Genomic DNA, 288,358 nt, shown 5'->3' with positions numbered 1-288,358 from the left:
GCAGCATAGTTGTCCCCCAGGTTAGGAGCATAGTTGTCCCCCTGATAAGGAGCATAGTTGTCCCCCAGATTAGGCAGCATAGATGTCCCCCAGATTAGGCAGCATAGTTGTCCCCCAATCAGCGCGGGCCGGTCAGAGCCAATCAAAGGGCCGTATGTGGCAAGCGGGCCATACAATGCCCAGGTCTTCTCCAGAGGGTTTCATAACCAACCACAATAGAGAAAATGTTGTTGTAGGAGCATGGTCAATCTACTCAGACCCATCTGTCATTGGTGGCTGGAAATCCTGGTTGATCCATCCCTGATTCATCTTGACAAACGTCAGTCTCTCCACATTTTTAGTGGACAGACGAGTTCGCCTTGGGGTGACTATGGTCCCAGCCGCACAAAACACCCGCTCTGATGGCACACTACTGGCCGGGCAGGACAGCTTTTCCAGGGCAAACTCCGCTAGTTGCGGCCATAAATCGAGTTTGGCTTCCCAGAAGTCCAGCGGATCTTCAACGGTTGTTGGCAGGGTCATGTCGAGGTAAGCCACCACCTGCTGGTTCAGGTCCTGCTCCATGTCCACCTGCTGCTGATGAGTAGCTTCACTATGCGGCTGAAGGAAGCTACTCATCAGCCTCTGTAGACTCAGGCTGCTGCTGATTGAGCCGGTACTGCTTCTGCCACCCCTCCAATCCCCAGCAGCCGTGGCAGTGGAAGGTGAGCGCAGAGGGCCCCCCGAGTCAGACCTGCGAGTGGATGGACCATGTGGCCGATAGGCATCGGCCAACCGACTACGTAGAAACTCCCTGAAGTAGGTCAGTTTGTCCTCCCTCTTAGTGGGTGTAAAAAAGGCCCCCCATTCTGGGCCGGTAGCGAGGGTCTAATAAGGTGGAGATCCAGAAGTTTGACAATTCGGGGGTCACTACGCAAGCAACTCAGCACGCATCGTGCCATTTGTGACAGTGACTCGCTGGGACTACCTGTCTCCATCTCTACTGCAAACTGCCACGGTATGTCTGGGTCCTCTGTCTCGCCTCCCTCGTAATAACCCTCCAGCTCCTCTGGCTGCTCCTGCTCCTCCTCTCCTGTTCAATGACCAGAAACACCGGCCATCTCATCCACCGTAAACTGTGCTCTGCTATGCCCCTCCTCATCCTCCTCCAGTTCATCCCCCACAGGACTCGTGTAGCCTTCTGATGTAGGCGCAACGTCTCCATTGCCGTGACCAGCCATGTTTTCAATCATTTTTTGGAGTAAATGTAGGAGTGGAATTACGTCGTTCATGGCGTAATTCGAGCGACTTAAAAAAAATGTGGCTTCCTCAAAGGGCCTCAGCAAACGGCAGGTGTCATGTATGAGCTGCCACTCGTTCACATTGAAGTTACACAGGGGAGTACTCCTATCTGCTTGTATGATCAAAAAATCTGTGATGGCTTTTCTTTGTTCGTATAGTCTGTCCAACATATGGAGGGTGGAATTTCAACGTGTGGCAACGTCACAAATGAGACTATGTTGTGGGATACCGTTCTGACGCTGTAGCTCAAGCAAAGTGTGCTTGGCGGTGTACGAGTGGCTGAAGTGCATGCACAGTTTCCTTGCCATTGTCAGGATGTCTTGCAAATGGGGTGAAGACTTGATGAATTTCTTCAACATGTGTGCCATGCAGGGCGAATGGTTCACACTTCCTTGTCGCAGCGCGGCCACAATGTCGGTCACCATGGTTCCCATTTCCAGATTTCGTGGAGTAAGCCATACTCTGATTTCTTCCCTAATGAACTTTAGCAGTTCCTCCCCTGTGTGACTCCATTCACCAAGGCAAACCATGTGAAGGACGGCTTGACACTGCTGTGCCCTACACACGTGGTACGATGAAGGGCCACCGAGATTTGGACGTGCAGTGGAGGCCGAGGACACGGGGGAGGAGGAGGAGGCCCACACTGTAAAAGGACCAACTGCCTGGGAGCCAGAGCGTGGAGGAGGAAGCGGTGTGACCTGTCCAAGTTGCTGTTGTGGCTGTGCAGGAACAACATTTACCCAGTGGGCCGTAAAAGACATGTATTGTCCCTGCCCGTAGTTACAGCTCCACACGTCGGCGCTGCCGTGCACTTTTGAACACACCGACAGGCTCAAGGACTGGCCCACCTTCTCTTGTACAAACTTATGCAGGGCTGGTACTGCCTTCTTCGCAAATAAATGACGGCTTGGGACACTCCACCTCGGCTCGGTACAAGCCAACAATTCCCTGAAAGCTGCAGAGTCCACCAGTTGGAAAGGGAGGGACTGCAACACCAGCAACTTGGACAGGAGCACATTCAACTTCTGCACCGTTGGATGAGTGGGCGCATACTGTTGTCTCTTGGACATGGCTTCGCCGATCGATTGTTGGCGGAATGGCTGACTACGAGCGGAAGAAGCAGGAGCGCAAGAAGGAGGGTTTGACACAATGCTCCCTTCGGCTGAGGTGGTGGAGCCTTGGCTGGATGACGGAGGGAGCGGATGGCCACTGGGTGATGCGGCATGCTGGACCACTACCTCAGAGCCACGGATATCCCAGGCCGCTTTATGGTGGCGAATCATGTGTTGACGCAAGGCCGTGGTGCCGATATTGGGACCCTTGCCACGCTTCACTTTCTGCCAACAGATTTTGCATGTGACTGCGCTAAGGTCCTCCAGATTCTTTATGAAGAACAACCACACCGCAGAGAAGCGGATTTTCCCATCCGCAGTTCGCACTATTTCACTGCTATTGGCGCCGTCTCCAGGAACCCCTGTTCCACTACCTCCCTGAATGGTAGCTTGCCGCGAAGCAGGTGGTCTCCCCCTGGCATGTTTGGCTCCTGAATTTCCACTACTGGCACCACCACGCTGATTGCTAACCGTGCTACCGCCTTGCTGCCTCATAGAGAAAGAGCAAATCTCTTCTCCTGATGATGATGAAGCCCCGGCTTCTGCACCCGGCTCCAAATTGCGATCGGCTTCATCATCATCAAAAGATGTGTGCACGTCACTGATGTTCTCCTCGTGTTCCACAACAGTGTCTGCCTCAGGACCCTGAACAATTGAAACACCGCCTCCCACGACACTCTCCGCATCAATACTTGCCCGCCTTGCGGAGCAAGGGACGCATGTCTCCTCATATTCTTGGCTGCCCATTAGATGCTGACTGTCCTCTATTACATCGTCTTCACTAAATAGTGGAGCTGAACCCAAAGCATGAGATACTTCTTTGGGAGAGGGAACAGCATAGGACAAAGGCAATGGGATTACGGGGACAGCTCCCTGGCCATGCCAACTGAGGGTTGTGTCTGAGGAACCCACCGACTCTTGACTGGGGTTGTCAGATGTCGCTTGTGATGATGGGGATGAGTGTGCAAACCAATTGACGAGGAGAGATGGGTCGACGACACGACCGCTGGGTGTTAACGGGAGCTCAGGCCTATTGCTGCGACTCCTGCTGCCACTCGCCCCAAGTCTGCTGCCAACTCTGCCTGACATATGTAGGCCTCTGCCCCTTCTCTGTGCACGTCCTGGCACTTCCCTGCCTGACATACTTAGTGCGTTTATGAGGGTATAGAACAGCAGCAGGCGATTACTTACGGCTGTCCTTTCAAAGTATATAGGCCCTAGACAGAATAACAGTTACTAAATAGTACACTTCTTTGTTGTATGTATGCCCTTTGCAATGATGAGCGCACTGGTATGCGTATTTCTACGCAGAAAAAACACTTTTTTTTTTTTTTATTACACCAGCAGGTGTATACTAATGTGTGGAATAGCACTGAATTTAGCACTGAGACAGAAATACAGGTACTAAATAGTACACTACTTGGTTGTATCTATGCCCTTTGCAATGATGAGTGCACTGTTAAGCGTATTTGTACGCAGGAAAAACTTTTTTTTTCTTTAATACACCGGCAGGTGTATAACATAGTTACATAGTTAGTATGGTTGAAAAAAGACATACGTCCATCAAGGCCAACCAGGGAATTGAAGTGAAGGGTGTAAGGGGATAAGGGAAAAGGATAGTTTTATAATTCTGCATAAGCATTAATGTTATTTTGTTCCAGGAATGTATCTAACCCTGTTTTAAAGCTGTTAATTGTTCCTGCTGTGACCAGTTCCTGAGGTAGACCGTTCCATAAATTCACAGTCCTCACGGTAAAGAAGGCGTGTCGCCCCTTTAGACTAAACCCTTTTCTTCTCCAGACGGAGGGAGTGCCCCCTCGTCCTTTGGGGGGGTTTAACCTGGAACAGTTTTTCTCCATATTTTTTGTATGGGCCATTTATATACTTATATACGTTTATCATATCCCCCCTTAAACGTCTCTTCTCAAGACTAAACAATTGTAACTCCTTTAATCGCTCCTCATAGCTAAGATGTTCCATGCCACATATTAGTTTAGTCGCGCGTCTCTGCACCCTTTCCAACTCCGCAGTGTCCCTTTTATGAACAGGCGACCAAAACTGAACAGCATATTCCATGTGAGGCCGTACCAATGCTTTATAAAGGGGGAATATTATGTCCCTGTCCCTTGAGTCCATGCCTCTTTTTATACATGACAATATCCTGCCGGCTTTGGAAGCCGCAGCCTGACATTGCATGCTATTCTGTAGTTTGTGATCTACAAGTACACCCAGATCCTTCTCTACCAGTGACTCTGCCAGTTTAATCCCCCCTAAGACATACGACGCATGCATGTTCTTAGTACCCAGATGCATAACTTTACATTTATCCACATTGAACCTCATTTGCCAAGTGGATGCCCAGACACTTAGTCTATCCAAGTCATCTTGTAACTTATGCACATCCCCTATAGACTGTACCGTGCTACAAAGCTTGGTGTCATCTGCAAAGATAGAAACAGAGCTGTTAATGCCATCCTCTATATCATTGATAAATAAATTAAACAACAGCGGGCCCAGTACTGAACCTTGGGGTACACCACTAATTACCGGGGACCAATCAGAGTACGAATCATTGACCACCACTCTCTGGGTACGATCCATGAGCCAGTGTTCAATCCAGTTACAAACTAAAGTTTCCAAGCCCAAAGACCTTAACTTACCTGTCAGACGTCTGTGAGGGACAGTATCAAACGCTTTGGCAAAATCCAGAAACACTATATCCACCGCCATTCCTCTGTCAAGGCTTCTACTCACCTCTTCATAAAAGCAAATTAGATTGGTTTGACAACTTCTATCCTTAGTAAACCCATGCTGGCTATCACTTATAATACAATTATCCCCTATGTATTCCTGTATGTAATCCCTTATAAGTCCTTCAAACAATTTACCCACAAGGCATGTTAGACTTACCGGTCTATAATTGCCTGGCGAAGACCTAGAGCCCTTCTTGAAGATTGGTACCACATAACGTGTGGTATAACACTAAATTTAGCACAGAGACAGAAAAAAAGGCAGTATATGGTGCACTATTTGCTTGTATTTAGGCCCTTTGCAATGATAAGGCCACCGTTAAGCGTATTTGTACTCAGGGAAAAAACTATTTCTTTAATACACTGGCAGGTGTATAACGTGTGGTATAACACTGAATTTAGCACAGAGACAGAAAAAAAGGTGGTATATGGTACGCTATTTGCTTGTATGTAGGCCCTTTGCAATGATAAGGCCACTGAAAAAGCGTATTTGTACGCAAGAAAAACTTTTTTTTTCTTGAATACACCGGCAGGTGTATAACGTGTGGTATAACACTGAATTTAGCACAGAGACAGGAAAAAAGGTGGTATATGGTACGCTATTTTGCTTGTATGTAGGCCCTTTGCAATGATAAGGCCACTGTTAAGTGTATTTGTACTCAGCAAAAACTTTTTTTTCTTTAATACACTGGCAGGTGTATAACGTGTGGTATAACACTTAATTTAGCACAGAGACAGAGTAACAGGTGAGAAATGGTAAAAAGGCACTAAAGTCCACACTAATATGACTTATTTCTAAACAGCAGCAGGACCCAACAGTGCAGCACCACAAAAAAAAATCCAGGGATTAAACCCTAAATTGCACAATTCTGAGCAGCAGAAGATTTGTGGAGCAAAAAAAAAATAATCAATTGGGCTGAAAAATGAGGAGATAAGATGCTTCACAAAGTTCAGGCAGCTTGGAGATCTGTATGAGGCCACTGACAGCTATCTGCCCCTCTCTGCTGCAATGCTCAATAACGTGAATAGGAGGTTTAGCTATCAATGATCCTTCTCACTGTTACAGCAAAGCACTCTGCACTCCTGTCTTTCCCTAATGCTGATGTGACTAGCAGTTGCAGTGTAACACTGTGGTATGAGCTATTCACACACACGCAGTCTCGTCCTCTCCATCTGAGTGCATAGATGAAATGAAGAGAGGCAAGATGGCCGCCTATTATATAGGGGCTGTGACATCACAGGGGTCAGTGAACACTGATAGGCTGCATCTCACATGTGAATTCGGGTTCGTCAACTTCGATTCGCTCATCTCTAATAATGATAATAACAAAAGATAAAACCATAGACTTCCTCTACACGTTTCCCCCCATTCTCAATATTTTGTGGTTCCTCAGGAGAAAAATAGATACAAGTTAGTAGCTATGTGAGAAGCTTATGAAGGCAATGCTACAATGAAGACTCTCCATAACTGAGGTGCACATAGATGGTGTGCGTCCCTAACACTGGGAGCAGCCAAGATCTTTTTATAGCTAGATAGGGGAGGGAATAATTAAAAAGTTACACACCTGTATCGTCCCAAAGTCCGGTAAAAATACAATTAATCCAATAAACATATCGCTCCACTGTGATACCATGTGGAACACCATCCGAGCGGAGTCCGGAAATGTGTATCACGCCTGCGCTCAGTATTTACTGAGAGTCATGCCAGCCAATCACCGCCGGTCAGAAAATATTTGGGTCTCATAGATCTAATGTGGTTGTCCACAAATGGTTTGTCACAGAACGGACAAACACATAATACCATCTGTCCCCCACTGTATAGATAACCATATATCCCAGATTTTTACTGGGATTCATCAGTTTCACCACTCATAATTTAACCAACAGACACCACAAAAAGCAGATTTTAATTAATCAATAAAGCATTGGAATGAGTTTCCTTTTGTAGGATTTTTTTAATAGGATTTTTTTATCCCAATCTCCCCTTCTGGGGCTTTTGCGGATTACTTCAATCCCCTGGAAGGTGAGGGTTTTGTTATCCCCCCCCCCCCCATGTTTCTCCCAGATATGTCTTGCAACTGAGGTATCCCTGTGATGTCTAATGTCACTAAGATCTTCACCTACCCTCCTCCTGAATTCCCGCATGGTTTTGCCTATATAATTCAATGGGCAGGTACATGTGATAAGGTATACTACTCCTTCGGTCCTGCAGTTTAGGAAATCCCTCACTGTATAGACCCGACCATTGAGAGCATTTCTGAAAGTTTTACCAGTGCTAATATAGGGGCAAGCAATGCATTCACTACATCTGTATTGGCCCACAGGTCTACGTTGGAGCCACATCCCTTCTCTTGGGGGTCCGGAGTAATGACTATGAATAATCCGGTCTCCTATGGACCTGCCCCTTCTATATGTTACAGAAGGATGTTTTGTAATTATATTGGCAATATCGGGATCAGCTCTTAGGATACCCCAGTGTCGCCTTAGAATTGACATAAGTCTATTGTTCTGGTTATCAAACATGCCCACCAGACGAATAATGTCCTCATTCTCTTTTGGTCTCAACAAAGAGGATCTATCCTGGGAAATGGCATGCTGATATGCCATCTTCAAAGGCTTCCTGGGTTATCCCCTTCCAATGAATCTATTTTTTAGATCCAAGGCTTGACTCTTGAAATCCCCCAGGGCCGAACAATTTCTTCTCATTCTGAGATATTGACCCTTGGGGATTCCAGTCTTTTGTCTCTCCTGGTGGTAACTATACCACCTGAGTAAGCTGTTAGTGCTGGTAGGTTTCCTGAATGTGACAGTCTGGAAATAGCCATCAGGTCTTTTGTAGATAGAAATAATTTGTCATTTCTAGATATATCTATCTGTCTCAAAGGTAAATCTGAGGCGTATAGGGTTGATATTTAGATCTTTAACAAAATTGCTAAAGGATAATTTGTCTCCTGAACAGAGAACCAAGATGTCATCAATATACCGCCCCCAGAAAATAATCTGGGGGTACCACCATGCATCCTTGTCCTGAAACACCATAGTGTCCTCCCACCAGCCCAGGAGTAAGTTTGCGTAAGTAGGCGCACATGGGCTGCCCATGGCGGTACCCCTGAGCTGGTGGAAGAACTTGGTGTCAAAAAGAAAGTAATTATGAGTCAGGATGAATTGCAATAGTTCCAGGATTAAGTCATTATGGGCCTTGAAGTGATTGTCTCTACTTCTGAGGAAATGTCTCACTCCCTTTATCCCATATTCATGAGGTATACTGCTGTAAAGAGCTTCAACGTCAATAGATGCCAAGATGGTATTAGGCTGCAGAATTATACCCTCAATTTTATTGAGTAAGTCAGTTGTGTCTCGAATATATGACGGGAGCGCAGTAACAAACTGACGCAAAACCGTATCAATATAGATCCCGACATTTTGGGTAAGTGATCCCACCCCTGAGATGATGGGTCTTCTTTTAAGGGGACTAAGCCCCTTATGGATTTTCGGGAGGGCGTAAAAAGTCGGGACTATAGGATATTTAGGTATTAGAAACTCACATTCATCCTTAGAAATGATAAAGTTCTCAAGGGCCGGTATAATCAGAGACTCTAGCTCTCCGCAAAATTGATCAGTCGGATCAGTTCTCAGACGTCCGTATGTTGTATCATCTTCTAATAAAGACAGACACATTTCTTCATATTGTTTATGGTCCATTACAACCAGGTTACCGACCTTATCAGCATTTTTAAAGATCAAGTTGGTGTCAGTTTCCAATATATGTAATGCTTGCTGTTCCTGAATGGTCAAATTAGATAAATCTCTATCCCCAAATTTGATCTTTTTAATATCTGTCATAACCATATCCACAAAAATGTCAATACAGTTTATCTCAGATACAGGTGGTAGTCTGGTGCTCTTCCTCTTTAGTTCTGTGATGGGGCCATAACCAGATAATCTCTGGCCCTCCTCCCAAAGTTCAGCAAGGACCCTCACTTCTGATAGATCAGTGTCACCTATTCCCAATTCAGAGATTGAATCCGATCCTGGGTTTTAAAGAATTTTCTCCATCTTAATTTTCTTGCAAATAAATTTATGTCCTTTGCCCAAACAAAAGGATCAAATCTTGTTGTAGGGACAAAGGATGACCCCTTAGAAAGGACCGATAATTCAGTATCAGAAAATACTCGTGACTTGAGATTGACAATCTGGTACTCTCCTATCTTTTTCTGAGTCCCTGTGGTATTCGGCCCCTCAGGTCGTATTGGGATATCCCCCCTTGACTCTCTAAAAAAGAGGAAGAGGAAGAACCAGATGATGAGGAAGATGGTCGATCCCCCATATTTGGATGACCTGACCATTTTCTGGGTCTTCCTCGTCTTCTTCCTCTCCCCCCTCGTGGGGAAATTCTGGATTGATTCTGGGAGTCCTTCTATTCCTTCTCTTCCGCTTCTGAGGAAGAGGCACCCCCTTGATTAGTAGTTGATGATACAGGGTCAGAAAGAAACTTATAGGCAATTTTATTTTTTAAATCTGTCACGTCCTTAATAAATTGTCTATGTTTTCTATCTTTCAAAGATGTCTGAAACAGTTCAATTGTTGTTTTTAACATAGTTTCACGACGTGAAAAATCAGGGTCAGACTTATATTTGAGAGCTAGATCAATGGATTCATTGAGCTTGGTTGTGGTCTGTTCAAGAATTGTCTTCTCCTCGTCTAATAGAATCTGCATAAATTTAATGGACCTACTGATAGATTCCCTTTCCCAATGTGCTAATAGCTGTTCAGATCTTGATCTTGCTGCTGGTGTAACAGCAATTCTGAGTCCCGTAGGGACTATATTGTTTTTAATATATGTCTCTAATGACTGAATCTCCCACCAAGATTTAATGTTATTTTTTTAAGCAAAATACAAGTCGGAAAAAATTGATTTTAAATTGGGAGTGGAATCTGTTAATTTAGACTCAGAGAAGACATCCTTTGCATCTGCTAACCACTTGTTGGTGTCAACTGGATCTGTTAGGAAACCGGCCATAACCAGAAAAAATTATTTGCGAAACAAAAACAAATAATCAATAAGGGTAAGGAAACTTATCATGTAACTAAGTGTGTGGCACAATACCCCTTTAAAATCTAACTTTTATTAAGATCCTTTAATATAATTTATGACCAATGAAACCACCAAAAATAGTCTGTTGGGTGTGTATTCGGGCACAATAATATATCGACAAACCTAATATATGAATAGAGATAAAGATATATTTAAGGCAAGCCGAGACATAACCAAAGATATGTATATCCAATCACGATTTGTATCAATAAGGTGATATATAGAGGCTCTATAGCCTGCACATATATAGCACATTTTTTATAACTTGTGGTGATAATGGATCCTTTTAAATTGGATATTGATAAAAAAAAAAAAATTGTGTTTTTTCTGTGAATCTGGTTTGAGTACACTAAAAACCTATAAACATACGGTGATTTGTTACATATATAGCAAAGCCTAAAGCCAATACAAGAATACATAGAATGTATATACACAGCAAGAGTAGATAGTTTATAGCACTTACAGTTATTTGCCAAATTCAGCAGGACAGACTGGTCAACTGAAGATGTTTGTAGGGTGTCCTTTTGTTGGAATGATGGTATAAAAATAAACCAAACAATAATAGTACTGTCCCTACAATTACAGTCCTATACTAGCCCTGCCTCACAGTGGAGGATGAGCCCTAACTTCAAGAGTTGACTGTCCGCTATATGACCCTATATCACCCTATTTTGTAATAAGGTTTGTATAATGTCTTAGCCCCAAAAACAGTTTAAAAATCAATCAAATGTATCAATGTTTAGCCACACAACGTCCATGTGAAGAACAACCCTTTCTTGGTTCACAAGATCCAAAGGGATTTTGTACAGGTACTAGTGAATACTCACTTTTGACGAAAATATCCTTGAGTTTCCTGAATTTTTTGCCATCATTTTGATGTCTGAAGATACCTAATGTCGAAGATGGGCATCTTTTTTTTTTTTTTTTTTCCATAAAGACCAATGTTTTTTTTTTTGTTTTTTTTAATGCATTTCTTCATTTTTAGTGAGTGGTAAGTTATAATAAATCTTCCAGGTTCATTCGCGGTTTGTCGCTGCTTGGGTTGTAGTAGAATTATGCCCTTTCGAATGCTATTCTGAGACTTCTTTGGCTGTAAACTCTCTCATGAAACATTGTTGTAAAGTTACAATATTAATTGGTTCCAGGATGACCATTGTATTATGAGACTATAACTCTATGAAAACCTGGTAATTGGTTCTGAAGCCCCAAAATGTCATCTAAAAAAAGGAAAAAGTGTAAATTTAGGAGAAATGAGTAGATAAATCATAGAGATAAAGCAAATCCTTATATCTAAAAGTACAGAACATTGTACTGTAGTGAGGCACTACCAGACAGGATTGTGCATGAACTTTAGTAATGCAAGTATTTTCCAAGTGAAATGCCCATTCTAATTGGTCAGGTCTTCCAGCCATTGACACATTTCGCAGAACTGTCCCTAGCATTGTATGTTGGTTTGAAGATACAATGGTCCAAAAAAAAAAAAAAAACATTGTATGTTGAAAATATTGTAACCTGAGGCCATTGTAAGGGAGCACTGTATTCTGATACATCATGAATAAGGGTAATATCCCCCCAAAAATTAATTTGATCGCCATTGGCTTCATATGTTACTGTCATTACTGTTATTCATGTCATTACTGTTGGGCTGTGAAATTTAGCAAGTTGTATTTAGTCTCACTACCAGATAATGAACACATCGTCAATGAATTGTTCCCAAAGAAGGGCACGCTCCATCTCAGTCTCCCTGTGAGTTGACTGGAAGAGCTCCCTTTCCCACAGCCCCTGAAAGATGTTGGAATACAAGAGTTCTTAAGATGCCCCCATTGCCGTGCCCTGGTGCTACAGGTTGTAGAACTAGTTGATAAAAAATAGAAATTGAGGCTCAGGGTCAATGAATATTGAATGATGATATGTTTATTATAATAAAATATATATAATTAAAGTGTGTGCCAAACCTCACAGGGCCCTTGTGGGTTAGCAAATACACAATAAAAATTCACAATAAATATACAAATATAATACGGCAATTGTAACTAATATCAACAGGTAATTAGTGAAGTTCATAAAATTGTGTGTCCGATAAGCCAGCCGAAAAAATAGAGATATTCTTGAGAAATGTATCTAATAGTTCAGATGGTGGGTACCATGAAAATAAAGTGCATATTAATCTCTTAGTAGTTTTGTTCAAATGAATCCCCTTGTATGGGAATCATTTGTAATCCGATGTATAAATTCTGGCTCTTTATGCAAAGAGCCCGCTGTTAGAGACTGGGCAGTCTCAACGATATGTAGCGATGTCTGAAGTGAGCTTATAGGGAGGATACAGTGTTGCTAGACAAATGATACAATGTATGCATACAATTGTGTAAAGGGTTTAGTTCTCTTGAATGAAACACCTGCTGCTAGAGATTTTGCGGTCTCAAATTATGCAGTGGGTTTTGGTGGGCAAATAAACAGGGGACTGCAGCGCTTCAAAAGTACAGCATAGCTGTATACATGGAACCTGATGTGGCGCTGGTGGTCCTGGCTTAGTATAGATGATGGTCGGCTGTTAGAGACATGGCTTGTCTCAAAAGATACAGCAAATTGTAGAGGATCCGATCCTTGTAACGGCTCTGATAATTAGCCCGGTGTAGCGTATCCTTGTGGCTGGAGCGTTGCGCATAGGTTTGATGCGCTGAAAATTTAAGGGTTCTGTCTCTGGGATATTGGATGTATGGAGTGGCACTTAAAAGGGAAAGCTGGATGTGTTTCAAGTCCTCCGTAGGACTTTTCCTCAGCAGCTAAAAGTAAAGACTTTTTACTTTACTTTTACTTTTAGCATAAAGAGCCAGAAGTTATACATCGGATTACAAACGATTCACATACAAGGGGATTCATGTGAACAAAACTACTAAGAGATTAATATGCACTTTATTTTCATGGTACCCACCATTTGAACTATTAGATTAATTTCTCAATAATATCTCTATTTTTTCGGCTGGCTTATCGCGCACTGTGGATAATTTTGACTGTTATATCGGACACTGTGGATCATTTTGGCTGTTTTATCGGATACTGTGGACACTTTTATTTTTTACAATTTTATGAATTTTACTAATTACCTGTTGATATTAGTTACAATTACCGTATTATATTTATTGTGAATTTTTATTGTGTATTTGCCGACCCACAAGGGCCCTGTGAGGTTTGGCACACACTTTAATTATCATATATATTTTATTATAATAAACATATCATCATCCAATATTCATTGACCCTGAGCCTCAATTTCCATTTTTTTGTTGTAGAATCAAACTCAACATTTCTCCAAGCTGTCCTTCTGGAGAATACTGGAATACAGTGACTCAGTATCACATGAAATCAGCAGAGCATTGCCTTTCAATTAGATGCCATCTATTCTTGTTAATGTTTTTGGTATCCCTTACATAGGAGGGTAGGTATTTAACAAGTCGGCACAGTTGCGGGGATCAGATCAGCCAAGATGGCGGATGGAGGTCCCCTCACCTGTCTCCATCAGTCCCCCATCATCTTCTTGATCTTGATCTTCTTGCGCCCCGCTCATGATGTCACATCCCGCTCTAAACAAACACCGGGTGCAGCAGGAAGAATGTGGGGGTCCCCAATGGTGGGACCCCTGCGATCAGACATCTTATCCCCTTTGGATAGGGGGTAAGATGTCTTGGGGCGGAATACCCCTTTAAGGATCAGAGCATTTTTTGCAAATCTGACCTCTGTCACTATATGCATTAATAACTCTGGGATGCTTTTACCTATCATCCTGATTCTGAAATAGTTTTTTCGTGACATATTCTACTTTATGTTAGTGGTAAATATTTGTCAATACTTGCATAGTTTCTTTGTAGAAAACTCAAAAATTTAATGAAAAATTGGAAACAATTGCTTTTTTCGAACTTTGAAACACTCTGCTTGTAAGGAAAATGGACATGCTTAATACATTTTACATTGATTCACATATACAATATATCTACTTTATGTTTTCATCATAAAGTTGACATATTTTTTCTTTTTTAAGACATTAGAGGGCTTCAAAGTTTAGCAGCAATTTTCCAATTTTTCATGAAAATTTTAAAATCAGAATTTTTCAGGGACCAGTTCGGTTTTGAAGGGAATTTGGGGGTCTTTATGTTTGAAATCCCCCATAATGGACCCCATTATGAAAATTGCACTACTCAAAGTATTTAAAATGACATTCAGAAAGTTTAACCCTTTAAGGGTTTCACAGGAATAGCAGCAAATTGGAGGAGAAAATTCAAGATCTCCATTTTTTACACTAACATGTTCTTGCATGTTCATTTTTACAAGGGGTAAAAGGAGAAAAAGCCCATCCAAAATTTGTTAACCAATTTCTCCTGAGTAAGAGAATAACTCATATGTGGATATAAAGTGCTCTGCCGGTACACAGAGGGCTCAGAAGGGAACAAGCGACAAGGGGCTTTTGGAGAGCGATTTTTGCTAATGTGAATGTCGCATTTTGCAAATGCAAATGTCACATTTAGGAAGGCCCGATGGTTCCAGAACAGCAAAAAAAAAAAAACACATGTTTTGTAAACTACACCCTCAAAGAACGTAACAAGGGGTAAAGGGAGACTTAAAGGGGTACTCTGGTGGAAAACAATTTTTTTAAGTCAACTGGTGCCAGAAAGTTAGAGTTTTGTAAATGACTTCTATGTAAAAATTGTAATCCTTCCAGTACTTATCAGCTGCTGTATACTACAGTAGAAGTTCTTTTCTTTTTTAATTTATTTTCTGTCTAACCATAGTGCTCTCTGGTGACACCTCTGTCAATGTCAGGAACTGTTAAGAGCAGGAGGGGTTTGCTATGGGGATTTGCTCCTGCTTTGGACAGTTTCTGACATAGACAGAGGTGTCAGCAGACAGAAAAAAAAATTAAAAAAGAAAAGCACTTTAATACCCCACAGGTGTTTGACGAACTTTCCTTAACCCCTTAACGACGCAGGACGTATATTTACGTCCCGGCTCCCGCGATATGAAGCAGGATCGCGCCGCGATCCCGCATCATATCGCGTCGGTCCCGGTGCTCATCAACGGCCGGGACCCGCGGCTAATACCACACATTGCCGATCGCGGCGATGTGCGGTATTAACCCTTTAGAAGCGGCGGTCAAAGCTTTGACCGCCGCTTCTAAAGCGAAAGTGACCTGGCTGCTCAGTCGGGCTGTTCGGGACCGCCGCTGTGAAATCGCGGCGTCCCGAACAGCTGGCAGGACACCGGGAGGGCCCTTACCTGCCTCCTCGTGGGATGTGAAAATAAAAAAAAAATGATTTTCACTAAAATGCTGGTTTGCCCCCAAATTTTTTATTTTCACAAGGAGTAATAGCAGGAAATGCCCCCCCAAATTTGTGAGCCCATTTCTTCTGAGTATGGAAATACTCTTTTGAAGAGTGAATTTGGCTGAAATGGTTTTTTGGGGTATGTTGTATTTAGGAAGCCCCTATGGTGCCAGAACAGCAGCTTTTGGAAACTACACCCCTCAAGAAACGTAACAAGTGGTACAGGGAGCCTTAACACCCTACAGGTGTTTGATAAATGCTCGTTAAAGCGGGATGGGAAAATGAAAAAAAAAATTTTTTTTTAACTTATATTCATTTTCACAAGGGGTAATAGGAGAAAATGCCCCCAAAATTTGTAAACCCATTTCTTCTGAGTAAGGACCTACCTCATATTTGGACATCAAGTGCCCTGCAGGTGCACAACATGGCTCAGAAGAGAAGGAGTGCCATTGGGCTTTCTACGCGCCACCACCCGGCCGGGCTTCCCAAGATGGCGCTGGATCGTCTTCATACAGCACTCTGTGCGGTAAGAGACACTATTAAACAGCCAGATTATGCCTACCTGCATGGTATCTGCAGACATAGCTCCTCTTTACCTCTGGCTTGGTTGATGACTGCTCTAACTAAGCTAACAGCCATAGAAGAAGTCTGGCATCTCATAGTGCTTCTTTGCACCCACATGGCACCTCAACTCTTTCTTCATCATCCACTGCCTCTAATAATCCCCTAAAACAGTGGCCGCACTTGGACATCGCTGGCAATGAGGGAGAATCTAATCCTATGGTGGAGGCCTTTCAAATAGCGAAGATTTCTTCAACTTGGTCCCTGCATCGGATGTACCAATGATCGAAGTCAAACTGAAGCGCATGTTACTGCTTTTTAATACCTCCATTTCCAACAACTTACTCCATACCATACAACCAATACGCTCTGGCATTACAGAGGTAGAAACCAGAGTGGACCGCACTGAAACTAAGCTTGCTGTACTAATTAAATCGTATAATGATCCGATCGACTCTCATTAAGATTTAGAATCTGACGTGACCGCCCAGTGTGCAAAAGTAGCAGACCTAAAAGACCAGTCATGGAGGAACAACATTAATTTCAGAGATATTCCTGAATCTATTTCTGCCAATGAGCTGCAATCATTTTTTTTTTTTTTTTTGGTTTGCCGTACATTTTATGGTAAAATGATGGATAGCATTACAAAGTACAATTGTCCTTAAGGCCAAAATGGGCTGTGTCCTTAAGGGGTTAACGCTTATGAATTTTGGGACAAAAATAAAATGAGTTACGCTAAGGGCCTGAGCCAACTCTGAAATGATAACTTGTAGGATCTCTTCAAGTTTCTATTTAAAGAAAGAAAGCGGGTTAAATGTGAGATTCCTATAGTATGTTACATCTCTGAATTGCTTATAAGCATCTACCTCGTACATGTTCCTTGGCCACACAATGATATTATCCCTTTATCTGCAGGTTTGTATACTTCTTCATTCAGTTTTCTCAATCTATGCAAGCTTGATCTCTGTGCCTAAGTCAGATTATCATTAGCAATGTCTATGTTGATTCATTTGAATTTGAATGGTAGTATGTTCTCCCATTGCTTACTTCTAACGTCAGCAGGATCACTTCAGGAAACAAATCTCGCGAGATCCAGCTGACTGTCGGAAGGATGCGATGGGAGAGCATACTACACGCATGTAAGCCTCCCCAAGGAATCTATACATACCTGTAAATTGCATTAAAAAAATTACCACAGATCTTCTTTAAAAATGAGGGATCGTGCAAACACGTGGAGTTCTTTTATAGCTGTATAGCTGCTCCAAATACAGTTAAATTATTTTAAACATGTGATAATAAAAGCTTGAATCCAGGTGCTAGATTATTAAACATTCTAAATTATCAAGCGTTTAAAGCAAAGTATAAAATATTTGCACTGTAAGGATGGAGAACCTTTACCAGTCATGAATGCCGTGGGGGTTCAACAGGTCACTCTGCTTTGGCCAGGGTATTTAGATACACAGGGATAGTATTAGCATTCCTAGAACCACCAGGCTTGTTGATTGTACTGTAGCATTCATTGAGCCCCAATAAAACAAACATGTCGAAAATGAATATAAAAAACGATGTGTGCCTGGGTGTCAATTTCACGGCAGATCAGCAAAAACAGGGAGGGTGTTAACAGCAGATGGAAAGTCGTATACATTGTGTCATGAATGCCCTAAACACAGCAAACACTCATGGTGGGAAGTGCCGAGAGATGGAGATTCCAGATAAGAAGGTTTGGTTACACAAATAAATCTGCATCTCTTTCAATTACAACTCTGCTTTGAACTTAAAGGGAATGTGTTACATAGATTTTCTTTTTCTGTTTAGAGTCAAATACTGAAATATGTTCTTTTTTTCTTATATTTTCCGATTGTAATTTTTTTTTATTTTTCAATATTATGAAGGGGCAGCCATCTTGCCTGAGCTGTTTTTAACAGTGTTTAGAGAGATGCTTATACAGCAAGCCCCATAGGACATGGGCAACAATAAACAGGAGCTTGGGGCACGCTCTGTGACCATTTTTCAGAGGTCATGCCATAGGGAGAGGGAGGCTGAGCTGTTAACATGATCTATTTTCTTATCTATATACTAATGTCACCTTTCACTATACTCCAGTCTGTGATAATAAGGAGCAGACTGCTGGGAAGTGATCTGTAGAGAACAGGAAGTCTCTACAGACCTAGTGTTAAAACTGAAAACTGTAAGATTTTAAGATTAATTTATAATAAAGGTGGCAAAATGGAAAATTGGGGAAAAGAATCTTGTGTAAAGTGTTAGTCATTTGTAAAATACTTTTGACATTTGTCCAGTCCATATTTTAATCCTGAGACCCGCTGCAATTGTGAGGAATATAGCTGGATGAAGTGCACAGCAGGATGCTTCACTCCACGGCTGTAGATCAACTCCGACTCTTTCACAGCATTAGTCCATAGAGTAAATTTGGCGAACAGCCAGGAAGACAAAAGCGATGCCGTGCACTTTAGCCAGCTATAACTAACAATTTTAGCAAGTCTCAGCTCCTAGCTAACATGCCATTTTTTATACTTGTGTCTTCTTATGCAGCAGGGGAATCCTTGGTATTTGCATTTCTGGCGTGTTGCATGTATCGCTGTTCACCAGTACTGTGCTATGCACTTAGCGACCCTGCCTCGCTGTAGGCTCCAAGCGACATCCTCTTCTGCATTGTTGCAAGCCAAGTCTCTTTAAGAGCTAGTGCATGTTCCTGTTTCCCTTCCACCACCTATGCCACTCTTTACCACCCATCCTCTGGGGGATGAACAATAGTGTAGTTTACTACAAGCGAATGTGTTTGTTGTTGATCCTGTGATCCTGTGTCTGACCTGTTGTAGCTCTCTGAGCTTCTCTGCTTGACTTGGAATGCCCAGGCCTGTGCTCTCGTCAAGCCTGCACCATCTCGCTGCATCTTCGCTCCTCAGCTATGCTATAACCACCAACTCAGCACGTCTACATTGAACTCTGCTTTTGCTGCACCACTACCACCTACAGTGTAAGCTCACTCCTCCCACCTATATATTCCTTGTTGAAAGCGTCCTAGTATTTAACCTGCAGCTCAAGTTCAGGTTCTGCATTTTTAACATGATAAAGGGTGAAAACCAGGGGAATACTTAAAGTGGTACTCCGGGGGAAAACAGAAGGTTGGACAGATTTGTAAATTACTTCTATTTAAAAATCTTAATCCTTCCAGTAGTTATCAGCTGCTGTATGCTCCAGATGAAGTTACGTAGTTCTTTTCAGTCTGACCACAATGCTCTCTGCTGACACTCTTTTTTATTATAAAAATACAAAACAATTCCAAAAACGAAAACATAAAACAAGCTTAACCAGCTACAACAGAAATGTAAAATAAAACAAAACCCTGCCTGACCGGCCAGCCCAGCTTTAATAAATTCTAAAATATACCAAACTATACCTATATACCTAAGCAAACTATGAAATTCACACTCACACATACAATTAAAAAAAATTAAAAATTTGCTCAACTTGGCTAACTAAAAGAAATAAATAAACCAACATAAAATTCAGCACCACCTGGCTATAACTCAAAATCATCCATACTTGGGGGAAGAAAAAAATAAATAAATTATTGTACATACAAATACACACCGACATACTATAATATAATAATAATACTACAAAATAACAGATGGTCCAACTGCCCTTTTCTTATGGCTAGTGCTACATAGTATAAAACAAAATACATAACACAATATACCAACAAATAAATAATATAAAGCAATATACATAACACAGTATACATACAAATATAATAAATGTGCCTCACAAAACTAAATACAAAAACCCTAAAATTAATCCTACACTAAAACTATGCCCTCTCCCACACCACCCCTCCTGTACATGGGGCAGTCCATAAGCGTTCATACAGTTCTTAAGTCCAGTCCTTAACTGACCCATGTCAGGTCCCCTAAGAAACAAAACCCCACCACCCACAAATGCACCCTCCCCACCTAGCACTCCAACCAACCAACTAAATACAACCTTATATACAAGACCACAACCCAATTTAGGCCCAAGTTCAGTGACTGTAAGCCCTTCATACCATATCAGCTGAAAACAAAACAAAAAGCTATGGTGCACATGCAACAGCCCACCACCAGGGAGAAGGATGGCAGATCTGATATACTGAAGAAATGTAAACTCTTTCCCTAACTCCCCCTACTATTCTCCCTAATTCTATCCCTTCATTAAAACTGACCCTACTATCACCCTATCCCTATCCCTTTATGCCTGTCCCTGACTAAATTAAAGGTACTCTACCAAAAAGGTCTAGTACCTAGGGCACATGAAAAGAAAACCCTCTCCATAGGAGAGAAGCCCTACTGCTACCAAGACTGCCATACTCCAAAGACCTGATCTTCCCGAGGTCACCGTGATGTTCCTACAGACCTCCACCTCGGAGAGGACTTTCTGTTGGGTTGACACTAAACACCGTGCATTCCATGTGTGATACTTAACTACTAAACTGACTAAAAATAAAGTGCCCCGATCTCGGCCACCGAGGGCCCTGAATGCCCCATAAGCCCACTCCGGATAGGTAAGGCCAGCAAGTTGACTCCAGCCGATGGAAGCACCCACCCGGTTGTAGACCCCTACGTTAAAGGGACAATGAAGCAGGAAGTGGTCCATGCTTTCCAGCGTGTCCACACACTCTTCTCGGGGATACCCCCGGTCATCAGAGTTCCTGTACTTCAGGTTGTCCCTTACACCTAGCTTCCCCTGAAAGCAGCGCCAAGCCAAGTCCCAAAACTTCTGGGGGATCCTTTTCAAGTTTAAAAGATACAACCCCACCCTCAGATCCCGACCTGGGCAGTCCCTGAGCGCCAGAGGCTTCTGGAAGTGGGTCAACAGAACCCGTTTGTCAAGGAACTGCCTTGACTGGGTCCTGATCTCCCACACTCCCAGACCCCACCGACGTATAGCCTTCAGAGTTGGGGTGGCGTAAGCCGGAAGATGCCCATGGGGTTCACTTGCCCTTCTCTCTCCGAAAGGCTTAAACCACTCCCTGCAGGAGAGTACCCACGGAGGAGCCCTCTCCTTCCAGAGGTTCGAGATGTTAGCTTTCAAGAAGGTGATGGTTAAGAACACCACGGGGTTTACCGTAGATAAACCTCCTAGCCTCCTCGTGCGGTACGTAACCTCCCTCTTGACTAGGTTCAGCCTTTTCCCCCATAACAGTTGGAAAAACAGGCTGTAAACCCTAGTATAGTACGCCTCTGGCAAGATACAGACGCTGCCCAGATAGATAAACAAGGGGAACAGGTATGATTTGATCAGGTGTACCCTTTCCCTGAGGGTCATAGACCAAACCTTTTACTGGTTCACCCTCCGAGTGGCATCCTGGAGCTTACCGTCCCAGTTTTTGGTGGGATAATCATCCTGGCCGAATGTGATGCCCAGAATTTTTGCTGAGTCTTGGGGCCCTGGGAGGGTGTCCGGGAGATCAAACGTGGGATCCCCCCTCCCAGCCAGAGACTTTCACACTTATCCTGGTTGATCTTGGACCCAGATGCCTCCGAGTAGTGGTCCACCTCCGACATCACCACATCGACCTCCTCCCTCGAAGAGACGAAAATAGTGACATCATCAGCGTACGCCACCACTCTCTGGGTGACATCCAGCTCCGCCAGACTCATCCCGACTCCCGCCAACGGCCCACAATCTACCCTCCGGACGAAGGGATCAATCGCGAACACGTATAAAAGCGGGCTCAAAGGACAACCCTGACGGACTCCGGACCCCACCTCAAAAGAGCGGCCAGACCACCCATTCACCAGCGGGAAACTCCCTGCCCCTGCATATAAGATCTTAAGCCAATTTACAAAAGTACACTGTAAGCCATATCTCAGGAGGACGGACCAGAGGTACTCGTGGTTCACCCGATCAAATGCTTTGGCCTGATCCAAGGACAGTAAGTACCCCTTCCAGAGACCCGCACTACTCCGCTCCACTGCCTCCCTGACCCTAGGCACCCCGCCCTCACCTTCCCCCTCCAAGGAGGGGGAGGAGATGGTATCGAGGACGAGGTACCGGTTACACAGGTCAATTAGAGGGGGGGCACTCAGGCTTCCGTTTTGGACCTGGTCCGTTGTACAAGGCTTAACAGAGGGCTCCGACCTCTTCTTTCTCCTTTTCCTTTTGCCCTTGTCTTTCTTTTTTGGCCTTTCCCCACTCTCCTCATCCACACTTTCATAGTGGGAGGAATCGGAAGGGACGGCCATATTGCCTTCCTCTCTGCGCAGCCTCCTGATCTCCTCATCTAGCACGTTCTCCCCCAGGGCTTTAGTGGTTACAGGGCCATCTTCAGGAGCAGGGGCCAGAGCTACCCCAGTCACCTGGGCACTCTCCAGCTCCCTACTCCTCCTACGATTTTCCTCCCGCCTTAGTTTGGCGGGGCCCTTTTTCCTCGTCACTAGCCCCGTTATGCCCCCATCCCTGCTCGTACCCTCCCCAGCCGGGGCAACTTCACAGCTCTCCCCAGCCGGAGTGGCCGCAGCACGGGCAAAGGGGCTCGGACAGCGGCTGAAAGGGTGCCCGAGGACACCACACAGGTGGCACCTGATCTGTCTGCAGGATGCGGCCAGATGACCCACCCCACCACACAAAGCACAAACCTGTACAGTACAGGCTGCGCTAAAATGGGTGGGGCTACCGCACCTGTGACAGACCTTAGGCTGCCCCTGGTAAAAGACCTGGATCCTGTCATGTCCAAGGAAGGCAGCTGACAGAATGTGGGCAACTGTACTACCTGAACGCTTGAGTTTGACGGAAAACGTCCAGGTCCCGGACCAGATCCCGTGCTCATCTAGATTTTTCTTGGGCATGTCCGTCACATCCCCATACCGTCCCAGCCAGGTAATGATGTCATAGCAGAAGAATGACTCGTTACGAGTCAAAACGGTCACTTTCTTGACTGAGTTCTGATGGGAAATAGCCTTTACGGCAAAATCCCGCCAGCCGAGCTCATTCTTCGCCACTTCGTAGTTTCGACCAGAGTTCTAGACCCTCCGGTCGAACAAAACTGATGTCAAATTTGGACGAACTGTAGGGGTGAATCAGGGCAAAGATGTCACTCGCCCTGAATTCCATCTAGGAGGAGGAGCTCAACCACTTTAGCGCGAGGCGCGCACACATCCCTGCCCCTCCAAATCAGACGGACCACGTTCCTATGGTTATTGTCCTGCCCGGGTGTCGGGAGGGACCAGACCACCTCCCCATTCCGCTCTCGGAATGCCCCCAAACCGTACCTCTCTATCCAGAAAGACAGGTCGATCTCACCCCTTCCCTCTACCTGGATTGACCTGTCGCCCCTACGTAGAGCCTCCAGGAGGCGCTGCTGCAAGTGACCCCTGGGGCCGGATGGAGAGGGGCCCCCCCGGCAGCGACATGAGCATAGCTCCTAGAAGCAGTCACTACCGGGGGGCAGCATAACCAGACTCAGACCCAGGACCTTGGGAGAGGTTTGCTATGGGGATTTGCTCCTACTCTGGACAGTAGTGTTGAACGGCATAGGCCATATTCGAATTTGCGAATATATGGACGAATATTCATCATATATTCGCTAAATTCGCATATTCGTAATATTCTCGTTTTAATTTCGCATATGCTAAAATTCGCGTATGCGAAAATTAACATATGCGAAAATTAGCATTAGCTAAAATTTGCATATGCGAAAATTCGCACGCCAGTCTCACACAGTAGTATTAGAGCCTTCTTTACACCACACAAGCTGGAAGCAGAGAGGGGTGATCACTGTGATGTGTACTGTGGAAAAAAAAAAGAATATTCGTAATTACGAATATATAGTGCAATATTCGCGAATATTCGCGAATATGCGATATTCGCAAATAAAATTCGCATTGCGAATATTCGTGAGCAACACTACTGGACAGTTCCTGACATGGACAGAGGTGTCAGCAGAGAGCACTGTGGTCAGACAGAAAAGAACAATTCAACTTCCTCTGTAGCATACAGCAGCTGATAAGAACTGGAAAATTAAGATTTTTTAACAGAGGCAATTTGCCAATCTGTTTAACTTTCTGGAGCCAGTTGATATGAAAAAATTTTTTTTCCACCGGAGTCAATCCGGTAGGAAGCACAGCGGGTCCACACCCTATGGGCAATACAGGATTTCTCATTTTCCAGTACATGGGGCAATTACACCTCTGCACCTCCTATAGCTCTAGCCCTATTGGGTACACAGAATAACCCATAAATTCTAAACACTCAGTTACCATTGTAATTCACAACCAAGCCGATATCCCTGTTCATGTCTAGACACATTTAAATTTTTAAGTCCATGTGGGTTTCCAAGCTATAATGTATTCTTTCTCATTATTGCAGTTTTTCAGTGATATATAGTGCTTTATATAAATGTTTATTAGTTTTATTATTATCACTTTGTGATCTCAGGGAGAAAAAGCATATATATATATTTTAAACTATATTCCCTATTTATTACGAAGCTGGAGCTAGAAGCTGTGGCTTTCTCATTTTTTATTCCTTGATTGATTATTTTTTTATTTTATTTTACACACGTGAACACTTTACAGTTTTTAGTAGCGGATTTCCTCTGAAGTTGGAGCTGACATATTACAGGGAAATACAGCCTTTTAATACACTGTAGGGCTTATCTGTCTTTCCTAAAACTCTTGCTGCTACTGGGAGAACTTAGTAATATGAATACTTGGTGATCATTAAGTGCTATGTATACAGAGATCGGGAAGGCAGGGACAACAATAAACTCTCTCTGGAAAATCTGACTGTCTCCGGAATCCAGCTCTTGCCTCTTGCAGTTGTAGTTTGGAAACATCCTTTCAGGATGGAGTTAAAAAAAGGAGTTAAATGCTATTTTCTCTAGTCATTCTCCATGACAGCACCACCTCGAGGTTGACTCTATATCCTATAGAGACAGAAATCATAACAGAGTGTCCTCAGTGTTTTACTGTCACTTTTACTGTTTAAGGGTACGTTCACATGGACGGATCCCCAGAATATTTTACGCTGCAGATCCACCGACAATGGACCCCTACATTGTGCCTCCATCTGTGCCTGCTCATAGCGGAAATGCTGCGATGTGTGAGTCGATCCGCCCATGTGCACTATACTCTCTGCCTAGCTGAGGGAGCAGGGAGAGCAGCCGCGATGTGTGCGAGTATACTGCGCATAAGCGCAGCGACTCGCACATTGCAGTGTGTCTGCTTGTAACGGCGGATCACTGCTACGAACAGGCACAGCATGAGGCACAATGTAGGGGTCCATTGTCGGCACTGCACTTGACCTCAGCAAGAAAAGAGATGAAAGAGAACGATTGCAGCTCCTCCCTATGTTATATAGGGGGGCTGTGCAAGGAGCCCATAGGTTACTTGGGAGGTCACTGGGTTCTCTGGGTAACAATCATATGACTTAAACATGTGACTTAAACATAATCAAGTGACTAACAATAAAGGTCCTTTACTCATTATGTGAAAACCCTTTATGGGAAACCTTTATACACAGGGGGGAGACACTACAGGAGAGCCCCGGGGACAGACAGGGACTCAACCTGACGGGACAGAAGGACCATATCCCATACTGGGACACCACAGTAAGCTTGTCTTACCATAACTCAGTGTTTAACTGGAGTAACTGTAGTGTTTAACTAGATGCCATGCCTCTCAAAAGCTAAGCCAGAACACCCTGCTTTGTACTGAAGAGAGGCAACAACCCCAAAACAGCTATCTGCAGATGGGTCATCTTTCCTTCTGGAGAGAATTCTGGCTTGGCATTATAACCCAATCAGTTTCCGAGACTAGAGAATGCTACCTGTAAGGGTAGTATGATTGAGCTGCTTTGCATCTATCTATCTATCTAACATACAACAGCTTTGACAGTTTTCTATGCATAATAATTCTGTATATCTCTTAATAATAACCATGCAGCTAACGATAAAGGCTAGTATTCAAGAATAAATATCACCAAACTTTTACTGAAGGAAACCTGATATACTAATATTGTTATTGATTTGCATGGGACAAATTTTACTTCCACACCATTACTACTTACCATCACATAATGACTGGATAGTATACTGTTACCAAATAAGACCAGCACACCCGCACTTTCACATGATGACTAAATTATGCCACTACTCTTAACAAATAATACATCCACACCATGATCACATAGTACCACCATACTGTTACTAAATAAAACACACTTAACACAGATCAATATCACCACCATATAGCGGTGGCTCTTCACAGGCACTGCAGACCATATAACTGATCACAGTGCAGTTAAATCCAGTGCCTCACATGTGATGTCTTCTCTGATTGGAGTCATTCATTTTTCTTTTTTTTCTCCATCTGGCCCAGACCACCATGATGACTTCTTCCAGCCATGATGACTTCTTCCAACCATGAATCATCTTTGCAGAATTTTCTGGAAAATGTTTTAGGCTTCTCAACCTTCCAGCCTCTGTATTAGCAAGCTCCATAGTACCCCACACAATAATAGTGCCTTCCAAAGACTGATTAGCCTCCCTTTTGTGCCCCCCCCCCACACTGTGGCTAGGCCTAGTCATTTACCTTATACTGTAGTAAAGCCACCACCATCTCTGTGCCCCACTTTGTACTTCGGCCCCCACACTACCACTCTGTAGTTTGGCATCCTCCACACTGTGCCTCCGGCTGTAAAATTGGGTTCCTGCCATATTGTTCTCCTGCTTTATATTTAGGCCCTCTGTGCCCCCACTTCATCAGCCCCCACCATGTTTTCTTCAATTTGTAGTTAACAAGTAGGAGTCCCTGCTGTGATGCTGTACTCCCTAGGGCCATGCACTAAGCATAACTGTGTCTCAAGGGTCTTTTGTCACCTGAGTTGGTTGAATATTGCCTTATGTAAAAGGAACTGTGATCATCTGTCAAACAAGCAAATGCTTGCTTGTTGGCTGATTGGTAGCCTAAAAATCATTGTTGGTCTGCAGCTCCTCTCCCCAAGGAATGTGCGTCCATATCCTGCCAATTATTGGTCTTTTCTGAGGGTTTGTTCACACAATCAGGTTTTTAATTGCAATTATTGAATACAAGGCCAGGAACAGATTATAAAATGAGGACACGAAGGAAAGGGAATTAGGTGTTGACCTCAATGGGCTTTCTTATTTTTTTCAATATTACTATGAGACTTCTTTATTTTATATTATTTATTCTTGCCTTTGTTTTTAATAATTGCAATTAAAAATCTGAACATATGAAGATAGCCTAATGGGTCCTATTAAGGAACCTTAATGAACTTGTACATAGTCAAGCAGAACTTGTATCAGACAGCCATCTGCATGTATAAAAGACAAACTCTAAGGCTAGGTTTACACCCGCTTGGAAATTTATGTGCAGAAGAATTTCATTGCTATCAATATGATTCCAATGCACAGTCCACACTACATAATTTTAGTGACAGACTCTGCCGCTGAAATTTTGCTGCAAAAGTATAATCCCGGTCATTCTTTTGGCTTAATCCGTGTAGATTTCATAGCCCTTTATGAAGACGACAATGTTTGCCGGTCCTAGAAATTCCTTTGTGTGAAGCTAGCCTTGTTTAGAGCAATGTTATCAACAGAATACAGGCACCTATCAATGGCCATCCACACCAGCTTTGAGAAGAAAAAAATGTATAAGGCATTAAAATGTCACAGAATGTGGTCACATTCTTGAAAAATTTCCCCTCTCCTTAAATCTGCTTTGAAATAATGATGGGGGGATTTTATACTCTCTTCAATATGCTGGCAACATAATGGTTCCTTTCAGAATCAATCTGAGCAACTACAAAGGGATTCCGTAAATTGACTTCTTAATAAATCTGATTTTGTATAAAACTTAATAGTAAGAATGGTGATGGGCGGGTTATTCTGTGGCTTTCTAGAAAAGAGACGTTCCAGATCTGCCCTTCTCCTTATGATCAACTTATTTGTTTGCGTGAAATTTATGTAGCTCATAATTAACTTTTACAAACCTCATGTGGCTCAGTCATCAGTTTTCTGAGATTATTGGGCTGCTTAAAGAACATATGAAGACATTTGCTGAATAAAGAAGGTTGTGTGAGGATAGTCAACCTTTAGAATGTGTTGAAGAGATCGTGGAGGTGAAAAAAAACTGGTCGATCAAAGCACTAGTGGGACTTGTTATGGTAGGCGTGATGGGGATTTCTTCACAGTTTTTTTATCAATATTTTGAGACACTGTCATGAATCCAGTTGCAACTCCCAAAAAGAATTCTTGGAATACTTGGAAAAAACTGTTGCATCCGCCAATACCTACATGTGCATTGCAACACCGGAACGCTTCTGCCAACCAATAAGGATACTTTATGCACCTTTATTTTAATGTTAAATAGCATACAAACTCCGCTAGTGTAGTGTGTTTTTTAACAAGCTGTTAGTTACCATGGGTGATCGCATGTCTCCATGACTTTGTCATTAACTTAGCCTTAAAACCACTTTAAAACTACTTGAATACATTTACAGTGATATACACATTTTCTAAAGCTTATTTCATTGCTGGTTTGCTTAGAACCTGAAACTTTTTCTGGAAAGTTCAGCCAGCCCGAGAGAATCGAACTTAGAAAAGGTTTGCTCACCTCTACTAAATAGCAGTTTAATTGTTGGTTATTGTGCTCATACCTCACTCAGTTATACTGACGGGTGCAATGCTCAACATCGCCCTGGACTCTTGTAATCTTTTTGCGTTACTATTAATAGTCCAATATGTCTGCTAGTTACTAATTCAGTTCTGTCTACTACAGTGTATATTTTTTGGGGCTAGTCATTTTGAAATACATTCATATGAACCTACTGATGCCCTGTTATCATACTCCTTTAACCTCTTAAGGACGCAGGGCGTACCTGTACGCCCTGCACCCTGTCCCGGTATATAACGCAGGGTCACGCCGGGGCAATCCCGGTGGCTAATGATAGCCGGGACCCTGGGCTAATAGCGTGCAGCACCGATCGTTGTGCCGTGCGCTATTAACCCTTTAGACGCGGCGATCAAAGTTGATCGCCGCATCTAAAATGAAAGTGAAAGTTTCCTGGCAGCTCAGTCAGGCTGATCTGGACCAATAAAAATAAACATATGTGGTATCGCCGCCTGCGGAAATGTCCAAATTATAAAAATATATAGTTAATTAAACCACATGGTCAATGGCGTACAAGCAAAAAAATTTCAAAGTCCAACATAGCGTATTTTTTGGTCACTTTTTATATCATGAAAAAAATGAATAAAAAACGATCAAAAAGTCCGATCAATACAAAAATAGTACCGATAAAATCTTCAGATCACGGCCCGTACGCGGAAAAATATACCGGCCCGTACGTGGAAAAATAAAAAAAAAGTTATAGGGGTCAGAAGATGAGAATTTTTTACGTATACATTTTCCTGCATGTAGTTATGATTAAGACAAAACCAAACCTGTATAAGTAGGGTATCATTTTAACCATATGGACCTACAGCTTTACGCTGCTGAGGAAGTTGGTTAGTGTTTTTCTGTCTGACCACAGTGCTCTTTGCTGACACCTCTGTCCATGTCAGGAACTGTCCAGAGCAGGATAGGTTTTGCTATGGGGATTTGTTTCTGCTCTGGACAGTTCCTGACATAGACAGATGTATCAGCAGAAAGTGCTGTGGTCAGACAGAAAAGAACTATGCAGCATACAGCAGCTGATAAGTACTGGAAGGATTAAGATTTTTTAAAATAAGTAATTTACAAATCTGCTTAACTTTTCGGCACCCGTTGTTTAAAAAAAAAATAATAATAATTCCACTGGAGTACCCCTTTAATTATTGGATGTGTATTCATTAATTTAATTTTTGGACTTAATACTCCCTCTACATTGTATTTTTAATCGTTCTAGTCACTATTTATTTAGTTTTGCTACAGTGTATCTCTATTTGTGCTAGCTATTGTGAATTTCTTTCATATGATTCTTCAAACCCCTGTTGTCTTATTCCAGTGATGGCGAACCTTTTTGAGCCCGAGTGCCCAAACCGTAATGCACGCCAGCTTTTTTCCCCTCAAAGTGCCAGCGCAGCAAATAAATCAGAATACTGAGGTTTAAGTTTAGAAAAAAACGCTCATACAGTTGCCATAACTAATTAACATCTTTTGTTAAGATTCTAGTAAAGAAAACACACTGGTGGTTGGTGGTGCATTACCTAAATAAGCTCTTGTTTTCGTTAATGTTATATTTTAAAGGAAAACTGTCCGCTTTCTCCCCCCGCACTAACCAGTGGTACTGACTGCTAGTGCGGGGGACGCTGATCAGTTTGAGCCTTACCGTGCCTGGCTCCGCCCTGCTGTTTCTGCCGTAATCTTCTGTGACGTCACAGTGCCAGTTAGCCTGATCGATGCAAGTTAGCACCTCATTTTCCTATATTGAAAAAAGAAGATTATGGCGGATCTGGGCACGCACGGTAAGGCTCAAACTGATCAGCGTCCCCCGCACTACCAGCCAGTACTGCTGATTAGTGCGGGGGGGGAGAAAGTGGACAGTTTTCCTTTAATAGTTTGGATATTTACGCATGCGGCGATTTTTTTTTTGTAACATTATTTTATATAAAAATGGGGAAAAAGAGGGTCGATTTAACCTTTTATTGGGGGTGGGAGGGGTGCTTTAAACATTATTTTCTTTTTTCAATTTTTTTTAGTCCCCATAGGTGTGTCTCCAGTTGTTCAAAGACTACAACTCCCAGCATGCCTGGACAGCCAAAGGCTGTCCAGGCATGCTGGGAGTTGTAGTTTTGCAACAGCTGGAGGCGCCCTGTTATGAAAAAAACTGCCATGGGGACTTTTCTACCTGCACTGCAATCTATTCATTGCAGGCAGTGATCAGTGTTATCGGCGCTCCATTACTACAGCCTGCAAAGGCTATCAGCATTATTGGAGCGCCGATGGGACAGGATGGAGGCAGATAAGTAACCTCCGTCTGTCCTCTCAGCTGATCGGGACCCGGCAGCATTATGCCGCCGGTGTCCCGATCAGCTCCACTGAGCTACCGGCAGTCACCAGCATTTTAGACGCCGCAATCAGCTTTGATCGCCGCGTCTAAAGTGTTAATGCCGGACATCACTCGGATCGGTGATGTCCGGCATTAGCCAGCATGAAGAGAGTTCAGCTCTTGAGCTCTCTTCACACGCCCGCTGCACGGCTGCGCCGTTTATTAATGGTGCCTGCCGTGGTGCGGTTAATTCACCTCCCAGCGCTGCGCACTGCTGGGAGAAGACGGTCACAGTCGGCCGCGCTGCAGGGAGCTAACTTACCGCCGGAGCCCGGCTCTGCTCCCTTGTTTAATTGTCTGCTCCCGTGCGGCACGGCCGGCCCCTTCATTGTGCGACCGATTGTATAAGCATCCGAACTATGGCCGCGTGCCCCCCAAAAAAGGGGCTCGGCGTGCCACAGGTTTGCCATCACTTTCTTATTCTCTAACTATTGGATGTCGATTTACTATTGGATGTCGATTTACTACTACATACAAACGATTCATATTTTTTTATATTTTAATTATTATTGTAGACTTGCAGTCTATTTTTTTTAGTAGTGATTTTAATTACATTCAACCAGGGATGCAGTCGGGTAGTATGTATACAATGGTTACTGACAGACATTTATACATACTAAAGAAGTGCTACCATGTCAGCATGGACCACATGACATACTTCCTGTCACATGTTCCTTACTGACATGGTAGCACTTCTTCATGAATGTCTGTTAGTAACCATTGTATACATACTACCCGAAGAAAAATTCCTTCCGAATTCGCAACATGTTGCATCAGTAATGGCAAAAACATTTGATCATACCCTTGGATATCATTTATTCCATTGAGAGGAAACACTGGTCCTGTTGATAGAATTGTGCATTTGCATGTTTATCTGGTTTTACTACCTTTCTGCATTGTTGACTTAGGCTGACCAGACTGCAGCTGATCCTGCATTTTTGTTTGATGCTATGGGGGATATTTATTAAAGTTGTCTATGTCCCGCATCAATTTAGACCAAATTACAGAGTGTTTGGCTGGTCTATTGTGCGCCTAATTTATCAAATGGCGCATGGCTCTTGAAAAATTCTGTGCACAGACTTCGTGATCTATGCTTTAGCCTATATTTAAACCTGCTCCAGCTCCAACATGGTCTGACATTACAGCGTACTTTCAGATGATGCGACTTGTCGCTGAAAAGTCACTTTTGATGAATTCAGCACCAATGCATTTTCCAATGCATTTCCGTCTAAAATAGTCTAGCATGCATCATGTTCTAAAAATCCTCTAGAGCAAAAGTGGCAGAAATGTTGCACATATTTGGCCTGTGACTTTCTGTGCGACAAATTTAGACAGGAAAAACCAGTCTAAATCCTTTGATAAATATCACCCTATGTGTCTACTTTCCGGTTAGAGGCTGTCTATTTCCTGACTACTCCATACTTTCTACGGGCTTTACTATGGTGCACCTACAAATTATTTTTTTTCAGGATGACCACTATACGAGCACCTGTCAATGGCCATCCATATTCGCGTTAAGAAGTTTGTGTCATTTTACTCCTTTTAATCTTGAGTTTGCATGAATGTGCATAATATGTAATATGGATATAATACATTTGTACTTTTTGTACTTTTAAGTACATATTGGCCCTCATTTACTATTGCAAACCCATGTTTTGTCAGGTTGTGCGCCAGATTCTCGTGCATTGCGCCAGAAATTCTGTCTGCGCCAGAATTTGAGCCAGAATTGAAAAAACGACTAACTCTCCATTTTACAAAAAAAAAATTCTTCGTAAGTCAGGGCTATAGTGTATGGTCTTTTTATCATTTCGTTTGTTGTTACATTCTTGAAGCACATTCCCCCCTCCTCTAAAATCTGCTTATGAGGGGAAATTTTATTCTCTCTTTAACATGTTGGAGAGAAATCATTTTGAGCAACTACAAAGAAACTTCATGAATTGACTTCTTTAACCTAGTAGCAGAGTCTATAAGATTTCATATAAAACTTAATAGGGAAAATAGGGGTAATGGGGGGGAGGTTGTTCCTTGGTTTTCTTGGAAAAAGATGCTCTTTCTTATGATTACCTTTAATTTATTTCAAAGACTTAGAGGTTCATTTTCAGATTCAACTTTTATAATCCTCATGGGGATCAGACATAGGTTTTCAGAGAATATTGGGCTACTTAAGGAACACGTGAAGACATCTGCTGATGTAAAAGGATAATCGTTACATTATGAAAGCATAGAGATCTATATCAGATGGGTCAGTGTTAGCTTTTGATTAAAAAAAAACTATGTATACTCAGCACAGTTAAGGTTCTTGGTCCTGCATTAGACCCCACTAGGTGGAGAACTCCCAAAAAGTATATCAAAATCATTACAAAAACAGAGAAGGCATCCATAAAACTTTTCTTTTAATGTTGATTTGGGTTGAAATTCCCCAGTATGAAAGTGTAAACCTCAACCAAAAATAATAAGAAAGAAACAAACCTAATACAAAGGCTTGTACATCTGGACTCAAAATGTTCAGTTGTGTTTCATACAGCAATGATTCCCAGGCAGGGTGCATTGAAGCCCTGCCAGCGGTGCCATCACGCTCTAGTGGGCAAGTAGGCACTGGTTAAAAAATAATAATAATCATTTCCCTCCTGGTGGAAGCATCAGTGTCACATGCTGGACATTTCTGCCAGAGGGGAGACTAGCTTGGACCCCGATGACTGCTCCGACTGATGTTTTCAAAGTGTGACAGACCAATCAGAGCATGTATGAGAGAGGATGCCAGGTGGGAAGTGTCCAGGTAACTGCATCAGATATATCAGCGGTAAACACTATAGAGGACAGTGCACTGTTACAAATGGATCTGGATAGGTTGGAGGTTTGGGCTGAGAAGTGGCAGATGAGGTTCAACATTGATAAATGTAAGGTAATGCACATGGGGAAGAAAAATCCGGGCTGGGATTATGTATTAAATGGGAGCACACTTGGGACAACTGACATGGAAAAGGACTTAGGAGTCTTAGTTAACAGTAAATTTAGCTGTAGTGACCAGTGTCGAGCAGCTGCTGCCAAGGCAAATAAAATCATGGGGTGCATCAATAGGGGCATAGATGCCCACGACAAGGAAATAATTCTACCGCTGTACAAATCACTAGTCAGGCCACACATACAATACTGTGTACAGTACTGGGCACCAGTGTACAAGAAAGATATAGTGGAGCTGGAGAGGGTTCAAAGACGGGCAACCAGGGTAATACGGGGAATGGGAGGACTACAGTACCCAGAAAGACTATCACAATTGGGGTTATTTAGTTTAGAAAAAAGAAGGCTTAGGGGAGACCGAATAACTATGTGTAAAAATATCCAGGACAGTACAGAGATCTCTCCCCTGATCTATTTATAAGAGATGAAGATCCCCGGTTCACGTGGTAAAAAGGTGTGTTAGAGCGCTCACTCCTGTAGAATAGCTTGACTGGGATCGTGGCAGTATAGAGGTAGCCGGACACGGTTGAGTTTAAGATATAATAACCGGATTTTATTAGGGTAGATCACAGATAACGTGTTTCGAGGGGTGGGACCCCCTCTTCGTCAGATCCAATGATGTGGCAGATGTGGGAGGCCACTAATTTATGCAAAAAAAGCCTGCGAAATTTAACAGCAATTACCGGGTACAGAATAAAATACAATACATATATGTGTCTGTGCAATACGGTTTGCACGGTGCTGAGGATATCTCAAATCCAAAACAAACATAAATTTAAAACAAATTACATTTAACATGAATAGTGCTTAGGTAGCAGATCAAATGAGGTATTACTACTATTAGCCTGGCCTTCAGTTCGGGGAGCAGAGCAAGTAAAAAAATCAAAGCGCCGCTCTCCGTGTTACGGTGGCATTTCAAAGATAGAGGTACAACAGGATCGTGGTCCTCTCATGTATGGGAGACCCCTCTTCTGGGTGTCTGGGAGAAAACGTCCTAAATTACAATGAAGTTCATAGTAGAAGCGCATATCCTCCGTTGGATGGATTTGGTGTATGCAGACATCGGCATTACAATAGAGCATATTTTATGCAATAGTGTTGTGGTATATTGTGATGTCAGTGATCCGGTTTCAGGAGACAACAGGAACCAGCAGGAACCATAGCTGGGATTTTAGTTGTGCATGGGGTGATATGGTGTTATCATATACCATCCAAGTTTTACTTTTACGGTGATAGATGCTGTTGTTAAGGAATTGGTGCAGAAACTATAATCATGTTTCTGGGATGTCATAATATTCAGCCATATTTTAGGTCTAGATTTAACATTGTGCTGAGGTATTTACAATATTTACACAATGTTGCAATCATATGCAATACGATGTTGATCGTCACCGTAGCGTCCCATATAAGTCCTATGGTTTAAAGAAAATTCTGTGAGTTATTTAGACATATATTCATAGCCATGGGTTGTGGGGGCCGATGACAGACGTATGGACTGCACAATTGACGGCACTCTATATTTTCTGCATGTCCTGCAGATTTTCTGTGTGACCACACAGAGATGTATATTCTAAGTCTGTAAACAGATATGGTGTGTATTTTCTGTACCTGCATTCGTGTGCCCACACACATACATATACACATATATGCACATATATATATATATATATATATATATATATATATATATATATATATATACACACACACACACACACACACACACACATACATGCGCAGTTGTACACACATCCTCCCATGAATTTTTCTTTGATTGATTGCTGGGCTGGTGGGGGTCATCTCCATTGGTAAGAGGACAGGATGACCCATTCAGTGAATAAGCTCTGTAGCCTCATTCAGCCCATGGGGTTGGAGCGATTCTATTCTGTAAATCCAGTACATCTCTTTTTTTCCAAGAGCTTCCAAGCGATTGGTAACATGTGCTGGGATGTAATCAATGGGCAGGATGGATGAAATTCCTGTGGTCCCATTGTGTTTGGTTGTGACATGTCGTGACAAACCTTGAAGCATAAATCCCTTTTTTATATTGCATCTGTGCTGGTTGAGTCTTTGATGTAATTTCTGAGTGGTTCGACCTACATATTGTTTCCCACAGCAACAGTTGATAAGGTAGATGACGAACTGGGATTGGCATGTCAGATGGAATATTTAAACCTCTCTAACCTAGTGTGCATATTTAAGGAAGTCCGCCCCTGAAATGTCATATCATTGTATCTAGGTTATGGAGCACCGTTGGATATACAGATCATTTTTCTGCTAGTGCAAATTCCTTTCATGGATCTATATCTGTAACAATGAAAGATATCTGAAAATAAAAGAAACTAAGAATAGTCTTTAAGAGCCATGAGTCACACCTGTATGGGTTTTTCATTTATATTGTCTAAGGTAACCAATGGCATAAGCCTACTTGAACACTCTATAGGTGTGCATGGGGATGTCTATATGTGTGCCAAATGCTATGCCAAGAAAATCGTTTTTAGGCCCCATTCATGTGATGTTTTGGTCTTCTGTCTGAGTTCAGCAGGATTCTTCAAGTATACTTCTGTAAGAATTCTACAAAATATACCACAGTTAAGATATACAGTGGGATACATTGCCCATCCCCGAAAAGAAGCCCTTAGTTAGCTCTAGTGATGTAAGTGTACTGGTCTATAGTTGCCTGATACCAGTGAGAAATCGGACAACTATAGGCCAGTAAACCTGACACCAAAAGTGGGAAAATAAATGGAAACCATACTAAGGCATATGATTGTGGAACATCTAAACTTCCATGAATTGCAAGATAAGAAACACCATGGGTTCAGGAAGATCATGTCAAACTTCTCTTATAGATTTTTTTGATTAGGTGACTAAAATAATCGATTAAGGAGGGGCAATAGACATAGCTTGTAGCACTGCAGTCTTTATGCTTGCACTCCCATGTTGTTGAATAGATTCGGTGAGTTGACAGACAACAGAGGATTGTAGATAATGAAGTATATTCAGAGGGAGGTCTTTTTACCAGTTGGGCCCTCAGGGATCTGTACTTTGAGTCATCAGCAAAAACATATACCTTATCATCGAGACCTTCTGCAACATCACTAATAAAAATATTAAACTAAATGGGTCAAAGATTTTTAACGGGGTTGATGTTCTTAAAGGGATACGCCAAATGGAGAGGGATTTAGGTAAATGGTGAAAACTCTGGCAACTGACATTTAACCCCTTAAGGACGCAGGACGTAAATGTACGTCCTGGTGCGGTGGTACTTAACGCACCAGGACGTACATTTACATCCTGTGCATAACCGCGGGCATCGGAGCGATGCCCGTGTCATGCGCGGCTGATCCCGGCTGCTGATCGCAGCCAGGGACCTGCCGGCAATGGCCGATGCCCGCGATCTCGCGGGCGTCCGCCATTAACCCCTCAGATGCCGGGATCAATACAGATCCCGGCATCTGCGGCAGTACGCGATTTCAATGAATGATCGGATCGCCCTCAGCGCTGCTGCGGGGATCCGATCATTCAGAACGCCGCACGGAGGTCCCCTCACCTTCCTCCGTCCGGCTCCCGGCGTCTTCTGCTCTGGTCTGAGATCGAGCTGACCAGAGCAGAAGATGACCGATAACACTGATCTGTTCTATGTCCTATACATAGAACAGATCAGTATTAGCAATCATGATATTGCTATGAATAGTCCCCTATGGGGTCTATTGAAGTGTAAAAAAAGTAAAAGTAAAAAAAATGTGAAAAATCCCCTCCCCCAATAAAAAAGTAAAACGTCCGTTTTTTCCTATTTTACCCCCAAAAAGCGTAAAAAATAAATTTTATAGACATATTTGGTATCGCCGCGTGCGTAAATGTCCGAACTATTAAAATAAAATGTTAATGATCCCGTACGGTGAACGGCGTGAACGTAAAAAAAAAAAAGTCCAAAATTGCTTCTTTTTTAATACATTTTATTAACCCCTTAAGGACGGAGCCCTTTTTTGCAAATCTGACCACTGTCACTTTAAACATTAATAACTCTGGAATGCTTTTACTTATCATTCTGATTCTGAGATTGTTTTTTCGTGACATAATCTACTTTAACATAGTGGTACATTTTGTGGTAACTTGCATCCTTTCTTGGTGAAAAATCCCCAAATTTGAGGAAAAAAATTTAAATTTTGCATTTTTCTAACTTTGAAGCTCTCTGCTTGTAAGGAAAATGGATTTTCCAAATAAATTTTTTTTTTGATTCACATATACAATATGTCTACTTTATGATTGCATCATTAAATTGACAAGATTTTACTTTTGGAAGACATCAGAGGGCTTCAAAGTTCAGCAGCAATTTTCCAATTTTTCACAACATTTTCAAACTCACAATTTTTCAGGGACCAGTTCAGGTTTGAAGTGGATTTGAAGGGTCTTCATATTAGAAATACCCCATAAATGATCCCATTATAAAAACTGCACCCCCAAAGTATTCAAAATTACATTCAGTAAATGTTTTAACCCTTTAGGTGTTTCACAGGAAAAGCAGCAAAGTGAAAGAGAAAATTCAAAATCTTCATTTTTTACACTCGCATGTTCTTGTAGACCCAATTTTTGAATTTTTACAAGGGGTAAAAGGAGAAAATGTATACTTGTATGTGTAACCCAATTTCTCTCGAGTAAGCACATACCTCATATGTCTATGTAAAGTGTTCGGCGGGCGCAGTAGAGGGCTCAGAAGCGAAGGAGCGACAAGGGGATTTTAGAGAGTAAGTTTTTCTGAAATGGTTTTTGGGGGGGCATGTCGCATTTAGGAAGCCCCGATGGTGCCAGAACAGCAAAAAAAAAAAAAAACACATGGCATACCATTGTGGAAACTAGACTCCTTGAGGAACGTAACAAGGGATAAAGTGAGCCTTAATACCCCACAGGTGTTCACGACTTTTGCATATGTAAAAAAAAAAATTTCACTAAAATATTGGTTTTCCCCCAAATTTCACATTTTGTAAAGGGTTAATAGCAGAAAAGACCCCCCCAAAATTTGTAACCCCTTCTCTTCTGAGTATGGAGGTATCCCATAAGTGGACCTGAAGTGCACTGCGGGCGAACTACAATGCTCAGAAGAGAAGCCGTCATATTTGGCTTTTTGAGAGGAAATTTTGCTCGGGGGGCATGTCGCATTTAGGAAGCCCCTATGGTGCCAGGACAACAAAAAAAACACATGGCATACCATTTTGGAAACTAGACCCCTCACAGAATGTAATGAGGGGTACAGTGAGCATTTACCCCCCACTGGTGTCTGACAGATCTTTGGAACAGTGGGCTGTGCAAAATTTTTCATTTTCACGGACCACTGTCCCAAAGATCCGTCAGACACCTGTGGGGTGTAAATTCTCACTGCACCCCTTATTACATTCCGTGAGGGGTGTAGTTTCCAAAATGGGGTCACATGTGGGTGTGCTTTTTTTTGCGTTTGTCAGAACCGCTGTAACAATCAGCCACCCCTGTGCAAATCACCTCAAATGTACATGGCGCACTCTCCCTTCTGGGCCTTGTTGTGCGCCCCCAGAGCACTTTGCGCCCACATATGGGGTATCTCCATACTCGGGAGAAATTGCGTTACAAATTTTGGGGGGCATTTTTCCCTTTTACCTCTTGTGAAAATGAAAAGTATAGGGCAACACCAGCATGTTAGTGTAAAAATGTTTATTTTTTTACACTAACATGCTGGTGTAGACCCCAACTGTTCCTTTTCATAAGGGGTAAAAGGAGAAAAAGCCCCCCAAAATTTGTTAGGCAATTTCTCCCGAGTACGGCGATACCCCATATGTGACCCTATTCTGTAGCCTTGAAATACGACAGGGCTCCAAAGTGAGAGCGCCATGCGCATTTGAGGCCTGAATTAGGGACTTGCATAGGGATGGACATAGGGGTATTCTATGCCAGTGATTCCCAAACAGGGTGCCTCCAGCTGTTGTAAAACTCCCAGCATGCTTGGACAGTCAATTGCTGTCCAGAAATGCTGGGAGTTTTTGTTTTGCAACAGCTGGAGGCTCCATCTTAGAAACATTGCCGTACAATACGTTTTTCATTTTTATGGGGGGGGGAGGGGGTTGTAGGGGGGGCAGTGTACGTGTGTGTATATGTAGTGTTTTACTCTTTTATTTTATGTTAGTGTAGTGTACTGTTTTTAGGTTACATTCACACTGGAGGCGGATTACACTGAGTCTCCCGCTAGGAGTTTGAGCTGTGGCGGAAAATTTGCCGCAGCTCAAATTTGTAGCGGGGAACTCACTGTAATCTGCCGCCAGTGTGAATGTAGCCTGTACATTCACATGCGAGGGGGGTCAAAACTACAACTCACAGCATGCACTGACAGACCATGCATGCTGGGAGTTGTAGTTTTGCAACAGCTGGAGGCACACTGGTTGGAAAACCTTGAGTTAGGTTCTATGACCTAACTCAGTATTTTTCAACCAGTGTGCCTCCAGCTGTTGCAAAACTACAACTCCCAGCATGCATGGTCTGTCAGTGCATGCTGGGAGATGTAGTTATGCAACAGCTGGAGGCACGCAAGTACAACTCCCAGCATGCCAAGACAGCCTTATGCTGTTCCTGAATGCTGGGAGTTGTAGTTTTGCAAGATTTAGAGGGGTTCAGGTTGTAAATCACTGTCCTGTGGTCTCAAAACTGTGGCCCTCCAGATGTTGCAAAACTACAACTCGCAGCATGCCCAGACAGCAAACTGCTGTCTGGGCATGCTGAAAGTTGTAGTTTTGCAACATCTGGAGGGCTACAGTTTGAGACCACTTAGTGATCTACAACCTGAACCCCTCTAAATATTGCGAAACTATAAGTCCCAGCATGCCCACACAGAAAACAGCTGTCTGGTCATGCTGGGAGTTGTAGTTTTGCAACATTTGGAGGGCCACGGTTTAGAGACCACTGTAAACTGTGGCCCTCCGGATGTTGCTAGGCAACAACTCACCCAGCAGTACCCGGAAGTAGTGCTGCCACCGCCGCCGCACGTGGGGGAGGATCGCGCTCGGGGATCCAGTTAAGGGACCTTCGGCGCCGACCTTCCCTGCACAGTTCCCCCGTCTTGCCCGGACACCGATAGGTGGGCAAAGCGGGGGAATCGAACCCCTCCCCCGGTCTGCTATCGGTCGGTCGCTCGGCCGACCAATAGCAGGGATAGGAGGGGTGGCACCCCTGCCACCAAACTCCTATCCCTTCAGGGGGATCAAGGGTGTCTCTGACACCCCCGATCCCTCTTATTTACCGGGTCACCAGTGACCCATATGACCCGGAATCGCGCAGCGGCAGCCCCCCCCCCCGCGATCGGACATCTTATCTCCTATCCTTTCGATAGGGGATAAGATGTTTTTGCCCGGAATACCCCTTTAACCTGTAAACCTTGGAAGACGAGACAGAGGGGATATGACAGAAACGTTTAAATACGTAAAGGGAATCAACACGGTAAAGGAGTAGAGTATATGTAAAAGAAGAAAAACGAACACAAGAGGACATAGTTTTAAATTGGGGGGAAGTGGTAAGATTTTTGCAGTCAAAACACCACTAGGGATCCCTCTACCATCTAGAACACAATCCTGTCCGGCTGCAGCATAATCTTGGTCCAAGCTAAAGCACAGGCAGGGACAAAGTCCAGTAAGTGAGGGTGAGACTATCTCTGCTCTGTGCTCACTACATTCCTGTCAGATAGCAGCATGGAAACAGGGAGGAGGGGGTTATAGAGCAGACTGCAGTGATTGGATGAAGAGACTGCATCAGAGTGAGGACACACCCCTTCTAAAGCAGAGAATGACAAACTAAGTGAGCAACAGAAAAAAGTAATTTTTGTGACAAATGTAGGTGCTAGACACATAAAGATATATGTACACGATCAGGATTAGGTACTGAGTAACATTTAACATTTTATTATTTTGTAGGGTATATTAAGTACTCTTTAAGCATGTATGGGATAGTCACAAGGCTATAATGCATATAAAAAAGGGACAGGTACTATTCATAGTATTCAGAATATTGGGCAGACTAGATGGGCTGAATGGTTCTTATCTGTTGACACATTCTATGTTTCTATGTTTAATATATGGGTGATTACCTCATCAGAGCTTCCCAGGGGAAGCCAGCTAGTCTTCCTCTCATTCTCCTTTGCTTTCTTTAAAGACCAGTTTCACATAGTGTAATATAGCCACATTGTTTACTTTCTTATTAATGCCACAAGTCCTGGGTGACCATATTTCTGATGCCCCAAAACTGACAGCAGTTCTCAAAATCCTTCTAGAGAATAAATCCTTGGATCAAAGATCCATCTCCAGCACCTAGTGTGCATAATCTGTAATATTATATCTTGTAAAAATCCATGAAGACAGTTGCAGAGAGTTCCATAGTCTCACCACTCTTACTGTAAATAATCCTTTGTATGCTGATCATGAAACCTCTCTAGATGTAGTGGATGCCCCTTTGTTAAAGTTAGGTAGTTTTGGGTATTAAAAAAAAAAAACAACAACACATGAGAGACATCTCTGTGCTACTCTTTACCTGTTTAGTTGCTTTAGTTAGTTGCCCCTTTGGAGACCAATGGGGCGGCTTTATTTATTTTTTTCAACTTTTTGGGTACAGTGTGTGTACTGTAAAGGACCCGGAAGAAGCTTATATCTTCTACATAGACAGTGATTTACAGCTTCCAGCAGCCTTTTCTTACTTTTTTGTATAAAACTTATCTTTATTAGTATTCTACTTATTTGTCTTTAATCCTTACTTTTTCCTATTTTTGGATGACATTTTGGGGCTTTAACCCCTTATGGACGCAGGACGTAAATGTACGTCCTGGTGCGGTGGTACTTAACGCACCAGGACGTACATTTACGTCCTGTGCATAACCTTGGGCATCGGAGCCATGCCCGTGTCATGCGCGGCTGATCCCGGCTGCTGATCGCAGCCAGGGACCCGCCCGCAATGGCCGACGCCCGCGATCTCGCGGGCGTCCGCCATTAACCCCTCAGGTGCCGGGATTAATACAGATCCCGGCATCTGCGGCAGTGCGCGATTTGAATGAATGATCGGATCGCCCGCATCGCTGCTGCGGGGATCCGATCATTCAGAACGCCGCACGGAGGTCCCCTCACCTTCCTCCGTCTGGCTCCCGGCGTCTCCTGCTCTGGTCTGAGATCGAGCAGACCAGAGCAGAAGATGACCGATAATACTAATCTGTTCTATGTCTTATACATAGAACAGATCAGTATTAGCAATCACGGTATTGCTATGAATAGTCCCCTATGGGGACTATTCAAGTGTAAAAAAAAATGCAAAAAAATGTAAAAGTTAAAGTAAAAAAAAAGGGAAAAATCCCCTCCCCAATAAAAAAGTAAAACGTCCGTTTTTTCCTATTTTACCCCCAAAAAGCGTAAAAAATTTATTTTATAGACATATTTGGTATTGCCGCGTGCGTAAATGTCCGAACTATTAAAATAAAATTTTAATGATCCCGTACGGTGAACGGCGTGAACGGAAAAAAAAAAGTCCAAAATTGCTACTTTTTTAATACATTTTATTTAAAAAAAAATTATAAAAAATGTATTAAAAGTTTTTTATAAGCAAATGTGATATCAAAAAAAAGTACAGATCATGGCGCAAAAAATGAGCCCCCATACCGCCGCTTATACAGAAAAATGAAAAAGTTAGAGGTCATCAAAATAAAGGGATTATAAACGTACTAATTTGGTTAAAAAGTTTTTTTTTTTTAAGCGCAACAATAATAGAAAAGTATGTAATAATGGGTATCATTTTAATCGTATTGACCCTCAGAATAAAGAACACATGTCATTTTTACCATAAATTGTACGACGTGAAAACGAAACCTTCCAAAATTAGCAAAATTGCGTTTTTTGTTTTAATTTCCCCACAAAAATAGTGTTTTTTTGGTTGCGCCATACATTTTATGATATAATGAGTGATGTCATTACAAAGGACAACTGGTCGCGCAAAAAACAAGCCCTCATACTAGTCTGTGGATGAAAATATAAAAGAGTTATGATTTTTAGAAGGCGAGGAGGAAAAAATGAAAACGTAAAAATTAAATTGTCTGAGTCCGTAAGGCCAAAATGGGCTGAGTCCTTAAGGGGTTAAAACCAGGTTTCTATAGAGTTCTGGTCTCAACATACAACGGTTTCAACCTACAATGGTCATCCTGGAACCAATTAAAATTGTAAATTAAGGGACCACTGTATTGGTAATTTATCTTGGTTGCCCCCTCTGAACCTGCCCTGCTAATCTTTCTTGTGCAGACTATCCCAGGTCTCTGTTCTCTCGAGTTTCCCAGGTTGCCACAATGGATAAATGTGTTTGGAAACATCAACACATAAAACTAAATGACGAATTTTAAATACAACCAATATCTTAAGCACGGCAAAGGAAAAAGTGTATAATTCATGAATTTTTAGTTTTTCCACAAAACTTTATGGATTTAATTAAATTCCCTTTTCGTCTGTTGTGAGTTGGTGAAAAACATCTGGTGTATATTTTGTTTATTCGGGACGACTTATAGTCCTCTGCCTTTTTTATTACTTTGGAGACATTTTATATATTCCATCAGGGATTCTTTTCACCCGTCGCCATTGTCTTGATTCTTGACACTGCAGCTCGTGTGTAATCCACATTTCCAGTATCACTGGCTAATTACTCTCCCCCGAGGCTCATTACACAAAACTCTCACTTTTTAGTATTGTTATATAACTCTTAATAACTACTGGAGCCTTATAAGTCAAAACATGTAAGCAATGGGAATGTTTGTTTAGATATTTTGACTAATTTGTACCTTTATCTTGATCATAAGATGATTTGTAATGTCATTATAGGTATTCCTTAGAAATAACTGAGTAAGGCTAGGTTTCCACTGCAGTTTTTGAGCCAAAGCCAGAAGTGTATTCAAAAGGAATAGGACATATAAAGGAAGGACTTACACTTCTCCTCCCTTATGGATCCACTTCTGACTTTGGCTCAAAAACTGCAGTGGCAGTATTTCAAAAACTGCTAGAAAAAAAACAAGTGGAAACTTAGCCTTACTCCTTATTTCTAAGGAATACCTATAATGACATTACAAATCATCTTATGATCAAGATAAAAGTGGAAACTTAGCCTAATACAGCACATTAGAGGAGAAATGACTCCCCTTATTGGCTGCCAATTTACATTTCCTCTTCCGTGAGGCCAGCGCCAGTGCCAGGATGGCTTTGACAGAGCCAAGTCTTGTTTGCCAGTCTGGTCGTTAGAGATGCACAACCTAACTATAACAGTTTCTTTTATAGGGGTTTCAGGCTTCCTGGGCTTAGCAGCTAAGCTTGCCATACACTTTAGATAGAATTGATCTGAATGCTCATTCTTTCAACAACTAAATTGCCAAGTCACCCGATATACATGCCCGAGTGTGTATTTAATCGAGAGAGGTGGGGGGGGGGGGGGTTAAGCTGCTGCCATACTTCTCTGCCAAGAACAAAAGAATCTGCTTGTATAATCCAACTGCCCAGTCCTTATCATAGTGCCAAAAGGCCTATATCTTGTGTTTGGTCAATATTTATCTAATGTGTATGACCAGCTGTAATTTGTCTCCAGCTGCTCATATTTTTTTAGCACACGGCAGATTTACCACCATATTTAAAGGGGTATTCCAGGCAAAACTTTTTTTTATATATATCAACTGGCTCCAGAAAGTGAAACAGGTTTGTAAATTACTTCTATTAAAAAATCTTAATCCTTCCAATAGTTATTAGCTTCTGAAGTTTTCTGTCTAACTGCTCAATGATGATGTCACGTCCCGGGAGCTGTGCATGATGGGAGAATATCCCCTTAGGAACTGCACAGCTCCCGGGACGTGAGTCATCAGAGAGCAGTAAGACAGAAAACAACAACTCCACTTCAGAAGCTAATAACTATTGGAAGGATTAAGATTTTTTAATAGAAGTAATTTACAAATCTGATCAACCTTCCGAAGCCAGTTGATATATAAAAAAAAAGTTTTGGCCTGGAATACCCCTTTAAGGCACAGAAGTAGGCAAACAAAAGCTTAGCATGACCTAAGGGGCATGTCTCATACCAATAAGTTATTTTTAAATTTAAAGTAGTCTGCACTTAAAAACTGTGAATGCTGTGAATAAATAACAGTAGCTGTGCATGGTTTATCTTTTTAAGCATTATCCAACTGAAGTACTTTGTGCAGATGTCTAGAGAGACGAATTAAGAGTTTGGTCCTGTGTCCCAAAACCTTAAAGGGGTACTCCTGTGGAAAACTTTTTTTTTTTTTTAAATCAACTGGTGCCAGAAAGTTAAACAGATTTGTAAATGACTTCTATTAAAACATCTTAATCCTTCCAGCACTTATTAGCTGCTGAATACTACAAAGGAAATACTTTTCTTTTTTGGAACACAGTGCTCTCTGTTGACATCACGAGCACAGTGCTCTCTGCTGCATCTCTGTGCATTTTAGGAACTATCCAGAGCAACATATGTTTGCTATGGGGATTTTCTACTACTCTGGGCAGTTCTTAAAATGGACAGAGATGTCAGCAGAGAGCACTGTGCTCGTGATTCAGTGTTCCAAAAAGAAAAGAATTTCCTCTGTAGTATTCAGCAACTAATAAGTACTGGAAAATTAAGATTTTTTAATAGAAGTAATTTACAAATCTGTTTAACTTTCTGTGACCAGTTGATTTAAAAAAAAAAAAAGTTTTCCACCAAGCTGAGCCGTGATTGGTTGTTATGGTCAACTCACTCCATTTTTCCTCTCACTCAAAATCTGGGCATAAGTGGCTAGATTTGTCCCCATACTTGGGTCATCCATTTTCAGATGCTTTTCTTACCATCTTTAAGACATTGCAGAGTATACAAAGCACCTGTTTGCTGCTTTTTCTTTACCCATCTAACTCCTCCCAAACCATCTTGCTATGGTTCTGAGGTCAAGTGACCGTGAAGGTGAAGCCTCCACCATTCTACTTTGACAAATAGTTCTTTGCAACATGTGAGGTATGTTCTGGGTCATTGGCCTCTTGAAAAAAATTATGACCAAAACAGATGCAAGAACATGTGGCCACAGTCTAAGCATGTCGCCAACGAAACACTTACTCCAAGGCTTAAGATTGGGAATCTTACACCTTTGCTTTCTTTGCGCTTCTCATTCTAACCTTGCTACAGAGCAGTGCCTATACACCTTCAATAGCTGTTGACTGAATGCCAGTTCAGCTGTTCCCCTACAAGTACACCTTAAGACGAGCATGCATGTGTTTTTACAGGGGAGAACGGATTAAGCTACTGCTAGAGATATCTAGCGCTGGCTTATTTCTAGGAAGAAAAAAATAATCGGTTATTAGAATTCATCACATGTTGCGGATAGTCTGGATGCCCCATACACATTAAAATAGTTGGTCAGTCCTAACAAAAATGTCTGGTTTCTCTGATGTTTAAGCAGGCTGTAACATATTTTTGCTTTATGTTTGTATTAACGTTGGACTTAAGAAGGTCATAGACGATGGGTAAGGAACATACAAGCTTTTCCTCTAACCTTCCCCATGTTGGTGCATGCTTGCTCACCCAAGTATAGGCATGTTGTCTACATTATGGATAAGGACAGCGGTGCCTGCAAACCTGTCCTGTTCTCTCAGGAGTCCTTTGGCACTGGCCTGTCTCCCAAGGAAAGAAAGTTTGGACAGATAAATCCAACATAGTTGATTCTTTTTTCCCTAACGTTTGGGTTATGTACACCTTAAAGGGTTAGGCTTGCATGTCGGGATCACCAAGTTTTAAAAATTTTTTTTAATGAAAAGTCACACTAAGAAGTCTGCTCAGCATTGCAGTAACAATTGGCGCTTATGCTTCTCTGTTGCCCTTTACCACTGCTGTTCCCATTGAGCTATTTATAACCCATCCTCCCTTTCAACTTCATTACTCCCAGATGAAAAATAGCGAAACGTTTTGGAGGTAAGTGGAGGGTATTTGGGCATTGTTTAACAGCACCTTTGGGCCTGGTTATTTCTGTGGTGTTTCTTTATAGGTGAATATATGCAATTGAATTTATGGAGTAGATTGGACTACTATTCTTGGAAGTTGCATATTGGCATTTGCATTATTCATATATAGGACCATTGCATGCTATATATTGGGTCCAGCTCACTAATGCATATGTTGCACTAGCTCTTTAATATTTATTGTATGAAATGTATTTACGTGTGAAATAAAATGTGTGTTGTCTTATTTATATTGTTTTATGGTGCTATAAAATAATTATTATCATTTATGTAGAGATTCTGCAGTACTTTCAATTTGATTCATTGATTCAATGGTCCATCCATGTTTTATAAATAGGGGAGGTTACATAAAAGTGGGTAAACCAGTCCCTAACTAATCTCTGAATGTCTAAAGTGCAGAGAGCATAGGGGGAGACTGCTGAATATGAGACTTTTGATGTCTTCAAGACCCAGAGGTCTCAAAAGGGGGCAAAGTGATAATAGAGGAGACCAGTTAAGGAATGTCGTAGGCCTGCATGAAGAGATGTCTTTAGGGCATGTTTAAAACTGTGGATTTTGGGTATAAGTCTGAGGCTATGTTCACACGGCAGAATTTCGGCATGAAATTCTACTTCCTGCTGTGTGAATCGAACTGAATCCCATTGAAGTGTATTGGCTATAAATCCATGCAGAATTCCATGCAAAAATTCTGCCATGTGAACATAGCCTAAGGGTTTGGGACATTGCATTCCAGAGAACTGGTGCAACACAAACAAAGTCTTGGAGAGGGGAGTAAGAGGTTTGGAGACTTGTGTGGGTGAGAGTAAGGATTTTTTTACTCTATTCTGGACTGAATAGTGTAGTGACTGACAAAGAGCAAGGCATTGCTGTAAATTCTGGTGAGGGAAATGAGTCTGGCTGTGGCATTTAGCAGTAGTAAACGAGTGGATTTTGGAGAGGTTAAATAAGCATTTAAGAACTTGCTGTTTTTATATATGTCTTTGTATGTATGTTTTTTTTAGGGGTTAATTCTTGGGGTATATTTTCAATAAAACTCATTTGTACATTAAAGGGGTAATCCGCCCCTAGACATCTTATCCCCTATCCAAAGGATAGGGGATAAGATGTCAGATCCCCGGGGATCGCTGCTGCAGCACCCCGCTATCATTACTGCGCAGAGCGAAATCGCTCTGCACGTAATGACGGGCAATACAGGGGCCGGAGCATCGTTACATCACGGCTCCGCCCCTCGTGATGTCACGGCCCATCCGTCAATACATGTCTATGGGAAGGGGGCGTGGCGGTCGTCATGCCCCCTGCCATAGACTTGCATTAAGGGGACGGGCCGTGATTTCATGAGGGGCGGAGCCATGACGTCACGCTGCTCCGGCCCCTGTATCGCCCGTCATTACACACAGAGCGAACTCGCTCTGCGCAGTAATGATGGCGGGGTGCCGCAGCGGCGATCCCCGGGGTCCCCAGCAGCGGGACTGCGGCGTTCTAACATCTTATCCCCTATCCTTTGGATAGGGGATAAGATGCCAGGGGCTGAGTACCCCTTTAAAGGAAATTTCTCAATAAGAACATTTTAACCCACCTGCCGCCTCTGCCCCGGTGTCCTGGTATCTCGCTCCACTCCTCCGCCGCTGTCTTCTTCCTGGTCAGACAATAGGCTGAGCTGCAGTGTGATGCATTGAGCCATAACATCGCTGCAGCTGGCAAATAGCTGAACCTTAGTTTGATGCGCTGACCATGGCTGGACCAGGAAGAAGATGGCAGCAGAGGAGCAGAGCGAGATCCTTTGTTATTTTATATTCTGGGTGCCCAGGCATAATGGGGTTACATTTTTCTACTTGAGATATCCTCTTTATTTGACAATAAATGTGTTATTTTATTTATTTATTTATTTTTTTTGCTGTATAATTTACACTTGAGTTGACTTTCAAGTGAGGTTTAACATTAATCCCAATAGTGTTGACTTGGAGTTGAGAGCATGCATGGGATTCATTAACCCAGGGTTTTCACAGAACAAGCTGTTTGTGCTATGAGTTCTGGGTGTGACCCTTCAGGGTTTTGCTTGGCATCTGCAATGAGAAATTGCAGCTTTAACACCCTGAAGGTCTAACCTCATAGTGACCTCCAACTGATAAATCAACACTTCAGGGTGTTAACACACTTTTTATTACATAACTGGACACTTCAAAGTCTGAGAAAGACCTCAGTGTCAGACAAACCTGAAAGAATTGCTCTAAATCACACACATAGTACTAAGGGATCAGTCGCCTATGTCTACATGTGCAGCACTGTCCTCTGTGGCCCTTCAGCTTTCTAACTCAAATGCATTATTCGAAAAACACAATTGCTACACAATATACATAGAAATTACTACTGTATATAGAAATAAATATAGAGCAATAAAATCAGCCTATTTTTCATGTAAATGTATGTTCTGAAGTCCAGTGACACTTGAAAAGGTTATGTGGCTTGGCTGTAAGGTTTAGATACATTCATATTATAATTTTAATGGTTTTAGCAGATTTAGTTTATATGTTTCTTTTTTTAGGATGATTGATAATTTGTAGGGTAAAATGTTCACCTCTTTAAGGAAACATGAACCCTGAGCGTTTGGGGGGGAAAAAAGTTTGGAAAAGAATACATGTTGCCTTAGGTTTGCCTGAAATTCTGGAAAACATTATGAAATTTGATATAGTATATCATATAGCTGTTCTGGTATTATATGTTTCTAATGCTGCATTTGTCTCTGCCAAGACACCCCCCCCCCCCCAAAGGCTGTTGATCTATCTCAAAATTTCCTTCTAAATTTGAGGTCCCATTCGTGTGGAAATGCTGGGAGGAAGGTGGGATGGGCCATACATTTAACACAACTACAGGGGCCCCTTTAGGAGAGATGTGGTATTGCAAGGCACCCAATTATGTAGATGGTTGTTGTGATTCCTCCAGATCAGGATCCCTCCTTTGCAGTAAAGAGGAGTCACAGTGGGGATCCCTATATATAGTCCATTCATATGCTTTGACATGACATTGGACAAGGGTCACCTTAATGTGATAGCACCTTTTTAAGCCTCCTTGACATAATGTTTTTAACTTTTTCCCCCCTACATTTGGCATGTACGATGGGAAAACTCCCAACATATGTGCAAAATGTCTCCATAGTTTTCCATTGTCATTGGCAGAGCCCAACAGAGTATCTTTTTGCCCATACACTGCAGATCAATAGCAAAGTTTACTAGCCTATTCCGTATAATGGACACCATTCTAGGGTATGGGTGATGTATGCCAATGTATGACGAAAAAGACAAATTCAGCTCACCACTCCAACGTATACTATGACTGAAAAATGACTTGGATTTTCGGAGAGCAGGACAGGCAAACAGCGCACCGTATCCCGGACGTGTGTCAAGAAGAGGGCAAAAAAGCAGGGGCCTCCAGCTGCTCCAATACAACATTTTGTTAAAACTTCACTTTTATTCCAGACATGTTGAAAGCAATGTGATATCCAACATGGTGATAAAACAAGAGAAACGCAGGGAGACAAATATACATGTGTTCCTAAGTGCAGAGAACCCAGTCCAGGTAATAACCAGGAACATAGACGCCGGGTACAAAAACCATTCAGCATGTGAGCATGTTCCTAGCATCATTTAGGCAAACAATCACAATTAAATGCCCAAAATTAGTAAAAAAATTATCTAAGTATCACGTTGGCACATACAACATAATTGACAAGTGTGCACCAATAGATAAATGGGCTCACATAATAAAACATGGCTATAACTCTACATAAATGTCATATTAAAGTGGTATTCCAGGAATTTTTTTTTTATTTGACTATGCTACAGGGGCTATAAAGTTAGTGTAGTTCATAGGGGTGTGAATCGCCAAGAATTTGGCGATTCGATTCAAATCGCGATACCAGTGTGGCGATTCGATATATCGCGATATATCGCGATACCGTCTAGGTGACGATACATCGCGATATATCGCCCACCTGGGAGCATTCATAGATCCCAATAGACGCCGCTGTCAGCTTTGACAGCGGCGATCTAGTACTCCGGCGCGCACTTTTCTCATGTTATCCCGTCCGGGCTGCAAAATAAAATAAAACGCACTTTATCTTACCTGCCAACGAGCCCGCGGAGCTCCGGTACAGTCCGGTACAGGTGTTCGGTCCCCGGGCTGTATTCTTCTTACTTCCTGTTAGTCCGGCACGTCACATGGAGCTTCAGCCTATCACCAGCGGAGGCGGGACATCTCTGCGGCCAGTGATAGGCTGAAGCTCCGTGTGACATGCCGGACTAACAGGAAGTAAGAAGAATACAGCCCGGGGACCCAACACCTGTACCGGACTGTACCGGAGCTACGGGGGCTCGTTGGCAGGTAAGATAAAGTGCGTTTTATTAAAAATTCCACATCCCTAAAAGAATCGATTAAAAAATATTTTGAATCGATTCTGTATCGGCAAATGAAAAATCGCGATTATCGCGAGAATCGATTTTTTCTTACATCCCTAGTAGTTCATAATATACAGGATTTGCCATTTATATGGATACACCTTAATAAAATGGGAATGGTTGGTGATATTAACTTCCTGTTTGTGGCACATTAGTATATGTGAGGGGGGAAACTTTTCAAGATGGGTGGTGACCATGGTGGCCATTTTGAAGTTGGCCATTTTGAATCCAACTTTTCTTTTTTCAATAGGAAGAGGGTCATGTGACACATCAAACTTATTGGGAATTTCACAAGAAAAACAATGATATGCTTGGTTTTAACGTAAACTTTATTCTTTCATGAGTTATTTACAAGGTTCTGACCACTTATAAAATGTGTTCAATGTGCTGCCCATTGTGTTGGATTGTCAATGCAACCCTCTTCTCCCACTCTTCACACACTGATAGCAACACCGCAGGAGAAATGCTAGCACAGGCTTCCAGTATCCGTATACACTGCTATATACTACTATATACACCGCAGGAGAAATGCTAGCACAGGCTTCCAGTATCTGTAGTTTCAGGTGCTGCAGAATGGGCAAAACAAAAATTGGAACAGGACCCTCAGTTTACGCAGAAGATTTTTTTCAGTGATGAGGCAAACTTTTATGTGAATGGTGAAGTTAACAAACAAAACCACCGCTATTGGTCAGACACTAACCCACATTGGATAGATCCCTCCAAGACTGTTGGAACACAAAAATTGATGGTATGGTGTGGTATATGGGGTACAAAGATAGTGGGGCCATTCTTCATCAATGGAAACCTCAAGGCCACTGGATATGCAAAATTGCTACATGATGATGACTTTATGCACTGAAGCTGGCACGTTCCCTGAGTTTTTCCAGCAAGATGGTGCACCACCACATTATGGGTGTCAGGTCCGAGCATTCCTAGATGAACAGTTTCCTGGAAAATGGATTGGTCATCGTGGGCCAGTTGAATCGTCCCCAAGGTCTCCCGATCTGACCCCCTTAGACTTTTATGTTTGGGGTCATCTGAAGGCAATTGTCTATGCTGTGAAGATGTGCAGCACCTGAAACTACGGATACTGGAAGCCTGTGCTAGCATTTCTCCTGCAGTGTTGCTATCACTGTGTGAAGAGTGGGAGAAGAGGGTTGCAGTGACAATCCAACACAATGGGCAGCACATTGAACACATTTTATTAGTGGTCAGAAACTTGTAAATAACTCATGAAAGAATAAAAGTTACGTTAAAACCAAGCACATCATTGTTTTCTTGTGAAATTCCCAATAAGTTTGATGTGTCACATGACCCTCTTCCTATTGAAAAAACAAAAGTTGGATTCAAAATGGCCGACTTCAAAATGGCCGCTATGGTCACCACCCATCTTGAAACGTTTCCCGCCTCACATATACTAATGTGCCACAAACAGGAAGTTAATATCACCAACCATTCCCATTTTATTAAGGTGTATCCATATAAATAGCCCACCCTATAGTGTCTGACTGTTTTCTCACAATTCTTCTGTAATTTTTACCCCAATATTTATTTTTACCAGCATACAAAATGACTGTTGTCTTAGATTTTTTCCAGGTTGCAATGCGGCCGAGACCTGACTCACTAGTCAGCTCATGACAGGGAGCCTGTCTGCTTCAATGAGTGGAGGGATTGCTTGGTGGGAGAGAGATCAATCTGCAACTAATGCAACAGCTGTAGGCACCCTGATTGAAAACCACAGGTCTTTTGAATGGATGCAGCTCATATATGTTTCAATGGGTGGGGTGGCTGATGTGTGGGAGGGAGGAAAATGGAATTATGGGATTTGTAGGCAAAAAAGAAAAATCAAACCGGAAATGCCAGTTCACAAAAAGCTAGCCACAGTGTTATAGTAATCTCACAACATAGCCATTTATCCCCAAAACAAGTGCAGATCCTTCCTAAGCATGTCCATTACTGTTTGCCAGGTACGTACTAAAATCACCTTATGGTGGATAACCCCTTTAAGTTTTTGCAGCCCAAAGAATAGCTATACAATTGTCAAAATAGATGCCAAATGCGGGGTGTACCCTGACCATATTGTACAACAAGTATATCGTAACGATGTCCATATGGAAAAATTGCAATGACAATAAACTAAAAGCAGGGTATAATGGTCACATACCACAAGCATAATGAACAAACACAATAACCTAAGAAAAGCAAATGTAGTACACTAAATGTCAACACAATTACATGGCATAGTGTGATGATGCATAATCAGTATATGTACATCAGGTTATGTCTGGCATTCATGCCAAGGGGGCAGCGAGTATCAAGAGTTAAAATCCAAAAAGCCTCCCTGGACCTCAGCTTTTGGGTCCAGTCACCTTCCCTACGAGGTGATTTAACTCGTTCAAGCCCTGTCACTTCATAACCAGTGGTGTCGCCTAGATGGTGGTCTCTATGGTGTTTAGATAGGCCAGATGTAGATCGGTTGCTACCCAAAGCATTGCTCGTGCAGCGAAAATGTTCAGTGATGCGAACCTTTAATTTTCTAGTGGTACACCCTATGTATTGAATCTGACACTTCGTGCAGGTTACCAAATAAACCACGTGGTTGGTATTGCAGTTAATGGTATATTTTTGTTTTGTGACTGTTGACATGAACTCTTTTGTGTTAATGATAAGTTTACAACAAATACACCTGGTAGCACCACAGTGATAGCACCCTCTAGTCGACAACTGGCATTGGTACTAGCAGTCGTAAAGTCACTGGTAGACAAATAGTCTCACAGGGAGAGCCCTTTTTTTACTACAAATTTTGCGCCTTTTTGTAATAGATTTGCATATGTTGCATATGTATTTTATGGCTGAAGTCGACAACTGGCATTGGTACTAGCAGTCGTAAAGTCACTGGTAGACAAATAGTCTCACAGGGAGTTGGTAAGTGAATCTCATATTATGGGAATTTGAATTAAGGTATTGTACAAATGAAGTGACCTCCCCCTCCACACTAGGAGAAGGTCATCTATATATCGGCTGTACCAACCCACTAAGGGGTGGAAGATGTTATCTGCCGTATATAGATGGACCTCCTCCCAGTGGGACATGTATAGGTTTGCCAGAGAGGGGGAAAATTTGGCCCCCATCTGGCATCCTGTCACCTGAAAGTAATATTGCCCATTAAATTAGAAAAAATTGTTTCAAAACAAAAAGTAGAATATCCGGTTTGAATTGTTTTAAGTCCTGGCTGTAATTGGAGTATTTGTTAAGATGGCAAAAGATGTCTGAAATTGCTGATTTTAGGCATACTCACTGAGAAACAAAAGACTTATATGCTTCCAAATTTTCCAAAATGCCTGTTTTCCATGGGTTTCCTAAAACCACAAAAATGTGTTCCCTCTGCCATTATGCCCCATAGTGGCGGGCATAGACTCACTACAGGAACATGTGGGTGAGTGGTTAGATCATCTTTTTCAACCACTTGTGTCCTGAACAATGGGATATATTATGGACATTAAAACCCTATTGTATACTACACAATCTTTCCCATGGAGCTCACACGTCACGTCACTGAACACATGTATACCACACAAATCAGCAATTTCAGCTATCTTAACAAATATTGTCATCTGAACTGATGAATTTCCTCCCAGATCTTCATAGCATCTGGAGCTTAATTTTTGCAAATTCCCTATGCAGACTTATAGAGTAATAATAAAATGCTTTCTGTCTGTAGCCACCACTAGATGGAGCTTAGGAGTTTACTGAAGACATTGGATCCATTCAACTATCTACCCATACTGAACATCATACAGTGTCATTCTTTATTCTGAGTAATTATCTGGCAGTAACATAGAGGAAAATACTTGACTATGTCATAGTGGAATTGTATATACTTGTTTTCTTCTAACCACAAAAAGAAACACACTCTGCACATGTTAATGAATAACATTCAGATCTTTTGCAGATCTCGGTTAGTTGTCTATGTCATGGTGGTGCAGCACGTTCTGCCACAACTTTTTTGTGGGTACATTGGTGTTCCCGTATGCACATAATGTGTCAATTGTCCTTGGAGAATGAATAAAGAGGGGAGGGGCCCATATAAAAAAAAAATTTGAAATGCCGCTGTGTGCTCTTTCATATAATTATTATCATTCCAACCATTTATACTAATACAGATGTCTCTGGTACCCTTTACCTCACCTCTTTGTAGATGAAAAAAGTGTTGTACCCCTCCCTTGTTTAGGCATTTTGCAATGCAAATGTATCGCACAATCTATGAGAGAAGAATAAAGGAGTCTTAGATAGAGTTCTTTCTCTATGGGCTTCAAAGCACTCGGATAGGCTGTTTTTGTGATATGTAAGCTTTGTTGGATTCCTAACTTAATGTTCTTTTTCTCAGGAATGGCATTATAGCAAAGAAGACACTGTTAATATAATCTTTACATGAAAGATGTGGGCTGTGAAATATTTCATATTGTCACCCAAAGGCTTCAATATACACTTCATTCATATGTGCTGCTGAAACATGGTCCCTGTGTTGGATTTTGTACATGTCTGCAGCCCCATACTTTTCTACTCACAACTTTTATTTTTTTTATTTTTAGGCCATCAGCTCCGTTATTGCCAGATTTGTGGTTCACCCCATGGAACTCTTCAGCCATACAATTGGCAGGAGCCTCCGCAACATCATGAGAGAGATCCCCAGCCAGTGGCAGCTGCCTGTCTTCCTCTTATTTCCACTCACGTTCATCAGCATTCTGATCACAGCCCTCACCAAAAGGAAGGATGCCATCTGTCATCAGACCATAGTCACCAATAGGTCTAGGACTTCCAGGGCTGCTCTTATGTCTAGGACTTAAGTTTTTCCTTTAAATATTCCAAAATATTGAAGAAACTCTAATGCACAAAGTTGGAAGAGACAAACAAGAACATATTTGTGTGTAGATTTCCATATGAAATTCTATTATATATAATGATTTTGTGTTCACATCAGCGTTCAGAGCTCTGTTCACGGATTCCACTAAAATTATGGGATTTTAACAGAGAAAAAAAACCTGCATATCCGGTTTTTTCACCGTTAAAACTTGCAAAATAACTGACATTTAACAGAAATGCTGACGGACCCCATTCAAAGTAAAAAGGACCTGTCGGGTACTGTCGATGTCGGTTATGACACACTTTGTCCCAGCCCCGTTATTCAGCTTTTTCAGCTGTTGTAACGGAGCTCCACAATGCTAATGTGAACCCAGCCCAACTCGGTTGTGCTTTAGGCACTCCTAAAAGACGATATGTATTATGTGCTAAAAAAAAACAATTCATCATGTATTGTCATTGTACATCACAGGCTTAATCATTGGTTGACATAGAAGAAAGAGGAATTTATTTTCTTTTTGGAACACAGTGTTCTCTGCTGACATCTCTGTCCATTTTAAGAACTGTCCAGAGTAGGAGAAAAATCCCCATAGCAAACATATGCTGCTCTGGACAGTAACTAAAATGGAGAGAGATGTCAGCAGAGAGCACTGTGCTCATGATGTCAGCAGAGAGCACTGTGTTCCAAAAAGAAAAAAAAATCCTATGTAGTATTCAGCAGCTAATAAGTACTGGAAGGATTAATATTTTTAATAGAAGTAATTTACAAATCTAGGAAGAAAGAATTGTGTGTGCAGCTCAAAACCAAAAATCTAAAAAAAAAGTCGATCCTCACCGACCAATAGAGAAAAGTAAAATATTAAAATGCATTAGCCATACCTCAAGGATTTTACCAACCCATATGGTACACAATGAGAGCAAAAGGTCTAAAAATGGTATAATATTTATTACACGGTTGTATAGCAATATAAGAGCATATGATAGATTCACAAATAAAATATATTAAAATAAAATGTGCACTAAAATGTTATCTGTCTACCATTGGGCCCTAATGGTAGAAATAGTGTGGAACACTGTGGCTGATTCTCAAAGCACTGGTTGTGATTATGTTGTTGCTGTGGCTCAGACGTTCTAATAATTCGGCATGAACTCTTGCTGATAGTCCGGCATTTGAGTGTTAATTATTGAATAGCTAAGTCCGAACATTTAACAGTCCTGAATATGACTGGCATGTCTTTGTAGACAATTGTGAAATATTATCTCACTGATCCTCCAGCCGCTGGTCCCGTGCTGCGACAGACCTGATGGAAAGTCTTGCGGCTGATATGACAGTGCTGACGCTGCGAATAGCTCTGTCTGGTATGGGCAGCTGCTAGCTCCGTGTAGGTGATATGGAGCGATTTCCCAGGAGGCAAATAAAGATTTTGCTCCGGGAGGAGACTCGTGGTTCCCAAACGCAGATTAGAGGATCAGGTGTGGTAAGTAGGATCTTGTGCAATGTAGAAAAGCCGGAACTTCAGTGCAGATTACGGCCAGGCAGCAGGGCTTGTTTTTAGTGCCATTTTCAGACGATAAAAGTAACTCTAGACGCGTTTCAGGGTGCTTAAACCGAACCCTTCTTCAGTAGACAAATTGTAGTACATACAATTTGACTACTGAAGAAGGGGTCGGTTTAAGTACCCTGAAACGCGTCTAGAGTTACTTGTATCGTCTGAAAATGGCACTAAAAACAAGCCCTGCTGCCTGGCTGTAATCTGCACTGAAGTGCCGGCTTTTCTACATTGCACAAGATCCTACTTACCACACCTGATCCTCTAATCTGCGTTTGGGAATGCTACCAGACAACCACGAGACTCCTGCCGGAGCAACATCTTTGTTTGCCTCCTGGGAAATCGCTCCATATCACCTACACGGAGCTAGCAGCTGCCCATACCAGACAGAGCTATTCGCAGCGCCCGCACTGTCATATCAGCCGCAAGACTTTCCATCAGGTCTGTCGCAGCACGGGACCAGCGGCTGGAGGATCAGTGAGATAATATTTCACAATTGTCTACAAAGACATGCCAGTCATATTCAGGACTGTTAAATGTTCGGACTTAGCTATTCAATAATTAACACTCAAATGCCGGACTATCAGCAAGAGTTCATGCCGAATTATTAGAACGTCTGAGCCACAGCAACAACATAATCACAACCAGTGCTTTGAGAATCAGCCACAGTGTTCCACACTATTTCTACCATTAGGGCCCGATGGTAGACAGATAACATTTTAGTGCACATTTTATTTTTATTTGTGAATCTATCATATGCTCTTATATTGCTATACAACCGTGTAATAAATATTATATCATTTTTTAGACCTTTTGCTCTCATTGTGTACCATATGGGTTGGTAAAATCCTTGAGGTATGGTTAATGCATTTTAATAATTTACAAATCTGTTTAACTTTCTGGCACCAGTTGATAATAAAAAAAAATATAGTAAGAGCAAAGAACAACATAGTCTTTGAGCAGATGCCCTACAGGATCATCTTTTTCTTACTGTTATCAGTATGACCTTGGTTCCTGCTTGCCCCTCTTACTTAAATGTATTTTTACCTGCTGGTCCTAGTAAAGGCCTACTTTGCGTGAGGCAATGATAGGGGGGGCATTGACTATTAGAAAAACTGTGAGCGACCTTAGTTTATGAAGTTCAATTCATGGAAAGAATGTTCAAGTCATTTTTTTTTCCACTGGCAATTACAAGCCCTGTTACATGGGGAATTTTGCATACAGATATTTGTAAATATTTATTGAATTGATTTTACTGTAACGCTGTAATAAAGTGGAATGAATCATTTTTCCTGCCATATGCTAAAGGGAAAACTTTAATTGAAGTGTTTTAGGAAAACCATTGCCTCCCACTGGACCCATTCGGCTCCCCTGCCTTTCAGGAATTCAAATCTAGAATGAATGCAGAAATTAGGTTGGTGAGAGGTGTCCAGGTGGTTGGACACATTGAATATACCTAATGCGATCCTCATGCAGGTCTATCCCCTTCAGATGTTTGCTGCTGCATGTATTCATTAACCCCTCAATTAGATGTTTAATGTGCTGTTTTTGATTTTGTCCCTCTGTGTAGCGTATGCCCTACCATTTTTATGGCCTCTCTCCTGGGTTGTGTCACTTGTGTCCCCCCCCTTCCCATGATGTCTCTTGGTTGACATCCTTAGATTGCATTTCTGAACATGCCTTGCTAGCTATAGTCGATTACACTGAATAATCACACAGCATTTTTTTCTTTGTGGTTTATTACTTTTTTTAATTTTTTTTATTTAGCTTCTTGTGATACAATAACATTTGTATGCATTTTTTACAATATTTCTTTATACCATTGTTTATTGTGTAAAAAATTAAGAAGAAAAAAAAAGCTTTACGTAAATACTTTCAATTGAAGTTTGACTATTGGAGTTTTTTTTTCCATACTTTCACAAACCTGCAAAGATATCTTTGAGAGAGTTGACATGACTAGAACCAGCTAATTTTTATTAGCAATTTAACCCATTTTACGATGATTGTCACATTTATGGTACTAAAATAATCATGTATGGCAGAAACACTATTGGTAAAATGTCCTGGTCATTAGCAGTAGACTACAGTGGTAATGTTTAATGGACTATTGTCTGAGAAACATACAGTGAATCATGATAGATTTTCAATTCCTCTTTTTTGAAATTATTTCTCCTGCAGAAGGCCATTTTTCAAAGCACTTTTGGGTGTTTTTCCTCTAAAGAGGTTTCACTGTACATCTGGGACAATGTAAATGAAGGTTTTAAACAATATAGTGGTCTACAACCTGTGGCCCTTCAGTTAAGAAACTACAACCCTTAACGTAATGGGAGTGGCAAATTCTGGAGAACGAACCTCAGATTGGATACTCTTGCTTCAAACTTAAATGTTGAGTTTGTACATTGTTTTGGAGGCTCTTATTTACACTCTGGTGGCATGTTGGGGATCTTGCAATGGCATGGCAATAATTAGAAGGATCTGTTGTCTCAAGGGTTTTAACAACAATTTAACATTTTAAATAGTTTTTTTTATTTATTTATATGAATCATTTAAATCAAATAATTTCGTGGAATGATTTAAATCTAATAATTACTTAGTGTTCCTGAGTGAGGAATGATCTGTCACGAACAAACATTTTTACAATTAATAAAGGACTCATTGTGTTCTGAACTCTCCACAGTTGGGAGTTTTGGTAAAATTTCATTAAAAGAATATATTTTGGGGTTTAACCTTACCGGATGCCATTCCAATGTGTTTTCTCTGTGGAGACCAGAATGGACCAATGTCAAGCTTGGAGAATTTTCCTTAAAGGCTTGCATTGAGGGGGCGGAGTGTGATGTCAAAAGGGGGCGGAGCTGTGACGTCACAATTCTCCAGCCCCATAATCGTCAGTCATCAGACCCGATGCAAAAATGCTCCGGGGGCTGATGGTAACGGGGTGCTGTGTGAAAGATTGCGGGGGTCCCGCTGCTGGATAGGGGAAAAGATGTCTTAGCGCCGGAGTACCCCTTTAACCCCTTAACGACAATGGACGTAAATGTACGTCATGGTGACGTGGTACTCAACGCACCATGACGTACATTTACGCGACACCGGCTATCAGCAGCCAGGGACCTGCCGGTAATGGCGGACATCCGCGATCGCGCGGATGTCCACCATTAACCCCTCCAATGCCGTGATCAAAACAGATCACGGCATCTGCGGCAGTGTGGTACTTTGAATGGATGATCGGATCACCAACAGCGCTGCCGCGGCGATCCGATCATCCAGCATGGCGGCCGGAGGTCCCCTCACCTGGCTCCGGCTATCTCCCGGGGACTTCTGCTCTGGTCTGAGATCGAGCAGACCAGAGCAGAAGATCACCAATAATACTGAGCAGTGCTGTGTCCTATACATAGCACTGCACAGTATTAGCAATCAACTGATTGCAATGAATAGTCCCCTATGGGGACATAAAAAGTGTAAAAAAAAATATTATACAGCACCTGATAAGTACTGGAAGGATTGGAATGTTTTAATAGAAGTAATTTACATATCCGTTTAACTTTCTGGCATCAGTTGATTTAAAAGAAAATGTTTTGCAGTGGTGTAACCCTTTAAGTATGAGTAACGTCATTCCATTTAATCCCATAAGGACCAAGCTTTCTCAGTTTTTGCACTTTAGTTTTTTCCTCCTTATATTTAAAAAATCATAACCCTTTCAATTTTGCACCTAAAAATGATGGCTTTTTTTGCGCCACCAATTCTACTTTCACTATTCTACAGCGAAACAGAAAGAAAATCATTGTGCGACAAAATTGAAGAAAAAATGCCTTTTGTAACTTTTGGGGGCTTAAAATGATACCCTACTTATATAGGTTTGATTTTGTCGTACTTCTGGAAAAAATCATAACTACATGAAGGAAAATGTATACGTTTAAAAATGTCATCTTCTGACTCCTATAACTTTTTATGAGGGCTCATTTTTTGTGCCGTGATCTGAAGTTTTTATTGGTACCATTGTAGTTTTGATGGGACTTTTTGAGCGCTTTTTATTCTTTTTTTATGCTAAATAAAGTGACCAAACGCTATTTTGGACTTTGGATTTTTTTTGTGCGTACGCCATTGACCATGCGGGATAATTAACAATATATTTTTTAAAGTTTGGACATTTACGCATACGGCAATACCACATATGCTTGTTTTTATTTATTTTTTTGTTTTACACACTTTTTTTATTATTGGAAAAGGGGGTGATTCTGATTTTTTATTAGGGAACGGGTTAAATCACATTTATTAACTTTAATTTTTTTTTTACTTTTTTATGCAGTGTAATAGCCCTTCTAGGGGCTCTAACATTGCATACACTGATTGCAGGCACTGTTCAATGCATTGCCATAGGAATGCATTGATCAGTGTTTTCTGCGCTTGATTGCTCAAGCCTGGATTTCAGGCCTGGAGCAATCAAATGCTGATCGGATAGCCGGGAAGAAGGTAAGGCACCTCCTGCTGTCCTCTCAGCTTTTCGGGACTTCACGGTTTCCCTGCGGCGGTCCTGAACAGCTCTGCTGAGCTAGCCGGTATGGATTTCTCCCGTTTTAGATGACGCAATCAACTTTGATCGCAGCATCTAAAGGGATTAATACCGGACATCAGCCCGATCGGTGATGTCCAGTATTAGCCGCGGGTCTGCGGGCTATGAAGATACGAAGCATGCTCAGCTTCTGAGCACACTTCACAGATCAGGAGCTGGCCACAGATGTAAATATATATGTCTGTGGTAGTTAAGGGGTTAAATACAACTGTTGCAAATATAATAAATTGTCTCTTCTTCTCCAAGAAGAATGTTTCAAGCTTTCTTCTTAAGTTATTTTAAACCACAAACCCTTTATTTGTATGTCTTGATCGAGATCAAGAAGAATTCCTTGCTTTATTCCAAAATAAGCAATGAAAATTCCTAAACGAGACATTCATTAATTTATTTGTCGTCGTGCAGGAGGAGGGGACCCGTGACTGTTCTAATCTGGCCCACGGGACACAGAGTCTTCCTCCGTGGAGACTAAGAAGTTGTTTGATCAAAGATCGTTGTGTTTCACTCCACTGGTAAATATTTATGTTCTACAAATGCAGATGTTTCACGTAATCCATGTCAACGCTTAGTGTCCAAGAGCAAAGGTCAAAACAAGTATCCTTTACATGAGAAGACTCTTACATATCAGGTATATATTATTATGAATACATATTTTTACTGTAGATCATACAGGATCATTGTGTGGTTCTAAGCTGTCTCAAAATGTTGAAAGAGATTGTCCAGGATTAGACAAAATGGCTGCTTTTTCCCCCAAAACCGATCGTTCCCATGTCTATCTGGTATTGCTTCTTCAACCATTAATGGGGCACACAACGCTGTGAACAGGTGTGGTGCAGTTTTAAGGAGCCAAGTATGTTTCTCTAATTATGGACAAGCTACTTGATCAATAAAAGTAGTAGATAACTTTTATGCAAACCCACAGTAACCAAAAGCAAGGTTGGTGTATAAAATACCCTTTTACATTATCCATCTTGCATAGCAGCTGCAAACAAGGTGTCCTTAAAAATCTCAAATTTCAAAGGTACTCAGTTTAGAGGAGAATCTCCAATAGCGTCATTATTGCTCTGCTTGGTCTTGGCAAGCTTTTTGTCTAAAATCTATTCAGATCTTGTACGGCATTATATCCAGTTTGTATTGAACCTAGAGGCCCATTAGTTAGTCCAACGTGCATACAGAAGACCCTCTATTGTCTGGGTCTATGTAATGGAGTATACAGCACACCTTGACCCATGTATTTGATGAGGAAACCTCTCACAATGTGAATCTTCTATGAATTTCCCATTAATGTTACCAAAGGATATGTGGCTATCTGAGAACCACTTACATATGGTCTGTGTGCAACACCCTCACCAAAATAGAGAACCATATGAAAACAGGTATATATCAAGAATTATAAATCTTTATTGAAAAATACACAATTTAAAAACATATAAGGAATTGGTACTACAGGTACACAGAGGGTGCTACAATGTGGACCTATCACCAACAGGAAATGAGCAAAGGGTGATAGCTCAGTAATAATGTCTGTACAATCAGTACAATAGTGCAGTAGTGCAAATGTAAAGCAAATAGCTAACTGACTCTAGATGCAGCAGACTTAAGGTCCCTGCTATAAGGTGGTGCACAGTAACAAAAAGGCAGCAAAAATGCAACACATAATGGGTAATAATGCCAGGCTAAGCCCATGCACCTAACTAGCACTGCTCACCTCCTGCCCCAAACGCGTTTTCGTTCATGGCTTCCTCAGGGAGCGTGTCTTAGGGATTCAGGGGAGCAGTATTTATGGCGGCAAGTAACTAATCATGCCAAGCAGATTCGCACCCAACGCGTTTGGGGGAGGAAGTGCGCGGTGCTAGTCAGGTACATGGGCTTAACCTGGTATTATTACCCATTATGTGTTGCATTTTTGCTGCCTTTTTGTTACTGTGCACCTTATAGCAGGGACCTTAAGTCTGCTGCATCTAGAGTTAGTTAGCTATTTGCTTTACATTTGCACTACTGCACTATTGTACTGATAGACATTATTACTGAGCTATCACCCTTTGCTTATGTCCTGTTGATGATAGGTCCACATTGTGGGACCATCACTTTTTTTTTACTAAGTATTTATACTTGTAACTATTTATATTGTAGTGTGTTCTCATCGCCATTGTTCTGCCTGTGTACCCGTAGTACCCATTCCTTATATGTTTTTAATATGTGTTTTTAAATTGTGTATTTTTCAATAAAGATTATAATTCTTGATATATACCTGTTTTCAGATGGTTCTCTATTTTGGTGAGAGAATTTCACATTAACTAAACCTCTATTCTGGTATTTGGTGAAGGATATACAGTTAACACATTACACATTTACGTATTTATGTATATCTTGAGACTACATTATTAAACCTGCATTTTGTTGGAAAAAAAAAACATTTATATATGAAACATAACATTTTAAATGCATAAATTAAATTTTTTTGCAAAACTAAATGTATGTAAAACATATGTGACCAGTAACAGCAATCAGTCGTTATACAATTTGTGTGTAAAATCCCTGATTAGGTTTGATGACTCAGATTGACTGAAACAGAAACTACCATTAAAGTGTTGATATAATCTATATATATATATAAAATTCAACGTGTGTGTGTATGTATGTATGTGTGTATGTTCCAGCATCACATCCAAACGGCTAAAGATATTAACATGAAACTTGGCACACACGTTACTTATATGTCAGCAACAAACATAGGATAGGTGACTTAACCCTTACTCGCCCCCATTTGCCAGGGGCAGGGTTTATGTTTAAAGTCCCATACAAGTCTATGGGAAATATATGTTTCTGCATAACTTCCGTATGGCTGGAGATATTTCGATAATACTTGGTCACATGTTACTTATATGTCCACTTAAAATATAGGATAGTTAATTTAACCATTAACTACCCCCATTTGTGAGGGTCAGGGTTTTTGTTTAAAGTCCCATGCAAATCAATGGGAAATGTATGTTCCCACATAACTTCCATACGGCTGGAGATATTTCAATAACTGGTAAACATATTACGGGTCGGGATAGGAGGTCGACATAGGAGGTCGACATAGGAGGTCGACATAGGAGGTCGGGATAGGAAGACCGGGATAGGAGGACAGGATAGGCGGACTGGATAGGAGGTCGGGATAGGAGGACCGGGATAGGAGGTCGAAATAGGAGGACTGGGTAGGAGGTCGGGATAGGAGGACGGGATAGGAGGTCGTGATAGGAGGACGGGATAGGAGGACGGGATAGGAGGTCGTGATAGGAGGACGGCGGGCATCTCCATCATAGCAGAGCAAATCAATCAAGGCTAGAGGATTGTATACTGGCCTTTATAAACAGAAGTTAGACAAAAAGCTTAATGTACTGATCTGCTGTTCTGCCACTTTTTAACCTGTGTGAGTTTCATTATATGTTCATGCACATTTACTTTATGATTTATTAAAGCTTGTGGGTTCACCATAAAGTAAATATATGGGAAAACTAGGGAATTTTTGGATTCCTATAATGAGAGAGCGGCACAAGAGGACGATGGGAGACTGAACTGAAGGTTTGTATGACTATGGTAAAGAAGACTGAACTGGGATTTAATACAAACAGAAAGTGGTAATATTATCAACACTGATCACTAAAAGACTGGTGTACAGTGGCTATAACCAAAGCTGTTATATGCAGCTATTGACTAATTAACTTGATGTTTGTTATCACTTGGAAGATGGAGCAGAATGTATCAGTTAAAGGGATTGGATGTTCATTTTTTAATATGCACATGAAAATCTAAACATTTAATTATTTTCTATTGGAATAATATATACAGAACACTATACACAAAAAATGTGCCCAGATGGAAATGTGAAACTGCTGCATAACTCTGCATACAATTATGTCTAATCAGATATGTAAGTCTAATCAGATATGTAATGTGATTTGCTTCTAAACTGGGCGGTTCCCTGAGACACGTGTCATCAGAGAGCACTTAGACAGAAAAGAACAACCTTAACTGCAGAAGCTCATAAGTACTGAAAGGATTAAGATTTTTTAATAGAAGTAATTTACAAATCTGTTTAACTTTCTGGAGCCAGTTGATATATATATATAAAAAAAAATTTTTTTCCAGGATAATCCCTTTAACCCCTTCCCGACCTATGACATACCTGTACGTCATGGGTGGCAAGGTGTTCCCGACCCATGACATACAGGTACGTCATGGACATTACTGCCGCTACTCGCGGCATCCCGCAGTGCCCGGAAAGATGGTGGCTATCACTGATAGCCAGCCATCTTACCGTGCGACCACGGGGGGTTTCGTCCCCCACCCCCCCCAGCGATCGCTGCTGTCAGCTGGTCAAATCTGACTAGCTGATAGCAGCGTTTCGCTAGCAGAATACTTAGCAGCGCGGTGTGTGAGTCCCGATCACGGGGATCGGGACACACACCGCTCTGCTAAGTGTCCCTGACCCGTCCCCCGGCGTCACTTACCCGTCCGAGCGGTGTCCCGAGCGGTCCCGGCGTCCTCCGTGCGGTCCCGGCGTCCTCCGTGCGGTCCCGGCTGCGCTGCGTCCCGGAGGTGAGTTTCCGGCAGCAGTGCGGCATCTTCATTGGCAGCAGTGAGATCGCCGTAAAGCGATCTCACTGCTGCCTCTGAGAGTTTCAAAACTGCAACTCCCAGCATGCCCAGACAGCCTTTGGCTTTCTGGGCATGCTGGGAGTTGTAGTTTTGCAACATCTGGAGGTCCACAGTTTGGAGACCACTGTATAATGGTCTCCAATCTGTGCTCTTCCAGATGTTGCAAAACTACAAATCTCAGCATGCTCAGTCTGTCCAGGCATGCTGGGAGTTGTAGTTCTCTAACATCTGGAAGAGCACAGATTGGAGACCATTATACAGTGGTCTCCAAACTGTGGACCTCCAGATGTTGCAAAACTACAACTCCCAGCATGCCCAGACTGCCCAAGCATGCTGGAAGTTGTAGTTCGGCAACATCTGATCCTTCAGATATTGCCGAACTACAACTTCCAGCATGCCTTGGCAGTCTGGGCATGCTGGGAGTTGTAGTTTTGCAACAACTGGAGGCACACTAGTTGGGAAACATTGTCCGTTTCCTACCTCAGTGCCTCCAGCTGTTGCAATTGTTGCAAAACTATAACTCCCAGCATGCACTGACAGACCATGCATGCTGGGAGTTGTAGTTTTGCAACAGCTGGAGGCACACTGGTTTGGAAACACTAAGTTTGGTTGCAAAACACTTGAAAGTTTATTACTTAACTTAGTGTTTCCAAACCAGTGTTCCTCCAGCTGTTGCAAAACTACAACTCCCAGCATGCACGGACAGCCAAAGGGCATGCTCGGAGTTTGCAACAGCTGGATGTTTGCCCCCTCCCCCCAATGTGAATGTACAGGGTACACTCACATGGGCGGAGGTTTACAGTGAGTGCTGCAAGTTTGAGATGGCGCAAATTTTGCGCTGCAGCTCAAACTTCCAGCGGCAAACTTGCTGTGAACCTCTCCCCATGTGACTGTACCCTAAAAACACTACACTACACTGACACTAACCTAAAATAAAAAGTAAAAAACACTACATATACACATACCCCTACACAGCCCCCCTCCCCCCAAAAAATGAAAAACGTCTGGTACGCTACTGTTTCCAAAACGGAGCCTCCAGCTGTTGCAAAATAATAACTCCCAGTATTGCCGGACAGCCATTGACTGTCCAGGCATGCTGGGAGTTTTGCAACAGCTGGAGGCACCCTGTTTGGGAATCACTGGCGTAGAATACCCCTATGTCCACCCCTATGCAAATCCCTAATTCAGGCCTCAAATGCGCATGGCGCTCTCTCACTTTGGAGCCCTGTCGTATTTCAGGGCAACAGTTTTGGGACACATATGGGGTATCGCCGTACTCGGGAGAAATTGCCTTACAAATTTTGGGGGGCTTTTTCTTCTTTAACCCCTTATGAAAAGGTGAAGTTGGGATCTACACCAGCATGTTAGTGTAAAAAAATTAATTTTTTACATTGACATGCTGGTGTTGCCCTATACTTTTCATTTTCACAAGAGGTAAAAGGGAAAAAAGACCCTCTAAATTTGTAATGCAATTTCTCCCGAGTACGGAGATACCCCATATGTGGGCGCAAAGTGCTCTGGGGGCGCACACCAAGGCCCAGAAGGGAGAGTGCGCCATGTACATTTGAGGCGATTTGCACAGGGGTGGCTGATTGTTACAGCAGTTCTGACAAACGCAAAACAATAAATATCCACATGTGACCCCATTTTGGAAACTACACCCCTCACGGAATGTAATAAGGGGTGCAGTGAGCATTTACACCCCACTGGCGTATGACAGAGTTTTGGAACAGTGGTCTGTGAAAATGAAAAATAAAATTTTTGATTTGCACAGTCCACTGTTTCAAATATCTGTCAAACGCCAGTGAGGTGTAAATGCTCACTGCACCCCTTATTAAATTCCATGAGGGGTATAGTTTCCAAAATGGGGTCACATGTGGGGGGGGTCCACTGTTCTGGCACCATAGGGGCTTCCTAAATGGGACATGCCCCCCAAAAACCCTTTCAGAAAAACTCACTCTCCAAAATCCCATTGTCGCTCCTTCCCTTCTGAGCCCTCTACTGCGCCCGCCGAACACTTTACATACGCATATGAGGTATTTCCTTACTCAAGAGAAATTGGGTTACCAATTTTAGGGTGATTTCTCTCCTTTTACCCCTTGTAAAAATTCAAAAATTGGGTCTACAAGAAAATGCGAGTGTAAAAAATGAAGATTTAGAATTTTCTCCTTCACTTTGCTGCTATTCCTGTGAAACACCTAAAGGGTTAAAACACTTACTGAATGTCATTTTGAATACTTTGGGGGGTGCAGTTTTTATAATGGGGTCATTTATGGGGTATTTCTAATATGAAGATCCTTAAAATCCACTTCCAACCTGAACTGGGCGCTGAAAAATTACGATTTTGAAAATCTTGAGAAAAATTGGAAAATTGCTGCGGAACTTTGAAGCCCTCTGGTGTCTTCCAAAAGTAAAAACTTGTCAATTTTTTAATGCAAACACAAAGTAGACATATTTTATATGTGAATCAATATGTAATTTATTTGGAATATCCATTTTCCTTTCAAGCAGAGACTTTCAAAGTTAGAAAAATGCTAAATTTTCAAAATTTTCATGAAATTTTTAGATTTTTTACCAAGAAAGGATACAAATATCAGTGAAATTTTACCGATAACATAAAGTAGAATATGTCACGAAAAAACAATCTCGGAACCAGAATGATAAGTAAAAGCATTCCAGAGATATTAATGTTTAAAGTGACAGTGGTCAGATTTTCAAAAAATGCCCAGGTCATGAAGGTGAAAATGGGCTGGGTCATGAAGGGGTTAAGTCCTAGAGGACCCAATGCTCCAAGGCGGCTAATCCATGCAGCTTATTTTTGTAATTATAAACGGTCCCGATCTGTTACTCTTTATGTAGATTCTACTTTTTCTATTGCTGCAAATTTAAATGCTGCTGGATTTCCTGCATGAACTTCGTGCATATGGCTAATACATTTTGTAGCTCTGGATTTAGTTCTTAAAGAATAAATGTGTTCTTTTATACATTTGTACATGTTTATGATTGTTTTTCCTATATAAAACACGCCACATGGTCATATTAAATAATATACCACATTTGTGCTTTTACAAGTTATTAGTTGATGTACGTTTATTTCAAAACCGCCCAATGTGAACACTCTTTTAGCTAGATTTTGATGGCAGATATTGCAGTTGCTGCAGGGGTAGTTTCCCTGTGAGGTTGTCTGTTCTAACCGTGTTTTTTTTTTCTTTTTTTGATGTTATTTCTTATTGTCTTTCATGAAGCTCCCTATTGTGGTTGTTTTTCTATGTGTAATAATAGGTTTTAATTTTGCTATTTCTTTAAAATCATTATCACTTTCTATTATAAGCCAATTCTTATGTATGGCAGATTTTGTTGCGTTGTTCATGGGGGTGTTCTGAAACACAAAAACAAAGCGTTGTTCTGTGGATTTTGTGAAAGATTTCTTATGGATATATTTTTCCCTATTTTTCAACCGCACTCTGTTCGTAATTTTTCTGGGGTACCCCGTTGCAATAATCGTTCAGTCAGCTCTTGAGCTTGTTGTTCGTACCTCTCACAATCATTATTAATACACTTAATTCTCAAAAACTGGCTGTACGAAATTGCATCACGAACATGTTTCGGATGGGAACCTTCATAATGCAATATTGAATTTTTCATAATTTCTTTTCTATATCCTGTAGTGTTAATTTTTCCATTTTCTATAAATACTCGAACATCCTAAAAGTCTAGGGTATGTCCCCCAAACTGATCTGTAAAAAACATATTTACCTGATTTTGAGTATTTAGATACCTGGAAAATTTCTCTTCAGTTTTGTCCCATATTACAAATATGTCGTCCACATAGCGTAAATACTTCTTTGGATATATGAGTGCTTTAACGTCACCCAACACAGACTTCTGAAACAAATCTAATGGACTACCTGGAATAATAGGGGGATTGAAAGTAGATCGATTTCCTCCTGAATTTTTATTTTTTTTTTGCTTTCTGTAATATGTGACCCTATTTCACGTTCCTCTAACAATTCCAATAACATGAGTGTTAGTTTCATCTACTTGTGTGAATTCAGGGACTATTTTGAACTTAGATTAATTGATATTACAAGGTATTTAACCCTCTTTTATTAATGTAGGTGCTGTGTTTGTGCTGCTGGAAAAAAAAATGTTAATACATTTTTCTTAGTGATTTATATAAGTCCACTTCAAACTGTTTGTATTTAAAGTCTTCAGTCAGTCCAAAGTTGAGACCGTTGGATAATGCAGATATACATTGTGGTGTAAGTGATATATCTGTGAGGTTAATGACATTGTCCAGTGATGTTACTTTCTCCAGGTAACTGTTTTCCTCTTCCTGGATTGTATCCAGCGGGATGCTGTGTTTTTTCCTCCTTGATCTAATTGTCCGACATTTAAAGGGAACTCTCTACTGGTAGACGACTGTTCTGTATTTATTCATGTTTCATCTCTTTTCTCTTCTGATGCACTACTATCCGACTCTGTAGTCATGTAATCACTTTTTGGGTGCGTTATTTATATGATGTATTTTTTCTGTTCCTTCCTTCTAGATTATTAGAACGAGGGTAGCTCCATGTAAAAATTTGGTTATTCTTGTAATCTTGTTTATCTCTTACAAACTTATCTCTTTTCAGAGCCTTAATTTCTTCTTGCATTTTTATCCAAATTATTTGTAAATATGGTGAATTTTTCTTCTGTTATCCTAGTTTTTAATTCTAGCTTTGCTTTGCATAGTTGTATTGTTACTATTTTGTAATCCTTGCGATTTTTTTCCAATACTAATTTCAACAAGTTCATAGAGTGGTTAATGTGCTCTTCTTGCCATTGGGCTACAAAATCTTTATCTTCTAAAAATTTTGAGGGTGATTTAAAAATAGGAATTGCAATATCTGCAATCAAAATCTAGCTAAGAGAGTGTTCACATTGGGCGGTTTTGAAATAAACGTACATCAACTAATAACTTGTAAAATCACACATGTGGTATATTGTTTAATATACCCATGTGGCATGTTTTATATAGGAAAAACAATCCGAAGCATGTACAAATGTATAAAAGAACACATTTATTTTTTAAGAACTAAATCCAGAGCTACGAAATTTATTAGCCATATGCACGAAGTTCATGCAGGAAATCCAGCAGCATTTAAATTTGCAGCCATAGAAAAAAGTAGAACCTACAGAAAGAGGAACAGATCGGGACAGTTTATTATTACAAAAAGAAGACGCATGGATTAGCCACCTTGGAGCATTGGGTCCTCTAGGACTTAACGAACGGAACGATCTTTCCTCTTATCTGCAAGAACAGGTCGTGTGTGAACACAGGTTCAAATGAATCAGTTGTTTTTAACCATTCCCATGCTGTCACTCATAATTGTATAAAGCACCGTTTACCTGTGAAAAAACCAGACCGGAAGAAGCGTTGTTTTGACGAGAAACAGTCTGTTGTCTGTTAACTTTTCCTGCACGAATCCTCATTAACCCGCTGTGTCTTGCCTAGTTTGAAGTGCTGTAGATCGATATATCTCTGGACACCAATAAAGATTCCAGCTTACGACCAGCCCTACAAGAGTGTGGTGAGTGCATTCTTTCATTCTCTATGAACTATTCTATATGAGTTATTGCCTTGTCTAAGAATAGCACCCCACACAGAAACTATCAAGACAGCTTCACTCCGTGACTAACTGCACAGCAAGCAGTGCCTAGTGACTCTATCTTTACTTGATTTCACGTAAAGTTTTTAATGACTAATTCAGGTTCTGCTTAGGATCTGATGACGGTTTCGCTCAAGTATGGAGGCCTTGTGGTGAGCGCTTTAGCTCTGCTTTTGCTGTGCAGTGACATACTGCCCCAACTGTGATGATGTGGGGAGCAATCACAAAGGACAGTGCATCACTCTTAATAGTGATACGAAGGCCTGAAGAAGCACTGACACGTGACACGGTCCGTAGCCCAGAGGTCTCCCTGACTGTCCGCTCTCCCCCACCTATGTACCTGCTTGGATATAGAATAAAAGAAGCCTGTTGCATGCATACGGTCAGTGCTCCGATTTTCTTTTCTTCTGGATTTGACTGAACATTCATGTCTCTGAACGTTGCAGCATTGCCTTACCTGCACAGGTATTGAAGTTGTCAGCAAGGGATTATTATCGGCTGCAATCTGTTTATTTGAGTATCTATATAGAACGGTGCAGAGACTCCCATACCTTTCTTTTTAGGTTGTTCTTTATGGAAGGGCTTCCAACTGTCATTCTTTAGTAGAATAATGCTCACCCACACACGACAAGGATTTCCCAGGAATCTTTCATCAGATTGCAACACTCCCATGGTCTGCCCGGTGACCAGAATTATTGCCAATCAAGCATTTATGAGGAGCCAGCTTTGGCATCCTATGAGCATGCAGAATTTACATTCTCAGTGGCCACATCTGTGAGCAAACGTGCTACAGGATGGCATACAGAACCTGTATGCCTCCATGATCAATGGTATCTTATCTTGTATACAAGATAGAGGTAGCCCAACAGAGTACTAGAGCCTCCTTTATAAATTAAATTATATAAAGTTTTTTTTTTTATTCCGACAATTCCTTCCTGGTTTGTACTTTAGGTGGACATTGCTACATATTTGTGGCACCACACAGTGTGAGCTAGTGTGTTGCAGATATATTATATACATTATTTAGTTTGAGTGTTTTTGTACAGGTATAACAACTCATTGCCATGGCTGGTCACATAATTTTAACTGATGCTACTTAAGAATTGGTAGTGGTTTCAAGTAAAGTTAAATTTGTGCATTTAAAATGTATTTTGTTTCTTATGTGAATGTTTTAAGATACCCTTCAGCAGCATGTGGGTTTAATACATACATTGGTAAATTACTAACTTATAGTTATAGGGTAATGTCTATTTTAGCCTAGTTGTTTTATGCTGCCTCATTATTTGTTTCGACTATATAAAAAATACCTGACATAATAGAGATTTGGACATATTGTTGGATATGAGAAGTTTAGTTAGTGAATTATCACTTCCACCCTATGCCCACAGCACACTAGGGTGCTGTGAGAACCAGCCAGGGGTATTGCAGCATTTCCATGGGCAGGCAGGTGAAAGTAAAAAAAATTATATTGTGCTTGGCGCGGATGCAATAAACATGTCGCACACTAGGACAGCTGTAGCGCTAAGGCTTTGATGTCTACTAGGTCACTGGTAGCTTCATTCTTGTGGCCAATTGAGCCCGGGAGCAACACTTCTTCCATGAAGCACATGCGCTCAATGAGTGACATCATCATGCGCATCTAAAAGACCCCATTAATATGGCCCTGGACCGAAGTTGCAGCAATATAAGCCTATATAAATGGCAGAGGGAAAACATTAGCTTGACATGCTTGTTCTAACATTCGTAGGTATCTTCATGATGTCCCATGCAGTAGCAGAATGTGATCAGTTTATTGGGAAACAGTGAGAAAAATAATTGGCAGGATATGTTTGCTATGGGGATTTGTTTCTGAGAAGGACAGAGGTGTTAGCAGAGAGTACTGTGGTCAGACTGAAAAGAACTACACGACTTTCTCTGGAGCATACAGCAGCTATTAAGTACTGGAAGGATTAATATTTTTACATAGAAGTCATTTACAAATCTGTTTAACTTTTTAGCACCAGTAGATTTAAAAAAAAAAAAATTTCCACTGGAGTACTCCTTTAATTTTCTTTTTGCTGGACCACCCCTTTAACTGCTCCAGTGGTGCTCTCACTCTTCTGTAATATTTGCAAGTACTGTATACAGAAGATAAAGAAAAATGAGTTGGCACTCACCGATTCAGTAGTGTTACAGGTAGCTTTATTGTGACATTACAGATGTTGCTTCCATGGCGGACTCATGTCTGTGGATGCCGGCATGTACAGCAATCAGGTGGGTGGCAGCTGTTTCCCATGTCAGGCACACTTCTTCTGACACTACTGAATCAGTAAGAAGATGCCTTTTCCAATACTCGTCCACAGAGTTTGTCCTTTTATTTAGTTTTTTTTGTGTGTGTGCTTTTTTTTATATTTTATATCTCCTGAGCTGTGCTAGATAAATTTGGGTCATTGTTCAGTAAAACGATGTAAAAGTGAAATGTTTCAAGCCAGTTTAGTAATAATAATATTAAGTCGGGAGTCTTTACTTTGGAAACTATCCATTATTGTTTATTTATCAAGCTCACTATAAATTCATGGAACTTTATAAGCAAACATTAGAGGCAATCATTTTATGATTTTTTAAGACAGAAATTTCAAAGATTCATCTCCAGTCGTATCAACAAAAGGGGTTTACGTGAATTAGGAGAATCAATTTTTTTTTAAATAAAATTAGAATGTATTATTTTAACCTCATGTTAAGCATTATAAGGAAATATGAAGCAGAGTAAATATAATTGGGGAATTTTCATTTAGGATCTGCGTGGTTTAGCCATGTAGATGGTATTTTCCTACCGGGACCATCCTCTGAAGACTGGTGCAAGCACAATTGGTGAAATTACCCATAGCAAGCAATCAAATAACAGCACTGGTTATTATACTGTTGTCTTGTCTTTGACTCCCAGATATTCTGAAAAGGATCCAAGCAGATAGAGGTAATCTATGGGGGATGCACTTCTTACGACATTATTTCAATGAGACTCTCTTGCACTGTGCACATGGCAGAATTTCAGAGGCAGATGTTTCTGCAAATTCCGCTCAGAAATGCAAATGTGCGTAATGTCCATCTGTTCTTTCCGGGCAGACATACTGCACATTTTACACCATGTGAACATAGCCAAAGGCTTGGTTCACTCTGCGTTACATTTCCAGAATGTGTGCTCAGAAAACATGGGCGGACATCTATTTTTTTTTCACCGTAGCTTGGAATCCGCAGAAACAATAAACCGGTTCATTTCATCTGCAGATGCCGAAATCTGAATTCTGCCATGTGCACAGTGCAACAGAATCCAATTGAAATCAATGGAACTCTGCTGCAGAGGAATTTCCAAGCAGAATATTTCAGCAGAATTCCACCAAGTTGATGCAGAAACACTTAATATTCCTTACTATCTCTGTGTCTACATGGAGCCTTGTCTGTTTATTTGCCGTACTGGTCTAAGGCTGGCCATACAATTTGATACAAAATGTACTGATTTTTGCCATGACATGTGGGTCTGCAGATGACAGGTAAAAGGATTTGGCTTGTTGTGTTTTCTGAATATTTTTGTTCCCACATGAGGTAAGCTGCCATAGGGGGTCTGGCAATAGCTTACTTTTCTGTCCTCAATTCTTGGTTGAGCATCTATGTTTATAGGAAAGTTGGTGGGACTAGTGGTCCTTCTGAACTATAGGTTATAGGAGCTTAGCTCAGCTGTTAGGTGTGTCCGTCAACCTATTGTTTGTTTTCATTGAGAACCAGCAGAATTAAAATATAACAGCGTAGTTTAATTGTGAAATTCTTTTTGCACGATTTGATTGTATTGTGAAAGTCCATCTGTTGTTATGAGAAGCTTCAGGTGAGTGCCTAAACCAAGACTTACCTTGCTCTTGACCAACACAGTGTTACTCGATCTACCTCAACCTACAAACCGAATAACATTACTTACCTTAGCGATTGATCCTATGTCACGCTTTTACTGTTTATATTTAGGGAATCTGCACATGGGATAAAAATGCTGCAGATTTTCCATTGCATAGAAAATACAGCATTTCTACACAGTGGGAAACTTGCCCATGTGAACATACCCTTAGGTTGATTTGCCCCTCAAGACACTTGAGCTACACTAGAATATAAGATGTGGTAGAGTATCTGTTTATTGGGTGTTTAATTTTGTGTTTTGCATGTTTTAGGTGTATTTTATGGTCTTATACTGTGTATTCTAGCAGAAGAAGAGCTAGAAAAAAAAGCCTAAAAGGGAATGTGTCATCAAAAAATAGATGCACTATTGTTTAAAGTTAATGTGTCACATACGAACCTCATTAATGTATCACATAAACTGGCCATACATTGGAGTAGGGCTTCACAAGTATAATCCATTCTTATCTTTGTTGCTAAAACAATTCAAATGCATTGGATTGAACATAAGTTTGTAATCAGATGCTTTTTGTCATAGTCAAGGTTCAGAGGAAGATGACGGAAGATCCAAATTTAATGAAATAAGACATTTGAAAATATTTATGTTATCACATATTTTAGATGGCAGGTGATTGAAGAACTAGCAGTCAATGTGCATGAGGAAAAGTGTTTGTAATTTTCAAGTATTAATTATTCAGAAAATAATGAATAGTGGCATTCCACCATCTGTAGAAATCTTCATAGCTTTATTTCCAATAGTGCAAATACAAAAGTGCAGCAGGGGGACTGTAAATAGACTGTTTCTGAGCTCAACTCTGGTACATCAGACTCTTCTGCGCTATTACTATCTACAGCATCAGCGTGCCCCACCTGCCTGCAACCACTTAACAGGGACCACTCTTGCAGTAGCAACCGGGTAGCTCCTCTGCAGCAAGTCTATCTTCTGCGTTCTGGAGTTGGCTAAAGGTTGAAAACCAGAGTTATACTTAGACTCTGCTCCCAAGTTTGGCCTAAAGCCAAACTGTTAAGTGGCACAGCAGGTCTTACAGAGATTACTGATCAATTGATATATGTCCATCAGGAACAGGTCCTGGATAACCCATAACTCAACCAGTTATTTACCAAGCCATAGAAGCAATATTAAAGGAAACCTGTCAGTTTTATGCTACCCAAACTGAAGACAGCATAAAACTGGTGTAGGCATTGTGATTCCGACACACTATGGATTACTCTGATATGCTCGGGTGTTTCAGAGTAATCATAGTTTAAAAATGCTGCCAGAACCCAGATAACTAGTCCCTTGGGAATGTCCCGGCAGCTGCTCTCCTCGCAGCCAGCCTGAGTGACGTGTCTCCCCCTATACACTGCTAGGGAGAGAGGTGTCAATCAAGCCGACAGCATTTCTAAACCATGATTACTCTAAAATGCCTGAGCATATCAGAGTAGTCCATGGTGACCCGGAATTGTGATGCGTGCACCATAAAACTGATGACCAGCTTGCTTTTATTCTATGAATGGTAGTCAGGAAGGTAACAGTATACCTTGCCTGTGATTACTCTTGGTACCTGCTGGTTTAAAGGCATCTTGTCGATACCTTTTAGGAAATTCTCTTGCCACGCAGAGAAAGCCAACAGAAGACAAAGGCTGTATACATTGCAACAGGGAAAAACTAAGGTAAATCAACTGCATATAAGACTTTCACAGTTTTGATTTCTATATTGGACAATGCTTCACCCAAGACAGTGGGGAAAGTGCAAGTCAAAACATATAATATAATGAAAAGAAGACACTAGTCTGGCTGCTTTATAACAAAAGTCAAATTTTAATAGATATTTTATATATATATATATAAAGATTTTCTTACTACAAAAAAAAAAAAAATCTGACAAAATGTAGTATTTGAAGAGTTTTTTTCCACAATAAATAGTCCACATTCATAACAGTACAGAGCACATGCCTGCGGCTAAGGGAGTAGATACACAGTGATAGTATGAAACAATACATGTCAATTGAAGATACAATAAGTTAGAGCAGTGGTCTTTATCCTCCTGAGCGGTTACAAAAATACTAATTCCCAGCATGCTCAGAGTTGTAGTTTGCCAACAATCATCTCCAACCTGTGGCTCTCGAGCTGATGTTTTCTATTGGCACTTCAGTATGGAAACTGCCATGGACATGTATTGGTGCCCATAGCAGTCATTCAGATAATTCATTTTTTTGACATGTGATAGAGAAATAAAGCTGGATTCTGATTGGGCCATTTCTGTTTATAGTGGGTCATATTCTTTTTGCACATGAAAACCAAATAGTTTATAAAAGACTGATTGTTTGACAAGGTTGGTATGTTGGGCTATATGAGACCAAGGATATGGCCTAAAAGCTATTTTTTTTTTTCAGATCTGACTTTCTAAGGAAAATATATTCCCCATTCACTAAAAACTGGAAAAAAAAATATCTTTACTGGGTAAGAAATGGCTGGCTATTGTATGGATGTTTTGTGTTAACGCCACATAATGTAATAAGAAACATATGGGTATTGTCTACAACCTGGAATATATCCAAATGGATGAAGATTAGACTTGTAGGATTTTGGCATTGACCTTTTTCAGTAGAGCACTGCACTATTGTTTGCAAGAACACATTATTAGCTGTGACCAAATAGAGGTATTCGTGCTTAACGGTTTTGAACTTTTTGGGGACTTTGTTCATTTGTAGCAATTGATGTTTGGAAACCACAAGTTTATTTCCAAGTAATGAAATATTTTTGGTTTGGCCGTCTACAGGACCTAATTAATTGCGATGGCTATAACGCCTGTATTGTGGCACATGGCGTGTCTATGGCTCAGAGTTACAAATCTGTAATCAATCCGTATGATGGCATTGTGTTCTCCCCTACAATCAATTGCTTCTGGGGTTCAATACTTCTGTTATATAGCAGGAGATGGAATATAGTTCAATTTCATACAGTGGTACAAAATAGATACATGAAATCCAAAGGCCACAGAAGCCCTTAAAAGAAGGTATTTCTACTACTCTCAACATTAGTGTTTGTTGTATGAAAGTGTATTATAAATTATGTCAAACTGTACTGTTTTAATTAACCCAATTATTGTTACAATATTTGCTTGAGAGGCCAGAACCTACATCTTGAACCCTCAGGGAACATATAAGAAGTATAAGCATGGTTACCATAGGGGGCTGGTATGTTCTGTAGACTGCAGTTAGACAGCTCTAGAGACCACTATTCTATGCTGTATGCCTAAATAAGTGTCACCAAAGTGTGGCTCCTCCAGCTAGTGTAAAACTACAACCCTAGCATGCTAGAACTTATAGTTTCACAACAGTTGACGAACCACACGTTGGAAACCAGTGCCATGGAATATGCCTAACCTGTGTCCTAGAACCCCCCTCCCCATCAGATGGGTGTGAAAATCAAGGAGATCCCATAGACCAGTGTTTCCCAACCAGAGTGCCTCCAGCTGTTGCAAAACTACAACTCCCAGCATGCCCGGACAGCCTTCGGCTGTCCGGGCATGCTGGGAGTTGTAGTTTTGCAACAGCTGGGGGCACCCTGGTTGGGAAACACTGACATAGACTCATAAGAGAAGATTTAAAGGGGTACTCTGCCCCTAGACATCTTATCCCCTAGCCAAAGGATAGGGGATAAGATGTCAGATCGCCGGGGTCCCGCTGCTGGGGGCCCCCGGGATCGCCGCTGCGGCACCGAGCTATCATTAATGCACAGATCGAGTTCGCTCTGTGCGTAATGACTGGCGATACAGGGGACGGAGCAGCGTGACGTCATGACTCCGCCCCTCGTGACATCACGGCCCGCCCCCTTAATGCAAGTCTATGGCGGGGGCGTGACGACTGCCACGCCCCCTCCCATAGACTTGTATTGAAAGGGGCGGGCCGTGACATCACAAGGGGTGGAGCCGTGACGTAACGATGCTCCGGCCCCTGTATCGCCAGTCATTACGTGCAGAGTGATCTCTCTCTGTGCAGTAATGATAGCGCGGTGCCGCAGCGGGACCCCGGTGATCTGACATCTTATCCCCTATCCTTTGGATAGGGGTTAAGATGTCTAGGGCCGGAGTACCCCTTTAAAGGAAATCTTTTATCAGTGTCCCCTGCACTAACCTGTCAGTTTCTATACATTAAGACGCTTACAACAGCCATAGTCAATAGATCTTTATTGACTGGCTAATTCAGACATTTTTGGTGGGTTCTATGGGGGAGATTTATCAAAACCTGTGCAGAGGAGAAGTTGACTCTTTCATTTCTCAGGCCTTGTTAAAAATGAAATAAGCGATCTGATTGGTTGCTGTGGGCAACTGGGCAACTTCTCCTCTGCACAGGTTTTGATAAATCTCTCCCATAGAACCCACCAAAAAATGTCTGAATTAGCCAGTCGATAAAGATCTATTGACTATGGCTGCTGTAAGTGTCTTAAAGGGGTACTCCGGTGGAAAAAAAAGCAAAAAACTTTTTTTGATTAACTGGTGCCAGAAAGTTAAACAGATTTGTAAATGACTTCTATTAAAAAAAATCTTAATCCTTTCAGTACTTTTTAGCAGCTGTTTGCTACAGAGGAAAATCTTTATTTTTATTTTATTTCTTTTTTGTGTTGTCCACAGTGCTCTCTGCTGACACCTGATGCCCGTATCAGGAACTGTCCAGAGCTGGAGAAAATCCCCATAGCAAGCCTTTGCTACTCTGGACAGTTCCTGACATGGACAGAGGTGTCAGCAGAGAGCACTGCAGACAACACAAAAAGATATTCAAAAAGTAAAAGAATTTCCTCTGTAGCATACAGCTGATAATAAGTACTAAAAGGAGTAAGATTTTTTAATAGTCATTTACAAATCTGTTTAACTTTCTGGCACCAGTTCATTAAAAATAAAAAAAAAGTTTTCCACCGGAGTACCCCTTTAATATATAGAACGAGATACTGCTGAGAACCCAGCTTAGCTGCAGTAGAGACCGGCTACAAATAACAGCCCAGATTTCTCAGGCTGCATGAGACAAATATGTTTCTACTTTGCCCATAGCAACCAATCACATCTCAGCAGCCATATTACCAAAGCAATTTGAGAAATTAAATCTGAGCTGTGATTGGTTGTTGTAGGCAAAGCAAACATATTTTTGTCTTATCAGGGCATCTGCCTTTCTCTGGAGGACCTGTCCTGTCCTGCATATACACAGAGAACTCACTGGTTTGAATGGACAATGCAAAGTTTCCTTTGTGGTCACCCTACAGGGAGACTGAACATTTATTGCCAGGTTTACCTGTAGATTACAGCTAATGACTGGGATTTCCAAAAGGGGGCCTTCTGAAATGTAGGGATTGTCCCCTTTAAAGGGGTTCCTGGACATTATACATTAATGGCCCATGCTCAGCAAATCAATGTTTGATAGGCAGGATGCCAACATCGGGTGCTGCTGCCAATCGGCTGTTTAAGTGAACCGTAGCTCCAGCACCTACACAATGAATAGGTCTGAAAGCCAGTCATTGTGTATGTGGCACCAGGTTACTGCAGATCCGCTCCCATTCCCTTGAGAGGTAGCATAGGCCATCAATGTATAATGCCCATAAAAACCCTTTAAATTAATTGCCTATGCGTATGTCTAAAGAAAATTTTCAAATATATTTTTTCTTACTTTTGAGTTAATGTACTGTGATATCTGTGTATTGTATTTACTGGGGGCATGTTTTTAGTACGTTCAATTGAACAACTTTCCATCAGTTAAAGTAATTATTAAGGAGATTGATTATTTGTGCAGCTGGTAACTATAGATCTAGAAGGAGAATCACTGGCCGCAGCAGTGTCCCACCTTAGTAAGTGATTGGCTGAGCTGGCAGTTTCTGTTGAGGAAGATAAGCGTGTTGGAAGCTGAAAAGAAGGATGACAAAGTGACAAGCTGGGGACCAGGTGATATAACACAGGAGCTGTGGGGGGACCAGGTTAGAGGAGTATGACTTTTGTTAATACTTTGTTGAGGGCTTGATGAAAATAAAATAAAAAGGTTTGGTCAACCCCTTTAAACACGAAGTGCTAGGCTTTCCCAGAGATTACAACTAATCATTTGGGTCATTCTGGGTTTACTTTCTAACAACTAGGCATTGTTCAACATAGAAAACCTTTAATAGGGGTTTCCTAAAAAATGTTTTTATGATTTCTCAAATCTAGCCCATCCCATTGTGAGGTCTATTGATTGGAACCTGGAAGAATCTTGAGATTCTGCAGTTTGTACTCACTGATTTTGGAGAAGAGATGGACAAATATTACCGATTCCTCTTCACAGTTTTTTCTCCTATGAACTTCAGTGTAGAGGAACTTCTGTTGTAAGGCTCTTTATAAGTTTGAGAGGACCTCAGTATCTCTATCACCTTTAATCCAACTTTTGACACATGTGAGCATCTGTTGTACACTATCATGTGCTCTGAATAATGTACGGCTATAGGAACATGGATGACCAAGGCTTTGCAAAAAATTGAATTTAGTAGAAATCCAGGTGGAATCTTTGAAAGTATAACTGCATTTATAATAATAAAAAAAGTCACATAAATGATAAATTCATCACTTTATGGCTCTGCAAATGGCAAACAACCAATGTCTGAACCTTAATTGTACAACTCACAATTTCAACCTGTAGTAAACATGAGGGTTCCAACTCTTGACCAGGCATTTTTCCTTGAACACCACTGGGTAAATAAGGTCCATATTGTTGGGAATTGACTTTATGGAGAACACCATTCCCTGGTGCCCCAGCACGTTTTATCTACTATATGCGCTTGTGTTTCCAGATAAATATCAAAAACAAGATTTCTGGTTGCGCGTGGCCCTTTCATGGTCCACAATTTTCACCAGCCATGAATGTAGATGTGTAAAGGTGGAGATAGTACATGATGGTTGAAGGTTGATGATAGAGCAAAGCTTTCCTATGCTTAATTATCTGTATAAAAGCTAGGTAGTAGACTTAATACAGACTTTCTGCCTTATGATAGCTCTTTACAAGACTCTCGTTGGATATACATATATATGCATAGTAGTAGTATTGAGCTCCTATTGTAAAGAGGGTTTGAGTTCTACCGAAAATTGCATTGGAAGGCAACATTTTGCAGCTCCCTCTACAGGAGATGGGTGGCCGTTTAGGCTTTTCAATTGATGTATCTCTCCTCAGTAGAGAACGTGCCTGTCTTTTTTCACTCCTTTAAGCAAATACTGGATGTGAGGTAAAGACATATTTAGAACACAAAATGCGTAATGTCTCTTGTGCCTGAAGGGTTCATAATGGGCGGCCTACCTACAGTGACGAGTCTTCACAGGTATCTTGGACACTGAATGGCATCACGAAACCTAGATGAAGAATATATAGAGATATCAGAAGATTGAGGTATATAAACAGTGGTGAAGAAGCATGAAATTGGATAACCCAAAGTTTTAACAGATATTACTGGAACGTATGTCCACTTTAAAAAGCAGTGGGCTGGTTTCTAAAAATAAAAAACAAAAAACAAAGAAAACCTGGATCACAATGGCGTGATCTCGCTTTAACAATCTTCTGCCACTTTTTGGGACCCAATGTCTCTGCACTTCCCGGTCCCTCTTTCCACAGGCTGGTACAGTCCAATGTCCATGACGAGAGGGATCAGGAAGTAGAAAACAAGTAGTCCACAGCAGTGGCATTGCTAGGAGGGGTGCGGACCTAACCGGGTGACACTCTGACAGACTATCCTGTCACTTACAGGATACTCGCATTATATTCAGAGAGCATGATGTGGTAGTATTCTACTAGAGGGCATAGTGTGTGGTGGCATTATAATCTGAGGGCTTGCGGGGTGGTGGTGTTATGGAGTGACACTATTTTCTACCACATCGGGTAACATCAACCCCAACACCACCACTGGTCCACACCTCATCCCAAAAATTAAAGGGAACCAATCATCAGATTTTACCCTATATAACGCTTGGCAAAGCGTTATATAGGTTAAAATCTTTATTTTCGCCATTCCCGGGGGATGCTGCTGTCCCCAGGGATGGTGAAGATATGAAGTTATAAACTAGTCACCGCCGCCGCCGTAAGTAGTCACCTGGGCGGGGAGCTCCTCTCACCTACTCCCGTTCTTCGGCCGGCAGCGACGCCCCCTCCGCTTGATTGATGGGCCGCGTCATTGTTCCGCTCACTGAACAGACGGAGCAGAGTGATGATGCGGCCTGTCAATCAAGCGGAGGGGGCGTCGCTGCCGGCCGAAGAACGGGAGTAGATGAGAAGAGCTCCCCGCCAAGGTGACTACTTACGGCGGCGGTGGAGACTAGTTTATAACTTCATATCTTCACCATCCCTGGGGGCAGGAGCGTCCCCCGGGAATGGCGAAAATAAAGATTTTACCCTATATAACGCTTTACCAAGCGTTATATAGGGTAAAATCTGATGATTGGTTCCCTTTAAAGGGGTATTCCAGGCCAAAACTTTTTTTTATATATATCAACTGGCTCCGGAAAGTTAAACAGATTTGTAAATTACTTCTATTAAAAAATCTTAATCCTTCCAATAGTTATTAGCTTCTGAAGTTGAGTTGTTGTTTTCTGTCTAACTGCTCTCTGATGACTCACGTCCCAGGAGCTGTGCAGTTCCTATGGGGATATTCTCCCATCATGCACAGCTCCCGGGACGTGACATCATCATTGAGAAGTTAGACAGAAAACTTCAGAAGCTAATAACTATTGGAAGGATTAAGATTTTTTAATAGAAGTAATTTACAAATCTGTTTAACTTTCCGGAGCCAGTTGATATATATATAAAAAAAAGTTTTGGCCTGGAATACCCCTTTAAATTGTTAAAGAATTGATAAAGAAATTTAGTGACAGAGATCAATAAAGAAGGTATGACTTTTTATTATTTATTATTATTATTTATTTACACAATACTGAGTTTGTTTCTTTAATTAGGTGACCAGACCTTGTTAAACAGATCTTCTATGATATACTTTTATGGCATAAGGTACACAAGATATGACCTGACTGACTAACAATAATCCAGGGGTCCAAAAGTATACATACAGGAGAGAACAATGCGTTCCATGCATTCCCTGCTGTGTATATATTTTTATTATTATACTCCAGATAAACATATGAAATAGACTCACCTGCATGGATTATTCTAAAGAAACCCCTTATTTTCTCCCTATGGTGGCTGGAGTGGCTATTAGCTACACTTAGTAGACACCAGGTCAGACTTATTACAGTCAATGGACCGACCGCATAATGTGCCAATGGGAGTTGCCAAAGTGAAACAATGTTAGGAACACACACTATATCAGGGGTCCTCAAACTTTTTAAACAGGGGGCCAGTTCACGGTCCCTCAGACTGTTGGAGGGCCGGACTATAGATATCAAAACATGAACAAATTCCTATGCACACTTATATATCTTATTAGTGGACTACCACTTTAAGTACGCAGCACAGTTCCCCCCGCCCCCACATTAGGTTGGCAGTATAGATCCCCCACATTAGGTTGTAGTTCTCACACATTAGGGTTGGCAGTACAGTTCCCCCACATTAGGGTTGGCAGTACTGTTCCTCCACATTAGGTGCAGTACAATTCCTCCACATTAGGTGCAGTACAGTTCCCCCACATTAGGTGCAGTATAGCTCCCCACATTAGGTGCAGTATAGATCCCCCAAATGAGGTGCAGTATAGCTCCCCACATTAGGTGCAGTATAGATCCCCCAAATTAGGTGCAGTATAATGTTCCCCCACATTAGATGCAGTATAGCTCCCCATATTAGGTGCAGTATAATGTTCCCATTAGGGGCAGCATGTACCTCCACATTAGGTGCAGTATAGATCCCCCAAATTAGGTGCAGTATAGCTCCTCACATTAGGTGCAGTATAGTTCCCCCACATTAGGTGCAATATGTACCCCCACATTAGGTGCAGCATGTTCCCCCACAGACATACAGCCTCCAGCCATACAGTGTATGGCTGGAGGCTGTATGCCTGTGTTCTGCCCCCACTTCAGTGCTCCGACCACCGCTCCTCCCGTCCGGACATAGCAGTAAGTCCCGGGACCGAAGGAGCGGTGGTTGGAGCACCGAAGCTGACGTGCCGCTGGTAACACTTACCTAGCTGGCCAGCGCACGTCCTCATCGCTGCCCCGCTCCTCCGCGCTCCGTTGCTATGCGCGCACGCACGGCGTCAGCGATGTCCCTGCGTGCGCCACCTTCCCGGCGGCCCCGTTGTTTTTAAAGTAAACGTGGGGTCTCCGAGAGTGCATCCCTATGTCCCGAAAACATCTTTCGGGACACAGGGATGTCCCAGGCAGCGGCAGGCCGGATAAATGTCCTCGGCGGGCCGCATGTGGCCCGCGGGCCGTAGTTTGAGGACCCCTGCACTATATAGCCCAATCACTTCTGATCAATATGAACTCTATTTTTACAATGCTGACTTCTGTTGGTGCCACTTCACTGCCATCAATGGGCTGACCCCATATTTCTTAAGTAAACCAAAGCGTGGTCTATGGGGGCCACCAAAGGTACACAGTGCCAACCATTAAGGAATGCTTTCTACTAGAAAGACTATCTTAAAAAGCCCTCCAGGAACTTTTTTGTTTTATATAATTTAAGAGAATAATCGAAAGGTTCTTGTGTATGCCTTGTGCTTACCTGTTTAAGATGATGTGGCATGCATGGGTTCTCATACAGACAAAATTGTTGGTACCCCTCCCTTAAAGCCAAAAATCCCACAATGCTCCCTGAAACTTAAAAACTGACAAAAGGAATAATTTTCAGTAAATGTTTATTCATTAACTGATGTTCAACAGAATAATTTTGAAAAACAAAATAATTTAACTGGCCTGGACAAAAATGATAGTTGTCTGTGACACATTAGTGCTTTTCTGAGCAGTGGATGTCAGAATGAGTGAGCAGCAGAACAGGGATCTGTGATCCAAAAATACAGAAGCTAGACATATATATACATATATATATATATATATATATATATATATATATATATATATATATAATATATATATATATATAATATATATATATATATATATATATATATATATATATATATATATATATATATATATATATATATATATAGAAAAAAAAGAAATGAAAAATTATCTGCATGGCCTAGTGAGTAACATATGTAAGCATTATTTTTTTTCAGATACACACTGTATTTTTCGCCCTATAGGACGCTCCGGCATATAAGACGCACCCAATTTTAAATGAGGAAAATCTAGAATACAATGTAAAGTATAGGTCACAGTGATCTTCAACCAGCGGACCTCCAGATGTTGCAAAACTACAACTCCCAGCATGCCCGGACAGCCGTTGGCTGTCCGGGCATGCCAGGAGTTGTAGTTTTGCAACATCTCGAGGTCCGCAGGTTGAAGTCCACTGGTAGGAGGTAATACTCACGTGTCCCCGCCGCTCTGGACCCGTCACCGCTGCCCTGGATGTCGCCCTCCACCGCTGTCGACGCGTCCCCGTCGCTCCGGAACGTCTCTGCTGCCGGCCGGGTATCCTCGCTCTCTGTGCACAACGACGTGATGACGACGGAGGAGAGCGCCGGCCATGCAAGGGATCCCGGCACGGAGCAGACACCGAGGAGGCAGGTAAGGTCCCTCCCGGTGCAGCCGGGTTAGTGTCACTTTCGCTTCAGACGCGGCGGTCAGCTTTGATCACCACGTCTGAAGGGTTAATACAGGGCATCACTGCGATCGGTGATGTCCTGTATTAGCCGCGGGTCCTGGCCGTTGATGGCTGCATGGACCGCCGCGATAGGTGTGTATTCACCGTATAAGATGCACCAACTTTACCCCCCCCCCCCAGTTTTGGGGAACAAAAAGTGGGCGAAAAATATGGTATATATGTTGTTGTTGCACAACCTTTTGAGACAGTCACTGCTATTAGGTGATTCTCAATGAGACTTCTGCACGTGTCTCCAGGTATCTTGGCCCATTCCTCATAAGATTCTGCTCCAGATGTCTTCTCCAGACGGCATGTTTCAGCTCCTTTCACAGATGTTCAATAGGATTCAGATCAGGGCTCATAGAAGCCACTTCAGAATAGTCCAATGTTTTGCTCTTTGCAATTCATGGGTGTTTTGGGTCATTATCCTGTTAGATGCCCTGATAGTTTTGAGATTATATTGTACCTTGTACAAAGTCAAGACACCCTGTGTCAGATGCGGTAAAGCAGCCCTAAAACATAACTCCGCTTCCTTCATGCCTCACAGTAGGTACAGTGTTTGTTTCTTTGTATGCTTTATTTTTGTTTTTGTGAACATAGAGCTTGCCAAAAAGCTTGGTTTTGTCTCATCTGTCCAATGTTTGCAGACTATAAGCATACAAAGAAAAGAACACTATTGCTACTGTGCAGCATGGCGGAGGCTCGCTTATGTTTTGGGGCTGCTTTGCTGCATCTGGCACAGGGTACAATGAAATCTAAGACTATTTAAGCATTCTGGAGTGAAATGTTCTGTCAAGTGTCAGGAAGCTTGGTCTCAGTCGCAGGTCATTGGTCCTCCAACCGATGTGGCCCAAATCACACAGCTAAATACACCCAATGAATGGCTAAGAGCAAAACAATGGACTATTCTGAAGTGACCTACTATGAGCTCTGATCTGAATCCTATTAAACATCTGTGGAAGGAGCCGAAACATGCCGTCTGGTAGAAGACACCCTTCAGACCTTAGAAAGCGGAAGCAGTTACAGAAATCACAGCAGTGACTGCCTCAAAGAGTTGTGCAACAAAATATTTAAGTGTATCTGAAAAAAAATAATGTTTATAGATGTTAGACAGTAGGTCATGTAGGTGCTTTACATGTCTTTTTATGTGTTTAGCTTATGTATGTAGCTTACAAATCCCTCGGTTCTGCTTCTCACTTATTCTGACATCCACTGCTCAGGAAGGGGTGTGTCAGAGGCAAGCACTGAGCCCGCCCTCACTCACCATGCATTCACTTTCTCCCTGAGTTTGCTGTGCTGTGCTGGATCTCTTCATCCAATCCCTGCAGGCTGCTCTGTAACCCCCTCCTCTCTGTTTTCAGAAAGAAGTCTGATAGACAGGACAGGAGTAAACACAGGATTACTAGTCCAGCCCTTACGTCCTGGACTTTGTCCCAGGCTGTACTTCAGCTGAGACGGGATTATGTTCTGGATGGTATAATGGGGTTTACTATAAGCCATGATTTCTTTAAAAAGGAAATTACATTTTCTTATGAAGTATATTAAAAAGGTTAGTGTTTTGCCAAGATGTACAACATACAAAAGGTATTTTCATTCTGACAATACCATCATTTTTGGCCAGGACAGTTTCATTATTTTGTTCTTTTAGTAAATTTGAATTTACTGTTACTTTTTCCAGTTTCAATTTATATCAGGGTGCATTGTGGATTTTTCTGTCTTTAATGAAAGGGTACCAACAATTTTGTCCATATCTGTAAGTGGGTTGGGGTCAGTTCACATTATGTACAGTTTTTATGCATTCTCTTATTCAGAGTGCGTTTTGTAAAGAAACATTGCTACACTGAAAAAGTGATTTGACCTATAGTCAAAAAAAATGCGGTTTGTGGTGTTTTTCCAAAGTTTGTGCAATCTCAGTAAAATTGCATAATTTTTCCTACGATTTCAGGATAATCACAAATATGCAGCAAAAATGTGTGAACAAGGCTTGAGTGGAGGTGTATAACCACTATATACACTTATCCCACAGAGGCTGCAGTAATAGTACTACTGTATACAGATTGCGCTAGTTGGAGATCTAATAAGCGATGATCTCATCGTATAGTTCACAGGAAGTCATCTGACCCAGGACAGCCCACTTCCTCTGACACATTAAACCATGTAATTTTCTGTGGATCAGGCTGGTGAACACTTGACCAAGTTACAGTAATGGAATGCATGGATGCCTGTTAAAATGGAATGCTGATAATATTCAGTGCTATGCCAAGGGCATAACAGTGTATGCAGTCGAAAGAATGTATGTAATAGTCCCCTTTGGGGGAATGAAATAAAAAAAAAATGTAATAAATGTGAATTAGCCTCTCCCCCACAATAAATCACCCCTTTTCCCATTTATTTAATGAAATAATGTAACTAAAAATAAATATAATCATATGTTGTATTGCCATGTGCAGATGGACAGTATTGTAGAAGCAGTAGGCTGCCTGTACATTCCTTTTATTTCCTTATCTGCTTAACTCTAAATTTATTTATGGGATATGGCAGTAGACTGATAATTAGGAGTTTAAGCCTTAAGGAGAAGTTCACAACCACTCAATCAAATGTCGGTGTCTGACAGTCTAGTATGTTGCCTCCTAGTAGCCAGTACTGGTCTAGACATGTGCAGTGTGTGGTACATCATGAAGGTCTACAGAAAGTGACCTCCTCAGATGACAGTGTTACCTACCTGTGTGCTGCTGGCCTGACCACACTGTCTGGCGCTCATGCTGCTGCATTCATTCTTGTCTGTTTTAACCTGATATCTCTGCGCGTTCTTTCTTCTGTAGGTCTAGAGGAGATAAAATTCGGAGAGTGAGGTCATATTCATCTCAGCAGGTGACCTCCGGAGTCTCTGACTACTTGAAGGTAAAACTAAATGTGTGATCGCCATCAAACCACCAGTTATGTTGCATGACCCCATATATGATGGCCTATCACTGTATAGGATTTACCGTATATAAAATATCAAATTTACATAGTGAGATAACCCTGTAAGAAAGAGTTTGATTCTGAGCTAGTAAAAACCAGCTGACAAAGAATGCTGGGATATTTAAAAAAAAAAATAAATAAATAAATAAAAAGGACTGGTTGGTGTTTAGTCCAAAAAAATCCCCATTTTCCCAAAATACATGGATTTTTTACAGGGACTATAAGAAATAGGAGAAAACGTATTTGTTAACCAAAACAGTTAGGGATGCGATAAATGATTAGTGTTGAGCGCGAATATTCAAAATGCTAATTTTTACCGCAAATATCGGCACTTCGCGATTTAGCGAATATTTTGAATATAGTGATATATATTCGTATAGTGATATAGTGATATATGTTCGCTCCAGGTCTGATTACCGGCGACCACGGGGCCGGCGGCATGAGACGACACGCCTCCGCCCCCCGTGCGACGTCACGCTCCGCCCCTCAATGCAAGCCTATGGGAGGGGGCGTGACAGCTGTCACGCCCCCTCCCATAGGCTTGCATTGAGGGACGGAGCGTGATGTCACACGGGGGCGGAGGCGTGACGTCACACGCCGCCGGCCCCATGGTCGCCGGTTCATCAGACCCGGAGCAAACATGCTCCGGGGACTGATTTTAACTGGGGTGCTGTGTGCAAGATCACAGGTGTCCCCAGCGGCGGGACCCCCGCGATCAGGCATCTTATCCCCTATAGTACCGCTTTAAGCTGCACAGCTAAGTTATCTTCTTAACATAGGATCTGAACATCCTCAATGGCTAGGGAACCTCTGTTTAAATCTTAAGAACTAAGCATATACACATAGCAAGAGTCTTTTCCTCCAGTCTTGGGCACCAATAGTGAGCCACATTGAGGATTCTGAGTTGCTTTATTTTTTGTTACTTCCTTCATTATGCTTCTTTGGTGTTTGCTGTAGGAATTAGAGGTCTTAACAGCTCTAAAGAGAGACTTCTAATTACTCATGGTCAAGCCTTTCATGCTCTGCTGACCCATTGTTCTCTAGTACCTTCATCAGGTCAGGTTTACAGGATCACCATAATAACCCATAATAGCCCATTTGACCGAAAATAGCCAGCATCACCTGTCCGTTTTCCCTTGGCAGAAGAGGACACATCGACGGTCACTTGGGTCCGTACATGAACACCGGGGCTGTGACAAGGAGGTTGTCCGCCTTCTATCTGTATCTCGTTTTTCTCGCCCGCTTCCCCTGTAACTGGAGAGTCCATAGGGCACTGTTCTCCTAAAAGACAAAGATGGTTGAGAATCGTCAAAGACAAAATCCTGATATGGTTCTACAACCCTGTTCCCTTGCAGTGGATGGGGCTTGTCTTACGTTTTTTTGCACTAAGCAATTATTAATTAGAAATATCGCTGAAAAAAATTTATGTCTAAAGTAATGCCCACGTGCCAGGGGCAGATACAGACAGCAAAGGGCCCATAAGCAAGAGCAGTATATGGACCTAGTCAGGGGTCAAGTCCTGAAAAAAAAAGTGTGGGAACTCTGCCACATGGTCCTGCAGGTCTCCTACTAATGGGAATGGTGTTCCTGCTGTGGGAAAAGTGCAGGAACTCAGTTCCCACACGTCCTGGACCTCGTGTTCTCCTATAGCTCAGTATACAGTATGCACGCTCTTAGATCAGGACAGAGCGGCAAGATCTTCCTACAGTGACATAGTATTGTCCCATCGCATGCACCTTACAATCTAGCAGTACCTGCTCCTCCTCTCAGGGTTTCATGCGTTTCAATGAAAATGACATCCTGGCATGCACAATTATAATGCAGTTTTAGAAGTATGCCAGACGCAACAAAAGGAAACAACTGGACCAGTGAGCAAATCAGCTCAAAAAGTATACATGGATGCTTGAAAAAGACATATCTCTTAGTCTAGATTCTACCTATGTTTTGTGTATTTACATTTGATGTATATGTTTCATACCCTTGTTAAGGATCAAACGGATGTTGAAAATTTCCCATGGACTTACAGTAAGAAAAAAAATAAATGCAAATTCTATGTTTTTTTCTGCTAGACCCAATAGCACAAACTACTATGTTATTCTATACAGCAATAAGAAAACCAAACAAAAAATACAACATAAAACCGAAACCTGTGAAACAAACACAAATCATAGTATGTGCCTAGGCTCAGTTGTGACAATAGCATCGTCCCTGAAGTGGTCTCTCAGCACAACGGCATTTATTGCCCCTAGACCCATAAAGGTTTTTGAAGAGAAGCATTTACAAAATAACTAAGGCTCAAGGGTTTGGATTTCACAATGCCACCTGCTGCCAGCATAGCTTTACTCCACCATCTCCAAGTAGACTTGACATCCATTGCGTGATGAGAAGCAGACATTGTGAAGAGAGACATGACATGGTCATATGTCACATCACTGCCAGGTCAAAGGTTGTCCGCTAATAGCATCATAAAATACTATTATACCACCCCTGGTGCGCCCCATGGTAGCTAAACTGCTGCGCTAGGACACAAATACAGAAGAAGCAGATTCCAGTAAAATGTCACCATAAGCCCTATCCACACTACTTACAGGCTGGGTACAATGGTAGTCTACATACACACTAGGCCACCTACTAACTTATTTATAATAAAGGTCCACGCTATACAGATTTTTCCACTCTGGATTTGTCTGTGTTACACTGAAAAGCATGAGAAATGGACTGGAATGTCTGAGATTATTACAAAAAAAAGCAATGTATGTACTGTCATAGATCACTTTTTTTCTTATCACACACTGTCAATGCAATCCTACTCACACCTATCCAATGGTGCACGTGCCATGTGCATCCATTACAATGAAAGCCTGATGGAACGCAAAGTGATGAATAGGAAAAAAGATTTTTAGTTGTTTTACACATCCTATTAAGCCTACACATATGGATGTGGTTAACTCTGACAAATAGCATACTTTATTGTATGATCAACAATAAGACTGTTTTAACCCTTCCCTAAACAGATGGCAATGAAATGATGGCAAAGAAAGATGGACTTCATGGATGTTGTAATATAGCTCTACTAATTTGATGAGTTCTACAGTAAAACTCAGCACGGGACCCAAGGAAAAATAACTATTAGCCCTAACCTCAGCTGTCTATATGTAGATAAGGCATCAGCAGGGGCTTGTCCTCTTAGGGGCAGTGGGTGCAGAGGTACAGCACCCTGTGAAAAAATGTACAAAACCTAGCTTTGCCCATTAGCTTTGTGATCAGTCAATTTCACCTCTGATGGAGTCATCAGAAATAACTTATCTGTATAGATGGTCTCAAAAAAATAAAATAAAAAAATTATATTATATATAATAATAATACGTCAAGGAGGGAAGACAGCACTAGTCCCTGCTCTTATGCCCGTGACCATCCGGATAACCAGTCCAGATACAGAACATCCAAATGGTATAGGTCACAGCAAAAAGTATGCAGACTCCCAATTTCAAAAACAGCCTTTTTGAAATTGGGAGTCTGCATACTTTTTGCTGTGACCTATACCATTTGGATAATAATAATAACAACAATTTTTGGAATTAGCTAAGGATTCCAAGAGGAAGTAATTGCATTAAAAGGGATTTGTAGGATTGAAGAAACATGAGTTGCAGGTGGTCTTGCAGTTCCACCCCACTGAATTCAATGAAACAGAGCTATAATTCCAGGGACAAGCTGTGGGCAGGGGTTGCACTGTTTCTAGATCAAATCAAGCATGTTTTCTAATTCTTTGAAATACTTTTAAATGAGTTGTCCATTGAAAGGTGTCTTATCCACTATCCATAGAATAGGGGATAAGTATCTGATCGTGGGGGGGTCCCAGTGGTTGCCTCAGTGATCAGAATGGGGACCTGGCTTTCATGGAGCACATGTTGACTCAGAGCTATGGCACTATTCGGGAGATCGGGAGGGGGGGGGGGGGGGTTGGAGGAGTAACAACCCCTTTAAAGGAAAACTGTCAGCAAGTTCACCCAGACTAATCCCAATACTAAAACCCAGACTAGTCCCTGCGCATTATCGTCAAGGCAACGTCACTAGTCCAAGGCCGGCCCGGAGCGGAGAAGAGGGCCTCCCGGTGAAGATGGACAGCCCGGAACAACTAACCCTCCCCACCGGACAGTCCCTGAAGCATAGGTGGTCGAATATGGATGGCCCGGACCAGCTCACCCTTCCTTCCCACCTAGAAACTGGTGAGGTGAGTAGAAAACAAAAGGGGGGTCTGGATGATGACGAAGGCCTGGTAGTGGTCTTCAACCTACAGACCTCCAGATGTTTCAAAACTACAACTCCCAGCATGCCCTGACAGCCGATGGCTGTCCGGACATGCTGGGAGTTGTAGTTTTTAAACATCTGCTGGTACGCAGGTTAAAGATCACTGAAGGGATTGACAGGCGGAGATGGACGGCCGGGACCATCCCCTCACAGCTAAAGCCAGAAACGTTTTTTTGTTTACTCAAGTATAAGCCGGGGGGGGGGGGGGGGTTTCAGCACGAGAAATAGTGCTGAAAAACTCTGCTTATACTCGAGTATATACGGTATGTCAGTGACCTAATCACATAGAGGGAATTCCTTCACATTAAAGGTGCTCTCCACTACAGACAATCCGTGTTTGTTCGAGGGATCCCTGGACAATAAGCAGATCACAAAGGGTCTCCCTTCTTAAATCTACAAAGCGATTAGCTGTAATCTGTGGGAAAACCCAGCAGTTTGTGTTCGATCTCCCTGCAGCGCCACCACAGGGGTAATTAAGAATTACATGGGACAATTTATAACCAGTGGGTTGTCTCCTCCACAGTCTTGTTTCCTTGAACTGCATTCAAAAGAAGCTTCCATACTTTACATTCTTGGCATAAATACACTAGACTGTAATTTCTTTTAATTAACAACCCCCCGGGGGAGATGTCACACTCTCCTTCCTAATGTTCTTAGTGTATGCAGTAAAGCACACAGCTTGCCGCCTGCAGCAATGGAAACAGGTTTAGGTGCAGAATGAGGAGGCTTGTCTTTACACCTATGTTCTAAGATGCTGATGTTATTCAAGCATATCTTCTGAATCAGGAGCTATGTATAGTTTAACTCAAGACATAACCAGTCTCAACACTGCTTAGTTTCTGCAGAATAGTGCACTTACCACCGAAAAGGAGTATAGTGACAGCTTGAGCAGTACAACAGTAATATGACATCCATAAGAGTCTCCGGAGTCGCACTGTACCTCTGTACCCCCTATATTTTATGCCATCAATTACAGATCATAGACATTTTCTCCAGTAGAGGAAAACCTTCCTAAAACTCTATAACTAGTCACAGTAACTACATTTGCCACCACGCAAGCTCCATTTACACAGCTCACCGTGAGCTAGAGATTGCTCGACAATCTGAGCAACCAAGTCAATGGAAACTATGGATTTATTCTAGAAATGACGCCATCCTTGTCTATGGGCTGCATCCAAAACGGCAGCTTATCACTGTTTACTTGGATACAAAAAAAAATCCTATTATTGCTCGATGGTACGTAATTGCCTTCATCCAGATTAGCACACTTACGGAATGTGAGACATGCTACAACATATAACCTAAAAAAAATCTAAGATAGTAAGTAGCCTATAGCTGTTTAAAGCGGGTCAAGTGTTCCTATTACATGACTGACATTTTACCACGGGGGGAGGATGTATGTGGTGTATTCACACGTACAGTATTCTGCGCAGATTTGATGCTGCAGATTTCAATATAAACTAAGTGACTGAATACAGCTTCAAATACTGCGCATCAAATCTGCGCAGAATACTGTAAGTGTGAATAGACCCTTGGTCCTCTGTGGTTCTTATGAAAGTGAATTGTCATCGAAATAATGTTACATATGGCTCTCAATATTTCCTATGGTAAATTCCTCAAGATGCGAGAAAGCAATGTGGTCATGTTTTGTCATAAATAAAAAAGGATGCAGTAGAGCTTAGTCTAAAACGTATTTCATTTTTTAATGGTGGAGATTGGTTAAACCTACTTACCATGCCAAGCACAAGCACTATGCTCTTGCAATACATAGGGGGTGAGAGGGTATTTTTCCAAGTTATCTAATGTAACGTTAAAAGGTGGTATCTGAGATGTGACAACTCCTTTAAGTGGTCAGTAATTATTTGAATGCCTAAAATCTCTCTTTCTCTCAAGACCCCCAAACAGCTAGTTTTACAGGGCAATGATATAGTCAACTGCAGCGAGGAAATCTAGAATTACATGGCGTCTCCAAATGAATGGCCATCACACTCTGCCCCCTCAATGCAAGCCTATGGAGGGGGTGTGACAGCTGTCACCCCCCCTCCATAGGCTTGCATTGAGGGGGCGGAGCATGACGTCACACGGGGGCGGAGCAGTGACATCACTATGCTTCGTCCCCGTGATCACTAGTAATCAGACCCGGAGTGAACACGCTCCGGGGTCTGATTCTAATGGGGTGCGGCGTGCAAGATCACGGGGCCCCAGCGGCGGGACCCCCACGATCAGACATCTTATCCCCTATCCTTTGGATAAGATGTCTTAGCTCCGGAGTACCCCTTTAACACTCTAGTAGAGACATGATCTTATATGGTTTCACACTTAGAAGACCCCCAAAAAAAAAAAATCTAATTTTTTCCCATACACTTTTTGTTATTTTGGACTTTCGTATAATGTTGTCTTGAACACTTGCCTTATAACCCCAAGGCCACAACCATTCTACAAATTGCTCACCCTTGAACCACAAAGATGAAGTTCTACCGGAAAAGTGTGTAGTATACCTGCACCTGGAACTGGATTTCACAGCCTAATATAAAAAAAATATACTTTTTCGGGACTGACCTGAGGGTTTCTTTTAAACTGGCTTTTTTTTTTCAGAGCTTTCAAGACATTTTGTACTTGCTATATATTCCATACGCCATGATTACATTATGAGTTGAGTTAGTTTACAACAGAAAAGATACATAACACATAAAATACATGGGATTGAAGAAAATATTAGAGCGGTGTCCTCAGTAAGTATGAAGAGCATTCCAGACAGAACAGTACTATTATGGGGTACACTGTGACTTCTTATAGCCAGCAAGAGGCGAGCTATAAATCTAATTTTAAGTACCTGATTTATTTGACAAGTAGGTCTTTTCCAGCCATCCCTCACGCCTGCTTAAAAAAATAAGGGGTCCATGAACAGGTGAGATTTTTCCCCGATCGAGGAAAGGGACCCCCTTTTCTTTATAGGAAACACAGGGACAAAAGTTTTTGTTATTTGTGGACAATCTTTTAACCCCTTAAGGACTGAGCCGTTTTTCGCAATTCTGACCACCGTCACTTTAAGCGTTAATAACTCTAAAACGCTTTTACCAAATATTCTGATTCTGAGATTGTTTTTTCGTGACATATTATACTTTATTTTGGTGGTAAATTTTCTGCGTTACTTGCATCCTTTCTTGGTGAAAAATCCCAAGATTTCATGAACATTTTGAAAATTTTGCATTTTTCTAACTTTGAAGCTCTCTGCATGTAAGGAAAATGGATATTCCAAATAATTTTATTTTTATTCACAAACACAATATGTCTACTTTATGTTGGCATCATAAAATGGACATATTTTTACTTTTTGAAAACATTAGAGGGCTTCAAAGTAGAGCAGCAATTTTCAAAAATTTAATGAAAATAGCAAAATCTGAAGGGACAGATGTTACAGAACTACAACTCCCAGCATGCCTGGGTGGTCTAGGCATGCTGAGAGTTGTAGTTTGGTAACATCTGGAGGGCTACTGTTTGGGCACCACTGTAACAGTGGTCACCAAACTGTGACCCTTCGGATGTTGCAAAACTACAACTCCCAGAATGCCCAGACAGCCTTCGGTCGTCTGGGCATGCTGGGAGTTGCAGTCCGGCCTTCCTAGTGGTTGCCACAGTAAAGATCACATTACTTTCACTTTCATTTCTACCCCCCCCCCCCCCCCCCCCCTACAACAATTCCCTTGATCTCGGCTGGAGGTCTGCGATGATCGCCGGGCCCCACGCATCTTCTCCTCAGGTACAGGACTCCATCTTCTCCCCCCGTTCTGCCCGACATCCAGGGGTGGGCAGAACGGAGGGTTTCCATGGCAACCCCCTGTCCTGCGCTGCCATTGGTCAGAACTCAGTTCTCACTAATGGCAGGGGATAGGAGGAGATCGCAGCACTGCGACCTCACTCCTATCCCTTTAGGCTGATCGGGCTGTCACTGACAACTCCGATCATCCCTATTTTCCGGGCAATCGGGTCACCAGAGACCCGATCGGCCCAGAATTGGAGAAAATCGCATGTCTGAATTGACATGCGATTTTCTCCGATCGCCAACAAGGGAGGGGGGGTCTCAGGACCCCCCAGGGCGATGTGCCGGGGTGCCTGCTGAATGATTTCAGCAGGCATCCCAATCCGGTTCCCAACCAGCTAGTGGCGGGGACCGGAATTCCCACGGGCGTATCCATACGGCCTGCGTCCTTAACAGGTTAAATTTACATCCCTTGCTGAAAGTGTTAGCTTGCCCTACAGGAGTTTGGGAGATTCAGTGCAGTTAGCAATTTTAAAGTCAATCTTAAAGAATCTGAAATTCTTAATGTCACCCTTGCCAGAGAGGAGGTGGATGGAATAAAGGGCAGTTTCCCTTATTACTGGTATTTAGATTCCAGCAGATCTGAAATACCCTTTTTGATCTAAACTTTAAACCATTACTCTCCATTCTGGAATCTGAAGAAAATGGCCCGCTTCACCACACTGTTGGTTGGGAGGATTAGAGTCCTTATAATTGACACACTTCCAAAGCTGTTTTATCTCTTTCAGACTCTGCCGTGGGTCTCTCAAACTTCTATTTTAAGTATTTGCAAAAAGTTAGCAAGTGTATTTGTGGGTGCCCCAGTGCTAGGCTAAGCTGCTCTAATGATTCGCCCAAAGAAGTCTGGTGGCACGGGACTCCTGGATTTTGCTTTTTCATCACAGGGTTTACATTTGCAAATGTGTACGTGACTTGATCCCTCATGGCACCTCGAACCTTTGGGTGGACATCGAGCAAAATCAGACTCCCCACCTGGCGCAAGGTGTGTTTTGGCGTTCTCAATGCTGCAATGTCTTCATATGTCTCCTTTTATGGGAGACTCCTCTACACTTGAAGTAGTTTTGCCTCATTTAAATTTAGTGACAGCTCCTGATCCTGAGGGTTCAAAGGAGGTACCTCTTGGCTGTGTGGAGTCCTGACAAAGAGCGGCAGGACATAGATACTGAACTATGAAATAAGTCTTTTATATTTACCCACAAGCCTTCCATATCCAGTAGGGTTCAGGAATTGAACTACCAAATACTAACACAATGATAAAGATCCAGGGAGGTGGGATCAATGATACATATTTTGTGGCCCTGAAGGCCCATAGCTTGACTTTAGACACAATCCGTTGCTTTTACAAGGGTCTATTTACACGTACAGTATTTTGAACAGCTTTGATGTACAGGATTTTCTGCTACAGATTTCAATGAAAACTAAATGACTGAACACAGCTTCAAATCCTGTGCATCAAATCTGCGAAGGATACTTTACGTGTAGATCTTCTACTGTCTTTTACTCAACTAACTTAACTAACATTTTAACTCCAGAGATGGCTCTTTTGTCTTGGCTTCCCTGCTCTCTATCCAAAAATAATACTGGTCTTTTCCCTCAATAATCATTTAAAGATAATGTAAATCTTCTACAACATCCCCCCCTCACCACCACCACCATCAGGGCAAGGTGGGTTGATGCTTTTATTTTAAATGAGGACGGAGGAGCTATGGGTGGAGGAAAATAATAGCTATGTAAAATGTATTTCTACATGAATTCAATTTAATTCTTCACCAGCCTGGCAACCCCAGCACCCCCCCCCCCCCACCACCACTTAGTGGGTTGCAGTATGTGGCTGTGGTGTCCCGGTACAGGACCTGGTCCTGTCCCTGTCTAAAGTCCCCTCAGCTAGCGTCCCACCATTCCACAGGGCTCTCCTGCAGGGCTTGCCCATTGGTCGCCTCATATAAATGTATTTCTGTATAGTGTACAAATGTATAGGACCTACCTAGGTCAGGTGATATATTATAATGGTTGTATAGATATTCAGCACCTTCCGGGGCCATGTGATAATGTTATGTGATGTACCCAGAGTTCTCTGAGTTCAGGACCTACAGGCTTTGCAGCCAATGGGATTAGTCCAGCCCCCCTAGTATATAAGGGGCTGTAGTCTGTAAATTCACTCTCTTGGTTCCTGCAGTCTCTTAGTTTTATCAGGCAAGCACAATCAGCACATCTCAATTCATCTCAACTAGGCCAAAGCCTAAAGAACCAGCAGCCACTAAAACTGTGAGTTATAAAGCTCGGTTTCCTAAATCCTTGTGACTACTATTCAACTCAACTCATAGAATTAGTAGCACAGTGGCCTGCTTAAAGCTAAAGACTATCAGTCAGTCCCAGCAAATCCTGTGAGGAACCTGCATCCCAGTTACCTCAAGAGAAACTGTATGTTTTTAAAGACTGTTTGCAAACGAAGTTCAGTAAAAGTTCCAGTTATCTAAAAAAATTCTGCTGTGCACATTCCGTTTATTTTCCCCGCCGTTTGTGGGCCGGTTGGCGGCAGGATCTCCTATACTAAGCAAACTGCACCCTGGCATCACGACAAATCAAGGGTTAATACTACCAGACCTCTGCTACCTCATTGCCTCACTCACCCAGTCACCACATGGCCTTCAATCGTTGCTCGGATAAGAGTATTGTGATCGCATTAAACCTTTTCTTCTTTCTCTCTGCCTTTGTGTTCTCTTGCCATTCTCTCCTCCCTTTCCCTCCTACCTTGACATTCAGTGCGGACATCCTTATAGACTCCATAGCTGTACCTCTACCCATAGTTGACACCTTGTTTTACTACATACAATTTTCAGTGTGAACATCCAGATGTGGAATCTTCCTTCAATACTAAAGGCTTTATGAAAGTTAGTATTAAGCTTCTAGGGCTTGTTTGTACTTTGAGGTGTATTGCATTTTGCACAGTATACTTTTATATTATGAGTTCATTCCTCGAAATATTTTACATAGAAGTCATTGTGAGTTATGATTTCTAAGAATATTGGAAAAAAAATCTTTATGAAACTTGCATATCAAAAACACAGCAGCCATCTATGTGGAAGAGTATTAAAGAGAATCTGACAACTATCATCTGCACTAAACCCAATATACTGGGTTATAGTGCAGTTAAATATCTGTGTAAAAAAAAAAAAAGGGGGGGGGGTTACTTAAATTTTTAGGTTAGATATTTCCTGAATTCTGCCTGTTACAATCTTGTTACAATTGTGCTCCAGCGTGCAATGGAGATTGAAAGCCGGAATGCCCAGCTACCCTGCCATATCAATATTTAATACTCAGCCCTCCCCCTTCCATGACGCGAGAACCTGCAGGGTGTCAGATGAGCACTCTTCTCCTTACTAGAACCTGCTGTCATATCACGGAAGGGGGCAGGCAGGAGAGCTGACTGAGCCGGCTCCCTGCCTCCATTGCGTGCTGGAGCACAATGGCAACAAGATTGTAACGGGTAAAACTCTAAGTATTTAACCTAAAAGTTAAAAAGTTACCCCTCTTTTTACAGCTATCAGATTCTTTTTAAAGAGCACAGGATATGTAGCCACGAAAACAGGTAACATACTGAAAAAAAAAACTAGATATAATCTGCAGGCATACATAATTACAGAGAAAAGTAGATTACAATTGCTAATGTACCTAGTAATGGAAAATTCAGTAATGATACGGCACCATCTGCATCTTTAGCTCTTAGTCATCAAATATATGGATACATAGTAAAAAGAGACATTTACTAGGATTGGCATAGGTCCCTAAAATTCCATTAATGGGACCATAAAAATGTTACATTTGTGGACAGCACTGTGAATCCATCTATAGCCATCTCAGTGTGTCATGAGAGCTAACAAGTTAACTGCCAGAGGAGATCCAAGGAGTCTATAGATCTCTATCCAGCTATAAATCACTTTTCCTGTGACACAGTCAGGTCAATGAGGTCATCACGCTGCCTACATCCTTTCATAGGAACCAGGCCTGCCTAGAAGACATGACAGCAATGTAATGGGTACAGGTATTTTTCACTAGGGGGAATATTCATTTCAAGGGGCACAGAGAGCATCAACATTCATTTCAGGAGGCACAGCATAAATTATAATTTATTTAAGATGCACAACTTGTGGCATTATATCCAGGGGACACACTGTGTAGAGCAGTTGTTTTTATGGGATGCAGTTTTATTTCTGGCAGCACAGCTTTTGATGTTGTTTTTAGGGTGTTTAAGGTTTGTTGCACTGACTTTCTGTGACTCCTATTGGCTAGTCATGCATTACCTGCTTACTACTGATAGATGTCTTTGGTCAGAATACTTATATAAAAGAAATGTGCCACCTAGATTTTTATCTATTTATGATTTTAAATGTATTATTTTATTACATTACATTATTATGGGGGCAACAATCTTGCCTGACCTTTTACCAGCATTTAGAGATATGCTTTTCAGCAAGCCCCATGGCCATAGGACTGGTGCGGATTTTATTGACTTCTTTGTCTGGGAGAGTTCCCCAAGCATGTTCTGTGACCTGTGCAAAGAACAAGAGAGGGCAAGTTCTGAGCATCACCTATTGTAAATGGCCTGCTCTTGTTTTATCTATCCACAGGGGTCACCTTTTACTGTAATCCTGTCAGTCATAAGGAGGACACTGCTGAAAAGTGATCTGTACAGAACAGGCAGTCTCAGCTTATTTTTAGACTTAGTGGTCAGAATGTGCAAGATTTTAGGATAATTTTTTAAGTATAAATTGTAAAATGGAAATTAAAATCTTAGAAAATGGTCTATTGTATAAATCTATTTTTTATTTCAAACATAATTGCATTCCCTTTAATGAAAATGTCATACACTAACTAGTAATTTGAATTATGTGCATCATTTAGGACACTTATTTGTTATCCTAATGCAGTTAACTCCAACCCGTGGTTCTTCAGCTTTTGCACATGTAACTACTGTAGACTGTCAGCGCGCTGGGGGTTGTGTATTGATGCAACAGATAGAGAGCCAAAGGTTGGAGATCACAGACCTTCTTAATAAGAAACTGATAAAAGGCCAACATGCTTCATATAACACTTAATTTGCTTGATCATTTGTTACCATCAGGGATAACTATGTAACAGTATCTTGTTACATAACAGCTAAGATTTACTTGAAAGGAAATTCAGGGCTTTTTAATATGACAGCTAAACTCTAAAAACTTGTCATGGACCTGGTTATATATTGAGTGTCTTATAGACTGTATAATTCCAATACACTACATAAAAATACCAGGTTCATGTATTGCTACAGTTTTATAGATAGGGATCATCTGCCCACAGAAATCCATGCATTGCTAAAATAGCTGGGCTTCCCTGTCTGCAACTGTAGGAACTAGGCAAGAACTAGGGGAAAAACTGTAAGGGTAGGGTCACACGTAACAGATCCGCAGCGTAATTTATGCTGCAGATCTGACATTTACCCAACCCTATATTGTGCCTCCTGCTGTGCCTGTCTGCTCGTAGCTGCAATCCACCATTACGGGCAGAAACACAGGGATCTGCGAGTCACCACACACGCGCAGTGTACTCAGTCATCTCGGCTGCTCCCTGAGAGCTGCTGCGATGGCTGTGAGTACATTGCGCGTGCGCACGGCCACTCTGAGGTCTCTGTGTGTCTGCTTGTAGCGGCACGTAACTGCTGCTCCTAACAACTTGGTCAGAACAGCTTAGAGATCAGGAGATTTGTTATAACAACCATTCTGCTTCCCTCATTATCTGTCAACTAGGTGTCATAAAGGCGCCCTACAATTTATCAAACTGTGAGAGAAAAAGTGGAGAGATTTTGCCACAGTAACTAGAGATGAACGAAGTTACAGTGATTCGATTTGTCACGAACCTTGCGGCTTGGCGTTTAGTGACTTTAGCCTGCATAAATTAGTTCAGCTTTCAGGTGCTCCGGTGGGCTGGAAAAGGTGGATAAAGTCCTAGGAGCACCATTTGGCTTTCAGGGCATCATTTTAGGCCGAATGGATTATAAGCCGCACTTAATGCCTGCAAAGGGTTTTAGCTGCCAGAACCATACAGAACCCCCACAAGTGACCCCATTTTGGAAATTACCCTCCCTAAGGTATTCACCTAGACCAAAAGTGAGTACTTTGAGTCCTTTTTGTGTGGCTGGTTACAAAGTCAGTGGAAAAATTCACATTTTCTCTTTTTTACCGATGATGCATGCAAATGTATGCATTTGTGGAACATCATTTTTTTGTACATCTGAAAAGTACAAAATGCGCCCCAGATTTTATTACGCTGCTCGTCCCGTGTTCGGTAATACCCCCGCTTAGGCCATATTTGGTTGCATGGCCACATGGTGGGACCCAAAAGGAGAGGAGCACCATTTGGCTTTTAGGATATCATTATAAAATTATAGGCCGCACTTCATCTTGCAAAGCATTCTAGCTGTCAGAACAATACTGCACCCCCAGAAGTGACGCCATTTTCGAAACTACACCCCCTAAAGTATTCACCTAGGGCAAAAGTGAGTACGTTGAGCCCTTATTGTGTGGCTAGAATTATTTCAAAGTCAGTGGAAAAAAATAGCAATTAGCTTTTTTTCCCCCACAAATTCTTTATTTGTGGGACATCATTTTGGTAAGTCACTTTTGAAATGGAGGAAATGCACCCCATATTTCATCACGCTGTTTGTCCCGGGCTGGGCAGTACCGTTACTTAGGCCATATATGGTTGCCTGACCGCCTGGTAGGACCAAGAAGGAGAGGAGCCCCCTTTGGCTTTCAGGGCATCGTTATATGAATTATAGACCCCACCCCATGCCTGCAAAAGATCGGAGCTGTCAGAACAATATCGCACCCCTACAAGTGTATTGGCTGGACCAGGGACCCCTCTGATCAGTCCTTTGTCGGTTAGCAGTGACGTGCGGCTGTCTGTGACAGTTAAAGTTCCTGATATTTATTTAATAAATGTTTTTTTTATATTTTATTTTATTTTTTTACACTTTAAAAAAAAATTTATCCTTTTTTAGCACAATGTTTTCACAGTTGTATTTATATTTTTTTACACTTTTTTTAATGCTTTGGAATACTTAGTATTTTAGATCATTGATACTTAGATCATTGTGGGGTGCTACAGGAGAGAGACAGAGAGAGCTCCCTCCCTCTGCCAAAACTCCTTACAGCTCACGGTAACTTCCGACCGCGGCTGTAAGGCTTAAACTGCTGGGACCGAAGTTTACTTTGGTCTCGGCAGTGCGGCAGGCCCCCACCCACCGGGGATCACACACAGCACCCCACGATCGTGCTGCGGGGTGCTGCAAGGGTGACAGAGGGAGCGCCCTCTTACAGCCCGTGGTCACTTCTGACCGCGGCTGTAAGGGTTAAACTGCCGGGACTGAAGTTTACTTTGGTCCTGGCAGTGCGGCAGGGTCCCAGCTGTGTGTTACAGCAGAGTCCCTGCCGCAATCTTGTGGGTGCACTGGGCAGCACCCACGAGAACATGGACGTGTATACTAGTCCTGGTGCGGGAACATGCATCCCCCCCCCCTGGACGTGTATACACGTGCATGGTCGTTAAGGTGTTAAAGAAGCGATCTGATTGGGTGCTATGGGCAACTGGACAACTTTTCCTCTGCACAAGTTTTGATCAATCTTCCCCAATGTGCGCACACTTAGAGGAAGCACTCATGATCACACTATTCAGCCCTATACTAAACACGAGAAACACAGGAGAAATTGGCATCGTTTTTGACTGGATGAAATCATACACTGGTGAGTGGGACTACAACATGTTAATGAAGTCCTATCTGTATACTATGGCCAATGACCACAGGATTTTGCCAGGAAGATTGTGGCAAAATTGGAAAATTAATGCGGCTATTGGCCACCAGTATAGATGGGATTTTACTCACATCCATGGTAACCCTACTCTTTGTAGTCTCAAGTCCCACTTTGCAGCATATTACATAAAATTTTATACAATTATTCAGAGATCTAATTGGTATAGAGGTATGTTAAGATAAAAGGTGACAGTCACATTTAAAAATGTATGCGTCATTGTAACATGTTAGAAGTTTCAGTGGGCGCTGGGTACTATAAGGCTATAAGACTTTCTCAAATCCATATTGTACTCTCTACTTTCTGAGAAGAGTAGAGCAGAAACAATTGAACAAAGCAAAACACACTTCTGTCCCTTCCTTTCAGCCATCTGTGGGGTCTCAGCACTCAGCCCCCCACCAATCTGAACTTGTAACATGTCATAAGCTTGTTGAAATTATATCTAGTGGGCGTCCGATCCTGAGCACTCTCTGTACATTGGATATAAGATGCTGTATTTGTCTGCACTGTGTTAATACACAAAACTGAACATGACTGGGTGGTAGGATTACAATACTTTTTTTTTTTTTCATTTCATTTTCGCCCCTAACCATGCAACTAAATTAACAGGCTAAATAGGAGGTCAATTGCTTGTATCTTTCTCTGAGAAGAACAATGGATATCCGCTCATACTGGAGCCTTCCACGACTTTAGTCTCTTTATTTTATGATTCCAGAGACTAAGCCGAACAATCTCTGGTGTCATGCTTTACAGTGAAGAGCACATGTAAGGATAAGGAGAATGTGTGGATGGATTGACATGTAGTGAACGTCTGATTAACAACTGCTGTAGAAGTTCTAAAGGGGCAGAACTGGCTAAAACTAATGCAATACCAACGTTCCCCCTCTCTCCCTTCCAAAAAAAAGAGGAAAAAGGATTAGAAAAACATGGCTGCTGTCTTCTGAATACAGTGCAACACATGTTACTAAAGTGACAGAAGAATTGCTACAATACCACACACATCCTGTACACAAAAATGGCGCTGTTTGGAGAAAGACATTTTTTTCTATAAACCTGTGCAACCCTCACTTCGAGGGTGAGGCTAGAATTAGGTTACATATACTAAAGAAAGATATGCTGCTCTATAGGACTGAACACAGTCCTGCAAAATGCACATTCTATATACCTACCTAACCTGCCAGTAATGGCCTCACTTAGGTTTCAGGCCTGGAGGAGACTGCCTTCCTTAAGATTTAGGTTGTGAATGTGGACTGCTCTCATAGCCACTGTCAAGAAGTTGTAAGAAGTATGAGCTATGTTGAGAAAGATCTGGGGGGCATAACCATAAGATCATTGATATCTTACAAGTTTACTCAAACCTCTCTTAAATGAGAAATGTGGTGGAAAACTTTTACCTTCCCATGTGCCTGGGCTTCAAAAACAAAAATAAACTAACTTTAGCTTACCTTCCTGTGATCCCCTGTTGCACCGGTATGGGTGTTCCGTTCCTCCGGCACTGCTCGGGTCCCTGCTTCTTAGACTCGAAATGTCACACTAAGGTCAGCATATCGCCGGCCGCAGCGATGTCCCGCCTCGGCCGGTGATAGGCTGAGCGCACTGTCATTTAAGGGTTATCACTGTGGCCGGCGATACGCTGACTGCAGTGTGACGTTCCGAGGATAAGAAACAGGGACAAGAGAAGTGCCGGAGGAATGGGACGCCAATACCACCGCAACGGGGGAATGTAGAAAGGTGAGCTAGAGTTTTTTTTTTTTTTTTGCAGCTCCGGCACAGGGGAAGGTAAAAGTTTTCCACCACATTTTTCCTTTGTTATTTTTTTTTTTTTTTACTTTCTATTAGTTGCATCATCTCATCAGCCAGAATACAATACATGTTGAATGGCCGTCCACACCCCATACACTGCCCAGGGCCAAATGATGATGTGGAAATGTCAAGTTTTATCTTTACATCTCTGTAATGATCTCTCCTGCAAGACATATCAGTCTACCAGTCACAACTAAATGTATTTCACAGAATGAAGGTATGCAAACACAAGAATATAGGTGGCCATAAACATAAGATGCTTGTCAGCAGAATCCGCCTACTGCAGGGTGTATATGGGAGTGACTCTTTCCCCACATCTCCTAAAAGAAGGTTGGAGCAGTCTTACTTCCACAGAAACATACAATGTGTCGTCAGATAAGAACCATTCAGAAGTCTTATAAAGCTGGGAAAGTACTGTAAGCCCTGCATCAAGACTCCTTAAAAGGGGTACTCCAATGGAAAGCATTTTTTATGGTATTTTCTATGGTAGCTATTTCTCAACTGCTTATATACAATTTATATTTAAATGTGCATGTAAATACATGTAGGATTTTTGGGGGAAAGTTCAGTACTTTGTTCTTTGTATTTAAATTTACAGCTTTATTGTAAATCCATAGTGCAAGAGACCATTGCTGTCAAATATTGTACCGCAGTATTTGATCGCATCCTAGGGAAAGGTCCAGCCATTGCTATGTTCATACACAGTATTTTGGCTCAAAATATTACCCAAACAACTGTTCTGTCCCTTTGTTCTGATGATCAGTGGGGTTTTAGCAGCCAGGACCCCACTGATCACCGTTTCCAACAAGTTAAAGATCGAATAAAAGTTGAGGTACACTTTAAGGCTATATGATCCATACATAAGCAGTACAGCATGAAGCACTTCACCGGACAACTTCTTGTTATAAAAGTAGAAAATGTTTATTACTTACAATTCCGAGAAAACAGCAGCAGGAGAGCAGAGGGATGAGTGAGCGTGGGGGAGTTACAAGCGCCTGCTAATACCTCTCCCTATACAACCAGGCATTCTGCTAGCATTTCCTGCTGCTCTATTACATTGTCCACCTACCTTTGAATATATGTTTTACATCCTGACAAAACATTGACCTTTCTAATATACATCATAAAGAATTCATACAAATCATTGCTGATAAAAGAGAACACTAGGGGGACCCCATACCATCCAGAACATAATCCTGTCCGGCTGCAGCATCATCTTTGTCCCAGCTGAAGCACAGGCTGGGACAAAGCCCAGGAAATGAGGGTCTGACTCCTCTGTGCTCACTCCTGTCCTATCAGACTCCTGTCTGAAAACAGAGAGGAAGGGGTTACAAAGCAGCTTACAGTGATCTGATGAAGAGACCCATATTTTCAATCCATGCAGTCCATACTCCAGGTAAAAATGTTTCAAATTATAAAATGGTACATTCAGTATGTCAATTTAAAAAAATTTCCTCTCCCTCTGTTTCTCCTTCTACCTGCCCGAGTAGAAGTGGATTAACATTTTCCAGATCTCCAAGCATTGTATAAGCTATAACATGGTACACAGAATATGGCACATCTTTTAAGTTAATCACAACCTCCCCCCTTCCCTCAGTCTCCCCTCTCACCCACCCGATTAAAAGAGTATTAACATGCCCTTTGGCATCAAGGGAACCAGGGAACACCACAACGAACTGTCCATACCTAAGGGTCATTCTGAACACAATGATATTGAATCTGCCTCATTCAATACAATAAAGTAGTCCTATAATTCCATTGTCCAAATGTCCCTACATAGATAAGGGTCATCAAAATAAAGGTTTCACTGTTATAGTAAAGTGGTTCGGCACATTACAATAAAATAAAGAAAATATTTTTCCTGAGTGTCGGGATGCAAACTCACACTAACCCCTAACCAGTGCGCCACAGGAGCTTCTTTGTTGAAGTCTACTCTTTAACTAAGACTTGAGGTCATATCCCTTTATGGAAATGGCAATGCAAACACTTGTCTGTCAGATCTTAAATCACTACAGGATGGCGATCCTGTTAAAGGACATCTGCAGCAAAAGACAACTTATTCCCTATCCACAGGATAAGGGATAAGTGTCTGATCATGAGTGGTCAGACCGCCGGGACCCATTGTGATCTTCTGCATGGGACCCTGCATTGCCGCTGTATGTGAGCAGCTAATGCACGTAGCCTCAACCTCACTGAGGTCGACGGTATGCCCCCTCCACGCCCTTTCCCTATACAGTTCTATGGCAGGTGCAGGAGCCGTGGCCCCGTGCAGGAGATCGCGGGGGTCCCACTGGTCAGACCCCCCCACAATCAAACAAACACTTATCCCCTATCCTGTGAGAAAGCTAGAAGCAACTTACTACTCACAAGATAAAGGAGGGAAACTACTAGCACACAGACTTCAAAGCTAGACAAATGAAGTCTCGCATTCCCTTTTTAATCCACCTGGTCAAAAGGGAGTATCTCAATACCCCTACTGATATAGCAAATGGCTTTCAAACCTTTTATTCCCAACTAACTTAAACCAAACGATCCCTTCACTCACTGACCTCAATCCTATATATCCTCCCTAAATCTCCCTCATTTCTCTTCTCACCAACTAGACTCTCTCAATAAAGAGATCTCTCTCACCAAAATACATATAGTCATCCAATCTCTACCCAGCAACAAAGCCCCTGGCCCAGATGGGTATATCAAGGCCTATTTTAAAAAGTATGTTACCATTCTCTCTCTCCATTTACAATCTTTCTGCCAATCTGCTATACTAACTGGTTCCCTGCCCAAAGAAAACCTTGAAGCATTAAGCACAGCTATCCCTATGCCAGGAAAATCTTAAGAACTCCCTTAAAATTACCGCCCCATTTCGCTCCTTAATCAGGACATAAAAATTTACGCTAAAATCATAGCCAGTAGATTAGCCCCACTCTTAACACATCTAATTAACCTGGATCAGGCAGGCTTTGTCCCAGGCAGGCAGACTTCGGACAACACTAGAAGACTACTTTGCATACTCCACCATGCTGAGACCCATTCTGTCCCTGCTTCGATTTTAGCCTTAGATGCCGAGAAGACGTTTGACAGTCTCCGCTGGTCTTATGCCTTCTCAGTAATAGATATTATGGGCCTAACCGGATTATTTCAGCTATCTCCGCCTTGTATTCCAATCCCTCTGCACGCTTGTTGGCTAATGGGGCCCTATCCTGTCCATTTGATGTCACGAATGGATCGCGACAAGGCTGCCCCCTCTTGCCATTGATCTACATTCTATCAATCAATCAAACCCCTAGCGCAATCACTACGGAAGAACTCTCACATATCAAGAATTAAAATTGGCAACCATCCCGATGTCAAATCCTTATATGCTAATTATGTTATTTTGACATTAACGGATCCTGTTAACTCCCTCCCAGCAGCTATAAATAATATAGAAACATTTGGTCACTTATCCTATTACTCCCTTAAATTCAAAACTCTGGCCCTTCCATTAAACCTCTCGCAAACCTTGACCTCTTCCCTGAAATCATCCTATACATTTGACTGAAAACCCTCCTATATAGACCATCTGGGCGTTACCCTATCCTATCCTCACAACACCCTATACTCTACTAACTATGAACCTCTTCTGGCCTCTCTCTCATCCGAAGCAACAGTTTACTCTAAGCATGAGTTTTCTTGGGTGGGCAGAGTTGCCACATTTAAAATGTTCTTACTCCCCAAACTTTTATATCACTTCCGAACACTTCCTATTGCTCTCCCGGAATCCTTTTTTCTTTACAAAGGCTCAACGTATACTAACACACTTTGTATGGGCAGGCAAAAACCCTGGCTCTCTTCATCGCTGCTAGCAAAATCAAAACAGTCAGCTATTATTAACTCCCCAAATCTTAAAGCCTATTACGTAGACACAGTGATCACTTCTCTTAAACATTGGATGACTGATACTACAGACACCCCATGGGCTAACACTGAATCTAATTTTTCCTACCCGTACACCACTAAAGACCTGCTATCCCTTCCTTTATGGAACCTTCCTGCCCCTAGATTAGACAATCCCATTTTAAATAATCATTTCCGCGGAATCATCCACGGAATTAGCCTCATTGGATATTCTCATGTCCCTCGTTCAAGCCTCTATTCCTGACATAAATATTCGCAATTGGATAGGTGCAGGCGTCACTGAAATAAAATAACTATATGCAAATCATTCATTTGGCACTTTTCAACACTTACGATCTACATTCCATATTCCACGTGAAGACTTCTATAAGTACCTTCAGGTATGACACTTTTTTTTTGTTCATTCCCTTACACCTTCCCAGCATCACCCGCGCTCCTCAACCTACCATTTCCTTATATCTAAAACTCCCGGCCTTAAGCGGATATATAACTCCTACTCTCATTCAGATGAATGTACCGGTAGTTACCCACTGCGACTTTGGGAAAAAGATTTACACATAATTCTGACTCCCTCTGACTGGCAGAAAGCCTTCAAATGTTTTAATAGAGCAATAAAACTATGCTCCGATGGTATTTTACCCCCCGACAAGATAGCTAAAGCTTACCAGGGCTCTTTAAATAAGTGCTGGAGGAAATGTGGCCATAAAGGCACCCTTTACCACATTCTATGGTCATGTCCTTTATTTACGCCCTTTTGGACTGTCTATCCCTTCTCACTGATATTTTCCATATTACACGTATTGGTCTCCTCAACTGGTATTGCGGTTTCTCGATATGCGCTTGATCCCTCAGTCCATGCGTGATTTGTTATGCAATATTTGTATATTGTAAAAATTGTGATTACTAGCCATTGGAAATCTGCCGAAACACCCACTATCACCACTGTTTTATCAAAAAATGTATACTACGTATTCTTTTGAAAAGATTGTTAGGCTCCGGCACATATGCTTCATTTAAACGCAAATGGCCTCTCCCTATTGTAAAGATATAAATGCGTTGTCATATTAATAAATATCTGTTTATTATTTTAACCCACGGAGTCCGTGATATTCTTATGGACCAATGCTGCATGTGCCCTATAATCCTTTTTTTTCACAGCCCTCTGGATTACAGACAGTGGATTCTTACGCTGATGAAGAGACCCAGCACAGCACAGTAGACTCCAGGAGAAAGTGAATACATGGTGAGTGAGAGCTGGCTAGGTGCCTGCCTCGGACATGCCGTTTCCTGAGCAGTGGATGTCAGAATGAGCGAGCAGCAGAACAGAGGGATTTGTGAGCCAAATACAGAAGCTAGACACATAAAAGATGTGATGAATACGTAGGACCTAGTGAGTAACATATATAAGCATTCATTTTCTGTGCTATGACAGGTACACTTTAAGTCCTTTGAAATGATGACCCCAAATTCCCTTTCCTCAGATACTGAGGTTAGGACTGTATAAAAAATGTTTATATTTTGTGCCCAAGGTGCATTATCTTGTACTTATCCACTTACCCATTTTTCTACTTATGCTTTTCAAGGGAGACAAGCCACTGCCAAAAGGTGTCTGTGGCTTAAACAAAATGCCAGGTCGCCAAGGTAACTGAGAATTATGTCCTGGCACCTATGGTTTGTCACCTATGGTTTACCTACCTACGACAAACCTGGCCCACTCCAGGGCGCACAAGCGGGCGTGCTGTGTGTGGTCTCGTGTGAACTGCTGTTTAAGTTCTTGTCAGGTTTGAGCCAGATGACCACAGTAATGATAGCAGCAGCAGGTCCAGAAGACTTAGGTACAGCAGGAGAGGTAGAGGATGCTTCCCACTTCCATGCTTCCTCTGCATCAGTCGCTTCCTATAACCATCAATAAGCTTCTCTTACACCTCTCAGCCGTAATGTTGGACCACTCTTCCTTTTCAAACTGCTCCAGGTCTCTTATTGGAAGGGTCCTTTTTCCCAACAGCATTTTTAAGATCTCTCCACAGGTGTTCAATGGAATTTAGATCTGGACTCATTGCTGGCCACTTCAGAACTCTCCAGCACTTTGTTTCCATCCATTTCTGGTGGCTTTTTGATGTATGTTTGGGGTCCTTGTCCTGCTGGAAGATCCAAGATCTCGGGCGCAAACCCAGCTTTCTGACACTGGGCCGTACAGGGAGAACCAAAATCCATTGGTAATCCTCAGATTTCATGATGCCTTGTACACATTCAAGGCACCCAGTGCCAGAGGCAGCAAAACAACCCCAAAAACATAATTGAACCTCCACCATATTTCACTGTAGGTACTGTGTTCTTTTCTTTTTAGGCCTCATTCTGTTTTCGGTAAACAGTAGCATGATGTGCTTTACACAAAAGCTCTATCTTTGTCTCATCTGTCCACAAGACGTTTTCCCAGAAGGATTTTGGCTTTCTCAAGTTAATTTTGGCAAAATGCAGTCTTGCTTTTTTATGTCTCTGTGTCAGCAGTGGGGTCCTCCTGGGTCTCCTGCCATAGAGTTTTATTTCATTTAAATGTCGACAGATAGTTTGCAGCGACACTGATGCTCCCTGAGCCTGCAGAACAGCTTGAATATCTTTGGAACTTGTTTGGGGCTGCTTATCCACCATCCGGACTATCCTGCGTTGACACCTTTCATCAAGGTTTCTTTTCCGTCCACGCCAAGGGAGATTAGCTACAGTACCATGGGTTGTAAAATTCTTGATAATGCTGCGCACTGTGCACAAAGTCAAATCTAGATCTCTGGAGATGGACTTGTACCCTTGAGATAGTTGATATTTTTCCGCAAATTTGGTTCTCAAGTCCACAGACAGTTCTCTTCTCTTTCTGTTGTCCATGCTTAGTGTGGCACACACAGACACATAATACAAAGACTAAGTGAACTTCTCTCCTTTTTATCTGCTTTCAGGTGTGATATTTATATTGCCCACACCTGTTACTTGCCCCAGGTCAGTTTAAAAGGAGCATCACATGCTTGAAACAATCTTATTTTTCCTCAATTTTTAAAGAGTGCCAATAATTTTGTCCAGACCATTTTTGGAGTTTGGTGTGACATTATGTCCAATTAGCTTTTTTTCCTCCCTTTTTTGATTTAGTTCCAATACACACAAAAGGGAATAAACATGTGTATAGCAAAACATATGTTACTGCAATCCTGAAATACTTCATTTTCTAGAAAAATTTCAGGGGTGCCAACATTTACGTCAATGACTGTATTTTGTATCGCCACATGCGTCATTGTCCAAACTATTAAAATATAATGTTTATGATCCTGAATGGTAAACAACATAAACGTTACAAAAATACCAAACACCAAAAATACAGATTTTTAATCACATAAAAAAAAATAAAGTGACAAAAAGTCCCAACAAACCAGAAATGATACTGATAAAAACTACAGATCACAGCACACAAAAATCAGCCCTCATACAGCCCTGTATACGGAAAAATGAAAAAAGTTATGGGTGTCAAAAGGACAATTTTATGCATGCCAATTTTGTATAAAACACGCGAGTGTAAAAAATGAAGATTTTGAATTTTCTCCTTCACATTGCTGCTATTCCTGTGAAACACCTAAAGGGTTAACACACTTTCTGAATGTCATTTTGAATACTTTGAGGAGTGCAGTTTTTATAATGGGGTAATTTATGAGGTATTTCTAATATGGAGACCCCTCAAATCCACTGAACTTGTCCCTGAAAAATTCCGATTTTGAAAAATTGGAAAATTGCTGCTGATTTTTGAAGCCCTCTGATGTCTTCCAAAAGTAAAAACATGTCAACTTTATGATGCAAACATATATAAGTAGACATATTGTATGTGTGAATCAAAATATAATTTATTTGGGATGTCCATTTTCCTTATAAGCAGAGTTTCAAAGGTGAAAAAATGCTAAATTTTCTAATTTTTCATCAAATTTTAAAAACATTTATTTACCAAGAAATGATGCAAGTATTGACGGAAATTTACCACTAACAAGTAGAATAGGGCATGAAAAAAACTATCTCTGAATCAGAATAAACGGTAAAAGCATCCCAGAGTTATTAATGCATAAATTGGCAGTGGTCAGACTTGCAAAAAAGGGCTCAGTCCTTATGTGGTTAATCGCATTGTCCTACAGAAAAACAATGTATAATTTTTACCATAAAGTTACCATTTTGCACCTTCAACGGACGTCGTTTCGTGAGTTCCCCACTTCGCCAGGAAGTTCTGACGAAGTGGGGTGACCAACAAAACGACATCTGTTGAGGGTGCACGGGGTCCCCAGATGGCCACGTGTAATATGCCTGCAACAGATAACGAATACTGTTAGACTAATGTTATGTATTGTTATAGGTATGGACTAGCTTCATTACCCCGATTTAGTATATGGAGGTTGAATTGAGCTATTTGTGCATATAGCCACTAATTGTTGCTATTGTGGCAGGGGACGACGGTACTTATGGGGTACATGTTTTATGGGATAGGGGTTATCCATCTTGTATGTATTGCGATATTGTTGTAATCTATTTTCTATTCTATTTTCTAGTGTAGGTTATATACATTGGTGCAGTATTGTTACCTTTGGCATATTGTACGACATATCACCAGGAAGAGTATAGGTGATATACTTATCAGCTGCTGTATGCTGCTTCACAGGAAGTTCTTTTCTTTTTGAATTTCTTTCCAGTCTGACCACAGTGCTCTCTGCTAACACCTCTGCCCGTGTCAGGAACTGTCCAGAGTAGGAGCAAATCCCCATAGCAAACCTCTCCTGCTCTGGAGTTCCTGACATGGACAGAGGTGTCAGGAGAGAGCACTGTGGTCAGACAGAAAAATTCTAAAAGAGCATATAGTAGCTGATAAGTACTGGAAGGATTAGGAATTTAAATAGAAGTAATTTACAAATATGTTTAACCCCTTAAGAACTGAGGGGTTTTCGGTTTTTTGCACTTTCGTTTTTTCCTCCTCACCTTTTAATAATCATAACCCTTTCAATTTTGCACCTAAAAATCCATATGATGGCTTATTTTTTTGTGCCACCAATTCTACTTTGCAGTGACATCAGTCATTTTACCCAAAAATCTACAGCGAAATGGAAAAAAAATCATTGTACGACGAAACGCCATTTTGTAACTTTTGGGGGCTTCTGTTTCTACACAGTACATTTTTCAGTAAAAATGACACCTTATTATTCTGTAGGTCCATACGGTTAAAATGATACCCTACTTATATCGGTTTGATTTTGTCGTACTTCTGGAAAAAATCATAACTACATGCACGGAAATTTATATGTTTAAAATTGTCATCTTCTGACCCCTATAACTTTATTTTTCTGCGTATTGGTCGGTATGAGGGCTCATACTTTGTGCCGTGATCTGACGTTTTTAGCGGTACAATTTTTGTATTGATCAGACTTTTTGATCGCTTTTTATAAATTTTTTCATGATATAAAAAGCGACCAAAAATACGTTATTTTGGACTTTGGATTTTTTTTGCGCGTACGCCATTAAATGTGTGGTTTAATTAATTATATATTTTTATAGTTGGGACATTTACACACGCGGCGATACCACATATGTTTATTTACACAGTTTTTTTATGGGAAAAGGGGGGTGATTTGAACTTTTATTAGGGAAGGGGTTAAATGACCTTTGTTAACTTTTTTTTTCCCACTTTTTTTTTGCAGTGCTATAGCTCCCATAGGGGGCTAGAACACTGCACACACTGATCTCCTATGCTGATCCCTGCAGAGCCATAGCTCTGCACGGATCAGCGAGATAGGGGCTCGATTGCTCAAGCCTGTAGTTCAGGCTTGGAGCAATCAAACCCCGATCGGACGCTGCGGACACAGGTAAGGAGACCTCCGCCTGTGTCCCAGCCGATCGGAACATCATGATTTTATCGCAATGTCCCGATCAGCCCGACTGAGCTGCCGGGAAGCGTTTACTTTCGTTTTCAGACGCGGCGGTCAACTTTGATCGCCGCGTCTGAAGGGTTAACAGCGCACAGCACAATGATCCGCACGCTGTTAGCCTAGGGTCCCAGCTATGATTAGCAGCCGGGACCAACCCGGTGTGATGCGGGGTCACGGTCAAGTCCTTAAGGGATTAAACTTTCTGGCACCAGTGGATTTAAAAAAATAAAATAATGTTTTCCACCGGTGTACCTCTTTCAGGGGTTAAAAACATAATATAATCAATCTAATTGGTAGCTATGGGCAACTGGTCAACTTTTCCTCTCCACAGGTTTTGATAAATCTCCCCAAAATCTTGAAAAATTATGAGGAATGGAAAAACAAAGCATATTAGGAATTAGTACAGCTTTTCATTGTAAAACAATATACTTTTATATAATATGGGTCATCTCCTTTAATAATTCACACATCATACAAAAAAATGCTGACAAGAACCCTAGTGCTATATTGCAACATACCTGCCAAGAATAGTTAGGAACTGTAGATACATTTTGGCAACAACATCCCTCCAGCCACATATGTTTATATTATCTATAGGCAAGAACTGCATTAAACCACTTATGTAACATTTTACATTTGAGGATTATTTACTATAAGACAAGTCTGCTGCCAATTTTCTACATTTTTGGAGGTTGTGAATAATCTGGATACTACAGATCACAACTAAAAAATAATTTAAAATGACAGCTATCCGCCCGGAATGTAGGGAAACAGAAGGGATGTTCAGAGGGGACGACATGGGAGGGCAGAGGCCAGTGCAACAATAGTTAAGAGTCTACTAGAGAGCAGAGAAAGTGCTGCACCCACTTAACGTTTTTATGTCCTAAATCTACTTTTTTTTTTTTCATTTCCTTTTTCAATTATTATAAGAAACCGCCTGGTTAACATTAGCAATGAAGCTGAAAAGATTTGACCGTGAAAACAAACTTTTCATTAAGTGTAAAATATTCTCACTCGGTATTCCTTGTCAAAAGTTGCCATTTTATATTATTACCACCAGCCTTATTTTTTCTTCTTTTAAGCAGGCTGTACAGTGATACAAGAGCCATAGGCAATTGGATTAGGGCTCTGGAGGATAAAGGATTGGAGAATGGTTATAGCCAAGGGTGCACACAAAGAGGCGGTTTTATGATATTGAAAGGGTATTCCAGGATTTTTTTTTATTTGACTATGCTACAGGGGCTGTAAAGTTAGTGTAGTTCATAATATAGTGTCTGCACCTGTGTTTGCTTGTTTTTATCAGAATTATTGTGAGACCACAGTCAATCTCCAGGTAGCAGAGCGGGATCAATGGAAGCGCTGAGACCAGATAAGAAGTTAAAAGGATTTATTTCCCATAATGCAACGCGTTTCACGGTCACCCGCTTCCTCAGGCATGCCTGAGGAAGCGGGTGACCGTGAAACGCGTTGCATTATGGGAAATAAATCCTTTTATCTTCTTATCTGGTCTCAGTGCTTCCATTGATCCCGCTCTGCTACCTGGAGATTGCTTGTTTTTTATCGTGATTCTATTTCAGCGGGACGAAGCTGCAGAGACCCGTTGATGATACGCCCTGTTCCATGGTTGTACTTGGTTGGAGTACAACTTCATGTGGTAAGCGCAATTCACACTTAGCGTTACCAACTCACCTTTGGTGTTACACTACGGAGCGTTTGTGCTTTTTTATTTCACAGTAATTCTGTGATTTTCATATGTGTAGTTTGAGAATGAAATCCAAACAGGAAATACCCAGTTCACAAAAAGCTAGCCACAGTGTTATGGTAATCTCACAACATGGCCATTTAGCCCCAAGACAGCGCAGATCCTTCCTAAGCATGTCCATTACTGTCTGCCAGGTACGTACTAAAATCCCCTTCTAGTGGCTAACCCCCTTAAACCACCCCTTGAGACCCATCCTCAGGACGCCCATAGATTTGATTACGTTGGTGGACTGCGGATGTGCTTACAGTTAAAACCGCCTCTCATGCACAGACACACTTACAGTTCAATCAGCAATCATCTTCTAGGCCACAGGCAGCTCTTTTTCTGCAGCCACTAGAGGTCTTATTCTTTCCATGGCACGCATGTAGGAGAATAATCACTTATTCTGCACGTGCCCGTCCAAAAGAGAGAGGCGCTCCAGGCCTAGAAGATAAAAGTGAGCACTGGTGACTGCAGATGTGTTGGGAAAGGGGGAGTGTTTTTTTTTTAAATATAATAATCTTTTATATTAATCTTGCTATATACTGGGCAACCTACAGTGCCTATATACACAGGAGAAACTACCTAATGGGTGGGCCTTATACTGGGGAGACCACCTACTGAGTAATATGCACTGGGAAATCTTCCAGCTGTCCATTTACTGGGAACCTACCTACTAGGGGTCTATATACTAGGGAAACTACCTACCGGGACACCTATATACCAGATAATCTACCTACTGGGGAACCTGTATACTGTAAAACTACATACTGGTAAGACCTGTACCTACTGGAGCAACCGACATACTCCTTTCCCCTAATCTAAACACCTTCCTACTTAACTGATTGTGACAAAAGGGCATTATTACTTTTGGAGCAGTATAGATGGGGGAAAGGTATGGAGGGTACTTAAAAAGTGAAGAGACTAAAATGTTTGTTTGACAGAGATCTTTTGTGGCTAGAAGAAATTATCCTGGCCGTCAGAGTGGTTGAGTATGTAGGACAGCCCAACGCATTCATTGACTAGCTTTGGCAGTCACATAGAGATTGAATAGAGCAGTCTTGTTCATGCTCAACTGCCCCTTTTTTCAAACAGGGGCACTCAAGACCCCACTCTTGTGATCAATGGGGATCCCAGCAGTGGGACCCCTGACACTTATCCCTTTCCCTGTAGATAGGCAATTTTTTTAATTTTTTATATTAAACCATTTTAGGTGGCTCCTTGATTTGAATTATATTAAGGAGTTAATTAATTCCATAGAAATATTACACATCAACTCCGTTTGAATTATTACATAGTAGTGTCAACAAGTATGTCACACAAAGGCCAAAACACACTGTACACACCCCTACCTACGTGTCTACAGAGAGAGGGATCTTCACATAAATCACAAGCTGAACCCACACATGACACAAAGCCATAACCAGGGCCAAAATCTACCATTGAAGAATGGCACTCATATAATTAATTAATTAATTAATTAATTAATTAATTAATTAATTAAGTAGAAACCCCAAAACCAAAACCCTTGTCAAAGTAGCATTCCTTCCCAGGGCTTTTGAAATTGTACACATTGAATATATTCTTCGTTTGTGGGACTTTAAGCTTTCTAATATTTTTATTGACCTTCTGGTCTTACATCGGTTGAAGGTCTGTGTACTACTTTCTGCTGCCCCTCTACCCATTAGTGTATAACCAGTCCTATACAGTGCCTACTCAAAGTGTACCTGTGACTTAATTTTTTTTGTATAGGTCCATGTTAGACCTCCAAACTGCCGCGTGCTTCTCTCCTTGCTCAGTGTCACATGATAAAGACACACCTTATAGACTGACATTACAAATGTGTATCGATCATGTGACACGGACCGGGGAATAAACATGCTGAACGTGAACTTCTCCTGGTTCATTCTCCTGATTGGTGGAGGTCTGAATACTTTTGACATGATGCTAGGAGGTGTGAAAATTTTTCCTAATGACAGTGCCCATTTAAAAAAACTTTTCTTTAAATCAACTGGTGCCAGAAAGTTAAACAGATTTGTAAATTACTTCTATTAAAAAATCTTAATCCTTCCCGTACTTATTAGCTGCTGAATACTACAGAGGAAATGGTTTTCTTTTTGGAACACAGAGCTCTCTGCTGACATCTCTGTCCATTTTAAGAACTGTCCAGAGTAGGAGAAAATCCCCATAGCAAACATATGCTGCTCTGGGCAGTTCCTAAAATGGACAGATGTCAGCAGAGAGCACTGTGGTCAGGATGTCGGCAGAGAGCTCTGTGATTCAAAAATAAAACCATTTCCTCTGTAGTATTCAGCAGCTAATAAGTACTGGAAGGATTAATATTTTTAATAGAAGTAATTTACATACCTGTTTAACTTTCTGGCACCAGTTGATTTAAAAATAAATAAATAAATAAAACGGTTTTCCACGGGAGTACCCCTTTAAGCATCAAACAGTAAGGTCCCCCTGTAGTACCATGCAGTTATTGAAACAAAGCCACACAAGGCCACCACCACCATACACTGCAAAATAATATACTCAGCAGTGCCTAAGTAGCAATGTCGCACAAAGCTTAGGTAAACACCGCCATACAGTGACAAAATAGCTCTATACAGAAATGAATAGTGGAGTCCCATGTAAAAGTAATACAGCTATACCATGAACATTGATGTTTGCAAGTATTAAGCAGAAGGATATCTGTTATGCATCATGTATATTAGAAATACCCTTTAAATGCCTCATGTCAAAATGTAATGCCCTACCCCTGGCACGGCTCGACCACACAGGAGGCTGAGGAGATTCGAGGCACAGGAGGGATAAGGCAGCACGTAGTCAGGATAGCAGAAGGTCAAGGCAAGCGGCAAAGTAGCTTAGTCAGGACGTAGCAGGAGGTCAGGCAGCAGAGGAGCAAGGTCAAGTCACAGAGCAAAGGATCAGGTACACGGTAAGGCAACTCTAAGGAATGCTTTCTCTCGGGCACAAGGCAACAAAGATCCGGCAGGGAAGTGAGGAGGGTGGAGGAATTTATCAATGAGCCACAGGCGAATTACACTAATGAGCGCACTGGCCTCTTAAAGCTCCGGCTCGTGCGCCCTAGGGGACATGCTTGCCCCTAGCAGAGAGGCAGAGGCTGGGGCAGGAGAAGCACCAGGTGAGTGACAGACTGAGGCTCGCATGTGAGCGTGTCCCGGGATGAGAGTCCCAGCCCCGACGGCAGCAGCAGGTAACAGGACCATACGCTCACGGCCACGCATAATGTAACACACTGCAAATCCAGTCCACAGTGGATAAAAGCATATGGTACAAACTGAACCGATGTGCGACTCATCTGCACTGGGTGAGGCAGGGGAGGAAGATAGATGCTGGTTCTTTCCTTGTACTGCAGCTGGCGATTTGCTTGTGGCGGCGTGTTCCTCTTGCTAGGAGCATGTGAATTTCAAATGCGGTGGCGCTGGAATGAGGAAGGGCCAGCCCTAGAAGTGAAAAACTTGTAGTGGCGGGGAACACAAGTCTCTTTAACTAGACACGTTTCAGGGGTTCCTGCCCCTTTCCTCAGTAACTTACAATAGTGTAATAACTATTATCTGGTATTAGACAAGTCAATATTGTCCAGAATCTCCTAGCAGATGGCAATAATGTGAACATCATACAAATACCCTGTACAAAAATCTCATACAGCAACTCACAACAGAGGTTTTGGTACATTTCTAGACAACAAACTGAACATTCAGGTAAAATGTCTGATAGAGTCCAGGCAGTTTAGCTCACAGAGAAAATATTAGTATTAAGATTTCCAGGCTTAGTCATGGAGCTTTTCTGAACTGCAAATCTAGTTGTATGACAATACCATCCTGCTCCAATGTTGCTGCTGCTCTACTAGACAAGCTTTGTGTAGTAGAAGTAGTCCTCCAGCTTTCCCCCAATAAGATGGAATTAAAGGTTTTATCCAGGATCACTAAAATGCATAGTTTTCCCCCCTTAAGTGGAGATCATTAAGGACCTGGTGAGCAGCAGAATAGTAGGTCTACATGAAAACCTCCTGATGATAAGCCGTCACTGTTGGGGTCTTTAGAGCAGCTCTTTAGGCAATGAGTGAAACTTCAGAGGATCCCAATAAAACAAAAAGCTTAGTCTGAAATTCATAACAGAAAAAATAAATAAATAATGACATCACATGAGGACTACTGACAGAGCGGTACGAGGATCAGAGTCTGGGTCCAGCATCATCTGTTCACACTGGGTACATACAGTGAAAGAGCAACTCTATCATCACAATGGTACAGCAAGGCTCCGGCTATAGACTGCATCATAAATCAGCCTCACTATAAACGCAAGCTTGGGAACTGTCACTATCGATTCATCACTACTCATAAATTGTGTTATATATTAATTGGATACTTCCTGAATATAACTATCAAGACCAACATCAACATTGCAAGCCCAAGCAGCTTCTAAATGTCTGTCCAAAAGGTAAAGGAGTAATAAAACACAGGAAGAAAAGATTTGGGTACATTGAGGGGAATATATCAATCTGTCTAGACAGCTTTTTTTCATCTAAATTTGTCACAGGAAAATATGCAGGCTGGCCCTGTGGGACTTTTCCTGCAACATTTCATTTAGATTGTTAAATTTTCATGACCACGAAGTGATCCGATTGCGCAGTGGTCACTAATTTATCATGTGCGGCTTGTCTGCGAAAAGTCGCAAAAAAGTTGCATGGGCCAGATTCACAGGAATCACAAGAAATTCAACCCTGCCCTATATCACTCTATGCGGCAATTATATTATGGTCCGAGTGACTTAATACAATTGTCGCATGGCCGACACTGCTCGGCAATATTTATTCAGAGCAGTTCAGCGGGCATTCATCAAAGTCTGTGTGTCAATTGATAAATTTGGAGCATGGCCGCCACTTTTCCTGCAACTTTTTTTGCTCTAAACTGAACAAAAAGCAAGTTCAGTTTTGATAAATGCGCTTCATTGTGCCTTAAAGGGGTACTCTGCTGCTCAGTGTTTGGAACAAACTGTTCCGAACGCTGGAGCCGGGAGCTCGTGATGTCATAGCCCCACCCCCTCATGATGTCACGCCCCGCCCCCTCAATGCAAGTCTATGGGATGGGGCATGACGGCTGTCACGCTCCCTCTCATAGACTTGCATTGAGGGGGCGGGGCGTGATGTCGTGAGGGGGCGGGCATGATGTCGTGAGGGGCGGGGCTATGACATCATGAGCTCCCGGCGCCGGCTCCAGCGTTCGGAACAGTTTGTTCCAAAACACTGAGCAGCGGAGTACCCCTTTAAAGGGATTTTCTCATTTAGACAACCTTTTTCTCTATGCCATATTGTTACTCTAAAGTGGGGCTAAGTGCATAAATCAGATGGTAGTGAAGGTCCAGGGTATAATAGGCTTTTTAGAATAGATGGGACTCCCCTGTGTAACTTCAGGGAAAACCAGTGGCTGCTCATACATGACACCTGCCGTTTGCTCAGGCCCTTTGAGGAAGCCATATTATTAGTCAGTCACCAGGATTAAGGGATGAACAACATCATTCCACTTCTTCATCTACTACAACACGTGTTGGCAACAATAGCTGGTCAGGGCACTGGAGACGTGGTACTTACATCTCACAGCCACCTGTCGGGGCTGAAATGGAGGAGGAGGGGGAAGGGCACAGTGGAGCCCAGTTTAGGTTTCACGAGATGGGCGGTTTTTCTAGTCATCTGACAGGAGGAGGAGCAGGAGCAGCTAGAGGGTTATGAGGAAGGCAAGACAGAGGACCCAGACACACCGTGACAGTATGCAGTGAAGATGGAGGCAGGGAGTTCCTCCGAGTCACTTGCACAAATGGCACAATGCATGCTCGCTTGCGTAGTGACCGCCGAATTGTCACCATTCGGCAGCGGGATGACTTCTGGCTCTCCACCTTATTGGACCGTTGCTACCTCCACAAAATGGGGGCCTTTTTTTTTTATTTATTTTTTTTTTTTTACACCCACTGAGAGGGAGGACAAACTGACCTACTACAGAGACATCTTACGTCGTCAGTTGGCCGATGCCTATCTGCGGCATCGTCCATCCTCTCACAGGTCTGAATCGGGGGGCCCTCTGCGTTTACCACCTTCCACTGCCATGGCTGCTGGGGAGGGGTGGGGTGGCAGGCGCGGTACCAGCTCCATCAGAAGCAGCCTGAGTCTACAGTCGCTGATGAATAGCTTTCTTCACCCACATAGTGAAGCAACTCATCAGCAGTAGGTAGACCTGGAGCAGGACCTGAACCAGCAGGTGGTGGCATACCTTGACAGGACCATGCCAACACACCTTGAAGATCCGAAGGACTTCTGTGCAGCCAAACTTGATTTGTGGCTGCAACTAGCTGAGATTTCCCTGTGAAAGCTGTCCTGCCTGGCCAGTAGTGTGTCATTAGAGCGGGTGTTTAGTTCGGCGGGGGCCATAGTAACCCCAAGGAGAACTAGTCTGTCGACGAAAAATGAGGAGAGACTGACCTTTGTGAAGATGAATCAGGCATGGATCAGCCAGGATTTCCACCCACCAATGCCTGATGCATCAGAGTAGATTGACCATGGTGCCACACCAATAGTGCTAGTTATAGTGCTAAACATATTTAAGGCACTGCTCCCCAGTTACAGACATTCCTCTGCATCAGACCATCAGAAGTATTGAGGATATGCATTACGTAAAACTTAACTTTTAATAATATTCTTAGGATAAAAATAAAATATATGGACCCAATTTTCTTTTTTTTTTAAATCAAACAAAAGGAAAGGTGTGCAAAAAACACCATGTGCCACCTACACCACCAAGTATTGATGTGATGCAAAGACCTCTAAAAAGGTGGAAGGGAAAACATATGGTCCATTGTAACCGGTGGGGGTAAAAACTTCCCCTGTAAGTCCCTACTCTCGCATTATTAATTCCCGGCAAGTGTTACTCGCCCTAAAAAGGGCAGCCCCACACAGGAACCTCTCCCTATTTCCCCTACAAACACTGCCATTTCCCAGGGTTTTTAGGTGGAAATAGAGTTTCCCGTGTGGGGCCGCACTTTTTTTTTTTTAGAGTGAGTAACACTTGCCAAGAAGGGAATTAATAGGGCCTTACAGGGGAAGTGTTTACTCCCACCTGCTACAATGGACAATATATTGTTCCCTTCCACCTTTTCGAGGAAAGTGTTACTAGTCTTAAAGGAGTAGTCCAGTGGTGAACAACTTATCCCCTATCCTAAGAATAGGGGATAAGTTGCAGATCGTGGGGGGTCCGACCGCTGGGGCCCCCCCGTGATCTCCTGAACGGGGCCCCGACAGCCCGCGGGAAGGGGGCGTGTCGCCCACCGCACGAAGCGGCGGCCGACGCGCCCCCTCAATACAACTCTGTGGCAGAGCCGGAGTGCTGCCTTCGGCAATCTCCGGCTCTGCCATAGCGATGTATTGAGGGGGCGTGTCAGCCGCCGCTTCGTGCGGTGGTCGACACCCGCTATCTGGCCAGAGAGCCTGGCCCCCATACAGAGAGATCGCAGGGGGCCCCAGCGGTCGGACCCCCCGCCATCTCAAACTTATCCCCTATCCTTAGGATAGGGGATACGTTTTCCATCACTGGACTACCCCTTTAAAAAGGGCGGCCCCACACAGGAACCAATCCCTGTTTCCACCTAAAAACCCTGGGAAATGGCAGCGTTTGTAGGGGGAAATAGGGAGAGGTTCCTGTGTGGGGCCGCCCTTTTTTAGGGCAAGTAACACTTGCCAAGAAGGGAATTAATAATGCGAGAGTATGGCCTTACAGGGTGAAGTCTTTACCCCCACCAGTTACAATGAACCATACATTGTTCCCTTTAGAGGTCTTTGCATCACATCAATACTTGGTGGTCTAGGTTGCACATTTTTTGCACACCTTTCCTTTTGTTTGATTAAAAAAAAAAAAAAAAAAAATTTGGGTCCATTTATTTTATCCTAAGCATATTATTAAAGTTAAGTTTTACGTAATGCATATCCTCAATACTTACTTGTGCACACTAACACTTTCACCCACCACACCACACCCACCACACCACTCTGTCACCGGTTCACTTTCAGGACTCCTGATGCTTCTGCTGCCACCTCCAGGCTGTGTCATTCTGCCACCATATGTTCTCCTCATGCTGGAGCCACCTCCACGCTGTCTCATTTAGCCACTGTATGTTTTCTTCATGCTGCCGCCAACTCCCGGCTGTGTCATTCAGCCACTATATGTTCTCCTCATGCTGGAGCCACCTCCACGCTGGGTCATTCAACCATTATATGGTCTCCTCATGCTACCACCAACTCCACGCTGGTCATTCAGCCACTGTATGGTCTCCTCGTGCTGCCGCTACCTCCACGCTGGGTCAGCCACTATATAGGTTCTCCTCATGCTGCCGCCAACTCCAGGCTGTGTCATTCAGCCACTATATGGTCTCCCCATGCTGCCGTCCCTCCACACTGTGTCATTAAGCTATATGGTCTCCTCATACTGATGCCACCTCCAGGCTCTGTCATTGTGCCACTCTGCGACAGGGATTCTAATAACGACACCTCTGATCTGCATGTCATACTGAATAGCAGTGTTATTTCACCAACCCAGCACACACCCTATGCTTGTTACAGCAAGGCAAAGTGTTCTACACCCCTATTGAGGCTCTCTGTAGGCCAGAAATAGCCATTTTTAATAGCCATTTTTTTCAAAAATTTGCTCATTTCTAATGAATACCCTCATCTCTTCATTTGCTGAAAATGCAATTACTTGGGGAAAGGAGTTCTGCACAGTTTTTTTCTACCAGCAGCAAAAGCAATAGGACCAAGCAAGGCTGGGCCCCGTCTCTCTAAGGGTCACATAGCAGCCACTTTGTCAGCCACATTTAAGCTGATAATACGTGTAAAAGAGATAACAACCAAGGTAGAAGATGACGCTGCGTAAAACTAACAACAATGAAAAATGTATGTATACATTGAATCTGTTAACCTAATAATGTCAGTGTGCACATTTTTCAGTGATACATTCTTGCTAAAAATGTTCATAATGCTAAACTATCCCCTGTTATCTGTTCTAAAGTATGTCTAGACATTAGAAAGATGTCAGAGATCACTGTTTCGCTGTCTCTTGTCTGGCAGTCTTATAGATAAAATAATGCATTAAATGAATGTGAATGTGTTAAAATTGGTAGAATATACTTAAAGGCCTTTATTATACAGCACAACCCATGCATGATTCGAGGGCTGATCTCTTAGATCAGCACTCGTTTAACAAACCTACTACACGGTTTGGTTATTGGCCGGCAAAGGCTGCACGAAGGATCACTGGAGTGTTCGTGGGGTCCTTTACTGTGCTACCTGCTGGACTTACTACATAGGGCAGTTATTGGCCAAACAGGCCATCGTAATAGGGTCTTAACATAAGTTTTATGTATAGGGCCTACTGTAAATACTACATTTTAGGTCATGTAAGCAACAGGAAAAGTTTGGGTTAAATATTTACTACTGTTTTGTGTATACAGCTGCAATATATGATGTCCATTTAAGGACATCATCAGTCATCAGCCGTAACTCTGTCCCGCGTCAGGCAAAACAGCTCTCTGTGCTTTGGTCAGCCACCAATTGTGAGGGAGAATCGTCTGAGGCATGATGGTGTTTTGGACAAGGGAGTTTCGGATGAGGGAGGATGAAGGAGGGAGTTGTGGCTGAAGGATGATGGCGATTGTTGTTAGGGAGGAGGCGGGACGCAGTTTTACTGCTGCTGTCTAAGGGGGGGGGGGCCCTGCTGCTGTCTAAAGGGGGGGGCTGCTGCTGTCTAAAGGGGGGCCCTGCTGGTGTCTAAGGGGGGGCTGCTGCTGTCTAAAGGGGGGGGGGGCCTGCTGCTTTCTAAAGGGGGTCTGCTGCTGTCTAAAGGGGGGGCCGGCTGCTGTCTAGACAGCAGCAGGGCCCCCCTTTAGACAGCAGCAGGGCCCCCCCCCGTAGACAGCAGCAGGGCCACCCCCCCCGTTTAGACAGCAGCAGGGCCCCCCCCCGTTTAGACAGCAGCAGCCCCCCCTTTAGACATCAGCAGGGCTCCCCCCCTTTAAACAGCAGCAGCCCCCCCCCCCCCCCCCCCCGTTTAGACAGCAGCAGAACCCCACCCCCCTTAGACATTAGTAGCAGCCCCCTCCTTGCAGGCAGCTCACCTCCTCGGGTCGGGTGCAGGTGCTGCCGCTCTGCTGCCACGTTCTCCCGTCCTCCGGTCCGCATCGTGTCGTCCTATGGAGGAGCATGTGACATACATGTCACTCTGCTTCCTGCGTAGAGTTATGCTGGACGCAGGGGAGGAGGCGGAGTGACGTGTGTGTCACATGCTCCTCCATGGAACACTATGATGCGGACGGGAGGATGGAAGAACGGGGCAGCAGAGCGTCACCAGGTATCGGGCATGGTATCGGGGACATTACACAAGTCCCCGATACCATGCAAATGGCTAGTGTCGGCCCCGATACCGATACCAGTATCGGGACATCCCTAATGAAAATTACAGGCCCCTCTAATCTTTTTAAGTGGGAGAACTTGCACAATTGGTGGCTGACTAAATACTTTTTTGCTCCACTGTATATTTGTGACAGATCTGCATTAAAATAATTTTGACAAAACGTGGGTAATATTTGAATCTTTAGCCCTACAGTTTTCCTTTACTGACCTTCCATGGTTTCCCCTTCCAGCATTTCTGGCAATGTTGGTTTCACTTCTTCCTGTTTCTTAGTCACTGCAAGCAGTATGCCGCACACATCTATCCAATTATCCTTTGCTCCCTAAGGATGGCCCACTGACAACTCATTGGAAACAGCTTATCTCCACTAGGCATAGGAACGCTTTATTTTCTTGGTTTCCTGCAACAGCTCCTTTGGTCATTAGACACGTCTTGTTCGACTCTTCTCTTAAGCCACTTCCTGAACTGGTGTCAGACGGACTTCTTCCAGGCAAACCCTTCTTGGAATATGCCCAACTGAGACACTTTGTGACCTCTCAGGGGAGTAAACTCTCTTTCTCGAGGGATTAGACAGCATACGAGTCAGTCAATCATCTCTCCCAAAACCTCCAGTGAAACAAATCCCTATGATATATACCCTCCTACTCAACTTACATAAGTCTGTCTTTATCTCGAGTTGGGAGAAATAACTAGAAGATTGCGAATTCCTAGAGAAGGATTGAATAAAATACTTTTTCCCGAGTCAAAAGATGTCGCTTTCGGGGAGTATTCAAGAAACAAAATTATACTGAGGTGGTATAGGGTTCTGGTACTCCTCCATAGGATCTTGCCTTCATCTTTCGCTCTGTGCTGGCGATGCCACCAAGGAATAGGCACTAAGACTAACATTTGATGGTCCTGTGCATTACTTTAACCCTTTTGGACTCATAAATAACTGGATGTTATTTCTAAAATTACAGTGAAAATTATTCCCAATGACCCTGCCCCACTACCTTTTATTCATGTTCCTTGTATCTCCTGTCCGCACTGCTAAATTTATCTTTTTTGTTTTTTGATACTAGCCGCTAGAGTAGTGATCCCACGCCAATGGAAGGTCCTAGAGACCCTACAATTACTGAATGGTTCACTGAGATTAATAGGATTCATAGGATAGAGGAATTATTAGAAGTGAATGCCCTGATAGCTGATACCCATGCTGCGCTATGGCTTTCGTGGATGGAATTTACTAATTCCTCACAATATACTAATATTCACCCCTCAACAGTCACAGTAGGGGTGTGAATCGCCAATAATTTGGCGATTCGATTCGAATCGCGATACCAGGGTGGCGATTCGATATATCGCAATATATTGCGATACTATCATGTTGGCGATATATCACGATATATCGCGATATTCCCTATTAAAAGCTTGGGAAAACTTATTCTAGCTGAGAAAGAACAAGATCCCGCGAGAGTTGTCCTGTGAGTGCGTACGTTCTCCTTCCTGTTTGTTCTGAGTCTGTAGTCTCGCGGTAGCAGCCTGCGAGTGGGACAGAGCTGATAACAGGTACACTGCCAACTAGTGGTCAGGAGTTTAAGTGTTATAAAAAAAATAAGACAGACAAATAGGACTGTGACTCAGTGAGTGAAATACAGTAAATGTTAATTATAATAATTTATAAAAAAAAATCAATTCTCAGAATTTTAAAATCGATTCAGTATCGCGGAACAAAAAATCGCGATAATCGCGATAATCGATTTTTTCTTACATCCCTAAGTCACAGTGTTCCTTGTTGTGTCCTAGGAGCTGTATATGGAGGTGATAGTTGTCTGTCTTGTTAATGAGATCTTATTCCCTTTTGCTCTCTCTTTTTGTATCATATTTGCTTTTAAATAGCAGCGGTCCAGTCCTTCGCTACTAATATGGGATTTTCTCCCTGATCTTTTAGAATGCCTATTAGGTTTTATTTATAGTTTAGGATATTTTGTAACTGAAGACTGTACATAAGTGTGTTGGGCCGTGTTTCTAGTCCCTTTTTATTGTTAGGGCACTGTCACTATCTACATCTGTATTTTTTAATTTTTTTTTTATTGTCTTTTCCTTCCCTTATTTTTCTTTTCCTGTACCCCTCTTATTGTATTTAAAATAAAAACTTTTAAATGAGAGAAACAATTCTGACACATATGGAATCACTCTAATGGGATGTATTCAGTTTGCGTGCCTAGGGCAGCATGATCTGTAAATATGGTCCTGCAGTGGACTCAAACATTTGGCTCTCCAGATGTTTCAAAACTGCAACTTCCAGCATAGCTGCTAGGAATTGTAATTTTGCAAGAGCCTCAGGATGGTGACCATTGATATATACAATAGTTCTTTTAGGTATATCTTACCTTAAAGTATAATATCAAATATACATTTGTAAGGTTTTAGTATTAGTGATATCACTAGTGTAAGTGATCCTGTCTGATTCCCCCCAGCAATGCCTTCTGCATGTAATATTATAGTGTAACGTGTGACCCTTCTCCACCCTTTCTTGTCCCAGGGATCCCTGCTATTTTATGATTTATTCAGAGATAATGTGCTGCTGGTAGGGGGTAGCTTTGGTCTCTTACTGGACATCCAACTTTTTGTTTAGATTACAGGGATAGCCCTGGGCAAGTTATTAAAATTACCAGGTTTGTTTTAACTCATCAAATAAGGCAGTAAGGATAGCGTTAAAACTTAAAACACAAAAAGGTAAAATAAGTTGTTCTTGGTATTGTAGTTTAAAGCTCCCATACACATTAGAGAAACAGCAGCCAAACTGTATGGGTACTGTTCCCAATTTTGTGAGGAAAAAAAAAAATTAACAATGAATTTAAATGCCCAATCCTTTTCTTCTAAAGGCCAGAGATGTGTGGCAGCAGCTTAAAGGGGTAGTCCACAAAAAGACAACCACTGGGATCACCGTGATCTCCTGCCCGGTGCATCAGTAGATAGGGAATACATTTGTTTTTGCCAGAGCTCCCCTTTAATGGGGCATTCTGGGTTGAAAGTACTTATCCCTTATCTACAGTGTCAGATGGTCCATTCCCTGCCATCTCGAGAATGGGATATTGATAAATGTGTTTTTAATGTTAAATTTGTGTTTAATAAATTTGTTTTTCTGCTCAATTAATTTTCTAAGGCGGCTATGGAAATAGCCTAATGCTGTACTCTGCTATTTCCAGCAGCTCCATAGAGAATGGAGCAGTGGCACGTATGCGAGGGTTGCCACTCTTGTCAAAACAAAGGAATTGGGGCCCTGTTCTAGAGATGGCAGGGAATCCCTTTGGATAGGGGATAAGTATTTTTGACTTGTACTACCAGTTTTAAGATTGCTATACACATGGCCCAGCGGAGAGATCACATGTTCTGCCAGACACATGGCAAGTGTAAAGCTGGACATACATTTTAGAAAGCTGCCTGGCCTGCGAACAAGAATTTAGCCAACAGATATATCTCACCTGATGTCTGATCAGGTCTGACATGTCTGACTTGGCCAAGGGTGCTTGTATTTTGAATGGGGACAGGGCAGAAAGCCACAGCCAGACACCTCTGGCAACAGCTTATCTCCCCGAGAACAAAGGAATCAGGCAGTCGAAATTTAACATGCATGATCCTTCTCTCCCCGGTATCATTTTGCCAGGGAAAGTCAGGAGACTCAAATAAACATGGTTTGCCAAAACCACCAGAAACAAAAAGGCACAGCCAACATGTGCCTATAGAGTATGGATCTTTGCTTGCATGCATGGTTGAACCCAGCATGCATGTTTATGGGGAGGATGGGATGAATAGCTCAAGAATCACTTGACTGGTTTCGATTCTGGTATTACAGCTCAGTAATAAAGAGTGGCACTTATGGTAAGCTACAATACTAACTCATGAACAGGAAGGGCACTGTTTGAGGCTACACTGCAATACAAGACACACTCCGTGCACTAGAGTGGGGCTGTAAATATACAAATCCCATTCTCCGCTGCCACGTGAGCTAGGTCCTTATGAGATTAAAATCCAACCAGTTTTACGACACCTTGTGGTAATTATGATAACAAAACAAAAATATAATAATAAAAAGGAATCCTTTGGCCTAGAAGTACTTCCTTTCAGCCCTCTGCCTCAGTTTTCAGGCAACACCTGAAAATGTTCTCTCTCAAACAGTGGCGCTATTTTTCAGAGGCTGGTATTGCAGCAGAACCCCATTTAATTGAATACTGTAATACCAGACACAGCCAGTGGACAAGAGTGGTGCTGTTTTAAAGGGAAATCTTGGAATTATTTACTTGCTAAGGGTTAAAAACCCTTATAGTCCATCGATTATGGCAGATTACTGCATCATATTATGATATTCTATTGCATGAGTCATAGCTACCATTTTTACTAAAACTCAGGCAAGAAAATGGCATAAAGTGTTGCTTGAATCTTTACCAGGACCTAACTGGTGTGAATTTAAAGGGATACCCCCGTGGAGAACATTTTATTTTTTTTTTAAATCAACTTGTGCTAGAAAGTTAAACAGATTTGTAAATTACTTAAAATCTTATTCCTTCCAGTACATATCAGCTGCTGTATGCTCCAGAGAAAGTTATTTTCTTTTTTTAAATTTATTTTCTGTCATTTCAGGAACGAGTGAGAGAGAGCGAACGAGAGAGCGAACGAGAGAGCGAACGAGAGAGCGAACGAGAGAGCGAACGAGAGAGCGAACGAGAGAGCGAAAAAAATTCCATAGCAAACCTATCATGCTCTGGACAGTTTCTTATTCCTTCCAGTACATATCATCTGCTGTATGCTCCAGAGAAAGTTATTTTCTTTTTTAAAATGTATTTTCTGTCATTTCAGGAACGAGTGAGAGAGAGCGAACGAGAGAGCGAACCAGAGAGCGAACGAGAGAGCGAACGAGAGAGCAAACGAGAGAGCAAACGAGAGAGCAAACGAGAGAGCAAACGAGAGAGCAAACGAGAGAGCAAACGAGAGAGCGAACGAGAGAGCGAACAAAAAAAATTCCATAGCAAACCTATCATGCTCTGGACAGTTTCTTATTCCTTCCAGTACATATCAGCTGCTGTATGCTCCAGAGAAAGTTATTTTCTTTTTTTAAATTTATTTTCTGTCATTTCAGGAACGAGTGAGAGAGAGAGAACGAGAGAGCGAACGAGAGAGAGAACGAGAACGAAAAAATTTCCATAGCAAACCTATCATGCTCTGGACAGTTTCTTATTCCTTCCAGTACATATCAGCTGCTGTATGCTCCAGAGAAAGTTATTTTCTTTTTTTTAAATTTATTTTCTGTCTGACACCTCTGTCCATTTCAGGAACGAGAGAGAGAGAGAACGAGAGAGAGAACGAGAGAGAGAACGAGAGAGAGAACGAGAGAGAGAACGAGAGAGCGAACAAAAAAATTTCCATAGCAAACCTATCATGCTCTGGACAATTCCTGACACAGACAGAGGTGTCAGCAGTGAGCACCGTGGTAATAAAGAAAAGAAGTTCAAAAATAAAAAACTTCATCTGTATTTTACAGCAGCTGATAAGTACTGGAAGGATTTAGACTTTTAAATAGAAGTAATTTACAAATCTGTTTAACTTTCTGGCACATATATATATTATATATATATATATATATATATATATATATATATATATATATATATATATATATATATATATATATATATATATATATATAGTTTTCTACCGGAGTACCCCTTTAAGCCTGCAACAAATTTATGTAGAGGTGCCTGCAACTTACTCCAACATAGTTTAGCTAGAGACCAGCATGAAAAATGCCAGTCTTTAGTAAAATTGGTGAAGTGCCAGCACCCCCTGTTGGTCAGCTGTTTAGCAGAGCTGTGGCTCTTGTACATTGACAATGAACCACCAGAAACCTCAGCTCCTTTCAATGTGTAGTGGTGGCATAGTCACTCCTAGTCACTTAAATTAGAGCTTGCTAAAGTAACCCAGCGCCACCATCACACAATTAATGAAGCCAACTGCTTCCAGACCTGTTCTGTATGTGCTAGAGCTGCGGCTCTGCTGAACAGCAGATCGGGGAGTGTAACAGGTGTCTGCACCCTGCCAATAGGCCATCAATGTTACAAGGGTATTATGGAATTAAAATAATTGGTAATGGGTATTAAAATAATTGATATAGTGTCCGGGCTCTAGGAGTACACAGCAGGACCTGCCAATTATTGGCCAACACAGGAAATCGCTGTGGAAGCAGAAGAAACAGGAGCTGCAGCCTGACAGGGGGTTGGTAAGTATATATTGTTTTTCTACAGCCCCAGCAACATATTATTTAAACTGCCCTGCTAACTTGCAGTGGGAAAAGTGACTACTTGGGCCTCCCCTATGGACCTTGCATCTACAACCACTGACATAGATCCCAGAATCTCAATGTTGATTAAAACATTATGGAATTATCTTGAAATTTACATCTCTAAAACATCTCCTTTAACCTCAGGATAAGTGTTAAAAAGTTAGTCTGCAGGTAAAATGGAAAGCGCTTATAGACCTTCAGGGTTATGGACTTTGCCTGTAGTCTTATGTGATTTTAGGGTTATTACTATAGTTTCTATCCCTGTATTTTGCATTATTTTGGCTTTACAGTATTGGTAGTCTGGATTTCAGTAATTTGAACTTTAAATGAAAATGACAGCCCCACTAACCTGAATATACACGTTGTTAGTGTAGAGTAAAACAGTGTATTTCTTACCTCAATCTGTTCAGTCGTTTCAGAGATATGTCAAAGTCTTGCAATGTGCATATAAAGTCTTAACTTCACTGGAGGCAGATCTGAAGACTATCTGCTAAATTAATGCTATCCCCTAGGTCCATTTCGCGCCGCCCACTCATCAATTTTCATCTCCATCTCCTTGATAAGTGGGCGGCGTGAACAGAACCCAGGGGGCAATGACAGAGGTGCAGATAGTCTTTGGACCCACCTCCAGTGTAGTTAAGACTTCTTTTGCATATTGCAAGACTGATATATCTCAAGAGCGTCTAGAGGTAAGGAAAACATTCTACTCAGGATCACCCAAACTAACCACCTGTATATTTAGGTTAGTGGAGTTGATCCATCTGTCAGTTTCCCCTTAACACTGGGTCATCATTCAAATTTTTTACTCCATGTTGGATTTCATTAAAGATGGAAATCCAACATGGAGTAAGGAAAAGGGTTGGTGTTTGTTTGCAGTTGGCTGAGTATAAAATACAGTGCAAGTATAAACATGGGAATGTTATAAAAGCAAAACATACAAGTAAACCATGAAAAACATCAGGATAGAAAACCCAAAAGCAAAATGGCTGGAAAACTTATAACAACAAATGGGTGGAAACAGGAGTCAATGACTGACAACACTGTAAAAAGCAGGTGAATGAAATAAAGCCTACACATCAAGAGAAGAAAACAAGGTTACAGGGGGCTAAAAAGGATCCAGTTCCCAAGCGGCATCTACCACAAAATGCTCCAATACTTGCAGGCCAGTAAAACTGTAGACCAAGGTGTGTGTATTTATGAAGAAATGGCACTCTGCTACAATGCAAAGTGGTAAGTGCCCAACTTGTAACTATAACACTGTAACAGTGTTGTGTCCCCTCAAAAAACACAGCCATTAACGTCTAAACCTTGGCAAAAAAAAAAAAGTCACTTTACCCCTATGTGGAAATGTCCTAATTAGGCCCAGTTAGTTATTTTCCTTCCCCAGTGTCATGTAACTTGTTAGTGTTACAAGGTCTCAGGTGTGAATGGAGAACAGGTGTCTTAAATTTGGTGTTATCGCTCTGTAATACTGGTCACTGGAAGTTCAACACGGCGCCTCATGGTAAAAACTCCCCGAGTATCTAAAAAAAGGATTCTTGCTCTACATAAAGATAGCCTAGGCTATAAAGAAAAATGCCAAGACCCTGAAACTGAGCTGCAACATGGTGGGAAAAACCATACAGCTGTTTCACAGGACAGATTCCACTCAGAACAGGCCTCGCCATGATCGAACAAAGTTGAATGCACATGCTCAGCGTCATATTCAGAGGTTGTCTTTGAAAAAAAATAGAGACTTATGAGTGCTGGGGGGATGGGTTCAGCCTGTCAGTGCGTAGACCATACACAGCACACTGCATCAAATTAGTGTGGTGCCGGATGAGGCAATGGTGTTACAGGGTCTGGTGCTATTAACCCTTGGTTTATCGTGACGCCAAGATGAGGTTGTTTGGTATAGAAGGCCCTGCTGACAACCATCCCAAAAATGGCAGGATAATAAACGGAATGTCCACAGCAGGATTTATGAGATAACTGGAACTTTTACTTAACTTCTTGTGCAAACAGTCTTTACAATTAAACAGTTTCTCTTGAGGTAACCGGGATGCAGGTTCCTCACAGGCTTGGCTGGGACTAATAGTTTGAGTTTTAAGCAGGCCACTGTGCTACTAATTATAGGATTTGAGTTGAATAGTAGTCACAAAGAATTTGTAGATTTAGCTTTATAACTCACTTTTTCATTTCCACTTAGGGGTGTACTCACTTTAGACATTAATGGTTGTGAGTTGAGTTATAATAAAGGGACATAACAATAAACACTATTATAAAGGCTGTGCACTCACTAATTTACATTGTAGAAGTTATTTATTTAGTGTTGTCACATGAAAAGTGTGTACAAAAATGTGAGTGGTGTACTCACTTATATAGATGTATACAGTATCATACATATGGTCTGGTCTAGAGAACCATTATATCTAACAGTGTCAGTGCCTGGGTTTACCAAATAGGGGGGCCAGTCCAACAGTGGTCATGTTTCAAGCAACTAGCATATTACAAACCTCGAAATACTCTACTGTACATCACTAACCTGTAACTAGATCATGTGCAAAAATAAGAAAAAAAACTGTATATATGCCCATACTGCTGGTTCACAGTGCCTCCATTCACAAACAAGAGAACAATCCTGAATACTGGCCTTAAAAGGTGCAGTATAGGTGAATGCCAATCTCAATATCCCATGGGCTGGGAGTGTTCACCATTGGGCAGAGATATATCTTTTTTCCGATCAGTGTTGTACATATTTTTCAGATAACAGTAACAGCACCTGGGAGGACACAGTGGCAGAATATGTACTCTGAATAAAGTTCATGAGCAAGATAAGGAAGCAGGAGAAGGGTGAGGGAAAAACACCAAACACACACGCGTAATGGCTCAACCACTCCTATATACTGTAGCCTCTGATGGAATATAAAGCCACATGGCTTTACATTAGAGTACATTGGGCCAGGATTATAAGGGCCCATCCTATAGCTCCACTAAGAATACCACTATCATTGTACATGTTCAGACTGACCCACCAGAAGATCCTCAGTGAGCCCAATACCTGACACAATAATGAGCACAACAAAAAAAAGACAACCCCATTTGGAGCCACTTACTCACCACTAGGGTTTGTTTCCTATGGGAGAATTGACAAATAACCTATTGTCTATGTAATAGTACCAACACACATCTGTGCTGGACCCAAGGAAATTAAAGGGGTTATCAAGAGAACGTAAGACAGAGCTAAGTATTTTCAAAAAACAGCACCACCTTTGCCCTTAGATTGCGTGTGGTAATACAACTTGGCTCCATTCACTTCAATAAAATTGAGCTGCAATACCAAGCACAATATGAAGACAGATGTGGTGCCGTAGAAATCAGCTTTATTTTTATAATTCTGGATAACCCCCTTAAGTCATCAAGTTGGCCAGGAATAAGCTCATCCATACAAGTATGTTGATTGTGGCCCAACAAATACTATTAATAGGAAACAGAAGACTGCAAGATTCTTGAACAGGAAGAAGGGCTCACTGGCCCACATTGATATTTGTCAATACAATGATTTTGACCAACCTAGTTTCCATACTGTATGCAGCTCATGAACTGCAGACTAGACTCTCAAATTCTCTACAGCAGTCAGTTACAAACATAGTTTATAAGGGTCCATCAATTTCAAGTTACAACCCTATTATGTTAATCCAGAGGCAGATGCTGATTGCCCCGTAATAGGGGGGAAAATTCCTTTTGGACTCCAAATAAAATTCATAGATCAGTCTCCCACCTCCAAAAATCTATTAACCATAGCTTGCAAGGTTTAAAATCTGCTACATTAAAATCTCCACTATTTATATTAAGAGACAATATACTGATACAAAGAGTTTAGCTTATGATATAGATACATAAGATCTTTAAAATGAGTCAGACCTTTACATGGGAAATTACATTGCTTCCTTAGCTGTCGCCAGTATGAAAACATTACTTCATTAAGCCTAGACGACATCTAATAATCCGTAACAGCCAGTAACGGCCCATAAATAGGAGCAGTAGACAGAGGTCTTATCCTAAACTTCACAGCATGTATAGCTCTATGGGAATTGCATTGTCAGCTATTTACTTGACTTGGTACCTCAGGGCATAGGTCTCCATTCAGACCCCTTCCCTTCTCTTTAACATCTTTTTGCAAGCTCACTCCAAACTACTCCCATCATATAGAAGAAAGGCACTATTAGTTTCTGATTCATTATATGGCAATACCCAGGGTTGGAACTAAGTATATGTTGGACTTTTGGCAAGTCACAATGGGACCCCTAAAATATCCTCACTCTGACATACAAGTCTACCTGGCACCAACACCATCTTTAAAAATTGTTCAGAAAAAGTTCTATACAGTTTGCTATAATAGTAATAATGGTTAGAATACTTAATCTCGCACACATTGATATTACAAAAAATTGGTCCTTCAGCACTATTTTAGCTCAGTGATTAAAGTCACAGACTCTCCAGAGTATTAATAGACTGGATATCATTAATAATATTGCTTCCCTGTTCTGTGTTATACGACACATAGGGATCTTGCTTAAAACAAACATTGTAAAACTTGCTGTGCGATTACTCACTAAACGGAATGGAAAATGGCCAAAATGGAAAGGGGGAGGAGTTTGTCTTTATGTGAAAGGCCGCACTGTGGGAGAATATATGGGAGGGAAACCAAACATAATGGAAGAGGCAGAAGATAAATTACTGAGGCAAATAAACAGCAAATCAGAATGAGGTGATAATAATGGGGGACTTTAACTATCCTGATATAAACTGGGAGACTGAGACCTGTGAATCTCATAAAGGAAACAGGTTTCTGACTATAACTAAAGACAATTATCTGTCCCAAATGGTGCAGGGCCCGACCAGAAGGGGCGCCCTACTAGACTTAATATTAACCAACAAACCTGACAGAGTAACTAATGTTCAAGTAGAAGGTCACCTATGAAATAGTGACCATAATATAATACATTATAACTTGTTCTTCAATAAGGGAATCTCTTGAGGGGCCACAAAAACATTGAACTTTAGGAAGGCAAAGTTTGAAGGCAAACTCAGAGAAGCCCTCAATATATATTGAGAAAATGTCCTCAAAAAACAAGAATACTGACACTAAAAGGGAGACTTAAAAATATCTTAAACCCTCACTTTAAGAGGAATATTCCTTATGGGAATAAAAGGATCAGAAATAAAGTAAAACCAATATGGATGAATAAAAATTTTAAGGGGGCAATAAATGACAAAAATAAAGCATTTAAACTACTAAAACAGGACGGCAGTGAAGAAGCATTAAAAAGCTACAGAGAAAAAATTTTATTATGTAAAAAAACAGATAAAAGCTGCAAAAATAGAGACAGAAAGACTCATTGCCAAAGAGAGTAAAACTAACCCCAAAATGTTCTTTAACTATATAAATAGCAAAACAGTTAAAAATGAAAGCGTTGGCCCTTTAAAAAACGATAAAGAAGAAATTATAAATGGGGGATCAGGAAAAAGCAAATATGTTAAACAAATTCTTCTCTGGATAGGTTTGAGGTGTGGGCTGAGAAGTGGCAGATGAGGTTCAACACTGATAAATGTAAGGTAATTTACATGGGGAGCAAAAATTCAGGCTGGGGTTATGTATTAAATGGGAGAACACTTGGGGCGACTGATGTGGAAAAGGACTTGGGAGTCTTAGTTAATAGTAAATTTAGCTGTAGTGACCAGTGTCCAGCAGCTGCTGCCAAGGCAAATAAAATCATGGGGTGCATCAATAGGGGCATAGATGCCCACAACAAGGAAATAATTCTACCGCTGTACAAATCACTAGTCAGACCACACATGGAATACTGTGTACAGTACTAGGCACCAGTGTACAAGAGATATAGTGGAGCTGGAGAGGGTTCAAAGACGGGCAACCAGAGTAATACGGGGAATGGGAGGACTACAGTACCCAGAAAGATTAGCAGAATTGGGGTTAGTTAAAAGAAGGCTTAGAGGCGACCTAATAACTATGTATAAATATATCAGGAGGCAGTACAGAGATCTCTCCCATGATCTATTTATACCCAGGACTGTATCTATAACAAGGGGGCATCCTCTATGTTTAGAGGAAAGAAGGTTTCTACACCAGCACAGACGGGGGTTCTTTACTGTTAGAGCAGTGAGACTGTGGAATTCTCTGCCTGAGGAGGTGGCTATGGTGAACTCAGTAAAAGAACTTAAAAGGGGTCTGGATGCATTTTTGAAGAGTAATAACATTACAGGTTATGGATTCTAGATCTATAGGGACAGAACGTTGATCCAGGGATTTATTCTTACTGCCATTTTTGGAGTCGGGAAGGAATTTTTACCTGGACTATGAGTTTTTTTTTTCCTTCCTCTGGATCAACTCAGTAGGGACTCATTAGGGATAAAGGTTGAACTTGATGGACTCTGGTCTTTTTTCAATCTTATGAACTGTTACTATGTTACTATTCTACAGAAACTGTAGCTGCTAAAAACACACATTTGTCCATACAGAATTTGCTCAATGAAAAAAAGGCATACAGAAATGTGACCAAAGGAAACAATGCCACCTAGTGGCCAATGTTAGAAGAAAAACCTATATAAAGAATAAACGTGTGTAATTTTCTATACCAACTATTGTTGACACTTGAGCATGTCAATCTTTATAATGGAAACAATACATTTTTGTGTTTGGGAAAGGAAGAAAATAATTTTTTTTTATATATATATATATATTATAAAAAGAGCTTCAACGTTACACTCTTATATTGTCTACATTATCTTATTATAATTAATCCAGTTAATTTCTGGAGCTGTTTTACACCTGTTCATTTCCACTTTCTTGGTTGCTGACATTATAGTACCGACATCTGGTTCTCATATTCCTACGCGGGATCCCACCAGCCATTACAGTAGGAGAGGAGGAGATCAACCTAGTATTTGTTCCCTCTTTCTGGGGTCCCGCATAGCCTCTATTATTATTGGTCAATACCAGTGGGACATTTCAGGAACTAAAAGGGACAAGGAGCTTGGTTTAAAATCCTAGACTGTATCCCCTGACCATGATCACATAGGGAAATTGAAATAAACCAATACAGAATTTAAACGTTTTCCAGCCTGGCTGGGTCTTCCATAAGAACAAGTATCCCTTACGATACACAAGCATTGACAGGACCCCATAATTATCTTGAGAAAACTTCATCTCATGCACATTTACATTCTGGATGAAATGATCCTTTAAGAGAGGTAATATGATAAGAGCCCCGTATAAAGCACATTCTTTCTTAATCTAATATTACAACTACACCAAATGCCAAAGTCCATCATCAGTGTTTGTTCCAGCCACACAAAAGTTACCTGAACCGTGTTAGTGACACAGCAGAAAATGTGCTGCCTAGGGCTGATCAAGTAAAGAAATGTTAGTGCAAATTGCTAATAAAGCTCTTGTCCTATGGGTGACTATTCTACACCATTTAAAGGGGTACTGTGGTGGAAACATTTTTTTTAATCAACTGGAGCCAGAAAGTTAAAGTGTGCACCCGTGTATTAGGTTGTTGTGCTGGCTATTTTTCTTTTTGCTTGTATTTACTACACAGGGGGAATGGCACCCTCTTTAGCTGTGCACCCCTCCCCCTTTCTCCCAGGTGGTGGTTTAAATTGTATATGGATCCAGCATGTTACCCAGTCAGAGGCTATATGCCCAGCAGAGGCGAGTTGGTATCTGAGTGTTAGGCTCAGAATGTGTGTTAGGGTCCCATCCTAAATGAGGCCACCTCCCCATGGTGGATGGGGGACACGTTTTTGATCCAAAAAGTGCGCTAAGAGCCTCAATTTTTTTGACCAATGTGTGCTGCTGCAATCTTCTTTTCAGATTTGTAAGTTACTTTTGTATAAAAATCTTAATCCTTCCAGTACTTAGCAGTTGCTGTATACTACTGGGGAAGTTCTTTTCTTTTTAAATTTTTTCAGTTTGACCACAGTGCTCTCTATGTCAGGAACTGTCCACAGCAGGATAGGTTTGCTATGGGGCTTTGCTCCTGCTCCGGACAGTTCCTGACATGGAAAGAGGTGTCAGCAGACAGTACTAGAAGGATTAAAGTTTTTTAATAGAAGTAATTTAAAATTCTGCATAATTTTCTGGCACCAGTTGATTTAAAAACAAAAAAAAAATTGTTTTCCACCGGAGTATCCCTTTAAGGGCCTTAAAGGGGTACTCCGGTGGAAAACAATTTTTTTTTTGTGGGCCATAGAACATGGTACAAGTTCACCATTCACGTACAGAAACATACAGGAAGGCAGTACCATCTGTCCCTGCATCTTTTACAGGGAGAGGCAATGAGGCAGTTCTATCTGTAGTCCTATCAATATTTCCCTCATTCACACAGGGAGGCAGTAACCGTGCTTATATAATTTACACTGACATTCCTGTGAGGCCTGTGGTTGGTTATGGTTTGTTAGATGCCAAATTTCATGTGATGTGATATTTATAGTGTTTTATACTAATTTGAACTGCATTACAGTGATTTATTGTTATGCAATTCTAACTGTGATGTACCAAACAAGGCTAAGAGCACTAAGGGTTAACACACACAGCCAGGACCTTACAAGGGGAAGGGGTGAGCTTGCACTGATCCAGCCTCTGAGGAAGAGTAAATTAAGTTTGAGGACAGGTCAAGGACAGTACAAAAGGTAGGAGGTCAGCTGCAGCATGGGCCTCACTGATCCAACACTAGGTCTGAAGTGGGTTTCCGGATAGGTCTAGTGAAATTGCAGAACTGGCGACACACATTGGAATTTTTTTCCCCAACCTTTAATCTCTGCCGTTATTATGCTACTACTACAGCCAGCTTTAGGGATATCATAGGACTGGAGAGAACAAGGGCTTGAGTATAGAACGACCAGCTCCTTGGACCCTAGAACGAAACGTACACCTTGCGTAACCCTGCTACAACCACAGCTAAGCCTGTCTGATTTCATGTACAAGTACTTTGCCTCCATGATGGATGACTTCTACTAATCTACTTCTAAAACGAAAAGAAAGAGCGATCCATAGCATAATACCGCGGGTATAGGGTCCACAGGTCAAATAGGAAATACCCTTACCGGATGCGGTTGTGTAAGCTCACACACAACAGTGGTCAGCGTGAGTGAGAGGTAGGTCCGGTCTGCAGCCTTCCCATCCGAACGGGACAATGGCCAGAGGAGACTGGAGGTGGAGGGATTCAACGGCGCTGACCAGGAGCAGACACGTCAGGTAGGTAGGAGAGTTGCTTTATTAAAACAATTCAACGCGTTTCACCGCAGGTGCGGCTTCATCATCAGGCATAACAAACAGAGGAGTTCGTCTTATATACAGGTGGGAATTAACCCTTTCCTGAACCTTGTTACATTTTAGACTGGATTTTTAAAACAAAACATTCCATGGCAAGTATACATGGCAAGTATATCATATCTTATTTCATTTATTTATTGTGCATTATGCAAATTAAGCATGCTTTTTCTGTATTTGTATTTAATATGTTGTACATGTATACTTGCCATGGAATGTTTTGTTTTAAAAATTCAGTCTAAAATGTAACATGGTTCAGGAAAGGGTTAATTCCCAACTGTATACAAGACCAACTCCTCCTCTGTTTGTTATGCCTGATGAAGCAGCATCTGCGGTGAAGCGCGTTGAATTGTTTTAATAAAGCCACTTTCCTACCTACCTGACGTGTCTGCTGCTGGTCAGCGCCGTTGAATCCCTCCACCTCCAGAAGTCTCCACTTGCCACTAATCTACTTCGACCTTTGGGCTTGGTTCACATGGAATTTGGATCAGTATTATCTGCCAAAACCATGAGTGGAGCCAATAAAGAGAAAACTATGATTTCTTTCTGCATTTCAACCCACTTTTTGTTTCGGATAGAAAGACTAACCAAATTACTGAACAAAGTACTGTGCGTGAACCCAGCTTTAAAGTGAACTGTGAGTTGCTCTCAAGTTAAAGGGGTACTCCAGTTGATTTAAAAAAAAAAAAAAAAATTCCCACCGGTGCCAGAAAGTTAAACAGATTTGTAAATTACCGCAATAGAAGAAGGAAATGATGTCCGCACTCACCATGCCGTAGAAAATTGAGTATGCTTTGTTAGCGTCTTCGGAGTTCCATAAGAAACAATATCAAAATACACCCGGGTGCAGGGAGGGGGAGCTGTTCCTGGCAAGGAGACTAGGAGCGGCTGTCAGGAACAACAGCACCGTTTCGCGTTATCCACGCCTCTTCCGGTTCTGGAACCGGAAGAAGCGTGGATAACGCGAAACGGTGCTGTTGTTCCTGACAGCCGCTCCTAGTCTCCTTGCCAGGAGCAGCTCCCCCTCCCTGCACCCGGGTGTATTTTGATATTGTTTCTTATGGAACTCCGAAGACGCTAACAAAGCATACTCAATTTTCTACGGCATGGTGAGTGCGGACATCATTTCCTTCTTCTATTGCGATTTTATCAGGACTGTTACCTGTGTATGTACAGCACCTTATCCAGCCACACCCGGGAACACTGATTAAATGTCTGCATAGTGGTTTTTCAGCAGTGCCCACCCACTCCTCTCTTACTACTATTTGTTAGATTTGTAAATTACTTATTAGCTGCTGAATACTACAGAAGAAATTATTTTCTTTTTGGAACACAGTGCTCTCTGCTGACATCTCTGTCCATTTTAAGAACTGTCCAGAGTAGGAGAAAATCCCCATAGCAAACATATGCTACTCTGGACAGTTCCTAAAAGGGATAGAGATGTCAGCAGAGAGCACTGTGGTCATGATATCAGCAGAGAGCTCTGAGTTCCAAAAAGAAAATAATTTCTTCTGTAGTATTCAGCAGCTAATAAGTACTGGAAGGATTAAGATTTTTTTTAACAGAAGTAATTTACAAATCTGTTAAACTTTCTGGCATCGGTGGAATTTTTTTTTTTTTTTAAATCAACTGGAGTACCCCTTTAACTTGAGAGCAACTCACAGTTCACTTACTGGAAGTACTGGAAGGATTAAGATTTTTAATAGAAGTAATTTACAAATCTGTTTAACTTTCTGGCACCAGTTGATAAAAAAAAAAAAAAAACTTTAACCCAGGAGTCTGAGAAATTGGAGAGGCAGAGCCATCGGTCCCTAGATCAATTTGACAGGAAGGCTGTTTCATTGGTGCTTACATTATTTCGGTTTGGATATGTTGGATAGCTTGGATATGTTCAAAACATGACCCGAATGTGGTCACCAGCTGACTACTCTTGGGCCATTAAAATCAATTAAGCCTATTCAAGCACTGGTACATAGGTGAGACATTTTGACAGTTTCCCAATGTAATTGTGCCTCGGAGACGCACATTCTGGTGTGGACCCTGCCTTAGTATGTTTTTACAATAGACTGAACATTTTAAGCAGATTGTATCTGTATTTAAACTATAAGAGTGTTGAAAGATGAACATATGGTTTAGAAACATGAGTATACGATACACTTAGACTACAATGTATAGTACATACCACAAATGTAATTGTTCTAGAAACCTTTCCAGTCATGATTCAAGGAAGCCCTATTATCTTTTCTACACAGCACCTTTCAATGAAATGGGGGTTCTATAAAACATCGCAGGACATATGCAGGGAACCCTAAGGGCCAGACATTTACTGTAACACATATAACCACATTAGTTAAACACAGATCCTGATTGCAGTGCTATTGCACACAATGCATTATGTATGTCAGTCTTTACGACAAATGAGGCACTCTTAAAAATTTGTGTGAAAAGCACAACATTGCCCTTCCATGGGGACTGGATATAGCATTACTTTTTTATTGATATAGCAGGCATATATATAGCTATATATAGGTTTTTAAATTGGCAGGTGCCCTAAGACATAGTTACAGCAAATGCTGTATCCAAGAAAGGACTTCTCACCCCTAAATTCCTGAATTTACCTGCACATGCCTTTGGGTACCCAAATCAAACATGTTTTGGCGGGCCCATGATTTTTTGGCAAGCAGTTGGAATATTAAGCGTGTAATTTACAGTTTCAGATGAAGCTCCCATCCAAGGAACTGATTGCAATCGCTCCTTCGCGTGCCGAGCTTGTGTTTCCAGCAGCCTGGAAAACATCAGGAGACCTGGAACTTGTATCACCTTTCAGGACTCAGCATGAGCACCTGTTCTTGTGATCTGACCGTCTTACTATCTCTGGCACCAATATGAATACACATTGCTTTGAAGATGTATAGGACTTCAGGAATGTTCAGATGCCTCTCTACAGGGTTCATTCCAGGACTAGACACACTATATTGGGCCTCAGTCAACATTTATGCAAGTAAAGATCACATTCACATCCATATTTTGTCACGTCAGATGCTTCACAGCGCTCAATGTCGACTACAGTGGTACGTTATGATGAATCAGAGTGATCACGCAGTCCTATGTAAATGGAAGCTAATACAATGTAATAGGTAATTAGTCAACTTTCCAATATACTTTGTGTTTTAGACACTTACCATTTTCTAAATCTTAGCTGGTTGGCATTGACTAGAAAAAATACCCATCCCCCTGAATCATGTTTAGATTTTTTTGGGGGGTGGGTTGTGTCTAGCAATCCATTCGTCACTAAGCATAATAGCAACTCATATATACCTTCTGTTTATATTGCTTCTGCAATATTTCTGGTGTGGCCAGTCATTGTAAGCTAATGCATCTATTCATGGACAGCATATAGGCATGGTATGCCATTGCTGTAGGACCTGGCGGCCAAGGAGGTCTGGTCAAGCTCCAAAAGGCTGTGTCCCCAATCTACCTGACCCTAGAGATTAAAATGCCGACAGTTTTTCTTAACCGACAACTTTATAATCTGCTTACTAGTTGGGAAACCAAGTATGTGTCCAGTATATCCAGTATGCATCCTGGTGCCTATATTCATTTCCACTTACATTTTTATGCGATTGCTTTATACCATATATTTATTTAATAAAGGTATATTTTTTCACATTCAGTTGTCAGCATGCACTATAGTATTCATTTGGTGTAGTATTCAGGAGTTGCACATAAACCTACTTTGTTCGGTAGTGGGGTTCTATGTTGGTGAAGAAAAAAAATAAAGGTGAAGCAGTGAAGTATTCACAACAGCAATAAACGCATGGATGGAAATCAAACGGTGGTGCAGCTTCCCGGTGTCGGCGTTAGAATTCTCTGGCCGACGATCAGCGTGAAGTAATGGAGTAGAGGGATATACCGGTTGTAACAGCGCGATCCACCAGGCAGGTCAAGTGCTTAGTATCAGCAAATTCTTTATTAGCCATTAGTCATTATGTTATAACAAGACACTTTGCTATTTACTTGCTGTTCAAATTCTTAACCTTTATATTGTGATTAAAAAAACGGCCACTAGGTGGCTATGTTCTGTTCCCAAACAGTTAATTTGGTCTCCACCCGGACATGCAGAAGTCCAAACTCAGGAAGTGTGTGTGGGGCATGGCGAGGCACAGCTCTCGCAGGCTTCAGTGATGTCACCCCTGCTGGGGAATGCCCACTTTCTCCTGCCGGCCGGGAGCTCACACAATGTGAGCAAGGACAAAAGGAATGATGTATGGCTTTTTAAAGCTCAGAATTATAATTTTTTTTTTTTTTTTTTTTTTTTTTTTTTTTTTAGGGCAGGAGGGGTGTTAGCAGAAGTTAGTGAATACAATCTAAGTTAGTTTAAAAAATATGATTTGATGTCAGGTACTCTAAAAATTTCCTGACCCCTAATCATTATTCGGTACCATTTTGGAATCCTTTTTATTTTTTTACATTTTTATTTTATTTATTTTTTAAATCAGCAATTCTGCCTTTTGTTCATGCCGTTCACCCTACAGGATCAGTAATGTTATATTTTAATAGGTCAGACAAACTGCAATATCAAATATGTTTATTTTTATATTTGTAAAATAGGAAATGTGGGTGATTTAAATGCTATTGCACAGCATTGATCAGTTAAATCAGGAGACTATGAGCTAGTGAAGGCCTCCAGCTGCCTTGGAATCGAATAGGTACCCTGCTAACATACTGTAAAGGTTTTGAGGTGGCCCAGTACAGGAGTTGCACCCCTGTACCTTTGCTGCCCTGTCAGGCAGACTCCATTTGGAACATATACGTCACATGTCATCAAGGAGTTAAAAGTTATGTGATATTAGAAAATTATCTAATGTTCAAATCAAGTGTTCTTGTTAAACTTTTTAAAATTTATTTTTGAGAGGTTTTTTTTTCTAATCTTCCATTTTACTATCTATATTATAACATAATACTAAAATTTTAGCCACTAAGGCTGGCCTTTCCATTCTGTACAGAGCAGCTTCCAGCAGTATTTTCCGTATCACAGGCAGGATGACAGTAAAAGGTGATACCAGTGTATAAATAAGATGCGATAAGACCATTTACAATAGGAGATGGCAACACAACCCAGCGCTCCCAAACCCCTATGACCTCTTAAAGATCACAGACCATGCCTAGAAAGTCCTCCCACTGTAGTCAATAGGTTCCCCACCAGTTCTTTGTGTCTATGTTCCCTTACTTATCACTAAATGCTGTATAAAAGTAGGTCAGGCTAAATGGCTGCCATGTTATAATATACTAAAAATAACATTTAAAAGTCAGAAAATAGAAACAGATTAGACAAATATATTAAAAAAAACAAACATGTTTTAGCATCTGGCTTCAATCAACAACAAAAAAAAAATCTAGGCAGTATATTCCCTTCAAATATTGTTGTATAACAGTGCAAAACATAAGAAAAAAAAGACCAAATTGTATAAAACTGATTTTATACACCAGGCAAGGCTTAACCTCTACCAACAGAATAGGAAATAAGTGTCTACAGAGATAGAACCCTTTTAAAGCTTCTGCTGCAAAGATCTTAGTGACATTATTTGTAAAGCTGAAAAATGACATACGTCCATTTCAGCCTTTACCCTATAGTGTTGAACCACAGGCAGGCAAAAAACCTCATGAGGCAGAACCCAATTTTTTTAATTTTAGGGAGAAATGTTCCCTCTTGACTCCAAATCTGGTAATCAGCAAAGTAAATCCCTAGAACAACAGTTGTTCTTCAGAATCTAGTGACAATAACCTGTAATGTCATTACTCTCAAGTAAAATCCTTCCAGGCCCCTTCTGATCTCTTTTATTGAGTTCACTATGACCACTTCCTCTGGGGGAAAGTTCCACAGTCTCACTGCTCTTACAGTAAAGAACCCCCGGATGTGCTGGTGTAGAAACCTTCTTTCCTATACATGTAGAGGATGTCCCCTTGTTATAGATACAGTCCGTTCTAGATAGATGATGGGAGAGATCTCTGTACTGCCCCCTGATAAATTTATACATAGTTATTTGGTTGCCCCTTAGCCTTTTTCTAAACTAAATACAGTGACCCCCTCAACCTACGATGGCCCCGACATACGATAATTTCAACATGCGATGGCCTCTCACAGGCCATCGCATGTTGAAGGCAGCGTTAACATACGATGCTTTTGTATGTCGGGGCCATCGCATAAACGGCTATCCGACAGCGCTGACTGCTTCAGCTGCCATCGGATAGCCGTTTACGGTGCCCCGTGTGGTCCGCTGACAATCACTCACCTGTCCTCGGGGCTCCGGCGCGTCCTCTTCGGGATCCTCTGCATCGTCGGTGCTCTCCATCGTCATCATCATCTCACTGCGCACGCCGTCCCGTTATCCAATAGGAGCAGCGTGCGTAGCGACTTGATGGCGGCAATGGAGAGCAAGGATGCCGGGGAAGCCGGGGATGCTGGAGCGTCGGGGGACACGGCGACAGAGATGGAAGGCGACAACCCTGGCAGCGGTGACGAGTGGCGACGGTCCGGAGCGGCGGGGACAGGTGAGTACAACTTCCTCTAACAGCCAACGGCTCTCCGGGCATGCCGGGTGTTGTAGTTTTGCAACATCTGGAGGTCCGCAGGTTGTAGACCACTGTTCTATACTTTACATTGCCCTCAACATGCGATGATTTAAACAAACGATGGTCCGTTTGGAACGGATTACCATCGTATGTTGAGGGACCACTGTACATGCAAGCAGTATCTTTTTTGCTGCTCAAATCCTGACAATAAACAGACAGACACCAGTCAGAATTTAGGGGGAGATTTATCAAAACTTGTCCAGAGGAAAAGTTGCCGAATTGCCCATAGCAACCAATCAGCTTTGTTCATTTTGCAGAGGCCTTGTTAAAAATGAAAGAAGAAACCTGTTTGGTTGCTATGGGCAACTCAGCAACTTTTCCTCTGGACAGGTTTTGATAAATCTCCCCCTCCGACTTTAGAGTAAATGGGATCCATAGGGACCCGTTGTTGAGTCGGTGATGGGCCCAAACTGAGCTCTGACACGGATGTAAACCCAGACAAAGTGCATGATAAGGACAGTCACTGATGATGTTGGGAACTGTGTTATACATCTCATCACTTTAGTAATACCATGTGTTCAGCTTCTTTTCAGGAAATCATTCTAACAGGATTCTCAGTGTAACAAGCTCCTTTAACATTAATAAGCTTAATTTTGAAATGTCTGCAGTTTTACTTTGGCCTTATTCCAGAATCTTATCCCAGTATTTTCTCATGGACATTCCAATATGCTAGCGCAAGCAATAGTGCAAGCAGGAATGGCCAAAGTTGTGTAAGGTTGGAACCATGCCATGCTTGACATCGTGGGACCAAAGAAGTAATGTTTCTCCTTGAACAGTCATAAAGACATGCGGAGACTTATAGGCCATTCATGGTCCACTGGGAATTTTAAAAAGGAGGAATATGCAAAGAAAAAAAAAAAGAAAAGAATAGCATTATATATATATTCTACAAATAGATATATAAAAATACAATCAATCAAACTAACAAGAATTTTCAATAGTCTTATTTATGGACATTTATCAACGGGTTTAGTCAGGTTTTCTTTACTATAATTGTCACAAAATTGTCGCAACTGCGACTACACGATTTTTCATGCAACATTTTGACTGGAAAGCGAGAAAAGCAAGTTTTCCAAAAATTAACTACGTAGTAATAATTTTAAAATGGACTACGGGTAGTCAGGTATTTATTAACTGCGACAGTCGCAACTGCGCTAAAAAAAGTCGCAACAGGGTTAAAAATTTACTAAATTTACTCCAGCTCAAACATGGAGCAGAAAAAGCTACTACCAAAGTAAAAAAGGAAAAATTGCTAACGTGAAAGAAAATCATCAACAGGCTGAAACCAGTTGATAAATAAGTCACACATAAGCAAAAAAAAAGTAAGGAAAAAATTACTAAAAAATAAAAAAGAATAGATAAGCAAACATTGATAAATGTCCCTCATTGAGACCATGTGGAAACTAAGTAGATTCACAGTTAACTAATTTCTGAAACCTATTTCGGTTTTAGGACATGTTTACGTGACAGAATTTCCGTACAGAAGCCTGCGGAAAAATACAGCACAGAAATTCTGTTGCTGCTGAGTCCCATTGTTGCACAGCGGCATAAATCTCTGTCAGGAATCCCAATTCCGGCCTCCGCAGAAAGAATTGCTAGGCCAGAATTCCTTCTGCAGAACCTGATCCAAAATGCATTGTCATCTATGGAGACGGCGCACTTCTGCCGGTGCCCGCTGTTTGTAGAACCTGCCCTTGAAGCTTCCTGGGCATTCCGCAAAATGGGGGCAGAGTGCGCCAAGGACAGGTAAGAAGCTGTGTCCCATACAGGACATCACGGGGGATCCTGTGGATAGGTGATAAGTTCAGGTCCCCTTTATGCTGAAATTTCTCATGAGTATGAACTGATGTAAAGGACTGAACCAATCACAGGACAGCAAAGGCTCTTGCTTTTAAATGCATCTCATTGTACCTTTACTGCTGTTATTAACAAGCTTTTTTCTTTTAAAAATTACACAGATTCACGGATCTTCTAAATGTGATATTAGGAGCTTTTAGGCAGAACATCTTTCAGAATGGTCCAATTTATAGATAAAATGTGTTTGATGTCACAAGCCGCACAGTAATCAGTAATAAAATTATATTCCGTCTTTACAGAATCAGAGACTCCTATTCTGTAGAGATGGATCAGTCCAATTATAAATATAATTTTATTACTGATTACTGTGGGGCTTGTGACAGACATTTTTTTTTTTAATATAATTATCTGAAGTTTTTTTTCTTAAGATCCTAATATTACATTTAGAAGATCTGTGAATCTATGTAATCTTTTAGTTTATTAAAAAAAAAGTTGAAAGATTCTTAAAGCCTGTTAACAACAGTAGAAGTACAGTGAGATGAAATAAAAGCAGGTTCGGGCAGTATGTCCCTTATATCTTCTACTATGATTTATATGCCACCCACTTTGTTTCCACACAGTCTCAATGAGCCTAACGAAAAAATGTTTATATATATATATTTTTTTTTTTTTTTTCTAAAATACCCTTTTTAATTTGTCATGAATTTGTTGTGCACTATATTCTTTTTGTGATTGCCCGTTCTATTGTGGGTTAACCTGGAGCTATCTATATTGGTTACTCCCTTTGTATTCTACATGCCTGATGAAGTGGTCGGTTAGTACCATGAAACGTGTCGGGGGTAATAAACTTAAGTTTCACTGGCTGCCATGTGGAAGTCTGTCCAGCGACAGAGTTCTGATACCCCCTGGAGTAAAAGAAAATGCAGATGGACAGGCTGATCTCTGTTATATGCTAATTTTAGTGTTATGCCTAGTTAGCACAAGTATACATTGCAAGTGCGCAAAATTGAGTGTTTATACCTATTGGTACTGCTACATAATCCCATTTCTTTTTCTTGTAGTATTTGTCAGATAGGACATCAATATTAGATTGGTGGGGGTCCAACTTCAACCGCCTGTGTTGATCAGCTGGAAGTTAGACGTCCACAGATTTAAATACCGATAACCAATTCTGGGGATAGGCCATCAATTTTTAAAGACTGGATAACTCCCTTTAAGCTTGTACTTTTCACAATCTGCCACTTCAGAACATTTACCCCATGAACTGATTCAAAGAAATCTCTCACTACAGTGGTTTCACCAAATTTATGTTCACTGTCATGATAGACTCCCCCTTGGCTAATTCCTTTTTTATTTATTTATTTATTTTTTATTACAGATTCATGTTCACCCGGTTTAGCTGTCAGCCCAACAAACAATTTGCCACAAGGGCAATTCTACAGGTATATTGCAATACTGGTATTGCAAGTATAAAAAGCTCCTCAATGGAATCCTACAACCGTGCGTAGTATGGTTGAAATAGTGATGAGCAAACTTTTGAAAAGATCGATTTGCCAGGCTCACCCAACTTTCCCGAAATTGCCAATTCGGCTCGGTTCGATGCAAACTGGCAATCAAATAAGCCCCTAAACACGTTTATAACATGGTGTAACAGTTCTAAAGCCCTGTATAACACTGCTAGGAACTAGTGGTTTCACTTATGGTGACATTCTCTAACCCATGGTAACAGCTGGTTTAATGCGCTCTTAATTTTTTTTATGCTTATTCACACTAAATTAAAGTGGCATAAAGTATCCCTGGTTGTCGGTAGATGCCTGCCTACGTTAAAATGCACATGGAGGTATCAGAAGACACAGTGGATTTTTCCAGGAGTTTCAAACAATTTTCCCTTTTTGTGGGTAGCAACAGTTTTTGAGTCTGGCAAATGAAGATGGCATGGATCTTTTCAGGCGTTCCAAAAATGTTTTCACTTTTTAGAAGTTGAAGTAGGATTGATGTCCCAAAATAGTGAAGACGTGTTAGCTTTTGTATAAAAAGCTGAAATTATCCCTTTTTTAGGGATCATGGGTTGCGCATGTGTAGGCCTGGATAAAGTTACCAGCAGGAGGTTAAAAAAGAAAAAAAAAAGAAAAAAAAATTATTATATATATATATATGCCAGTTTTTCAAATTTTTTGCCAAATGAGGTTTTTTAAATTTTTACTGTTCTGGCTGGAAGTAACAGCAGCTCAGGTAATGGCAGACTAGAGGGACTTGAAGTATCCAGAGGACAGCAGGAGTAGGTGTTTGTAACGCCGAGCGCTCCGGTCCCCGCTCCTGGACCTGAGCGCTTAAGGCGTGTGTCCCCAGGCAGCGCTCCGGCGTCTCAGCGTGTGCGCCCCCGCTCTCTTGGGCCCAGGACTCTTAGATCTAAAGGGTCAGTGCACCGGTGATTGGTGTCTGGTCCAATGTGGTTAATTAAGGGTTAAGGTTTGTGAGAGGCAGTGCTGCTTAGACTTAATTAGGCCTCACCTGTGCACTGCCTATAAGTACCATCTCCTCCCACAGCCTCCTGCCGGATCTTTGTTGCCTTGTGCTTGAGAGAAAGCGTTCTTTGTTCCTGTGTTCCCTGCCTGTTGCCAAACCCGTTGCTACTGACTACCGCCTGTGAACTGTTGCTGCCTGCCCTGACCATTTGCTTTGTCCGACTACGCCTTTGCCTGATCCTCTTGTACCTTGCCTTATCTCAGCAGCCAGAGAGGTTACGTCGCTACTGGGAGCAATGACCTGGGGGTTACCTGCCGCAGCAAGTCCATCCCGCTTTGCGGCGGGCTCTGGTGAAAACCAGTAACTCCTTAGACTGCGTTCCCCACTTCATCACCTCCCTGCACAGCGGATCCACCACCAGCCTCCGTTACCTGCTACCAGCCGGTCTAGTAATATCCAGCGTGCAGCAGGAAGAGTCGGTCAAGTATTAACCAGCGTTCAGCAGGATGTTTCAAAGTTTTGTTTTTTCTAAATTTTAAAGACCAGGCTGAAGGTAGCAGCAGCAAAGGTGATGGCGGACTAGAGGAACTGGCCACAGGCCAGCTTACAGTAGAAGGAAGCGGACAGGTAAAAGTTGTAGTAACTGTTAGAGGAAAGTATGTAAACCTTTAAGTTATTCAGTTGTCTAATGGAATCCACTCCTGGGTTTGGCAGGAAATATAAAAGATCTAACACTGTAAAGACTGTAAATATGCCTAAGGTAACTAAGTTATGCCTATGGCTGGAGGCAAAGCAACAGAACAAAAATTCTCATGTGATCCTCTGTGTGTTTGGTCCTTCTCAGATATAAGCTTTTCCTGCATGTAACAGGAGACTATACTTTGAGAAACACACAAGACATATGCAACCTATCAGAGCCTATTTTTTATTTTACCAGCGAATTTGAGAAAAAAAAAAGAAAAACTGAGCTGTTATCCTGATAACTGGAATTTGGGCAATTGACTATATTATAACAAGACTTATGTCCAGACTATGGGATGGCAATCAGAGTATTTAAGACCCTCATCCTATATCAAATCCCCTTCTGCATTGGATAATTTTTAGAGAATGTCCCCAAGGTGAAAAAGTTATAGGCTATTGCACCATGGGGGAATAAGAGGACACTTAACTATCTAGATTATAAAATAATCCTAAAATTTTGCCATTTTCATTCTGATCATAAGGCCTAATATTAGGATGAGACTTCGTGTTCTGGTTGTAAGAATAAGAAAGAGACTGCAGGAAAGTGATCTGTGCAGCATTACAGCGAAAGGTGACACCAGTATATAGATAAGACAATAGCAGCTCAGACTTTCCTTCCCTGTAGAATGACCTCTGCACAGGTCACACAGCATGTTTACAGGCCTGCACCATACAAAGAATATAATCTGGAGATGTTCAATGTATCTATGTATGGGGCTTGCAGTAAAAGCATGTTACTAAATGCTTTAAAAACAGTTCAGGCAAGATGGTTGCGTTTATAAAATGTACTTAAAATAAAAAAAATTACTGTCAGAAAATAGAAAACCAATGGGAAAAAAAACCTGCTTCAGTTTGGGTTTCAATTTTTTTTTTTTTTTATTTTTTTTTTTTTTTTACACATATAGTATTACGCTTAATAGTAGTATACTTTTTTTTCCTTGTATGTACACTGGTTTTCAGTTCCATTATGTTGTGCTAATTTTTGCACAGTGTTCTTTTTGGGGCGCCTTTTCCTTTTGTGTTCTATGTTTTGGTGGTTGGTGGATACAGAGTTATCATGTGCACTTTTTAAAAAAAAATGTGCACTCATTTTGCACATAGCAGCATCATTTTGTGCAACCCTACACCATCAATGAGGACACGCAGAAATGTGTTAGATGATCGACTAACAGTACAGTGTGGGGTTTTGTACGCTTTCACAAAATTTATCATGTGCCGTGCGCACGTATGATAAATTTTACACAACAGCTCAAAATATAAACCAGTAGAAGCAGGGTAAAAAAAAAAAAAAAAAAAAAAAAAAAAAAAACACAGCACACAAACAATGATAAATGTCCCCCATGGATTCTAGAGAAGGAAAAGTTGCTCACGTCTGAGAACCAACATCATCAATTATTACCATACTCTACTGAGAAATAACACCCAAGACTATGGCTACGTTCACATGTTGTAATATCCGCAATTCTGCACAAATTCTGTTTAGCAAAGCATGCTGAACAGAATTGCGAGTTCTGACAGGATTCAGCCAAAATTCTGCTGCAATTCTATGTTGTCAAAACACAATTCTGCTGACATTCAAAGCCCCATTGACTTCAACCGGAATGCCACGGAATTCCGCAAAATTAAAGACAGGTCTTTAAATTTTGCAGAATGTGGAATTTTGCTCTGTGCATGGGACAGCGGAATCCTAATAAAGTCTATGGGCAGTACATTTCGGCAGAATTTCCGGTGGAATTCCCGCATGGAAATTTAGCTGTTTTGAGCATAGCTTAAAGAGGCACCAAACCTACACCACTGAATGTTACATAGTAATTTGGGGCCCTTGTTACAGTTTTTGCACTTGGCCCTGGGTCTTCATGTTATTCCTCATACCAAGAGTTACTCAAGTCCTTGAAGCCAGACACAAAAAAATAAAAAAAAAATTTCCCCCCGGAATAACTTATCTAGTCCACTGAGCAAAATCTAAAGTAAAAGGAAAAACAATGAATTTATGAAACTGGAGATGATGGCTAAATTGTGGCAACAACTTAAGTATGGTACAGTCAGTAAAAGACAGGTTATACTGTTAGCAGTGTTCAGTCATAGTAACATAGTATATAGAGTCTTCAGAAAACCAAGGCTTCCCACCACCTGTATCACACCTATGTTTAGCATTGATGGAATGGTCTTAAGTTTCTTGAAAGGTGACCAAGACTTATGGTCATTGGCTCATTCAAAGCCAAGTACAGTGTTATCAGATTACTTCCCCAAAATCTTAAGGATGGGTGTGGACACAGATTGTATTCATCAACGTTCATGTAGATCTAAACATCATAATAATGTGTACTGGAGACTTTCTGGGATCCCTTTAAGCAACTTAGCTTTTATCTTTCACTAGTTTAATATAATGTAAGGAGACAGCTTTAGAAGACAAACTGCAGTGATGGCTTGAGACTTGATACGGGACATCCCAGGCCATTGATGTAATCCCAGCCAAGAAATTACCTTTTTTTTTTTCTGGCCACAGTGATATATATGTTGTCACTTAACCATTCTTGTCCCAATTACTGCAAGATCTAACAAGGCCAATATTTAAGTATTATACATAATGGACCGAACAAAGTAGCAGATGTACATTAGACCAGGCTATGGAGGGTCTGGTTGCAACCAGCCAACAGTGTAGTCAAGGTCACATTCCAAACACAAGTTTGCTTAACTTGGTATCTTTTTACTCACTATATGTGAGCTAGCATTTCAGCGGAACAACAATATCGTGGGGAACCCGCTTGTTTTTGTAAGCCCAGGTATTCTCTCCTCATGTGCAAACATGAACACAGCACCTTTCATCCTACATCTCTTAGGCTGGGTTTACACTACGTTTTCTCCCATACGGGAGCACATACGGCAGGGGAGAGCTAAAACCTCAGACTCCAGTATGCGCTCCTGTATGTCATTCATTTCAATGAGCCAACCAGAGTGAAGCGTTCGGTCCGGTCGGCTCATTTTTGCCCTGTATGCCCTTTTACAACCGCACCTCAAACTGTGGTTGACCCACCCTTACACAGCTCCCACACCAAGCCCCTGCACCATACAGCCCAGCAACATGGTGTTTGGGGAGTTGGAATGGACCTGCAGCTATTGCACTGCACCATCTATAAACCAAGTCAATAACAAAATGAACAGCTAACATATAAATTACCATTACAATTGACAAATAAAAGTAGCCTAAATAGAAACCAGCTCATAAATTGTGTTCGAAAAGTTGAGACATTTTGTCATGTTATGCCTGGTGCTAAAATAATAAAATCTCCATCAATACACCATAATAAGAATGTGAAATTAGAACTTAATTTTTTTTTATTTGATAAAAAGGCAAAAGTAAAATTTTACATGACTAAGTATTCAGACCCTCTACTATGACAACAGAAGTTTATCTCTGGGGCCTCCCATTTCTCTTGATCATCTGAGATGTTTCTGTACCTTGATTGGAGCCTTTTGTGGTCAATTAGGTTGACTGGGAAGGATTTGGAAAGACATAGTCCTGTATTTATAAAAAGGTCTCTTGGCTGACAATTCATTTCAGCAAAAACCAAGCCATGAAAGGGAAAGGACTGCCTGTAAAGCTCAGGAATAGGATCATATGGAGAAGAGATCTCATGAAGGGGGACAAATTATTATTTTTTGATTTACTGAAAGCTCCCAACAGCATGGTGGCATACATAACTTATGTGGAAGAAGTGTGGAACAACTTGAGCTGGCTGCCCCACTAAACTAAGTAATCAGGGGGGATAAGGGCATTGGTCAGAGAGATAGCTTAGCTCGAAGAAGCTTACAAAAGATCACTGCAGCGCTCCACAATCTAGGCATTATGGCATCTCCTTAGTAACAGACACATGTCAGTCACCTGAAGCTTGCAAAAAAATGCACCCAAAAAGGACTCTCAGACTGTGAGAAACAAGATTCTCTGGTCTAATGATGCCCCCAATAAAAGTTTTTGGCCTTAATTCTAAGCATCACAACTGGTGGAAATACTGCTCATGATTTGCTCAATACCATCCCTACATGTGGTGGCAGCATCATACTGTGAAGAGACTGGTAAGGATTGAGTGAAACTGAATGGGACAAAGAACAGAGATATTCCTAATGAAAACCTGAACCTAAGCCTAAGGGGAAGATCAAAACCCGTGCAGAGGAAATGTTGACCAGTTGCCCATAGTAAGGGGATTCAACTAAGTCCTGAGTAAAGGGTCTGAATACTTCTGTCCATGTGAAATTGTCCTTTTTCCTTTTCAATAAACTAGCATAGATTTCTTGTATTCTGTATTCACATTCTCATTATGGGGTATTGCGTGCAGAGTGATGAGGGAAAAAATAAGATGTGAAAGAGGGATGGTCTGAAAACTTTCCAAATAAACTGGGTTTATAAAATAGTTTATTATATATACATACGATATGTTCATGGACAACCTCCGTGTGCCTCACACATACATTATTTTACTGTTTATTATTCTGTCAGAATAAACCACTGTTATTCTAACTATACATGACATACTCTAGCAAGCTTACCTCCCGGAACCGTTCCATCTCCTCATCATTCCTCCTTTTAAAACCCCTCTTCCAATGCATACCCTCACATTTCTCTCCCCCATGGTGAACCCTAACATCCCACCTACCCTACCCATACCCTTACATCCATCTTACCCCCCCTCCCCCCCGAGCCATAATCCCATGTCCCCCCCCCCTCACACACACACACACACACACACACACACACACACACTGTATATTTTAAACTCGGTCTTTTTACATTCCTTTCATCATACCCTGATACATTTTTATGCCTGGAAAACCCAATATTATGCGGTCAACAAAGTGACCGAAAAAAAAGTAGCCACAGGTTTGGGAACACTGGTATACATGAACATTGGAATACTGTACACATCCACATGCTAGAATAGTAGGTTACATCATAGTATTGTGTAGATGTTACTATGCAGGAGGCAGGGGAACAGGCTGACAGGACAACAGTAGCTGTATGTGATGTAATCATGTTACACAAGCTCCTGCACACACCCAAAGACTATACCAGGCCAGACTGCTACTGAGTGTAAGTGAAACCAGGTGTCGCGGCTCATCATCCCTATAAGCTTTGCCGATCATTTCTCTATACAAATATTAACATCTCTGTTTCTCTGCTCCTTTTCCCTGTAGGTCATCCTTACGCGATATCTAATCAGTAGTAATGCTCTCTACTCGATGGCTGGGCCCCTGCATTGGTACCATATCAGGTGATCAGTACAGACATCAAACACGGTATTCATTTTCCAGGTAGTAGAGGTCAAAAGATTAATTGATCTCCATTCAGAAAACTTCACAGAACAGAACTAAACTGAGGCAAACTATTCTGTTGTATCACAAGGAAATCCACAACAAATGCCAACATGTGCAGCTAGTCTGCGATCACTCAACATTCCAGCCCCATACTCTATTCTACAGGGTTCCTGACAACCATGTCTTATATATAAATCATTGCACGTGCCAAACTGCTGCCACATGTTGTAAAAAAAAAAAAAAAAGAAGAGCTCATCGGAAACTAATTTTTATCAGCATTTTGACGTGCAAAAAAAAAAAAAAAAGATTTCAGTTATATTTTTTATTGCTGTCATATATTAGGGCTCCATGATTTGAGGAAAATGCGCGATTGTAATTATGGAGGTAAATATTGCAATTTTGATATGAGATATAATAAATTGTCAAATCTCCCCCCCCCCCCCCCCCCCATTTCATATAGTCATTCCCCTCATCTCAGAATAGTAAATGAGGGGGAACGTGTGGTGTTGGGTGAGGGTAATGTGTGAATTAACCTTTTTGTGACGCCAGGGTGTAGTTGACCTATACACAACCCGAGGTAGACCAGCTTCTCCTGTGCCAGGCACGGGGCAAATAATCACTCCAACGCAAGGTTACAGATAACTGGCTTTACTGAGTTTGGAAAGATGGTACAATCCGTTACAGCTCAGATTAGCATGAAGGGGGATGTAGAGTGAACTTTGGGAAGCTTATTGGCTTGCTGGGACTTATAGTTGATTGTGCTGTATATGACTGACTTTACTTGTATGCAACCCACGCTAGACTGTAGTTACTTGGATTTGACTAACTTGACTTAAATTGATCCCCGGACTTTAGTGCTTACCGCCAGGCTTTGACTTTCACCCAGGCGCAGGGGGTTAACTGGTAGTAGATGCATGGTTGTTGGACTAGGCCTCAGGCCTCCTTCAGAATCACTTCACAGACAGACTCCACGCTTCTCTCAACTGTACCTCAGCAACAAATGAACTCTGAACTCCTACCACACTGTATATGGAGCAGGTTTTGAGCAGTCCCATTGGACAGATAAGTCACATGGTTCCCCTCTGCATAGTCCCCTAATAACAAGGTTCTTTACAACAGGTTTAAAGTGACAAGTACATAGAAAATGCCAATAACTTAACCATTGCATTAAACTGAGAAATATAGAGTCCTGAGGAGTGTGAGCCCAAGACGGACATTGATGCAGCATCTGCCACACAGGATGGGCAGGAGTACAGAAGAACACGTTATTCTGTAATGGGTCACCAGAAACGGCTAGAGGAGATGAGCGGGAACGGCTATATGAAATGAGGGGGAACAGCTATATGACATTCATATAGCAAATTCCCCTCATTTTATACCCCCTGTGGCAGGTTTCTCATCCCCCACTCACATGACAAAACTTCTACATCTCCGAGAGCAGGGAGCAAGTCAGGGAAAGCGAGAGCTGCCCCCACACTCAGAGAGGGGATTGAGGACCGGGATGGACCTTGCTCCAAGCAGGGATTGAGAGTGGGGATGGACAGCGCTCCAAGTGGGGATTAAGAGCGGGGATGGACAGCGCTCCAAGTGGGGATTAAGAGCGGGGATGGACAGCGCTCCAAGTGGGGATTAAGAGCGGGGATGGACAGCGCTCCAAGTGGGGATTAAGAGCGGGGATGGACAGCGCTCCAAGTGGGGATTAAGAGCGGGGATGGACAGCGCTCCAAGTGGGGATTAAGAGCGGGGATGGACAGCGCTCCAAGTGGGGATTAAGAGCGGGGATGGACAGCGCTCCAAGTGGGGATTAAGAGCGGGGATGGACAGCGCTCCAAGTGGGGATGGACAGTGCTCTGAGCGGAGATTGATCTTGCTCTCCCCTGTCTGTTCTCTGTCACAGCGGGTACACAGATGTCTACATCTCCAAGCCAGGAGAGAGTGGGGATGAAGAAGCCAACACATTAACGGAGAACAGGGCTGAGAGCTGGGGTGACATAAGTGGAGAACGGTGCTGAGAGAGCTAGGGAGACATTAGCCTGAGCTTGGTGCTGAGAGAGCAGAGCAGAGAGCAGAGCCAGAGAGCCAGCAGGGATGTAAAAAACTGTGTCCCAGCGGTAAGCGCAGAAATCTGTGCTGGCGGAGCAGAGTGAACCACGGTGATCTCATCGGACACACACTGGAGAGGCCAAGCCGACAATCAGCTGTGACACGCACACTAGAGGGGCCGCGCCATGCGGACAATCAGCTGTGACACGCACACTAGAGGGGCCGCGCCATGCGGACAATCAGCTGTGACACGCACACTAGAGGGGCCGCGCCATGCGGACAATCAGCTGTGACACGCACACTAGAGGGGCCGCGCCATGTGGACAATCAGCTGTGACACGCACGTGAGCCGGGCAAAGCTGCAGCAGGACACATAGGAGCCAGGCTGAATAATAATCGCCCAATTTTTCTGAGGGCATAATCATTATATCACTAAACTGAAATATTGCTATACTATTGCATTTGTTATATATTGTGCAGCCCCAATCATATATACATTTTTTAAATGTCGCTCATTGTACAGTAAAAAAAACAACATTTCAACTTTACTGAACTGTATAGGTCTAGGTTTATGTCAATAAAGTACCATAGATATATTTATTTATTTATATATTTTTTAAACAAATATATATTTTACTACTTATATAATGTTAAAATTTTAATAAAAAGGTGACTCCCCCCCCCCCCATTCCTAGGCAACTTTATTTTTGTTATCAAAGCTTCATACACTGTGTTTGTTGCATTATAATGGAAATTAATAATAGGAAAAATAAATGTATTTTTTTGTTTACTAAAACCTTTAATTTCTTAGTAAAGTGAATTGGATAACTCTGCAGTTCCTTGCACGACTGCTCCTAAGAGCTCATGGAAGGATAAACAATATAGAAGATGCAGGACTTAGGCCTTGTTCACATTTCTGTCAGACTCTGCTATTTGGAGTTCTGTTGGCAATTGTGTCAGAACGCCGGGAGTTTAGCAGAGAGAAAAAAAAACGGATCCCCGATGGACCCCATTCAAGAATGGGGTCCGTCGGGACTCAGAAGTGTTCCGTCCTTTCTGCTCAAGATGGAAAAGATAATAATCCCAAAGCCAGAATTGCCAATAATTGGTCTCCTTGCATCCCAGAGGACGTAGAATAAAAAGTGTTCAAAGTGGCATACCAACTCCAAAATGGTATCAATACAAAATTACAGCCGACTGTGAAATATACAGGTAAAACTCGAAAAATTCGAATATGGTGCAAAGTTCATTTATTTCAGTAATGCAACTTAAAAGGTGAAACTAATATATGAGAGAGACTTATTACATGCAAGCTGGTGTTGGTCACCTGCGCTTCATTAAGTCCAGGGTCAACACATCCGTCTACTAGGAGATTTTGGAGCACTTCATGCTTCCTTTCAAGTTGCATTAAAGGGTACCTCTCATCAAATAAACTTTTGATATATTGTAGATTAATGAATGTTGAATAACTTTCCAATAGCATGTTAATGAAAAATATGCTTCTTTCTATTGTATTTTTCCCGATCAGTCCTGTCAGCAAGCATTTCTGACTCATGCTGGAGTCCTAAACACTCAGAGCTGCCAGCCTGCTTTGTTCACAGCCAAACAGGCTGTGAACATAGCAGGCTGGCAGCTCTGAGTGTTCTCCTTTGTGAACAAAGCAGACTGGCAGCTCGTAGTGTTTAGGACTCCAGCATGAGTCTGAAATGCTTGCTGCCAGGACTGGTAGGGAGACCCCTAGTGGTCATTTCTTCAAAGTGGAAAATTAAATAGAAAGAAGCTTATTTTTTAATAACATGCAATTGTAAAGTTACTCTGCATACATTAATCTATAATATATCAAAAGTTTTTTTGATGAGAGGTACCCTTTAATGAAATACAATGGACTTTTGCACGATATTCTAATTTTTTGTGTTTCACCTGTATAGGTAAAGCATTTCTTCTGCGTTCATGGCTTCTCACTGCACAGGGAAATGCAACTAAACCAGAGATAACAACCAGAACTTTGGGTGCAGGCAGCATCACTATACCACTCAGCCTAAACTGGAAGCTAAGAGACGAGAGATGCTGCAGGGGACAGCATGGAGTTGGAATTGAGTACTGTGCGCTTGCCACAGGCTACAATTTGTCAGCCAGCCCCTGCAGGCCATGGGGACCTTAATATCCATCGATGTCTGGTCTTGACAAGGAGCTTTCATAATTCCATCAAAGGTACAACCCATATACAGACAAGGATGTGCTTGGACCCTTAATACATGACATAACAAAAGAAAAGGGCAGCCAAAAAAAAAAAAAAAAAAAATCTTCCTGGTGTATTAAAAATTATATAAACACAGACACACACAACATCTAACACACATTAAAGGGGTACTCCGCCCCTAGAGTACCCCTTTAAACATTAAATAGAATATAAAAGGCATAGAGTGAAGAACACATGGCAAAGGTGTTAAGACTCTCGGCAAATGCATGGGGGTTCCTACCCCGTCATACTGAAGATGAGGCCACATGAGTACCTTTACTTACTCAGGAGTATTGATCCATATGATATCTAGATGACAGTAATAGACACACTCCTTGTCTCTGTATGTGTAACATGTACAGCGTCGCTCCCTCCTGTGGGCTCCCCCAGAATCTGGCTCCAGGTGAAAGCTGGGTCTCATCTGCTCATATCCAGGAATTGGGGTTCCTTGAGGTCCAGGTGAAGTTGACCCAAGGGGAAGGGTCACTCCTGACTGGAGAGAGATAGTTGCCGACTCCTTCTCTCCCCTGCTGGCTTTTCTTTCTCCTTCCTTAACTTGAAGGCTGCCCTTACCCCCCGGGATCTGGGGCAGAAGAGCCAGAACAAACCCTAAAGAAAGATGGTAAAGTTAGTTGGAGTATGACGTATTCTGTGGTCAGACAGCGTTATTTAGGTTTAAGGCCATCTCCACTTCTGCAGCCACAACAACCAATAGTATAATCATTGGAAACCATGGATCTGGATAGGAACTGTATACATAAAACAATTACAGACTAAAGACCATTTGCAGAGTTGCTTTATTATCTATTTTAGTTTTATTGAGGGATTTAAAAAGTTGTTTGCAAATGTGGCTAGAGGGTGCGTTCACACGATAGTAACTAGCAGCAGATTTTCAGCTGCGAGTTACGCTACCATTCATTTGAATGGGTCCGCGGTCAGTCCGCAAATCTGACACTATTGCGGACTGTCTGTGGACTTATTTAAGTCAATGGTAGCGTAACTCGCAGCGGATTTCCCGCAGCGGAATATCCGCATGCTAGTTACTAGCGCGTGAACGCACCCTAAAACAGGGCTGCATTGAGTATAGAGCGCCTTTTGCCATACTATTTACCAGATAGTATTATAGTATACTGTATATACAGTTTTAACAAAATGTATGCTTACACAGGGAACATCCCCTACTGATCTATTTCATGGATACATTCACACATAGTGGCCAGACTTTATCAGTGTTTGTGTGGCTGAAGTGATTTTCTACATTGCTTTTTTTGGTGTATTCGTGCCTAATTTATGAGAAGGGTGCATGAGGTATGATAAATAAGGTGAAAGCCCAACGGTGTCATGCAAAAATGTTGTTGAAAGCTCTTTTTTCTAAGCCATCCCACTGATGGTGTAGATTGGCACCCAATTGCACAGATTGCTGCCATTTTTTTTATGCCTAAATATAAAAATGCACAAATTCATAACCATTGCAACAAAAGTTCCCATTAAGTGCTCTCCTACAGATGAGTTTTGGAAAAGGTCTACACCAAAAGGCGCAAAACATACACAACCAGTTAGAAGTATGGGGGTTATCTGGAAAAAGAGGAAGGGATGTATCAGGTCCCTGGGCTCTGTTCATATGTACGTGGTGTGCATACACCACAGAATTTATAAAAATATATATATCTATAAAAATGTCATGTATCTTTTGGTAAGATACATAAAACCAAGACAAAAATCTGACAGACTCCATTTAAATGTTTTTTACAAATTAATTACCATATAGAGTGGGCATGTGTAGAAATAACTTACTAAATATAACCAATACCCTATTTAAAATTTACCTTTTATTATATCTTATTAAAATATTACAATTTTTAAATCTCCAGCGATCTGCTGTATATATAGATGATTAATGATGCTCACATAAACCTGATAACCATATATGTCAGAGGTATGTATACTTGGACAATAATATGTATGTAAATCACCAATACAATAAAGCAATAACGTTGAATGGCACTTACGTATTGCGGATTATGCTTTCTTTTCAGTCCTATGGGAGGAGACTGTCATAGGGTAAGATAGAGTTAGAATATTGCTCTGATGTATTCAATATTGATGATGTATTCTAACTGACACTCCTATTACAACAAATCCTCACCCTACCTAACAGCGGGGGAGGCGCCCCCACTTCAACCGTTGACTCTCCACTCCCTATAGCTGACTATAACCATAGTATACATGCATGACAATACAAAGCCATTATTTTAATGTATATAATGATGCATCATTATACAGCACATCTATGTGTACAAGAAGTGATAAATAATAAATAAATAAATCAATCCTTCACCAAATCATAAGATAATGGAACAAAATAAATGAAGGATAAAATGTAAACCTTTAGAGTACCTCTACGCGTTTCCCCCCGGCAATAAACTAGTACCCGGGGTTCCTCAGGAGGTTTTTACCAAAAAAGGTACTGTGCAGGAGCAAGTGGAGACAATGTCACAAAAAAATCATTGACCCACAAGTATTTACTGCACAGGGAGGCATGCAGTTTGATTGTATGCATGCCTCCCTGTGCAGTAAATACTTGTGGGTCAATGATTTTTTTGTGACATTGTCTCCACTTGCTCCTGCACAGTACCTTTTTTGGTAAAAACCTCCTGAGGAACCCCGGGTACTAGTTTATTGCCGGGGGGAAACGCGTAGAGGTACTCTAAAGGTTTACATTTTATCCTTCATTTATTTTGTTCCATTATCTTATGATTTGGTGAAGGATTGATTTATTTATTTATTATTTATCACTTCTTGTACACATAGATGTGCTGTATAATGATGCATCATTATATACATTAAAATAATGGCTTTGTATTGTCATGCATGTATACTATGGTTATAGTCAGCTATAGGGAGTGGAGAGTCAACGGTTGAAGTGGGGGCGCCTCCCCCGCTGTTAGGTAGGGTGAGGATTTGTTGTAATAGGAGTGTCAGTTAGAATACATCATCAATATTGAATACATCAGAGCAATATTCTAACTCTATCTTACCCTATGACAGTCTCCTCCCATAGGACTGAAAAGAAAGCATAATCCGCAATACGTAAGTGCCATTCAACGTTATTGCTTTATTGTATTGGTGATTTACATACATATTATTGTCCAAGTATACATACCTCTGACATATATGGTTATCAGGTTTATGTGAGCATCATTAATCATCTATATATACAGCAGATCGCTGGAGATTTAAAAATTGTAATATTTTAATAAGATATAATAAAAGGTAAATTTTAAATAGAGACTCCATTTAAATGAATAATTACCATCGGGCACCTATACTTGGTCGTAAACATACACTCAATATTGACCAGCAATACACATTGATCAACAAATAGGAAGTGGCTCTGAATGTGGTTGGCGTTGATTTAACGCCAGGATGGTTTATAACGTAAAACCATGACAAAATAAAGAGACAAAGTTATCACGAACATATCTTGCATTAAATTCTCCATTACAAAAAAAAACATAGATATAGATAGATATATTATATATATAATATATATCTCTATCTCTATCTCTCTATATCTATATATTTGCATTCAAGCATAAGACTATGTTCACACACAGTTTTTGGAGGAATATTTTGAAGCATAAAACTGCCATATTATACCTCAAAATACACCAGTTTTCTGTCTCTGATTTTTAAATGCTCTATAATTCACGTCTTTCTATCGTTGTAAAAAGCTGCTTATTGTTTTTGGACTAAACAGCAGTTTTACATACAGTTTTTTTTTCATGTAAATGCATCATGGAAAATTCTCTTATAAAGCTTTTGCGCCTCATAAGGCGAACGCATCCTATAAACTATGGCAATAAAGCAATAGAATCCAACTAATGGAGGTTTGTCTGCCAGTCATCTACATCTAAGGCTGGGTCCACACTACGTTTTGTCCCATACGGGAGCGCATACGGCAGGAGGGAGCTAAAACCTCGCGCTCCCGTATGTGACCGTATGCGCTCCCGTATGTCATTCACTTCAATGAGCCGACCGGAGTGAAACGTTCGGTCCGGTCGGCTCATTTTTGCGCCGTATGCGCTTTTACAACCGGACCTAAAACCGTGGTCAACCACGGTTTTAGGTCCGGTTGTAAAAGCGCATACGGCGCAAAAATGAGCCGACCGGACCGAACGTTTCACTCCGGTCGGCTCATTGAAGTGAATGGCATACGGGAGCGCATACGGTCACATACGGGAGCGCGAGGTTTTAGCTCCCTCCTGCCGTATGCGCTCCCGTATGGGACAAAACGTAGTGTGGACCCAGCCTTACATCTATAGTCATGTGCACTAGAGCAGTGTTTCTCAACCGCGGTCCTCAAGTACGCCCAACGGGTCCTGTTTTCTGGATTTCCTTAGTCTTTCACAGATTACAGTGACCCCCCCCGACCTATGATGGCCCCAACATACGATAATTTCAACATGCGATGGCCTCACAGAGGCCATCGCAAGTTGAAGGCAGCATCAACATACGATGCTTTTGTATGTCGGGGCCATCGCATAAACGGCTATCCGGCAACGCAGACTGCTTCAGCTGCCGCCGGATAGCCGTTTACGGTGCCCAGTGTGGTCCGCTGACGATCACTTACCTGTCCTCGGGGCTCCGGACCTTCCTCTTCAGGATCCCCTGCATCATGTCGCTGCGCACGCCGTCCCGTCATCCAATAGGAGCGGTGTGCGTAGCAACGTGATGGCGGCGACAGAGAGCGAGGATGCCGGGGAAGCAGAGGCCTTGCCGGAGCGTCGGGGATACCTCGGGGACGCGGCAACAGCGATGGACGGCGACATCCAGGGCAGCGGTGACGGTCCGGAGCGGCGGGGACAGGTGAGTACAACTTCCTCGAACAGTGGTCTACAACCTGCGGACCTCCAGATGTTGCAAAACTACAACACCCAGCATGCCCGGACAGCCAACGGCTGTCCGGGCATGCTGCGTGTTGTAGTTTTGCAACATCTGGAGGTCCGCAGATTGTAGACCACTGCCCTATACTTTACATTGCACGGATCCCTCAACATGCGATGGTTTCAACAAACGATGGTCCATTTGGAACGGATTACCATCGTATGTTGAGGGACCTCTGTATATAATTCTGGTCAGTGCATCAGGCATCACCACAGTCATATAATCTGTGAAAGACTAAGGAAATCCAGAAAACATCCTGGTGGGGGGGGGGGGGGGGGGGGGTACTTGAGGACCGCGCTTGAGAAACACTGCACTAGAGGATACATGTGCAACAGTGAGAACAATGATCCACTAGAAGTCATTTCCAAACGTACTTGTTTCCGTCTGTGCATGGCCTCTTTACTAGTGGTGAGCACAAATATTCGTAATGCTAATTTTTATCGCGAATATCAGCACTTCGCGAATATTTAGAATATAGTGCTATATATTCACAATGACGAATATTCATAATTTTTTTTTTTTTAAATGCAAATTTTCGCATGGGAAAAAAAAAAAAAAAGAGTGAACAAATAGAAAATATGCAAATTTTGCGAACATAGGACGAATAATCGTCAATATATTCGCAAAATATCGTGAATTCCGATATGGCCCCTGCCGCTCATCACTACTCTTTACCAACAAGCATTAAACAGCTTCCAGTCTATGGACAGGACTTCAGTAGGACTATATACATGTGATTAATAGCACCATTGTAGGTGATATCACAGGTGAAATCTAGAGATGAGCGAACTTGCAGTAAATTCGATTCGTCACGAACTTCTCGGCTCGGCAGTTCATGACTTTTCCTGCATAAATTAGTTCAGCCTTCAGGTGCTCCGGTGGGCTGGAAAAGATGGATACAGTCCTAGGAGACTCTTTCCTAGGAATGTATCCACCTTTTCCAGCCCACCGGAGCACCTGAAGGCTGAACTAATTTACACAGGATAAGTCATCAACTGCCGAGCCGAGAAGTTTGTGACGAATCGAATTTACTGTAAGTTCGCTCATCTCTAGTGAAATCCAACTTTTCACAAAGTAATCTCCCTTAAGGGTGGGTTCACACAGGCGGATTTTTTTGCGGGTTTTACACTGCCGAAAATCCGCCGCAGTCGCTACTGACTTCAATGGGACTTGCCGCAGATTTTCCGGAGCGTAAATTCCGCCGCGGAAAATCTGCTTCGGACAGCCGAGAAGAACCCCCCCCACTTGCAAATACGCAGCGGAAAACCCGCCGTGTGAACGTACCCTTATAGCCGAAAAAATCGCATGCAATACTGAGGAGCAATATTGCAGATAACGTTGCAAGATACAGCAGGAGATAAGACAGTGCTGAGCCCCAGGATTTAGCATTATTAAAGCCCTGCAGATGACTGATATAATGACTGTTAAGACCTTCGAAATCTAGAATCCCCTTTATGTCTAAGGCTCCGTTCACACTGCATTTTCATCCAGGCTTGTTTAAAAAAAAGGAGAACAAAAAAACATGCCAAGACATATACATTAATGTAACCAATAAGTAAGGTATACTGTACGTTAGCACATATAACACCGCTATCTGTCTAATTTTGCAGGATCCAAAAGCGTAACATACTGCGCTTTACGATCTTGCAAAAAATAAATAAATAAATAAAAAACACGTTAAGGGTCCGTTCACACATGTATTTTCTGCTGCAGATTTTGCTGCCCATTGAAGTCAATGGGCAGCAAAATCTACAAGAGCAAAAATACGCAGGTGTGAACTGACTACAGATGAGCGAGCTTACAGTAAATTCGATTCGTCACGAACTTCTCGGCTCGGCAGTTGATGACTTTTCCTGCATAAATTAGTTCAGTTTTCAGGTGCTCCGGTGGGCTGCAAAAGGTGGATACAGTCCTAGGAGACTCTTTCCTAGGAATGTATCCACCTTTTCCAGCCCACCGGAGCACCTGAAGGCTGAACTAATTTACGCAGGATAAGTCATCAACTGCCAAGCCGAGAAGTTCGTGACGAATCGAATTTACTGTAAGTTCGCTCATCTCTAGAACTGACCCTAAAGGTAGCATGAAAATGCAGTGTGAACCAGGCCTAGAACTCACTATGAAATAGAGGCTACCCCCCCTTGACCCTATAAACACCTGAATATACACACGCACATGCATCAGGTGAAGCCAATAATTCTCAGGTCTTCTGCACAGATGAGCTATATGGACTTGAAGAGAGTCTGGTCCTCACTAAGATAACTAGTTAGACCAGTGTTTCCCAACCGGGGTGCCTCCAGCTGTTGCAAAACTACAACTCCCAGCATGCCCGGACAGCCTTCGGCTGTCCGGGCATGCTGGGAGTTGTAGTTTTGCAACAGCTGGAGGCACCCCGGTTGGGAAACAGTGGGTTAGACAAAAGCCCAGATGGTGTAGTAGGTACATGCAAAAAGTTGGGGGGCTATGATACTCCTACATTATACAATTTAATACCCCAATTTATTCAACCACTGCATGCTGCTTGCCAGCTCCGAAATACCTGCATCCAAACAAATATCAAAATCCACATCCCCTCGCTCACTGCTGGGAGTTGTAGTTCCACCGTAGCTGAAAGCTCTATGTGCACCCCCATTATATTGTATTGTATTGTAAAGCAGCCCCCCCACTCACCTGTGTTAGAAGTGACCAGTAGTCCCAATAGAATCAATAGCCTCTGCTCCATGAACCCAGGTGTAAAGTATCCAGAAAGCGATGCCACAATTACTTTCCTTTGCTAGATAATCCGTGCCAGGCAGCTCTGTCCTAGGGTGACCATTCCTGACCGTGCCACTTAGAAGTGAGGTAACAGCAAGCTGCTGGGTCTGAGCAATACTGGAGAGATACCCTACTGCTCTGTGCATAAGAAGGGATCCGAGAGGGGATATAAAGCTGGTGAGCAGGCGCCTCCTACAGGCCATCAGCGTCATTATCACTTCTCTAGCATCAAGAGTCTTTCACATCATTTATCGGTTCCCACTGTATACAGATAATGTAAAAAAAAATTTAGAGGAGGAATTTATGCAAGATGCTGCACATTGATTCTAATAACGAGACAGTTTTGCATCATTGTAACACCATAGCACAAATACAGATTAAGGGCATGTTCGCACAGCAAAAAACACGCTAAAAATACCACCTCAAAATTAGCGTAGAATAAAAAAAATAAAAAATTGCAGAAATGCTTCGAAAAGTGACATGCAGGATACAGGCTATGAAAAGTAACATCAATTACGCTCTCTCTCTCTCTCTCTATCTATCTATATATACACACATATATATATATATATATATATATATCTATCTCAATGTCAGTGTATATCTGTAGTAGAGGATCTTGCTTTGGCTTTGCAGTGTTTCTCCACACGTGTGCGGCCAAAGGGGTACTCCAAAGGATAGGGGATAACATGTCTGATCGTGGGGGGTTCGGACACTGGGACCCCCCGCGATCTGCGTGTCGGTGCTGCGGCATTATGGTCACGGCAGCCTGGGGCTTCAGTGATCGTGACGTCAAACCACGTCCCCTCCGTTCAGGTCTATGGGAGGGGGCGTGATGGCTGTGATCGCCAGTCATCCGGCACGGAGCAGAGATTGCTCTGTGCACCGCATGAATGGGTAGCCGCAGCTGGGGACCCCCGCGATCAGACATGTTATCCTCTATTCATTGGATAGAAGATAAAAAATTTTCTTTAAAGGGGTACTCTGGTGGAATTTTTTTATTTATTTATTTTTTATTAACTGGTGCCATAAAGTTAAACAGATTTGTAAATTACTTCTATTAAAAATCTTAATCCTTCCAGTACTTATTAGCAGCTGAATACTACAGAAGAAATGTATTTTCTTTTTGGAACACAGAGCTCTCTGCTGACATCATGACCACAGTGCTCTCTGCAATGACATCTCTGTCCATTTTAGGAACTGTCCAGAGTAGCATATGTTTGCTATGGGGATTTTCTCCTACTCTGGACAGTTCCTAAAATGGACAGAGATGTCAGCAGAGAGCACTGTGCTCGTGATGTCAGCAGAGAGCTCTGGTTTTCAAATGGAAAATAATTTCCACTGTAGTATTCAGCAGCTAATAAGTACTGGAAGGATTAAAAAATTTTTAATAGAAGTAATTTACGGATGTTAACGTAGCAGCATGTCAATTGATGTCAAATCATTTTAGATGTATCATGGATTTTCCCATTGACTTCAATCTGTAAATGTGCATTGCTGTGGATTCTGCTGCAGAAACACTGCAGATCCAAAGCAAAATCCTCTGTGGTGTCCCGGTACCGTATTGAATATCGTACCTTGTATTGTGGTCCCCAAAGTCAGAGTAACTACCAACAGGTAGGGTCCCCCAGGTGGGACAGCCCCTAGTCGCCTCTCTTCTGTGCTAATTTTGTATTGTTTATACATGTACATATTTAATAATAATAATGTATATCTAATATAATGTATAGTATACTTACCTTTCTAGCGTCGCAGGACCTTCGGTCATGTGACCATGTTAAATCCTCTATGGCAGTGGTCTTCAACCTGCGGACCTCCAGATGTTGCAAAACTACAACTCACAGCATCATCTAGAGGTCCGCAGGTTGAAGACCACTGCTCTATGGTATGTTGGAGGACCTTTGGAGGTCCTTGGGTCACATTTTACCCATATGTCTGTGTAAAGGTGATTGACAGCAGTATTGGACCAATCAGCCATAGTCCAGCCCCTGCCCATATAAGGGAGCTGTAGCCAATTATCGCTCTCTTGGGTTGCTGCTCTTGTGGATGCCGTGAGTTCTAAACTAATCCCCGCTAAAGCTAGCGTGACTACTGGACCGCAACTAAATCCTTTATATCCAGTGGAACAGCGCATATCAGTCTAAGGGCTCAAAATTGCTTAAGGTCCCAACTAGAGATGAGCAAACTTACAGTAAATTCGATTCGTCACGAACTTCTCGGCTCGGCAGTTGATGACTTATCCTGCGTAAATTAGTTCAGCCTTCAGGTGCTCCGGTGGGCTGGAAAAGGTGGATACATTCCTAGGAAAGAGTCTCCTAGGACTGTATCCACCTTTTCCAGCCCATCGGAGCAACTGAAAGCTGAACTAATTTATGCAGGAAAAGTCATCAACTGCCGAGCCGAGAAGTTCGTGACAAATCGAATTTACTGTAAGTTCGCTCATCTCTAGTCCCAACCTTTGTCAATCTCCAGGAGAATTTGCACTTGTAGAGACTGTTCCTGTTGTGAAGTTGCATAAAATCTTCAGTAAAAGTTCCAACTTTTTTCAGCAAACTCACCGGTTGTGGACATTCCATTATTCTATACCTCCCTATCGCTCTTGGGAAGGGAGGCGGTAGGACAAGCATTACAGAGTAGCCCCCACCCTGGCGTCACGAATAGCAAGGGTTAATCAGACAAACTTTAGTCACCGCACAGCTACACTCCCTATACCCAACTCCCCCAGGCTATCACACCTCTACTACAGATTTTTACTGACATTTATATACAGATATATATTTGAATAGATAGAAGGTTTATTGTTACTTTTCATAGCTTGTATGAAAATACACACAATTTGGTACAAATTTACCACTGCAGATTCCACTCTGCAGCCTCCACTATGTGCCCACACCCTAAGGCTTCGTTCACACTGTGTAATTTCCGTGTGGAATTTCACCTAAATTTAAAGGGCAACTGTCATGAGATTTGGGGCATAAAACCTAACCACAGCGTGTGTATGGTGTATAAAATATGTCTCCAGCCTTACTTTTATCTCTCTTATTACGGCTTTTATTAGCTCAAAAAACACTTTTATTTGCAGCCAATAGGCATGGCCAGGGTTTCGGCCTATCCCCTGTACGCCAGCGCTGGGACTGCTGTTTGATTGACACACAGGTCCCCGAGCATGCGCCCCTTATCTTTCATATGTGAGTGACATTACCGACATTACCGACATTACTTTATAGAGTGAGCGCTCTGTCTGACACCCCCGTGCACCCGGCAATACTGGAGGCAGAGTGAGCGCTCTGTCTGACACCCCCGTGCACCCGGCAATACTGGAGGCAGAGTGAGCGCTCTGTCTGACACCCCGTGCACCCGGCAATACTGGAGGCAGAGTGAGCGCTCTCTGCCTCTAGGGAATGCAGAAGCACCCAGCATGTCTCCCGCACGGGGAGAAGTAAGAGGAGTAGGATGGGCACTGTCCGTGTGCACAGAAGCGTCAGACACTTGAAGTGAGCGCTCTGTAAAGAATTGTCGGTCGGCGCTTACATATGAAAGATAAGGGCGCATGCCCCCGGACCTGTTTGTCAATCCCACTGCGGTCCCAGTGCTGGTGTACAGGGGATAGGCATGGCGGCCGCGGGGCATACCGAACCCCTGGCCACCCCTATCCGACTGTCAGTAACAGCATCTAAAAGTTTTTTGAGCTAATAAAAGCCATAATAAGAGGCATAAAAGTAAGGTTGTTGACATATTCTACACACATACACACACTGTGGTTAGGTTATATGCCCCAAACCTCATGACAGTTGTGCTTTAAAGTTGGGGGAGATTTATCAAAACCTGTGCCAAGGAAAAGTTGCCCATAGCAACCAATCAGATCGCTTCTTTCATTTTGCAGAGGCCTTGTTAAAAATGATAGAAGCAAGCTGATTGGTTGCTATGGGCAACTGGGCAACTTTTCCTCTGGACAGGTTTTGATAAATCTCCCCCATTATGTTTAATAGGATTCCACTGTCCTATTCACTGGGACAGCTCTTGCCACAAGCAAAATAGGCAGCTGCCTAGAGCGCTATCTTGAGGAGGGTCCCGTCTGTGGCCATTTTTTTTTGTTGTGGTTTGTAGAGCGCAGCTCTGTCACATCACACACACTGTAAATATTACTGTGTATGTGATGTAACAGTGCTGCTCCTGATGGCCGGATAGAGGAGACAGCGCACCGCCACCCCTGCAGGCTCCTCCACTATTATTCAGGGCTGAAGTACAGCAGGACTGGCCCTTGAAGTTTGCTTACCCCTCCCTCTGCTTCCTTCCCTGGAAGGGCCAACTAGATGCTGATGGTGAAGGACCTTTGATTATGTCACCATCATGTGACCAGTTACATATTGGGGGCGGAGCTTCACCATGCAGGGTAGGAGGGATAGTTGTTGAAGGACCTATGGTGATGCTGTGGAGGAGGAGGGGCTGAGCTGAAGTGGAGGTCACATGATGCCTGCACAGCCAATACTATCCTGTTCTGTGTGAAGAAATCTGCACCTCAGTGTTTCACCCCAGTAGTAAGGTAATTACATGGGGTGGAGGTTTGTTACAGTGTGTCACCCCAATAGTAAGGAGATTACATGAGGAGGGGGTTGGTTACAGTGTGTCACCCCAGTAGTAAGGAGATTACATGAGGAGGTTTATTACAGTGTGTCACCCCAGTAGTAAGGTAATTACACGAGGAGGAGGTTTGTTACAGTGTGTCACCACAGTAGTAAGGTAATTACATGAGGAGGAGGTTTGTTACAGTGTGTCATCCCAGTAGTAAGGAGATTACATGAGGAGGAGGTTTGTTACAGTGGATCACCCCAGTAGTAAGGAGATTACATGAGGAGGAGGTTTGTTACAGTGTGTCACCCCAGTAGTAAGGAGATTACATGAGGAGGTTTATTACAGTGTGTCACCCCAGTAGCAAGGTGATTACATGAGGAGGGGGTTTGTTACAGTGTGTCACCCCAGTAGTAAGGTGATTACATGAGGAGGGGGTTTGTTACAGTGTGTCACCCCAGTAGTAAGGAGATTACATGAGGAGGAGGTTTGTTACAGTATGTCACCCCAGTAGTAAGGTAATTACACGAGGAGGAGGTTTGTTACAGTGTGTCACCACAGTAGTAAGGTAATTACATGAGGAGGAGGTTTGTTACAGTGTGTCATCCCAGTAGTAAGGAGATTACATGAGGAGGAGGTTTGTTACAGTGGATCACCCCAGTAGTAAGGAGATTACATGAGGAGGAGGTTTGTTACAGTGTGTCACCCCAGTAGTAAGGAGATTACATGAGGAGGAGGTTTGTTACAGTGTGTCACCCAAGTAGTAAGGAGATTACATGAGGAGAAGGGTTGTTACAGTGTGTCAGCAGGGTCAAGGGGCAGCAAAATTTGCTTTTGCCTAGGGTGGCAAAAATACTTGCACCAGCCCTGCCCATTCACACAGGGAAATTTCCGCATTCTGTAAAATGTAAAGACCATTTTGCCTGCAGAGGTAAGTAGTGATGCTATGCATCACTACTTACCTCTTTACACTCCATGGGCCAGGCACCCTGCATCTGACCCACAGAGTAGTACCTTGAAGGCAGTGAAAAACTTCCACAGGGTACAAAATTGGCTGTTTCCACCTAGTAAAAACGTCAGTAAAACTGCAAAAAATGCGGTGTTTTTTTTTCTGCCGTTATTGCAGGTGAAAAGAAACTCAATTGGAAGCCTAGCCTTAGGGTATGTACACGTGACGGAATTTCCATACGGAATTCTGCAAAAATTTTCAGCCATAATTTACTGCCTATTGTTTTTAATGGTATTCCGCAATCCCATTAAGACAGCAGAATTTCCATATACCACAAAAATATAAGGCCAGTCTTAGGCTAAGTTTCCACACAGGGTTTTTTCTGGCATTTTTTTTTTTAAACTGCCACTGTAGTTTTGGAACCAACGCCAAAGGTGTATTCAAAAGGAATGGTAAATATAAAGGAAGGACTTCTCTTTAACTCTTTTTTTGCGTTTTTCAGCTCCTTGGCGATTTTGAAAAATCTAAGCATGTTGAGCCTATGGCGTTTTTTTCCCTCTGAAATCGTGGCGTTTTTCTCCCATAGAAGTCTATGGGAGTTAAAATACGCCAAGAAAAACACTATGTGGGTTTTAACTTTGGCATTTATTCAGGGGGGTTTTATTCTCTTTTGGACTTAAGCGATCCAAAAAAGTGATGGAGATACCTTTTTAAAAAAAAATTCGTAGGATACCATAAAAAAAAAAAAATAATAAATAGATACAGTAGTGATGGAAAAATTGTATTTAACGAAATTTATCTTTTTTATAACAAAATTTTACCAGGGATCAATTTATGTGGGCGGGCAGGGTACTAAACTTATAGTCGACAATAATAAAAATGTAGTGTGTGGGTGTTTCACTTTTTTTTTCTTATAGGTGGTACTACTACTCCCAGCATGGGGCACACACTTTTCCATGATGGGAGTAGTAGTACCTGTACTAATTGACAGATCACCCCGGGTTCCCTTGCGATCCTCCTGTATAATTTATAGATGCCCCTGCACTGTCGTATATATGCACCTATTCATATTTCCCACAGAGAGCTGTGATTGACCAGATGGTTTCAGCCAATCACAACTCTCTGTGGGAAATATGAATAGGTGTATATATACGTCAGTGCAGGGGACCATAGAAGAGCGGCCGGCCGGTCGCATCTATTATACATTATACAGGAGGATCATAGTGGGTGTCAGGAGTGACATCCACTGTGATCTTTCCTTAGCTGCAGGTACTACAGCTTCAAACATGGAGCAGAGTGTGCTCCATGTTGTGAGTAGTAGTACCTGCAGTTAAGGAAAGATCACAGTGGGTATCACTCCTGATGTCCGCTGAGATCGTCCTTTCTATTGCAGAGATACTCCTGCCAGTGATATGAATAGAACATCACTCATTCATATTTCCTTCTGAGAGCTGTGATTGGCTGCAACCATCCGTCCAATCCCCACTCTAGGCAGAAAATATGAATAAGTGATGTTCTATTCACATCACTGGCCGGCTCGCAGTTCAGAGCAGAGATGCAAGCGCTGTATAGAGCCGCTCCACATCTCTGCAATAGATAGGACGATATTTCTATTAGTACATGTACTACTACTCCCATCATGGAACAGCATGTTCCATGCTGGGAGTAGTAGTACTACCTAAAAAAAAATTTTAAAAAAAAAAAGGAGAAGAAAAAAAAGTGAAACACATACACACTTTATTAAAAATGGATTCAAAGTTCAGTATAAAAAATATATGGTACCCAGCACATTTTGAAAAAAAACACCAAAGAGGCCAAAAAAGCTATTTCAACTCAAATACAAAAATACCAGAAAAAACATCATATACAGGAAATTGCACTGGCATCATTTCTGGCATTTTTTCCGGCATTTTTATCAGTGAAAAAAACGCTGGGAAAAAAAGTGGAATCCTAGCCTCACTGGATGAACAAAATTGCTATTTTTTTGCATAGATTGCTCAAAAAATTGGGTCTTTTAGCAAATTTACTCTGCACTGGCCAATTTATTTCCTTTAGATTTTTATTAGTTTTATTATTTTTTTTATCACTCATGGCATCAGAATCAGTGGCATCCGGTGACTCATCCTCCATAAACGGAAACAATTTGCTTCTATTTCTTTATGGCTATTAGATGGTAAGCAGACTTGCATATCACAACTGGTAGACCTGACACCCCACTTATCACCTCACAGGTAAATAATACCTCCCCCCCCCCATCACATCCCTAACTAAATCACCATATAATAATACAAACAAAACAGAACAGAGTAAAACAATACTCCTCCCCCCTCCCCCCCAATTCCAATTTACAATCTGGGCCCCACCACATCATTCTTTTTTCTTAATCTCTTTTTCACTCTTTCTCTCTCCTATTTGTCATTCATCTTTACAGCTATTTTTTTGTTGTTAGCCTTCTCCCCTTGCCAGTGAGGAGTACTGCACCTTCACACCCCACTCCTCCCTGACTATCTGGGCTCCACTGCTGATGCATTTATTACACAACCTCCAGGATCAACAATTTTGAGGAGTATATTTAACCATCTATTATACGCCCGCTTTTTTTTTTCTTTCTTTTTTAATAAGGAGACTTCTCATCTCTCATTCATCCATCTAATCCAGTGATAGGGTCCTCAATCACTCAATTTCCATTCCATCATGGGGAAAGGGGAGCCAAGAGAGAGAGGGAAGTGGAGAGACAGCAAGGAAGAAGATTTAAAAAAAAAAAAGGAAAACAAGAAAAGAGAGAGAATTTTTTTTTTATAGTACCCCCCCCCCCCCCCCCCATCCCACCCCATCCTCCTTATGGCAGAAGGGAAAAATAAATAAATAATGTAATTACTTTTTATCTAAGACTCTCCAGCAAACACAATCTCTCTCCCGGTCATACCTTTAATCCACTTATCCCAGATTGCATGGAATTTTGACAGGCATCCAGCCTTAGCTGCCCAACAAAACTCAAAATGTATCATCTTGCATACTGAAGCATCAAATTCATCAATACTTGGAGCTTATTTAGACATCCAGTTTCTTGCCCCCAAAAGTCTGGTTATGAATTGCACTTTTCTTCTTAGAATCTTATCCATCCTTCTTCCTCCCCCTAATAACCAAGCCATCAATCCATCTCCCTCCTCCATCTCCAACCTTCCCTCCGTCATCCTTATCATTTTCAACCAGAATTCCTTAATCACAGGACACTCATAATACATATGGAAAATCCCTGTTCCTTCATTCTCACATCTTGGGCACTTATATTTTTTAGATTTATCAATTTTTCCCAAAAGCTGCGGCGTATAATATAACCTATGTGTCATAAAAAATTGTGTGATCTTATGTGAACTATTTTTAATAATGTTCAGGTTCTCTTCCCAGATCACCCTCCATTCCTTCTCTGTTACTTGTCCTATATCCTTTCCCCATTCCTTTATACTAAAGTGCCTCACTCCCAGATTTTTAACATCCACCATTATTTTATATATCTTAGAAATTGTTTTTTTTATTCGTGCCATCCCTTAAAACCTTCATTATCGAACACTCATTAATACTTAGCTCCTCTTTCTTATGTATTTTTTTCACTGCCTCCCTTAACTGTGCATATCTAAATAGTGACATCATACTATTAGGAATTTTATATTGTGCACTCAGCTCCTCAAATGATCTGAGTTTCTCCCCTTCAAAACATATTGCAACATATTTTAGGTTATATTTATCCCAAAATTTCCACTCCTGTCCCTCAAACTCCTTGAATTTCGCGTTGTTAAATAATCTTGTGCAATCTAAAGAACCTTCCACCTTCATTACTTTTTTCATTTGTGCCCATACCTTATCCACCATCACCACTATTGGTTCCTTTCCACCCAGCCTGGATTCCAAAAATTCTCCCAAATTCTCACATGCCTCCTTTTTTCCTTTACCATATTGACGGAGGAATCTGTTTCCTTCCAATTCTTTACATACCTCAACTGTGCTGCTGTATAATATAATCTGAAATTTGGAACCGCTAGTCCTCCAGCCTTCATTTCCCTACATAAGTGTCGTAATTTCATTCTTGTTTTTTTCCCTTTCCAAACCAATTCCCTTTCCATAGCTTCAATTTCCTTAAATATTCATTTTCCTAGCCATACCGGGCTATTGGTCAACACAAACAAAATCTGGGGCAGGATTATCATCTTTAATAAGATGATCCTATCTGCCATACTAAGTGGTAAACATATCCAGATTTTTATTTTTGCCCCTTTCTTTCTCAGAGTGGGCCAGACATTTAATTCCGGATATTTTGAAACTTGCCTTCCAACATTAATACCCAAATACATTTCTCCTTCTACTACTATATTGATTCTCCCGTGGCATCAGTACAGTTTTTAAAAATAAGGTAACAGTCCTCAAGTGATCGAAGTGGAGGAGGGAGAGGAGAGGGGAAATGGGAAGAGGTGGAAATCAGATAATAGAGGTGAGCAAAAAAAGAGAGATTAGACCATAGAGTAAAAATTATATGAATTTAATGAAAAAAATTAGATAAAATACAAAAAGGGTAGATGTGAGCTGGAGGGGGGTAACGCAGGCCCCTTGCGATTCCCCTCCAAAAATGAAAAATAAGATATAATAAATAGGATAAATTCAATATAAATAAATAAATAAATAAATAAAATGTGCAAAAAATATGCAAAAATAAAATGTCAATTCTGAATCCCCAGATGGTGCATATAATGTCCTATAGATCAAAGTTCATGGATATGCACAGACATTCAGGTGCAAAAACTGTCAACACAGATATACGGTGTAATATGAGGCACAATGTGGCTGCACTGATCATGTAGAAAATACCGTTCCAATACGTTACATGTACGATAAATAAGTGCAGAAGGTATGTATCCTGTAAAAGAAGGGCACATCAATACGGTGTATCGATATGTACAGTCCTGTAGGTAAAAATATATTGTTCAGGTTCCTGTTATACAGTTATGTCCATAGGATACTGTGAAGAAATAGCGGTGGGACTATGTCCCTCTCACCCTGTCCAGCTGGGCAACAGCCTGGTGGGATGTCTTCTTTGCTCACACTGCTGCCGGCACTTCCAGCTGTGCGGGGCTGCCGCTTGTCAAGCAGACCATCTCACCCAGCGAGCGCACAGGGGCAGGAGCGTGTTCGCAGTGGTGAGTGGGTTTGGCGTCCTCGTTGGTCCGGCTCCAATCCTGTGTGAGGCAGAGTGGTTGTCACGATGCCGGCTGGCAGGAGGTGGATCCTCTGTGCCAGAGAGGGATTGACGTGGACCGTGCTAGTGGACCGGTTCTAAGTCACTACTGGTTTTCACCAGAGCCCGCCGCAAAGCGGGATGGTCTTGCTGCGGCGGTAGTGATCAGGTCGTATCCACTAGCAACGGCTCAACCTCTCTGACTGCTGAAGATAGGCGCGGTACAAGGGAGTAGACAGAAGCAAGGTCGGACGTAGCAGAAGGTCGGGGCAGGCAGCAAGGATCGTAGTCAGGGGCAACGGCAGGAGGTCTGGAACACAGGCTAGGAACACACAAGGAAACGCTTTCACTGGCACAATGGCAACAAGATCCGGCGAGGGAGTGCAGGGGAAGTGAGGTATACATAGGGAGTGCACAGGTGAACACACTAATTAGAACCACTTGCGCCAATCAGCGGCGCAGTGGCCCTTTAAATCGCAGAGACCCGGCGCGCGCGCGCCCTAGGGAGCGGGGCCGCGCGCGCCGGGACAGGACCGACGGAGAGCGAGTCAGGTACGGGAGCCGGGGTGCGCATCGCGAGCGGGCGCCACCCGCATCGCGAATCGCATCCCGGCTGGAGGCGGTATCGCAGCGCACCGGGTCAGTGGATCTGACCGGAGCGCTGCAGTAGCGAGAGTGTAGCGAGCGCTCCGGGGAGGAGCGGGGACCCGGAGCGCTCGGCGTAACAGTACCCCCCCCCTTGGGTCTCCCCCTCTTCTTAGAGCCTGAGAACCTGAGGAGCAGACTTTTGTCTAGGATATTGTCCTCAGGTTCCCAGGATCTCTCTTCAGGACCACAACCCTCCCAATCGACCAAAAAAAAAGTTTTCCCTCTGACCTTCTTGGAGGCCAGTATCTCCTTTACGGAGAAGATGTCCGAGGAGCCGGAAACAGGAGTGGGAGAAACAAGTTTGGGAGAGAAACGGTTGATGATGAGTGGTTTAAGAAGAGAAACATGAAAGGCATTAGGAATATGAAGAGAAGGAGGAAGAAGAAGTTTGTAAGAGACAGGATTAATCTGGCACAAAATTTTGAAAGGACCAAGATAGCGTGGTCCCAATTTGTAGCTAGGGACACGGAAGCGGACATATTTAGCGGAGAGCCATACCTTGTCTCCAGGAGAAAAAATGGGGGGAGCTCTTCTTTTCTTATCAGCAAACTTCTTCATGCGTGATGAAGCCTGTAAGAGAGAATTTTGGGTCTCTTTCCATATGGTGGAAAGATCACGAGATATTTCATCCACAGCGGGCAAACCAGAGGGCAAGGGAGTAGGGAGGGGGGGAAGAGGGTGACGGCCGTACACCACGAAAAATGGGGATTTGGAGGAAGATTCAGAGACTCTGAAGTTATACGAGAATTCGGCCCATGGTAGAAGATCTGCCCAGTCATCCTGGCGGGAGGAAACAAAATGCCGTAAATAATCACCCAGGACCTGGTTAATTCTTTCTACTTGCCCATTGGATTGAGGATGATAGGCAGAAGAAAAGTTTAATTTAATCTTGAGTTGTTTACAGAGAGCCCTCCAGAATTTTGACACGAATTGGACGCCTCTGTCCGAGACGATCTGCGTGGGCAACCCGTGAAGACGAAAAATGTGTACAAAAAATTGTTTTGCCATCTGAGGCGCTGAAGGGAGACCAGGAAGAGGGATGAAATGTGCCATCTTGGAGAATCGATCAACGACCACCCAAACAACAGTGTTGCCACGGGATGGGGGTAAGTCTGTAATAAAGTCCATACCAATCAGAGACCAAGGCTGTTCGGGGACAGGCAGAGGATGAAGAAGACCAGCGGGCTTCTGGCGAGGAGTCTTATCCCGGGCACAGACAGTGCAGGCTCGCACAAAATCCACAACATCCGTCTCCAGAGTCGGCCACCAATAGAAACGAGAGATGAGTTGCACGGATTTCTTGATGCCCGCATGACCTGCGAGATGGGAGGAGTGACCCCATTTGAGGATTCCGAGGCGTTGGCGTGGAGAGACGAAGGTCTTCCCTGGAGGAGTTTGCCTGATGGAGGCTGGAGAAGTGGAGATCAGGCAGTCAGGAGGAATGATGTGTTGCGGAGAGAGCTCTACTTCCGAGGCATCCGAGGAACGAGAGAGAGCATCGGCCCTAATGTTCTTATCGGCAGGCCGAAAGTGAATTTCAAAATTAAATCGGGCAAAGAACAGAGACCACCTGGCCTGGCGAGGATTCAGCCGTTGGGCAGACTGGAGATAGGAGAGGTTCTTGTGATCGGTGTAAATAATAACTGGAAATCTTGATCCCTCCAGCAGATGCCTCCATTCCTCAAGTGCTAATTTAATGGCTAGTAGCTCTCGATCCCCGATGGAGTAGTTCCTCTCCGCCGGAGAGAAGGTCCTAGAAAAAAACCCACAAGTAACAGCATGCCCGGAAGAATTTTTTTGTAGAAGGACCGCTCCAGCTCCTACTGAGGAGGCATCAACCTCCAATAGGAAGGGTTTAGATGGGTCAGGTCTGGAGAGCACGGGAGCCGAAGAAAAGGCAGACTTGAGCTGTTTAAAGGCGTCTTCCGCTTGAGGAGGCCATGACTTAGGATTGGCATTCTTTTTGGTTAAAGCCACGATAGGAGCCACAATGGTAGAAAAATGTGGAATAAATTGTCTGTAATAATTGGCGAACCCCAAAAAATGTTGGATAGCACGGAGTCCGGAGGGGCGTGGCCAATCTAAGACGGCAGAGAGTTTGTCTGGATCCATTTGTAGTCCCTGGCCAGAGACCAAGTATCCTAGGAAAGGAAGAGATTGACATTCAAACAGACATTTCTCCATTTTGGCATAAAGTTGATTGTCACGAAGTGTCTGAAGAACCATGCGGACATGCTGGCGGTGTTCTTCTAGGTTGGCAGAAAAAATCAGGATATCGTCCAGATACACAACAACACAGGAATATAAGAGATCACGAAAAATTTCATTAACAAAGTCTTGGAAGACGGCAGGGGCGTTGCACAGGTCAAAGGGCATGACCAGATACTCAAAGTGTCCATCTCTAGTGTTAAATGCCGTTTTCCATTCATCCCCCTCTCTGATGCGGATGAGATTATAAGCACCTCTTAAGTCCAGTTTGGTAAAGATGTGGGCACCTTGGAGGCGATCAAAGAGTTCAGAGATGAGAGGTAGGGGGTAGCGGTTCTTTACCGTGATTTTATTAAGACCGCGGTAGTCAATGCAAGGACGTAGGGAGCCATCTTTTTTGGACACAAAGAAAAATCCGGCTCCGGCAGGAGAGGAGGATTTGCGGATAAAGCCCTTTTTTAAATTTTCCTGGATGTACTCAGACATAGCAAGAGTCTCTGGGGCAGAGAGAGGATAAATTCTGCCCCGGGGTGGAGTAGTGCCCGGGAGGAGGTCAATAGGACAGTCATAAGGCCGGTGAGGAGGTAGAGTCTCAGCTTGTTTTTTGCAAAAAACATCCGCAAAGTCCATATAGGCCTTAGGGAGACCGGTTACAGGGGGAACCACAGGGTCACGGCAAGGAGAACTGGGAACCGGTTTAAGGCAGTCCTTGAAACAAGAGGAACCCCAACTCTTGATCTCCCCAGTGGACCAATCCAGGGTTGGGGAATGGTGTTGAAGCCAGGGTAGTCCGAGGAGAATTTCGGAAGTGCAATTGGGGAGGACCAAAAACTCAATTTTCTCGTGATGAGGTCCGATGCACATTAGGAGGGGCTCCGTGCGGAAACGTATGGTACAGTCCAATCTTTCATTGTTAACACAATTGATGTAGAGGGGTCTGGCGAGACTGGTCACCGGGATGTTGAACCTGTTGATGAGAGAGGCCAAAATAAAATTTCCTGCAGATCCGGAATCCAAGAAGCCATAGTAGAGAAGGAGAAGGTAGAGGCCGATATCCGCACAGGCACAGTAAGACGTGGAGAAGCAGAGTTGACATCAAGGACTGTCTCACCTTTGTGCGGAGTCAGCGTACGTCTTTCCAGGCGGGGAGGACGGATAGGACAATCCTTCAGGAAGTGTTCGGTACCGGCACAGTACAGGCAGAGATTCTCCATGCGGCGTCGTGTCCTCTCTTGAGGTGTCAGGCGAGACCGGTCGACCTGCATAGCCTCCACGGCGGGAGGCACAGGAACGGATTGCAGGGGACCAGAGGAGAGAGGAGCCGGGGAGAAAAAACGCCTCGTGCGAACAAAGTCCATATCCTGGCGGAGCTCCTGACGCCTTTCGGAAAAACGCATGTCAATGCGAGTGGCTAGATGAATGAGTTCATGTAGGTTAGCAGGGATTTCTCGTGCGGCCAGAACATCTTTAATGTTGCTGGATAGGCCTTTTTTAAAGGTCGCGCAGAGGGCCTCATTATTCCAGGATAGTTCAGAAGCAAGAGTACGGAATTGTACGGCGTACTCGCCAACGGAAGAATTACCCTGGACCAGGTTCAACAGGGCAGTCTCAGCAGAAGAGGCTCGGGCAGGTTCCTCAAAGACACTTCGAATTTCCGAGAAGAAGGAGTGTACAGAGGCAGTGACGGGGTCATTGCGGTCCCAGAGCGGTGTGGCCCATGACAGAGCTTTTCCAGACAGAAGGCTGACTACGAAAGCCACCTTAGACCTTTCAGTAGGAAACTGGTCCGACATCATCTCCAAGTGCAGGGAACATTGAGAAAGAAAGCCACGGCAAAATTTAGAGTCCCCATCAAATTTATCCGGCAAGGATAGTCGTAGGCCTGAAGCGGCCACTCGCTGCGGAGGAGGTGCAGGAGCTGGCGGAGGAGATGATTGCTGAAGCTGTGGTAGTAGCTGCTGTAGCATCACGGTCAGTTGAGACAGCTGGTGGCCTTGTTGCGCTATCTGTTGTGACTGCTGGGCGACCACCGTGGTGAGGTCGGCGACAACTGGCAGAGGGACTTCAGCGGGATCCATGGCCGGATCTACTGTCATGATGCCGGCTGGCAGGAGGTGGATCCTCTGTGTCAGAGAGGGATTGGCGTGGACCGTGCTAGTGGACCGGTTCTAAGTCACTACTGGTTTTCACCAGAGCCCGCCGCAAAGCGGGATGGTCTTGCTGCGGCGATAGTGACCAGGTCGTATCCACTAGCAACGGCTCAACCTCTCTGACTGCTGAAGATAGGCGCGGTACAAGGGAGTAGACAGAAGCAAGGTCGGACGTACCAGAAGGTCGGGGCAGGCAGCAAGGATCGTAGTCAGGGGCAACGGCAGGAGGTCTGGAACACAGGCTAGGAACACACAAGGAAACGCTTTCACTGGCACAATGGCAACAAGATCCGGCGAGGGAGTGCAGGGGAAGTGAGGTATACATAGGGAGTGCACAGGTGAACACACTAATTAGAACCACTTGCGCCAATCAGCGGCGCAGTGGCCCTTTAAATCGCAGAGACCCGGCGCGCGCGCGCCCTAGGGAGCGGGGCCGCGCGCGCCGGGACAGGACCGACGGAGAGCGAGTCAGGTACGGGAGCCGGGGTGCGCATCGCGAGCGGGCGCCACCCACATCGCGAATCGCATCCCGGCTGGAGGCGGTATCGCAGCGCACCGGGTCAGTGGATCTGACCGGAGCGCTGCAGTAGCGAGAGTGTAGCGAGCGCTCCGGGGAGGAGCGCGGACCCGGAGCGCTCGGCGTAACAGTGGTGCTGAGCGTGCTCAGGAGAATGAAAAAAAGTGCTACGTTTGAATGCTGGCCAGTGATGGCAGTCTCTGTGTAGGTAGATAGTCCGTATCAGGCTCTAAAGGGCAGTTGGTGATCTATGGTATAATCCTTGGGATTCAGATAAAAACATTAGGGCTAGACACATTTCAGGAGACTACTCCTTTCTTCAGTAGCTGATTCATAATAGGGGTAGTGATCCTTTTATACTATGCAGTGGTCTAAGGCCTAATTAGAAAAAAAGAGGAATGTGGATTGCAGGAAAGGAGAAAAGGAAAAGAGAAAGCAGGAGTGGATGGGAGGAATGGGGTTGACAGTGAGGGACATCTGAGCACAGCAGGAGGTTTGCTGCAATGTGTTATTGCCCATAAACTAGAACGGACTTGTGTATAAAATTTTAGTATGGTAACATTAATTCAGTAAAAATGAACCAAAGTAAATGAGGAATGGAGGATAATAATAAAGTTTAATAAAAAAAATAAAAATAAAAAAGTAAAAAGGTATATATGAATAGATAAATAAAAATAAAAAAACGATAGTGATTCAAGACACGGAGAAGTACAACAGAGAATGTCTGAGACAACTCCAACAAATGAATACCTATCGGAAACTAGAAGGGGACCCAACAGAAAGTTTTCGAGAGGAACTAATCATTTTATGCAATACAGCCAAGACGAAGGGGAATCTGAATGAAAAAGAACTGAAATTTATCTTAAATACCGAAAACAGACTCCCCGTATTTTATTGCCTCCCGAAGATCCACAAAGATACCAATAACCCTCCAGGACGCCTGATAGTATTGGGGATTGGTTCCATAACGACAAACCTTTCACACTTCATAGATCGATTTTTGCAACCACTAGTTCAGAAGACGCAATATTACCTGAAGGATACAACTCAAATAATTAAAACCCTTGAGGATTTCAAGTGGAGTCCAGACAAAATGCTGGCCACTATGGACGTCAGTGCTTTATGTACAAGCATTAGACACGAGCAAGGGATAGAAGCTACTAAGAAGTTTTTAGAGAAAGAGAATATGGAATCAGACCAAGTGGGTTTTTTACTCAATTGTATTGAGTTTATTCTAACTCATAATTATTTTTATTTTGAAGGGGATTTTTATTTGCAAATAACCGGTAGCGCAATGGGTACCAGATTCGCGCCCAGTTTTGCTCATTTGTTTATGTCCGCCTGGGAAGAAGACTTCATCACCCCCAGAATGGGTGCAAATCTGGTACTATGGTACCGATATATTTATTAAATTGTTTTTATTTGGGAGGGACCCGAGTCCGAAATTCATAATTTTATCACTGCTGCTAATGATAACAATTTAAATTTGACTTTTACCCCGAATATCAATAAAGAGAAAATTGAATTCCTGGACATCAATATATAGGCGGAAGTGGATAGACTGAAATGCAGGACCTACCACAAACCAACATCACGCAATAGTTACATCTTATATAATAGCTGCCATCTCTCAAGATGGTTACTAAATGTACCATTTGGGCAGTATCGAAGAATAAGAAGAAATTGTACGGACATCAACCAATATGAGAAAGAGGCTGAGCTGTTGACAGAGAAGTTTCAAGAGAAGGAGTATCCAGAGAAGATATTGGAAGAATCGGCAGCAAAAGCCAGATCCCTGGACAGGGCATCTTTCTTCAAAGAAAAAATCCAAACAGTGGAGGATCAAGAAGCAAAACTAGTAATCCCATTTAATAGCGACTACAAGAGAATAGAGAGGATCATTGACACACATTGGCACCTACTGGAGAACGACAAAGTAATTGGACCCACTCTCCCAAAGAAACCCCCAATCGTATATTCCAGAGCCCCCAACCTAGGGATAAAAGTGTCTCTCTCTATAAAAATTGCAGTGGATTTCAAAAAGACCAAAAACTGGCTGAGCCTGAAAGGTTTCTTCCGCTGCGGAATATGTAACAACTGTAAAATCACGCACTTCCCCACGAAGATATTGAAAATTTCTTCCACAGCAAATTATTTTAAATGAGAAATTTCAGAGTTCTTATCCTGTAATAGCAAAGGGGTCATATACCTACTGGAGTGTCAATGCAAAAAACAGTATATTGGCAGGACCAAAAGAAACCTGAAAACAAGAATAGCGGAGCATATCTACAATATCAAGAAGGGATTGATGAAACACCCATTAGCAGCGCATTTCTCTAGATTTCACAACAAAGACCCATCGGGGTTGACATTCACAGCGATACAAACAGTTAAAAAGAACTGGAGAGGAGGAGACTATACAACCCAAATGTCAAGAGTTGAAACAAGAAAGATCTATTATTTTGAGAGCATTGAGCTCAAAGGTCTCAATGCAGGGTGTGAACTTTCTGGTTACCTATAAACCCAAAAGGTTTCTCCAGTCACGCCAGGTATGGAGCCAGGCTGTCATCAGCGCCCGTGCATGCCCAGACTTTGAAACTCTTTGGCCCCCATTGTATGAGTAAACCCCTACGCCTTTGTCCTTTGATAGATTATAATTTGTATTTCCACCACACAGGTCACCCAAGAAAGACATTTTAGACTTATATATGTAGCTAGTATTATTATTCTACCCTTTTAACATAATTATTTTGCCTACCCCTTTACCACCATCATTGCCATCATCTATATTTCTATTTTTATTTTAATACTTCCACCACAAAGGTCACCCTAAGAAAGGCATTTTAGACCTTCATATGTAGCTAGTATTATTATTCTATTTTAACATTATTATCTTTCCTACCTTTTTACTACCATCATTGTTGTCATTTATATTTTCACTTTTATTTTTAATATATATATATATATATATATATATATATTAAATTAGTATAGGGACTTAACTACTGCCACAAATAAGGTCATTACGTGCATTATCTCCTCCCAACACATTTTATTATCTATTTTTGATGCCCCCCCTTTTTTTATTATTATTCTCCATTCCCCATTTATTTCAATTCACTCTTACTGTATTACTAGATTTATATTTATAAACTCATTGATATCCATCTCTCACTTGTATCGTTATCATTCTAAATTTTACACACAAGTCCATTCTATTTTATGGGCAATAACACATTGCAGCAAACCTCCTGCTGTGCTAACATTTTTTTTTTTAAACTTTATTATTATTCTGAATTCCTCACTTCTTTTAATTCACACTTACTGTATTACTAGATTTATATTTATAAACTCATTTATATCCATCTCTCACTTGTAACGTTATCATTCTAAATTTTATACACAAGTCCATTCTATCTTATGGGCAATAACACATTGCAGCAAACCTCCTGCTGTGCTAACCTTTTTTTTTATTTTTTTTTTAATTTAATTTATTTATTTATATATACTTTTTTACTTTTTATTTTTATTTTTTATTAAACATTATTATCCTCCATTCCTCATTTACTTTGATTTCATTTACTTTCATTTTTACTGTATTAATGTTACCATACTAAAATTTTATACACAAGTCCATTCTAGTTTATGGGCAATAACACATTGCAGCAAACCTCCTGCTCAGATGTCCCTCACTGGCAACCCCATTCCTCCCATCCACTCCTACTTTTCTCTTTTCCTTTTCTCCTTTCCTGCAATCCACTTTCCTCTTTTTTCTAATTAGGCCTTAGACCACTGCATAGTATAAAAGGATCACTACCCCTATCATGAATCAGCTACTGAAGAAAGGAGTAGTCTCCTGAAATGCGTCTAGCCCTATTTTTTTTTACCTGAATCCCCAGGATTATACCATAGATCACCAACTGCCCTTTAGAGCCTGATCTACCAACACAGAGACTGCCATCACTGGCCAGCATTCAAACTTAGCACTTTTTTTCATTCTCCTAAGCGCGCTCAGCACCACTCTGCCTCACACAGGATTGGAGCCGGACAAACGAGGAAACCGAACCCACTCACCACTGCGAATACGCTCCTGTTCCTGTGCGCTCGCTGGGTGAGACGGTCTGCTTGACAAGCGGCTGCCCCGCACAGCTGGAAGTGCCGGCAGCAGTGGGAGCAAAGAAGACATTGCACCAGGCTGTTGCCAAGCTGGACAGGGTTAGATGGACATAGTCCCACCACTATTTCTTCACAGGATCCTATGGACATAACTGTATAACAGGAACCTGCAGAATATATTTTTACATACAGGACTGTACATATCGATGCACCATATTGCTGTGCCCTTCTTTTACAGGAAACATACCTTCTGCACGTATTTATCATACATGTAACGTATTGGAATGGTATTTTCTACATGACCAGTGCAGCCACATATTACTGTGCCTCATATTACACCGTATATCTGTGTTGACAGTTTTTGCACCTGAATGTCTGTGCATATCCATGAATTTTGATCTATAGGACATTATATATTTTTTGCACATTTTATTTATATTTATCCTATTTATTATATCTTATTTTTAATTTTTGGAGGAGAATCATAAGGGCCCTGCGATACCCCCCTTCAGCTCACATCTACCCTTTTTGAATTATATCCAATTTTTTCATATAATTTTTACTCTATGGTCCAATCTCTCTTTTTTTGCTCACCTCTATTATCTGATTCCCACTTCTTCCCATTTCCCCTCTCTTCTCCCTCCTCCTCTTCGCCCCCTCCCCTCCCCCCTCTCACTAGATCACTTGAGGACTGTTACCTTATTTTTCACACTGCATGTTTTTAGCCAAGCACCTTGGGTATTAGGTGCTATACAGTTAACCTCGGTTATCTAATTTTCTACCTAGTCGACCTGCGTCTCCCCCCCCCCCTTTCATTTGCAGATTTCAGAATAGTCTTCTTACGTTTTCCACCATAGTTCTTTCACTCATAAATCCACATTGATCCTTCGATATTAATAAAGGCATTACCTTCGCCAATCTCATTGCCAAGGTCTTTGCCAATATCTTCATATTGGTATTTAGCAGTGAGATTGGCCTATACGCATCATGTTCATGTTCATTTTTTCCTGGCTTAAGAATCAGATAGAAAGAAGATATCTTTAACCTCTTAAGGACCCAGGACGTATGAGTACGTCTTGGGTCCCGTACCTGCGATATAACGCGGGGTAACACGGTGACCCCGCATCATATCGCGGCGGGCCCGGCGTCATAGTGAAGCCGGGACCCGCCTCTAATAGTGCGCGGCACTGATCGCGGTGCCGCACGCTATTAACCCTTTAGCTGCGTGCTCAAAGCTGAACCACGCGGCTAAAAGTGAAAGTAAAAAGTGCCGGTTAGCTCAGGGAGCTGTTCGGGATCAACTCGGTATAATCGCGGCATCCCGAACAGCTGTAGCACAGGAAGAAGGTCTCTTACCTTCCTTCCTGCAGTCCGATCGCCGATTGAATGCTTCAAGCCTGAGATCCAGGCTTGAGCATTCAATCGCCGAAAACACTGATTGATCCATTCCTATGGAGATGGATCAATCAGTGTAAAAGATCAGTTAATGCAATGTTATAGCTATAATATTGCATTAAAAAAGTGTAAAAAATCATTAACCCTTTCAATTATCCCTTCCCCTAATAAAAGTTTGAATCACCCGGCATTTCCAAGAATAAAAAAAACACAGTGTAAATAAAGATAAAAATAAACATATGTGGAATCGCCACGTGCGGAAATGTCCAAATTATAAAAATATACCACTTTTTAAACCGCACGTTCAATGGCATACGCGCAAAAAGTGAATAAAAAGTGATCAAAAAGTCTGATCAGAACAAAAATGGTACTGCTAAAAACTACAGATCACGGCGCAAAAAATGAGCCCTCATAGCGCCCTGAACACAGAAAAATAAAAAAGTTGACCATTTTAAACGTATACATTTTCCTGCATGTATTCATGATTTTTTTCTGAAGTGATACAAAATCAAACCTATATAAGTAGGGTATCATTTTAACCGTATGGACATACAGAATAAAGATAAGGTATCATTTTTGCCGAAAAATGTACTGCGTAAAAACGGAAGCCCCCCAAAACTTACAAAATAGTGTTTTTTCATCAATTTTGTCTCACATTGATTTTTTTTCCCGTTTCACCGTAGATTTTTGGATAAAATGAAGCCATCATATAGAATTTTAGGTGAAAATTTTAAAGAGTTATGATTTTTTAAAGTTAAGGAGGAAAAATTGAAAATGAAAAAATTTAAAAAGCCCGGGTCCTTAAGGGGTTAAATAATTTCACTAATTTAGGGACAAGAATACTCGCATACTTTGTATATAGCTCGAATGGTATCCCATCCAGGCCTGGAGCTTTTGATCTGGGTGCTTCTTTTACCACCTTCCACACTTCACTTTCTAGAATCTCACTTTCCAACATCTCAACAGCTTCTTTTGTTAATTTTGGTAGTTCACATTCATCCACATATTTTTGTATATCTTCTTGTTCTATTTTTATTTGTGAGGTATATAGCTCTTTATAGAATTCTAGAAATAATTTTGTGATTTCTTCCTATTCTCTTACAATCCGTCCCCTCTCTATCCTTGACGGCTGCTATTGGTGTTTTTCCTTCTTCTATAAACCTGGTCAGCCATCTTCCTGGCTTCCCTCCTTCTAGATATCTCTTCTGCTCTGACTGGAACAGTATTTTCTTTGCTCTCGCTGTTAATAGTCTCCCTATTACCTCTTCCCATTCTCTTCTATCTTTTTCCAGTCCTGTTTCCACAAAGTGCTGTTCTGCCTCTTCTACTTCCTTTCTCATCTGTTCTTCCTCTACCTTTGATTTTTTCTTCATCCTTACAACTTTCTCCTTACAGATACCTCGCAATACCACCTTAAAAGCATCCTAAACCATCCCATCTGAAGCTGTTCCATCATTAATCTCAAAGTATGCTTTTATTTTATCCCCTACCTCACTATCCTCCCCCCATATTTCTATCCAAAATGGATCTATTCTCGTATTTATCTGGCATATTTTTCTGTTTTCCATTTGGAACATTAGCATTGTATCATCAGATATACTCCGAGGTTCATATTTTATACCCTCTATCCATGGCGTGATTTCCTTGTGTTTTCTTGGATTTATTATAACATGAATATATACTCTAAAGCAGAAAGTATTGGCTGGTTTTCAAGGACTGGGTAAAAATAAATGAATAAATGATAAAGTAAAATAAATAGAAATAGGTAATGGATGTAATGAGTGTATTGTATGGTGTGTGTCAGTGAAGTATTGTGTAAATGTGAAAGAAAACGGTGTTGGTTAGTGTTAGTGTGTTGTAACAAATGAATCCAGGGGATATATAAATACTAGTGTGTTGCAATAAATCATGTGCTGACCATGTCCAAAGTATAACAATATTTATTAGATACAATTCATATACATAACACTATAAAACAAGTTCTGGATCCTAGCACTACCTTACAGCGCTTAGAGTAATAGTTAGACAAAAATTCTTCAAATAATTTGTCATAAAAGTAAAAATAAAAAATTGATGGACATAGCTCGAACAGTCTCAGGGGGTATGAGGAACAGATGGAAAATGTGAGTTGGGTGGTGGGAGCGCCTGCAGTGCACTTGCAGGCGCTGGAGTACCACAGTTTTTTGCCCACTCCTATTTAGTCACTGTAAAAGTTCCTCATTGGTGGTAAAACAGATAAAAAGGTGTCGGACAAGCTGATACAATGTCTTAGATGTAATACAGTAGATGGTGGACAGCTCGGCGGCCGTCTGGAGGTACAGCACGGCGGCTGTGTAGCGAAGTAAACAGCACGGCGGCCGTGAATGAGTAAAGTCTCGCTGGTACAAAGTACCTCTTACCCTGTGCTGGAGGATATGGCTGTCCTCTCCTTCCTCTGCGGAGAGTTCCTAACAGTCTCGGCGGGGTCTGCCTTTCAGCAGTCCAATCACCCAGGTCAGGTTAGCACTCCGTCAGGGATCGGGTAGGTGGCTTGCGGGACCGCGCTCAAAGCTGTGGACGTGGAGTAATGAGCGCCGGTGGTGCATGCAGCAGTGGTGGCGGTGATGTCCTTGTTGTCGTCCGCAATGTTCCGGTACCTTTAGTGAGACTGATGGTGATGTCCAATTGCTATTGTGGCTGGATCAAATGCGTTTCGGTCCGCCTGGGACCTTCCTTGATAACCAGCCAATACTTTCTGCTTTATATTATTTTCTCCAGTGGTTTGAGGATACCATTTTAGGCTAATTTCTCGGACAATACACTATTTAGATAGATAGAGTACCCCCACCTAGTGTTATTTGATGAATATATTCTCGATTCAGGGTTTCTCTCTCTCCAATAATCCACCCATCCTAGTTCCTCCACCATTGTTTTCAGTCCTGTCATTCCACCACTCAAATTTTGTCTCCCTGGTCTTTTGTCTCCCTGGTCTTAGCGTTTAGCTCGGACCTTTACCGGATGGCAGACCTGGATAAACGGACCCCTACCTAAAGTAGTTGAGTACCCCTTCTGTATAATATAGACAGGTACATTATGTCCCCCTGTATACTATACAGCCAGGGGAGGTGAGTAGTGATGCTATACATCACTCCTCATCTCCTTACACTCTATGGGCCGGGCGCTCAGCATCCGACTCATGGAGTGGTACCCAGGCAGTGAAAAAAAACTGCCGCAGGGTACAAAATGGGCTGTTTCCGCACACCAGGAAAAACGCCAGAAAAAACGCCAGAAAAACTGCCAAAACACAGGAAAAACCTGTGGCAGTTTTGTCAGCTGAAATTTTTTTTAAATAAAATAAATGGGAAACCTAGCCTAAGAAATCTGAGAGGAAAGGCATATATATCAGAGAGCAGCATACACTATAAGTACCTGATGTGTCTTACCAATGGGGCCCCCATCTATTGGGAGAATGGCGGTTCTTTAACACTTATTTGCTGATTACCAAAAAAGCTGTAATCTTTATTGAGCTCAATGGAGAGGTGGCTGCACCTCTACATACCCCTCACCACTCAAGAATATAGGAGTTCATTAGAGCCACATCTTCATTAAACTCTATGGAATTGGGAAACACTGAACACCGGTCACTAGACCCCTCTTAAGACAGTGTGAGATATTTGTAGAAGAATATACAATACAATTATGTTGATTTACAATTAAATTGTATCTGCATAAAAAGGTTAGTGCTCAGGCTGGATGGATATTTATCAAGCCCCCACATTGCAAACACTGGAACTTCTCCCTATAGAGGAAATGTATGCAAGGTGCAACCTAGTACGGCTCAATAGCTGTAACATATTTCTTAATCGGTAAGTGGTATGTAAAGGAATACAATCCGCCCTAAACTAAAAATCCCTTCTACCTGCATTTATTTAATCTGTATGTTAATCTCATCATGTAAGACACGAATGGGCACATATACTTATTCCTTTAAGGACATCTTGAACCCACTTGTCAGGTCACTGTCCCAGAGATCGTACAGTCTTGTTTACACAGATAACTATCTAGACTTTGATCACTGATAACAGATAAGTGATATGATATTAAGAAACCAGTAAGATTTAAAGATAGACATTTCCAGGAAGAGGGAATATAAATATTCCTATACAAGTGATTAACATGTGACCAACTTCTACATCAGTATATTAAAGGGGTAGGCAACCTTCAGCAACATCTCCCTGATGTTCTTACAGTCATAATCCTCCCACTGGGGATTTATGTCTTTTCATTTATAATTTATACTTGATATTTCTGTTATTTTATTTTATTATTTGGTCACGCAAATTGTGTTTACTTTGTGGCTTATGCCACATATCTCTAGGGGGGATCATAACATGCCTTCCCTTATATTTTGCACTGTAAATTGCTTTAGCCACCGCTTGTAGTTCTGGTCCACTGCGGACATCATTAATATTTTGTCTGTGATTTTACTATTGTCTAGTCTTTTATGCTTAATTGTATCAATAAAATATATCCTTGATCCATACACGTATGTGACTTGACAGTCATAATGCTGTCAAAGCATCATGCAATATGGAGTCCAAAACAACTGCAGTGCCGCAGGTTGCCTATGCCTGGTGTATTATATCTGTTCACTAAGGATCTATATTACTAAGGGAAAACTTTTGGCTAATATTTTTTTAACTATTCTCAGGTGGAGATATAGATGATCTAATCAGTAATCTAGATCTGAGTAAAGGCTTCAATGATTCACAGGATTAAACTTGGCACTGACCGTAATAGAAGGAACAGGAGTCGCAGTAATTCAAATGGGTGACTTTATTCTGACCAAGATGCAACGCGTTTCGCTGCGCATGCGCAGCGAAACACGTTGCATCTTGGTCAGAATAAAGTCACCCATTTGAAGTAAAGCAACTCCTGTTGCTTCCATCCCGGTCAACGGCAAATTTAATCCTGTGAATCCTTAAAGCCTTTACTCAGATATACTCTATCAGGGAGGCTGCAGATGGGACATGGTGCAATCCAACACGCTATCCATTGTTGTGTATGCAGGTACACAACCAGTAGCGGCAAGCGACCGCTCACCCCTCCCCACCCCTGGCTCACCATTGTATCAGTTATACTCCACTATGGAATGCCTTTGCTTTTCTCTCTAATTAGTAATCTGACAATTTCAGAATTTGTGTGTGGAATCTATGAGAATCCCCCGGTCTTCACCCCTAACCCCCACACTGAGTTTCAGACTGAGCTGCAGGAAAATCCCAAAGTTGCAGTCCCCAGAATAGTGAAGGATTGGCAACAATAGCACTCATCTGATGCAGTAGTAAGTCAATAATTGATTCAAGGGTTGTGCCTATGTACGCTGTTAGGATGTGACAGGCCAGATGAGACCATTGAAGCATTATCAGGAATGGAGCCAAGGAACAGAGCAAGGAGCAGAACAACAGGTACAAGGGAAACAATCAAAGGAGTGAAGCAAGGCAAGATCCAGAAACAAGGCCAAGGTCAGGATTTGTGCCAATCAGTAGTCAAATTCAGGAATGATAGCAAGAACCAGGACAGGACAACCTTAATCAGCAGGGGAGGCATCTCTCTTTACATAGAACTTATGTGATCTTCAGACACCAGTTGCCTTATCAACCTTGCACTGCCATGCAGCAAAACAGGAGAACCACAGCTTGATCCAGCAGGATGTGGCATAAGTCAAAGCAAAGGAGAAAGCATTTAGTAGTTTGTGTAGCTTTTTGCAGGTGTGCAATAGTACCCCACCATTAGGGCACCTCCCCAAAGGGGTTTTGTGAGGCCTAAAGCAGTGGGGTAACAATAAATTTGAGGGCCCCCCTGCGAGACTTATTGAGAAGGCCCCTAAGCTCCTCCCCCACAAGGTATGCCACACCCATGCCAATATACCCCATCCTTACCAAATTGCTCCACCCATACTGATATGCACTGCGCATAGGCATTTTCTTTGGACGTATGAAGGTTACGGTTACGTTACGGTGAGCGCTCCTAAAGCAGCTCCTCTCTTTTCTCCCTGCCGGATCTTCAGTGCCCCTAGCCTGAGATAAAGTGTTCCCTGTTGTCTATTGCCTTTTTTTGACCCTTCCACTATGTTTTTTGACTATGCACCTTTGCCGCCTGCCTTGACCTTCTGCTAAGTCCGACTACGCCTCTGCCTTACCCATCTGTACCTCGTCTTTGCCCAGCTACCTGTGTGGTCGAGTCGTATCGGGGGTAGCGACCAGCTATGGCCCCGGTTTTATCAAGACCCCGATCCTAGCAAGCCTTTTCTTTTGGAGGTGGATGCTTCTTCAGTCGGAGCTGGTGCTGTTTTGACACAGATGTCTTCTAAAGGAAGAATTGTAACTTGCGGTTTCTTCTTTAAGACCTTCTCTCCTGTGGAAAAGAATTATACCATTGGAGAGCACAAGCTTTTGGCTACAAAGCTGGCTTTGGAAGAATGGCGTCATCTCTTGGAGGGCTCTGTACATCCAGTTACTATATATTCTGACCACAAGAACTTGCTTTATCTACAGACTGCCCATCGTCTCAACCCTCGGTCTCTATTCTTCTCCAGATTTGACTTCTAAATTCACTTTCGTCTAGCAGAGAAGAATTTACAAACTGACGCTCTTTCTAGATCTTCTGATGTTCTTGACCAGGAATCTTTTACCTCAACATATTATTCCTCCTGTACGTCTTATCTCTGCAACACCAGCAAGTCTTCAGCACCTAAGTCTACGACTCAGAGTCTTGAAATGGGGTCATTCCTCCCTTCTGGCCGGTCATTCCGGAGCTTCTATGTCCTTGCAGATAATCTCCAGACAGTATTGATGGCCCAGTTTAAAACAGGATGTTTAAAACAGGATTTTGTCTGTTCTTGTTCGGTCTGTGCCCGGGACAAGACCCCTTGTACTAAACCTGCAGATCTGCTACAGCCTCTACCAATTCCAGAGCTTCCCTGGACCGATATTGCTATGGACTTTATTACTGACTTTCCCTCTTCTGGCGGCAATACGGTCATACGGTCATCTGGGTAGTAGTGGACCGATTCTCTAAGCTCATTTTGTGTCACTGCCTGCACTTCCATCTGCACGGCAGCTTGCTAAGCTTTTCCTTTGCCACATTTTCCGCTTACATGGATTGCCTTCTCATATTGTCTTTGACCGAGGAGTCAAGTTCGTCTCCAAGTTATGGCGGGCCTTCTGCTCACATCTCCAGGTTAAGTTGGATTTTTCCTCAGCTTATTACCAACAATCCAATGGACAGGTCGAAAGGGTGAACCAGGTTTTAGGAGACTATCTTTGCCATTTTGTTTCTGCTTGTCAAGACGACTGGGTCCAGTTACTTCCCTGGGCAGAGTTTTCATACAACCATAGAGATACAGAATCCACTGTGACATCACCTTTCTTCGTGGTTTGTGGACTTCATCCTCGTCCTCCTCTTCCTTAGTCTTCTTCTTCTGGAGTTCCTATGGTCAATGAGCAAGTTCGAAACTTTTCCACCATCTGGCAGAAGACTCGTCAATCTCTATTACATGCCACGTCTCGTATAAGGTTTCAAGCGGACTTGAAAAGGCGTTCTCCTCCCGAGTTCTCTCCTGGTGAGTCTGGCTGTTTTCCAGGTATATACGCTTTAAGGTACCCAGTTATAAACTAGGTCCTCGCTATCTGAGTCCTTATAAAGTTAAGAAACGCTTAAATCCCGTGGCTTATTCTCTCCATCTGCTGTCTTCTCTCCGGATCCCGAATTCCTTTCATGTCTCCCTCTTGAAACCGGTCATTCTTAACCGCTTTTCTAAAAAAGATATTTCTCCTACTCCCATCTCAGGTACTTCTGATGTTTACGTTGTTAAAGAGATTTTAGATTCTAAGTTTATCAGAGGAAAACGTTTTTTCCTTGTGGATTGGGAAGGTTTTGCGCCGGAGGAGAGGTCTTGGAAGCCGCAGAACAATATCTTAAAACGAGACCTCATTCAGAAATTCTTGTCCTCCAAAAAGAGGGAGAGACCAAAAGGGGGTGGGGGGGGGGAACTGTTACGGTGAGCGCTCCAGTGCGGCACTCTGACCGTGAGTGCTCACCTACCCGCTCTCCTCTCCGGGTTCCGACTCGCATCGCGGGACGCGCCCGCATGCGAGTCGCGACCTGCTTCTCACCTGCCTCCGCTCGGCCCTTTGGTTCCCTGTGCGTGCGTGCAGGCTGCCTGAAATTTAAAGGGCCAGATTGGTGCCTGGTCCCACTGCTAAGTTTAAAAAGCAGCTCCTCCCTTTCCTCCCTGCCAGATCTTCAGTGCCCTAGCCTGAGATTAAGCATTCCCTGTTGTCTGTTCCTTTGCCCGTGTTTATTGACCCTTCCGCTACATTTTTTTGACTACGCACCTTTGCCACCTTCCTTGACCTTCTGCTATAGCCAACTACGCCTCTGCCTTACCCTCCTGTACCTAGTCTTTGCCCAGCTACCTGTGCGGTCGAGTAGTACCAGGGGTAGCGACCTGGGTGTTGCAGCAAGCCCATCCTGCCTTGCTGCGGGCTCTGGTGAAGACCAGCAGCACCTTAGACTCTGCTCCCCGATATGGCCCGTTTCATCTGCCACACAGTTTAGAGGATCCACATCCAGGACCATTACAAGCATCTGTAAGTAATAATAAAAAAATGTTTTTGTTTTTGTTTTGTTTTAAACCCATTTTGGCCTTAAGGACTATTTTAGCATTTTTGTTTTTTCTCCTCACCTTCTAAAAATCCTAACTCTTTTATATTTTCATCCACAGACGAGTATGAGGGCTTGTTTTTGCGCGATCAGTTGACCTTTGTAATTACTTCACTCTTTTTACCATAAAATATATGGCGACATTTTAAAAATATTATTTTTGTGGGGAAATTGAAAAGAAAACCGCAATTTAGCACATTTTGGAAGGTTACGTTTTTACCCTATACAATTTATGGTAAAAATTACATGTTTTCTTTATTCTGTGGGTCAATAAAATTAAAATGATACCCATGATTACATACTTTTTGATTATTGTACCGCTTTAAAAAATCTAATTAGTGCGTTTAAAATCCCTCTATTTTGACGACCTATGACTTTTTAATTTTTCCGTATAAGTGGCGGTATGAGGGCTTATTTTTGCGCCATGATCTGTACTTTTTATTCATATCACATTTGCATATATGAAACTTTTAATTAATGATTTTTTTTTGAATATTATGAGACAAAAAAGCAGCAATTTTGGACTTTTTCACTTTCACTTCAGAAGCGGCGATCAACTTTGATCGCCGTGTCTGAAGGGTTAATACCGGGCATCATCGTGACCGGTGATGTCCGGTATTAGCCACGGGTCCGTGTCGTTGATGGCCACCGGGACCGACCTGATATCGCGGGAGCCGGCGCATGTTGTAAATATACATCCTGGGTCATTAACCTGTTGGGAACGGAGGGCGTATGGATATGCCCTCGCGTCCTGGTACACCCGGGCGGTGATCGGACCAGGATGACTGCTGATATCATTCAGCAGGCATCCCGTGCCAATGCCCAGGGGGGATCCTGAGACCCCCCCCCCCCCCCATGTCGGCAATTGCCGGTGAAGTCACACCTTCGATTTGTGGCTATTCCGGGTCTACGGTGACCCGGAAAATAAGGGGGATCGGGGTTGTCCAAGACTGTACCCCTTGTTACGTTCCTTGAGGGGTGTAGTTTCAAAAATAGCAGGCCATGTGTTTTTAATCTGCTGGTAGAGAAGCACGCGAAAGGTCCCCGCGAAGCCAGCGTCCCACCACTGGGCGTGGAAGTCATGTTGCAGTTCCTAGTCCTAAGTGGAACTTGAGTGGCCCGCCCCTTGTTGCCGGGGGTGTGGGGGTGGCGTAAGAAGAGGATGCACATCCGGTCCCAGGCCTTGCTGATGACGCTGTTCCAGCCAGCGGCCATTTTACTGGAGCCCGTCGCCGAGGCGACGAAAACAGGAAGTTCCCAGGGCGCAGCCGTATTGCGAATCCCGGTGGCTGCATCAGGCTTCTGTCCAAGTAACCGCTGCAGTGCAGACTCCGCAGACACCAAAGATCGCATGTAAGTTTCCGGTACCGGTGGCGAGCTACATTAACCCCTTAGTGCCCAACAGTGTTCCCGGGTACTTGCCATTATGTGGGGAATGGCCAACAAGGGTATCTCAGCCCAGTCAGACTAAGCCGCTGCAGCATCTTCCAAAGCATCTTAAAGGGCCAGTACTCCCCAGGTTGCAGGGGGCCCAGTTGTAACCAAACGGAGGAACCAAATTGAAGTGCATGTGGATGTAGAGACTACAGATGGCTATCTTCTCTGTCTCTTCTGCATTGGACTCACGAAGAAGTGCAAAAATCTGATCAAAAAGACATCTTATGCCCAGCATCAACAAATCTGTCAGATCCGCACCAAGATGATGGAAATCCTGACCCAAACGGTGCAAACAAATGACTTGAAGGAAGTTATTAACAAACTGATCCCAGACAGCATAGGCCAAGACATTGAAAAAGCCTGTCAATCTATCTATCCTCTCCATGACATCTATGTCCGAAAAGTAAAATTTGTCTAAAAAATTTACCTGGCCCACTCGTGCTGCCACAGAGGTTTGGCCGGGTCCGCAGTCTTCTACAGATGTACCCAGGACTACTCCTGCCATTGAGGAGGTTTGGCCTGACCATCGGGCACCAACAGAAGTGCCCAGACCTACTCTGGCTGCCCCAGATGTTTGGCCTGATCATCGGGCACCAACAAAAGTGCCTCGGCCTACTTCAGCTGTTGAGTCCAACTATCACTGAATCCCATTTGTCAAATGTCTCATGGAACACACATGTCAACCCCATGTAGGGGGCCCAATCTTGCTGTCCTAGGTTGGAGTGGAAGAGTACCTATGTACAGAAACGTCACTATTTGTGTACTCATGTACAGTAACTTTACCAGACTTGGCTAACTGACTTCTGTGTGCAAGCACATTCTTTTGTTGTTCCAGGTTTACAAGCAACGTTTAAAGGGGTATTCCAGAAAAAAACTTATATATATATATATATATTAGGGATCGACCGATTATCGGTTTGGCCGATATTATCGGCCGATAATCACGATTTTGGGCATTATCGGTATAGGCAATTACCTTGCCGATAAGCTGATAATGCCCCGCCCCCTGCCCCACCGCACCGCGTCGCACACCGCACCGCCCCGGCCCCATTGCCTCCCCCATCCCCGGTTGTATAATTACCTGTTCCCGGGGGCCAGGGTCCACGCTACTTCTGTCTCCTGCTGTCTCCTGCGTTACGCTGTGCACAATGACGAGTGACGTGACGTATCGCGACGTGACATCACCGTCAGTGCGCACAGTGACAGCTCAGGAGGATGCCACCGGAGCCAGATGTAGAGTGGACCCCGGGAAGAGGTAATTATAAAACGGTGATGGGGGAGGCAATGGGGCCGGGGTGGTGCGGTGGGGGGTGCAATGCGGTCGGGCGGTAGGGGGCGTGGAGCGGTGCGGCGGTGGGGGGAGTGGTGCGGCGGTGGGTGAGCGGTGGCGGTGATAGGACTCAGGACCCCCGGACAGGCAGGGGGAGAGAAGCGGGTGGCGGCGGTGGTCTATGGCACAGCAAAAGCCACTGCAGTTCATTGATTTAAAGCGCCCGCTTTAAATCAATGATCTGCAGCGGTGTCGCGGGAGGATAAATAGCCGATAACTTATACCAGAACATCGGTATAAGTTATCGGCTATCCGCCCTAACTTCCACCGATTATCGGTATCGGCCCTAAAAAAACGATATCGGTCAATCCCTAATATATATATTTCTCAACTGGCTGCAGAAAGTTAAACAGATTTGTAAATTATTCAAAAAAGGATAAAGTGTGCCAGTCCTCAGTACATTAACTCTTCAAAAAGTTAAATGATATCTGTTGGTATCACCAGGAAAAGAAATAGATATATTGTTCCAATGAATATAGATTTATTATATATAAAACTCAATATACGAGAATTAAATATTGATAAAATATTGATAATGACACATTATCATATATTGAGTTTTATATATAATAAATCTATATTCATTGGAACAATATATCTATTTCCTTTCTTGGTGATGCCAGACAGATATCATTTAACTTTTTGAAGAGTTAATGTACTGAGGACTGGCACATTTTATCCTTTTTTGAATAATTTCCTTTTTCCTCTGTTGAGTGAGAGGTACCCAGTTAACCTCATACATTTTTATGTTGTAGAGCTACGCATCTCTATTTTTAGATTTGTAAATTACTTCTATTAAAAAATCTTAATCCTTCCAGTACTTATCAGCTGCTGAAATTGAGTTGTTTTTTCTGTCTAACCACTCTCTGTGACACCTGTCTCGGGAGCTGTCCAGAGTAGGAGAAAATCCCCATAGCAAACCTCTTATGCTCCGGACAGTTCCTGAGACAGACAGAGGTGTCAGCAGAGAGCACTGTTGTCAGACAGAAAAGAACAACTCAACTTCAGCAGCTGATAACTATCGGAAGGATTAAGATTTTTTAATAGAAGTAATTTACAAATCTGTTTAACTTTCTGGAGCCAGTTGATCTAAAAAAAAAATTTTTTCCCCTGGAATACCCCTTTAAGCACAGTGCCTGACGAACAAGTCAATAAAGTTTTGTGCTAACTAATCTCGTAAGTGTTGTGCCTGGCTTTGGCCGAGATTCTTTGAAACCTTACATAACCTGAACTCTATAGTGTATCTGGACTACTGAGCGATACATGGACATCTGTGTACATATTGTAATAGTCATATATTTTTGCTTGCCATTATGCACGAGGGACATATTTATGTTTCCGTACTATAAATGTTGTAGTATAATAAAATGTATATAAAATTTGTTGTACACAACGTCATGGTGTACCACGTTTTCTGGTGTCTGGCAGTTTTCTTTGCAGGGGTATCCTGAACAGGTAGGAGCAACATTTCACCCCCTCGCCATCATCATGTACAGTCAAAGTTTAATACAGATTAAAGTTGTTTACTACACATAGTCATTAAGTGCACATAAACGCATGTACACATCTTATATACATTAGGGCTGTAGCACTCACTACATCACAGTCCATTCAAATATCTTTAAGTTGTTGCATATGTCTAATGTAATTTCTTGTGTCCACATGCTCAGGATTCTTTTCTGGCCAGAAGGTATTCCTGTACCCACAAAGCACGTAACCTAAAAAGTCAAAGGTAACAAATGTCTAATGTTATCTAATAACTGTCTATATAACTTGTGTTCTGGGGAGAAGTGTGTAATGCCAAGGGACCCCAGTAGCCAAGGCATTGGGCAGAGAGCCTCCGGCAACCCAATCCGCCAGTGACATGTCTTAGTCATATGTATAAAGTGTTGTTATATGCATAGTCAAATGTTATAATATGCATAATCATAGTCAAATGTCATAATATGCATAGACATAGTCCATAAGTAATGTTTATACTATAGTCATAGGTATGTTGTCATTGCTATACATAGTCCTTAGTCTCCAATAATCCTAAGGTTATTAGGTTATACAATTTATCAGAGCATGTGTGGACACTGATACAGAGACTCTCTTGTATTATCAGTTTTTGTCAACAACAGCCTGGAAATGCCCCAGGACTGCATGTGGCCTTGTGGCCGTTTCGCTCCTCAAGCCTTCCAGGACGGACGTCGAGGGCGACTTTACTTAAGTAGCGGGGTTTGTGATGTCCCAGTATGGGATATGTTCCTACAGTCCTGTCAAGTTGAGTCCATGTATGTCCTCAGGGCTCTCCTGCAGTGTTCCCCCATAATGTGAATAGGTTGTATATTAAGTGCAAAGGACCTTTGAAGTGGGTCACATGATAATGTTTGTCACATGTTTAAGTCATATGTTTGTTACCGAGAGAGCACCAGGTGACCCGCAGTTGGCCTATGGACTCCTTGCTCAGCCCCCCTTTATAAGAGGGGGAGGTACTACAATCTCTCTCTTGTGTTTCACTTTCTGCTGAGGTCAAGTCCAGTCCAGATGTCTCAGGGTCAGTGTCCAGCACATCTGGAGGCTTCAACCTAAATTGCAGCCACAAGTTAGTAAGTCAAGTCATCTTTATGTGCTGTCAACATCTTCAGTCAAGTCAATTTGTGGTCAGCATGGTCTGCACCTAGAGTCTCTCAAGTCACTGCAAGTCCCAGCGAGCTGCGAGGTTCCCTGTGTTATTGGTCACCTCTCCGGGATCCTGGTCGAACTGTATAGACTGTACCATCTGTCTACCTCAGTAAAAGCTACCGTTAACCTTAACCTGGCCTTGGACAATTATTTGCCCCTGCCTAACCTAGGAAATAGCGGTACTACCTTCGGGTGGTTACATAGGCAAACCACGCCCTGGTGTCACAAACACGAAGGGGTTAATATCATCTACCGCTGGGCAACACCATCTGCCCCTTACACCTCACATCGCACCACGTGGCTCACCACAATAGGGAATTCACATGTGTCTTGTTAAAGTGTCTGCAGTTTTGAATTAGCCAAACCTAAGGCTCTCAAAGCTTTAGGTCAACCATCTAACAAATCATGAGAATCTTTGACACCTTCAAATATTTTTCAGATGATGATCCTTTGTGTCCCCTGATTTCCACAGCAAGGTTTTGTCCTGGGCTTATTCAACTCCGCTGTTAGGTCAATCAGTTAGTCTAATATTTTGATGGACTTCATTACTGATTATGCACAAAATCATGCTTAGAACATACCCATAGCAACAAAGCCAATCTCCTTCAAGATATCAGATTATGTCAGCATGTACATGGAAGTAGAGGTTACGGAAGCAAGGTCAGTAACAACCGTTTATACCCCTGAAAAATCTTTTTGATGTTCAGGTCCAAAAATTGTTCCAGAAGATAAAGTCTGGTTGTCTATACACGATAGTTCTGTCCTACAAAGGTACCAAAGCAAATTCATTTAGTTACATTTTGACGTAAAGGGGTACTCCGGTGAAAAACTATTTTTTATTTTTTTAAATCAACTGGTGCCAGAAAATTAACCAGATTTTTAAATAACTTCTATTTAAAAATCTTAATCCTTTCAGTACTTATCAGCTGCTGTATGCTCAACAGGAAGTTATTTTCTATTAGAATTTCTTTTCTGTCTGACCACGGTGCTCTCTGTTGACACCTCTGTCCATGTCAGGAACTGTCTGGAGCAGGAGCAAATCCCCAAAGCAAACCTATCCTGCTCTGGACAGTTCCTGACATGGACAGAGGTGTCAGCAGAGAGCACTATGGACAGAAAGAAAAGACATTTTAGAAGAAAAGAACTTCCTGATTTGTACTGGAAGGGTTAAGATTAGTACTGGAAGGATTAAGATTTTTAAATAGAAGTATTTTACAAATCTGTTTAACTTTCTGGCTCCAGTTGATTTTAAACAAAATGTTTTCCATTGGATTACCCCTTTAAGTTTTTACCTTTTCTCCAGATTCCCAATAGTTTCCATATATCTTTATCCTCTGGTCAACAGGGTTCTTCATATACACCTTCTGCCTCTGTCCTCAAATGTTCAGCAGACTTTGAAACTCTTATCTTATTGTTTGGATTTAACATGGTCCTGAAGAGAGAAGTGGGGTTTCTAAGATGGACACGTAAGCTCCCTGGTATTCCTTCAGGCCAGTGGCATAGCGGGGGCCCCCTCATCTAGGTAGGAATATAAAAATCCACTTTTTTTTGGGGTTACATAGTTACATAGTTACATAGTTAGTATGGTTGAAAAAAGACATACGTCCATCAAGTCCAACCAGGGGATTGAAGGGAAGGATGTAAGGGGATAAGGGAAAGGGATGTAGTTTTATAATTCTGCATAAGCATTAATGTTATTTTGTTCCAGGAATGTATCTAACCCTGCTTTAAAGCTGTTAATTGTTCCTGCTGTGACCAGTTCCTGAGGTAGACCGTTCCATAAATTCACAGTCCTCACGGTAAAGAAGGCGTGCCGCCCCTTTAGACTAAACCTTTTCTTCTCCAGACGGAGGGAGTGCCCCCTCGTCCTTTGGGGGGGTTTAACCTGGAACAGTTTTTCTCCATATTTTTTGTATGGGCCATTTATATACTTATATACGTTTATCATATCCCCCCTTAAACGTCTCTTCTCAAGACTAAACAATTGTAACTCCTTTAATCGCTCCTCATAGCTAAGATGTTCCATGCCCCATATTAGTTTAGTCGCGCGTCTCTGCACCCTTTCCAACTCCGCAGTGTCCCTTTTATGAACAGGCGACCAAAACTGAACAGCATATTCCAGGTGAGGCCGTACCAATGCTTTATAAAGGGGGAGTATTATGTCCCTGCCCCTCGAGTCCATGCCTCTTTTTATACATGACAATATCCTGCCGGCTTTGGAAGCAGCAGCCAGACATTGCATGCTATTTTGTAGTCTGTGATCTACAAGTACACCCAGATCCTTCTCTACCAGTGACTCTGCCAGTTTAATCCCCCCTAAGACATACGACGCATGCAGGTTATTAGTACCCAGATGCATAACTTTACATTTATCCACATTGAACCTCATTTGCCAAGTGGATGCCCAGACACTTAGTCTATCCAAGTCATCTTGTAACTTATGCACATCCTCTATAGACTGTACCGTGCTACAAAGCTTGGTGTCATCTGCAAAGATAGAAACAGAGCTGTTAATACCATCCTCTATATCATTGATAAATAAATTAAACAGCAGCGGGCCCAGTACTGAACCTTGGGGTACACCACTAATAACCGGGGACCAATCAGAGTACGAATCATTTACCACCACTCTCTGGGTACGATCCATGAGCCAGTGTTCAATCCAGTTACAAACTAAAGTTTCCAAGCCCAAGGACCTTAACTTACCTGTCAGATGTCTGTGAGGGACAATATCAAATGCTTTGGCAAAATCCAGAAACACTATATCCACAGCCATTCCTCTGTCAAGGCTTCTACTCACCTCTTCATAAAAGCAAATTAGATTGGTTTGACAACTTCTATCCTTAGTAAACCCATGCTGGCTATCACTTATAATACTATTATCCCCTATGTATTCCTGTATGTAATCCCTTATAAGTCCTTCAAACAATTTACCCACAATGCACGTTAGACTTACCGGTCTATAATTGCCTGGCGAAGACCTAGAGCCCTTCTTGAAGATTGGTACCACATTAGCCTTGCGCCAGTCCCTTGGCACAATACCAGACACCAGAGAATCTCTAAATATCATGAACAAGGGTACAGATATTACTGAACTTACCTCTCTAAGAACTCTTGGGTGTAGTCCATCCGGCCCTGGAGATTTGCTTACATTTACTTTACTTAACTTACCTTGTACCATCTCTACATTAAGCCAGTTCAATACATTATATGATGTGTTACCAGCACTGACCTGACCAATGTCAGCTCCTTCTTCCATAGTATATACAGAACTAAAGAACCCATTCAGTAGCTCCGCCTTCTCTTGATCGCCCGTGACAACCTCCCCATTATCATTATTAAGGGGTCCTACATGCTCTGTCCTTGGTTTTTTTGTATTTATATATCTAAAAAAATATTTAGGATTAGTTTTGCTTTCTTCGGCCACCTGTCTCTCATTTTGAATTTTTGCTGTTTTTATTACATATTTACAGATTTTATTAAGCTCCTTGTACTGTTTAAATGTTATAGCTGACCCATCAGATTTGTATTTTTTGAAGGCTATTTTTTTGTTGTTTATTGCTCTTTTAACCTCATTTGTCAGCCATGTAGGATTTAGTTTTAATCGTTTATATTTGTTCCCCTTTGGTATATATTTAGCTGTATAGTTATTTAGAGTTGATTTAAAGATGTCCCATTTACCTTCTGTATCAGTATTTGAGAACACCTCCCCCCAGTCTATGTCCTGTAGTGCAGCCCTCAGCCCAGGGAAATTTGCCTTTTTAAAGTTATATGTTTTTGCTTTCCCCGTCTGTCTTTGTTTTCTACATTTTAAGTCAAAAGTAACTATATTGTGGTCGCTATTACCAAGGTTTTCCCTCACAGTTACATTACCAACCAGCTCTGCGTTGTTGGAAATGATCAGATCCAACAAGGCATCACTTCTTGTTGGGTCCTCCACAAACTGGCCCATAAAATTATCCTGCAATAAATTTAGGAATTTTCTCCCCTTTGTAGTTTTAGCCAACCCCCGGCCCCAATCTATATCTGGATAGTTAAAATCTCCCATTATTACCACTGTACCTGCCCGGGCGGCCCTCTCTATTTGTTTATACAGCCGACCTTCTATCTCTTCAGTGATATTAGGGGGTCTGTAAATTACACCAAATATTATTTTTTCAGTATTTCCCTCCTTTTGTAATTCTACCCACAGTGATTCCACATCCTCAGAATCATCACACACTATGGCATCGTTCACATTGACTTTCATACCACTTCTTACATACAGACAGACTCCACCACCTTTTCTGTTCATTCTATCCTTGCGAAACAATGTAAACCCCTGCAGATTAACAGCCCAGTTGTCACGATGCCGGCTGGCAGGTAGTGGATCCTCTGTGCCAGAGAGGGATTGGCGAGGACTGCGCTAGTGGACCGGTTCTAAGTCACTACTGGTTTTCACCAGAGCCCGCCGCAAAGCGGGATGGTCTTGCTGCGGCGGTAGTGACCAGGTCGTATCCACTAGCAACGGCTCACCTCTCTGACTGCTGATGATAGGCGAGGTACAAGGGAGTAGACAGAAGCAAGGTCGGACGTAGCAGAAGGTCGGGGGCAGGCGGCAAGATTCGTAGTCAGGGTGGATAGCAGAAGTTCTGGTACACAGGCTTTAGACACACAAAACGCTTTCACTAGGCACAAGGGCAACAAGATCCGGCAAGGGAGTGCATGGGAGGAGGTTAGATATAGTCAGGGACCAGGTGGAAGCCAATTAAGCTGATTGGGCCAGGCACCAATCATTGGTGCACTGGCCCTTTAAGTCTCAGGGAGCTGGCGCGCGCGCGCCCTAGAGAGCGGAGCCGCGCGCGCCAGCACATGACAGCAGGGGACGGGAACGGGTAAGTGACCTGGGATGCGACTCGCGAGCGGGCGCGTCCCGCTGTGCGAATCGCATCCCCAACGGCCATGACAGTGCAGCGCTCCCGGTCAGCGGGACTGACCGGGGAGCTGCAGGGAGAAAGACGCCGTGAGCGCTCCGGGGAGGAGCGGGGACCCGGAGCGCTAGGCGTAACACCAGTCATGCGAGGAGTCCTGCCATGTCTCAGTGACCCCAACTATATCAATATGTTCCTCCAGTATCAAGGCCTCAAGCTCCCCCATTTTATTTGCTAGGCTTCTGGCATTTGTGAACATACACTTTACATTTCCATTAAGTTTTACACATATAGTCTCACTAATGGGATTTTCAGAGTTATTGGGGTTAATGTCATTTTTTGAGTTATAAGGGCTAATTGTACTATTTAAGTTATTGGGGCTAATGGGATTTTTTGAGTTATTGGGTCTAACGTTATTATTTAAGTTATTGGGGCTAATGGGATTTTTTGCGTTATTGCGTCTAACGTTGTTATTTAAGTTATTGGGGCTAATGGTATTTTTTGAGTTAATGGGGCTTATTGTAGTTATTGAGTTATTGGGGCTAATGGAATTTTTTGAATTATTGGGATTACAATTTTTCGGGCTACATTTATTTTTACAGCTGGTTTGTAACGCATGAATCTCCTTATCCACTGTTCTTAACCTCCCCCCACAGGACTCCTCTCCACCCACCATTATGTCCTGACCCCTCTCTAACCTATCCATCCCACTGTCTGCTTTCTTTGCTTTATTATCCTCCCCCCACTCACCTAGTTTAAATACTCAGCCACCCCTTCCAGGATTCTCTCCCCCAGCACAGCAGACCCCCTTCCATTCAGGTGCAAATTATCCGTAGAATAGAGTTTGTACCCCAATGAAAAGTCAGCCCAGTGCTCTAAAAACCCAAACCCTTCCCCCTCACACCACGACTTAAGCCATGCATTTAACTCCCTAAGCTACCGCTGTCTTTCCTGCGATGCGCATGGCACAGGAAGTATTCCAGAGAACACAACCTTAGAGGTCCTTCCCTTCAGCTTGGCACATAGTTCCTTGTAATTATTCTTCAAGGACCTCCACCTACCATGTATTCTGTCGTTGGTTCCCACTTAAACCCCCCTTCACGCCATGCCCCCAGAACACTGTGGTGGGAACATTATTATCAAAAATGATTTAAAATGTTTTCCCCCTCCCTGGGACTTACTGTATTCTGTAGGACCTGTGGGTGGGTAACGGACCTGTGACGATGTCACCATCATGTGGCACCATCATGTGGCATTCAGGATGGCACCTGCACCTCTGTATTACCAAAGCAATAAGGAGATTACATTAGGAGGGGGTTTGTTACACTGTGTCACCAAAGCAGTAAGAAGATTACATGAGAAGAGGGTTTGTTACAGTGTGTCACCCCAGTAGTAATGATATTACATGAGGAGGAGGTTTGTTACAGTGTGTCACCCCAGTAGTAATGATATCACATGAGGAGGGGGTTTGTAAGGGTACTGTCACGATGCCGGCTGGCAGGTGGTGGATCCTCTGTGCCAGAGAGGGATTGGCGTGGACCGTGCTAGAGGATCGGTTCTAAGTCACTACTGGTTTTCACCAGAGCCCGCCGCAAAGCGGGATGGTCTTGCTGCGGCGGTAGTGACCAGGTCGTATCCCCTAGCAACGGCTCAACCTCTCTGGCTGCTGAAGATAGGCGCGGTACAAGGGAGTAGACAGAAGCAAGGTCGGACGTAGCAGAAGGTCGGGGCAGGCAGCAAGGATCGTAGTCAGGGGCAACGGCAGAAGGTCTGGAATCACAGGCAAGGAACACACAAGGAACGCTTTCACTGGCACTAGGGCAACAAGATCCGGCGAGGGAGTGAAGGGGAAGTGAGGTGATATAGGGAAGTGCACAGGTGTAAACACTAATTGGAACCACTGCACCAATCAGCGGTGCAGTGGCCCTTTAAATCGCAAAGACCCGGCGCGCGCGCGCCCTAGGGAGCGGGGCCGCGCGCGCCGGGACAGAACTGACGGGGAGCGAGTAAGGTACGGGAGCCGGGGTGCGCATCGCGAGCGGGCGCTACCCGCATCGCGAATCGCATCCCGGCCGGAGGTGGTAACGCAGCGCCCCGGGTCCGTGGAACCGACCGGGGCGCTGCAGTGAGGGAAGTGTAGCGAGCGCTCCGGGGAGGAGCGGGGACCCGGAGCGCTCGGCGTAACAGTACCCCCCCCCTTGGGTCTCCCCCTCTTCTTGGGGCCTGAGAACCTGAGGATCAGACTTTTGTCCAGGATATTGTCCTCAGGTTCCCAGGACCTCTCTTCTGGACCACAACCCTCCCAATCCACTAAAAAAAAAGTTCTTCCCCTGACCTTTTTAGAGGCCAAAATCTCTTTGACAGAGAAGATGTCCGAGGAGCCGGAAACAGGAGTGGGAGGAACAGATTTAGGAGAAAAACGGTTGAGGATGAGAGGTTTAAGAAGAGAGACGTGAAAGGCATTAGGGATACGAAGAGAAGGAGGAAGAAGAAGTTTGTAAGAGACAGGATTAATTTGACACAAAACTTTAAAAGGACCAAGATAGCGTGGTCCCAACTTATAGCTCGGGACACGGAAACGGACATATTTAGCGGAGAGCCATACCTTGTCTCCAGGGGAAAAAATGGGAGGAGCTCTTCTTTTCTTATCTGCGAATCTCTTCATGCGAGAAGAAGCCTGTAAGAGAGAATTTTGGGTCTCTTTCCATATGGTGGAAAGATCACGAGAAATTTCATCCACAGCGGGCAGACCAGAGGGCAAGGGGGTAGGGAGGGGGGGAAGAGGGTGACGGCCGTACACCACGAAAAACGGAGATTTGGAGGAAGATTCAGAGATTCTGAAATTATACGAGAATTCGGCCCAAGGTAGAAGATCTGCCCAGTCATCCTGGCGGGAGGAAACAAAATGTCGTAAATAGTCACCCAAGATCTGGTTAATTCTCTCTACTTGTCCATTGGATTGAGGATGGTATGCAGAAGAAAAATTTAATTTAATCTTGAGTTGTTTACAGAGAGCCCTCCAGAATTTAGACACAAATTGGACGCCTCTATCCGAGACGATCTGTGTAGGCAACCCGTGAAGACGAAAAATGTGTACAAAAAATTGTTTAGCCAACTGAGGCGCTGAAGGAAGACCAGGAAGAGGGATGAAATGTGCCATTTTGGAGAATCGATCAACGACCACCCAAATAACAGTGTTGCCATGGGATGGGGGTAAGTCAGTAATAAAATCCATACCAATCAGAGACCAAGGTTGTTCGGGGACAGGTAGAGGATGAAGAAAACCAGCGGGCTTCTGGCGAGGAGTCTTATCCCGGGCACAGATAGTGCAGGCTCGCACAAAGTCCACCACATCAGTCTCTAGAGTCGGCCACCAATAGAAGCGAGAGATGAGTTGCACAGATTTCTTGATGCCCGCATGACCTGCGAGATGGGAGGAGTGACCCCATTTGAGGATCCCAAGGCGTTGGCGTGGAGAAACAAAGGTCTTTCCTGGAGGAGTTTGCCTGATGGAGGCTGGAGAAGTGGAAATCAGGCAGTCAGGAGGAATGATGTGTTGAGGAGAGAGTTCAATTTCAGAGGCATCTGAGGAACGAGAGAGAGCATCGGCCCTAATGTTCTTATCAGCAGGCCGAAAGTGAATCTCAAAATTAAATCGGGCAAAGAACAGAGACCACCTGGCCTGACGAGGATTCAGCCGTTGGGCAGACTGGAGGTAGGAGAGGTTCTTGTGATCGGTGTAAATAATAACTGGAAATCTTGATCCCTCCAGCAGATGCCTCCATTCCTCAAGTGCTAATTTAATGGCTAGAAGCTCTCGATCCCCGATGGAGTAGTTCCTCTCCGCCGGAGAGAAGGTCCTGGAAAAAAAACCACAAGTAACAGCATGCCCGGAAGAGTTTTTTTGTAGAAGGACAGCTCCAGCTCCCACTGAGGAGGCATCAACCTCCAATAGGAAGGGTTTAGATGGGTCAGGTCTGGAGAGCACGGGAGCCGAAGAAAAGGCAGACTTGAGTCGTTTAAAGGCGTCTTCCGCTTGAGGAGGCCAAGACTTGGGATCGGCATTTTTTTTTGTTAAAGCCACAATAGGAGCCACAATGGTAGAAAAATGTGGAATAAATTGCCTGTAATAATTGGCGAACCCCAAAAAACGTTGGATGGCACGGAGTCCGGAGGGGCGTGGCCAATCTAAGACGGCAGAGAGTTTATCTGGGTCCATTTGTAGTCCCTGGCCAGAGACCAAGTATCCTAGAAAAGGAAGAGATTGGCATTCAAACAGACATTTCTCTATTTTGGCATAGAGTTGATTATCACGAAGTCTCTGAAGAACCATACGGACATGCTGGCGGTGTTCTTCAAGATTGGCAGAAAAAATCAGGATATCGTCCAGATATACAACAACACAGGAGTATAGGAGATCACGAAAAATTTCATTAACAAAGTCTTGGAAGACGGCAGGGGCGTTGCATAGACCAAAGGGCATGACCAGATACTCAAAGTGTCCATCTCTGGTGTTAAATGCCGTTTTCCATTCATCCCCCTCTCTGATGCGGATGAGATTATAAGCACCTCTTAAGTCCAGTTTGGTAAAAATATGGGCACCTTGGAGACGATCAAAGAGTTCAGAGATGAGGGGTAGGGGGTAGCGGTTCTTAACCGTGATTTTATTAAGACCGCGGTAGTCAATGCAAGGACGTAGAGAGCCATCTTTTTTGGACACAAAGAAAAATCCGGCTCCGGCAGGAGAGGAGGATTTACGGATAAAGCCCTTTTTTAAATTTTCTTGGACGTATTCAGACATGGCAAGAGTCTCTGGGACGGACAGAGGATAGATTCTGCCCCGGGGTGGAGTAGTGCCCGGGAGGAGGTCAATGGGACAATCATAAGGCCTGTGAGGAGGTAGAGTCTCAGCTTGTTTTTTGCAAAAAACGTCCGCAAAGTCCATATAGGCCTTAGGGAGACCGGTTACATGAGGAAGCACAGGGACACGGCAAGGTTTACTGGGAACCGGTTTTAAGCAGTCCTTGGAACAAGAGGGCCCCCAACTCTTGATCTCCCCAGTGGACCAATCCAGGATTGGGGAATGGAGTTGAAGCCAGGGAAGTCCAAGAAGGATTTCAGAAGTGCAATTGGGGAGGACCAACAGTTCAATCCTCTCGTGATGAGATCCGATGCACATTAGAAGGGGCTCCGTGCGGAAACGTATAGTACAGTCCAATCTTTCATTGTTTACACAATTGATGTAGAGGGGTCTGGCGAGACTGGTCACCGGGATGTTGAACCTGTTGACGAGAGAGGCTAAGATAAAATTTCCTGCAGATCCAGAGTCCAAGAAGGCCACAGCAGAGAAGGAGAAGGCAGAGGCAGACATCCGCACAGGTACAGTAAGACGTGGAGAAGCAGAGTAGACATCAAGGACTGTCTCACTTTTGTGCGGAGTCAGCGGACGTCTTTCCAGGCGGGGAGGACGGATAGGACAATCCTTCAGGAAGTGTTCGGTACTAGCACAGTACAGGCAGAGATTCTCCATGCGGCGTCGTGTCCTCTCTTGGGGTGTCAGGCGAGACCGGTCGACCTGCATAGCCTCCACGGCGGGAGGCACAGGAACAGATTGCAGGGGACCAGAGGAGAGAGGAGCCGGGGAGAAGAAACGCCTCGTGCGAACAGAGTCCATATCCTGGCGGAGCTCCTGACGCCGTTCGGAAAAACGCATGTCAATGCGAGTGGCAAGATGGATGAGTTCATGTAGGTTAGCAGGGATTTCTCGTGCGGCCAGAACATCTTTAATGTTGCTGGATAGGCCTTTTTTAAAGGTCGCGCAGAGTGCCTCATTATTCCAGGATAATTCTGAAGCAAGGGTACGGAACTGTACGGCATACTCGCCAACGGAAGAATTACCCTGGACCAGGTTCAACAGGGCAGTCTCAGCAGAAGAGGCTCGGGCAGGTTCCTCAAAGACACTTCGAATTTCCGAGAAGAAGGAGTGTACAGAGGCAGTGACGGGGTCATTGCGGTCCCAGAGCGGTGTGGCCCAAGCCAGGGCTTTTCTAGACAGCAGGCTGACTACGAAAGCCACCTTAGACCTTTCAGTGGGGAACTGGTCCGACATCATCTCCAAGTGTAATGAACATTGGGAAAGAAAGCCACGGCAAAACTTAGAGTCCCCATCAAATTTATCCGGCAAGGATAGTCGTATTCCAGAAGCGGCCACTCGCTGCGGAGGAGGTACAGGAGCTGGCGGAGGAGATGATTGCTGGAGCTGTGGTAGTAACTGTTGTAGCATAACAGTCAGTTGAGACAGCTGTTGGCCTTGTTGCGCAATCTGTTGTGACTGCTGGGCGACCACCGTGGTGAGGTCAGCGACAACTGGCAGAGGAACTTCAGCGGGATCCATGGCCGGATCTACTGTCACGATGCCGGCTGGCAGGTGGTGGATCCTCTGTGCCAGAGAGGGATTGGCGTGGACCGTGCTAGAGGATCGGTTCTAAGTCACTACTGGTTTTCACCAGAGCCCGCCGCAAAGCGGGATGGTCTTGCTGCGGCGGTAGTGACCAGGTCGTATCCCCTAGCAACGGCTCAACCTCTCTGGCTGCTGAAGATAGGCGCGGTACAAGGGAGTAGACAGAAGCAAGGTCGGACGTAGCAGAAGGTCGGGGCAGGCAGCAAGGATCGTAGTCAGGGGCAACGGCAGAAGGTCTGGAATCACAGGCAAGGAACACACAAGGAACGCTTTCACTGGCACTAGGGCAACAAGATCCGGCGAGGGAGTGAAGGGGAAGTGAGGTGATATAGGGAAGTGCACAGGTGTAAACACTAATTGGAACCACTGCACCAATCAGCGGTGCAGTGGCCCTTTAAATCGCAAAGACCCGGCGCGCGCGCGCCCTAGGGAGCGGGGCCGCGCGCGCCGGGACAGAACTGACGGGGAGCGAGTAAGGTACGGGAGCCGGGGTGCGCATCGCGAGCGGGCGCTACCCGCATCGCGAATCGCATCCCGGCCGGAGGTGGTAACGCAGCGCCCCGGGTCCGTGGAACCGACCGGGGCGCTGCAGTGAGGGAAGTGTAGCGAGCGCTCCGGGGAGGAGCGGGGACCCGGAGCGCTCGGCGTAACAGGTACGTTCTATTTTACACTGCGGATCTGCCGTTGAAGGACCGCTACATGGTGCCTTTAGTTGTGCCTGCTCGGCGTGGCAATACGCCGCTACAAGCAGACACAATGTGATGTGTGAGTCGCTGCGCACATCCGCAGTATACTCGCACATCACGGGAGCTCACGGCTTGGCTTCTGGAGCAGGGGGAGTGGCCTTAATGTGTGCGAGTACACCGCGCATGCGCGGCAACTCTCACAACGCTTCAGTGTGTGTGCTCGTAGCAGCGTATTGCCGCTCCGAGCAGGCACATCTAAAGGCACCATGTAGTAGTCCTTCAGTGGTGGATCCGCAGCGTAATATACACTATAGATCCACTCGTCTGAACGTACCCTTACAGTGTGCCACCCCAGTAGTAATGATGTTACATGAGGAGGAGGTTTGTTACAGTGTGTCACCCCAGTAGTAAGGAGATTACATGAGAAGGAGGTTTGTTACAGTGTTTGACCCCCGTAGTAAGGAGATTACATGAGGAGGAGGTTTGTTACAGTGTGTCACCCCAGTAGTAAGGAAATTACATGAGGAGGAGGTTTGTTACAGTGTGTGACCCCCGTAGTAAGGAGATTACATGAGGAGGAGGTTTGTTACAGTGGGTCACCCCAGTATTAAGGAGATTACATGAGGAGGAGGTTTGTTACAGTGTGTTACCCTAGAAGTAAGGAGATTACATGAGGAGGGGGTTTGCTACAGTGTGTCACCCCAGTAGTAAGGTGGGGTGTGCCAAAGGGTACAGTCCAGGGGGCGGTTAGCTTTTGCCTAGGGTACACACGCTCCGGGACGAGAATGCTGCAGCTCTGATTCCTATTATCTTAAGGCGATGTTCCCTGGTCTCCCAGCGGATCGTGTATAATGATGGGCCAATAGAACTTCCCGCTTTTTGGACACCATATTATTGGAGTTCTGTCTTCCATCTTTTTTCTACTTGTTACATAGCTTTGGTCAAGCTTGAGGACTGCACCCACGGACTTGAAAGTCCCTAACACTGTGCGCTATTCCATAGCTTCTTTCTATATATTGTACACTACAGTGATATTTAACCCCTAAAATGACACAGGATGTAAATGTATGTCTTGGTGCCCTGGTACTTAACGCACCAGGACGTACATTTACATCCTGAACATAACCTCGAGCACCGGAGTGGTGCTTGTGTCATGCGCAGCAGGTATCGGCTGCTATCAGCAGCCAGGGACCCGCAGGTAATGGCGGACATCAGCAATCATGCTGATGTCTGCCATTAACCCCTCAGATGCTATGATCAATACAGATCACGGCATCTGCAGCACTGCGGTTGGTAAAATGGATGATTGGACCACCAGTGGCGCTGCCGCGGGGATCCGATCATCCATAATGGCGGACAGAGGTCCCATCACCTGCCTCCGTGTGTCTCCATGGGTCTACTTCTCTGGTCTGAGATCGAGCAGATCAGAGCAGAAGATCACCGATAATACTGATCAGTGCTATGCCCTATGTATAGCACTGAACAGTATTGGCAATGAAGTGATTTCTATTAATAGTCCCCTATGGGGACTATTAACTCCTTAACCCCTTGGGGACGGAGCCCATCTGGGATGCTTTTACTTTTCATTCTGATTCCGAGATTGTTTTTTCGTGGCATATTCTACTTTATGTTAGTGGTACATTTTTGTCGATACTTGCATCATTTCTTGGTTTTTATTATTTTATGAAAAAATTGAAAATTTTGCATTTTTCTAACTTTGAAGCTCTCTGCTTGTAAGGAAAATAGACATTCCAAATAAATTATATATTGATTCACATATTAAATATGTCTACTTTATGTTTGCATTTTTCAAAATCAGAATTTTTCAGGGACCAGTTCATTTTTTAAGTGGATTTGAAGGGCCTTCATATTAGAAACACCCCACAAATGACCCCATTATAAAAACTGCACCCCTGAATTTAAAATGACAATCAGAAAGTTTGTTAACCCTTTAGGTGTTTCACAGGAATAGCAGCAAAGTGAAGGAGAAAATTCAAAATCTTCATTTTTTACACTCTCATGTTCTTGTAGACCCAGGGGTAATAGTAGAAAAAGCCCCCCAATTTCTCTCGAGTAAGGAAATACCTCATAAGTGTATGTGAAGTGCTCAGCGAGCGCAGTAGAGGGCTCAGAAGGGAAGGAGCAACAATGGGAATTTGAAGAGTGAGTTTTTCTGAAATGGTTTTTGAGGGGCATGTCACATTTAGGAACCCCTTTTGGCAGCATACTATTTTGGAAACTACACCCCTCAAGGCACGTAACAAGGGGTCCAGTGAGCCTTAACACCCCACAGGTGTTTGACGACTTTTCGTTAAAGTCGGATGTGTAAATGAAAAAAAAAAAATTTTTCACTAAAGTGCAGTTTTTTCCCCAAATTTACCATTTTTACAAAAGGTAATGGGAGAAAATGCCACCCAAAATTTGTAACTCCATGTCTTCTGAGTATGGAAATACCCCATGTTAGGGTGTAAAATGCTCTGCGGGCGAACTACAATGCTCAGAAGAGAAGGAGACACATTTGGCTTTTGGAAAGCAACTTTTGCTGTAATGGTTTTTGGGGGCATTTAGGAAGCCCCTATGGTGCCAGAACAGCAAAAAAAAAACACTTGGCCTACTATTTTGGAAATTAAACCCCTCAATGAACGTAACAAGGGGTACATTGAGCCTTAACACCCCACAGGTGTTTGACAACTTTTTGTTAAAGTCGGATGTGTAAATGAAAAAATTTTTATTTTTTTACTAAAATGCAGTTTTTCCCCCCCAAATTTTACATTTTTACAAGGGGTAATAGGAGAAAATTCCCCCCAAAATGTGTAACCCCCATTTCTTCTGAGTATGGAAATACCCCATGTTAGGACATAAAATGCTCTCTGGGCGCACTACAATGCTCACAAGAGAAGGAGTCACATTTGGCTTTTGGAAAGCAAATTTTGCTGAAATGGTTTTGGGGGGGAAGGTCGCATATAGGAAGCCCCTATGGTGCCAGAACAGCAAAAAAAAAAAAAAGACATCACATGGGGGCGGAGCCATGACGTCACAATGCTCTGGCCCCGTGATCACCAGTAATCAGACCCAGAGCGAACATGCTTCAGGGACTGATTGTAACGGGGTGCTGCGTGCAAGATCACAAGGGTCCCCAGCGGCGGGACCCCCGCGATCAGGCATCTTATCCCCTATCCTTTGGATAGGGGATAAGATGTCTTAGCGCCGGAGTACCCCTTTAAATGTGTATATTTTTGTCCCTACAGCTCTTGTCTGTGTGTCTCTGTGAGTCCAAATACAGGAAGTGTGGGTGGACAAGCAGAGCTCTGTGCAGTGAGGACAAGCAGGGCTCTGTGCAGTAAGGCCAAGAAGGGCTCTGTGCAGTGAGGACAAGCAGGGCTCTGAACACTGAGGACAAGCAGGGCTCTGAACACTGAGGACAAGCAGGGTTCTGTACACTGAGGACAAGCAGGGCTCTGTGCACTGAGAACAAGCAGGGCTCTATGCACTGAGGACAAGCAGGGTTCTGTGCTCTGAGGACAAGAAGGGCTCTGGGCACTGAGGACAAGCAGGGCTCTGTACACTGAGGACAAGCAGCGCTCTGTGCACTGAGGCGCTGTGACACATCTCTAGCTCACACAGCAGGATGATTGACAATCCAGGAGCCTGCACAGAGCCCCGCTTGTCCTGCCCTCACTTCCTGTATTTGGACTCCTCATACAGACACACAGGCAAAAATATAAAAATATTTTTCACCCAAAAATACACAAATTTTTTCATTAATGTATATTACAAATATACATAGAATAGAATTATCTACTTTATATCAAAAGTTTTTGTTAACAATAGGTATACTTTAAGTAACTGAATCAAGGCAAAGCATGTACCATTAAAGAAGCATCTGGGATTTTTTTTTGTATCATAGGCTTTTATTAGAAAATAACATAGAGGTTCTTTGGTATGCATTGTGCTTACCTGTTTTAGCTCATGTGGCAGACATGCATTTTCAGTCATATTATATTCTATTTTACACTGAAATAATTTTTAATGGAGTCTTATCACTGCAGTTCATCTAATCAGACCAACCTAATTAGCGAGGTGAACTGATTAGACTCATATATAGTTTTGATGCCTGTTCTGATTTAAAGTGCGTTATTGGTGAAATATTGCAATAAAGAGAATATGTTTTTAACCACAATAGAGGTGTTTTATGAAGATTTGAAATCTTTAGCTTGTGTTCACATATTGCATTTTGCATACATTTGCATTTGTATGATAGTAAGTGTGCATTCTATGGGCAAAACATTATTAAAAAACATTAAAAGATATTTGGTTTAGGCTGTCCAGTAAAGCCCAACCCCTGTTTAGAATGCCACTACTTATGTGGGACAAGTGGTTAATTTCATCCATGTGTCTTACTTCGTTGTTCCTCTGTGATCTTTTCTTATCCTAGTCATTGGTATGTGTTACAGTACGCATCTTCTGGAGTCATTTTGCCGACATTAATCACAACTGCAATTTTATGGTTGTCAAGCAACAAGTAGCGGGTCAATTTTCAGATGACCAGGAATGTTGCTAGAGCAAACTATCATTATTTGTCAATGGTCATGCCTTGTAAAGGTCATGATGTTGTGTCCTACTCAGAGCTAGGTTAAAAATTTGGTAGGTTTATGAGAATTATGGAGACAGCCAAGCCAGTAATTCACTACGACTCAACAAGAGAAGCCATATGTGTGCAAGGTCACTTCTTCTTCACTGGATAGGACCATTGAAAAGCCATATGGGATCTAGTTTCCCTACCTGTTTAGGTGTCCCAGGGCTGAGAGGTGAAAAAAAAAAAAAAAAAAAAAAAAAATATATATATATATATACATATTGAATAAGTAGAAAATGGGAAATTATGTAAATGGAACATAGTAGAGGCCCCTTGTACCTACCTAATCATCCCATTCTAGTTCAACCCCAGGGTAATCTTATTTGTACCACTGTATTTGGTGATTTCTGTTTGTAAGTACCTACCACTCAAGCAAATTAAATGGAATGATCCCAAGACTATAATTATGCACTTTGCTGCCTACTGAAAGCAAATAGTGTCACGTAGGGCAGGGATAAGTGCAGCCCAGAGCTCACCCACAGAAACTTTTCCTGCCTACTTGAGTATCCGCCCTAAAGAAGTATCCTCAACTAAGTGCAGGGGTTTAACAAGGTCCACAACAATAAAAATAAAAACATTGTACAGCATCAGGGTAGCAGGCAGGATACAAGGGGTTAACAGGCAAAACACAAGGTACAAAACGGAGTTAAAAACAAACAGTGAAAGCATAGTCAGACAGGCCGAATCAAAGCCTACTTTTTGAGTAAAGAACAAGTGAAAGGCATTATGTGTTCTCAAAGAATTAGAGAATATTATTCAATTCTACTATAAATAGAGATGAGCTAATTGAAGCTGACGGACCCGAATTCATTACGAATTTCTGGAAATATTCGATTCACAACTAATGCAAATATTGTTGTGATTCTATCACGTGAATCGCTTAATTAAACTCCATTTACTGCGGGGCAGGCTCCATGGCATATACACATGTCAGTATAGGGGGCAAGGAACGCTGGGAAGACGGGAAGGGAAGTAGGCGGGATGACCCTGAATCACATGCAGGATGCAGCCTATCAGCAGCCAGTCACTCCCATGATGTCACAGCCCTATATAATCGGCAGCCATAATTCCGGCTCCTCACTTCATTACAATACATTACAGAGCCAGTGTGTGTGTGTGTTACAGCAGAGAAAAGAGCAGTCCAGCAGTGTTTAACATCCTCCTTGTCACATCAGCGTTCTCGGGGAGGGAGAGCTTTGTTTTTTTCACTTAAATGTAAGCAGATGTAGCAGAGGGGAACCCATAGCGGAATAGCGTCTTGACAAGGGGTTTAGTTGTTCCAGTGCGTAATATGTATTTATAGGGGGGGGGGGGGATGCTTTGCGTGAGGCAGTGGTCAGTCGGGGCTGGAGATAAGGGATATGGGGGGGGGGTCAATAGTTCAAGGGGCAGGGGCTAGGAGGTTACTTAAGGGCTGGTAGGGGAAGAGTTATTTCAGTGGCGGTAAAGATCATACCTGAAGGATTTGGAGGCCTTGTTTGGGCAGCTGCGGGAGGTGGAAAAATGTCATGGCGATGGGTGGTTTGGGGAGCAGTTCCGGTCTGTGCTGGGCAGAGGTTCTGCGGACGGACAGGTGGCTACTTCCCCTCTTGTAGGTACGGCACGGGACCCGCCGGTCTCATCCCCCGGAGTGGTTGAGCCTGGAGATTACCCCGTGGTCGCAGTGGCAGGTGAGTAGTCCCAGCGGTCCATCCCGGGGACCTGTGGTGGCGGGGACTTCATCTGCAGCGAGAGCTGTGAAAGTGACTTCGGGGGGGGGGGGGGGGTGGGGGGGGGGAGTCTGGGCCCGGCTTTGCTCCTCCTCCTGCTCGGCCAGGGAACTGGCTCCCTGCACGTCCCAGCTGCCGGGGCTGTGAGAGTGTGTCGAGCAGAGAGGAGGCTTCCTGCTGTGTCCTCTTTTGATGTGTGGGCGCCCTCTGGTGGTCAGGAGTGGCTGTGCAGGCTATCAACTGCTGGGGAGACTGGAACTTCTGCAGCAAGTATGATGAGAGATAGTGCTGTAGAGATGCGGCGTCCGCAGTCAGCGGGGGAGTGCTCCAGCAGGCGGCATGTGCAGTCGGCGGCACCAGGGGCCCGTGATGGAAAATTGTCTGTTGACCGGCGCCAGAGTTCTGGTGGCAGGGGACAGCGTGGCGGCCGGGAGTATAGTCCTGCCCTCTCTACTGACCTGGAGGACGGCGAGGTGGTGGATCAAGTGGAACGGTCTTCCTCTGCAGCGGTGATGGCGGATGATCGGCCTTCGGTGTCTGGTGGTGAAGTGGAGCGGGTCCGGTCGGGCCCCTCGGCTGCGTCTGCAAGGAGGTCTGGAGCTGACGAGTCCAGGGAGTGGACTGTGGGCTTGGCGGCTGCTGGGACGGCTGTCTCAGGGCAGCCTGGTGAGTGCTCTATGTTGGGGTGTGGGGATTGTAGGGGAGGGGGGGTGATGTCTCTGTCCGTGTCTTGTTGTTTCAGTTGTTGGGGGTGTTTTCGCAGCGTACTGGGGATGGGGGGGCTGTCTTCTCTCCATTGCCAGTGTGGGGGCATCAGGTCGTGGTGCTGGGGCAGCTGGGGAGTTGGCTTTGGGGCCAGTGACTAGTGGCGGTGTTAGTGGTGGGGTTGTCCTGACGGCAGTTTCGGTCTCGGGGGCAGTTGCTGCTGTTGCGCTGCTGGTGGGGGCTGTGGTCAAGGATGCCTCAGCGGTGGCACCCAAGGAGGTCTGGGGTGAAGAGGTGCGCCTCGCTCATGCGGCCAAGGGAAAGGTGTATGTTTGCTTAGAGAAGCAGGAAGTTAAGGAAAAGATTTGGAAGGACGAATACGTTGAAATCTTTTTGTTACTTCCGATGGAGAAATTCAATTTATACCGCAAGAAGCCGGAGGAGAGTAAGGAGGAGGAAAAGCATCAGTATCACTTGATTCCCCGCACTTTTTCTAATTGGCTCCAGGCGTTTACTATTCTTGCCAGTGTGATTGGGGAAAGGGCTCCGGCCAATTATTCCGCTTTGTTTTGCCATTTGTACAGTATCGGGGAGGCCTATCGAACGTACGGGGAGGGGGGTTGTTTGGTTGAGCTATGACGAACAGTTTCGTCAGCAGAAGGCGGTGCGTCCGTCCTTGCAGTGGGATCACAAGGACATAGGTCTATGGATGCGCCTTTAGCGGCTCCAAGGGGTGGGCCTCAGCCCTTTCAGGGGGCAGCCGGCGGTTCTTCCGCAGCCGGGCAGTTGGCTGGAGCACGGAGAGGTTGCTGCTGGCAGTTCAACGAGAGGACCTGCAGGTTCGCCTCCGCCTGTGGCTTTAAACACGAGTGTACGCGCTGTGTTTTAAGCGGGGTAGAAGAAAAGGTTGCGGAGACTTTGCAGGCCCGGAATGACTTTGGTGAGAGTGGCAGAGATGCACTTGTTTTTAAGCCGGCACCCAAATAGGGCGGCGGCAGCACTGTTGTTGGAGGGTTTTACTCTTGGTTTTTGGATCCCTAGTTCGGCAGTGGCGTCTGGTTGCGGGGGGCATAATCTGGTGTCGGCTGACGAGACCCCAGGGGTGGTGTCAACTAAGCTGGCGGCGGAGGTGGTGTTGGGCAGAATGGCGGGCCCCTTTGCGGAACCTCCGTTGGAAGGGTTGGTCGTTTCACCGCTTGGCTTGGTCGCTAAGAAGGATCCGTGGAAGTTCCGGATGATCCATCACTTGTCGCATCCGGCTGGGGCATCAGTGAATGATGGGATTGCCAGGGGGGCGTGTTCAGTGTCTTATACGTCTTTTGATGAAGCGGTTAAGTGGGTTCTCGAGTTTGGGCACGGGGCCTTGCTGGAAAAAACGGATGTGGAATCGGCATTTCGGTTGTTGCCAGTGCATCCGGATAGTTTGCGTTTGCTGGGGATTCATTGGCAGGAGAGTTTTTATGTGGATTGTTGCCTTCCGATGGGTTGCTCAATTTTGTGCACCTATTTTGAGGCTTTCAGTTGTTTTCTGGAATGTGTGCTGAAGCAGGAGGCCGGCTGGTCCTCTGTGTTGCACTACCTCAATGATTTTTTGGTTGTGGGCCTGGCTGGGTCGCAGATCTGTTCAGTACTGTTACATACCATGGAGGCGGTGGCTCACCGTTTTGGGGTTCCGTTGGCCGGTGACAAGACCGAGGGTCCGGCGACGGTAGTTACATTTTTGGGCATCATTATCGATACTGAGCAGATGGAGTGCCGCCTTCCGGAAAATAAGCTGGAGGATTTGCCGAAATGTGTGGCTCGTTGCCGGATGTGTCATAAGGATCGTTTGAGTGTGGTACAGTCGTTATTAGGTAAGTTGAATTTTGCATGTAAGATTTTGCCTATGGGAAGGGTGTTTTGTAGGCGTTTGGCTATGGCCACGGCCCGCGTCTCTGTGGCTCACCATTTTGTTCGGTTGTCTGCGGATGTGCGCGCACATTTAGCGGTTTGGGAGTCCCTTTTGGCTGTGCACAAGGGGCATTCGGTCTGGATGGCCGAGGTGGTGGAGGATGCCGCCTTGGAGCTGTTCATGAATGTGGCAGGCTCGCTGGGTTTTGGAGCTTATTTTGGTGGGCGTGGTGTGAGTCCTGGCGGCAGGAAGGACTGTTGTCTACTCTGGTGTTGTTGGAACTGTTTCCATTTGTGTTGGCAACAGAGATTTGGGGTGACTGGTTACGGGGTAGGCGGGTTCATTTCCGTTGTGACAATATGGGTGTGGTTATGCAATCAATAATCAGACTTCTAATTCACCGTCAGTGTTGCGCTTGTTGCGCCGTTTGGTGTTGCGGAGCTTGTTTTTGCATGCTTTTTTATTGCTGTGCATGTGCCTGGAGTGCTGAATTCCATTGCTGACTCCCTTTCTCGCTTTCAGTGGGACAGGTATTGCACGTTGGCACCGGTGGCGGAGCGATGTGGTATCCCTTGTCCCGAAGAGCTTTGGAGTGTGATGTTGAGTCGGCATCGGGATTGATTCGGCATTCTTTGGCTGATCATACCTGGGAGTCCTATGCTAAGGTTTGGCGTGATTGGGAGGAGTTGGTGCGCAGTGTGGATGTGTGTGAAGTGGCGGACAACTGGGTGACGGTGGTTTTGTATTTTCTGGGAGTTGTATGAATCGGGGGTGTTTTTTTCTGGGGTTTACAGTAGAATGTCGACCTTGGCTTTTTAGTTTGCTATCCGTGGTTTGGAGGATGTTACGAAGCATTTTTGGTTCGCCGGGCCTTGAGGGGCTATCGGCAGGGGGAGGAGGGCTGATCGTCGGTGCCCGGTGTCCTTTGAGTTGTTGAAGTTTTTGGCGGAACAGGTAGAGGTGCAATGTTTTGATCCTAATGAGGTCTTGCTGTTTCGTCTGGCGTTCTCGCTGGCATTTTTTGGGGCATTCAGGGTCTCTCGGAGCCGTAGAGCTTTGGGGGCTTGTCTTTTATGGACATAGAGTTGTTTCCAGAGCTGGTCTGTTGCTGTCTTCACCGGTCCAAGATGGATCAGACTGGTGCGGGCCATTGGGTGGCTTTGGGCGCTTTGCCTGGGACATTGGTGTGTCCGGTGCGTTGCATGGAGGAGTTTTTGGCGGTCTGCCCAAGGACATTGTTGGTTCACTCGGATGGTTCCACATTGTCTCACTATCAATTTGTGTCTGTGTTCCATAGTTGCTCCTGGGGACTATAGTCAGGAATGGGTGTACCCATCTATCCCCTTCTATATATTATAATGTAGATTAAACTGGCTTAATAACTGGCTTAATAATACTATATAATAACAACTAAGATAAATTGGTTACTGAAAATTGATATATAGTAATAATATTGTTGGACACCTGTGAGATAAAAGAGACCACCACAAATGATATAATAAGAACAATTGAAATTGGAATGAAGTTAGAACCTTATTAATAGGAATGTGACCAATGGTGACCGGCGTATTGCGGTCACATGACTCATATGAATGCAAACATAAACAAAGAGATCAGCTGACCGGTCATGTGGATGCGTGAGTCGCGCGAGACGCGTGGTGAGAGGAGGATCACTAGGCGCAGATCCGGATTGACGGAGGGAGTTCCAATGCATATGAATGGAACCTCCAATGATGCGCATCGCCGAAACAATAGTAGGCGAGGCGCATGATCGGAACCTGCGACAAGGTGAGAACAAATCAGGGAACTGTATTGACGTCACCTAGGAGTGACTTCTCATGCAGTGAATGGCCCAACAAGCAAAAACTATCCTAATCATGACGTGGTATGATCTGATTGGACGGGGAATGATGACAAAAATTCCCCACCTACAAACAGAGGACATTTAAACCCTGGGCATGGAGATTTGAACCATTAGCACCTCGACCCTTGATAAAGCTGGTCGCGGCCGGCAAAACGTCGGGGGGGGGTGCCAATACATGGCATTTTAATAGGCAGCCTAGGGACCAGAGAGCAAATGATAGTAATATATGGATTGGAGGCAGGAATTTAACTACTGAGTGGAAGAAATTATAAATATCCTTTGGGAGAATATCCAACCATAATATAGAGGACAAGAGGAATATACATTCCACGTTATCTGTTCCCTGACTGTGTATTTAAAGCACATCATTATTATTTTCTCACAAGTGTTAAAAGTTTTAATAAATAAATAATAAAGATATATGTTTTAATATTATAGGGTTCCCAAGTTTTGGAAATTAGTTCCATGAAGGCATAAGCCTTAATGGGAAATTGAATATATCTTGTATAAATCCTGGGAAACCCTTTGGATGAATTAGATTTTTTTGGAGGTATGGTTTGGGGACGTTTTTTGCCGGAGGTTTATCGGCATGCTACCTTGGATCGTCCTCCAGATGTGCTGGTGGTTCTCCTGGGGGGTGACTCTCTTCCTGTGAGTTGATTCGGGACATCAAGTTGGATCATTTGCGTTTGCAGGCTACGTTTCTGGGCATCATTTCTGTCTGGTCGGAGATGGTGGCGCGGCGAGTTTGGCGGTATGCTAGGTCTGTGGCGAAAGTGAATAAGGCTAGGATCAAGGCTAACAAGGAGGTGGGAAATGGAGGCATAGTGAGTTAGAGGGGGAGCCTGGGGAGTTTTTGGATGGGGATGGCATTCATTTGAATGCGATAGGCTTTGATTTCTGTGCTTTGGCCTTGCAGGAAGGGATAGAGACTGCGTGGTAGGATGAAAGTGGGTAAGGGGTCACACACTTTCATCTGTGGCAGGAAAAGGGTCCTTGGAGGTGGTATCTCAGGATAAGTTTGGTAATTTACAGTTGGAATGGGCCTCCTGGTGGTGGTCGGGGCCCCAGGAGTAATTGGGTACATGCACTAAGTCATGTGGGTGCCTGTGGGCCAGGTGATTGCGGCCATGGGTAATGTGTTTGGTAGTGCATGTGGTGGTGAAATGTGGTGGAATTTACAGAGTGGTTTTTAGTTGCCCTCCAGGGATCCTTTCTAAGTTGGTATACTGTTAATATTGTGAATATTGTTTAAATGTTAAATATTTAATATATTTTTTGATAAACGGGCCTTGGGGCCCAATTTTCTCCAGGCACGTGTCAAGTGTCATTTTTGGGTTAGGCAATTTTGGTACTCCAGTAACAGGAACACAATCTAAAGTCCCTTTAGTCAAGGATTTTTACTACAGCTGCAGGCATTAACCTCCCAGTCACTTTCTTCGGCATAGTATTACAGAGAGGGGCAGATAGCTGTGTGTTGCCTCATACATTTCAACAAGCTGCCTCACCTTCATAAACCTTAGCAGAGGAGGCAGAAATAATTTTTCAGCGCGATTCAGTGTCTTTGTTCCACAAAAAATCATCTGCTGGTTATACTAGTCTGTAGACGGTAAAATACCCAGCAGTCCATTCCTAATTGTCTTTGACAGAGTGCAATTTTGTGTTTCGTACACAGCTTTTTTTGGCTGCAGCACTGTTCTGTACTGTTGGTGTTGTGCAAATTTTTTTTTAAGGGTACTGTAGCACATTTTTCTGCCCTCATAAGTGCATACCGCAGACGTACATCTAAGTAGTGTACCATTTTGTACCTGTTAATCTGTCAAGGACCCACATACTGTGAAAAGACAGACAAAAGTAATCACCGGCTGGTGTTTCACAAAAATACTGAGTTTTTAGTCGTACTGTGGCGCATTTTTCTGCCCTCATAAGTGCATACCGCATACATACATCTAAGTACTGTACTATTTTTTACCTGTTAATCTGTCAAGGACCCACATACTGTGAAAAGACAGACAAAAGTAATCACCGGCTGGTGTTTCACAAAAATACTGAGTTTTTAGTCGTACTGTGGCGCATTTTTCTGCCCTCATAAGTGCATACCGCATACATACATCTAAGTACTGTACTATTTTTTACCTGTTAATCTGTCAAGGGCCTACATACTGGGAAAGGACAGACAAAAGTAATCACCGGCTGGTGTTTTACAAAAAAATTGAGTTTTTAGGCGTATTGTAGCGCATTTTTCTGCCCTCATAAGTGCATACCACATACCTACATCTAAGAAGTGTACTATTTTAAACCTGTTAATCTGTCAAGGGCCTAGATACTGTGAAAGTCCAGGCAAAAGTACTCACCGGCTGGTGGTATACTCAGATACTTTTTTAAGTGTGCTGTAGAAAATGTTTCTGCCCTTATAAGTGCATACCACATACCGTATTTATCGGCGTATAACACACACTTTTTATGCTAAAATTTTTAGCCTAAAGTCTACCTGCGTGGTATACGCCGATAAGCGGCTGCAGTTCAATGATTTAAAGCGGGCGCTTTAAATCAATGAACTGCAGTGGCTTTGCAGGTGCAGAGACCGCCACCGCTGCCGGCTTCTCTGCCCCTGCCTTTCCTGGGGTCTAGAGCCCTGCTGCCGGCCCTTCTCTCCCCCTGGCTATTGGTGCCGCTGCCCATTCTCTCCCCCTGGCTATCGGTGCCGCTGCCCCATTGCCGGCGCCGATAGCCAGGGGGAGAGAAGCGGCGCCGGCAATGGGGCAGCGGCGCCGACAGACAGGCGGAGAGAAGAGGCAGTGGCACCCATTGCCGGCGCCGCTGCCCCGTTGCCTCCCCCATCCCCGGTTGTATAATTACCTGTTGCCGGGGTCGGGTCCGCGCTGCTTCAGGCCTCCTGTGTGCGTCGTTGCTATGCACTGCACGGCGCGGCGCAATGACGTCACTCGTCATTGTGCTGCGCCGTGCAGTGCATAGCAACGACACAGGGGACGAACCCACCGGAGGCCTGAAGCAGCGCGGACCCGACCCGGCAACAGGTAATTATACAACCGGGGATGGGGGAGGCAACGGGGCAGCTGCACCCGCAATGGGTGCCACTGCCCCTTCTCTCCCCCTGGCTATCGGCGCCGGCAATGGGGCAGCGGCACTGATAGCCAGGGGGAGAGAATGGGCAGAGGCACCGATAGTCAGGGGAGAGAACGGGCAGTGGCGCAGATAGCCAGCGGGAGAGAAGCGGCGGCAGCAGGGTTCTAGACCCAAGGAAAGGCAGGGGGAGAGAAGCGGGCAGTGACGGCCTCTCTCCCCCTGCCTTTCCTGGGGGTGTATCGGGGTATATGCATGCACACACATGCACCCTCATTTTACCAAGGATATTTGTGTGAAAAACTTTTTTTTACCCAAATATACTTAGTAAAATGAGGGTGAGTGTTATAGGTCGGTGCGTGGTATACCCCGATAAATACGGTACCTACATCTAAGTAGTGTACTATTTTGTACTTTTTAATCTGAAGGGCCAAGATAATGTGAAAAGACAGCCAATAGTACACACCTGCTGCTGTTCTAGAAAATACGGTTTTAAGTGTAGTGAAGCGTATTGTACTACCCTCATATACGCAATAACTATGTCAGGCAGAGTAGTGCCAGGATGTGCACAGAGGAGTGGCAGAGGCCTAAATTCATCAGGCGCAGGCAGAGGTCACAGCAGAGTAGGGGTTTGTGGCAGCCGTAGTTGCAGTGAGAGGTCTGAGCTCCCAGGGTCAGCTAGCAGTGATGTCGCGAGCAGCCGTGATTGATCGGTTGACTCGGTCATCCACTTCATCCCAAGTGAGGTTCACTCGGTCATCCACTTCATCCCAAGTGACATCCGACACACCCAGTCAACAGTCAGTGGGTCCCTCAGAGTTGGCATGGACCTCATGCTGCTGCTACCACCTCCAGGCTCTGTCATTGTGCCACCATATGGTCTCCTTATGCTGATGCTGCCACCTCCAGGCTCTCTAATTGTGCTGCTCTATAGTCTCCTCATGCTGATGCTGTCACCTCCAGGCTCTCTAATTGTGCTGCTCTATGGTCTCCTCATGCTGATGCTACCACCTCCAGGCTCTCTTATTGTGCTGCCATGGATACTGCAAAACATAATTAAGGTGCTGATCCCCAGTTTCAGAAATTCCGTGCATTAGGGTCACTTTCAGGACTCCTGATGCCACTTCCAGGCGGTGCCATTCAGCCAATATATGGTATCTTCATGCTTCAGCCACCTCCAGGCTGTGCCATTCAGACACTATATGGTCTCCTCATGATTCAGCCACCACCAGGCTGTGCCATTCAGACACTATATGTCTCCCTAAGCTGCCACAAACTCCAGGCAGTCATTGAGCCACTATATGGTCTCCTCATACTGATGCCACCTCCAGGCTCTGTCATTGTGATGCCATATGACATGTGACTCCTTGTTAGATTTGGTCCTTTGTACCCACATGCCGGGGGCCGGGACACTAAAACTTGGGAGTTCAAATTCAAAATCCTCAATTTCAATTTCAAAATCTTAAATTTCTATTTAAAATTCTTAAATTTCAATGGTCTCCTCATGCTTTTGCCAAATCCAGGCAGTGCCATTCAGACACTATATGGTCTCTTCATGCTTCAGGCTGTGTCATTCAGCCACTATATTGTCTCCATATATTGACTGTGTATTGTAGGAAACATGTGGGTATCCTTGAGTTAATCTCCCAGCATTATTGCCATGTTGATACCAGACAAGTAATAAAAGGAATTTTGCCAAGGACTAGCAGAAACAGGGAACTGTGGATACTGACTACTGGCTGTTGGAATTGACTGACTATCCCAGGTGGTAGATTTACCATTTTGAAGTTCCTCAGTTCCAGTAGGCTTTAAGTCATACCTTCTTTGTTGTGGTTCTTAAGATGCAGAATTAAGTTGTTTCATGTTTTCCTGTTCCTCCGATGAGCTAATGTCACTGGAACACACAATACTCATATTGTCATCTAATGAAGGATCCTTTTCTTCAGAGAACATATGTATCATTTTATTATTTTGAATGTCAGGTGGTATTCTGACAATTTTTGATTATAAAGGAATTTTGGAATCTGGGACACAGGTAAAAATAAGTATTTTTAAGCGTTCTGTAGCACATTTTTCTGCATACCACATACCTACATCTAAGTAGTGTACTATTTTGTACCTGCTAATCTGTCAAGGGTCTATCTACTATGAAAGGACAGACAATAGTACACACCTGCTGCTGTTCTAGACAAATACTGTTTAAAGCAAAGTGAAGCGTATTGTACTCCCCTCATATACGCTGTTACGCCGAGCGCTCCGGGTCCCCGCTCCTCCCCGGAGCGCTCGCAGCGTCCTCTCATTCGCAGCGCCCCGGTCAGACCTGCTGACCGGGTGCGCTGCAATGTCACTCCCAGCCGGGATGCGATTTGCGACGCGGGAGCCGCCCGCTCGCGATGCGCATCCCGGCTCCCGTACCTGACCCGTTCCCCGTCTGTGTTGTCCCGGCGCGCGCGGCCCCGCTCCTTAGGGCGCGCGCGCGCCGGGTCTCTGCAATTTAAAGGGCCACTGCGCCACTGATTGGCGCAGCAAGCCTAATCAGTGTCATCACCTGTGCACTCCCTACTTATACCTCACTTCCCCTGCACTCCCTCGCCGGATCTTGTTGCCATTGTGCCAGTGAAAGCGTTCCCTTGTGTGTTCCTAGCCTGTGTTCCAGACCTCCTGCCGTTGCTCCTGACTACGATCCTTGCTGCCTGCCCTGACCTTCTGCTACATCCGACCTTGCTCTTGTCTACTCCCTTGTACCGCGCTTATCTTCAGCAGTCAGAGAGGTTGAGCCGTTGCTGGTGGATACGACCTGGTTGCTACCGCCGCTGCAAGACCATCCCGCTTTGCGGCGGGCTCTGGTGAATACCAGTAGCAACTTAGAACCGGTCCACCAACACGGTCCACGCCAATCCCTCTCTGGCACAGAGGATCCACCTCCAGCCAGCCGAATCGTGACAGTAGATCCGGCCATGGATCCCGCTGAGGTCCCGCTGCCAGTTGTCGCCAACCTCACCACGGTTGTCGCCCAGCAGTCGCAACAGGTAGCGCAACAAGGCCACCAGCTGTCTCAACTGACCGTGATGCTACAGCAGCTACTACCACAGCTCCAGCAATCTTCTCCTCCGCCAGCTCCTGCATCTCCTCCGCAGGGAGTGGCCGCTTCCAGCCTTCGATTATCCTTGCCGGATAAATTTGATGGGGACTCTAAGTTTTGCCGTGGTTTTCTTTCGCAATGTTCCCTGCACTTGGAGATGATGTCGGACCAGTTTCCTACTCAAAGGTCTAAGGTGGCTTTCGTAGTCAGCCTTCTGTCTGGGAAAGCTCTGTCATGGGCCACACCGCTCTGGGACCGCAATGACCCTGTCACTGCCTCTCTACACTCCTTCTTCACGGAGATTCGAAGTGTCTTTGAGGAACCTGCCCGAGCCTCTTCTGCCGAGACTGCCCTGCTGAACCTGGTCCAGGGTAATTCTTCTGTTGGCGAGTACGCCATCCAATTCCGTACTCTTGCCTCCGAATTATCCTGGATTAACGAGGCCCTCTGCGCGACCTTTAAAAAAGGCCTATCCAGTAACATTAAAGATGTGCTGGCCGCACGAGAAATTCCTGCTAACCTGCATGTACTCATTCATCTTGGCACCCGCATTGACATGCGTTTTTCCGAAAGGCGTCAGGAGCTCCGCCAGGATATGGACTTTGTTCGCACGAGGCGGTTTCTCTCCCCGGCTCCTCTCTCCTCTGGTCCTCTGCAATCCGTTCCTGTGCCTCCCGCCGTGGAGGCTATGCAAGTTGACCGGTCTCGCTTGACACCTCAAGAGAGGACACGACGCCGCATGGAGAATCTTTGCCTGTACTGTGCCCGTACCGAACATTTCTTGAAGGATTGTCCTATCCGTCCTCCCCGCCAGGAAAGACGCACGCTGACTCCGCACAAAGGTAAGACAGCTCTTGATGTGAACTCTGCTTCTCCACGCCTTACTGTGCCTGTGCGGATATCTTCTTCTACCTTCTCCTTCTCTGCTATGGCCTTCTTGGATTCCGGATCTGCAGGAAATTTTATTTTGGCCTCTCTCATCAACAGGTTCAACATCCCGGTGACCAGTCTCGCCATACCCCTCTACATCAATTCTGTTAACAATGAAAGATTGGACTGTACCGTGCGTTACCGCACGGAACCTCTCCTAATGTGCATCGGACCCCATCACGAAAAAATTGAATTTTTGGTCCTCTCTAACTGCGCTTCAGAAATTCTTCTTGGATTACCGTGGCTTCAACGCCATTCCCCAACCCTTGATTGGACCACAGGGGAAATCAAGAACTGGGGTACTTCTTGCCACAAGGACTGTCTTAAACCGGTTCCCAGTACTCACAGTCGTGACCCTGTGGTTCCCCCGGTATCTGGTCTTCCTAAGGCCTATCTGGACTATGCTGATGTTTTTTGCAAAAAACAAGCAGAGACTTTGCCTTCTCACAGGCCTTATGACTGTCCTATTGACCTCCTCCCGGGTACTACTCCACCCCGGGGCAGAATCTATCCTCTGTCTGCTCCAGAAACCCAAGCCATGTTGGAGTACATCCAGGAGAATTTAAAAAAGGGGTTTATCCGCAAGTCCTCCTCTCCTGCCGGAGCTGGATTTTTTTTTGTCTCCAAAAAAGATGGCTCCCTACGCCCTTGCATTGATTACCGCGGACTTAATAAAATCACGGTAAAAAAACGCTACCCCTTACCTCTTATCTCGGAACTCTTTGATCGCCTACAAGGCGCCCACATCTTTACCAAGCTGGACTTAAGAGGTGCTTATAATCTCATCCGCATCAGGGAGGGGGACGAATGGAAGACTGCATTTAACACCAGAGATGGACACTTTGAGTATCTGGTCATGCCCTTTGGCCTGTGCAACGCCCCTGCCGTCTTCCAAGACTTTGTTAATGAAATTTTTCGTGATCTCCTATATACCTGTGTTGTGGTTTACCTGGACGATATTCTGATTTTTTCTGCCAACTTAGAAGAACACCGCCAGCATGTCCGCATGGTTCTTCAGAGACTTCGGGACAATCAACTTTATGCCAAAATGGAAAAATGTCTCTTTGAATGTCAGTCTCTTCCTTTCCTAGGATACTTAGTCTCTGGCCAGGGACTACAAATGGACCCAGATAAACTATCTGCCGTATTAGATTGGCCACGCCCCTCCGGACTCCGTGCTATCCAACGTTTTTTGGGTCCCCGCTCCTCCCCGGAGCGCTCGCAGCGTCCTCTCATTCGCAGCGCCCCGGTCAGACCTGCTGACCGGGCGCGCTGCAATATCACTCCCAGCCGGGATGCGATTCGCAACACGGGAGGCGCCCGCTCGCGATGCGCATCCCGGCTCCCGTACCTGACCCGTTCCCCGTCTGTGTTGTCCCCGCGCGCGGCCCCGCTCCTTAGGGTGCGCTCGCGCCGGGTCTCTGCAATTTAAAGGGCCACTGCGCCACTGATTGGCGCAGCGGGCCTAATCAGTGTCATCACCTGTGCACTCCCTACTTATACCTCACTTCCCCTGCACTCCCTCGCCGGATCTTGTTGCCATTGTGCCAGTGAAAGCGTTCCCTTGTGTGTTCCTAGCCTGTGTTCCAGACCTCCTGCCGTTGCCCCTGACTACGATCCTTGCTGCCTGCCCTGACCTTCTGCTACGTCCGACCTTGCTCTTGTCTACTCCCTTGTACCGCGCTTATCTTCAGCAGTCAGAGAGGTTGAGCCGTTGCTGGTGGATACGACCTGGTTGCTACCGCCGCTGCAAGACCATCCCGCTTTGCGGCGGGCTCTGGTGAATACCAGTAGCAACTTAGAACCGGTCCACCAACACGGTCCACGCCAATCCCTCTCTGGCACAGAGAATCCACCTCCAGCCAGCCGAATCGTGACATACGCAATAAGTATTTCAGGCAGAGTAGTGAAATTTCAATTTCAAAATCCTTAATTTCAATTTCAAAATCTTACATTTCAATGGTCTCCTCATGCTGCTGCCAACTCTAGGCTGTGCCATTCAGACACTATATGGTACCCTAATGATTCAGCCAACTCCAGGCTGTGTCCTTCAGGCAATATATGGTTTACTGATGCTGCTGAGCCTGGGTCTGGGAAAAAAATTTTTGTTATGGTAGCAATAGTTGTAGCACTAGCTACCCAAAATCTTCAGTTTAAATTGCAGAATTCTTCTTTTAATCTTAGGGATTGTGAAGCCCTAGTGTCTACTCATGCTGCTGCCAACTCCAGACTGTGCCATTCAGACATTATATGGTCTCCTCATGCTTCAGCCAACTCCAGGCTGTGTCCTTCAGGCAATATATGGTTTGCTGATGCTGCTGGGCCAGGGTCTGGAAATAAAAATGTTGTTATGGTAGCAATAGCTACCCAAAATCTTCAGTTTAAATTTCAGAATTTGTATTTTTTTCTTAGGGATTGTGCAGCCCTGGTGTCTACTCATGCTGCTGCCAACTCCAAGCTGTGCCATTCAGACATTATATGGTCTCCTCATGCTTCAGCCAACTCCAGGCTGTGTCATTCAGGCAATATATGGTTTACTGATGCTGCTGGGCCTGGGTCATTCAGCCTTTATATGGTCTCCTCATGCTGCCAACAACTCCGCACTGTGTCATTCAGCCACTATATGTCTCCTCATGCTTCAGACTCATCCAAGCTGTGTCATTCAGCCACTATATGGTCTCCTCATGCTGCCAACACCTCCACGCTGTGTCATTCAGCGACTATATGGTCTCCTCATGCTGCCAACACCTCCAAGCTGTGTCATTCAGCCACTATATGGTCTCCTCATACTGATGCCACCTCCAGGCTCTGTCATTGTGCCGCTCTGCGGCAGTGATTCTAAAAGCGATGCCTGTAATCTGCATGTCATACTGAATAACAGTAATATTTCACTACCCCAGCACACTCCATATGCATGTTAGAACACAGCAAAGTGTTCTACACCCCTATTGAGGCTCTCTGTAGGCCAGAAATAGCCATTTTTAATATAGATTCAGTGCAAATAAATTCGGAAAATTTAGCGAATCGGCCGAATCAAATTTTTTAAAAGATAGCTCATCTCTAACTATAAACTTAACTTACCTGTTACTTCATAAGGCTGATAAAACGTGGAGCCAGTTTACCTTGGGGTACTCTGAGATACAAACCTTATGTCCTATAAGAAAACTAGAGCCACAAGTATGTCTTTTGTTGGTGATTTCTTTCTGTATCTCTTCAGCGTTCCTCGAGTTTCCTGTCTTCGAACCATATTTTCTAAACTAACTACTTCTAACTACTCCCAACACCCGTCCTGCCCTTATTTTTTTCCCCCGAGCTTTAAAAAGCTTTGTTTCATACCTTTCACCTTGCTCAAATTGTGTGAGCTCCCGGCAGGAGAAAGCAGGCATTTCCCAGCAGACCCGACATCACTGAAGCCTGCAAGAGCTGTGCCTCGCCATGCCCCTCACGCACTTCCTGAGTTTGGTCTTCTGCGAAGCCAGGAGGAGACCAAACTAACTGTTTGACTTGTGCTGAGAACAGAACAGAGCCACCTAGTGGCCATTTTTTCAATCACATTAAAAACATATAAAGGTTGACAATTTTAACAGCAAGTAAATAGCAAAGTGTCTTATAATTACATAAGGAACAATATATTAAACGCTTAGTTTCATTACAGGTACTCTTTAAACCTGGGCTCATTTTGTGCAGCTTTGGATAAAAAAAAAAACAACTTCAGTATTATCAGAAATAGAAATAGACTGGTAGAGGAATTTTCATGATTGTTCAATACAAACTCAACTAATGGCAAAAAGCTGCTCATTTTGATTATCTGACACATAACATCTGGGAAACTGTTCCAAATTTTGATTCATTCTCTCCCCTTGCTAGAACCTAGACACAATGGGGGACATGTATCATTGTTTGCTTTAGTAAGCGAGTTCTGAAGGCATTTTTTTTGCCTTAGTTTTGCTTATGTGCTACATATTTATCATATTAACACAGGGGGTTGATGCATTTGGAGCACATAAGCAAAACACAAAAGTCTAAGTGGCCTTTTTAAAATTGCTCATGTAAGGGAGTTTTGTACTTGCGACTTTGCGACTTGCGACTTTGTTGACTTGCGACTTTTTATAGGGATTTGAGAATTTTTTATGCCTACGTGCGACATTGGCACATCATAAATATAATGGACTACTGCAAAGTGAAAACAGAAAATTGCTTAGGTAAGGCTGTTTGCAACTTTATGCTTACCCACAAAAGTCGCACAAAAAAGTGCTTAGTTACACATGCAACTTTTGTGAACCCGGAGTAAGCAAAAAATAAATAAATGAATAAAGGCTCTGAATACCTTGATAAATGTCCCTAATTATTCTCAGGGAAACCATGGTTCCGTACAATATACTTAACAAAGAGATTGGTGAGGATTTGGTTATGGGGAAGTTTTTTTTCAAAACGAACCAAGTGGCTTGGCTTTCTAAACCTATCCACCACTATTCACAAGACAGTTTTACCTTCTAAGGGGGGGGGGGGATTAGGGTAGATCGATTATGAAGTCCATGGGCAGATGAGTCTAGGGCCTCTCAGAAATGGGTAGAGGACATAATTCATAATTCACCTGCTATATGCCACCAATACCTTCTTTGAACCAACTTCTAAGTACCCGATATACCTGGATGACCTGCCAATGGAAACGTATGACATTCCTCTAGAACACGTAGATGGAATTGACTGGGAACAAAAAGTTTTATCACAAGGAACATCTCGCGGAGCTGAATCTTGACTAGCATTCATATCTGAACTGCTGAAACCACAACCCCCTCATGTACAATGGTCTCAGGATCTCAGTCTTGGAACTAATTGTCACAAAAGCTCCAAGACAAAGTGTCAGCTTTGAACCTGGACAACAGACTATCACAAAGTTAAAACTGGTGAAGAATAAGGCCCACCGAGATTGACAAGGGTTGAGGCGCTAAGCCGATTCCAGGAAGGTCAAATTCTTGTTATCAGTAATTACTTACCGTCCAGGAAGTGTCTCCAATTCTCAAAAGCCTACTTGATGTCCAGTTAATGTCTATTACGAAGATCATAATTACTTTCAGTATTAGAACATTTTTGAGAAAAGAAGGCACAGGGGCGAAGATGGGCACAAGGGCTTCCACCGTCTCAGGCGATCAGTTGACCAGATTCACTCCCTTTCTTGTCCGATCTGTCAAAAGTTTAACAATTATAGAATATTTTTCTTTATTTTTTATGAATTTACAATGGTAGTTTGCAAAACCTTAAAACATCTGGAGAGCCTTGGTTGGGTGGACCCACTCTGTAATGGCCTGCACCTTGGCAGGATCCATTTTGAACGCATTAGGAGACAAGGCAGAACCCAAGAATTGTTCTTCTTTCACAACATTTTGCATATGTTTCACTTGTGATGACAATCCAAGGAATAAATCTGGATATTATCTACATACACCACTAGAAACCTTCCTAAAAATTCTCGAAAAATGTACTTGACAAGATTTTTAAATACAGCAGGTACATTGCTCAGTCCAAAAGGCATTATAAGATATTTCAATTCCCCTCTATAGTATGGAAAGATGTTTTCCACTTATCTCCTGTTATTTGTATAGTCAGGAGAGGGGTAACTGACCAGCAAATCTTTTACATTATAAAACAATATAAGTCTAAATTTAAACATTAAAGGGGTACTTCCGTGGCCGCATAAAAAAATGCAATTTGCAACTTTCACAAAAAAACATGAATGCCTTTTGATCACTAGAAAAGTGATCAGATAACTTAATCTTTGGTTCAGCTGCCAGAGCAGCAGAGGTTCTCAAAGCCGAATCCAAGCTGATTCCTGGGCCTGAACCCGCTTTGCTATAGTTTGGACTAGCTGAGTAAGTCCCTGCATCTGCTTTACTAAAGCTTTGAAGGTGTTCAATTCAACAGGAGCGCAACAGATGCTGTATTGGGGCCTGTGTTAGGCTGGGTTCACACCACGTTTTTGCAATACAGTTCCTGTATACGTTTTCAATTTGAAAACCATATGGAACCATATTGAAGACCGTATGCAATGACTCTCCATTGAAAACCGTATGCCAATTGAGGTTGTGTCCGTTTTGTGTCTTGTATGGTTTGTCAGTTTTTTTCCTGAACCCAAAACCGTAGCCTACCACGTTTTTTGGTCCGGGTGAAAAACCGTATTGAAACTGTATAAGTTTTTTTAAACATGGGAGTCAATGGGAACCATACAGAACCGTATGTGTGTACGGTTCTATCCTTTTTTCACCATACAGTTTTTAACTTTGCACATGTGCAGTGCACATCAAAAGTTTTTTTTCTTGGAATTTAAATCAAACAAGTAAAACTTTATTCATAATGGAGTGAAAAGTTAAAAACGTATACTTTTTTTTCTTCAAAAACTGATGCAACCGGACATAAATTTTTAAACCGTTTACGGTTTTTAACCGTATATAGGTTAAAATTTGTACAAACGTTTTGTTTCAGTTTAGTCCAGTTTTGAGGAATCCGTTTTTCATCAAAATCAAGAACTGTATTGCAAAAACGTGGTGTGAACCCAGCCTTACTGTCACTTGGAGCAGGGATAAGCTTTGAGCTTACCTACAGCCACTATCCCTGCCTACTTGACTATCAACCCTAAGTGACTTCTTAGATTCTCAACTGGGCCGCGGTTCCTGTTCTGATTACATTACTAGGTCCAAAACAGTAAACAAGAAACTGTACAGTTGTCAGAAATGTAGGTCAGGATACAAAGCGTAGTCAGACAGGCTGAATCAAAATCAAGAGAAAAAATAGTCTGGTTCCAAAGACAAAAGTCAAAAATACGTAGGAAGTATCAAGTAAATGTAGGAACTAGTACAGAATAAAGGAACACGGCAATGTTACTAACAAACTGACTGGGTATTTATGTGCACCTGAGAAGGGCAATAATGCTAAGACAAGTAGAAACGGTAATAAAATGCAGTGCAGCCATTTAAATGCAATTTCATTACTACAAGGTGTCATGTGTATTACATACAACTTTAAAAACACTATTGTCTTCCACTTGAAAAAATCTTCTTCACGCAACGTTATAGAAAGACTCCTATATCTATTCTATCATTAAGACCTGCTTTTTCTTGCGCTTGCATGCGCAAAATATATCTGGCTTCTAATTCACGTAGTCTTTTAATGTTGTCACATCCTTCTATTAGATTTAGCTTCTGGATACCCATGAACATAAGTTTTTTAGTGTTGCCATTATGTGAATGTTTAATGTGATCTATCAAACGTGGGGATCCTTTACCGGTACTGATTGATTTTACATGTTCATGAAACCTAATGTTGACCGGCCTGATAGTGCTCCCTATATAAAATCTTTTGCACTCACAAATAATCACATGTACTACATATTTGGACCTGCAGCAGATTGTTTCTTTTAATTCTCTGTTGACACCTCCTATGTTCACATATTTTCCTGTTAGGTAGTGTGCACACCAGTTACAGTGTCCACACTTGCGATTTCCTTTACTTTGCATTTTTTTCAACCAATTTTCGGGCTCGTTGGTGTTTGCAGAGAAACGACTTCTCACCAACACATCCTTCAGATTTTTGGTACGTTTGAACGTGACCATAGGTTTTTGCAATCTAATGTTGCCGATTGTTGGATCTCTTTCTACAAGTCCCCAGTGTGAATGAATTGATTTTTTTGATAACTTCTGCTAACGGACTCAATTTTAATGAAAAGGAGAAGTGTCCAGTATCAGTTTCTACATTGGATTTAAATCTAGTATGTTTTCGGTGGCTTCTTTTAAGGAGTGTTTTACGATCAGTATCCCTGGCTTTATTTAGGGCTTTTTTTCAGCACCTCTTTTGGGCAGTGGCCCGCACCGGGTGACACCAACCTATTGGGGTGACACCAAGATGCTGCGCAGCACCCCTGCCCTCCACCCCAGCTACACCAGCACCCCCGTCTGTACCCGACCGGCAGCACCCTACATCCCCCCCCCACCTGCGCTGTGCGCCCGTCTGACAGCACATCCCCCCCCCGCATTCACCTGCGCTGTGCGCCCATCAGCTACCCCCCCGGCCGTCATCGCCGCTGTGCGCCCGTCCGTCAGCACCACCGCATGGGACGTCAGTGACGTCACTAGCAGGGCGCCAGGAGAGAAGGAGCGCTGCGCTGGATGGGTGAGTGTGTGTGTCTGTCTCTCTGTCTGTCGCTATCTCTGTGTGTGTGTATGTGTGTATGTATGTGACTGTGTGTGACTCTGTGTGTGTGTGTATGTATGTGACTGTGTGTGACTCTGTGTGTGTGTGTATGTGACTGTGTGTGTGTGTTGCAGGGGGACCCAGGAGCGCTACACCCCTGCCCACAATCATTTCTTGTATAGGAATTATGTAGGAGGCCTTCTGGTGTGCCAAGTATGCCTTATTTTCTGTGTGTGTGTGTGTGACTCTGTGTGTGTGACTGTGTGTGTGTGTGTGACTCTGTGTGTGTGACTCTGTGTGTGACTCTGTGTGTGACTGTGACTCTGTGTGTGTGTCTGTCTGTGTGTGTGTGTGTCTCTCTGACTGTGTGTGTGTTTGTGTGTGTCTCTCTCTGTGTTGTTTGTGTTTATTTTTTTTGGGGGGGGGGGGGTTAAACAGCGATCTAATGTGGGGAGACTTTGACCCATTGTGGGGAACCTGCGGCCTAATGTGGGGTAACTACTACCAAATGTGCGGAGTCTATGCTACCTAATGTGGGGATTCTATGCTACCTAATGTGGGGAAACTGCTACCTAATGTGGGGAGTCTGTGCTACCAAATGTGGGGAGTCTATGCTACCTAATGTGGGGAATCTGTGCTACCGAATGTGGGGAATCTATGCTACCTAATGTGGGGAATCTGTGCTACCTAATGTGGGGAAATTGCTACCTAATGTGGGGGAACACGTACCAAATGTGGGGAATCAATGCTGCCTAATGTGGGGAAACTATGCTACCTAATGTGGGGGAACTGCTGCCTACCTAAAGTGGGGGAACTGCTGCCTACCTAATGCTCCCCCCCTGGCAGTAGCACCCTCATCATCCACCAGCAACACCCCCCCCCCCAGCAGTAGCACCTCCATCAGCAGATCCTGATGGTGGATGATGGCGGTGCTCCTGCCAGGAGGATGATCCTGCGGATGGATGATGGGGGTGATACTGCCAGGGGGGATGGCCAGTTGCACCCTCATCATCCTCCAGCAACACCCCCCCAGTATTAGCACCCCCATCATCCACTAGCAGCACCACCCACCAAAACCCCCCTCCTGTGGTAATAGCATCAGCTAACGGATGTTGAGGGGTGTTACTGAGGTTGTGGTATTATATTCAGAGGGTGCACTGTATGGCAATGTTAAATTCAGAGGGCGCAGTTTGTGGTAGTATTATATTCAGAGGGTACAGTGGGTGGTAGTATTATATTCAGGGGTACAGTGTGTGATGGTATTATATTCAGAATGTACAGTGTGTGGTAGTATTATATTCAGAGGGTACAGTGTGTGGCGGTATTATATTCAGGGGTACAGTATGTGGTAGATTTATATTCAGAGGGTACAGTATGTGATGGTATTATATTCAGAATGTACAGTGTGTGGTAGCATTATATTCAGTGGGTATGGTGTATGGAAGGTTTATAATCAAAGAGTGTAGTGTATAGTAGTATTATATTTAGAGGATACAGTGTCTGGCAGGTTTATAATAATACTTGTTTTCATATAGAGGATGAGAATGCGCTGACATAGTGAGGAGACGTCTGGGCGTCACATTCTGCAGAGAGAAGTTTTAGCTGGACAAGGCGGTATGTACCATCTGAATTAGATAATGGAAGACTATAGAGAAGAAGTCACCTGTAGTCACTGATATCATTGTGTATTCTCCTCACTATAGAGAAGACGTCACCTGTAATCACTGATGTCATTGTACATTCTCCTCACTATAGAGAAGACGTCACCTGTAATCACTGATATCATTGTGTATTCTCCTCACTATAGAGAAGACGTCACCTGTAGTCACTGATATCATTGTGTATTCTCCTCACTATAGAGAAGATGTCACCTGTAGTCACTGATATAATTGTGTATTCTCCTCTCTATAGAGAAGATGTCACCTGTAATCACTGATATCATTGTACATTCTCCTCACTATAGAGAAGACGTCACCTGTAATCACTGATATCATTGTGCATTCTCCTCACTATAGAGAAGACGTCACCTGTAGTCACTGATATAATTGTGTATTCTCCGCTCTATAGAGAAGACGTCACCTGTAGTCACTGATATCATTGTACATTCTCCTCTCTATGTCCTATCAGAGCTAGAGTCACTTGTCAGTTCTACAGTTATGGTGAGTGAAACTACAACTCCCAGCATAACCTCACCACTGCTCAAAGGGGTACTCTACTGGAAAACATTTTTTTTTTATCAATTGGTGCTACAAAGTTAAACAGATTTGTAAATTACTTCTATTTAAAAATCTTAATCCTTCCAGTACTTATTAGCTGCTGTATAAGTGATTCACAGGAAGTTCTTTTCTTTTTTAATTTATTTTCTGTCTGACCACAGTGCTCTGTGCTGTCCATAGTAGGAGCAAATCCCCATAGCAAACCTATCCTGCTCTGGACAGTTCCTGACATGGACAGTGGTGTCAGCAAATAGCACTGTGGTCAGACTGGAAAGAACTACACAACTTCCTGTGGAGCATACAGCAGCTGATAAGTACTGTAAGGATTAAGATTTTAAATAGAAGTAATTAAAAAATCTGTTTAACTTTCTGGCACCAGTTGATATAAAAGTAAATGTTTTCCAGTGGAGTACCCCTTTAAGTAATTCTGGGAGCTGTATATTTAAATGGTGAAAACTTCTTTAACACTTTCCCATTCTGTGGCAACTGGTATATCTGATTATTATACTGGAATTTCTCACAATGCGCTACACCAGTGGTGTCTGTCACAACAGGCTAAAAACTTACTGAGGGGGGGGGGGGGGGGGAGGTATGGGGCGACACCATTTTCTACCGCACCGTGTGACACCAACCCTAACAACGCCACTGCTTTTGGGTAACCCCTATGTAGCAGGCGTAGTGTTAAAGCATTAGCTTGTGAATCAAAGGTGATATCTGAACTATTTATTCGCCTCAGGTGCAGAAATTGGCCGTATGGTATTGCGGTTCTTGTATGGATGGGATGGTAGCTGTTGAAGTGCAGTATGGTATTGGTTGCTGTGGGTTTTCGGTACCCTAATGTGCTAAGTTGACCTTCTGAAATTTTTACTTGTACATCAAGAAATTCTATTTCATCTTGACTCCATTTTGATGTAAAGTGCATGTTCATATCATTAGTGTTTAAGAACGAAACAAAAGATTGAAACTCGTCCAGGGACCCGTCCCAGAGCATGAAGATGTCATCCACAAAACGCAGATAGCATCTTGCATGCTTCAGATACGGGTTCCCGGCCGAGTAAACATAAGGTTCCTCAAAATGTGCCAAAAATAGGTTTGCTAGGGTACATGCAGTGGGAGTCCCCATCGCTGTTCCGCCCCTTTGGGCGTACCATTCTTCCCCAAAATGGAAAACATTGTTTTCCAGTATAAATCTAAGGGCCTCACTAACGAACGCAGTGAAATCGCTACTCTTATTTGTCCTTCCCAGGATAGCTTCTATACAGCTAGCAGCACAGTCCTGGGGGATACGAGTATATAGTGATTCCACGTTGATCGTCACGAGGAGGCAACCTTCTTAAAAGGGAATTTCATCTAATGCTGCAAGAAATTCATTGGTGTCTTTTACCAATGCTGGCACCTGATCAAGTAATGGTCTTAGGAGCCAGTCGACATACTGTGACAGGGGTTCAGTCAAAGAACCGACCCCTGCCACAATAGGCCGACCTGGAGGACAATCCAAAGCTTTATGTATCCTTGGAACAACGTACCATTTAGCATTAGTTGGATTAAGGGGGAGTACTCTCTCTGCACTTTTTTCTGTTAAAATATCCCTTTCTACTTAATTTCGCCCAAAGTTTTTTTATTTGGATTACTAGGTAAGTTAGCGTTAGTTTCGGGATCCCCTAGTAGACATTTTGCTTCTTTTTCATAGTAAGTCTTGCTCATGATAACTGTATTACCCCCCTTATTTAAGCCACTGTAATGCTTTCTGTTCTGAATTGCTAATATTAGGCATGATATGTGGGTAAATAAGGGCTTTGACATCCTTGAGTACTTTTTGCTGGAACTGCCAGTGAACTTGAGGAAGTTGTCCCTGGGGGGGTTCATTAACCCTTGGATCACCGTCTAGCAAAGATTTCAGGGAATCTAACACCTCCAAATCCTGATCAGTACCCTCTCTGAGTACTGAAAAACCTAGGGGTCCAATAACAGTGGGAATCTCACCCTCTTTTTTGACTGAGGAGCTGTCCTGAATATAAAAGAATCTTTTTAAATAACATTTTTGGACATTTTTGTAGAGATCTATTTCAAAATCTTCAAGGCAGAACTCCTTAGTCAAACAGAAATTAAGACCCCCATCATCAAGTACCACTCCTGACAAGTTCACTACTGCAGATGCGGATTTATTCTCATGGGGATTCAAAAATGAAGTGGTAGAGTACTCTAATTGTGCCAGGACCACATGTTTGCATTTCTTTCCTTCCTTTGTGTTTTCTCCCTCTTCCTCTTCTTGTTTTTTCTTTTGGTTTTCTCTGGATGAGATGTTTTTCCTGAAGTTTTTGACGGTCGTGTTCTCACAGTTTGATCACTTCTTTAATCCGAAGTGCTGGAATCGCCATCGGTAGTCCAGAAATCTGAGGTTTTCTTCTCTTTAGGTGCAGGATGCTTCTTAGTAGTGTCAGTTTTTTTGTAGTTGTTATAATTTTTCTTTATTTTAATTTTGTAATGGTGGAAGAAAAAATGCTACCAGTTTCATAATCAACACGGTCTTGCAGAAATTTGTCCCTTTTAGTGTCTTTTATGTTTTTTTGCAACTATATCATTTTTGTGTCCAGTTTAAAATTGTATTTGTTCCATGTTTCTTCTGTTGACCTAAGTCTCAGTTCGCTTTTGGCTTGGCTGAGTTCTTTATTTATTTTCTCATACTCTTAAGCATTACGTTGCATCACTAAGTCCAACATTTGTAGAGAATAAGCTTTATGCAATTCTTGCCATTTGGTCATGAACACAGGATCTTCAGTAAACTGGGATGCTTCTTTGTATCCTCTGAGACCACGTGGGACTCTGCCGCAATCATGGTAAGATTTCAGAGAATGTAACGTCCAAAAAAGACGTGTTTCTTTATCAGCCAATGTGTTGATTTTAAACATGAGATTTTTTGTATTCATGAAATGATAAAGCTCTTTACCATTACATTGCGCAAAGTACACACTGGCGTCGGCTCATCCAGCATTGAGAGTGTTCTCCGCTGGAATGTCTTGATTGTGTTCAGCTGCTCCTGTCTCCATGTTTGGAGTAGACATCCTACTCAGCATATAGTGTGCTCTTGCCAGCAAGGAAATACAAATCTTTGTAGTAGAAAAAGTCAGTGCAGGCACTACTCGCTGTGTGTCAATGGTCGTCTATACGCGGCTAATGGCGGAGACAGCAATAATCAGGTGGTGCTCATTTGAGGAAACCGCAGAGTGTGTATGCAATCCAATAGTATAAAAGATCAAAGGCACTCACCCTATGCAATTAAAAAAGAGGGTGAGATTCCCACAGTTATTGGACCCCTAGGTTTTTCGGTACTCATAGAGGGTACTGCTCAGGATTTGGAGGTGTTGGATTCCCTAACATCTTTGCTAGACGGTGATCCAAGGGTTAATGAACCCCCCAGGGACGACTTCCTCGAGTTCACTGGCGGTAACAGATCCAGGTTTTCCCCGCCCCTTCAACCGGGGGACAGCCTGGATCTGTTCCAGCAAAAAGTACTCGAGAATGTCAAAGCCCTTATTTACCCCCATATCATGCCTAATATTAGCGATTCAGAACAGAAAGCATTACAGTGGCTTAAACAACAAGACAATCTTATAATTAAAAAAGCAGATAAGGGGGATAATACAGTTATCATGAGCAAGACTTACTATGAAAAGGAAGCAAAACACTAGGGGATCCCGAAACTTACGCTAAATTACCTAGTAATCCAAATAAAAAACTTTGGGCGAAACTACAAACGTTACTCAGAAAACAAGTAGAAAGGGGTATTCTAACAGAAAAAAGTGCAGAGAGACTACTACCCCTTAATCCAACTAATGCTAAATGGTACTTTGTTCCAAAGATACATAAAGCTTTGGATTGTCCTCCGATGATGTCGGTGTCCTGTTTTTTGCACATGAGCGAAATAAATAATTAAAGAAGAATTTTCACAGCATAGACGACCATTTACACACAGCGAGTAGTGCCTGCACTGACTTTTTCTACTACAAAAATGGGAAATTTAACCCTTAAGCCAGAACCAGATCTTACTTATTATAGTGTAAGCTCAGGATGGGTATCCCCTATAAACATAGCACGGCTACATAAGCCAAGTTAACACCAGCCACATCATTATTGCCTGTCTTTTGATTTTGATAGCTGTTGGCAGCAGGTTTGGAAATGGATCCAAGTGGGATTTTGGTGGTGTGTGGCTTTTGGTGTACCATGTTTCTCCCCATGCTTATTGAATTAACCTCTGCACAACTGTTGGAGATATTGCTTTGCTTTCAATCCTGCCTGTGCTATCTATTCTGCTTGTTGCTTAACCAGAGATTGCGCTGTACCCTTAGTACAGTGTTTCTGTCGGATCGTGTTGGTGAGCATACAGTATGTTATAGCAAAAACAAGTCATTCTATCATTCACAATTATCCTACATCAGTAGTAGCTCACTCATATGCTAATACTGCTCCTGACTGTTTCAGCCATTCTTAGTGAGTGATTACTCAACCATCCTGCAGACACTACTGGATCAACTACTGCAGTCACCCTGTATTTTTTTCATTGGGCATTTACTGGTGGACCTCCTATCCAAATTTTCTATTAAGACCTGGGGGCGACTGATTACAGGGAGTAATTCTAAGTACTCCGGAAAAGGGGTAGCTATAGGTAAAGACCAGCACTGTAGTCTAGTGACCACTAGTATTCATAACAGGCACATTTTGAGAACATTAAGGATTGAAAACCTAGCATGCAGAGTAGAGCCCTGCACAGGGCATTTTTTTTCAATTCCGCTCCCGCTAGATTTTTGACCTGCCTGCACTAGCTATCCTGTTCTACTGTGCTATGTGCCTGTGCTATCTATCCTGTTCTGTCTGTTCTACCCTTGCCCTCTCCCGCAACATGTGTCCAATCCCGCCTGCTCCTGCTAATGGGTGACTCTAGTGTCTGTACCTGTACATTCCTATTCACATGGTGAGCGTGCACCCCAGTATCTACATTACAGACTAGACGTGAGTCACTGGTGTGCCCACAAGCACCACCTCACAACAACCTCCCATCCCCATGGAATGTACAGAAAATAATTCCCTATGACTCTCCAGTTGTTGCAAACTACAACTCTCATCATTTGCAAGCAGAAGGCCATTATGGGAGCTGTAGTTCTGTAACTACTAGAGAGTCACAGGTGGGGGGGAGATATGCCTTACAGTCTCCCCATCACTGGTCCTGGTGCAGCTCCGCTGCTCTGGTTTCTTCTAGTCAGGCCCAGGGGTGGACTGACAACTCATGGGGCTCCCGGGCAATAGAGGATCATGGGACTCCTGTGCACCCACCCATGTATAAGCCAAGCCAATATAGTTGAACGTAGGAGTACCACTTAAATAGCCATAAGCATTTCAATTTACCTACAGAACCAAATGAGGCTTGTTTTTTGCTTCACCAATTGGACTTTGTAATGATAAAACAAATTTTATAACAAAACAAACAAATTATTTGTGGGGTGAAATTAAACAAATACATTTTACACCTTTTTGGAAAATTTCAATAACCCCCCTCTCCAATAAAAAAATAATCAACCCTTTGTCCCATTTTACAAAATAATAATAATAATTATGCAAATATTAGGTATTGGCACGTGTGTAAATGTCCAAACTATCAAAATACAATGTTAATGATCCCGTGCAGTGAATGGCGTAATCGTAAGAAAAAAAAATCCCAAATTGCTGCTTTTTGGTCACATAAAAAAAAAATCTAAAAAAAGTGATTTAACCTCTTAAGGACCCACGACGTACGTGTACGTCATGAGTCCGCTCCCGATCTATAACGCAGGGCCACGGCGTCATAGCGGGTCGGGCCTCTAACAACGGCATTGATCGTGGTGCCGCGCGCTATTAACCCTTTAGATGCGGCGTTCAAAGTTGAACGCCGCGTCTAAAGTGAAAGTGAAACCATGCCTGTTAGCTCAGGGAGCTGTTCGAGATTGCCGCGGCGAAATCGCACATCCCGAACAGCTTACATGACAGCCAGAGGATCCCTACCTGCCTCCTCGCTGTCCGATCGCCGAATGACTGCTCAGTGCCTGAGATCCAGGCATGAGCAGTCAAGCGGCAGAATCATCGATCAGTGGTTTCTTATGAGAAACCACTGATCAATGTAAAAGATCAGTGTGTGCAGTGTTATAGGTCCCTATGGGAGCTATAACACTGCAAAAAAAAAGTGAAAAAAAAGTGAATGAAGATCATTTAACACCTCCCCTATTAAAAGTTTGAATCACCCCCCATTTCCCATAAAAAAAACTGTGTAAATAAACATATGTGGTATCGTGCGGAAATGTTCGAATTATAAAAATATATTGTTAATTAAACCGCACGGTCAATGGCGTACGCGCAAAAAAATTCCAAAGTCCAAAATAGTGCATTTTTGGTCACTTTTTATTTCATGATCAATAAGTCCTATCAATGCAAAAATTGTACCACTAAAAACTTCAGATCACAGCGCAAAAAATGAGCCCTCATACCGCCCCATACACGGAAAAATAAAAAAGTTATTGGGGTCAGAATATGACAATTTTACACGTATACATTTTCCTGCATGTAGTTATGATCTTTTCCAGAAATACGACAAAATAAAACCTATATAAGTAGGGTATCATTTTAATCGTATGGACCTACAGAATAAAGATAAGGTGTCATTTTTACCGAAAAATGAACTGCGTAGAAACGGAAGCCCCCAAAAGTTACAAAATGACATTTATTTTTTCAATTTTGTCTCACAATGATTTTTTTTCTGTTTCGCTGTAGACTTTTGGGTAAAATGACTGATATCATTACAAAGTAGAATTGATGGCGCAAAAAATAAGCCATCATATGGATTTTTAGGTGCAAAATTGAAAGAGTTATGATTTTTTAAAGGTAAGGAGGAAAAAATGAAAATGCAAAAACGGAAAAACCCTGGGTCGTTAAGGGGTTAAAAAGTCACATATGTGCAAAAGTGGTACTGATAAAAACGACAGATCACGGTACAAAAAATACAGCTCAAAAGCCCTCTTACAGCTCCAAATGTGGAAAAATAAGAGAAGTATAGGGGTCAGAATAGGGCAATTTTAAACATCTTTTGTTTAAAAAGTTTTCTTTATTTTTTATTTTTTTAACTCCTTAACGACGAAGGACGTATATTTACATCCTCCGCCGGCTCCCGCGATATGCCACAGGGTCACGTGGTGACCCCGCGTCATATCGCGGCGGTCCCGACGGCCATCAACGGCCGGGACCCGCGGCTAATACATGACATCACCGATTGCGGTGATGGCTGTTTTAACCCTTCAGACGCGGCGATCAAAACTGAATCGAAAGTGAAACTATCCCGGCTGTTCCGTCGGGCTGTTCGGGACCGCCGCGGTGAAATCGCGGCGTCCCAAACAGGTTACAGGACACCGGGAGATACCCTAACTGCCTCCTCGGTGTCCAATCGGCGAATGACTGCTCCGTGCCTGAGATCCAGGCAGGAGCAGTCAAACACCGATAAGGGTGCATTCACACCACGTTTTTGCAATACAGTCCCCGTGAAAACCATATGGAACCGTATTGGAAAACGTATGCATTGACCGTATACGTTCTTTTTTTAACATGGGAGTCAATGGGAACCATACAGAACTGTATGTGCATACAGTTCCATCCGGTTTTCACCATACGTTTTTTGACTTTGCACAGTTTTTTTTCTTGGAATTTCAATCAAACAAGTAAAACTTTATTCAAAATGGAGTGAAAAGTAAAAAAAGTATACGTTTTTTTCTTAAAAAATTGATGCAGCCGGATATAATTTTTCAAACCCAAAACGTATACGGTTTTTAACTGTATACGGGTTAAAATTTGTACACATGTTTTGATACAGTTTAGTCAGGTTTTGAGGAATCTGTTTTTCCTCAAAAACCTGATACAGGAACTGTATTGCAAAAACGTGGTGTGAATGCACCCTAACTCTGATCACAAGCGTGTTAAAGGGATATTCCAGGCGAAACCTTTTTTATATATATATCAACTGGCTCCGGAAAGTTAAACCGATTTGTAAATTACTTCTATTTAAAAAATCTTAATCCTTCCAATAGTTATTAGCTTCTGAAGTTTTCTGTCTAACTGCTCAATGATGATGTCACGTCCCGGGAGCTGTGCATGATGGGAGAATATCCCCCATAGGAACTGCACAGCTCCCGGGACGTGAGCTAATAAGAAGCTAATAACTATTAGAAGGATTACTCATGAACGTCACTGTGCGTCGTCGTCAAGGCAACATCTCTATTCCAGGGCCGGGCCCGAAGCGCGGAGAAAAGGCCCCCCCTGTGAAGATGGACAGCCCGGAATGACTATCCCTCCGCACCGGACTGTCCCTGCCGCACAGATGGCCCGGACCAGCGCACCCTAACGTCCCGTCCCTGTACACCCCGAGCGGAGGGGAGTACAGAACTAAAGGGGGGGAGAGGGGAGGGGGGGCTGGATGATGTCGAAGGCCGCAGTGGTCTTCAACCTGCAGACCTCCAGATGTTTCAAAACTACAACTCCCAGCAAGCCCGGACAGCCGATGGCTGCCCGGGCTTGCTGGGAGTTGTAGTTTTGAAACATCTGGAGGTCCTCAGGTTAAAGACCACTGAGGGCGGAGAGTTCGCTTGAGTATAAGCCGAAGGGAGTGTTTTCAGCACGAAAAATCGTGCTGTAAAACTCGGCTTATACTCAAGTATATATGGTAACTGCAAAGTAGAATTGATGACACAGAAAATAAGCCATAATATGGATTTTTAGTTGAAAAATTGAAAGGGTTATGATTTTTAAAAGGTAAGGAGTAAAAAACGAAAATGCAAAAACTGAAAAACCCTGCGTCCTTAAGGGGTTAAATAGTGCAATACAATGTGTAACCATGTGGATTGTTATAATCGTATTGACCCACAGAATAAGGAAAACATGTCATTTTTACCGTAAAGTGTACAGGGTGAAAACTAACTCCCCAAAATATGCATTTTTCTTTTCAATTTCCCCAGACAAATAATAATTTTTTTTGTTCCACCATACACTTTGTGGTAAAATGAGTGATGAAATTAGTACAATTGCTTGCGCAAAACACAAGCCTTATATGGGTGGAATATTTAAAGCACTGTGAGGGAGATTTATCAAAACCTGTGGCAAAGTTGACCAGTTGCCCATAACAACCAATTCTTACAAGGCCTCTGAAGAATGAAAGAAGCAATCAGCATGGTTGCTATGGGCAACTGGTCAACTTAGCCTCGCCACAGGTTTTGATAAATCTCCCTCTAAGACTATTAGAAGACGAGACGGAAGAAATGAGTAAGGATAGAGTCGGCTGGCAGTCCACTAGTTGAGGCTGCAGGGATGCGGGACTGTGCGGGACCCACAGGCATAGCTCCTGACTGCCTGCTCCGGCCCGCAGCAGCCTCATTCCCGCCTGTACCCACACATTTTGGATTGAGTCCCACGGAATCCCAATCCCAATGCAGGGCTCTAATGCAGAGAACATACATTTCTTTAAAATCAACTCTAATGGTATATTAGCTTTAATTATCTACAGTGAGGACCTTCCTCACCACATATCTGCTGCTAACATTCCCACATCATGCACATAACTATAGTGATGTCTTTATTTTTCATCTTCTGTAGCCACCTAGAGGGATCGGGTCTTGAATATTTGTCTAGCCAGATGCTCAAGGTCAACAATAGAAGTAATCTAATTATCAGTCTATTATCTGGGGATCCACGTGTAAGAAATGGATAATATACTCTAAAGGAAGAGCTAAATCCTGAGGGGATGTGGGTCAGGACTCGCAGCAACAATCATGATCAGAAACAGATGGCTCCATTCATCACCTCCTCTGTGATAAAACCAAAGGGTCCAAAAATATATGAAGTCTGACTGTTCACATTTTTTTCACAAACAAATGATCCTACAGAGCCCAGATCATCATGTCATACAAGAAACGTGATGTGAAGCACGGCTTTCTGATTCTTATGAACCATAACAGCTCTATACTGTATGATCAGTGGTTTTGTTTTCCATTGTTGTCTTCCCACACCATCTGGAATAAGATAACTTAATCTCCAGGTAATACAACAGTAATTTGTTTTTCTCAGTTGAGTATAGTAAAGTAGATTACATAGTAACAATGTTTGTGAGGTTGAAAAAAAGACAAGAGTACATGGAGTTCAACCTCAAACCCTACTGTGTTGGCCCAGAGGAAGGCAACCCCCCCCCCCCACCTCCCCATGAGGCTGATGCCAATTGCCCCTTGACAAAGGTAAAATTCCTTCCCGTCTCCAATATGGCGTTAAAATAAACCTCTGGATCAACATTCTATAGATTATGATTTACATATGTTATAGATACAGTTTTGACTTAAAAAAAAAAAAAAAAAAGGTGCTCCTTGGGTATCCCACAGATGACTGACACACAACCTTTTGGGATCGAGCTCACCTTGAATGGATTTTTCCCTTTCTCTGGATCAACACAGTAAAGTTAGAGGGTGAAGTTGATTGATTTTTGCCTTTTTCAACCTTATGAACTACGTAACAATGTTGGAGGCACAGCACTCTGAAAAGACCTTTTATAATCCTTATTTCATTGGCTCCAATACTTCAGGCTTCACTGATACTTTATTTCATTCATATCCACTAAAAATCCTGTCTGTAAGCTCTGCAGGCAGCCAGCACCCCAATATAGAGCTCGGTATCTCAACCACTCCATGCTGCAAGAAGAAAGGGGGCCACATTCTAGAGATCATTGGGGGTCCCAGAGGTCAGGCGCCCCACGTATAGACACTTATCCCCCATCCTATAGATAGGGGATATGTTTTTAGGGACTGGGATGTCCCTTTAAGCATTACACAGTGCTCTTTCACCCCAAAGTGAGATGGCCCTTCAAAATGAACAGTAATTATTGAAACCTCCAATAACTTCAGAATGCTATCGAGTTAACTTTTAAGACTTGTTTGATCGATGTACCATAAAAGCATGCACTGGAAAATCACTTTTACTGTGTCTCAATTTAATAGTTCGTAACAAAGGGATGTAGTCCAGTAAAAATGTGGTAATGAAAGCCAACAGTAGTGTCAAGAATACAGGTCTATATACAATACAGTTGGAATGTCTCCAGCCCATTTAACTTTTTCAGATTGTGTTATGTTGCGGCCTTTTGCTAAAATTAAACAAATTCAAGTTCACCCCACCATTCTGCACTCAATGCCCCATAATGAGAATGTAAAAACAGAATGTTTTGAAATGTTTGCTAATTTATTGATAAGTAAAAACTAAAATATTGCATTGACATTCAGACCTTTTACTCAGTACCTAGAACCTCTGGTGCTCTGGCAGCTGAACCAAAGATTAAGTTACCTGACCACTTTTCTAGTAATCAAAGGGCATTCAGGGTTTTTGTGAAAGTTGCAAATTGCATTTTTGGATGTGGCCGCAACCCACTGGTACTGAGCTAGAGCAGTGATGGTGAACCAGTGGCACGCCGAGCCTCCTCTGTGGGCACGCGGCCATAGTTCGCCATGGATGCCTTTTGATGCGTTCGATTATACAGTGGGTCGCACAAGGAAGGGACCGGCTGGGACGCACAGGAGCAGACAATTAAGCAAGGGAGCAGAGCCCTGCTCCGGCAGTAAGTTAGCGCTCTGCAGCGCGGCCCGGTCCCTTCACTGTGCGGCCGACTGACTGTCTTTCCTCCCAGCAGTGCGCAGCGCTGGGAGGTGAATTAACCCCACCATGGCTGACCACCATTAATAAATGGCACAGCCGTGCAGCGGGTGTATGAAGAGAACTCGAGAGCTGAGCTCTCTTCATGCTGGCTAATGTCCGAGTGATGTCTGGCATTAAAGGGGTTACCCAGCATAAGGTGATTTTAGTACGTACCTGCCAGACAGTAATGGACATGCTTAGGAAGGAACTGCACTTGTCTTGGGCTAAATGGCTATGCTGGGAGATTACCATAACAATGTGGCTAGCTTTCTGTGAACTTGTATTTCCTGTTTTCAGTTTTCTTGTTTGCCTACAAATCCCATGATACAATTTTCCTCCTTTCCACACATCAGCCACCCCACCCATTGAAACTAAATGAGCTGCAGACCTGTGGTCTTCAATCAGGATGCCTACAGCTGTTGCATTAGTTGCAGATTGATCGTTCCACCCATTGAAGCAAACAGGCTCCCTGTCATCAGCTGACTAGTGAGTCAGGTCTCGACCGTATTGCAAGCTGGGAAAAATCCGAGACAGGAGTCATTTTGTATGCTGTTAAAAATAAATAGTGAGGTGAAAATCACAGAAGAATTGTGAGAAAACCGTCACACACAGGTAAAGACACTATATTATGAACTACACTCACTTTACAGCCCCTGTAGCATAGTCAAATAAAAAAAATTCCTGGAATACCCCTTTAACACTTTAGACGTGGCGATCAAAGCTGATTGCGACATCTAAAATGGCGAAGTGACTGCCGGTAGCTCAGTGGAGCTGATCGGGACACCGGCGGCATAATGCTGCCAGGTCCCGATTAGCTGAGAGGACAGGCGGAGGTTACCTACCTGCCTCCATCCTGTCCAATCGGTGCTCCAATAATGCTGATAGCCTCTGCAGCCTGTAGTAATGGATCGCCGATAACACTGATCAGTGATGTGTCTGTGGCACAACAGTGATCAGTGTCTGCAATCACTAGATTGCAGTGCAAGTAGTAAAACAGTCCCCATGGCAGTTTTTTTTTCCTGATGGTGCCTCCATCTGTTGCAAAACTACAACTCCCAGCATGCCTGGACAGCCTCTGCCCTATGGGGACAAAAAAAGAAAAAAAAAAAAGAAAAATGTAAAAAAAAAAAATATTGTTTAAAGCCCCCTGGCCCCCAATAGAAGGTTAAAGGGTAGCTCCCACCATCCTATTTTTTTTTTTTGCTAGCCCCCCCCCCCCCCCGCTACGGCACTAGCCTGTTCCCTCCTCCTCCCCCCCCGCCCCGCATACCCCGTTCCCTCATTACACTTGCAGTTATTGCAGAGTCCGGTAGCGGGCGTGCAGGGACAGCGGCGGCAACGAGGCCAGTGGCCGGGGAGCCAATGCGCTCGCTCTCGCCTGTCTGATTGACAGGCAGGGAGCAAGTGCAGCCTAACTGAAAAAGGACCGATTGCCACTCCAAAATCAGTCCTTTTTCAGTAGCCGATTTTTAAATGTGAATTAAACCTTTTTAATGAAAAAAAATAAAATAAAAGTATATTAGAGATATGTTGTAGCACATAAGTACTACAACATATCCAAAAATAAAGTTGGTGACAGTGCCCATTTAAATCACCCCTCTTTTTCCCCATTTTTATATAAAATAATGTTACCAAAAATAAACAAACATATTTGGAATCGCCACATGCGTTGAATGTCCAAACTATTAAAGGGAAACTGTCAACTTTCATCCCCCACACTAACAGTACTTGCTGGTAGTACGGGGGACACTGATCAGTTTGAGCCTTACCGTGCCCGGATCCGCCGCCCCGTTCTGCCGTAATCTTCTATTTTCGCTATATGCAAATAAGGTGCTAACTGGCACCGGACGGGCTAACTTGCACTCTGACGTCAGCATTTCTGGCCACAGCGCCGCCCAGCTCATCAAAGGCTCAATCTGATCAGCGTCCCTCGCACTACCAGCCAGTACTGCTAATTAGTGTGGGGGTGAAAGCTGACAGTTTTCCTTTAAAATATAACATTAACAAAAACGAAAGCTTATTTAGGTGATGCACCACCAACCACCAGTGTGTTTTCTTTACTAAAATTGATGTTAAAAAAAAAAAACAAGTTTGGATCATTGAACTCTGTTGTTGTGTTCTTCTTTTAAAACAAAAGATGTTATGGCAAATGTGTGAGTTGTTTTTTCTAAACTTAAACCTCAGTATTCTGATTTAATTGGGGTGCTGGCACTTTGAGGGGAAAAAAAGTTGGTGTGCATTACGGTTTGGGCACTCGGGCTTAAAAAGGTTTGCCATCACTGGCCTAGAGGGTGGGGATAGTAATGTCTTTACTTCAGGGTGATCCCTCGGAGTGTTTTTTTTTTTTCCCTTCCACCTTCTGCACCTAAGTTGAATTTAGTGGATGTATGATTTGCTTCTCTAGGCTTTTTGTATGAAAAGCTAGATAAAGTAGCTTAAAATTTCTTCTCGACTCCAATATGGCTTCAGAATAAATCCCTGGATCAACGTTCTATAGATTATGAATGACATATGTTATAGATACAGTTTTGACGTAAAAAAAATAACAACAAAAACAATAAAGGCATTCATAGGGTATCCCGCAGATGACTGACACACAACCTTTTGGGATCGAACTAACCTTGAATAGATGCTTCCCTTTCTCGGGATCAACACAGTAAAGTTATAGGGTGAAGTTGATTGACTCTTGCCTTTTTCAACCTTATGAACTACGTAACAATGTAGGAGGCACGGCACTTTGAAGAAACCTTGTATAATTCTTATTACATTGGCACCAATACTCCAGGCTTCACTAATACTTTATTTCATACATATGCACTAAAAATCCTGTCTGTAAGCTCTCCAGGCAGCCCGCACCCCAGTATAGAGCTTGGGTATCTCAACCGCTCCATACTCTGAGAAGAAAGGGGGCCACATTCTAGAGATCATTGGGGGCCCCAGAGGTCAGACGCCTATTGATAGGGGATATGTTTTTAGGGATTGGGATGCCCTTTTAAGCATTACACAGTGCTCTTTTAGCCCAAAGTGAGATGGTCCCTTTTTCTGTGGCAAGTCACACCCCTTTAAAATGAACAGTAACTATTGAAACCTCCAATAACATCAGAATGCTATCTAGTTGACTTTTAAGACTTGTTTGATCGATGTACCATAAAAGCTTGTGGAAAATCACTTTTACTGTGTCTCAATTTAATAGTTGGTAATAGAGGGAGGCAGTCCAGTAAAACTGTGGTAATGAGAGCCAACAGTAGTGTCAAGAATACAGGTCTATATAAAATGCAGTTGGAATGTCTACAGCCCATTTAACTTTTTTCAGACTGTGCTAAAATTAACCAAATTCAAGTTTTCCCCGCCATTCTGCACTCAATGCTCCATAATGAGAAAGTGAAGACAGAATGTTAAAAAAGTTAGCAAATTTATTGATATGTAAAAAGTAAAATATTGCATTGATATTCAGACCTTTTACTCAGTACTTAGTTGAAGCAACTTTGGCAGTGATTACGGCCTCCAGTCTTCTTGGGTATGATGAAACAAGGTTTTCACCTCGATTTGGGGATTTTTCTCAAGCTCTGTCAGGTTGGATGAGGACTGTGCACAGGCACAGGTGAGCTGTTATTTTCTTCAGCTACAGTATATTGTCTCCCAAATACAGTTTACGGTCCACCCCATTACATACAAACTATATGGCCAAATACGGCCCCATTATGGGTTATAGAGAAAGCCTCAAAGTTTTAAACTGGTATATGAACTATGCACAGGTCCCACTACAAGGGTCTGTCACAGATTTAGGTTAAAGGAGTTGGCCACAACATGAAAAACATGGCTGCTATCTGGATCTGAACTTTGCTTGTTATTTGACAATTCTCTTGCCTGCCATTTTTGTAATATGCCACTATCTGGGTTTGACCCTTGCTTGTCCTGACTTTGTTTCTCATTCAGATTCTTTACTACGCTCCCCTCTAGGTTTAGATTCTCTGGCTTGACCTTGGTTAATCCCTTATCAGCTGATTTTGTACTTTTTTTTTGCCTGTGTCTTGCTTACCTGGCCTGCCTAAGTTCTCTGACTCCCCGTGCACTTAGCAAGTGTAGAGACCGTAGCCCAGTTGGTTCGGGATGCCGTGGTTCTGACATGCCCCCTTGTGACATCACACCCACGACCTTCTGAACCTAGCATTTTGAACATAATGTTCAGAACGCCGACTGTCTGCATGGAGATCGCAGGGGGTCCCAGCGGCCGGAACTCCGCGATCAGACATCTTATCCCCTATACTTTGGATAGGGGATAAGATATCTTACAAAGGAGTACCCCTTTAAGACCACTAGTACTACTACTATTTTGGGGCATGTCCTTTACTAATAGATTTTTCCAATTCTATTCTGTCTGTATTGTTCACTCTGGTGTAAGTGTAGCATAACATGGTACCCAATCAACTGGGGTACCATGTAATAAATGGCTGCATCAAGTCCACCAAAGGAGGAACCACTATTTCTACTCTAGTTCTCAAATGTGGAATCCTGCCACCCACAAAGCCTGCAGGGTACATATGAGTTTTCTGTATATAACACGAGTGCCAGTATACCTTGCAGAAAACAACTAAAGAATTCACAGGTGTGATTGCACGTTATATAGTGAAATCACATTGCCCACATTTCACCAAATCCCCCATCTTTTTAGTCTAGTCAAGCTTGTGGTGCTTATTGATGTACTGTATAATGAGATAGAAGACCTCATGTGAACTGCATTTTCCCTTACTTGCTTGGTAGGCTTTGTAACACATTCATAATTTTATATCAAGACAGGAGGCTCGCATTGCAATTCTTTCTTTACTGTTAAAACATATAGCAGTAACATTTAAACATATATTTGAAAAGAAAAAACTTGTTCACACAGGTGTAACATCACAGGTAGTGCAACCAAGAATGCTAGGTATGGACTAGCCAATAGTAGCCCAGGCCAGTCTATATAGTGTCTTGTCAGGTAAAATTATCCCTCTTTCTTTACTGCTACCAGATAAGTATAACCACTGTTACCTATAGTACTGTGCTTCCTTATTCTGTATTATTAACGTTATTAATATTGCTCTCATCTCACTACATTATCCTGTTATACTTCCGTTATTCCAACTCCTCTCCTTATCAGTCCCGACGGTCCAGCCGTGGTCTCCATTACCTTCCCAATCTTATCTCTCCTTTTATTCCTCTCCTTATCAATATCCGTTGCTACCGCAATCTCCACTATACCTTACTTTCTCTTTTCCCCGCTATACCGCTATACCGCTCAGCCGGGCGCCGCCAGTCCCTTGCATTCATCGCCATTACTGTTCGCGTGCGCGCGTGCGCGCGTCCCCGTTCACTTCTCGCGATAATTGGCCGGCTGGTTATCAGCTGTGCCTTCCCGCGCCACACTCAAACGCCTCAGACATCTCCAGGACGGTCGCTCCCCTCATAGCTGCCTTCACAACCATAGTATATCCCTTCCTGTCAGTGTCCTTTTAAGGACATTATAAGTTATTTTGTGCAGCCATTATCATTACTATATTCCATTATTAGTTAATTATTTTGGACTACCTATAATTTAAATATTTATTATTATTATTATTTACCACAGAATGTCTTCTGACCAAAGTCAAAATGCCCCATTATCTAAAGACCAGATACAGGAATTAGTAGACCAATCTGTATCTAGGTCTGTGCAATCAGCGGTTCATAATGCAATGTCTACCATACATGAATCCATGGCTAAATCAGTTGCTATGACGGTTTCCCAAATGATGGCACATAAATCTCATCAATCCAAATTACTTCAGAAAGATATTCCCAGAAAAAGTTTATCAAATAAGAGGCATGTTGGTACTAACGACCTCTCTCATAGTAGACCTAAGAAGGGACATTTTGCTAATGAAGGTCAGGATTATCATGTAGGCTTACCTCATAGTAGCCATACTTCAGATGCCTGTACGTTGCATCCCAAACCCTCTACCCGAGAGGAGCAAAATGTTAATCGGGTTAATAACGCCTCTAATCAGACACAAATAACTACTCATGATGAAGATTTTGATATTGATGATGAGGTCTCTAACAATTCAGATAATTCAGAATCCTATGACCCCTCTTATAACCCTGAGGTAGAGGGAGATGATGCAAATTATGATGATAATTTCTCTGGGGATTCATCTAATATAGATCCTAATATACTTGATAGCTTTGGTGTCCCATTTTTTAATCCATCCCATATTATTCATCCCAGGTCAGGAGACTGGACACCTAACCCCCAGATAGATAAATTCATTGCTTTCTGGTTAAAAAAGGGTCTTGACAACAAGACTCATAATAAACTAAAGGCAGAATGCCCCAGACCCTCAATTTCTGGTACTAACACCACTACACCGGAATTAGATCCCATAATTGTCAGATATTTACAAAAGTCTGGGAAAAACCCTAAGAAGGGTATAGATCGCAGCTTTAAGCTGTGTCAAGACAGATTATTGGATCTGTTAGGTCCCATTGCTAAAATGCTGGACCTCACTGAAAACGCAGCTGTTTCTGGCACTCCTCTCGATGTCGAAACTATGAGAGGCTGGACCCAACGCACTATGTGCATATTTGGGAATATAACACAGGCCCTCTGCACGGAGAGGAGAAGAGCGGTTCTAATGAAATTAGACCCACAATTATCACATTTAGCCCCTTCTGAGTCTGCCAATCCCAACGATAGTTTATTGTTTGGGGATCAATTTATTAAAGAAATCTCCAAATATGTTGGATTATTTTCCTCCCTGGATAAGGCCCAGAACTCTATAAAAAAGGTTTTGTCCAACAAGGTTTTTGCCAGGGCCGGAAGAAGCAGGGGCCGTTTTTCCGGCCGTGCCCAGTATAGAAGTCAACATAGAGGCCCCTTCCACCAAGACAGAAGCTCCTTCCCTATCCCTACACCCCAACCTAACCCCTTCTTCCCGTATCGTGGACGCCCATGGAGGACTCGAGGACAAAGGGGTGTCAACCGTTCCAGACCTTCAGGTAAGATACCCATTTCCAATTTTTTCCCATCTTCCAGTAGGAGGACGTCTCCTACATTTTTTCCAAAATTGGCAAGCAATATCCTCAGACCAATGGATACTAAATACAGTGAAAGGTTACCAAATAGAATTTGTCTATCCTCCTTTTCAGGATCTCCTTCCTCACCCAATTCAATTTTCCAAACCAGATCAAAATCTTGTGGAAACGGAGATACTAGAACTCTTTTCCAAAAAAAGCCATTTTTCAGGTTCCAATGAATTCGACAGGTTTCATCAGCAATCTTTTTCTTGTAAAGAAAAAAGACGGAGGCTTCAGACCTGTCATCAATTTAAAGACTTTGAACAACTTTGTCCAATATCAACATTTCAAGATGGAAGGCATTCATCTGTTGAGAGATCTACTGTTGCCAGACGATTGGCTGGTAAAGATAGATCTCAAAGATGCCTATCTGACAGTTCCCATCCATCCTTCCTCTCAAAAATTTCTTCAATTTATATGGAACAACACCAAATGGCAATTCAATTGTCTTCCTTTTGGCCTATCTTCCGCCCCATGGTGCTTCACCAAATTAATGAAGCCCGTGATTTCCACTCTACGTTCTCGAGGAGTCCGACTCATCATTTATCTGGACGACATCCTCATTATGGCCAACTCCCTTTCAGTGGCTTATCGTCACATGAATTGGACAATTTCTCTCCTAAATTTTCGGGGATTTCTTATCAATTACGACAAATCCATTCTAGTCCCTACAAAGGAACTGGAATTTCTAGGTTTTGTCATCAATACTCATACAACTTTGTTGAGTCTCCCCTCCAAAAAATTAAAAACCATCAGGAGGGAGATTCATTCAATATTGAACAAGAATCTCATATCATTACGTTCCATAGCTCGCATTGTGGGTCTGCTCTCAGCTTCAATTCAGGCAATCTTCCCGGCCCCATTACATTACAGAGCGCTTCAACGTCTAAAGATCAAACACCTCAGAGAAGGATTGCAATATTCAGACGAAATTACTCTGGGTGCAGAAGCCAAAGAAGAACTTATTAGGTGGCTTCGACACATTCAGGAATGGAATGGAAAAGCAATTTTTCATTCCAAACCGGATCTGATCATGGAATCGGATGCCAGCCTGATAGGTTGGGGAGCCCGATGCGGTCAATCATCAACAGGAGGCAAATGGTACCCTGCAGAAACTACTTTACATATCAACTGCCTGGAACTTTTAGCAGGCTTTTTTGCACTTCAGAGTTTTGCAAAAATCTCGTCAGATTGCTGCATCCTCTTGCGGTTGGACAACATTTCTGCTGTCCAATACATCAATCGCCTAGGAGGGACGAATTCAAAGACTCTTGCCAACATTGCCAAGAAACTTTGGCATTTCTGTTTAGACAGAAACATATCTCTGAGAGCAGAATATCTTCCAGGTCTTTCAAACACCGTAGCAGACTGGAACTCCAGATATCTCACAGACTCCAGCGACTGGAAACTAGATCCTACAGTCTTTCAACAGATCAATCTTCTCTGGGGTCCTCTACACTTAGACCTTTTTGCCTCACGTCTCAATCACCAACTACCTCTCTTTTTCAGTTGGCGTCCAGATCCCCTAGCTCTGGGGGTGGATGCTTTTCTTCAACATTGGCCAAACCAAATTCTCTTTGCCTTTCCCCCTTTCAGATTAATCCCCAGAGTACTCCTGCAAGCTTCACTTCAAGAGACAACATTAGTGTTAATTACTCCATGGTGGACATCCCAATCTTGGTTCCCCCATGTTCTCAGGATGCTAATAGACTTTCCCAGGATCCTTCCTTCTCATCCTCTGATACTCTTGGACCCACTACAGAACCCCCATCCTTTGATCTTATCTCAACAACTCCCTCTGGTTGCATGGTTAATCTCAGGTCAGATTACTTTGACTCAGAGATTTCTCAATCATCTAGAAACATATTGGCAGAAGCCTGGGCTCCGGGTACCAGAACTGCTTACCGATCAGCCTGGAAACTTTGGGCTGATTGGTGCAGTCAACGGAATCTGGATCCCGTTCATTCCCCTATCCCCCACATCCTGAACTATCTATCAGCTTCTTTCGATTCCGGCAAAGCATACCGTACCTTGAATCTTTATCGTTCTGCTATTTCCTTCTATCATTCTCCTGTCGATTCCATCCCTATTGGTAAACATCCCATGGTATGCAAATTGTTGAAAGGTATTCGTTTTAAGCGTCCACCTCAACCCAAATATACCTCTACTTGGGATGTCAATCTAATACTTGATCTTTTTTCATCTTGGGAAGACAATGACAATCTATCCCTTAAAATGTTATCGTTTAAACTTACCTGCCTTCTATGTCTCATTTCTATAAAAAGAGTCTCAGACGTTAAAGCTCTGGACATATCTCGTAAACAATATTCTCCTCAAGGAGTTTTATTTTCCGTATTTAGACGTACTAAAACAAACTTACATCAAGTCTTCTATCCTGCTTTTCCTCATAATGAGAAATTGTGTGTAGTCCAATGTTTGAAATCTTATGAATCCAAAACCAAGGACATCCGAAATTCATCCTCATCCCAACTACTTATATCTTATTGTAAGCCCCACTTACCAGTCTCTTCTGCTACTTTAGCTAGATGGGTCAGACAGTGCATGGCCTTAGCTAATATAGATATCTCTCTATTTGGCGCCCATTCTTCCAGAGGTGCCGTATCCACTAAACTTATCCAATCAGGAGGTTCACTGACAGATCTTCTCAAGGCTGCAAATTGGTCGTCGGAATCTACATTTAAAATGTTTTACTTTAGACCTGATCATCATGTTTCTATGAATCTTGTATAATATTATATATATAACTTGTGTGTACTTTATAATTTAGCTTTAAACTTGCAATGCGAGCCTCCTGTCTTGATATAAAATTGGAGATTTTCCTACTCTAGGTGACGGAAAATATGGATTTTATGAAAGACAGGAGGCGAGCATTATCCCTCCCTACCCAACCCTTTAATATATGTTTTTTCTCCATTTTCAGCTTACTAACCATCAAGGAGCATGGACTTACCTATTTTATTTCTACGTCTACTGGATTCTGGCTTCATTCGTCAGTCAAATGCTTCTACAACTTCATCGCTGATCTTCCATTCTCAAGTCTTCATACTGTTCTACGTTCCAGTTGATTCCTGTTCCTTTAAGTTTATTGGACTTGTTATATTTCGGATTTAGTAATGTAAAGAAAGAGGGATAATTTTACCTGACAAGACACTATATAGACTGGCCTGGGCTACTATTGGCTAGTCCATACCTAGCATTCTTGGTTGCACTACCTGTGATGTTACACCTGTGTGAACAAGTTTTTTCTTTTCAAATATATGTTTAAATGTTACTGCTATATGTTTTAACAGTAAAGAAAGAATTGCAATGTCTTTCATAAAATCCATATTTTCCGTCACCTAGAGTAGGAAAATCTCCAATTTCAGATTGAAGGGGTTTATGGAATTAAGATTAAGGATCTGTACTTTTACTTGAAATATTCCAACTTTTGTCTATGGGTTATGTCTGGTGTTGCAGTATTCACTTGAATAAGGCTAAGTCACAATACCAGTTAGGCTAGGTTTCCACTTGTTTTTTTTGGGGGGGCAAAAACGTCAATATAAATGCCCATTCTGCCGTATGGCGTTTTTTTTTTTTGTGAAAAAACACTGTGGCCAGATGTTAGCTGCAAGTCAATAGGGAACTGCAAAATGCCATATCCACTTGGTGTTTTTCAGTTTGGCGAGTTTTTTTTTTTCTTAATCCTTTTGGCGTTTTTCAGCAATTTTTGGCTCCTTCGCAGTTTTTCAAAAATAACCTTTTGTTGAGACTTTGGCGTTTTGCTCCCATAGAAGTCTATGGGAGGGAAAAACGCCTTGTGGGTTTTAACTTTTGCATTTTTGACAGCGTTTTTTATTCTTTTTGGACTTTAGCGATCAAAAAAAGTGATGGAGATACAATTTTTTACAAAATTTCGTAGGGTACCATTAACTCCTTAAGGAATGAGGGCATAGCTGTACGCCCTGATTCTGCTCCCGTTCTATAACTCGGGGCCATAGCGGGTCGGGCCCGGCCTCTAACAATGGCCGGGACCAGTGGCTAATAGCGCATGGCACTGAACCCCTTGCCGTGCGCTATTAACCCATTAGAAGCGGGGTTCAAAGTTGAACGCTGCGTCTAAAGTGAAAGTAAAACGTTGCCGGTTAGCTCAGGGGGCTGTTCGGGATCGCCGCAGCAAAATTGCGGCATCCTAAACAGCTGTAGGACAGCAGGAGGGTCCCCTTACCTGCCACCTGGTGTCTGATCGCCAAATGACTCTTCAGTGCCTGAGATCCAGGGATGAGCAGTCAAGCGGCAGAATCATTGATCAATGGTTTCCTATGAGAAACCATTGATCAATGTAAAAGATCAGTGTGTGCAGTGTAATAATAAATCACTCCCCTTTTCTCATAAAAAAAACTGTGTAAATAAAAATAAACATATGTGGTATCGCCGCGTGCGGAAATGGTCGAATTATAAAACTATATCGTTAATGAAACCGCACGGTCAATGGCGTACGGGTAAAAAATTCCAAAGTCCAAAATAGCATATTTTTGGTCACTTTTTATATCATGAAAAAATGAATAAAAAGCGATCAAAAAGTCTGATCAATACAAAAATTATACCACTAAAAACTTCAGATCAAAATATAAGCCCTCATACCACCCCGTACGGGGAAAAATAAAAAAAGTTATAGGGGTCAGAAGTTGACAATTTTAAACGTATACATTTTCCTGCATGTAGTTATGATTTTTGTCAGAAGTACAACAAAGTCAAACCTATATAAGTAGGGTATCATTTTAATCGCATGGACCTACAGAATAAAGATAAGGTGTCATTTTTACTGAAAAATTTACTGCGTAGAAATGGATGCCCCCAAAAGTTAAAAAATTGCATTTTTTCTTCAATTTTGTCGCACAATGATTTTTTTTCCGTTTCGCAGTAGATTTTTGGGTAAAATGACTAATGTCATTACAAAGTAGAATTGGTGGTGCAAAAATAAGCCATCATATGGATTTTTAGGTGCAAATTGATAGGGTTATGATTTTTAAAGGTAAGGAGGAAAGAACGAAAGTGGAAAAACGCTCAGTCCTTAAGGGGTTAAAAAATAATAACAAAAGATAGTGATGAAAAAAATTGTATTTAATGAAACATCTTTTTTATAATGAAATTTGTATTAATTTTTAGGGATCAATTTATGTGTGCGGGCAGGGCACTAAAAATATAGCCGACAGTAATAAAAATGTAGTGTGTGTGTTTTTCACTTTTATTTTTACATTTTTTAGGTAGTAATACTACTCCCAGCATGGAATACACTGTTCCATGATGGGAGTAGTAGTACATGTACGAATTGACAAAACCCCCCTGGGTCCGTTGCGATCCTTCTGTATAATTTATAGATGCGGCCGGCCACTCTTCTATGGTTCCCTGCACTGTCGTATATATGCACCTATTCATATTTCCAGCAGAGAGCTGTGATTGGCCAGATGGTTCCAGCCAATCATAACTCTGTGGGAAATAGGAATAGGTGTATATATGTCAGTGTGGGGGACCATAGAAGAGCGGCCGGCCACATCTACACATTATACAGGAGGATCACAGCGGGTGTCAGGAGTGACACTCGCTGCAATCTGTCTATTAATGCAGATACTAAAGCTCCCAGCATGTTGGGAGTAGTAGTACCTGCAGTTAAGGACAGATCACAGCGGGTGTCACTTCTGGCACCCGATGCGATCGTCCTATCTATTGCAGAGATGTGGAGTGACTCTATACAGCGCTTGCATCTCTGCAATAGAATAGAACATCACTGATTCATATTTCCCGCTGGATTGGCTGCAACTATCCGGCGGATCCCCACTCTGGGCGGAAAATATGAATGAGTGATGGGAATTTCTACTCACATCACTGGTCGGAGTACAGAGCAGAGATGCGAGCGCTGTATAGAGCCGCTCCGCATCTCTGCAATAGATGTGACACCCGGTGTCAGTCCATCTCCTTGATAAAGCCACACTAGTGGCGAAACATGTCGGGTGGTGACAGTGTATGGTTTTAACTGCAATTCCACTATGTCATAAATAAACCTAAAAGGGAAATAGGAATAATTAGGTAGGGTCAGATTAGGCCAGTGAGCCTTATAGCCACACCTGCGGTGCACAGCTGGTTACTGTCAGTGTTTTGCAGTGCAGCCACCAATAGCGATCCAACAGTGGCTTCCATCCGTGAGAACTACATGTAAGCAGTGGCATCAATATCCTGAGGGAGTTACCATCTCATCGTGATATACAACAATCCAATATAGTGCCCATATTGCCTGGTATGCAAGAGAGGGAGGCATGTCTCTGAATCTAGCAACATGGAATGAATAATTAGACATAGGGTTGTTTAGCTTGGCACTTGCTGAGGGATTTACAAATCCTCATATATCACTGTTGGTAGATCTTGATGGCATATTGGCTATGACCCCAAGTGTTGGTTCTCAGATACCTAAATGACATTAGTGGAATTGTAATTTTAAAGCGTGTGTTTCTCACCTTTTTGTTACATTTAGATTAGACTAATAAAAGCTAAGTTTTACTATATATTTGTAGCACATGTAATTTAGAGGATATTTAACCCCCTAGGGTTATTCTGTTGGTTGGTCTATTACTTCTACATGTGCTATCTGGCCTAATAGATAAGTACGCCCATTTTTCAGGCACCACGCCCCTTTTCAGCTTTACTAAATGAAGAGTTGGTCGAGTTTTGTCATTTTTTGGGGCAAATTCTGGCGCAGTCACAATTAATGGCACAATGCAAAATTCTGCCGCACAACTTGACAAAAATGGTCAGGTTTACAATAGTAAATCAGGGCCATTATCTGCAGCTCATGTAAAACAGGAAATTACTATTCCCTTTGAAAATGGAACATACACTGCTCAAAAAAATAAAGGGAACACTTAAACAACACAATGTAACTCCAAGTCAATCACACTTCTGTGAAATCACACTGTCCACTCAGGAAGCAACACTGATTGACAATCAATTTCACATGATGGTGTGCAAATGGAAAATACAACAGGGGGAAATTATAGGCAATTAGCAAGACACTTCCATTAAAGGAGTGGTTCTGCAGGTGGTGACCACAGACCACTTCTCAGTTCCTATGCTTCCTGGCTGCTGTTTTGGTCACTTTTGAATGCTGGCGGTGCTTTCACTCTAGTGGTAGCATGAGACGGAGTCTACAACCCACACAGGTTGCTCAGGTAGTGCAGCTCATCCAGGATGGCACATCAATGTGAGATGTGACAAGTAGGTTTGCTGTGTCTGTCAGCATGGTGTTCAGAGCATAGAGGCGCTACCAGGAGACAGTCTAGTACATCAGGAGACGTGGAGGAGGCCGTAGGGGGGCAACAACCCGGCAGCAGGACAGCTACCTCTACCTGTGTGCAAGAAGTAGCAGGAGGAGCACTGCAAGAGCCCTGCAAAATGACCTCCAGCAGGCCACAAATGTGCATGTGTCCACTCAATTGGTCAGAAACAGACTCCATGAGGGTGGTATGAGGGCCCGATGTCCACAGGTGGGGGTTGTGCTTACAGCCCAACACCGCGCAGGACGTTTGGCATTTGCCAGAGAACTGACAAATTCGCCACTGGCACCCTGTGCTCTTCACAGACGAAAGCAGGTTCACACTGAGCACATGTGACAGACGTGACAGAGTCTGGAGACACAGTGGAGAACGTTCTGCTGCCTGCAACATCCTCCAGCATGACCAGTTTGGCGGTGGGTCAGTAATGGTGTGGGGTGGCATTTCTTGGGGGGGGGGGGGGGCGCACAGCCCTCCATGTGCTTGCCAGTGGTAGCTTGACTGCCATTAGGTACTGAGATGAGATTCTCAGACCCTTGTGAGACCATATGCTGGTGTGGTTGCCCCTGGTTTCCTCCTAATGCAAGACAATGCTAGACCTCATGTGGCTGGAGTGTGTCAGCAGTTCCTGCAAGAGGAAGGCATTAATGCTATGGACTGGCCCACCCGTTCCCCAGACCTGAATACGATTGAGCACATCTGGGACGTGATGTCTCGCTCCATCCACCAACGCCACGTTGCACCACAGACAGTCCAGGAGTTGGCGGATGCTTTAGTCCAGGTCTGGGAGGACATCCCTCAGGAGACCATCCGCCACCTCATCAGGAGCATGCCCTGGCATTGTATGGGAGGTCATACGGGTATGTGGAGGCCACACACACTACTGAGCCTCATTTTGACTTGTTTTAAGGACATTACATCAAAGTTGGATCAGCCTGTAGCGTGGTTTTCCACTTAGATTTTGAGTGTGACTCCATATCCAGACCTCCATGGGTTGTTAAATTTGATTTCCATTGATAATTTTTGTGTAATTTTGTTGTCAGCACATTCAACTTTGTAAAGATGAAAGTATTTCATACGATTAGTTCATTCATTCAGATCTAGGATGTGTTTTCTTAGTGTTCCCTTTATTTTTTTTGAGCAGTGTATGTTTAACCCCTTAATGACTCAGGGTGTACCTGTACGTCCCTAGTCTGCTCCCGTTCTATAACACGGTGCCACACGCTGCAGCCAGAAAAACGCTGCAGCCAGATGTTAGCTGCAAGTCAATAGGGAACTGCAAAATGCCATATTGACTTGGCGTTTTTCAGTTGGGTGTTTTTTTTAATCATTTTGCCATTTTTCAGCAATTTTTGGCTCCTTGGCAGTTTTTCAAAAACTACCTTTTGTTGAGACTTTGGCGTTTTTTTAAGGAAAATCTTGGCTTTTTGCTCCCATAGAAGTCTATGGGAGGGAAAAACCACCAAGAAAAACCTCATCTGGGTTTTAACTTTTGCGTTTTTGCCAGTGTTTTTAATTCTTTTTTGGACTTTAGAGATACAAAAATGTGATGGAGATACCCTTTTTAATAAAATATCTTAGGGTACCATTAACTCCTTAAGGACTGAGGGCGTAGCTGTACGACCTGAGTCCACTCCCATTCTATTACGTGGGGTGTAATAGCTATTAACCCTTTAGAAGCGGCGTTCAAAGTTGAACGCTGCGTCTAAAGTGAAAGTAAAACGTTGCCCTTTAGCTCAGGGGGCTGTTCGGGATCGCCGTAGTGAAATCACGGCATCCTAAACAGCTGTCGGACAGCAGGAGGGTCCCCTTACCTGCCTCCTGGTGTCCGTTCGCCAAATGACTGCTCAGTGCCTGAGATCCAGGCATGAGCAGTCAAGAGGCAGAATCATTGATCAATGGTTTCCTATGAGAAACCATTGATCAATTTTAAAGATCAGTGTGTGCAGTGTTATAGCCCCCTATGGGAGCTATAACATTGCAAAAAAAATTTATAAAGATCATTTAACCCCTTCCCTAATAAAAGTTTGAATCACACCCTTTTTCCCCATAAAAAAAAAAAAAAGTGTAAATAAAAAAATAAAAGAAACATATGTGGTATCGCTGTGTGCGGAAATGTCCAAATGATAAAAATTAATCGTTAATTAAACCGCATGGTCAATGGCGTGCGCACAAAAAAATTCCAGAGTCCAAAATAGCGTATTTTTGGTCACTTTTTATATCATGAAAAAAATGAATAAAAAGCGAACAAAAAGTCCGATCAAGACATAAATGGTACCCATAAAAACATAAGATCACAGCACAAAAAATACCACCTTGTACGCGGAAAAATAAAAAAGTTATAGGGGTCAGAAGATGACAATTTTAAACGAATACATTTTCCTGCATGTAGTTATGATATTTTCCAGAAGTGTGACAAAATCAAACCTATATAAGTAGGATATCATTTTAATCGGATGGACCTACAGAATAAAGACAAGGTGTCATTTTCATTGAAAAATGTTCTGCGTAGAAACGGAATCCCCCCAAAAGATACAAAATGGCATTCATTCTTCAATTTTGTCGCACGATAATTTTTTTTCCCATTTTGCTGTAGACTTATGGGTAAAATGACTGATGTCAGTACAAAGTAGAATTGGTGGCGCAAAAAAATAAGCCATCATATGGATTTTTAGGTGCAAAATTGAAAGAATTATGATTTTTTAAAGGTAAGGAGGAAAAAACGAAAGTGCAAAAGCGGAAAAACCCTGAGCCTTTAAGGGGTTAAGGACATATCTAACTGAAAAGAGGAATGGTAGTACTGAAGTGGACGGAGTGGACGGGCAACCACAGCCATCACGCCCCTTCTATCATGTCTATGGGAGGAGGTGTGATAGCTATGTACTAGCCGTCACTCCCCCTCCCATAGACATGAATGGAGGGGGCGTGGCGTGACGTCACTAACACAGAAGCTCCAAGCTTCCGTGTTCAGGACTCCACGGAGGACTCTGGAGATCGCTGGGGGTCCCAGCGGCCTGACCCCCACAATCAGAAACCTTATCCCCTATCCTATAAATAAAGGGATATGGGGAGAGATTTATCAAAACTTGTGCAGAGGAAAAGTTGCCCAGTTGCCCATAGCAACCAATCAGATCGCTTCTTTAATTTTCACAGGCCTTCCAAAAAATTTTAGAAGCAAGCTGATTGTTGCTATGGGCAACTGGGCAACTTTTCCTCTGCACAAGTTTTGATAAATCTCCCCAATGATGTCTAGGTGTGGAGTACCACTCTAAATAGATTTCTTAAGCTGGATTTAGACAGAAAACAAAGTATAAAGTTTTTAGCTAGACAGAATAGCGCAGAGGTCTGCATTATCCTACCCAGTGAAACAAAACGCAAAGCGACGGAAACTAATGAAACAGACATTTTGGACACACGTTTTATATTAGAAATCTGGTATCCGTTAAATAGGTCCCAATGGTCTTAATACTCTTGCAATGTCCAACAGAAACAGAAAAGCAACTGTAAAATTATCAGTCAATTACATGCCAAGATATGGGTATATTTTGGCACATAATTATGAAAAATCTTGGGCCATAAATGGCCTTAAAGGGGTACTCCGCCCCTAGACATCTTATCCCCTATCCAAAGGGGTCCCGCCGCTGGGGACCCCCGGGATCTCGGCTGCAGGACCCACCTGTTGCGGCTTCAGGAAACACTGGAGGCTTCGGCACCCGACCACGGTGACGTGAGATCGTGACGTCACGACTCCGCCCCCGTGTGATGTCATGTCCCGCCCCTCAATTCTATGGGAGGGGCGTGACAGCTGGCACGCCCCCACCAATAGACTTGCATTGAGGGGGCGGAGCGTGACGCCACACGGGGGCGGAGCGTGACGCCACACGGGGGCGGAGCCGTGACGTCACAATGCTCCGGCCCCGTGATCGACAGTAATCACACCCGGAGCGAACACGCTTCGGGGACTGATTTTAACGGGGGGCGGCGTGCAAGATCAAGGGGGTCCCCAGCGGCGGGACTCCCGTGATCAGGCATCTTATCCCCTATCCTTTGGATAGGGGATATGATGTCTAAGCATCGGAGTACCCCTCTAAGTACATCCCATATGAAACCAAAAGATGTTTTTGGCCCAAAAACGGAGAAAAATATATCCAAAAAGGGCAATATTTTACAGCTAAAAAAAAACATTTCAAAGGAAAAAAAACCCCTCTAGACTAGGCTTTAAAAATCAGCCTAAAATACAGAGCCTAAATGGGGAAAAAAAGAACAAAAGAAAGATTTGGGTATACAGATTACAAGTAAGCAAAGCATCAGTATTCACTGGCAGGCAGCAGCTGCAAAAGCAAATACCATTGTAAAGAGGGAGATAAAATATCAAAATATAATATTTCCCCTCTATAAATCCTTTGTAAGACCGCCATAATGAAAGAAGGATATAAGGGAGCTTGAGAGGGTTCCAAAGTGTTTTGTATTTTCTTCATGATTACTCCTGATCTAACACTAAGGACCCAGATTTGGAGTGGACCAGCAGCCGCTACCCTATCACCTATGAAGTGTTCTTCCTGAATCTAGTACAACCTTGCCAGGTGAGCACAGCTTATACTTTCATTCAGTCATGGGAAGTAGTTATTAGTGTTTATTTTATTTTTATATCAGAAGTCACATTATATTCATGTTATAATCCAGAGCAGCTGCGTAAACCTCAATAAACCCTTGTGTCTGCAGGGCATTATATTCTCTCACTGCAATGTCTACATTCATTGTCAGCATCCTGCCCCCTAGTGGCACTTATACAAACACTTTGGTCAGAGATACTTTGAGAAGTAGCTAAATACAGTCTTAGGCTCCTTTCACACTATGAAAAGGACCCGTTATGTAACACCCGTTATAAAATCGCGGGCGATCGCGGGGTAAAATGGCCATTAGAAAAGCCCTAACTTACGTTAGTAAATCCCATTATAGTCTATGGCATTGTTCTAATACACGTTTTAACCCCTTCTCGCCCATCATTCATAACGCACGTTTTTTTGGGACGGGAGATAGTAGCGGGAGAAATAGTGCATGCGCTACTATCTCCCTTCCCAAAATAACGTGCGTTATGAATGACGGGCGAGAACAGGTTAAGACATGTATCAGAACAATCCCATAGACCAGTGGTCTCCAACCTGTGAACCTCCAGATGTTGCAAAATTACAACTCCCAGCATGCCCGGACAGCCAACGGCTGTCCGGGCATGCTGGGAGTTGTAGTTTTGCAACATCTGGAGGTCCGCAGGTTGGAGACCACTGCCATAGACTATAACTGGATTTACTAACGTAAGTTAGGGCTTTTCTAATGGCCATTTTACCCCGCGATCGCCCGCGATATTATAACGGGTCCTTTTCATAGTGTGAAAGGAGCCTTATACATGATTTTTCTGTATATAAAGTATGTAAATATATTACAGAAAATTTCTTGTATATCATGTGTCTATTGTATCTATGTTGTATTCAGATTTAGTTCAAAATAACATAACAGGCAGTGAAGTTTTTGTAAGGTAAAATGTCAGACATTCTGACAGAAACCTCAAGTCAATGGGGTCTGTCAGTCACTGGTGATATTTTTGTTGCTTTCCTATGATAATGAAGAACAACGGAAAGGCTTAGAAGTGGTGTCAATCGTCTCCTCCTGAGAGTGTCTTACAATATATCATTAGTGTAAGTTACTTGTCATGAGCTATAGACTTGGTTAACGTAATGCATTTTTCTTTGCATATTTCTAGTGTTGAGCGGCATAGGCCATATTCGAATTCGCTATATTTCGCGAATATATGGACGAATATTCGTCATATATTCGCTAAATTCGCATATTCGTAATATTCGCGTTTTATTTTCGCATATGCGAAAATTCGCGGATGCGAAAATTAGCATAGACAAAAATTATTTAATTTAATTATTACATTTTTTTAGGTAGTTCTACTACTCCCAGCATGGAACACACTGTTCCATGATGGGAGTAATAGTTCCTGTACTAATAGACAGATCACTCCGGGTGTCAGGAGTGACACCCAATGCGATCGTCCTAGCTATTGCAGAGATGCGGAGCGGCTCTATACAGCACTTGCTGTATGTGAATTGAATTGATATTTTCCGCCCAGAGTGGTGATTGACCAGACGGTGGCAGCCACCGCTCTCATCGGGAAATATGAATCAGTGATGTGAATTTATATTCACATCACTGGCAAGCTGGAGTACAGAGCAGAGATGCGGACCGGAGGAAAAAGCTTCTCCGCATCTCAGGGATGAAGGATGAAGGACGATCTCAATGGGTGTCAGGATTGACACCCGCTGTGATCTGTCCTTAACTGCAGGTACTACTGCTCCCTACAAGGAGCGCACTCAGGTCCATGCTGGGAGCTGTAGTACCTGCATTTATAGACAGATCGCAGCGAGTGTCACTTCTGACACCTGTTGCGATCTGTCTTTTAATGCAGGTACTACAGCTCCCAGCATGGAGCAGAGTATACTCCATTTTGGGAGCAGTAGTACCTGCAGTTAAGGAAAGATCACAGTGGGTGTCACCTGATGCAATTGTCCTGTATAATGCATAGATGTGGGCGGGCGGCCAGCCGCTCTTCTATGGTCCCCTACACTGACGTATATATACACCTATTCATATTTCCCATTATAGCTCTCTGCGGGAAAAATGAATAGGTGTATATATATATATACGGCAGTGCAGGGGACCATAGAAGAGCGGCCGGCTGCCTGCCCGCATCTATACATTATACAGGAGGATCGCAACAGGTGTCAGAAGTGACACCCGGGGTGATCTGTCAATTAGTACATGTACTACTTCTCCCATCATGTAACAGTGTGTTCCATGCTGGGAGTAGTAGTACTACCTAATATATGTAAAAAATAAAATAAAAAAGTGAAAAGTTAAAAACACACACACACTTTATTCAACACATTATTAAAATACATTATTAATAAAAAGTTTAACTAAATTAATTGTAACAAATATATTATTTTTACATTTAAATGACCCCTTTCAAAATTTTTATTATTGTCGGCTACATTTTTAGTTCCCTGCCCACCCACATAAATTGATCCCTGTTTAAAAATTTACAAAAATGTTGTTATAAAAAAGATACATTTTGTTAAATACAATTTTTATTTTTAATGGTACCCTACAAAATTTTATTAAAAAGGGTATCTCCATCACTTTTTTGGATCGCTAAAGTACAAAAAAGAATAAAAAAATACCCGCAAAAATGCCAAAGTTAAAACCCACATGGCGTTTTTTCACTCCCATAGACTTCTAAGGGAGGAAAACGCCAAGATTTTCCTTAAAAAACATCAAAGTCTCAATATGTGGTAATTTTTGAAAAACTGCCAAGGAGCCAAAAATAGCTGCAAAACTCCAAAAGGATAAAAAACTGAAAAACGGCAAGTGGATTTGGCATTTTGCAGTCCCCTATTGACTTGCAGCTAAAATCTGGCTACAGTGTTTTTTCACAAAAATAAAAAAAATAAAAAAATAAAAACACCATACGGCAGAATGGCCATTTTTATTAGTGTTTTTTGGAAAAAAAAAAAAAAAACAAGTGGCAACCTAGCCTTATAGACAACATAGCTTTAACAGATATAACGTTTCAAATATGTGTTTTATCTGTCAAAAGGGCACTGACAATAACAGCATTGCAAAAACTATGTTGATTTAGCGAAAAAATGTGGTGTGTTTTTTTAAGCAGATTTTTCAATGACCTTCAAATAGCCATAAAATACAGAAAAACTGCATTTAAGGATTCATTCAAACACAACTGCAGCACATATTTCTTTCCTATGCTGACCACAGGCTTATATTAGTTACTTACACTAAGGCTAGGATTCACTGAAAAAAATGCCCTAAAAAAACGCCAGAAAAAATGCCAGTGCAATTTCCTTCATCTGACGTTTTTGCATTTGAGTTGAAATACCATTTTTGGCCCCTTTGGACCAAAAATGTTTTTTTTCAAAATGTGTTGGGTACCAAGAAAAAAAAAAAAAAGAAAAAAGAATGCAATAAGGATGGGAAATTTATTTAAGGAAATTTTTTATTTTTTATAATTAACTTTTAATTAATTTTTAATAAAGTGTGTATGTGTGTTTCACTTTTTTTTTCAATTTTTAAAAATTTTTTAGGTAGTGCTACTGTATCCAGCATGGAACAGACTGTTCCATGATGGGAGTAGTTTTACCTGTACTAATAGACATATCGCCCCGGGTGTCAGTCGTGCACCCGATGCGATCATCCATAACATAGCAGAGATGTGGAGTGGCTCTATACAGCGCTCGCATCTCTGCTCTGTACTCTGGCTGGCCAGTAATTTGAATAGAAATTCACATCGCTCATTCATAATTTCCACCCAGAGTGGGGATTGGCCGGATGGTTGCAGCCAATCACTGCTCTCAGCGAGAAATATGAATGAGTGATGGTCTATTCATATCACTGGCCGGCCAAAGTATAGTGCAGAGATGCGGAGCGGCTTTCTCCTGCACTCTGCATCTCTGAACTATAAGATGATCGCATCGGGTGTCAGGAGTGACACTTGCTGTGATCTGTCCTTAACTGCAGGTACTACTGCTCCCAACATGGAGCACACTCTGTTCCATGTTGGGAGCTGTGGTACCTGCAGTTAAGGAAAGATCACAGCGGATGTCACTCCTCTTCTATGCGGGAAATGGATAGGTGTATATATGACAGTGCAGGGGACCATAGAAGAGCGGCCGCTGCATCTATACATTATACAGAAGGATCGCAACAGCCGATCTGTCAATTAGTACAGGTGTTCCATGCTGGGAGTAGTAGTACCACCTAAAAAAAAATGTGAAAAACACACACACACTACATTTTTATTATTGTCTGTTACATTTTTAGTGCCCTGTCCGCACACATAAATTGATCCCTGTTTAAAAATGTATGAAAATGTTGTTATAAAAGATACATTTCGTTAAATACTTCACTACTGTATCTTTTTTACTATAATTTTTTTAATGGTATCTTATGAAATTGTATTAAAAAAGGTATCTCCATCACTTTTTTGTCCAAAAAAGAATAA

At 42.8% G+C, this 288,358-nt stretch overlaps 2 protein-coding genes across 8 annotated transcripts in view; one reads left to right on the top strand and one right to left on the bottom strand.

Moving 5' to 3' along the window:
- Positions 1-58,325, top strand: part of LOC130296458 (chloride channel CLIC-like protein 1) — a 477,677-nt gene extending 419,352 nt beyond the window's left edge. For all 6 annotated transcript variants that reach the window (XR_008849218.1, XR_008849217.1, XM_056547995.1 and 3 more), the window contains one exon: positions 57,182-58,325. Coding sequence is in view for 4 of the 6 variants with exons in the window: in XM_056547995.1 (XP_056403970.1) it covers positions 57,182-57,436 (255 nt within the window). In the remaining 2 variants the exon portion in view is untranslated. The remainder of the gene's footprint in view (positions 1-57,181) is intronic.
- Positions 58,326-82,393: 24,068 nt separating this feature from the next.
- On the bottom strand, positions 82,394-246,248 carry EDN3 (endothelin 3). 2 transcript variants are annotated; one of them, XM_056549078.1, is made up of 6 exons: positions 246,069-246,248; positions 176,776-177,120; positions 169,446-169,770; positions 93,578-93,736; positions 92,214-92,315; positions 82,394-85,137 (listed from the first exon to the last, which is right to left on the bottom strand). In XM_056549078.1, the coding sequence occupies exons 2-5, from the start codon at positions 176,825-176,827 to the stop codon at positions 92,249-92,251; spliced, it is 603 nt and encodes a 200-aa protein (XP_056405053.1). In that variant the 5' UTR covers positions 176,828-177,120; positions 246,069-246,248; the 3' UTR covers positions 82,394-85,137; positions 92,214-92,248. The 2 variants fall into 2 exon arrangements, with proteins under 2 accessions (XP_056405053.1, XP_056405052.1); XM_056549077.1 differs by lacking the exon at positions 246,069-246,248 and adding an exon at positions 181,136-181,284.
- Between the last annotated feature and the right edge of the window lie 42,110 nt (positions 246,249-288,358).

Source organism: Hyla sarda, chromosome 12, assembly GCF_029499605.1.
Source record: "Hyla sarda isolate aHylSar1 chromosome 12, aHylSar1.hap1, whole genome shotgun sequence".
NCBI classification, from domain to species: Eukaryota; Metazoa; Chordata; class Amphibia; order Anura; family Hylidae; genus Hyla; species Hyla sarda.
The sequence above is the reverse complement of the archived record's forward strand: the minus strand, read 5'-3'. Positions and strand labels throughout refer to the sequence as shown.

Coding starts and splice junctions, on each gene's coding strand:
- EDN3 (XM_056549078.1), bottom strand. CDS start 176,827: ATGGAGCAGAGGCTATTGATTCTATTGGGACTACTGGTCACTTCTAAC. Junction 169,771..176,775: donor ACTGGTCACTTCTAACACAG/GTGAGTGGGGGG, acceptor ATCTTTCTTTAG/GGTTTGTTCTGGCTCTTCTG. Junction 93,737..169,445: donor ATATGGATCAATACTCCTGA/GTAAGTAAAGGT, acceptor TTTGTCTTTTAG/GAGAACAGTGCCCTATGGAC.